The 288,358-nt window shown below is 40.8% G+C and overlaps 2 protein-coding genes across 6 annotated transcripts in view; both read left to right on the forward strand.

The window, feature by feature from the left end:
• The first annotated feature begins 24,833 nt into the window (after positions 1 to 24,833).
• Positions 24,834 to 110,432, forward strand: UBL3 (ubiquitin like 3). The gene is made up of 5 exons (XM_032150554.2): positions 24,834 to 25,947; positions 98,453 to 98,561; positions 103,466 to 103,552; positions 107,990 to 108,067; positions 108,378 to 110,432. Exons 1-5 carry the CDS (start codon positions 25,921 to 25,923, stop codon positions 108,428 to 108,430), a joined length of 354 nt encoding a protein of 117 aa, XP_032006445.1. The 5' UTR covers positions 24,834 to 25,920; the 3' UTR covers positions 108,431 to 110,432.
• Positions 110,433 to 264,837: 154,405 nt separating this feature from the next.
• Positions 264,838 to 288,358, forward strand: part of SLC7A1 (solute carrier family 7 member 1) — a 91,825-nt gene continuing 68,304 nt past the window's right edge. For 2 of the 5 annotated variants that reach the window (XM_032150558.2, XM_032150555.2), the window contains exon 1: positions 264,838 to 265,295. The gene's annotated coding sequence lies outside the window, so the exon portion shown is untranslated. Of the gene's footprint in view, positions 265,296 to 273,481; positions 273,990 to 288,358 lie in introns of those variants that run through there. The other 3 variants (XM_058437721.1, XM_032150557.3, XM_032150556.2) reach the window with 2 other exon arrangements.

The following is a 288,358-nucleotide window of genomic DNA, read 5'->3' on the forward strand; positions in this document are numbered from 1 at the left end:
TAGGCCCTACGTGCTTTAAGAATTCCTTTCTAGGACTCTATGCCAAGCCGTGTAGAAATTAGGGGGGGAAATCTATCCCACCTAAATGCTCTGGCCCTCCGGCTATCTAAATTTTTTTCAAGATTTTTAGCTGAATGTTCTTCAAGGTGATGCATTTTCAAAAGGAAACCTCCAATTCTAACTGCTCAGCTCAATCAACCTCTTTGAACTTTCCTTTGGGTTCTCTAAATCCTCAGTGTGCTTTACTGCTTGAAATTGAGCGAGAGGGCATTTCAGGGGATCAATCAAAGATAATAGGAGGGTTCTGAGCTTTTATAGGTTAAAAGAATGCTGTTTTCAGAAATCGTGAACAAGAGCACTATTATGAGCATTTAATTATTTCTATGAATACATTACAAACTCCTCCATCACTAGAATGTAATAACTAAAAACTGCTTTATAATGACATTTAAATGGATTTCATTCCATGAAAATGAGACTTTCAAATCAGACAGGCAAACAATGACATTTCCCCTTATTGTTTCCTCAGAACTGTTGCTCCATCAAAACAGAAGAGGAATGTTGTTCCTGACATGTAAGACATAATATAAACATCACTTTCATGATAGTTTCAGGACCCTAGTTTGTAATATTCCAGGGTGCCTCCAGCTACTTCAAAATATTGTGAAATTCCTTCAACAAACAACCCTAAATAAAGTTTAACACACTTCAGTTGAAAAAAAATGATACATGGCATGAAGGATTTTTAGAGGTAGAAGAATAAATCACCAATTATATAGATGTATTTGTACTATTGTATATATATTCAAAACATACATTTGTGTCAATTGCCAAGAGTCCAAAGTCCTGGGGTCTAAATGATATTAGATTGAGCTGGAATTCTCAGAAGTAAGAAAGTAAATGAACATGTAAAATACATTCAGCTGTATTTAAGAAATATTTGTGCAACTTATGGACTTTTTCTTTATTTATTTTATTTTATTTTTTTTGGAGATGGAATCTCACTCCGCACAGGCCGGAGTACAGTGGCAAGACCTCGGCTAACTGCAACCTCCACCTCCTGGGTTGAAGCAATTCTCCTGCCTCAGCCTCCCGAGTAGCTGGGACTACAGGCACATGCCGCCACACCTGGCTAATTTTTTTTGTATTTTTAGTGGAAATGGGGTTTCACCATATTGCCCAGGCTGGTTTCGAACTCCTGAGCTCAGGCAATCCACCCACCTTGGCCTCCCAAAGTGCTAGGATTACAGACATGAGCCACCGTACCCGGCTGGCTTTTTCTTTTTCTTCTTGAATATACCTGGACTTTGGGCAATTGCTTTTTATGAGTTTCCCAAGAAGCTGAGTTAAGTAAGAAAGGGGATTTGAAGGTATATTCAAGTACTTATTCCAACTTGGTAAAAATGTTAAATGGGGAGAGTTTTTTTTGTTTTTTAAATACCTACGTGTTGTGACATAGCCTTATAATGGAAAAATATGCAGCCATTCGGTATGATATTTACAAAGAATTGTGATGCTGGTAAAGTGTCTATGCTAGTGAAAAAAAGTCAAGATTTCAAATTTTATATCTAGTATGAGTTCTAATATCTAAAAGAAATGTAGAACACAGTACTAACAGGGGTGGGGATTGGTGGTAGGGGTTGGGAGGGTTAGGGGTGGGATTTGTTTTTCTGGCTTTATGTCTTTTCACATTTTTCTAATGAGGATGCATTATTTTTGTATTTGTGATTTTTCACCAAGTTTTTTTTAAAAATTCATTTCTATGCCTTCTCTAGGCCCAGTAATTTTTAATCCTTTTGTTATTTTTGCAAAGGTTCGAGTTAAAGAAGCCCTCTAGGGGTTGTCATAATAGATAGAGATTCCCAAGAACTATTGTGGGCATAACACAGTTGCACAGAAAGCGTGGATCAAATGGCTTACTTAGGCAGGTGTTCATCTAGACACAGCACATGGTACATTGTGTATGTCTGTTAAATGACTGTCACTGATTATTAAGGGTTACATTTTAATGAGTAAACAAAAGATACTCTTTGTATTCCTCCAGGAAAAACCAGATGGCTTAGAGTCTAGTGAACAACAGCTTAAAGGGGAATACAGGCAGAAAACAGAGGACAGTTCCAAAAGGGAGACTTAATTTTTATTTCCATGAAAGCTGAGCATCAGAAGAGACCTATTTTTTGAGTCAGAGACGTTTAACTGAAAGCTCTGTCAGACCTGGGACTAGAATCGAGAGCCCAGCAGAAACACTGCTCTGGTATTCAGGAAGAATAGCTTAGCTTGGAATGGGAAGAAGAAGAGTGGGACTCAGGAATACAGACTTTGCAGGAGTCCAGCAGAAATCAGATAGTAAAAAACAGACCTGACTCGCAAGGCTGGACAGAGTCCTCCACGCCTTGGGATCTGAGTCACTGGAATCAAACTAGACTCTGTTTTACTTCCTATGACCACCTGCCTGGACAGATTGCTCCCTTGTCAGTTACCATTGAGTGAGAGTTGTTTTCCTCACCATGGTTACAAAGACTGGCCTTCATGTGTGTGCTATCATGGTGATGACTTCCCAGGGAGGAAAGTACAGGCAGGATGAGAGACTTTTTGGCCAACGGGAGCAGGAAGAACTTCAAGCTCTCCAGGAGATAAAAGCAAAGTCACGGGGCTCTGCTGCTGCAGCACACTTCTGGATATACCTGCCACAAGCAGCAACGCTAATTAAATTGGCATTCCTTATCACCACCGCAGTAGCTCCTCAGGAACATTTATATTTTGACATATAAGTCTGTCTCTATAATATCATCGCTGTGTTTTCTGTAATCCTTTCTCTTATGTGACCACCTGCAGTGGCTGCTGCAGGGGGGCAATTCGGCTGGTCCTGCCGACTCCATCTTAAATGAACCCAGCATCCAACCTCTTGTCCTCCTCTGCTCCCTCCCACCCACATAGTCCAAGTCTTCATCATTTCTTTTTATTAAAAATTTATTAAATTGGTGCAGAAGTAATTGCGGTTTCGGACCATGAATTTTAAAATCATTATAACTAGGCTCGAATACATATTTATTAATCAAAATAGGAACCACTGCAACAAACGCATTTTTGCCAATGAGAAATAAGTTTGTTTATATCGTAGCGTAAAAATCTGTGCTTTGGGATTTGACAAACTCTTAGAAAGCATTTTCTGCATCTTGCTGATTGTGGAAACGTTTTCCCTGCAAAAAGTTGTTGAGATGCTTGAAGAAGTGGTAGTCAGTTGGCGAGAGGTCAGGTGAATATGGCAAATGAGGCAAATCTTCGTAGGCCAATTTATTCAACTTTGGAAGTGCTGGTTGTGCAATGTACAGTCGGGCATTGACATGGAGAATAACTGGGCACTTTCTGTTGACCAGTGCTGCTGCAGGTGTTGCAGTTTTCAGCACATCTCATCGATTTGCTGAGCATATTTCTCAGATGTAATAGTTCCACCAGGATTCAGAAAACTGTAGTGGATCAGACCAGCAGCAGACCACCAAACGGTGACCATGACCTTTTTTTGGTGCAAGTTTAGCTTGAAATGCTTTGGCGCTTCTACTCGGTCCAGCCACTGAGCTGGTCGTTGCCAGTTGTCATATAATTCACATTTCACTGCATATCGCAATCCAATCGAGAAATGGTTTGTTGTTGTGTAGAATAAGAGAAGATGACATTTCAAAACGATGATTTTTTAATTTTCACTTAGCTCATGAGGCACCCTTTTTCACTATTCCAATTTGCTTCAAATGCTGACCCTAGAGTGGTCGATGCTGAGTTCTTCCCAACTTCTCATGTAGTTGTAAGAGAAGCAGCTTCAATGATTACTCTCAGTTGGTCATGGTCAACTTCCAGTGGCTGGCCACTACATTCCTCATCTTCAAGGCTCTCATCTCCTTTGCAAAACTTCCGCATGGTAAGTTCATGAGCAGTTCCTTGGCCAAATGTGTTGTCAATGTTGAGAGTTGTCTCTGCCGCTTTAAGACCGATTTTGAACTCGAATAAGAAAATCGCTTGAATTTGCATTTTCTCTAACATCATTGTCATAGTCTAAAATAAATAGCAAGTAATAAGTCATTAGCAAAAAAAGCAAGAAATGCGCATTAAAATGATGTATAACATAATCACATTTATTTAAGAATGTATTTCAGTATCAAATGGCAAATTTCAACAACGCAAAAACTGCAATTACGTTTGCACCAACCTCATACAAATAAAGATCAAATATATTTAATGTATACAGTGCGATTTGACATGCATTTTCGTTGAGTAATGATGACCATAATAGAATGAATAAACACACCCATGACCACCCATGCTGCACCTTACATCTTCAGAACTTGTTCATCTTATAACTGAAAGTTTGTACCCTTTGACCAACACCTCTAGCTCTGCCAGCCTTTGGCAACCATTATTCTACTTTCTGCTTCTGTAAGTTCAAAAGTCATCACCATTTCTTACCTAAATGATGGTAAAAGTCTCCAGATGATCTCCCTGCCTCTCCTCACATCCTTCTATAATCCATTCACCATATAGCAGCCAGAGTGATTGATATAAAATGTAAATCAGATGTTGATACTGCCCTGCTTCAACTCCACACATTTTCCCCATGCATTGCAGCAACACAAACTCTTTGCCAGATCTGCAGGGACCTGCATGAACTGCTTAACTCTGACCTCTCTAATGTCACACCATGCCATTTTCTCTCACACACAGCAAGCTAAAACTACACCAGTCTTCTCTTGTTTCTTGAGCCTACCAAGCCTGTTCTCATCTTGGGGTCTTAGCACTTGAGGGTCCCTTTGCTGGAAAAATTCTCCGTGGTTTTAGTTTGATTTTTGTCATAGTTTTTTTTTTCTTTTTTTAACTCTAGGTTTTCAAATACAATTACCATTTATCATTACTTTGTAAAATCATAACATTTTGCTAAGCAAGGTGACCGCAGTGTTTTGCAGCCACATTGAGATCTGAAAGCTTGCATAGAAAGGTGGGGGCAGGGGTCTTTCCTGGGGAGGAACACAGCTGACTGGCTCCCCAGCAGGCCTCTGGGATGACATCTCCTAGGAAACCTTACCAAAATCTAGGTTCTGGACCTCAATTCTCCTCCTACTCCTATGTGGCTTTTCTTCTTCCCTTCAGGACTCAGCACAAGCACCTCTCCTCAGAGAAACCTTTCTAATCACCCAATCTAAGTTAACCTGTCCCCTCACTCTGTCTTCCTGGGCCATTTTATTCATATCACTTAGCACAATCTCAGGTGGCCTTATCAATTTCAGTTATTTATTAGCTTGTTTGCTTACCTGCTTATTTTTTTGTCTTTCCATATCAGAATGCCGGCTTCATAAGAGCAGGGGATTTGTGTCTTCTGTTTCCTGCTGTGGCCCGGATGTCCAACACTGTGGCTTTCCATAGACAGTGCTAAGGGTTTGTACTAGCGCAATTAACAGGAAATTTTTATTACCTTTCTGCAATGTACCCAATTTTCCAAAAGACTTCTATTTCCTGAACTGCATTTATTCAGTTTTTACTAGCAGGTTTTCCCATGAGATAATCAATGCCATCATATTCCAGCCCAAATCTAAAACATCTGATATTTGAGTCTCCTGGGCAGCCTTATCAGTCATAAATAAACCATTTCTTTTACCTTTTTAGAAGTATTTGATTCCTCCCTACTCTCTTTTCTTTCCTGTTTTGTTTTGTTTGTTCGTTTGAGTCAGGGTTTTGCTCTGTTGCTCAAGCTGGAGTGCAGTGGCATGGTCACGGCTCACTGCAGCCTCGACCTCCCAGGCTCAAGCAATCCTCCCGCCGCCTCAGCCTCCTGAGTAGCTGGGACTACAGGCATGCTCCACAACACCCAGCAAATTTTTAAATTTTTGGTGGAGATGGGGTCTCACTGTGTTGCCCAGACTGGCCTGCTCTCTTTCCCATCACCACCTTTTCAGATCCCTGGCATCAAGAAACCCAAGCTGGAAACTGAGTGGGTTAACTTTCAAGGGCCTTGCCACTCTACCATCCTGTGATTCTGTGGGCCACCAGAATATGTCAGCTAATCAAAAACTAAAAATGTCACCCTACATCCAGAAACATGCTTTCCCTCAGTTGTCTATGCAGGTAAAGCGAATTCAAGATCCACAGCTAGACGGGTTAGTTGAGCTAAAAACAAAGGCTAACACCAACCAATAAACAAATTTTTAAAAAACTAAAAAGAAAAAAAAGAGAGCTAAAAACAAAGGAGCCCATCACTTTAACTAAAGAGTCCATGGTGAATTGTCCCATAAAAGACAATCTGTTCCAAAAATCACAGGTCTCTGTCCTTGATACGAAAGTTTTGTCATATCTTGCAGCCAGCAAATCAAGTTTTTATAAGAATGAAAATAAACACACTCGTGGTGCTGTAAATAAAAGGTGAATAGGGAACAAGCTCAAAGGCATGCAACGCCGCTGAAGCACAGAGGATCATTGCACAGCTGTTCAGAGAATCCCAGCACGCCCCTGACGATGGAGGTGCCGATGATTTGTAATTAAGATTTTTAATTTCATCCTTGACCTCATAAGAATCATCACTAATGTGATTTGTTTGTAAACTTGAGCCTTCACACATTCTACTACCACAAGACCTGGAACAAACTAGCACGTGCTTGTGTGAAGAGCATCCACATACTCAAATATAATTGGAGTTTAAATTTGTGAAAAGATGAACACCACCAACAATAACAACAAAACGTTTCCCAGAGTATCTTCATGACCATTATTTGGCATATTCCAAAGGAATAACCTGATTTAGAGTAAACTATGTTAACTTAATTACCATGCAATGTAAGTTCAGAAGAATCACCAGGTAGAGGGTGAAATAAACTCAGGCTTCCAACAAAATCATCCTTCATTTTCCTCAATAGGCACCTGAAAGAATATTTGAATTTAAAATCTGAGCAGCACATCTTTAATTTTTAGAACACTGTTTTCATTGTTGTTGTTTTGAGACAGGGTCTTACTCTACCGCGCAGGCTGGAGTGCAGTGGTGCAATCTTGGCTCACTGAAACCTCTGCCTCCTGGGCTTAAGCAATCCTCTTGCCTCAGCCTCCCAAGTAGCTGGGCCTGCAGGTGCACGCCACCACGCCCGGCTAATGTTTGTGTTTTTTGTAGAGACACGGTTTTGCCATGTATCCGAGGCTAGTCTCGGACTCCTGGACTCAAGCCATCTGCCTGCCTCGGCCTCCCAAAGTGCTGGGATTACAGACATGAGCCACTGTGCCTGGCCCTAAACACTTAAAAACAGAAAGGGCTTTGGGTCACTTGCTTGCATCCAAACAGGACAGAGCTGGCAAGAAAAAGAAGGATAAAAAGTCAGTAGATCTGTCCAGGCCTCCAAGCATTTTACAGTGTCAGGAGGTATGTTTAAGCTTGCCATTGTTATACACTAATAAATGTTAGGGGTGTGGTTAGTTTTTAAATAAATGGTAAAGTTTGATTTCACATTTTTTTTTTTACTACTTCCCAATGCAGAGTTGCCTGTAATCACATTTGTGCAGAAGGTAGGAACACCCTTCCTGGAATAAGACAAACCGAGAGTGGAATTTGATGGATAAATTGTGTCTTTAAAAGAAAGTAAACCCAAAGGCCAGCATTTTATTAAACCAATAATTTACTTCTGGGTCCCTGAAGCTGCTTACCTTTCCTTTCTGTTTATGGAAGAAAAGTGAATATGCATGAGCTAAGGAGAGCGAAGCTCCTGTTCTTCTGACGTCTTAACTCTGTATTAGTGAGTTAGTGCAAATTGCCACATGGTACCTTTTCTGATCATCCCCTCCCCTTCTCTTTAATCCTGAGTTAAACAGGCATGAGTATGAATCCCAGTGACCACAAGAAAGTTATGTAGCTTCTGAGTCTCTTTTATTCACCTGTAAAAATGGGCATTTCAACGGGTTGTTGTAGTGATTAGGTGAACTGAAGTATTTATACTTTATAAATACTTTATAAAGTATTTATACTTTAATAAATAAATCTAGTGCTTCATAAGTCCTTTTTACTTGTGCCTGACACATGGAGGTCACCTGGGGACCGTCAGTGCCATCCAATTTTCCTTCTGCTTCTGCTCCTTTTTCTTTCTATTCTCCTTTAGTTTTTGTTTTTGTTTGTTTTTGGCTCATCCTCACCTTCTACATCCTCAACACAGCAGATGTGTGGTAGAGCCCAGGAAGGTTAGTGGGGACTATTCCATGTTCTTTCCCCTTCTGCTGCCTGATGAAAACCCCATGCAGTATGGAAAATTGCAAGGAAAAGAGCTCCACCAATCCATTCATTTCCATGCCCTTGTAATTGGTGCAATTCCGTTTGGACAAGGTAACTAAACAGATCAGGCATAATAAACAAATGCAAGAGTCGAGAGCTACGAGGGTGGGGAAGTTCAACAACACCTGCCCTGGGCTCCCCTAAAGAGAAGCAGAACACCATATGGACCCCCTCTCCTGCCTCTTGCCCAGGGCGTGGGCTCTGTGCTTGTTGCTGCTGCTTTTCAGTTAGCTCACCCTTTTGCAAACCTTGTCTGTGAGTATACTGCTGCTCTCTCTCCCACTTCCCTTCTGTTAATGTTTGACTTGTGTTCGACGTAGCACCCAGACGTTTTTGGATTCAAGTGCCCTGAGCTCCCTAGGATTCAGGGAAACGACAACTTTGATTATCAATAATAGAGATTCCAATTGGTCATGGAAATTGCTGGAGTTAATAATTCAAATCTTCAGACTAACAATTCAAATGTGCACAGCATGAGCATCACCCAGTACATCTTTGTTCAAATTGCTGCAATGTTTTGAAGTAGTTGCAAAATAAAGTATTTTAGGGAAATCTCTCATATTGGATTTTCTATGAGTAGAAAATAACTTTTTTCTCAACTGAAGCTTGTTTAGGACGTATGCATGTTTTAATTTTCAAACTAAATCAGGGGGTTTATTATTTCAATTCTGTTTAAATATGTCGGGACACGCATTCAGTGAAATAAAATTGTGAAATGTGTTCCTGGGGCTTTAAGCAAAATGAGAGATCCTGAGCCTCACGTGGACAATGACAGTGCTGGGCGAGGTGGTTGAAGCAGGGTTGCGGCACAGGTGTGTCGCTTCCTGGAGCTGTTCTGGGATGGATGTGTGGAGAAGCCAGGGAAATGCCTAGACTGTCACACTGAAAATTGCCTCTCTAGCTCTGTGGACCACTTCATCGACACTACTCTTACCATCCCAGTCGGCTTGCCCAGATTGTACAGAAAGGAGGGCAGTAGGCCGTTCCCTGGAGGATGAGAAGCAGCAAAGGACTTCTGATTAAGCAGACTGAAGAGCCAGTGGGGGAAGGTTGTCAACCCATTGTCAGGTCAGCAGCTGGCTGCTATCAAGTTTGTTGGTGTTAAAAAGTAACAGAACAAATGTTTAAAAAGTGAAATTTATTTATTTGGAATTCAGAAATTCCATGTTGTAGCACATCAGTAATTCAATAAATGTGAATTCCAAAAAATTAATAAAACTGCAGTGTCACTGTCTTTTCCATGAAATCCTGGTCTCACTGAAGTACTTCTAGTTCCACTGTAAGGTCACTTGGATATCAGACCAAGGATGGAATTGTGACAATAGAGAAAATAAGAGCAGGAGATATACAGAGGAACATTTCATGAAAAACCTGCCCACAAAGACAAGATGATAAATTCCTCTCCAAATCTCCAGATAACTTTGAAAATGTCAGAACTGGGCATACCGAGGAGCCAGAGGCAGGCTGTGTTTGTAATTCAGAACACAGCAATTCCTGCTTGACTCTATTTTCTTTGCTTACCCAAGACAATCCAACGAATCTTGTAAAGTAGTGGTATTTCCCCAAGAGGCGGATGTTAGGAGAGTCCTAAGAGATAAAAAGCACAGCTCCAGAGCCTTCCTAGTTTCTTCAGCTGAACAATCCAATTCATAGCATTTATTGAGCAACTACTATGAGCTGAACCCTGATGATGTGCCAGGTAAGGTTAGAACCTTAGATGTTTATGCATGACACTTCCTTTAAGTGAAGAATACCTGGAAACTTCTGCCCCTAGCACTTCACTTGGTGAGCTGCTTCTTTTCATTCGGGTCTCTGCTAAAGTGCCATCTTTTCCAAGGCTTTCTCTGACCATTCATCCTTGAGTTGACTACCCTCCTTGTCACTCTTCCTTTCATTACCCAATTTTACTTTATTTATAGATCTATGACTACCTAAAATTATCTTGTATATTCATGTGTTTACTTGTTGGGTTTATTAGCTGTCTCCTTACAAAAACAGGCTGCACGAGAGCAGGGCCTCACCTGTCCAGCTCCGTGCTCTCGCCTGGTGCCTGACACAGGTATGTGAATGATGCCAAAGTGGGACACACTTGCCAAAGTGCTATTAGTCAAGGGCTGCCGCAGGCCACACTGGACTCCAATGTCTTCCCCTTGGTCCTTCAGAGGCTGAAACTGAGATTGGTTGAGGTGTGGGGAAGGTTGTGGACTCCTTCCTGGAGGGCACTGAGGTTCAGAGAATGAGCAGGAGTTAGCCAGGTGGTGGAGCAGGGGAAAGATATGCCAGGCAGAGGAAACAGTTCGTGCCTGGGGTGCAGTGGTGCATGCCTGTAGTCCAGCTACTCCAGAGGCTGAGGCCGGAGGATCGCTTGTGCCCAGGAATTCTGGGCTATAGTGGCTATGCCGATTGGATATCCGTACTAAGTTTGGCATCAAGATGGTGATCTCGGCCGGGCTTGGTGGCTCACGCCTATAATCCCAGCATTTTGAGATGCCGAGGCAGGCGGATCACTTGAGGTCAGGAGCTCCAGACCAGCCTGGCCAATATGGTGAAACCCCATCTCTACTGAAAATAGAAAAGTTAGCCAGGCATGGTGGCGCATACCTGTGGTCCCACCTAGAATCGCTTGAACCGGGGAGGTGGAGGTTGCAGTGAGCTGAGATCGTGCCACTGCACTCCAGCCTGGGCGACAGAGCAAGACCCTGTCTCGAAAAAAAAAAAAAGACGAGAAACAAAAAAGATGGTGACCTCCCGGGAGCAGGGAAACACCAAGTTGCCTAAGGAGGGGTGAACCGGCCCAGGTCAGAAATGGAAACAGCTCATACAAAGGCATGGTTCCCTTGAAAGAAGGTATCACATTCTTAGATTTGCAAAATGTTTGGTGTGACTGAAGCAGGCACTGAAGGGTGAAGAGAGGTAAAAAACTGAGTGGAAGGAAAGAAAAAGAAGGAGATATATACAGAGATACCAAATACTGAGGGAGATAAACTAAGGTATTTGGAATGTAATTAAAAGATTTTTAAGTAAAGAGTCAATAAAACAGTGGTAAAGACCAATCAGGGCTTTTGAGTCAGTCAAACCTGGGTCCAAGTCCCAGTTCCACTACTTATAAGCCATGTGCCCTACTATCTAAACCTCAGTTTCTTCATCTATAAAATGGGGATAATGATAAAACCCCACCTCACACATTTGTTGTGAAGAGTAATGTATACAAAGTTATTTGGCCCTGCGATGGGCACATAAAAATGTGCAAGTACTTTTAGTTTGGAAGGTTATTATTGGGGATATCATGAAAAGTTTCTATTTTAGAAAACACCTTCTGACATAGGTACACAGCAGGCATTGACAGGTGTACAGATTTCATGATGGGAAATCTTAAAAACTTTATTGATTATAGCTGATGCATAATAACCCATTTTTTTTTTTTTTTTGGAGACCGAGTCTTGCTCTGTCACCCAGGCTGGAGTGCAGTGGTGCGATCTCAGCTCACTACAGCCTTGACCTCCTGGGCTCAAGCAATCCTCCTCCTTTAGCCTCCCCAGCGGCTAGAACTACAGGTGTGCACCACCATACCCAGCTAATTGTTAAATTTTTTTCGAAAAGATGGGGTCTCCATATGTTGCCCAGGCTGGTCTTGAATTCCTGGGCCCAAGTGGTCCTCCTGCCTTGGTCTTCCAAAGTGTTGGGATTACTGGTGTGAGCTACTGTGCCCAGCCAAACTGTACATTTTTAGTATACTATTTGTAAAACATTTCTAAAAAACATTAGTGACTAAGGTAGAAAGCCAACTTAAAATATATATGTATAATAAAAATGACCTATTATCACCATTTCAAAATAAAGTATTTTATCACCAAAAAGGCAGGAAGAACGTTCTCTCCAAACAAAGGGTGAATGTTTATTTAAATTGAAAAAAGAAATTACTTTTTGAAAAACTCACTGCATTCTTCAACATTTTCCCCCAGATTAATAAAAACTTGATCCTGGATTGGTGTTTGGGAGGCTCTAATATTCAGACTTTATTAGAGGCTGTGAACCTGGATGTAGGGAGGCACCATGGATGGCAATTGGTCCCAGAAAGAACTTGTGAACGAATAAACTAAGTAAGATTTTCCAAATGGGTATGGAAATGTGGGTGATCAACTCAAGAAATATTAAGGAGGTAGAATGAGTACGACTTGGATGTTGGGGATGTGTGACGGGAAAAACTCCAGGATGGACGACGGGAAGAAGCTGGTACCACACAGGAAGAGAGGAGGCTTAGTAAGCAGGCATGTGGTGCTTTCGTTTGTAATGTGCTGACTTGGGAGCTCCAGCAGGACATCCTAGTGGAGCGGTCTCATGGGAAGTTGGGATTTTTGAGTCTGGAGCAGTTGATGCCTGAGATGCAAAAGTGGACGTCATCAGCTTCAGAGAGGCAGTGGAGGCCACTGCTGTGGAGGCTGCTCAGAGTGAGAAGAGGGAAGGGAAGGAGGGAGATAGAGGGAAGGGGAGGGAAGAGGGGAGGGGAAAGAGACCAAAACGAACACTCTAGGGAACGTCAACATTTGAGGGTCTGATGTAGTATGGTATTTGTGAAGGAGATGGAAAGAGAGCAAAGAGAGAGTCACAAAACCTGGAAAGGGTGTTATTGTAGAAAACTATGTGAAAAGATAATGACAGTGAGCATTTCCAGAATGCCTTCTATCTATCAGGGACTGTGCTAAGTGCTTTACAAACTATTTCCTCTGGCTCTCCTAACAACCCTATGAAGTAGCTACCATTCTTAACCATTTCTACAGTTGAGATGCTCACATTTTACCCAAATGAAGTCAGCAATGCCCACAATGCTAGTGAGTGGTAGAGCTGGAATCTTGTCCCACGTGGTTTGAGTCCAGAGCTCATCCAAGGGCGAGGGAGTGGCCTCTCCTGTCAAGGAATCAGAGCGTTGGTCAACAATGACAAGGCCTGAAATGTATCTGTGGTATTTGGCTGTTAGAAATCCTAGCTTGAGGGTCTGAGTGAGGTGTGAGGGAAGGCGAAAAAGAGGAATGCCACATGGAAGTGGATAGAGCCACCATATGTGGTCTTGATATATGTGCACCGTATAACTCAAGGGGGTGCCATTGACATCGATCACAGTATGAGCCACTCCTGGAGTTATGTTGTGTACAGTCTGCGTAGCCCTTTGCAGCAGCCCTGCCTGAGGGTTACGTGGAGTACCGAGGAGGTGCTCCCACATACTTTGAAGAAGTGTAGTGTTAAGGGAAAGAACAAGAGAGGGTAGGAGTTAGAGCAAGAGCACTGAGAAATGAGAAGGCCTTGTTTGTCAGGATGGGAGAGGCTTGAGCCTATTTCCATTCTGAAGAGAAGAAGCTTGGTTTGCCTGGGGTAGCCCCAACTTACCTGTTGTTGCTAGGAATGATCAATAGTACCGTTTTTCCACAAATATTTCCTGATTCGGACAATATATTATATGGCCCCCATAGGTAGGAGAACCCTGGGAGCAGGAGACAGAAGATGTAAGAGATGGAAAGACTGTTTGTCAGAATAAGATTCTGGAGACAGAGGGAGTGGCACTGGCACAGGTAGAGGGTTTTAGAAGGGAGGGGGATAGGGCTTCTCTGAAGCAGGAGGGTGGTGAGGTCAGAGTAAGTGTGGACAGCAGTGGGTAAGGGAGTGGATACAAATGTATGAAATTTTTTACTTGATCCCTTTTCTTTGTGAAGTAAGTGGCCCTAAAGTTACAGTTTGGGGTTCAAATTCCCAGGCCCAATTTGCTGTACTCTGTTAGTCATGAGGCCAACCTTTTCACAAATGTGACTCCATTGGTCTCTATATGAAAAGGTGGACAATGTAGATAGATCTGTGCTGAGCGTGGACAAATAACTGAAAGCACTCGCTCTAAGAGAAGTTAGTTTAGTTGTGTTTCCATTACATATGAAGAGCAGTATCCCATTTCATTATGATAATTCTAATAATAGCATACGATGTGCTAGAAAGTGTTCTAAGTTTTAAACTCATATGTTTTGATGTAAGATTCTAAATGTATCCACTCTTCTACTTTTAATTTTATTATTCCTTTTAAAAACTTTATTTATTTATTTTAAAACATTTTTTAGAATCAGTCTTGCCCAGGCTGCAGTTCAGTGGCACGATCACAGCTCACTACAATCTCAAACTCCTGGGCTCAAGCGTTCCTCCCACCTCAGCCTCCCAAGTAGCTGGGACTACAGTTGTGCACCATGCCCAGCCAATTTTTAAAATTTTCGTAGAGACAGGCTTTCACTATGTTGCCCGGGCTGGTCTCAAGCTCCTGGGCTCAAGAGAACTTCCTGCCTCAGCCTCCTGTAATGTTGGGATTACAGGCGTGAGCCACTGCAGCCACTGCACCCTGGCCCGTCTTTTTTTAAATAGATGAGAAACTTATTCAAGCTTCCATATCTAGTAAATGGCAGACCAAGGATGTGAATCCAGGTTCCACACTCAACTAATATGTCTAAATCATGTCTGAATCCTCTAAATTAATATTAATTAATTTAATTAATCATGTTAAATTAATCATTTCTGAAGCCTCTCAAAAAGATGAGCCAGTAATCTGATATGAAGGCTCCTGTCATGCTAGACCAGATGCCAAGCAGAACAGGGTCATCATTTCTTTATGTTGTTGCTACCCACGTAAGAGAGTTAGGCCCCTGGTTCTTCCTTGAAGTCTCTCGTGAGCATGCTGGAGGAGGTGCATGCTAACTAGATTGTTCAGTTTAGGAAACACAGTCCTGAAATTCAACCACGTTGCCCAATAAGGCCTGACTCAGGAACTGAATGAGCAATGACAGAGGCCACTCTCTGGCTGCAGCCATTCTCTAACTGTGGTGACTACTCTGTTAATGTGGAAGGCTTCAAGAGCAAATGTGAGGCTTGCAAGAAACCTCTCCTTGATTCTTTATTTTGTCCTATCAAATATTAATATAATATAATACATTTATTGATAAACCATGCCACTATCTCCTTTGGTGAATATAAAACACCACAATCTGAATGTGTGGAATAACCAATCAATCAAGTAATCAATATAAACTAGTGTCAAAACTTTATGGCATGACTATGCTAGAGGTTATTGGGGTACAAGAGAAATGGGAGTTACAGTTCATGACACAAGATTAATGTTAAGAGTACACTTGCCTACACTGAGGAAAATATAATTCTTATATAGGATTTTTTAAAAAATCGGGGGTCGGGTATGATGGACTGGCTCAAAAGATTCTGGAGGCTGAGGGAGGAGGATCACTTGAGTCCAGGAGGTAGAGTTCAGCCCGAGCAAAATGGGGGACCGAGACCCTCAACTTCAAGAAAAAAAAAAATCGATAGAGTTTCATTACTTTTGGCTGAAAATTTTTTTTGTTGGCTGGGCACAGTGGCTCACCCCTGTAATTCCAACACTTTGGGAGGCCAAGGCAGGTGGATCACTTGAGGTCAGGAGTTTGAGACCAGCCTGGTCAACATGGCAAGACCCCCGCCTCTACTAAAAATACAAAAATTAGCCAAGCATGGTGGTGCGTGCCTGTAATCCCAGCTACTCGGGAGGCTGAATCAGGAGAATCACTTGAACCTGGGAGGTGGAGGTTGCAGTGAGCTGAGATCACACCACTGCACTCCAGCCTTGGTGACAGAGCAAGACTCTGTCTCAAAAAAAAAAAAAAAAGTTGTTGTTGAATAGCCCTATGATAATGGGTTGATCTCTGTGACAATGAAAACCAGTAATAATGATTATGTCTTATGATATCAATTTGATGATAAATTCTATATTTATTTGACATGATTTAACATAAAATTATATAATAATTCAACATTACATAATGTTACTAGAATTTGTTTTGTCTTTCTATTTCTTGGAACAACTTAGAGGAAACTCATTCTCATGTACATTTGAAAATTACAAAGAAATTGTGGCTGCTTTTCAAGATGTTTCTATTTCCTCATTTGTGGGAAGACAAAAAAGGGTGGAGATGATATCATCATGAAGCATCCTTCCCGCTCCAGCACTGGATGATTCCATGACCTCATAGCGTTGGTAAAGTGAGGTCAGGTCAGGAAGAAAGGCATTAAGTGGCATCAGCAAGAGACAAAATTCGAGGATTCTTTTTCTAGTAGCCTGTGCATTCTTAGACTACCCCACTCATATCGTTGTTGGCAAAATAGTAAAAAACATGTTACCATTAAAAAATGTAACTCGGCCGGGCGCGGTGGCTCACGCTTGTAATCCCAGCACTTTGGGAGGCCGAGGCGGGCGGATCACGAGGTCAGGAGATCGAGACCACGGTGAAACCCCGTCTCTACTAAAAATACAAAAAAAATTAGCCAGGCGTGGTGGCGGGCGCCTGTAGTCCCAGCTACTCGGAGAGGCTGAGGCAGGAGAATGGCGTGAACCCGGGAGGCGGAGCTTGCAGTGAGCCGAGATCGCGCCACTGCACTCCAGCCTGGGCGACAGAGCGAGATTCCGTCTCAAAAAAAAAAAAAAAAAAAAAAAATGTAACTCGTTTTTTCAAAAGTGAACTTCTCCAACCTTAACATGAAAATTGGTCCTCTTGCCATTGGCATATTCTTTTAGTCATGGGAAAGCCATTGAGTTAAGCCTTGGGTATCATTTCTGTGGAAACCAGACACAGCTCTAGGTCTGAAGATAACATTGAGAAGGTAATCCTTGACTTTACAGAATCACAGACCTGGGAAGGGATTTTAAGACATCACATGTTCATCTCCGTAATGCACTTAGAAGATGTTTTTTGAGTATTATTCACTAGGTTAAGCCCTGGGGATACAAAGATGACTAAAACCCAGCTCCAGCCCTTAAGGAGTGTACACATAGTTGGAGACACCAGGCACAAACTGACAGAAGGATGAATGATAGTGAAAGAGACAAATATCATTCTATTGCTGGTATAACTAGCAATTTAAAAAGAGAGAGAGAGAGAGAGACAAATGTCAAAGCTGCCAAACGGTAGCAAAACTGGGTGTTGCCTCTTTCTGCATTCATGATGGACAGCCCAGGAGTGGTATTATGGCAGTAAATTGTCTGCGAATAAGAATACGATTTCTAAAGTTTAACAGATTGGTATTTGTACTCAAGTGATTCTAAAACCAAGGTTTTACTCCAGGGCCAAGACAATGAGTCTAGTGTCCTCCAGCAACCTCTCAAATGAGTGCTCTTTTAGGGGGAACAGTTGGAGAATGAGTAAGGGCTGCTGGTGTTGGTCCCCACCCCACAGGGGAGAAACACCCGGGCTGCAATGAGGGCTTCCTGGGCCGAGTTGTACACAAGTCCCAAACCTAACTAACTGTGCCTGCTGCCCTGTTTCTGCTTGCTCAGCATCCACCCTTCAAAAATGTTTGTTTCCTACACATAGAGAAAGGCCTGTAATCCTAGCACTTTGGGAGGCTGAGGCAGGCAGATCACTTGAGGTCGGGAGTTCGAGATCAGGCTGACCAACATGGAGAAACCCCGTCTCTACTAAAAATACAAAATTAGCCGGGCGTGGTGGCACTTACCTGTAATCCCAGCTACTCGGGAGGGTGAGGGAGGAGAATCGCTTGAATCTGGGAGGCGGAGGTTGTGGTGAGCCGAGATCACACCATTGCACTCCAGCCTGGGCAACAAGAGTGAAACTCTGTCTCAAAAAAAAAAAAAAATTCTGAATCTGATAAAAATCATCAAAATATAAAACGAACAACCACAAAGTACATTTTTTAACCTAGTAAATCAGCATGCATAGGCAGAAATGCTTCCAAATTTTATAAATACGAAGGGTTTCCTATCTGGTTGGAATGTGTGTTTGTGTGTGGGTGTGGGAGGGTGTGAAGGGGGGGCTGTGAGGGTGTTGCTGAGGCTGTGTTTGTAGAGCAAACACTCATTTTTACTTGGATTGTATCTTTACTTAGAGTATAGTAGAGTTAGTTGACTTTGGAAAATACCAATGTCAGGCCCAGCCCCGGAGAGTCAATGATATTGAGAGGCTAAGACCTCCCTGCAGTCGCCTGTGCACTGCCACTGCGTCAAGGTTATGCGCGTATATTATATACATGCTGATACAGCTGTAGAGACATTTAAGGGCTGGAGGCGGTAGTGGGAAAGCTGGGTTCTCATGCACAGGTAGCATTCTAAGCAGGTAAAACCCTTTTGGAAAGTAATTTCACTATGCAATTCAAGCACTAAGGGAATGCTCAGAGACTTTGTGGCCAGTAATAGCAGTTTCTGAACTCTCACCTAAACAAGTAATTCAAAATGCAGATTTATAAGCACAAATAGTGAACAATTGCAAGCAATCTTATGCCTGCCAAATACAAAATGATTACATATGTACCAATCAATATGCAATGTAGGAGTGTGTAGCTCTTAAAAAATAAAAACGAGCAATTGAAAGATGACATAGTCATTTGTAAAAATGCACATTTTTATTTAAAAGAAAAAACTTTGCTTTTAATATTTAAAAGAAAAATATATATATCATAAATGTGTGATATCTTGTACACACACACACACACACACACACACACACAATCCTGGAAGGAAATATACCAAAACCCAAAAATAGATCCTCTAATTTCCAGAATTACTATAATACCAACGTTACTCTTTATTTTAAAAATAGAAAGGGAAATACATTTTTACTGGGTTAAATATATATTATGTAGTAGAATGACGAAAAGTCCTCCTTGTTTTTATAGAATTTTGTTGGCAGGAGATGGGTGGTGAAAAAAGCATTGCACTGGGAGTCAACCTGGTAGCCCATGACACTGGTAGTTTTCCTGATTTGCAAAACGAGGAGATGGCATTTGATGATCTCCGAGACCCCTTAAAGAGTTTTAAAATTATGTGAGTCCAAGAGGTCATACAACATGACAACTGAGCCAAAACATACAGACAAAAAGTATTGTTGGAGTTCACAGATCTTTTCTTTTTATCCTATTATATAAACAAATCTTATCACGACACTCTCCAGCTTAAAACCTTTTAATGGCTTCCTTTTGCTGTGAGAGTAAATCCAAACTGCTCAGCCTAAGTTACAAAGCCTTTGGTGATTTACCTCTAGTTTCTCTCTCCTGACCTTCTCTGACCCCAGTCCTGCCTCGATTCCCAGAAGTAGCCATCTGAGCTTTAGCCACTTCCCTTCTCTGCCTCACTCTGCCCTGAGTCTGGGCCCGTGTGTTTTCTTCCTGATTACCCTGCCTGTTCACTTGGCTTTCACCTGGTTAAACTCCACACGCCTCAAGGCTGAGTTAGTTTGCTTGATTTCTTCTGTGCTTTCAAAGTGCCTAGTGCTTATTCCTGTGGTAGCGTTTAGCAACTCATCACATGGCATTTTAATTTTCACCTTACTTGTCTGTGTTTCTTACTGGACTCTGAGAAAAGCGGGAAGCATCTTGAGACGGAGACTAGGGTTGCATCAGTGAAAGGTCAATCTCTTAGTTATTAGGTTGGTGCATGAATACAGTGGTGTGGGGAGTGGGAGGAGAGAGCAGTGTGCTATGATTGTTCCTCAGACCACTCACGACTGTGGCCACGGGTCACCTTTATAAATCACATTACCTTCAGGTGAGCACTCTCATAAGAGAAAGTAACTGGGAAAAGGAGGGGAGCTGGGCAGAAGGAATCTGGCATATGCAGTGCTTCTCCACTGCACATTAGAATTGCTTTAGAGATTTGGAATATACCAGTGTCAGGCCCCACCCTGGACAGTCTGATTTGGTTGGTCTGGAGGAGGGCTCAGGTATTTGCCTTTTTAGATGACAACCAGCGATTCTTTTTTTAAAAATATTTTAATTTAACAAATCATGATGTATACATTCATGGGGTACACTGTGATGCTTTGATATGTCTATACAACCCGGAATGATTACATCAAGCTATCACTTCCTTTACATAACCTTCCTCATCATTTTTTGTGGTGAGACATCTGAAACTTACCCAATGATTTTGAGACATACACCTACTTTATTGTTGGCTATAGTCCTCCTGCTATGCAACAGTTCTCAAAACTTATTCCTCCTGTCTAACTGGAGGAATTTTGATTGACAACTCGCCATTCCTCCCCACTCCCACTCCCTCAACTTCTGGCAACCATCATCCTTAAGATATGGAATCAGCCTAAGTGTCTATGAACAGATGAATGGATAAAGAAAATGTGGTATATAAACACAATGGAATACTACTCAACCTTAAAAAGGAAGAAATCCTGTCATCTGCAGTTGTATGGATGAAACTGGAGGCCATTATGTTAAGTGAAATAAGCCAGGCACCGAAAGATAAATACCGCATGATTTCACTTATATGTGGAATTCTAGTGATTATTATGGGAAGCAAGTTGAGAATCTCTGATTAGGAAAGTGTGGGGTTAAAGAGCTGGAGGTATCTGCCATATGTGTATGGGAGTAGAAAGAGGTCACCCAGCCTGTCCTATCTATTCCTTTGCTTTAAACGATCGAATTTTATTCTTTATATTGCAAACTCCTTCAGAGGACAATTCTCAAATCTAAACACACATTCATTCTGCTCCAGCAAGAGTAAAGACTAAGGGAGGAAAATCCATTACAAAACCATTCAGTAAATTATCTCTAGTTTCAGAGGAAAGACCTTGGCCACCACTTGTGGTAGGGAATCAACATTTCTTTTTTTCTTTTCTTTTTTTTTTGGAGACAGAGTTTTGCTCCTGTTGCTCGGGCTGAAGTCCAGTGGCGCGATCTTGGCTCACTACAACCTCTGCCTCCCAGGTTCAAGTGATTCTCCTGCCTCAGCCTCCCGAGTAGCTGGGATTACAGGCATCTGCCACCACTCCCGGCTAATTTTTTTTGTATTTTTAATAGAGACAGGGTTTCACTATGTTGGCCAGGCTGGTCTGAAACTCCTGATCTCAGGTGATCCACCCGCCTTGGCCTCCCAAAGGGCTAGGATTACAGGCATGAGCCGCTGCACATGGCAGAATCAACATTTCTTGAGACCCCTTCTATGTTAGAGGGTTTCACATAGTTTTCTCATGGGAAGTACAGAAAAATTTTACTAAGTCTTTGAAGTGACTCTTACATTGGCTAGAATCAAATAAAAGACTTACAGAAGAACCTTAGGCATGGGTAGAGTTGTGATCGCCCTCACACTGGGCCCCTGCCCCTGGGCCATGACCAGGACTCATAGGGTTCCAGCTGCCCTTTGATAGGAAATTCCAGACTGTGTCTGGGGGCCTGGGTACCTGCAGATCAGGCCGGCCTTGAGCAAAACTGAATGGAGATGGCAAAGGCTGTCTCTGCTTCTTATGGCATTTTCCTACTCTCTGATCCTTTGTAAATGACAGAGCATGGCATCATGAGATAATCAACTAAAGAACTACATGATAAAAGTTTACTGGTTTCACAGAAAGTAATCCTTCCATTTAGTTATTTTAGCTTCATGAGGTTCCTTGAGAAGATCCTTCAGGAATGATCTTAAGATGGGAGCCATTTTAGACCCTTACATGGTAGATGGGGGAGATATATTTGTTAACAAATGTATGAGACATAATTTACATATCATAAAATCCACTTATTTCTCAATAGCTTTATGGTAGAAACAATTCATGTGTCTAACCATGGATAAATGAATACACAAAATGTGGTATATACATACAATGGAATATTATTCAGCCATAGAAGGGAAGGAAATCCTGACATGTTATAACATGGATAACTCTTGAAGACATTTTTCTAAGTGAAATAAAATAGTCACAAAAAAGACAAATACCATATGATTCTATTCATATGAAGTATCTCGAGTGTAAAAAAACATAGAAACAGAAAGTAGAATGGTGTTTGGGAGAGAGAGAAAGGGGAGTTAGTGCTTAATGAGTTCAGGGATCAAGATGAAAAGAGTTCTGTGAATGGATGGTGGTGGTGGTTGCACAGTGTGAACGTACTTAATGCCACTGAACTGAAAATGTAAAAAAGACTAAGATATTAAATTTTATGTTATGTGTATTTTGCTACATTTTAACAAGTAAAAAATTACCCATTTAAAGTGTACAATCCAGTGGCTTCCAGTATATTTACAGAGTTCTACAACCATCGCCAAAATCTAATTTTAGGTTGTCCTCATTCCACCTTCCCTGTTCCCCCCAAATCCCTCCTACCCATAAGTAGTCACTTAGGGAAGATATTTTTAACAGGCCTTGGTTGTCATGCCCTATTTTTCCAGGAATTGACACTCATAGACCTTAGAAGGGACCTTAGAGATTTAGTTCAAGCTTCTCAGATGAAGAAATTGAAACTCAGAGAGGCAAAAGGTCACATAACTAATTCATGGCGGAGCCAGGTGTTTTGAGTTCCTATGAAGTTATTTTTCCCATTACAAAAATGCTGTGCCATTCACTTTCTTCCAACTGATGCTGACAGTAGATTGATGGTGTCAAGAAGATGCTACCTTTTCCTGCTGGGGACAGCTGAACTCCTTTCTACAGCCTCCCACCTCACCCGCCTGAACTGGGGAGCAAGGAGAAAAGAAAGAGTGGAAAAATCTGCAACTGTGTCCAATAATGTTACCTCATGCCTTAACAATGTTAGGGATGAGTTATAATGAGTTTTATTGAGAATAATGTCTCAGCCTCTCTTAGAAGAGTAATTGGAAACAGCGACTTTTGAAAGACATTGCCTTTTGTAGAGGTGGCAGTGGTAACCTGTAGCAAACAGCAACGCTTGCCTTTTTACTTACAGTGGCACTTAGGCCTGGCAGTGCCATGGCCAGGGAGGTCATTGGATAAAAGATGGAGTCAAGGGTGTGGTGGAGGGACTAACTCTGTGAGTTAGAGCTTTCAAAATGTGCTCCAATATTCCTTCTGAATTCGTTGGTCAATTGAAGCATTTTCACCTGCCCTTATTTCCTGGGGGGCTGGTGTAGGGGTAAGGGGACTCTGTGGTTGCTAAACATGACAAATGAGCAACCAAATAACAAAGGCCATGGAAAATCATGTAACTATGGACTTGGAAATATCTAGACAAAGTCCTGAAGCCTAATCACGGTGAGATTTGGGTCTCTCTTCTGGCCTTTGGTTTTTTGGAGAATTTGATCTATCTTCCTCGGGGTGATATAGGCCCTTAGGAGTGTTTGGAATTTCTCCACCCAGGCTACTCAAGAGGCAGGTACTCTAAATGTCCTGTGGGTTTCCATCTGATGAGAAACCCAACTGGAGAGATTGCTGTGGGGAATCACGTAGGCTTCTAGACAATGAGCTCCCTGAGGACAGTGACTGGATTCTGCCCCTTTTCAACAGCCCTATAGACAAGGAGGTAATAACCCCTATTACCAACCCAAGACCTTGGCATTTCTGCCACATGATGCTGCTGTTTGCTACAGTGACTCATTTTTAAACTCCTAGTGCCTAGCAGAGTGCCTGGCACATTTGTTTGCTGAATGAATGAGTAGTGACATTTCATATCAAATGATGCATTATTATTTACAAAGTGATTTATTTCCCATGCATGAACTCATCCTCATAACTACCCCTGCTTTACCTGGGAAGGTAGGCAAGACCATTTTACAGATGAGGTCACACAGCTGTAGGTTGGAGAGGTGGCTTTCAGACTCTAAATCTATTGGCATTAATATATAGGCGTCATATTGAGACTGCCGTTTCTAAAGTACTCTGTCAAAGGACTAAGAGAGATATGAATAGGGATTCAGATGTTGACCTCAGATTTAGGAACAAAATGCAGAAATCACAAATGTCCATCTGAATGGTGTCTCAGCAATGGCATTATTTTCTCCTGGTTGCTAATGACTGCAAGGCATATAGGTTTTCAATTACATTATGAGTTACATAGAATAGAATTTAGGGTCCAGATGGGTAAACTGGTGAATCCCCATCTAGTTTGTAGTAGCTATTTCCTGATACAGATTTGATATAATAACACTGTTGTATGTAATACAGTTTTGGTAATTTCAGTTAAGTAGATTGTAGCTTTATTGCCCTGGGTATTCAAGGAAACACATGTTCAAATATTCTCACTGCTTAATGAGATCCTTGTTCCTGTTGAACTTCTGTGACCTTATTGGAAATCAATGATTGCTTTTCTTCTTCAAAATGTAATGTTGAGGAGACCTAGATGAAATCACTCTACAAAATGCATTGAGATTGCAGGATGTGGAGAATGTGCTGTAACTAAAATGAATGATTCTGCTTGGAGGTACAGCATATTTTAGCTCTGTGTGCATATCGTGCATAGGGGAATTTCTCTGTGCAGAATTATTTTCTCCCCACAATTCTCATGATCACAGCACTCCTGGTAGCAGGTATCACTTAACTCCTGGGCAGCAGCTTGTCCAAAGCAAGGGAAAGGGAGCTTTCCTTTCCTCGCAACTGTTGCTATGGGGGGGGCGTGGCTTCGGAGCTGGGTGAGGACGCGTTCGGCGGCTCCCTCCCCCCCACCCTCGTAGACTACACTTCCCGTGATGCTCGAGGGAATGGTCTCCGTGGTGACGCACTTGGTGTCCGCGGAGGGAGGACGAGGACGGGGACGGCGGCTGCTGCGAGGGGGGGGTCCGTGCTCTTCCCGTTTCCCTAGTCGCACTCAGGCAGCAGCCGCCGCCGCTGCCGCTGCCGCCGCCGCCGCCGCTGCCGCCATGTTGGTTTGAGAGGCGATGACAGGAGGCGGCCGCGGCGTGTGGGACTGAAAAGTGGAGAAGGAGGAGGAGGAGAAACAAAGCTCTGAGAGGAAACCATTCCCGGGCTGAGGAGAGGGAGAACCCGGCCTCTTCCGGGGACCAGCCGAAGTCGGCGTCGCCCGGAGCTCGCGAGGCCGGGGAGGGGAGGGGAAGGCGGAGACCCGGGAGGCGGCGGCGGGGAAGGCGGAGGCAGAAGAGGAGCGCCGAGGAGCCGGAGACGATGCGCCCCGACCCCCGCTGCTGTCCGGGGGCGCCCGCGGCCTGAGCCCAGAGGGGCTCTGGAGTGTCCCGGTCGGCCCCAAGCACCGCCGCGCTGTCGGTCCCCCGCTCCGGTCTTTCGCTTTGGCTCCCAACTAGTTAAATGCCCTTGAGCGCGGGTTTCTGCGGCCCGGCTCTTCGCCCCGGCGGCGTGAGTTGAGCCGTCCGCGCGGGCGCTCCGAGAGCGGCTCGGCAGGGTCCGCGGCCAGCGTCCGGCCACCGCTCGGCCGCCACTCAAGGCTCACGCGTCGATGTGTAGCTACATAGTTATCTGTGTACATCCACGCTGGGGCATTTTTCTCCTGCTTAATGAGGACTTGACTCGGGAGCAAGTGTGAGTCATTGCCAGGGCTGGGAAAGGAGGAAGGCGGATTTAACCCCCTCCCACCCCTCTCCATGTCCGTGTGTCACTCGGCTTGGTCCACCTGGCGTGGCCGGTCCTGGGGCTGCTGCTGCTGACGACGACGACGACGACAGGGGCTGCCTCTGCTGTCCCGGGAGTTTCCTCCTGCTCCGGCCGCACAGCTCCTGGGGATTGTTCCTCTTCGAACCAGAACCTCGGCCTGACCGGCACTTTGGCTCCCAAATAAGTTTATTTTGGGGGAAGAAAGCACATCACGAACCAGTCAAAATCGTGAAGGTTTATTTCTGTAGCGTGAAGACTTCTGCTCTTTTTTCTTTGTTTTTTTCGTAAACATCTGGGTATATATCAAACGGCAAGATGTCCAGTAATGTCCCGGCGGATATGGTAAGTGACGGATAAGTTATGACACTCTGATTTAATTGTGGTTTCCAATCTTATTTAATCGGAAAGACGGCAGGCGTGGGGCGAAAATTTGCTGGGGACTGTCGAAAAGCCACCGTGCTAAGCGATTTGGAGAAGTTGGAGCTTCTGGTTTCCCCCTTTTAGAAAGTACTGCTTTTAATATGGGTTCTCTCATTTGGTCGTGTTTTCTAAATCATTGAAGATAGTGGAGAAGTAGGGAAATGTATCATGGTAGCTTGAGGGGACAAAACATCTCCCTCTTTGCTAGAAGCCTCCGAACACTAGTATTTTAACGTTTCTGAAAACGTCAGTGACAGTGGGCAGAGCTGAGGACGGGTGTCCCTACGAGAGAATAGGTAGGGAAACGGGAATCTTGCTTTATGACACAGGCGAGATCGTCAATGCAGTAGGGACGAACTTGATATTTTTCAAGAACAGGGATGCACATCTCTTCAAGAAAAAGTATGTTAGAATTTGCTGTGAGCTTTTTGAAATGTGTGAATACGGATGGCAACAGAAATATTAAGATATTTTGGGATTTTCACAAACATAGGCTGACCCTGTATTGGTACTTACTATGAATATTACAGGCCTTTTTAATGCCAAATATTTATTAATAGTAGATTCCATATTAGACATAAAGCTAAGGAAACATAGTATTGAGCCTCGATCACTGAGTGTTGAGAACTTGAAACAAAAAGTACTGTTGTTTATTGACGCCTTTCTTTTTGTTTTGTTTATGAAGGGTAAGTTTGTGAGTCGGTTGACTAACAGTAACCGTGTAACCTTACAGTGCTGGGGCTTGGTTTGTGTGAGTGTGAAGTTACACTTTGCAGTCCTAAGGGCAAACGTAATGCATTTAATTAACAGGAAGAGGCATAATCCTGTTTATGAAAGAATTGAAGTTAATGTAGTTGTGCTCACATATGTTAACATTTGAGTGTTTGTGTATTCAGTGGAAACAAATTGAACTTTGCTAATGATTAAATTTTGTTTTATTTTTTAATTTTAATTTCATTTTTATTTTATTTTTATTTTTTGAGACGGAGTTTTGCTCTTGTTGCCCAGGCTGGAGTGCAATGGCGCGATGTCTCCGGTTCAAGGATTTCCTGCCTCAGCCTCCCAAGTAGTGGTTACAGGCCCACCACCACACCCGGTAATTTTTTTTTTTTTTTTTTTGTGGAGATAGGGTTTCACCATGTTGACCAGACTGGTCTCAAACTCCTGACCTCAGATGAGCCACCCATCTTGGCCTCCCAAAGTGCTGAGATTACAGGCGTGAGCCACTGCACCCGGCCTGCTGATGATTAAATTTTAAAACGCCAGATGTTTCTAGAGGAGCAAACCTCATATACAGATTTTATAACAAAAATTAAATGATTCTAAATGGCTTATTTTGACCTTGGTTTAAAGGCATTTTGCTCGTTTAATTTCCCATTTAATGCAAAGGAACACACAGTGTTCTGTCTCTTGGGTGGCCACATAACAGCTTTACACTCTTCCTTCCTGAGTCCTAAAACTCGTGCGTTGTCCTTTTAGTTTTCGCTTCTCTTGTGGTGTGCACACATGAAATAGCCTCCTGCGTGGTTAAGGACGGCTGGACAAGGTTTCCTCCATACCGCTCTTGAAGTTGCCGGGAGCGGTCTCTAGACAGAGCTGGGAAATGCTATTTCCCTTGTTTGATGAGTGATCTGTGGGGCCATCGCCTCGAGCAAAGATTTGCTCTCTCGAAAGCCTCCATTTTATATCATCAAGCACAGTGCAAGATAGGTTAACCTTAAGTACTATCTATTCTCTCACAGAAGTTGGAATGAAATAGATGTGTGTTATTAAAACAGTGCCACTACTTCCTTTAGGTCCAGTGAAGAAAAGCTGGAATGTGCGTAGCATCAGTCACAGATTGAGATGATTTGGGGAATACTGTTTCCAAGTCAGAGAGAGGGTTTGGAGGCTGAGATTAGGATCAGAGGACTAGGAAGTAGGAGCAGGGTTTTATTAATATCTGCAGTTATAAAATATAACAGTTTATCTGTTGTAGACTGGATGTTAAGGCCTTGATGATTCTGTGGTGCTTTGAGATCCTTTGATTAAAGGTGATATGCAAGGGCAAAGCAATATTATGTAATAAACATATAATGCCCTGATGATGCTATTTCAGACCGGGTACTAAGGTACAGCACAGGTTTGATTGTTCTGAGTATTTTTTGTGTGTGTCTTGTTTTCTACTGTTCAACTGGTTAGAGGTTAAGATTTTCTCTTTGTGAAAGTCTTTTAAACGTTCATTTATACTTTGCATTTTTGCTTAAGAAGTTTATCATTTGCTATATGCCTAGAATTCTCAACTTTTTGAAATATAACATGACAATTACTGGTTAGAAGTTGTCGATTAAATGCTTCATAATTGTTAAACTCTTAATACCATGAATTGACAATTGATTTTAGTTTACATTCATGACAGAACAATTTACCGCTCCAAACCTTGAAGAGCTCCTCTCACCACTCTCACAGCAAAGCTAATGACATATATCCCTTGCAGCGTAACTCTAAATTGATCAGGATATGTACTGTTAAATACGTTTTTGCTAGATGCAGTAAAATGTTAAGCTTTCTCCTAATCGACAGTATGTGCTATTTAGAAACAAATGTTACACTTTTTTACTTTTTGGTGGTGGTGTCGTTTCTATTGAAGTCAATCTTTTATATGTTAATGGTGCTTGTCAGTTGTATGGGAAAATCCTGTTGGGAAGATGGGATGGGGTGGTGAAGTTACAACCTCTGTCATGTTTCCAATAGAGATAATTTATTCTTGAGCTACAATAATTGCTAAATCAATTGATGTTTTTGGTAAAGTCTTTTTATGGTCGTGATTATGACTCACTTTAAAATAGATTTTTTAGCTTTGGCTTTTGTTTTGTAGATAGAACTCACATTTAAAATTTATTTTTAAACATCCAGTAATTTTTTGTGTTTAGCATAAGGAGTCTCATTTTTAATAATCCAAATGTCAATTTTTTGGATGAGGGAGTGGCACCCCTAGTGAATGGATTTGCTGTACCCTTTAAAACATAATTTGTAGTTGGTACTTTTACTATATTCTGTAATATATATGTCCTATAAATATTATAAGTGTATTTACTTGAAATGTTGGGTTTTCTTTGCTAAGAGTGAATGAGTTTGAACTAGATTTAATAACATCTTAGTGTGGTAACTTATTTGTGGAAAAAATCTGAAAATATCTGAACAGAATATCATTATAATATATTGTATTTAAATAATGTATTTATTTATTTATTTTTCAGCCGAGATCATAGTTCATGATGTGGCAATATTCATTGTTTATAGTTGCAGTGTGACTTATGTTAACCACTGTAGGTTTTTCGCAAGAAAATATTTACTGCCTGTGTTAGTTATAAGGCCTAAGACTGGGCAGCAATGGTAATTTTGTTTTCTGGATTGGTAAAGTTATCAAGAAATACATTCTTGTTTTTATAAGAGTATTGTATACAACATTTAGGCTACTATTTAGAGCTTTGGACTAAAATTATACTTTATAATATCTATTACATTGAAAACTTTAAGAGAAATTGACAGTGTGAGAATAATGGCAAAGCAATTTTGTGATTCAAAACATTTTAGTTGATAAAACAGTCAAAGAAAAGCCCCGTATCTTTAACAACTGTTAATGTAAAAATTGTAGCAGATAACAACAATTTGTAATAGGAGTTGAATGAGATAATGACAATTCAAGTTTTTTCCAGTATATTTTATGTGCTTAATGAATATTTTTATTGTAATTTTTGTTATATCACTTCCATTCATGTAAGAATTATTGGAGCCCTCTTGTGGACAGGAAATTACTAAAATACATTTCCTTTCAAAGTGAACTTTTATCACTTTTCCAAGTTAAAGTAAAATGACATATGTTGAATATACCAGGAGAAAATGCCATGAAAGGAAAAGGTCCAGAAAATAGAAAAGTATACTGAGATTAATGCCCAAGGACTTTTTCCTCTTTACTTACAGCTCCTTTTTATTTTTCTTTCTCTTCCTGATGATTCTTATTTCAGGTTTAAGTTGGAGGGTTTTATAAAGCCAACGGGTAGATAAGTACTATTTACATATATGTGTGACTTGAATAGCTTAATAAATAATATATTAAGAATTGAATGTTTCTCTAAATTTTTACTTGAATGTGTCTCGTATTTGGTATTTTGAATTAGACATTTTTATTAAGAAAACGGATGACATTGTTTCCCTCAGCTTTGAATTACTTCTTTCTAGCTCTGAATCCTACCCCAGCTTGTGTCTAAAATGGTCTTTTGATTTGAATAATATTGCTTGCATTCAATCAGTGTTTATTGGGCACCTGTCTGTGTAATATAGTAGTAGTATTACAACTATAATACCCTCAGCACCTAATATAGATTGTGAAGCTTCATGCCCCTTCACTAGATCAGTAATTTACAAAGTGAGGTGAAGCAAATCAATTTTGAGAAATAAATATGAGAACTTCTATTTGTTTATTTTGTCCCCCAAAAGGGAAAAGAATTGAGCTTTTCTATTCATACTATGTGAATTGGCTGTGAGGTTTTCCTAGGTCCACCTGCATTCAGGTGGTCACTGAGAGTGTGGTTTGCTGAGGGAAGATGTGTGAATTCTGTAATGTAGATGCCAGCAACAGCACCATGAGTTTCTCAAGAGTTTTTCCAGTTTTTCTGTTATATAGTCCCTTTAAAAATACTTTTTAAAAGAAGAATCTATGATACTTGGTATTGAGATGGGGAACAGAGGTTTGCTGTCAAAGCATTTAAGAGTTGTAGAACTCAAATATTAATCACACATTTTTATTACAAAAGATGAGTATTCTATATGCTGTTCTTATCCATGATGACAAGAGGCTACCAAAAATAAAAATCTAGCAGGTATTTTTGGGAAAACAATCCCTAAGTTGTCACTTCAAGGCAAAATTGACATTTTAAACAGTAAGTGAGAAAGTACCTGCTTTTCAAAAGAAACAAATGTTATGGAGAACATTTTGAAAGCATGTTGAAGTATTTCCAATCTGTTGCAAATCTTCCTTACAATGAATTTTAATTGACTTTGGACCATTTATTGGAAAGCCAAACATTTTAATTTGTAAAAATACCTTACTGCAGTCAGGAAAAAGAAAATTTTAAGAACATTGACATCAGGTAGCTGATTTTGAATAAAAATGTTTGCGTATTTGGTGCTAGAATGGAAAACTAATATGATTTAGTAAGTTACTAAGTGACATGTTCTTCTATATAGATGTCATCTTTGTAAGGTAAGTTTTTCAGGTATGACTTACGACAGCTCTTAAAACCAAGTGTCAAAATACCTTGAACTTCACAAAAGAAGAAACTAAGATTTAAAAAAATAGAGATATATTTAATAATAATGCTCGCCTAATATGTTAATAGTAATAGCATTTTTAGTGATTGAAAGATTAAAACAAATTAATATTTAAAATAGTTAAAATAGTAAAGTAAAAAGTAAAACAAAATTTTAATCTTTTAATTTCTGTTTTTAGTATATGTTTTATACTATGTGTATGTTTATAAATGAAAACACATATACTATAGGTATGTGCCTGAAGTATTTTATATTTGGGATCTTCAATCAAAAAAATGTAGAAGCCACTGCACTAGATGACTAAAGATTTCTGAGCATTTTAACTTCTTGTGTTTGACAGTTACAAGTTTTCTGTCTCCTGCCTTTTTGAGCAACTGTTTTTTCCTGTGATCAGTGTGCCTACTTACTCCTAACCATTTACAGTTTCTGGTTTTACTTTGCTATGGGTGTGGAAACCGTATTTCCAAAGTTTATTAAAAATAATATGTGTTTAAAATGAACAAATGGTGTCTGAGTAGGATTTTAGGAGTTACCTCACAGTAAAGTGCATGATCTTTTATTTCATGGACTTGATCATATCTGTTTTGGTTGCTTAGAATTCTCTTTTTTGGGGGGCTGATTTTCTGGCTGTTAGTTATGTTTTGCAGAGATGCAGTTTCTTGATAGTGAAGAACTGCTTAGTTGATAAAAAAATTACACTTATAACTTTACTTTGAGCTCATAGAGGAGAGAGAACTAATATTTGTTTCGTACTTGCTAATACCAGGCAGATGCTTGGCATTTTACATTATAGCATTTAATTTAATCCTTACAGTCACCCTGGATAAATATAGTTGGTATATAGATAAAGAAACTCTTAATACCCACCAGGTGAAGACTACCAGGAATGCATCTGTGGTGAAACAAGTTAGGTTGACTGTTTTGCAGCTAGAAAGAGCATATGCCAGATCCTGCCGAGTGTCAGTAAAAGAGAACGAGAGGGCTGGGCACCGTGGCTCACGCCTGTAATCCCAACATTTTGGGAGGCCAAGGTGGGTGGATCACTTGAGGTCAGGACTTCGAGACCACCCTGACCAACATGGTGAAACACCCATCTCTACTAGAAATACAAAAATTAGCTGGGCATTGAGGCAGGCACCTGTAATCGCAGCTACTCCGGAGGCTGAGGCAGGAGAATCACTTGAACTCAGGAGGTGGAGGTTGCAGTGAGCAGAGGTTGCAGTGAGCTGAGATTGCGCCACTGCACTCCAGCCTGGGCGACAGAGTAAGACTCTGTCTCTAAAAAAAAAAGAGAGAGAGAATGGGAGGAGTTTTCAGTAGGGTTTGGGCTGTGCTGGAAGCAGGGACTCCTGGATTGAATGCTATCATACATCAAGTGGAGGTGGGTTAGTAATTGGGTCTTTCAGCAGTCTTTGTTTAGGAGACAGGATAAATGAAGGGGACTTGGAAAGTCATTGGTGAGAAAACATAATCACTTACAGAATGGGAGATTGTTGGTCATTTTGGAGCTGCAGTGTGGCCATAGGAAAAACTTTTTACCTGTTGGTCTTCTCTGTATCATTCAGATAACACAGTCCGATTATCAACCGAGCTCATTTTTACTTTCTCACAGCCTAGGTTCAGAGAGGGTAAGGAACTTGTTTGAGATCACATAGTGAGGAAGAAGTTGAGCTAGAATAGGAATTTGGGTCTGGTGGCAATAGTGATAAACATCTACACCCCTCCCCACAACTATAACTGAGCAAACATTGCTGAATCCCTCAGGCACATTATCCTAAGAATGCCTTAGATTCCTTCCCAATACCTTGCTCCAGGGAATCACTACTGATTGGTCTGAGCTAGCATGGTAGAAATGAAACCTATTTCATATATCTTTGTAATATACTATGTAACATCTGGATTGGAATGATTTTAATTAAGGTTGGTTGTCTTACTAATTGGTAAAATTAAAGGGAGTTTCCTTTAAACTTGTTGGAACTTTGAGTCTTCTTGTGTATATATTTGTTACACAGTGGATTTTTCTTAAAAAGTACTACTTTGAATGCTTTATATATGTAACAAACAGAATGACTTCTAAAGGATTTAGTGATTTCGGGGCATTTTGTTTTTGTCTCCATACTTTTAACGCATATATGTATGTAGAAAGAGAGAGAGAGAGATTCTCTATTGGTTGGTCAAATCTAGTAGCATTTTTGGTCTTAAGTAAATATATATTTGGGTAATTTTCTGACTAGATTTTGAGAAGAAAATGTTCTTTCTGCTGAAGAAAATTGTTGAAGTTTGGCATTAACATTTTTGTTTATGTACTTAAGATGGCAATTTATTGTGCTTAGACAAAATGTTCTTATGATGTATGTTTTTCTTTACTTTCATATAAAATTAGTGTTTTTCTGTGCCTTAGAAATAGTCTTGCTTTTGTATCCTGCTATTTTCATTTAGTCGTGTTAAATCAAGTTTAGCCTAAAGCTGCCTCCTTACATATTTTAAGCTCAGCCTATATTATGAACATCTATCTATGCAAATAAGTATAGAACCATATTATAATTTTGAACTGATTATGATAGATGTATATAAATTATTTAGCTAATTCCATATTCATGAGCATTTAGAAGCTATTACAAACAATGACATAATGGATATTCTTAAACATATCTCTGTGCCTTGTCTGATTATTCCTTTAGGACAAAACTCTTAGTAATGTAGTTGCTTTGTCAAAACATATGTGTTAATTTTGGGACGGGTGGGAAAGAGAAGGATATATATTTCCTAATTTTAAAGCATCCTTGAATTTCTGGATAAACCTAGCTTTTAATTATACATTACTCAAATGGTATATGCTAGATAATACTTCATTTAGATTTTTTTTGTTCATGAAAAAAATTGGCTAGCAATTTTAATTTCTTGTAAAGTATTTGACAGATTTAAGTATCAAGGTTATGCTGACTTCATAAAATGAGTTGGGAAATGCTTTTTAATTCCCTGGAAGAATTTGTGAAGGTTGATTTTATTTCATCCACAAATGTTTGAAAGAATTCACTGGTGAAGCCATCTGGAGTTTTCTTGTGAAGATTATTGATTCTATTTCTTCAGTACATAAAAAGCTATTCATATTTTCTATTTCTTTGTCAATTTTGACAAGTTTTGCTTTTCAAGGGATTTGTCCATTTTGTCTGAATTTTCCAGTTCAGCTTAAGGTTTTTTTGTGTGTGTGTGTATGTATCCTTTTATAATTCTTTTGATATTGATAGTATCTGTGATCTCTCCTTTTCAAAATCTGCTTATTGTAATTTGGGTCTCTTTGTACCCAGTCTTTTCAGAGTCCATTTTCAGATTAAATGTTGTTTTTAACTTTTTACTGATTTCTGCCTTTACCTTTATTTCTTCCACTTAAAAAAATGATAATTTTCTGTACTTTTTAAAGTTTTTTGAGATGAGTACTTAAGTCATTAATTGTCAGCTTATTTATTTATTTTTAAAAATCTTTTCTTTTCTTTTTTTTTCTGAGACGGAGTCTCGCTCTGTCGCCCAGGCTGGAGTGCAGTGGCTCGATCTCCGCTCACTGCAAGCTCTGCCTCCCAGGTTCACGCCATTCTCCTGCCTCAGCCTCCCGAGTAACTGGGACTACAGGCGCCCGCCACCATGCCCAGCTAATTTTTTGTGTTTTTAGTAGAGACAGGGTTTCACCGTGTTAGCCAGGGTGGTCTCAATCTCCTGACCTCGTGATCCGCCCACCTCAGCCTCCCAAAGTGCTGGGATTACAGGCGTGAGCCATCGTGCCCGGCCTATTTTTTAAAATCTTTTTAAGAGATGGGGGTCTCACTGTGTTGCCCAAACTGGTTTCTGAACTCCTGTGTTCAACTGCGCCTTCCTCCTCAGCCTCCCAAGCAGCTGAGAATACAGATGTGCAGACCACTGTGCCTGGCTCCTTTGTGGGTTTTTTGGGAATATTTTTGGAATTTAAAAAAATGTATATGAAATTCCCTCTAAATGCAACTTAGATGGATCTTACAAGTTTGATGTATATTATTTTTATTATCATTCGATAAAGCATATTTTAAAATTTCCCTTGTGCTCTCAGCATTTGGGGATTTTCTAGCTATATTTTTGTTATTGATATCTAGTTTGGTATCTGTTGTGGTCTGGAATCATTCTATGATTTCACTTGTGGGTAATTTGTTGACACTTGCTTTATGGTCAGTTTTAGAAAATTGAGGACAGTGTGCCATATATAGCAATAAGTTTATTAATCATGTTCAATCTATTGTATCATACTGACTTTTTTTGTCTTTTTTAAATCACTCAATTGAGAAACTTGTGTTAAAATTGCCAAATATGTGAGGATATGTCTATATGTTTTTAGTTCTCTCAAATCGTGCCTCATATTTGGAGGCTAAGTTATTAGCTACAAATAAATTTATGATTGTTCTATCTTCCTCTCTAGTAACATTTTTTGCTTTAAAGTTTTTTTCCAGGGGGGATGTTAATATAGCATTTTTTTTTCTATCCATTTCCTTTAAATCTCTCTTTGTCCTTATTTGTAAGATGAATCTCTTTAAGCATCATATAGTCGGGTTTTTACTTTTTTACTAAGTTTGATAATCTCTGTTTTACCTTTAATGTAATTACTGTACCACATTATTTGGGTTTGAATTTACAATTTTGCAATTTGTATTTTACTTCCATCATCAAGTCCTTTATAACTTTCCCTTCTATTTCTTGTTTTCTTTTGGATTAATCAAATAGTTTCCCATATACCTTTCTCTTAGCTTCTTTGTTATAAATTCTTTTACTATCTTTACTGGTTAGCATAGAGATTACAGTGTACATCTTTAACTTTTTTGTCTATCATAAATTTTTGCCTTTGCCACTTCAGGGTAATGGAATGGCCTTTTAATTTAATTCCATTTACCCCTCTTCCAGTCTTTGCTTTGTTTTCAACTCCAAAGATGTCATTATTATTATTATTATTAAAGTAATTATAACAGTGGTAATAAAAGTAATGTTGTTGTTAAAATAATCATTGCTCATTTCACTTTGTCCTCAAATTTACCTTTCTGGAGGTCTTCATTTCTTTCTTTTTGATTGTATGTGCATCTGGGTAATTATCCTTTTATCCAAGGAACTTTTAGTGCAGGTCTTCTGGTAATGAATTCTCTGTTTTTGTTTGCCTGAAAATGTGTTCATTTTACCTTCACTTTTAAAGGATCCCTACTTTATGCACCTTCAGGATGTTATTTTATCATCACCTGGCTGCCACTGTTTATGTCAACTCAGGCTTTTGATTTTATTGTTATTCCTTTGAAGTTAATGTGTTTTACTTTGGCTGTTTTGAAGATTATACCTTGTCTTTGGTTTTCACCAATTTTACTATTGATGTGCTCTTGTGTAGCTTTTTTTTTTGTAATCTACATAAAGCTTGTAGAGTATCTTGAGGTCCTGAGTCAATCTTTGGCGTACTATCTTTTGTCATTTGGGAATTAGCTAAAATAATAATAATTATTATTTATTTATTTTTTTGAGACAGAGTCTTGCTGGTGTGCAGTGGCATGATTTCAGTTCCCTGCAACCTCCGCCTGCTGGGTTCAAGTGATTCTAGTGCCTCAGCCTCCCTAGTAGCTGGGATTACAGGCACATATCACCATGCCTGGCTAATTTTTATATTTTTCGTAGAGACGGGGTTTTGCCGTATTGGCCAGGCTGGTCTCAAACTCCTGACCTCAAGTGATCCACCTGCCTCAGCCTCCCAAAGTGTTGGGATTACAAGCATGATTACAAAGTGTTGGGATTACAGGCATGATTACAAAGTGTTGGGATTACAGGCACCTGGCCTGGGAATTAGCTAATATTCTTTAAGTATTATTTCTATTATTTCCTTATGGGACAACAGTTACATGTATGTTAGGTCATGTCACTGTTTCCATTCTTTTTTCCCCTTCTCGTAAGCCTACAGATTTTCTAGCAACCTATCTTCATGTTCACTTGTATTTTCACTGTCCAGTATCTAGTTATTTCTAATTATTGAGTTTTTAATTTTAGTTTTTGTATTTTTTATCCTAAAATTTACATAGATTCAAATTCTTATGTTTTCATCTGTTTTCTTGAGTATATTAACTATTGTTGCAAAATTCCTGTCTGATGACCATCATATCTAGATTGTCTATGAGCCTGTTTCTGTTGTTTTGCTTTTGATCATTTGATCCTTTTTCCTTGGGTGCCTGGCAATGTTTTATTAACATTGTGATGAAAAATTATAGAGAATATGAATTATGGTTATCTTTCTCCACATAGGATTTAATATCCTCTGTTGAGTAGTTAGAAAAACATTGATTACTTTGATTCATAAGTGACTGATATGACATGAGCCTGAATTCAGGGCAGTCAGGAAATTCTGATAGCCTCACTATTGGTGCACTACTGGTGTATAGCCCTTAGCTAAGGTCTCAGTTGAAAGTTTGCCATGTTTACCAAGATACCTCTTCCTTGGCAAGTCCTGAATTTCAAGTATCATGAGGCTGATGAGAGCTATTTTTAAAACCTCTTTTCAACATCTTTTTGTTGGGATTTTCTGAATTTCAGTCCATGCTGTTTATGATGCAGCACATTCCTGGAGAGGAAAAGTTGAACAGAATATTGGGCCCCTTTCTTTGAGGTCCCTTTTTATTTTCCTGAGATCCTCAATTCCTGGCTCTTTGGTGGTACAACATCCACTTTTTGTGTCTTCCCAGCCCAGTGAAATTCATACAAGTTCTGGGATGCTGCTTTCTGCTTGGCCTTTTGCTCTGTGCTGGTAATTGGCAAATACCTAAAGGGGGAATTGAAGGGAGATCTTCAAAGTGTTTCCCTTCTCTAAGGGATCTTGGCTCCTCAAGTCCTGACCCTTGGTTGTTCTCCCGAAACCTTGAAATAGCTGGGGATTTAGGGGCATTTTATATCACTTTTATAGTTGTTTTCCATGGGAAATTTGGTCTGATATTGCTGTTCTCTCATAGGTAGCCTAATTGCCTTTTCTTTTTGTACCCTGGTTTTGTTTTATTTATTTATTTATTTAATTTTTGCTGTTTTGTGCTGTAGAATCAGCAGTCCTCTCTCTTTTATCCTTCTAGTTGCTAAGAACAGCTAAAACTAATTACTATGTTACTTACCATAGCACCATCAGCCAAGCAGTTGCTTAAGTCAGACGTCTGTTGGAGCCATCCTTGATTCCTCTCTTTTCCTCATTCTTTATATTCAGTCACTTTCAAAGTATATCTAGAATCCGTCTACTTCTCTTCATCTCCATGCTACCAACCTAGTTCAAGTACCCTGTCTCTCCTGGACTACTGTATTAATCTTGGAACTAATCCTGCTTTGATTCACATTCCCTGTAGTACCTTTTCCAAAAATACCTTGATGTTTTCCATTGAAGAATAAATTTCCATAGAATAAAATTACAAATCCTTTCCTTGGGCCTTCAGGGTCCTGCATGATCTAGCTCCTGCCTAACATGACTATCTCATCTCATTTGATTTACTATGCTTTAATTATATTGGCTCCCTTTCAGTTCCTCAAACATGCTACAAGCCCTATCCCACAGCAAGGCTGAGTCTTTGCCTCGGATATTCATCAATTACTTCTTTTTTTTTTTTTTTTTTTTTGAGACAGCATCTAGCTCTGTCACCAGACTGGAGTGCAGTGGCGCGATCTCAACTCACTGCAACCTCCGCCTCCCAGGTTCAAGTGATTCTCTTGCCTCAGCCTCCTGAGTAGATGGGACTACAGGCACGCACCACCGTGCCCAGCTGATTTTTGTATTTTTAGTAGAGATGGGGATTCACCATGTTGGCCAGGATGGTCTTGATTTCTTGACCTCATGATCCACCTGCCTGGGCCTCCCAAAGTGCTGAGATTACAGGCGTGAGCCACTGTGCCTGGCCTGGATATTTATCAGCATACTTCTATACCCTCTCTGCATCACTGAGTCTTTGCTTAGGATACTCATCAGTATACTTCCATACCCTCTCTGCATCTGCATTGGTAGTTTTTCTTTCTTCAGAGAAACTTTTCCTGACATCTAAAGTTGAGAGCCTTTACTCCTCCCTTGGTTTCTGTTGCAAGACCATATTGATTTCTTCTGGAGCACGTATCACACTTTGTAATTCAGTTATTTGCCCTCCCCAGTAGGCCATAGATTCCAGGAGGGTGGATATATATATTTTTTATTTGCTGCCATAACCAGTACTTAGTATAGTGCCTTTTGTGTAGTAGATTTTTCATAAATGTTTGTGGATTAAAGGAGTAATATGATTGCTTACAGACACTGTGCCAAGCTTATTACTTGAAACAAATTTAATCCATCAGAAAACTCTCAAAACAATCCTGTCAGGTAGGTAGGTGCTACTGTTAACTTCATTTCATTGATAGAGAAAGTGAAGCTTAGTAATGTTTGATTATTTTCCTGAAGCCAGCTAGCTAGGTAGCCTTTTTTGTGTTCTTGGAGTTTTTACTTTTCTAACTTTTTGACCATTCTTCACTTTGTCATATCCTCTTTACTATATTTTAAAGCCAATGGTTATGGTTATGCTAATACTCTGATATTTCAACCTCAGCTTCTTGCCTTTAACATTTTAAATTAGCATGTAATTTAATAATTTAAATGTGAATTTTAACATTTGTTTATCATTAAGCCAAAATGTCAGAAAATAAATTTGAAATTTGAATGGAAGTTTTGAGAAAGCATTAACTGAAGTTTGGTGTCTTTAATAGGACTTAAGTACTTTAAGTGGTGGATTTGCTATGTGGCTATCAAGTATTGTGAGTGATTTTTCCAGCTATAAAATCTTTCTCATTACTTTGTGACTGTAAAGAGAAAGACTGTATTATAATTATATATATTTGAATATATTATATCATATATGAAGAAAACATTTTTGAGCCTTTTATATTTAAAGAACTATTTAGTTATCCATATTTTTTCATTTTAGCATCCAAAAAGATCAACAGATTTTTCATGTTAGGTATCATTTTTATGCTTATGTACTAGTCTACATGTAATCATTCTGTTCTTTTTACTCCTTTTTTTTTTTTCTCAAGACAGAGTCTTGCTCTGTCTCCCAGGCTGGAGTGCAGTATGGCACGATCTCCGCTCACTGCAAGCTCCCGGGTTCAAGCGATTCTCCTGCCTCAGCCTCCTGAGTAGCTGGGATTACAGGCACGCGCCACCTGTGCCTGGCTAATTTTTGTATTCTTAGTATAGACGGGGTTTCACCATGTTGGCCAGGCTGGTCTGGAACTCTTGACCTCATGATCTGCCGCCTCGGCCTCCCAAAGTGCCGAGATTACAGGCGTGAGCCACTGCGTTATTTATTCAGACAGTCAATAAGTACTTGTTGAGTACCTCCTATGTGTCAGACGCTCTTTTAGGTGCTGGTGTATAGTGGTGAATGAAGCAAACAAATCCTTCTCCTAATAGAGCTTACATTTAAATAGTAAAGATACAGACATTGAACAAAATAAGTGACATATATTGTATATTAGATGGTGGTAAGTATTACAGAGAAAAATAAAGCAGTAAAGGAGGTTGGGAGTGCTAAGAGTATGTCTGTGTTCAGTTTTAAATAGTGGGATCAGGGAAGGGCTCACAGAGATGTTGACATTTATGCAGGAGTCTAAAGGAGGTGGGGAACAAGCCATGCAGCTATCTTGGGGAACTGTATTCTAGGCAGAGGGAATATTGCCTCATTGGAGTCTTTGTTCTTTTTAAATCTCTCAGTGTGTCTTCTGCCATGTCCTCAAATTTTTATGTTTCTTGTGGTATTTGTTTTCTGTCCTGTGTGATCTAAGTGGTCTCATTATTTTCCTCACTAATTTGGGCAGCAAACATTTTTGGGTGCCAGTGTCCTAGATAGATCCCATCAATAGAGCCAGTCATTTTTCTCTAATATGTTTCAAATCAATTTCCTCTTTTATCTCCACTACTTTTTAACCCGATCTCCATCCAGACGTCTTTTTAGTTATCCACTACCGTCCGCCTTCCACCGTTTTCCCAGATTTGTCTATGGAAAATACAGATCTCAGTGTCTGACTATACTACCTACTAATGGCTGGCTATCACTCACATGCTAATCCAGGTCAACCTTCTTACCGTGACAGCATTAAGGCTCTTGTCTTGGCAGTTGGGCCACATTCCAGCCTCATCTCCTGTTGGCCCCTTGTATGTACCCTGTGTTTGAGTTGTAATGAACCCCTGCTTGTCCATAATCTTTCTTTTAACTCCTGTGCTTCTCTGTCATCCTTTGCAGAGCCTTCACTTTCTGCTTAAAGTGGACCTTGACTTCTCTTTATCTTGCTCCATTTGCACCTGATGTCCTCAACTGCAGTGCTAATTCCTTGGTAATGTTTTATAACTTTGTCAGGCAGCTAGACACTGGAAGTATAGAACATGCTGGGAACTCCAAATTAAAAATGACAGTTGGCACAAAGCTGACTTCTGGGAGGGACCAAGGAAAAGTAGCCAGAGTGGCAGGATAGCTTCTTCCTTCAGGGATTGCCAGCAATGTAAAGCATAGACTCCAGAGGAACAGTGCTAACTTAAATCGTATGCAGGCATCAGTACTTCTGGTTCTGATGGCCCGGGGATTTCTAGGTAGTAGTGAGTCTCAGCATTATTTGTCATACAGTCATACTGCTAGACGAACAAAGCTAAGTCTACAGAGAAGGTAAATTATAGAAATTAGGCTCCGTCTCTACTAAAAATACAAAAAATTAGCCGGGTGCGGTGGTGGGGGCCTGTAGTCCCAGCTACTCGGGAGGCTGAGGCAGGAGAATGGTGTGAACCTGGGAGGCGGAGCTTGCAGTGAGCCGAGATAGCGCCACCGCAGTCTGGCCTGGGCGAAAGAGCAAGACTCCGTCTCAAAAAAAAAAAAAAAAAAGAAATTAGGTAAAAGGATTGGAATCTTAGCTAATTGGTCTGAAATTCAGAGCTAGGCCACAGAATTAGTTGCTCTTTCATAAATTTCATTACCTGTACTCTAGCAATTGTAAGTGTTTTTATGTGTTTCTCCCACTAAACAGACTATGTACCATTTGAGGGCAGAGAGAGGCCTTATCTTTCTAAACCGCTGTATCTAGCACAGTGCCTACTAAATAAGGAAAACTCAATGAATGTTGAATTAGCACTGTAGGTGTCTGATAGAACTTAGCACAATCATGGAAATGTTCTTTATTGTGTTGTCTAGTAAGGTAGCCATTTGCTGGGCTACATGTGTCTGTTGATCACTTTCATCATGGCTAGTGTCTGAGGAAGTGAATTTTTACTTATGTTTAATTTTAATGAAAATATGTGTATCTAGTGGCTACTATTATTGGACAGTGCACTTGTATGGTTTATATAATTAATTCTTTCAGTGGACTAAAAAGATCTTTGACTTTTTTTGTTTTTTTTTGATTGTTTGTTTTTGACTTGTATTCCAAGTGGTCCCAGATTGCTAAGCTTTTCGTTTTACTTTTTGTGATTTTTCAGTTTTTTTCTTCTCTTAATGTCAGAATTCTTTTTTTCTTTCTATCATTAAGTAAGTTGTCATCAGCCTTTCTTTTAACTTTTCTGATTTTAGTCAACTATCATATAGAAAGACATCAAGCTTGTAGAATTATCTTTTTTTTTTTTTTTTTTTTGAGATGGAGCTTTGCTCTTGTTGCCCAGGCTGGAGTACAATGGCGTGATCTTGGCTCACCGCAACCTTTGTCTCACTGGTTCAAGTAATTCTCCTGCCTCAGCCTCCCGAATAGCTGGGATTACAGGCAGGCACCACCACCCTGGCTAATTTTGTATTTTTAGTAGAGACAGGGTTTCTCCATGTCGGTCAGGCTGGTCTTGAACTCCTGACCTCAGGTGATCCACCTGCCTCGGCCTCCCAAACTGCTGGGATTACAGGCATGAGCCACCATGCCCGGCAAGAATTATCTTTTTTAAAAGAGCAAGTAGTATAGGAATCTGTGAGTCATTTTACCTCTCCTTAACTTCCGTAAGAGTGTGAAATTAGTCATCAGGAAAGAAGAGAAGTCTAAAAAGTATAAATTTGTGTGAGCATTCAGTTGAAAAAATATCAATATGAGATTAGATGAGTCACCAAGGGAGGGAGGGAAGATACCCTGAAGGCACAACTCCTCTATTTGGGAACAAGGGAATTAAAAAAGTGAGAAAAGGAACAGTTATAGGAAAAAAAGAAAAAAAATGCTGGATTGTCATTTAAGGCATATAGGGAGAAACTCAAGGAGGCAGAGTGGTCAACAACAGCAGATACAGCAAGGAGGTGAGGAATATTGTATAATTTGGTGAAAGCTGTATGGATCTCAATACATTATCAAATATTTGAATGTGGTCAAGAGTATTTTTAATATAATTCTTGTAGTTTTCTTCCATATTGATATGCTAGGCATAGAAGGATTCAGTATATCTATTTTTTTGGAAGTCATTTTTTCCATTCTTGTGCCTGTATCTATATTTTCCCAACACTTTATAATTGTCAAAATACCTTTGCTTTGCTACTGCATATAATCAGGACAGGCATTAATAATACTTGCTTTTTCTCTGAAATTATTCCTTTTTAATCTTACAAAGGTGAATTTTTCTATTACAGAATAGTAGGGCTGTTGGTTCAGTAGCAATCATCTAGTTCATGCTTTGATGCAGAGATTGCAAAGAGATGTTGTTTCTTGTTAAATACTTTGTACCCAGAGAAGGAGTTTTACTAAAAAATTGGGAAATCAGATTCCCAGCTGTCATAGGAGGGAAGCAAATGGCTTTTTCATTCCCCAAAGTACTGTCTACCTTACTCCTTTGGGACTTAGAACAGGCAGCCAAGAAAAATCAAAAGCTGGGAAAACTTTTTCCCTAAATACCTTTATTCTGGGTTCATTGATAAGTTGTATGTACTACAAACTGCAGATGTAAGCCTGTTATTATATTTTTGCTTTTCAAATTATGGCAACACATGAGTCATTTCTGGAAGAAATGCTTACATATCTCATTTCTCAATTAGAACCACTAGATGGACAGCTGAAGTCTTCCTTGAGTAGTTCAAGTGTCCCAGGATGGACAGAAGGGAAAACAGTTTACTCTGAAACTGTAAAAGCCTTTTTTTTGTTCCCCAGCTGACTTGAATAACTTATATAACATAATTACCTGAGAAGCACACCAAAAATAATCACAACTGCAAAAGGGAGGTTTTCCAGGATAGGCACATCAGATTATTACAAAGATAGGAACAATTGTATATCCACTTTCACTCGGTTTGAAAACATAGTATATCTGTGGTCACATATTAGATCATTAATTTAAGCTAGAAGAGTAACTTTCCCAAATTGACCATTCTTAACATTTTAAGAAAATAATTTAATTAAAAATATTATGAGTAGGGGGCGGTTCCAAGATGGCCGAATATGAACAGTTCCAGTCTACAGTTCCCAGCGTGAGCGACGCAGAAGACGGGTGATTTCTGCATTTCCAACTTAGGTACCAGGTTCATCTCACTGGGACTTGTTGTATAGTGGGTGCAGGACAACGGATGCAGCCCACTGAGCGTGAGCCGAGGCAGGGCAAGGCATCACCTCACCTGGGAAGCGTAAGGGGTCAGGGAATTCCCTTTCCTAGCCAAGGGAAGCTGTGAAAGACGGCACCTGGAAAATTGGGTCACTCCCACCCTAATACTGTGCTTTTCCAATGGTCTTAGCAAATGGCACACCAGAAGATTATCTCCCGCGCCTGGCTTGGAGGGTCCCACGCCCACGGAGCCTTGCTCATTGCTAGTACAGCAGTCTGAGATCGAACTGCAAGGCAGCAGCCAGGCTGGGGGAGGGGCGCCCGCCATTGCCTAGGCTTGAGTAGGTAAACAAAGCGGCCTAGAAGCTCGAACTGGGTGGAGCCCACTGCAGCTCAAGGAGGCCTGCCTGCCTCTGTAGACTCCACCTCTGGGGGCAGGGCACAGCTAAACAAAAGGCAGCAGAAACCTCTGCAGACTTAAATGTCCCTGTCTGACAGCTTTGAAGAGAGTAGTGGTTCTCCCAGCACGGAGTTTCAGATCTGACAATGGACAGACTGCCTCCTCAAGTGGGTCCCTGACCCTTGAGTAGCATAACTGGGAGGCACCCCCCAGTAGGGGCAGACTGACACCTCACATGGCCGGGTACCCCTCTGAGATGAAGCTTCCAGAGGAACGATCAGGCAGCAACATTTGCTGTTGAGCAATATTCACTGTTCTGTAGCCTCTGCTGCTGATACCCAGGCAAACAGGGTCTGGAGTGGACCTCCAGCAAACTCCAACAGACCTGCAGCTGAGGGTCCTGACTGTTAGAAGGAAAACTAACAAACAGAAAGGACATCCACACCAAAACCCCATCTGTATGTCACCATCATTAAAGACCAACGATAGATAAAACCACAAAGATGGGGAAAAAACAGAGCAGAAAAGCTGAAAATTCTGAGAATCAGAGCGCCTCTTCCCCTCCAAACAACGCAGCTCCTCACCAGCAAAGGAACAAAGCTGGACGGAGAATGACTGACGAGTTGAGAGAAGAAGGCTTCAGACTATCAGACTTCTCCGAGCTAAAGGAGGAAGTTTGAACCCATCGCAGAGAAGCTAAAAACCTTGAAAAAAGATTAGACGAATGGCTAACTAGAATAACCAGTGTAGAGAAGTCCTTAAATGACCTGATGGAGCTGAAAACCATGGCATGAGAACTACATGACAAATGCACAAGCCTCAGTAGCCGATTTGATCAACTGGAAGAAAAGGTGTCAGTGATTGGAGATCAAATGAATGAAATGAAGGGAGAAGAGAAATTTAGAGGAAAAAGAGTAAAAAGAAATGAACAAAGCCTCCAAGAAATATGGAACTATGTGAAAAGACCAAATCTACATCTTATTGGTGTACCTGAAAGTGACGGAGAGAATGGAACCAAGTTGGAAAACACTCTGCAGGATATTATCCAGGAGAACTTCCCCAACCTAGCAAGGCAGGCCAACATTCAAATTCAGGAAATACAAAGAATGCCACAAAGATACTCCTCGAGAAGAGCAACTCCAAGACATATAATTGTCAGATTCACCAAAGTTGAAATGAAGGAAAAAATGTTAAGGGCAGCCAGAGAGAAAGGTCGGGTTACCCACAAAGGGAAGCCCATCAGACTAACAGTGGATCTCTTGGCAGAAACTCTACAAGCCAGAAGAGAGTGGGGGCCAATATTCAACATTCTTAAAGAAAAGAATTTTCAACCCAGAATTTCATATCCAGCCAAACTAAGCTTCATAAGTGAAGAAGAAATAAAATCCTTTTTAAACAAGCAAATGCTGAGAGATTTTGTCACCACTAGGCCTGCCCTAAAAGAGCTCCTGAAGGAAGCACTAAACGTGGAAAGGAACAACTGGTACCAGCCACTGCAAAAACATGCCAAAATTGTAAAGACCATCAATGCTAGGAAGAAACTGCATCAACTAATGAGCAAAATAACCAGCTAACATCATAATGACAGGATCAAATTCACACATAACAATATTAACCTTAAATGTAAATGGACTAAATGCTCCAATTAAAAGACACAGACTGGCAAATTGGATAAAGAGTCAAGACCCGTCAGTGTGCCGTATTCAGGCAACCCATCTCACGTGCAGAGACACACATAGGCTCAAAATACAGTGATGGAGGAAGATCTACCAAGCAAATGGAAAACAAAGGCAGGGGTTGCAATCCTAGTCTCTGATGAAACAGACTTCAAACGAACTCAGACTTTAAACCAACTCAGAAGTACCCCTCTGAGTTGGTTTAAAGATCAAAAGAGACAAAGAAGGCCATTGCATAATGGTAAAGGGATCAATTCAACAAGAAGAGCTAACTATCCTAAATATATATGCGCCCATTACAGGAGGACCCAGATTCATAAAGCAAGTCCTTGGAGACCTGCAAAGAGACTTAGACTCCTACACAATAACAACGGGAGACTTTAACACCCCAGTGTCAACATTAGACAGATCAACGAGACAGAAAGTTAACAAGGATATTCAGGAATTGAACTCAGCTCTGCACCAAGCGGACCTAATAGACATCTACAGAACTCTCCACCACAAATCAGCAGAATATAGATTCTTCTCAGCACCACATCACACTTATTCCAAAATTGACCACATAGTTGGAAGTAAAGCACTCCTCAGCAAGTGTAAAAGAACAGAAATTATAACAAACTGTCTCTCAGACCACAGTGCAATCAAACTAGAACTCAGGATTAAGAAACTCACTCAAAACCACACAACTACATGGAAACCGAACAACCTGCTCTGGAATGACTACTGGGTACATAACGAAATGAAGGCAGAAATAAAGATGTTCTTTGAAACCCATGAGAACAAAGACACAACATACCAGAATCTCAGGGACACATTTAAAGCCGTACCCTTAGAGGGAAATTTATAGCACTAAATGCCCACAAGAGAAAGCAGGAAAGATCTAAAATTGACCCCCTAACATCACAATTAAAAGAACTAGAGAACCAAGAGCAAACACATTCAAAAGCTAGCAGAAGGCAAGAAGTAACTAAGATCAGAGCAGAACTGAAGGAGATAGAGACACAAAAAACCCTTCAAATAATCAGTGAATCCAGGAGCTGGTTTTTTGAAAAGATCAACAAAATTGAGAGACTGCTAGCAAGACTATTAAAGAAGAAAAGAGAGAAGAATCAAATAGAAGCAATAAAAGATAATAAAGGGGATATCACCACCAATCCCACAGAAATACAAACTACCAACAGAGAATACTATAAACACCTCTACGCAAATAAACTAGAAAATCTGGAAGAAATGGATAAATTCCTGGATACATACACCCTCCCAAGACTAAACCAGGAAGAAGTTGAATCCATGAATAGAACAATAACAGGCTGTGAAATTCAGGCAATGATTAATAGCTTACCAACCAAAAAAAGTCCAGGAACAGCCGAATTCTAGCAGAGGTACAAGGAGGAGCTGGTAGCATTCCTTCTGAAACCATTCCAATCAGTAGAAAAAGAGGGAATCCTCCCTAACTCATTTTATGAGGCCAGCATCATCCTGATACCAAAGCCTGGCAGAGACACAACAAAAAAAGAGAATTTTAGACCAATATCCCTGATGAACATTGATGCAAAAATCCTCAATAAAATACTGGCAAACCGAATCCTGCAGCACATCAAAGAGCTTATCCATCATGATCAAGTGGGCTTCATCCCTGGGATGCAAGGCTGGTTCAACATATGCAAATCAATAAACGTAATCCACCATATAAACAGAACCAAAGACAAAAACCATATGGTTATCTTAATAGATGCAGAAAAGGCCTTTGACAAAATTCAACAGCCCTTCCTGCTAAAAACTCTCAATAAATTAGGTATTGATGGGACATACCTCAAAATAATAAGAGCTATTTATGACAAACCCACAGCCAATATCATACTGAATGGGCAAAAACTGGAAGCATTCCCTTTGAAAACTGGCACAAGACAGGGATGCCTTCTCTCACCACTCCTATTCAACATAGTGTTGGAATTTCTGGCCAGGGCAATCAGGCAGGAGAAAGAAATAAAGGGTATTCAATTAGGAAAAGAAGTCAAATTGTCCCTGTTTGCAGATGACATGATTGTATATTTAGAAAACCCCATCGTCTCAGCCCAAAATCTCCTTAAGCTGATAAGCAACTTCAGCAAAGTCTCAGGATACAAAATCAATGTGCAAAAAATCACAGGCATTCTTATACACCAATAACAGACAAACAGAGAGCCAAATCATGAGTGAACTCCCATTCACAATTGCTTCAAAGAGAATAAAATACCTAGGAATCCAACTTACAAGGGATGTGAAGGACCTCTTCAAGGAGAACTACAAACCACTGCTCAACGAAATAGAGGACACAAGCAAATGGAAGAACATTCCATGCTCATGGATAGGAAGAATCAATATCGTGAAAATGGCCATACTGCCCAAGGTAATTTATAGATTCAATGCCATCCCCATCAATCTACCAATGACTTTCTTCACAGAACTGGAAAAAACTAAAGTTCACATGGAACCAAAAAAGAGCCCACATTGCCAAGACAATCCTAAGCCAAAAGAACAAAGCTGGAGGCATCACGCCACCTGACTTCAAACTATACTACAAGGCTACAGTAACCAAAACAGCATAGTACTGGTACCAAAACAGACATATAGACCAATGGAACAAAACAGAGCCCTCAGAGATAATACCACACATCTACAACCATCTGATCTTTGACAAACCTGACAAAAACAAGAAATGGGGAAATGATTCCCTATTTAATAAATGGTGCTGGGAAGACTGGTTAGCCATATGTAGAAAGCTGAAACTGGATCCCTTCCTTACACCTTATACAAAAATTAATTCAAGGTGGATTAAAGACTTACATGTTAGACCTAAAACCATAAAAACCCTGGAAGAAAACCTAGGCAGTACCATTCAGGACATAGGCATGGGCAAGGACTTCATGTCTAAAACACCAAAAGCAATGGCAACAAAAGCCAAAATTGACAAATGGGATCTAATGAAAGTAAAGAGCTTCTGCACAGCAAAAGAAACTACCATCAGAGTGAACAGGAACCTACAAAATGGGAGAAAATTTTTGCAATCTACTCATCTGACAAAAGGCTAATATCCAGAATCTACAAAGAACTCTAACAAATTTACAAGAAAAAAACAACCCTATCAACAAGTGGGCGAAGGATATGAACAGACACTTCTCAAAAGAAGACATTTATGCAGCCAATGGGCACATGAAGAAATGCTCATCATCACTGGCCATCAGAGAAATGCAAATCAAAACCACAATGAGATACCATCTCACACCAGTTAGAATGGCGATCATTAAAAAGCCAGGAAACAACAGGTGCTGGAGAGGATGCGGAGAAATAGGAACACTTTTACACTGTTGGTGGGACTGTAAACTAGTTCAACCATTGTGGAAGACAGTGTGGCAATTCCTCAAGGATCTAGAACTAGAAATACCATTTGACCCAGCCATCCCATTACTGGGTATATACCCAAAGGATTATAAATCATGCTGCTATAAAGACACATGCACATGTATGTTTATTGAGGCACTATTCACAATAGCAAAGACTTGGAACCAACCGAAATGTCCATCAATGATATTCTGGATTAAGAAAGTGTGGCACATATACACCGTGGAATACTATGCAGCCATAAACAAGGAAGAATTCATGTCCTTTGTAGGGGCATGGATGAAGCTGGAAGCCATCATTCTCAGCAAACTATCGCAAGGACAAAAAACCAAACACCGCATGTTCTTACGTATAGGTGGGAATTGAACAATAACACATGGACACAGGAAGGGGAACATCACACACCGGGGACTGTTGTGGGGTGGGGGGAGGGGGGAGGGATAGCATTAGGAGATATACCTAATGTAAATGACGAGTTAATGGGTGCAGCACACCACATGGCACATGTATACGTATGTAACCTGCACGTTATGCACATGTACCCTAGAACTTAAAGTATAATAAAAATAAATAGAAAAATGAGTAATTCCGTATAAGTTTAAAATTGATGTGAATATTTTAATAAAATAAAAACAATATTTTTAAAAAATTAACTTTTCACAAGGAAAGCTAATTATCATTATGTAGTGTCAACGAGGTTAATGTGGTTGGCACTCAGTTATCCTCCATAGTAGTGAAATTAATGACATTTATTCTTTCTGTGATTTCTCAATGTACTTGACCAGTGGTTCCTAAAGAGAAGTATTTATCTTGTATGTGGTTCCTAAAGAGAAGTATGTATCTTGTCCCATTTTTTCCTTTCTTGGCCATACTCTTATTTATTTTTATCTGTCTGCACTTAAAAATCTAAATTTGCTGCCAGGCGCAGTGGCTCACGCCTGTAATCCTAGCAGTTTGGGAGGCCGAGGCGGGCGGATCACCTGAGATCGGGAGTTGGAGACCAGCCTGACAAACATGGAGAAACCCATCTCTTCTAAAAATACAAAATTAGCCAGGCGTGGTGGCACATGCCTGTAACCCCACCTACTTGGGAGGTTGAGGCAGGGACTCGCTTGAACCTGGGAGGCGGGGGTTGCAGTGAGTTGAGATCACACCATTGCACTCCAGCCTGGGCAACAAGAGCGAACTCCTTCTCAAAAAAAAAAAAAAAAAAAACTAAAAACTAAATTTACTATTTTGTTTATTATTCTTTCATTCTGATTTTGTAATTAATTAGAAAAGCAATGAGATTATTGTAAAACTTGTAAAATAGAAAACATTTTAAGGAAAATAATACCATTTATGAAATTCTTCTTCTTACATATGAATACTATTAATGTTTTTTCTCTCTACACTCCACATTTTTTATGTGTGATGTGATGTATGTGTTTGTGTTCGTGTGTGTGTATACAGTTGATAATTCATTTTGAAATGTTCTAATTTGGGGAGATCTTAAAGATCAAATTTAATTATGTGTCCTTTTATGTGCCCTTTTGTGTAGGCAATTTACACTCACTCAAAAGAAAACCTTTAGTTCTTTGAGTTTTTCCATGGGATAAAACAGGCTTCTTTTTAACACATCATAGTTGTACCGTATTTCCTTTTTAAAATGCAGTCTTTGGCCAGGTGTGGTGGTTCGTGCCTGTAATCCCAGCTACTGGTGAGTCTGACATGGGATGATCAGTAGTTTGAGACTGCAGTGAACTGTGATTGCTCCACTGCACTCCACCTCAGGTGATTCTATAGAGTAATATGGTTGTGCCAGTGACTAGAAACACTTTTCTAATTTTAATCCTGTAATTTCACTAAGATCGAAGCAAATTAAATCTCTCCTAAACTAGACTATTTCAGTAGAATCAAAAGGAGCAGAGGTTTGAGTTTATATTTGAGATTTGTGGGATGCTTATTTTAAAATCTTTGAGATCTCACAAAAGGACTGTTTTGTTTTTAACTGTTCCCTCCTCCAGTCAGTACTTTATCCTATTGCTAGGTTTGTAAATACATATATGGTCTCTGTATACATCTCTGTAGTATACAAGACCTTTGAAAAGAATCTTTAGATTTTAATTATATTTTACTGTACTCCCCCTTTCACCAGCTAAAAGTAAATGAAGTAAAAACAAATCTCTAAATGTGTGATTTACAAAATTTACACATACATTTATCTTTTCAGAAATCACATTTGCATAAAGTTCATTAACTGAGTTCAATGTCTGCTAATTTATAAGATACTTTCCCTGCCATATATATTCAACCAAGGCAGCATATTCCAGTGGTGGTATTGTTAATTATATCAGAATTAAGAACATCAACACTTTCTCAAAAGTGGTGAATGAGAGCAAGTTTCTGGATCTTCTAATTCAGGTAATTTAATTTAACAGAGAGCTTTAGGACTAGTTGCAATCACCTAGCAATTACTCATAAAATTGTTTTAAATTTCATCTGCGTTCCTTGAGAGCCACTGTATTGATGATTCTGTTTTGGGGATTTATGTGCAGTCAGATAATTCATATTTTGTATTTCTGTACGAAATCAGTGGAACAAGACAAAAGTAAACTTACAGAAAATTAGTAAAAAAATTTTCGTATGGTCTCGTACTAGAGAATATAAAGCAAATAAAAGATTTTTATTGGCTAAAAACTAAACTTTGCTACCTGTGGAGTACGTATGTAATGAATAAAGGATATACATACAAAGTGTTAGAAAGCTCAACCAAAGAAGTTAGCATGTTCCATTGGAAATGAGAATGTCTTCATGTTCCAGTGACATTTAGTACCTGGAATGCAGTAGTAGCCCGATCTTACTTTAGAGGTTTTAAAGTTAGATCTAGCAATAAATGGCTGCAAAAGGTATTACATCTGGCTTCCTGAGCAATTTGATTAGTTATCTAAGAGTTGTGATTACTATGACATGACGTAGTACAGCTGTAAAAAATAAAGGCAAATTTAAGTTTAGTCCTGGTATATATACACAGCTTTGCTATATTACAAGAAAGGTATTTTCTTTGTGATGAGTTTAGTGTAATAAATCAAACACATATATAACCTATAAGTAATAGGTTAAAAAAGTATAAATATATTGAAACACTGCTCAGACTTCATAGTCTTTTTTTTAACAAAGCTTTTTTGGTACTTAGGTCAGTAAGCCTTCTTCTTTGCATTATTTTTTAATAGTGAAATACCAGTTGCTGGCATCTATTGAGTGACCAGGTGGGCACTGTTCTATGCTTCACACATGTTAACTCAGTAAAATTTCCCTACAATGCTATTAGGTAGGTATTATTATTATCCCCATTTTACAGATAAGGAAGCTGAAACATGGAGATTTTAAAGCAGTGTTCTGGTAACTGGTGGAGCCAGGATTCAAACCGTGACATTCTGTTTCCAGAGCCTATTTAGTGACAGCCTATTATTCCCAGAATTCTGGGAAGGCATACTTGGCTATTAAATACTATATATATTAGAAATAAGGCAGTTCATTTTATATATGCATGTGGTAAGATTATAGAACAAAAAGACAACAGTCATTTAACAAATAATAGCAAATAAACTGAAGGGTTGACTTCAGTAACTTTAGTATGTAGTTATGTTTACTGTTTTTCTCATGGTCGGAACCTAATATGTTGATTTAAGCAGTGTCTATAGTTAATTCATTAGAATGAAAGGACAGAAATGTAGTGGATGATAACTCAAGGGAGAAAAAAGCTTGATATAATAGTTTTTAAATGTTTAATACTATTTCAAATATAGGAACCATGAGTGAAAAACAAACTCCAGGATCGCAAGGAATCTAGGGAGTATCCTAAACTCAGTTCATTCTGTGTTACTATAAAAAGTCTGAGGACCTCAGGCTGGGCATGGTGGCTCACTCCTGTAATCTCAGCACTTTGGGAGGCTAAGGCAGGTAGATCACCTGAGGTCAGGAGTTCAAGACCAGCCTGGCCAACATGGTGAAACCCCATCTCTACAAAAATGCAAAAATTAGCTGGGCATGATGGCACATGCCTGTTGTCCCAGATACTCAGGAGGCTGAAGCAAGAGAATTGCTTGAACCTGGGAGGCAGAGGTTGCAGTGGGCCGAGATCGAGCCACTGAACTCTCCAGCTTGGGTGACAGAGTGAGACTCCATCTCAAAAAAAAAGGAACTCTGAGGACCTCTCAGTGGGATTCTAATTTCTGATACATCTTTCTTTTCAGGGTCACTCACATACTACTATTACTAAGGACTTCATTAGAGAAGCTTCTTTCCAGAAAGGAAGAAAAAACCATATGTTGGAATAAGTTAAGAAACATTGTTAGGCTTATGCAAACACCATAAATCATTCTATAAAACTTATTTGTAGAACCTTTTACATTTTTGAAATGGTTGACATTTTATCTTTGCAGTTGTCTATAGAAAAGTTTTGGGGGTAGGGAGTGGGGAAAAAGGATTATGTCCTTGAATTATCTCCTGTGATAGAGGTCTCAGGTCTTGAAATCAGCCCTTTGATGTCAATGAATCTTGCTCATTAATTCTTGGGGTTGGGGGCGGTGGTGTGGTCCTTGGATTCTTTCTAAATCGTTTCTCTCCAACTTGGAAATATGGTTCTCTTCTAACTTTTCCCTTTTTTAAAAAAAGTGATGTCTTTTCTGGTAGAAGAAGAAATTTTATTTTTGAAAAATGCTCATAAAAAGAAATCTACATAATTTGCAGTGTCCTAGTATTTTAATTCATTGTTATAAGTAAGCAGTAATTATATAGGTTCGATTACAGAAAGTATAACTGCTTTATTGTATTAAATCTTCTAGTCCTGTGATTGGTAGGTTAATTTTTTTTCCAGGTTTGTAGAAGTAACATTGTAACAACCTCCATAGTTTATGGACTTGGCCAAATGTTGTGCTCACAGGTAACTGTTTCTTTTGAACTCTGGGCATCTTTCTTTATCCCAGGATTTCTTTTTTTTCTTTTTTTGGAGACGGATTCTCGCTCTGTCGCCCAGGCTGGAGTGCAGTGGCGCAATCTTGGCTCACTGCAAGCTCCGCCTCCCGGGTTCACGCCATTCTCCTGCCTCAGCCTCTCCGAGTAGCTGGGACTACAGGCGCCCGCCACCACGCCCGGCTAATTTTTTGTATTTTTAGTAGAGACGGGGTTTCACCATGGTCTCGATCTCCTGACCTCGTGATCTGCCCGCCTCAGCCTCCCAAAGTGCTGGGATTACAGGCGTGAGCCACCGCACCCAGCCTATCCCAGGATTTCTGATATGGATAGCCTTGATGCAGTTAAGGGTAAATGCAACAAAATCACCTTAGTTGGCTTTTCCCTTTCGTTTTACACTTCATAGTTCTCCTTTTCTGTCCCAAAGCTAAACATGGGGTTTAACGCTCTCAGATTATAAAACATTTAGAGAGTCACTTAGGTGAGATTTTCTAAGTACTTTTATTTTAACTTTCATGAAAAATTTCAAACATACAGAAGTAGAGAGAATATTATAATAAAACTTCCATGTGTCCATATCTCAGCTTCAACAGTTATCACCACATAGACAGTGGCGTTTTATCTGTATTTGTACTTGCTCTACTTGCTCCTTCTAAATTATTTTGAATCAAATTCCACATCTTTCATAAATATTCCCAGATATATAATATATAGTGATTATTTTTAAAACAACCATAATACTCTTATCACACCTTAAAAATTAGCAGCAATTACCTAATATTATCAAACACACAGATATGAAGCATGTAAAGATGCTGCTATCTTTTAGCAATTGAAAAATTAACATTTCAGAATGTGATTAGTGTCAAGGTGGTTTTTGTCTTGTGAACATTGTGAAGGAGAGAACGCATGGGAAAGGTCTTTTTAAATTCTGTCTGAGACAGTATTCTTAGAGTTCTGGGTTTTTCAGTCTTAAACTAAAATGAATTGTCTCAATTTGCTATCAAAATATACAAGCTATTATACATTGGCCACTAAGGTGAAATGCAAGCACACTTGTGATAGGCGTATTATGTGAAGTCAGAACTTTAAAAATAAGGAAACAAACACTTTTTTGAAAGGCTGGGAAAACTGCCTTAACATTAAAATAGTTCTTAAACAGAGAAAAATTTGTCAGGTGATTGATTGGCCTTAATTTGAGAAATTATTAGTTTTCATCTTCCTGTTTTATTGGAAGGAAAAGGAAGAAAATAGTTATTTGTGTACTTCTGATCAAGTGACCTAAACAGTTTTCTTTTTCCTTTGCTCTGCAAAAGATTAGTAGTTGTTTAAATAATTGATGTTAAGTGTCTCTGAATTCCTGTGGTTTGAAGGCTTTGCACATATTAACTTTCTCTTCCTGACTGAAAAGGATGTGTGTGATAGTATCTTTTTACTTAGTTAGTCTAAATTTAGATTTCTTGATCATGAATTAGAAAGCCTGTGAGTATATGTGAACCTTAGAGTATGACTGTTTTCTTATTTTTAGCTACTTTTGCTGCTGAACTTCCTTTTTTCACTGCTTGATGCAGTTAAGGGTAAATGCAGAGCTGATTCTAGTGTAATGCAGCTTCTAGGACAGAAATTTGCATATAATATGTTCTATACCAGGAATTTGAAATGGGGACTAAATGCAATTTGTGAATGAAGCACATTAATTTGCTAAACTAGCAGCTATGTCAGATTTTAAAAATAAAGTTTTGCTGTCAGTTCAGGCTAGCATAAGTTATTTTCTGTAACTCAAATGAATAAAAGCAAAAGTTTAAAACATTCTCTGGATCAAATCTAATTTTGAATTCCTGGCTTACAGAGAAAGCACTTGTTTATTTCTGGTTGCCATTTACCCAGCTCCCTGCTCTCCCATCTGTCAGAATGCTGACCCAGTTTGGGATTAGAGTAGGGATTTACCACACGCACAAGTTTATACATGCATGCACACATGTACATGTGAATTCGTACCTAAGTATTTCACTTAACAGATTGGATTTTAGCATTGATCTTCTGCTAAATGGAATTTTAAAAAAATTATCTATGATTACTTTGCTTTTAGAGTTGGATTACAGATTACATTGAAAAAATAGAAAACCTCCAGAAACCCTTTCCTTTCTAATACATTTCAGCTATTTTGCTTTTGGTCTCTTTCCTGTTCCTCCCCTGACCCATTGTTATTTCCATCACCTCAGCCAGTTTTATCATCATAACCCTGTACCCCTCCCCTACCGAGTAGAGCAGGGACTAAGCAGCGATTAAAACATTGGAGCAAACCTGAATGGCTTAATTCATTTAAAAAATTCGAAGGTTCTGCTGCCCATTTATCCGTCAGATAAGAGGCAAAACAAACAGAAAAACTTAGCTTTAGTTATTATAGTTTATGTTTTCATCTTACACGTGTTACATACCAAGCTATGGTAACTGTAGACTTCCCCAAATGACATTCAGATTCCAAACTAGAAAATGCCTTTATTTATTTACTCCAGAATAAATAAAATGTTGCAGACAAGAAGTTAACGTATTTACCTCCTAAAGTGACTTTAAAGATTGAGGTGGTTTAGTATTTAGCACTGAAACTTGGAATCAAACAGTTCTCGGTACAAAACGTCCAGGAATAATGAGGAAACGGCGTGGCAGCACTGCCATGGTTTTTGTCTTTGGGGGATTGTTGTATGCAGGCAGGATAACTTTTGCATCTCACATCTTGAATCAAGAGGTGATAGATAACCCTAATTTACCTAGCAGTTAGGTATAACAGCAGTCTGCTACCTAGAGTTTATCCAAGAGCAAGGAAATAGCAAATGTCTCCAAGCAATAAAAATATTACACAGATTCTTGTAACCAAATTTATAAACTTTACTCCGAGAAGATTTTCAGAGTTCAACATTGTTCCTTTTTTTTCTTTTTTTTTTTTTTTTTGAGACAGGGTCTTGCTCTGTCACCCAGCCTGTAGTACAGTGGCACAAACACAGTTTACTGCAGCCATGAACTCATGGGCTCAAGCAGTCCTCCCACCTCAGCCTCTTGAGTAGTTGGGACCACGGGCATGTGCCACCATGCCCAACAACTTTTTTTTTTTTTTTTTTTTGTAGATACAAAATCTCACCATGTTGCCCGGGCTGGTCTCAAACTCTTGGGCTTATTCAATCCTCCTACCTTGTCGTCCCAAAGTGCTGGGATTACAGGCATGAGGCAATGTGCCTGGCTCATTTACTTTTATTTTAGACACATTTGTTATTATTTTAGGTAAACAGTTTAAAACTGATTATTTCAGCACATAGCAAGAGATTTGTTTTAGATAGTCAAAACAGTCAGCTTCTATGGTAAAAATTCCTTATTGTTATTTGGTTCTAAAAGTAAATTCCCTAAACTCTGTGGTTATATTCCATAATTTAGTCAATTTCTTCAATACCATATTGCTTTAATTGAGGAGAAGGGTCTCTAGACAAAGTAACGTAATAATATTAATATTATTCAATAACTGTAATATGTTTACAGAGTGCTTTTTGCTTTTCAGTTAAAGTACTTTCATTCATATTGTCTTATTTAAAAATAGATTATTTCTTCTTAGGCAGATCCTGGTGACAGTGAGAACAAAAATCCTACAAAGCTAACAGAATTCCTAGCATAGCATTCTGAAATTTAGTGGAAAATAGCCCTGAGCACCTACCTAATATGTCCTAAAAGCATCATTGTGTGATAAATGATATTTATGATGACTCCATGCAGAAACTGGTTATTTGATAGATATTGAAAGGTGTTAAACTTACCTACATCAGAAGTGTATAGATTATTCAGCTGTTCTCAAGTTGAGGTAGCTCCCAAAGATAAAGCTAAGATAGACCTGTATGAGTTCAGTTCCTTCATTGCAGTAGGTAAGTAATCTAGACATCTTTCATTGAGTGCTTTTCTGTTTGAATTGGCATCTGTTTAATCACTTTGTGAATGACATAGGTATGGAAACCCACTCATCTGGTAACTTTTAGATAGATTTTTAGGCAATTCAGAAAGCACTCTGAGAATTTCCCTAAAATGTCAGTAACATTGCCTGAAGTTTTATTTTATGGTTCTGGGTTGGAAAGATAGTACATATTTGGGAATAAAGTGGCTTCAGAAGAGCAACAATAAAATGGGTTTTGTTTGTTTAGTTTAGCTGTGGGTTATACATATTCCTTGGCTTCTAGACCTCACAAATTTATTTGTTCGGGAAGTTAATTAACACATTTCTAACTTGGATAAAATACTTTTAATGTTAATATCTTTGATCTATGGTAGGTGGGTAATTCATGGTCATTTCCCAAAGTATTTATCTATCATTTTTGGTATCCAGACTAGAGGATCTCAGAAGTTTGAAGCTGATTTATTATATGAGATATTTCTCCCCCACACACACCCATTTCCCACTCATCTAACTTGTTCTATTTGAAATCTCAGCTGAGTCTTTTTCTCTGGGATGCTGTTTCAGACCCTTGTAAATCTGTATTGGTGCTCACTCTTTGTGCCCCAGTGACACAGGATTTCTGTTGTAGTACACACTGGATTGACATTTCATTTGCTACTGTGTTTTGCCCAGAGTTAGGACAATTCATAGGCGTTGGAAACTAACAGTTGGTGAACTAACACAGTAATAATAATCTTTAAATATTTGCCCAACATATATTTAATAGAAGAGGAATAAACTGATTTTCTTTTTATAACATTTCTATATAGAAACAAATACCTACTAATTCGTTTTCTACTGGCCAATGCAGGGTCAGTTTTCTAGAAATAATTAGACAAAACATTTCTGAAGGTTCGGTAGTTTTAATCCCTTAGTTTTTATTGCAGGATTTTTCTGAACCAGACAGCTTTCTAAAGGCCATTTAAAATTACACAATAAAATTTAATTCTGGTAAAAATATGTTGTTCAGTTTTGGAACTTCAGCTGACTGCAACCACACATGGCCAATCATATTCCAGTGGTGCATTTCTGGACAGCAGCCCGCCTAGGTCATTCTTTAATAAAACTCTGGTCTATCTCATTAGCTCATGTGCTAGGACAGCATGGCACATGGGCATCTTATTCAACTTTATAATAGGCCCTTATATCTTGGGCCTATTACAGTGCTTGGAAAATAGTGGGTGTTAATATTTATTTGATGACTTGTTGAAAGAGTATTAAAGTTTTTCTCTTTACTCATGTACAAAATTTGGCTTGGCATCCCAAATAAAATTGTTATTATTTTTTATTATATAGTTGTTATATATGTCTATATATTAAATAATTATTTGTGATAACAGTAGAAGCTCTTAGTAGGTTTTCATGTTGTTGCCATTAATTTGTTCTAGATTTTCTGTTTGGTAGAATATAAATTTGTTTTCCTTGAGAACATCTGTAAGCTAGCAGGCAGGCTCAGTTTTAGTTAAGGACTGATGAGTAAAATTTGTAACTGCTGAAAGACCTTGTATGATTTTTGATATCTGAAGTAATTAAAACAACCTGTATTTATTCATATTGGCTGTGCAATATAACTTCACAAAATCTACAGCAAAATAACATTAGATACTCTTTAAAAAAAAGAAAAATTCTAAATTAGACCTAAAACTACTGTTTCTTCTTGGATTAGACCTAATAACTCAGAATAGAAAGTAACCCTCTTGAATAAGCTGAAGAAGAGTGATTTGCATGCACTCCTTCTTTTGTAACTCTGAACATTATTTCATTAGATAACCAGAACAGTGTCACTTATACTCATTGATTACATCTTTTTCTTCTGAGGATTTTAATTTTATTTCAAAAGTGGCTCTGACTCTTCTTCCCCAAAGCATATGAGAATATTGTGGTGGTGTTTAAAGGTTGCTTTATTTCTTGAAAATAATGATGCAAAGTGAATTTAAAAAGTAGCAGTTTGAGGAATTGAATACAGTCATCTCTCAGTATGAGGGAAGGATTTGTTCAGGACCCTACCATCACCCAATACCAAAATCCACAGATGCCTCAAGTCTGTGATATAAAATGGTGCAGTATTTGCATATAACCTATGCACATCCTTTCCTATATGTGAAATTATGTCTAGATTACTTACAACTAATACAATTTAATGTTGTTATATGTATTGTTTTTTATTTGCATTATTTTTAATTGTTGTATTGTTTTCAATTTTTTCCAAATATTTTCAACCTGTGGTTGGTTGAACCTGTGAATGCAGAGTCTCGAGGATAAAGCCAACTTAACAGCTTTTCATATTTTACTTAAATAAATATGCCTTTGCCTTAAGTTGTTTTGGTATTTCCCAGGCTTTGGTTCTTACTGAAGATAATTACTTTTCTCATTGTAAAAAAAGATTTATGACTTTCAAGAAGAAAAATAATTTCTGAGCAGAGAGAAAATGAAGAAGAATACTATGATTGGGCTAGCTAGCTGGCTAAGTGTTACCTGACATTCTATGCAATTACTGAAGCTTGGCTGTAATTTGGCTCTCAGCAAGGCAAAGGGAGGTATCTGATTGATAATGAGATTCATAATGTTTATAAATTAAAACTATACCAATTGCTTAGGAAAAGGAATTTTTTTCCTGACACTGAAGTCTCAGAGAAATGTCTTACATAGGCCCTTATAAAGGAGACATTGACTAGTTCTCTCCAAGTAAATGTAACAGGTATTTTTAATGACATAACTCTTAGTCACAATTGGGTAAAAATGACTCTTTAGAAAATAGCACTGTCCAATAGAAATTGAACACAACATATGTAATTTTAAATTTTCTGGTGCCACATTAAAGTTAAAAGACACAGGTAAAATTAATTTTAATAACATTTCACCTGATATATCCAAAATATTATAATTTCAACATCTAATTGATAGAAAATTATTGATGGTGTTTTACCTTTTTTCATACTAAGTCTTCAGAATCTAAAGTGCATTGTACTTAGAGCACATCTGAATTCAGATGTCAGATTTTCATTAGAAATAGTCTATATTTCATAAAATTTACAGTTGAAAAAATAAAATCATATACCCAAGTTCCAAACATGCTTAAGGTTTTCTGGTAACTGAATCTCACATATCAATTTTTAAGTTTAAATTAATTTTAAGTGCTCAATAGCTGTATATGGCCAGTAGCTACTATATGGAATAGTGCAATTCTAGAGTATCTAGAGTTAGAAAAATCTTACCCAGGAGTACACATCAGAATCACCTGATACCTTCAACATATATGACCTTGGAAATGATTCAGTACATCTGGGGTGGTGCCTTGGAATATGTATTTTGGAAAGTTCCACAAATATATTCTAATTTATACACTTGGCTAAGAATGTATTAATCCAGAAGAGAAAATGAGCTGCATATACTTAAAGTGATACAACCATGAGTAGTGGTTCTTGCAGGTAGGCTTTGTACGAGAGTTCAGCAATAAGAGCCCAAAGTGCAGATATTCAACATTCCCAGCCTGAAAACTCTTAGAATTGAATTTTGAATTGGCTAAACCCTGTGCTGATTTGAAAGGAAAGGTTTACATGGGGAATAAATAATGGCGAGACTGCCAATACATTCAGAGAATTGTGGACTTCAAGACATAAACCCTGTGGCTTGGAGAGGCTTCTTGAAGGATATAGGAATTAAGCTAGGCCTTTTACAAATTGATAAGATTTAGATAGGGGAGCATTCCAAGTAGAGGAACATTAGTACAAGTTCAACCTATATTGGAGAAGAAATTTTGAAGTGAGATGGAGTCAGAGTAAGGGATAAAATTTTGAATTTTGTTTATTTAAAGGGCAGCACGAAGATACTTGGATATATGAGAGAAGATAGAGAGTGTATCAGTTAGGAATACTTTTAGCTGCAGAAACAACCAACCAAAAAAACACAAAAACCCCAAACAACCCCAACTAATAGTGACTTTATCACTAAAGATACTTAATTGTCTCTCATAACAAGAAATTGGGAAAAAGGCATTCTGGCTAGTCTAGCAGCTTAGTGATGTTATCAAGCAGCCAGGTATTTTTCATTATTGGAGGTAGGCTTTTTATCCTTGTGCTTGTTGCTCAGTAGTTTCAAGATAGCCGTGTAGCTCTAGGTATCACCACCAATTGAAAGAGAAGAAGAGCAAGGGGTGAGGAATGGCATGGAGGGCATGGCAGGGACAGCCTGTCTACCAGTTTCCTTCCACAGCTCTCTCTCCTTTGCAGCATAGGATTAAATTTCCTAGAAGCCCCCATCAGTCTTCCATACACCTCTTTGTCCAGAACTAGGTCACATGGCTAGTGCTAGTTGCAGTGGAGTTTACTGTAGCTCTAATGTCCTCTTAACTGTGTTAAACGTTGCTTCATTTTAAAATACTCTTAGGAAGGAATGAAACGAACATGGCATGTATCAATTAATATTGAGTTTAGCAATTAGTAACTGCAAAATCACACTTAGTAGATTAAAATAAGTAAAGTTTATATTATTCTGCAACAAGAAATTTGGAAAGTGGCAGTCCAGGGCTAGTACAGTGGCCTGAGAAGTGCCCTCAAGGGACCAGTATCCTCCTGTCTACTTGCTCTGCTTTCCTTAGTTTATGGATTTCCTCCCCATGGTCCAAAGATTATCGTATAATAATTCTGAAGATCACATTGTGTTCTGGGTGGTGAAAAAGTGTGTGGGCAAAAGGCTTTTCCCTAGCAGTGCTTTGAGAAATGACCCTTCCTCCCCAGGTACTTTAACCTATACCACCATTGACTTGAACTATGTCAAGGATCTATACATAGCTAGTAAAAGTTGAGTACGTTTTCCAGGTCTTTATTGTAAAGGCCCAAAATTCATAATTGTTAACAGTGAGCAAAAGAACACATTCCCACATTGTAGCCAGCCTTTCAGACTGTCATTTTGTGTCCTTCTGTTGTGTGTGCAGCTACTTCTTCCTAAGCAGAGTGCTGGTTTCCAATCATAGCTTGCATTATAAAGAACATCGGTTCAAATAAGGCAAATCATGTTCCTTAATTTAAAATATCTAATTCACATGTAGAAAACTCACTGTTAAACTAAAAATACCTGTATTTTCACTTAGTAGAATATTAACTAGTTATTAAATATTTACAAAGGCTATGCACAAAATGTACTATACACCACTGGTCTTCAGTTTACAAATCCAAAAGATGCCGTGTGTTCATCTTACTTGGCCTCTCAGCAGCACTTAAAACAGTACAGCATCTGGCCTTTTAAACACTTTCTTCTTTTGGTTTCTGTGACCCCATATACATTGTTTTCTTGCTATGTCATTAGCTATTCCCTCTCAGTTTCTTTGGCCAACTCTTTATTTGCTTTTTAAATATTAGCCTTCTTCAGAGCTCAGTCTGTGCTCTCTTCTATCTCTCTCTTTTCTAGAATTGGATCAGTTCCCAGGCTAAATACCACTTAAATGCTGGTGACCCCCAAATGTGTATTTCTAGCCCAGACGATCTCCTCTGAATTCCTTAATCATGTGGCCAGTTATTTTTAACATCTCCACTTTTTAAAAAAACAAATTTAGGATTGATCCTATTGATACCATCATCATTCTCCCAGTTGCTCAATCAGATATGTGGAATAACCTTAATTCCTCAGTTTCTCCATTATTCACATCACATAACTCAGCAAGTTGTATTTTTTACTCCTAAAATATACAGTTGGCCTTTCATATTCGTAGGTTCTGTGTCTGTGTATTAACCAACTGTGAATTGAAAATATCCAGGAAAAAAATTTTACAAAAGTTTCAAAAAGCAAAACTTGAATTTTCTGCAGTCTGAGTAGTATGTAGGATCCACACAAATGAAGTAATATATAGTCATTTGTATTAGGTATTAAGAGTAATTTAGAGTGATTTAAAGTATATAGGAGGATGTGCTAGGTTATATGGAAATACTGTGCTATTTTAGATCGGGAACCAGAGCATCCTTGGTTTTTGTTATCTGGGGGTGGGGGTCAGAAGGCAGGGTCCTGAAACATAGCCCCCACTAATGCCTAGAGATGACTCTATATTTAATGGAAACATATCTTCTTCACTGCCTCCATCCCTGTCCAGGCTTTTGTCATCTCAGCTAAACTCTTGCAAAGTCTTCTAACTGGTCTGTCAGCTTGTGTTCCTAAAGAAAGAATGCTCCATCCATACAACGGCCATGATGACCTTCAGTGTAAATTGGACTGTGCTCCACTGCCGAAAACTTTTTAATGGTTTCACAGTCCACTTTAATATTTAAATTCCTTCCCAGGCTGTGCGAGATCTGACTCTTGCTTGCTCTTCAACCTTATTGGTGGCTGTCTTCCTCAGTTACCATTCTGTCCTGATTTATTTATTTTTTCCTCAGATGTGCCAAGGCTTTTTCTTTTCTGCTTTGGAGTTTTTATGCATGAAGTTCCCACTGCCTAAACTGTTCTACCACCTACTCTTTGCATTTCTGACTCCTTCTTCAGGTCTCAGTGCAAGTATCCCTTTCTCAAGCCCCCTCTCCCCAGGTTCCCTATTCTAGGACCCTGTTGACCCTGTTATTTCTTTATAGCATTTCCCACAAGTTGTCTTTTGTTTGTCTGCTTGTTTACCCGTCTTCATCGCTGTACTGTTAGTTCCATGTTTTCAGACATCCACCTGTGTTTTACATCATGCGTACCCAGTAGGTGTCTAGGGTAGGTGCTCAAAATTTTTGAATGCATGATTAATACCTTGGAGAGATGTTCATATTATTTTGAGGAAAAGAAAGATTTATATTCTATTGAGCATGATCATACTGTGTTAAAAATATTAATAGTCTTTAGTTAATCCAGTTTTTTTTCAATTAAAACTTAAAAACTCTTCTAACTTGAAGTTTTATACCTGGGCACAACGGGAGATCATTGAATGCAACTACTACTTCCCTAAGAAGGGAACATAGAAAATAATATGCTACTTTATATTTTTACAAAAAGTTTCAGAGCTTAGAAAATACATACATATTGTCTCATTTGAGCTTTACAATAGTCTTCTGAGTAGTTAGGATATTTAACTTTATGTAAGCACTGGTCTTGCTACTAGATGTGTGACTTTGGGAGGTAAGTCATTTGCAAAATGAGACAATGAGGGTGGTGTGGGTATATATAGAATTAATATACATGAAAATATTTTGTAAACTACACAAAACAAAACAGATGTTGGTGATAATGATATTACCACTAAGAAACTTAGCTTCCAGGACAGTTAAGTGGCATGTCTAGGATGTCACAGCTATTAAGTGGTATGATTGATAACGACACCCAGGCTGTATAGTGAAATGGAAAAATCAAAAGGTTGAGTGGTAACATATTAGAATGTCTTCATAAATCATATGTGTGAGGTGGGGGAAGTGGGAGCTAGGGTTTTGAAATTTTGTAATTAATTTAAAATAGTCACGTCATCCTTTATTAAATGGTCATATATGCACTGTATGCATTGATTATACACTGAGCAAATAAGAATACTGTGACACCTTTTTATAAATTTTATACAAAATTAACTTGCTAGCTATACATTAAATATTTAAAAAGAGTTGGAAGGAAAATGGAAGGTGATTTTTAATGGTCTAGAATAGATTGTAATGAAAGCTGCTTAAGCAGCTTCTTTTTGTTCATTTTGCCCTTTAGCAAACAGAGGCTTTCAGAATTCCTCATATATACCTGATTTCTCTTAGAAGCACTATGAAAGCTGTTTTAATGCATGTTTGTTAATCATTGTGGTTTTTACCCAATACAAAAAATTTATAAAATAGACTATTATAATACGTTTAACCATTAAGTAGCAATAGACAAGTCTTTTAAAATTTGAAAAATGAAGGAAATATTAAAAAGTAGCAAAAAGTCATCCATATTGTTACCTCCCAGAGACAGCCTTTGTAAATATTTTGGTTTCTGTCTTGCCAATCTTGCAGTTAACTGTTAGAGATAAGTCTTGAATCAACTTTTTCCTTCTCTTTTTCAGAATTCCATTTTTTTTTTTCAGAACAGCAATCATAGCTGATTGCTTCCTTGAGGGCTATATTTGATCTGAACCGTGATGCTATTAAGACTACACTAGATACTATACTTAGAGTTATTATATTAAGTCATACTTCATTGAACAGCAATGTAAACAGTTACTTGGATAATAATAACTACTGAATAAAAAGGAGCTTTAAAAATTCATAGAATTAATAGGAAAAACTGGATGTAGAATTGTGGTTGAAGTCAATAATTTGGTGGAGAGCAGAAAACAAAGAGATAAAAGGCAAAGAGAATTGAAGTCTGAGGTACAAAAATCACAGAACTCAGGAGCAGTAAGGCAGCTGGACTGGCAGTCTAGATTCTTATGCAGCTCCCCAGTTTGTGGGCTAGGGAATTGAGCCTTCAGCAGTGAAGTGACTTACCCAAGATTATATAGTCGGCTAGTTTAAAAGACAGGACTAGGAGAGTCCAAGGTTCCTGACTTACAGTTTAACCTTCGTTTCCCATACAAGAAGTAGCAAGAGGCCGGGCGCGGTGGCTCACACTTGTAATCCCAGCACTTTGGGAGGCCGAGGTGGGCGGATCACGAGGTCAGGAGATCGAGACCACGGTGAAACCCTGTCTCTACTAAAAATACAAAAAATTAGCCGGGCGTGGTGCGGGCGCTTGTAGTCTCAGCTACTCGGAGAGGCTGAGGCAGGAGAATGGCGTGAACCTGGGAGGCGGAGCTTGCAGTGAGCCGAGATCGCGCCACTGCACTCCAGCCTGGGTGAGAGCGCGAGACTCCGTCTCAAAAAAAAAAAAAAAAAAAACGAAGTAGCAAGAACTGGGCTTGACGTTATAGAAAATGAATTATACAAATATTAACTTTATACAAAGTTTGTGGTACCTAGGTTCTCTTTAACAATAGTTGGGTCTCTGTGGAAAAGGAAGGAAAATACGGTAAACTTTCAGATTCAAATGCCCAAATTCATATTCTGACCAATTGCTTTTTGGTATCATTACTCTTTCTTTGTGATTTCATCATTCTGAAGTATACTACATATTAGAATAACTGATAATTATAATTGAACTGATAAAATATGGTATATATTAAATATTAGTTTGGAAATACAATCTCACAGTAGGAAAGAACAAGATAGAGGTTATTATTATAAAACTTAAAAATTGCACCATAGAAACAAAAGCTACTGAAGAAAGCATTACAGATCACAAAAGACAATAAAGTGAATTATGAGTTTGCACGTGTTATCACTGGGTCAGGAGAGATGACAGAGCCATGGCCAATATAATATCCCTTCAGGCAGTGATCACGTGAAGCCAGTTTTGGAGTGAGGAAAATGCTTTTTAATATTTCTGAATTTAAGCCAAAGAATGCCTCAGTATTTATAATGAAGCAAAGATCTTGGTCTAATTTAAGAAGGTGTTAGACCAGGGTCAGTAAGTATATGGCACCCTTGCACCTTAGCACTGCACCCACCATACTCCCTGCCCCCCAGCCCTACCCTTTACTTATGACAGACATGGATGATTAATAACAACTCATTTTCCACTAAACCTAGAGATGGTTTAAGATCCTTCTTAAGGGAGCATATTTTCAGCAGCTCCTTATAAATTAATAATTGGCAAGAGTGATAAACTTTGTTTTCCAGGCCAGCATTAGATATTTTCTGGATATTTTTCTTGCTAAAGTAGACTAATGTAAAAGTAAGTCAATCAATAACCATACAAGAAGAGCTAACTACTCACTTGCTGAGTAATAAAGGTTTTTTCTCGGCCGGGTGCGGTGGCTCACACTTGTAATCCCAGCACTTTGGGAGGCCGAGGCGGGCGGATCACGAGGTCAGGAGATCGAGACCACGGTGAAACCCCGTCTCTACTAAAAATACAAAAAATTAGCCGGGCGTGGTGGCGGGCGCCTGTAGTCCCAGCTACTCGGAGAGGCTGAGGCAGGAGAATGGCGTGAACCCGGGAGGCGGAGCTTGCAGTGAGCCGAGATTGTGCCACTGCACTCCAGCCTGGGCGACAGAGCGAGACTCCGTCTCAAAAAAAAAAATAAATAAATAAATAAAGGTTTTTTCTCCATAGCACAGTTTTATCTAATTGGATGCTAGTGTGTAATTTTACTAATATAGAAATACAAGATACTACTTTGTGGGGTTTTTTGGTTTTGAGACAGCGTGTTGATCTGTCACCCAGGCTGGAGTGCAGTGGTGCAATCTTGGCTCACTGCAACCTCTGCCTCCTGGGCTCAAGCTATTCTCCTGCCTCAGCCTCCCAAGTAGCTGGGACTACAGGCACACACCACCATGCCCAGCTAATTTTTTGTATTTTTATTAGAAATGGGGTTTTACTGTGTTGGCCAGGCTGGTCTCAAACTCCTGACTTCAGGTGATCTGCCCGCCTTGGCCTCCAAAGTGCTGGGATTACAGACATGAGCCACCATGTCTGGCCACAAGGTACTACTTTGGATGCATACCACTTTATTTTAGAATGGTATTTGTAATGCCCTAGTTTTCTGGAAATCCTTAGTAGTTTTAGAAAATGGTAGAATTTTTAAGAATTTATTTTAAAGTCTAGCCTGTATGTAACTTAATGTTGGATAATTGCATGGAAATTGTATATAATGAATAGGTGAAATCATGTTCTGTCATCTCACCTTCTTCAATGTCGTGATGTTTCAACCATTCATTCAATAAAAAATATGGGAGGGCAAGTTATAATTAAGCCAAACCAGTTGTACTAGGGAGTGATTCCCACCCCTCGCCAAGTTAAAGGAGACTATTTTTTATTAAAAAGATGTATAGCATATATAGTCATGTTTCTCAAAGAGAAGGCAGTATTGGGGGTGTGAGAGCCGTTTTCTAAGTGGAGATGCCCATGCTTTCATCCCAGAGGACAGACGTATCAGACTCTTGGAAGAGGGGCCCGGGCCAAGAAACATAATTTGAAAAAGCTCCCTAGGTGATTTTGAATCTACCTTGCCCTCAAGGACTGCTGAAATCTGGGAATTTTAAGAATTTAGATTCTAAAATTTAGTTTGTTTTCCAGAGAGAATTCCCAAGAGAGAGTTACTGTGGAAAGCTGCTGTAGACCATTTAGTCCATCCATTGTGATAAAATGGCAGACATTCTTAGTTTAATATAGGTGTATGTTTTACATAAATCTTAGTATTTCAAATATTTTAAATATCTTTTAATTATTGAGTAGTCTCTTCAGAGAGTTGTTTTTTATTTAAATCATTGGCTTAGCTTAATTAAATGGTCTCATATTTCTGAATCAGATGGCTATTTTGATATTTAATAATCTGGCTCTTTCAAGTTAGTACTGTTACCTGAGATACAGAATTATATGTAACCAAGTTGTATATATATGTGCATGTGTATTTCAGGCCATATGCACACGTGTTGTGTATGTTCAGATCATTAGAAGGTAGGAATGATGGAATGCATTATAAGCTGTTTCTGTAATCTCTGTTATTTATAGCTATAAATCATGTTCATTGTGGAAATTTGGAAAAATGTGAAAAGGATAAAGTAGAAATCTGAAATAACTCATTATGCTATCACCTGGAAATAACATCTGTTGTGTTATTCAGTTTCTTCCTGGTTCGATCTTTGGAGGTTCTGTTTCCAGGAGTTTATCCATTTGTTCTAGGTTTTTTTAGACTGTGTGCATAGAAGTATTAATAGTAGTCTCCCGGGATTTTTTTTGTATTACTGTGGGGTCGGTGGTGATGCTCCCTTTGTCATTTCTTATTGTGTTTATTTGGCTCTTCTCCCTTTTTTCTAGCTAGTGGTCTATCTTATTTAATCTTCAAATAACCAACTCCTGGATTTGTTGATCTTTTGTATGGTTTTTCACATCTCACTTTCCTTCAGTTCAGCTCTAATTTTGGCTGTTTCTTGTCTTCTGCTAGCTTTGGGGTTAATTTGCTCTTATTTCTCTAATGTTTCTAGGTGTAATGTTACGTTGTTAATTTGAGATCTTTCAGACTTTTTGATATGGTTATTTAGTGGTATAAACTTCCCTCTTTATAAACCTCCATCTTTAGCTGTGTCCCAGAGATTTTGGTATGTTGTATCTTTGTTCTCATTAGTTTCAAAGCATTTCTTGATGTCTACCTTAATTTTATTGTTTACCCAAAGGTCATTCAGGAGTAGGTTGTTCAATTTATCTGTAATTGTATGGTTTTGAGTGATTTTCTTAGTATTAAGTTCCATTTTTATTGAGCTATGGTCCAAGAGTATGGCAGTATAATTTCAGGTTTTTTTTTTTATTTAGCTGAGGATTGTTTTATGGCTGATTGTGTGCTCTATTTTAAAGTATGTGCCATGTGCAGATGAGAAGAATATATATTCTGTTGTTTTTTAGTGAAGAGTTCTGTAGATGTCTGTTAGGTCTTTTTTGGTCAAGTATCAAGTTCAGGTCTTGAAAATCTTTGCTAATTTTCTGCCTTGATTATCTGCCTAATATAGTCAGTGGGATGTTGAAGCCTCAAACTATTATTGTGTGGAAATCTAAGTCTCTTTGTAGGTCTTTAAGAACTTGTTTTATCAGTCTGAGTGCTCCTGTGTTGGGTGCAGATATGTTTAGGATAGTTAGATCTTGTTGAATCCCTTTACTGTTATATAATGTCCATCTTTGTCTTTTTTGATCTTTGTGGGTTTACAGTCTGTTTTGTCTGAAATTAGGATTGAAACCCCTTCTCCCTTTTTTTTTTTTCTGTTTTCCATTTGCTTGGTAGATTTTTCTCCATCCCTTACTTTGAGCCTCTGGGTGTCACTGCGTGTAAGATGAGTCTCTTAAAGACAGCGTACCAATGGGTCTTGCTTCTTTATCCAGCCTGCCACTCTATGCCTTTTAATTGGGGCATTTAACCGGTTTACAGTCAAGGTTAATATTGATATGTGTGGATTTGATCCTGTCATTGTATTGTTAGCTGGTTATTATGTAGACTTGTTTGCATCATTCTTTTATAGTGTCAGTGGTCTATGTACTTTTGTTTTTGTCGTATGTACTTCTGTGTGTTTTTGTAGTGGCTAGTAATGGTCTTTCCTTTCCATATTTAGCACTCCTTTAAGGACCTCTGGTAAGGTAGGTCTGGTGGTGACAAATTCACTTAGCATTTGTCTATCTAAAAAGGATCTTATTTCTCCTTTGCTTATTAAACTTAGTTTGTCTGGTTACGAAATTCTTGGTTGGAAATTCTTTTCTTATAGAATGCTGAATATATTTGTATAAGTGAATAATTTGTATAAGTGAATAATTTGTATAAGTGACCTGCCTCTTCTCTCTAGCTGCTTTTAACATTTTTTTATTCCATTTTTACCTTGGAGAATCTGATGACTGTGTGTCTTGGGGATGGTATTCTTATGTAGTATCTTTCAGGGATTCTCTGCATTTCCTGAATTTGAATGTTGGCCTCTTTAGTGAGGTTGGGGAAATTTTCATGGACAATATCCTGAAATATGTTTTCCAAGTTGCTTACTTTCTTCCCCTTTCAGGAATGCCAGTTAGTCATAGATTTAGTCTCTTTATTACATAACCCTGTATTTCTCAGGAGTTTCGTTCATTCTTTTTTATTCTCTTTTTTGTTGTTTTTGTCTGACTGAGTTCAGCAAACCAGTCCTCAGGCTTTGAGAGTCTTGCCTCAACTTGGCTTATTCTGCCGTTAATGCTTGCAGTTGCATTATGAAATTCTTTTAGTGTGTTTTTCAGCTCTATCAGATCAGTTTGGTTATTTCTTATAATGACCACTTCATCTATCAGCTCCTGCATCATTTTATTGTACTCCTTAGATTCCTTGGATTAGGTTTCAACTTTCTCCTGAACCTTGATGATCTTCATTTGTATCCCTATTCTGAATTATATTTCTGTGATTTCAGCCTGGTTGGAGGACCCCTGCTGGGAACTAGCGTGGTCATTTGGAAGAAAGAAGACAGGCTGGCATTTTGGGTTGCCAAAGTTCATGCATTGATTCTTACTTCTCTGTGTGGGCTGATGTTCTTTAACTGTGGTGTAATTCAAGTACAGTCAGTTAACTTCTTTTCTGGATGTTTTCAGAAGGCCAAAGCTTTGTGCCTTGGCCTTTTATTTGTGCAGGGTTTTTATTTGTCACTGAGTTCTTGTCCTTGGTTTCACAGCAGGGTGTATTAGCAAAGTATTTTTGGTGTTGAAGTTTAAGCTGTGATCCAGTAGATAGTGCTTAAGTGTAATGGCTAGTAGGTAGGCTCTTGCTCCACTGCGTGGCCCCTCTATTTCCTCACCATTGCAGCTGTGCTTCCTCTCCATGCTCTGAAAGTGTGGGCTCCTCTCCCACTTAAGTGGTGGCTGCAAATCTGGCCTTCGTACCCCCCCGCTGCACACTGCTGCCCTTGGATGAGCTCAGGCTTCATGTTCCCTTCCCAGTTTGGAGGCAACAGGGGAAGGGACCTTGGCAGTAGCTGTGGCAGAGGGCCTTTCACTTGCCTCTTGGGGCTCCACTTTGGAGAAATGCAGACCCTCTACCAATCAGTGTGATCGGCCTGGGGTGGGGTGGCTGCATAGTGGGCTCAAGCCAGGTAACCCTGCCTGGTGATGAGCAATGGGGAAAGAGGACTTTGCGGGGAGACAGTCTGGCCTCTTCTTCTCAGGGCGGCTATGGCTTGCTAAAGGTATAGTTAAAGCACTCAGGGTCTTCACTCCTTCCCCGGTCCGAGGGCAACAAGGGCAGTACAACTGAAGTGGCAGAGGGGCTTTCAGTTGTCTCTGGGAGCGAAATCAGAGAAATGCGGAGCCATTGCTACTGGGGATGTTCAGCCAAGGATTGGGGAGGCTGCACTGCTGGCCCAAGCTTGGGGCTCTGCTTGCTGAAAAATGCGGGGGTTGAGGGCTCATAATGAGAAGAAGCTGAGCTCCTCTGTACAATGACTGTTGTGCTTTAAGTGTGAATAAAGCTCTCAGGCTCTTTGTTTCTCCAGTCTAAGAGCAGCAGGGGCAAAACGGCTGCTATTGGTTGCCTCTGGGAGCCCCTCCCCAGGGAAACACAGAGTTACTAGCAGTGGGAATGCTCAGCTGGGGGTAGGATGGCTGTTCTGTGGTTCTGAGAACGGGTGTGCCTGTTGAAGAGTGGGGAGTGGGGTCTCACAGAGAAAAGAGACTGGGCTCCTCTCCATAGGGTGGCTGTGGCATGCCAGAGTTGCCATCAGGCCCTCTGTTCCTTCCTCAGCTTGAGGGTAGCAAGGGCAGTACCACTGCATCTGCAATGGCAGAGGGGCTGTGGGTTGTCTCTGGGATTTTCTCAGAGAAATGCAGAGCTGCCACCCACTGGTGTTAGGGTAGGGGCAGGGTGGATGTGCTGGGGGTCCAGGTTGAGAGGCACCCTGTCCCTACCCGGAGGTGAAAATCCGTATGGAAAACAGTCGGGCCCTTTTTCCCTAAGGCTGCTGCACTGTGGCGGGGTCCCTGTCAGTCCCCAGCCACTAAGCTGCCTTCTAAGCCTGAGGGCAACAGGAAAGAGGTCTGCTGAGCAGCAAAAATGGCAGCCTGTCTGCTCCCTCTGGGAGATCCATCCCAGGGAGGTTCAGAGCTGCTACCAGCCTGAGTGTTTGTTCCTTAGGGCAATGTTGCTCCAACGATTTAGCAGTATCCTGCCAAAACGTTGGCTTGACTTATTCCATCCATATTTTATAAATTTTTATGGCTGCATAATATTCTTTCAAGTTAGTCTACCATATTTTTTCTTTTATCTTCTGTTTTTTTAGTTGTATTAAAACATTCACACTTTGTCATTGTTAGGATTTTAGAAGACAACATTTTTATATGTCATAGCTTTTTTTCTTCTGCCTTTTTTGAATTATTTACATTGAATCAATTTCTAGGAATGGAATCTCAGTTAAAAAGAGGGAATATTTTTTACAGCTAATGATATTAATTGCCAAATGACTTTTCAAACAGGCTTACACTGTTCAAGTGCTCCTCTCTCTCCTCAAATCTGCCTACTCATTGGCCGTCAGAACTTATTAACTCATTCAGTCAGGGTTAGGAGGAGAAATAAGAAGCTGAAATTTAAATCCATCAGTCTTGTTACTTTGTTGGTGTCTCTTGTCATATTTCCAGCAGAGCAAGATGTCAACACTAGCATTTCAAAATATATTTTAAAAATTAAACGTGAAATTCAGTGATTTATTGATTTGAATTGACCGCAGGGTATTTGCGGAAGTAAAACTTACAAATAATCATGAATATAAGCTTGAAAAGGAATTACTGTTCGGCAATTGGATTTTAAAATAAACTTTTGAAATCTTTGGATGTTAGTATAGTCATCCCCCTACTCCCTGCCCTAGTCATCCTAGGAAATTTTATTCTCAGTCCATTGGTTCTGCCATTGCATAAAATACTTTGAATTTTTTGGCTTTTTTTTTTCTCAATACCCACAATGTGACAGATTTTGTCCTTTGATACTTGGACTTATTTTGAAAATAAGCAAAAATCATTCAAAACAAAGTCTAAAATAAAATGGTGATAAACTGCATAGTAAGGCTTAAAAGAAAAAGCCAAATGTGATTTGTAAATAATAAGGCAAGGTTTGTAAATAAATGCCATGTAGAAGTGAGGTGATGGAGAACAACAGAGGGAAATACTCCTAAACTAGGTTTCAAAATACTTCCAAAATACAGGATTTGATTTTTTTTTCCCTTCAATGGCAGCAATTGTGCACATCCGGTCCAAAGGTACTGCTTTGAAGAACCACTCACATGCATGTAAAAAGTTCTATTTTTGTTACCGACTCATAATTTTATAGTCTTAGTGTATGTGAGAGCAAAGAAAATAATATGTGATCATGTAACTTATTGCACTTAGGTACCTTTTGGACATTTTTACTTAACCATATAACATCTTCAGTTAGTCTTATTTTCAGATGATTTTAAATATCCTATTTTCTGAGTAGTTTAAAATGTGTGAAGTTATTGTATTGCTCTAGATTTCTCCAAGAATGTGCTCTTGATGGTTTATCACAGTAAAGGTGTGAATTAAGTAATACATTACTTAGCCATGATTCTTAACCAAGGCAATTTTGCCCCCTAGGAGACATTTGGCAATGTCTGCATACATTTTTTTATTGCCACAACTTTGCCGGGGGTGGGGGGATGGGGAAGGCAGCAAAGGTGGAATGCCACTGATATCTAGTGGATAGAAGCAAGAGATGATATTATACCTCCTACAATGCACAAAACAGCTCACCCCACCACCCAAATGAAGAATTTATCTGGTCTAAAATATCAGTTGTGCTGAGGTTGAGAAACTCTATCTTAGCCTAAGATCTTGGGTTCAGAAACAGAGCTGTATTCAGTTTCCCACTTACCTTTGGCAAGATGTTTAACCTCATTCAAGCCTCAGTTTCCTTATCTGGAAAATAAAGAGAATAATATCTACCTTATATAATTATAGTTAGCACAATTTCTGAGACTGTGGTAAGCAGGCAACACATACTGTTCTCATTGTTATCACTACCAATAATATCAAGCATGTCAAAAATTACTAAAATTATAAAGTTTGATGAGTACTTAAATGCATCTATAGTTTTTGGGTTTCTCTTAATTTTGCTCATTTAAGAAGAATTCATATATCCTTTGTGAAATAGCTGTACTGTTGCAAGTATGACTACTTAGAAGTTTTTGTTTTCCACATATTTTCTAATTACACTTGATTCAGACTACTCTATTCATACTTGTATTATCAAAATAACAAGGCTTAAATGCTGTGAAAAATTTGTAGAATGATTGCACATATTTAGAGGACTCAGTCTTTAGAATAAGGACTGTTAGTAAGCTTATGGACTGTGGCCTCTTCTTTTTTAGAGCTACATCTACACTAGTAGCTATGGCTTATTAGAGATCTTGTCTGTGATCATGGTAATTATGGTATTTTTCTCTTTCTTTCTAATGGCCCCCTGAGGATTTTATTGACGTATTTTAGGGAGGACGATCAGCTGATTTAGTACTTGTACCATGCCTTTATTAAAGATGTTTAGGGCCGGGCGCGGTGGCTCACGCCTGTAATCCCAACACTTTGGGAGGCCGAGGTGGTCGGATCACCTGAGGTCAGGAGTTCGAGACCAGCCTGACAAACATGGTGAAACCCCGTCTCTACTAAAAATACAAAAAATTAGCCAAGCATGGTGATGAGTGCCTGTAATCCTACTCCGGAGGCTGAGGCAGGAGAATCGCTTGAACTTAAGAGGCAGAGGTTGCAGCGAGCCAAGATCGTGTCAACTGCACTCCAGCCTGGGCACAACAGAGCGAGACTCAGTCTCAAAAAAAAAAAAAAAAAAAAATGTTTAATATGCCATCAAAAAAAAAAAAAAACTACATTGTGAAAAACTGGGTAATGGTGGAAAAGAAAAAGTAGAAGGAAGCAAAGACAGAGGAATAGAGGGCATCATGATTCCTGCCCTTGAAGAGTTTATAGTCTAGTTGACATGATATTTAAGTAATCTTCATGGATTTACAGACCTAAATGTTTGGCAGATTTCATGTATTAATATAAGGAAGGAAGTATTAATAACTGAGCAATGTTAGGAAAAGGACAAACCAGGGACAGCCGTTTTCCTTAATTGAATCTTATTACCCCTTACATATAAGCATAAGACTAACAACAGTTTTAAGACTTAGAACTTACATGATCATATTTATTTTATTTAATCTTTGCAGTAGTCGTAAAAGGTAAATGAACAGTTATGTAATGTGCCTCCCAAATGCATGTAGGTAATGTATGTAATGTCAAATTATAGATTTGAAAACGTATTGGTGAAAATGTAATGGCAAAAAAAATGTATTGGGGAATGTCACTGTGTAGAATTTGAAGGGTTCTTTCTCCAGCAGTATCTTGGCCAGTGTAAATAATTGTATTTCGAGACCTTAAAGAGGATTAAGGGGATTCACCAGAGAACCACATCTTGGTGAAAATATTCTATAAAGACATTAAATTCCTGTAATTCTAAGATTCTGTCTGTACCCTTTAAATCACACTTTACTCACTAACTAAGCCTGCTTCTTTGACCATGAACATCATATCTCTTTCACAAGGAAGCAAAGTACCTAGCATATAATTTTCTTTCTCTTTTTCCTTTTCTGACCTGAAGAAATGTACAGTTTCAATGGGGAGACAAAGACCAACCAGCCAACAGAAAACTGATACTAAAATACGAAGAATAAGAAAAATACATTAGGAATTTTTTTCTTTAGAGCCTGTTTGATAATGTTTTCAATAAATAATTTCTACTAATTAATTTGTAAGTAATTAATTTATAAACACGTTAACTGCTTATTCCATGGCAGTATAATTGAAAAGTCAGTGGTTAAAGAGACATTTAGACTATGTTCTCTTTATATGACCTATGCTTCCTGCCTTTAAGTTTTTTCCTAAAATCTTCCTGTTTTTTTTCTAAGTCTTGAATACGAAGCCCTTGAGGAATAGCAGCTGAGTTTAAACAGTACCTAGTGAAAGGCTGAAAGAATCCTCAAACCTTTTAGAAGAATACCCTTAACTGTTGTGATCAGAATGGAGACCAAGTCATGGTAGACATCCAAGATGGAAATCATTTTATCAACTAAAAGATTGTCAGTGTTTTTGATTATAGCCATCTTAGTGGGTTGGAGATGGTATTTCACTGTGGTTTTGATTTTTATTTTCCAAATGACTAAATCATGCTGAGCATCTTTTCATGTGCTTATTGGGCAGTGTCACTTCCAATTTAAAATATGTAATTGAGTAATGATTTTGCTTGTGATTTTTAGGAGAAATGCTTATAAGTTTATTTGTAGTACCATAACATTTATGAGAATTTAAGGTTGACCATTTTTATAAGTTTAGTTTATTAGATTTATAAGAATTATAGGTAATTGGGAAGATTCACCAACAGTTAGTGGAAATATCTAAAGAAGAAATTGAATCTGTTCAATTTATAATTGCAGTTTAAAATCTAAATAATTGAAAGCCAGTGGTAAGTGATACATTTTGACAGATTTGTAAGTTAAGTAAAAACTCAAAGGTAACTTTAAAAACTGGGACTAATTTTTTGAGTTTTTTTTTGTAATTTTCATAAATCAAATATTAATTAAAAAATAAAATTAAACTTCTAGATTTTATTTTCTGTGCACAAAAACTACTCCTGGCACAAAAACCACTTCCAAAGGCTCCAAAAGCAGCTCACATCTTCAGCCTTTTAGCAAATGACTTAATTTTTATCATCTAATTATTTATATTAGGCCAGCTCTAACATGCTTCTTCCTTTGCAGTAGATCTTTCAAGTTTTATCTTCTGTTCTCTTTTCAGGCTTTCTAATGATAAGAACCGAACAATATAACTAAGTATTTAAAAATGCCATTAAAAAGAAAAACTTAAAATTCTTCTCCTTATTTAAAAAAAAAAAGAGAGAGAGATCAAAGTCTTCCTCTGCCACCCAGGCTATAGTGCAGTGACACAGTCATAGCTCATTGTAGCCTCAAACTTCTGGGCTCCAGTGATGATCTTACCTCAGCCTTCCAAGTAACTGGGACTGCAGGTGCACACCACCACCATGGCTCTCTCTCCCTTTTTTTTTTTCTGAGATGAGGCCTTGCTATGTTGCCCAGGCTGGTCTTGAACTCCTGGCCTCAAGTGATCCTCCTGCCTCAGCCTCCCTAGTAGCTGCGATTACAGGCACAAGCTGCCACCTCTCCTTAGGGTTGCGGTGAGAATTAAATAAGTCAATATATAAACACCTAAAAGAGGATCTGGCAAGAGGTATTTGGATTAGCAGTTATTAATAGTGTTATTACCTATTAATAATGTTACTAATTGTTACTAATTAATAATAATATAATTAATGTTAGTAACTAGTGTTACTAATATTATTAATAATGTTACTTACTAGATCCTGACTAGAGGATTTAGTAAGAGTTACATGTATTAGCAGTTATTAATGTTACTACTATGTACTGCATATTAAGTATATATTTTTTATATTATTAGGTTAAATTCTTAGGAGTTCCCTAGGATACCTGCTGCCATATATAGCTCATTTTTTTCCCCTTTGGAAAATATAATCCAGGTTACAAACAATGGATTTACAAGTTAATCCTTTAGGACATAAAAGTTTATAAATCAGCATTGGTTAGGCTCCAGATTATTTGGTATTTGCTAGATTAAAGACCCTGGCAGTAGAGTTATTCCTTGAAGGCATTAGGTCTTATGCGCATAAAAGTTTATGTATGAATATATGTGATCAAAATCACTAACTCCATTCATGAGTGAATAGCCTGAGTACTTGCATTTGAAATGAATGTTTGCTGTCTTATCATTTAAGAGTGTCAAGATAAGAATGTTTTGGCTACAATTTGTAATAATTGTAAGTCTCTTTGAGTAGAATTCTGCCTTTGTTATTTTATAGTCTTGATGCATGCATTTAATTCTTCCCTGTACCTGCTGCAAGAAAAATGTACTGAAATGCATAGCCAATTTCCTGATCTCAGAAGCACATATTGAAGTGTACCTGCTAATTTCTGTTGCTTTTGCAGGTCTTGAATATTTAAGCATTGATATGATAAGTGCCTGATAAATACATTTTGCATGGATAAATTAATACACAGGATTAACTAGAGCAAGATACATTGGAGAAAGGGCACCCAGTGCCCAGGAAGACCCATTAGTAGATTACTTACCTGGTGATAAGAGTCTAAACTAGGATGCTGACAGGTGAATGGAGGAAAAATAAAGGATAAACACTGCAGAAGAAAAATTAATAAAACCTGGTAACTGTGTAGTTCTATAAAAAAAGTTGTGATTAAAATACAATTTAAAATCATATCTGCTACCAGCCATGTTCTTTATATCTTCTTCTAACTTCTAGGATCATTATTATTCTCTAAATTCAGTTAACCTATACCTGGGTACTTAGTTTTCACCTAACAAACATAACTAAAGTAGGTCAGAAAAGGTCAACATGCATATAGGTAGGGGTGTGTGTGTGTGTGTGTGTGTGTGTGTGTGTGTGTGTGTGTAGTGTTAATAAAGATTCCCTCTTATTAATGTTGAATTGCTATTGAAGAAAACTGAGAAAAAAAGTAATTTTATTCCCTAAGAAAGCAGCTTTTATGGCATAGTCATACTTTCTAAAACTTTTAAGATAAAGTAAGGATAGTTCCTTCAGTATTGGTAAGTGTTCAAACATTAACATCTTGACTATTCTGAAAATAAGAGAATATCTAATAGGCCAGGTGCAGTGGCTCACACTTGTAATCCCAGCACTTCGGGAGGGTGAGGCGGGTGGATCTCTTGATGCCAGGAGTTTAAGACCAGCCTGGCCAACATGGCGAAACCTTATCTCTACTAAAAACCTAAAAAATTAACTGGGCGTGGTGTCACACACCTGTAATCCCAGCTACTTGGGAGGCTGAGGCAGGAAAATCTCTTGAACCTTGGGGCCACGTGGAGGTTGCAGTGAGCCAAGATTGTGCCACTGCATTCTAGCCTGGCCGACAAAGCAAGATTCTGTCTCAAAAAAAAAAAAAGAAAAAAAAAAAATCTAATAGAAGAAATGAAAGTGGTAGTAACACACATTAGTTCTTGTAATGAGAGGTCCAGAGACTAAACCTTTTCCAGACTCTGTATCCGTTTTATGGTGTTAGTTACTCTGAGTTATCATTGATATATGGTAGCGACTTCTGGCATCCCTCACATATTCTTGAGGATTGTAGATGTAGATAAAAGTAGATAATAGAAGTGAGTATAGGCTGTATCATTGATTAAAAATAGAATATTTGAGTAATTTATAAAGAGGAAGAAATTTAGAATATTAAAGTAATAAGAAAACTAAAATAAATAAATAGAACATTGCTAAGTAAATAGTTCACGTCAAAGGGTTGCCATACCTATACCAATTTATTTGGAATTCTGTCTTGTCTTTTATAACCTTAGATAATTCTTTAAAAACTCTGAGCTTGTTTCTAAATTTGCAAAAAATATGTGATATTTTCTAGCTCAGTGCCTGGGATCCATTAGTTCTTGAATTGTGTCTCTAACAATGATGCATTCTGCTCTTTTCATGTCCATGGCTTTAGATAATTGTCTAATCTGCATATACCAATCTTTCCTATTTATGAATATTATTTCTGCTGTCTGTTAGTCATTGACTTTTCCCCAGGAGTTTATCTGTTCTTTTCCTTAGCCGTTTCTTTTTAAAAATTTTCCTTTCAATTTTAATTTGCACTTTACTATTCTGTAGTTCTCTTCTTTATTTCCCCTCTTTGAAGCCATCTGCTGCCATTCGTTTTGCTTTCTATATTGTAATACAAAGTGTTTTGATGCTGCTAGATTTATATTCTCTAACAATGAGTTTATGAGCATTCTGCTTTTTAAAAAAAACATAGTGTGATGCCTTCACCTCTAATAAATAGCACTTAATAATTATGTTAATTAGCATTCTTAGAAAGTATGCATAGATGCAGAATTTTGTGCTGTATTTTATATTATGTAGTGACAGGGATGTATTTGTCACTTTTGCTTGTCGTTTTCCCTGCTTGTTATGCAAAGCTGTCCTGCTGAATAATTTGTCATACCAATTCTAAGTAAATTGATAAATTATGTATTAGGAGTTTAAAATTTTATTAATAACTATTAATAAAACACCATTGTATTCAAGTAAGAATTCATGAGTATTCCAGAGACACCTATTTATAAATAAGAACTTCAATATTAAGAGCACGTGAGATCATGGCTCTCTGGGGCACCACTAAGTGACAGTATCACTAGTCACAGGTTGATGCAAATTGTCTGTGTGAGCTGAATAGGACTGCAAAGCAGAGGCTGTGTGAAACAATCGTTTTCTTCATAGACAGACAGACTGTATTCTTTTAAACAGGAGAGCTTGCTATCACTTTTGAATAATGAGTTAACTGACAACATACTGTAAAGAATAGGATGATTTATTTATTTATTTATTTTTATTTTTTCCCTCTTTAGAGCAATTGGTTTTTATTATCACTGTGGTCTGTTTCAGAGCTTGTATTCCAAAATAGTTGTGGGAAATAGTCTGTTATCACTCAACTGTGTATAACAGTAAAAAATATTAGAAAACATTTTTTCTTGGTAATTATTGGTAGATCCACTTGGTGGTTATACACGAAGTGTCCAGTTACATGTATATCTTTGAAATATTTTAGTAATGTTGGCTATCGTTTGGCATACGTACTCTAGTACATTATTCATTCATCCTTTCAAAGTATTAAATACCTACTTTTTTCAAGCACTGTGACTGAGGTTAACTATATGAATTAACTTGAATTATTTTTTCTTTTTTGATTTAAAAGCAAGATTTAATCGAGAAACAAAACACAACCAATGGAACTTCATTTCCACAATTGTTCTGTAGCCACATACACATAATAAATGTGCCTGGTGTAAGAGAAATAAGACCAGTTTAAGTTTTCAGATTGATTTTCTATCTTCAAGGACCATGATTTAATTGGGGGAGTTGGTAGGATATGGACATAAATGGTTTCTTGCTACAATAACAGATGTGATATATGTAGGATGACCTTATAATTTATTGTCTAAATTGAGGTACTTTTGAGAGTGAAAGGGGGCATAGTAATAGTGAAACAGCAAACATGAATCAGAATTTCCTAGGCAAGCATGGACCCTATGGTGACAGTGATCGGATAGAAACTCTGAGGAAGGAAGGAGTAGTGTAGATTTGAGTGGTCACTTAGGCTTCAAAGGTGACCTCAGAACCGAACAAGAACAATCAGAAAGTCATTCTGGTGATTCTTGCCAGGATAGGATTTATAATGAATATATTGCTTTGGCTGAAATAGAAACTTGGATAGGGAATGAGCAGTAGTTGGACTGAAGAGTTTGGATTGTAAATATTTGATCTTAAGAGTTACTTAACCTTAGTGTCCCAGTTTACCATCTATAAAACGGAGATAACGGTACCTGTCTTATAGGGTCCTATGATGTTTAACTGTGTACCTCATAGAAAGTACCGTGCAGCACTTGTAAGTGATTAGTAAATGTTAGCTGTCTAGAACACCCTGACAGAATTTAAAACTTTTAAGAATGTTTTTGAGAGTACAGGATGGATTGGGCTGAGAAACTGGCAGAGAGAATTTGAAAGAATTAGTAATTGGGTAAGGGCAAGTGAGAAAAAAGGGCAGGAGTAAATGATGACTGAGCTTTCAAGCCTAAAGGACTGGGAGACCAGGAGAATTCAGCAGAAATAAATAAGTCAGGAAAGATATCTGTTGGTAAGAAATAAGTTCAGTTTTAAACATAGCAATTTTGAGGGGACAGTAAGCTATCTACCCAATCAGAAATGGACAGCTAGCAGATGGAGAAGTGAAAATGGCACTTCATGGATAATTAGTTTGGGAATATTCCAAATGGGTGACAGTGGAAGCCTTGGGAGTGAATGAGATCTCTCAAGGATGGAGCAGAGACTGATGAGGGAACCTTGGAAAAACCCCTATTTGGATTATAAAAGGAAGAGAAACCAACTGAGAGGATCAAAGGATTAAACAAGCAGGAATAGTCTTCCCAAAGGATGTTTTACTAAACATTAGTTCTGTCAGGTGGTAACAGATAATATGGGTTCTGTAGTTAAATACTCATTCACTTCAAGAATTCTGTGCCCTTTTAATATGTTAACATACATAACACAGCTCCAAGAAGGAAACATATAAAGTAGTGTTTTGTAAATTTATCTGACATCAGAACCCCTTTCTCCCCAGAATACCTCTTAGGGGTTGGTGTTTCAGAAAACATAACTTCGGGAATTATAGGAACCTAATGAGGAAAGACATTTAAGAAGTAAGGAGTTAAATTGTGTGGAATGTTGCAGAGACTAAGGAAGATGAGAAATGAGAAGAAGGTTTTTGATGTTTTCATTAGATGGTCATAAGTAACCTTTAAGAGCACAGTTCAGTAGCATGGCTTCAATAGACACAGGTTTAAAAGGAATGAAAGATAAAGAGTTAGTGATAAAGAAATTAGAGCATTGGATTTATGTAATTTTACCTCTATTCAAGTCTAAAGTGTGACTGGTAAGAATGAATGGGTCATTATTGAATGTTTATGTGTCCTATGTATATTATTATATTCCTAAATAACATTCTCTTTTTACTTAATGATTTTCAGATATTAGTGAGGAACTTTAATAGTCATCTAGAACAATACCTCTGAGGACCATTAGTTTCCTTTCCATAGGGTGAAGTCATACATTAAAATGATCTTATTTTCTAGCCATGACATCAAGCATTAAACCATTTCCCCATGTTTTCTTAAAAGTATGGGGAAAGATGCACCTTTTTAAATTCGGTGTTTTTACAGTGTCCATCTTATGTGAATTTTATTCTAATATTAAAGACCATCTCTGGGTATACTCTCTTTCATGCAACAGTGATACAAATATTTAATTGATAGTTATGCTATAAAATGGGGAGTCATTTTTACATTCCCAACAATAAGTAGATTATTTTAATTACAGCTATTTTAACATTTTTAAAGGTAACAATGCTGTGTCATAGGACTTCTGGTTGACTTTCCATTACAAGTAAAATTTTGTTTCTACATCAATACATTATGCCCAACATATTTGAAAAAAAGCAAATAAACTTGAATTTCAGTGACCTGTTTGTGTTAGCCCCATTGCCTGCTGAGGTGGCCGAATGCCTTATAGCAAACCCAAAGTACTGTAGAGCTAGCAACTGTGTTTGATCATCTCTGTATTTTCTAGCACATCTAGCCTAGTGCCTTTTTAACACACATTGGTGTGTTCAGTCTTTTGAAGAATCAGCTGAAAGTAGAACAATCTTGAACACACTAATAATACAGGTATAGCTCTCCTCGTAGAGATTTTGGCATATGAAAGATTCTGAATTTTGCAGTGAAGAAACTTACTTGAATTGAAATTTTCTTTTATATTTTTAAATTGTGATAAAATACATATAAAGTGTACCATCGTAACCATTTTAAAATGTGCAATTCAGTGGTATTTTACATTTGTGATGTTTTGCTACCATCACCACAATCTGTCTCCAGAACTCTTTTCATCTTGCAAAACTGAAACACTATGCCCATTAAACAATAATTCCCGCTGGGCATGGCGGCTCACACCTGTAATCCCAGCACTTTGGGAGGCCGAGGCTGGTGGATCACGTGAGGTCAAAAGTTCGAAACTAGCCTGACCAACATGGTGAAATCCCGTCTCTACTAAAAATACAAAATTAGCTGGGTGTGGTGGTGCATGCCTGTAATCCCAGCCACTTGAGAGGCTGAGGCAGGAAAATCTCTTGAGCCCAGGAGGTGGAGGTTGCAGTGAGCCGGGATCGCGCTGTTACACTCCAGCCTGGGCAACAAGAGCAAAACTCCATCTCAAACACACACACACACACACACACACACACACACACACACACACACACACAATTCCCCATTAAGCCCTACCTCCATTCCCTGGCAGCTGCATTGTTTGAATTTTTTAACCCATTTCCAAACTTATTTCACAGTAATTAAGAATTCTTTTTTTCTTAGCATCTACTTATATTCCCTAGAAGTTCCATGGGTCAGAGAAATGCAGGACTAGTTTTCAGTTAGTATATAGCAGATTAATTAAGGAGTATTTTGTCTCAAAAGTTGTGTAAATCCTAAGAGAAAACAAGCTTTTCTGGAGAGGCTATTTGAATAAGATAGAAATCGAATATTTAGAAAGAAATAGGAGGAGTCTTGAGAGGGTGTTTTGGGGTGGCATCGAAATATGCTGGAACAAGCCCTGACCTAGGAGGAAGAAAACCCAGGTTCTAGCCAGCCTCTCAGGGCATCTCTATCCTGGTCTTTTCCTTATCTATGAACTGGATGAATTCTGAGACTCCTAGTTTTAAAAATTGTTCTGTGTTGAATGATTGAGGAATATTGTGAAAGGCATAGAATTTAAAGTAGTACTGAGAATTTGATAATAGCCTAGAATAAGTAGGAGAGAGGGAATCTAGGAACTGACACAACAAAGGAGCAGACATCTCAAAGGGGATATTGTGGAAGGCTCAAATAATGGTAAAGCTAAGACAAATAAGTGTAGACATAAAAGATTTATCCTGTATCATATCTGGATTTATTGGAGTAACTAGATGGTTAGAGAGAAGAGAAAGTACTATATAGTAGGTTCTGGAAATGTGCCTTGCGCTAGAACTATTCAAAAGAAAACTGGTGCCTAGTTGATCTTCAATAAATACTGGTTAATTTCAGGCTATCTTATCCAAAAAACTTCCACCATCATGCCCCCACTAATGGGAGGTGGACAGAGGAAATAGAGTTGTCATCTTCCTGAAATATATGAAACTGTATCATGAATATATACTACTCTTTCCCTCCCTGCTGTCCTCTCTAGTGCTTTGCCTTTACCATTTCCCTTTCTCCGTTCTTAGTTTAATATCTTCAGCGTTTGGGTGACAGAAACAATTGTACTGAACAGTTGTTCTTAATTTATTGAGCCATGTGACCTAAAGATACTCCCCAAAACAAAGATTTCTCTAGAAATCAGTCCAGTGCCCTACAGAAAGTACTTCTGAATTCATTCAAATTTGTTATTTAAGTTAATAGTATGTATAGAAAACTAGAGGGCTACCATTGCACATTGAAATCGGGTTAAAGCTGTTACCTTGTATCCTAGATGCAAGGGATATCCTACAGTCAGGTTTTAAAGTGATACAGACCATAGTTTAATTTCAGAATCAATATGTTCTGTAAGCTTACAGGATTTTGAACTTGCAAAAAAAGTAATTTTAAGAATAATTTGCAAGAATTCTCAATAAAACATACTGTCTTCTCATGGAATTTTAATTTTATCAAAGTTTCCCAAACTGAAAGTAAATGTACATTTTAAAGTACTAAAGGAAAGAGCATTGTATAGTTAGCATTATGTGATTTACTAAACTGATGATGGATATAATGATGATGATAATTTGTGATAATATCTAACTATTAGGGACTTATGTGCTGGGCACTAAATGCTTTATGAATTGTGAGTTTTATACTTTGATTCCGAAATGTATTTATAAGAACCCAAAGTTTTCTTTGTTTCTTCACTGATGAAGAAAAAAAAAACAGTTTACATAGAAAGCAAGGAGGCTAATTAACTATTACTGTTCATCCATCTCTATAGCCCCAACAGCTTTTTGTTCATGTTGAGTATTCTCCCAAAAATATTTTAGCTAATAAGTAGTTGAATGGTTTCTATAATTCAAAAATTATTAAATGTTGCTTTGGAATGTAGTTTTCCACCTACATTTTAAAATGAGTTAAAATGTTCTGCAAGTTCACATTCCAAGTAAATGAGATGTTGTAAAAGTTTTATTTGGGAACTTAAGCTAGAGGACTCTCTGACCTCTCTTATCTACCTCATAGGGTAGGTAAATGTTTCCACAAGTAAAAACAGGAATCTCACTGAGTGTTCTACCTATAAGAATTTAATATTAACATTTAATAAATATTAGGATCTACACCATACTAAATGCTAAACAGAATATAGAAAAAGATCTCGTAGCTTCTTCCATCCATTTAGCAAATCTAAATGTACCCTAGTTTACAACTTCATGGCTTAGTCTACTGAATACAAGTAAATTCATAGTTAGGAATTCAGATGTATTATAGGTTAAAATCTGTTTTCACAGATGGCTTAAATTACTTCTTCGCAAATATGATTGCTGCCCCATTTCAGTGGGGGAGAGAAATCCTTTCTTGACTTCTCCAGTTCTTTTTTGAAATTCTTTTTCTACTTTTTTTTTTTTTTCAAAAAATGGGTCATTATTTCATCCAGGATGATTAGATGGCCAAAGGATTTATTAATGCCATTCCCTCTCAGACATCTGTAAGCTAGAATGTGCGAATTGGGGTAGAGGGTGAGGAGTGCAAAGCATTCTAGGCAGAAGGAAAAACCTGTGTAAAGGCCTTGGGGCAAGTAAGAAATTAGCAGTTTTGACTGAAAGACCCCTGTGGTTGGAGCCTAGTGAAGGGAAGAGTGGTGGAGATGATGCTGGAGAGTAAGCAGGCCCATATAGGGACCATGGTATGGAGTTGCTGGGTCAGTTGGTCTTTAGTAGAGTGATATGGTAGCTAGGTGCTGTGGGCTCAGATGCACCTGGGCTCAAATCTCAGCTTATCTGCTAAATTCTGTCCCACAACTCTAGAATGGGAGAGTAATACCTTTTTCAGAGATGGGCTAGGTAGAATAACCAAGTGCGGTACCTGAAATATACTACACCACTCAACAAATGGCAAGCTATTATTTTTACTTTTTATAACTCACTGTTCCACACCCTACTGAGGACTCTCAGACCCTCAGCTGCTTCCTTTTTATTACTTTTAAAATTCGTCTAGCAAATATTTATCAAGCACTTAACAATTACATATCCCAACTATCCCTCCCTCCCATAGTTGTCTGTTTGTATGTCTCTCATAGCTTCAAGGTTATGAGATCCTCAAGGAGTTTCATACTAACCTTTTGCAATCCAGGTACCAAGCAGTGTCTGTTTTAGAAAATGTTTGAGAAAATGAATAAAAGAAAGTTTATGAAATATGTAATTACCATATTTTAGCACTGCAATTGTTTGAATAATTTTTATTTTAAATCAGTCTTACATAGGAAAATGAATATATCACTTCCTTATTCTTTGTTTCTTTTACAGTACAGTTAGCAAAAATTCAAAATATGCCCTTTATAAATTCATAACTCTAGAAAATGTTTATTTTAAAATTTGCATATTAAAATAAGTCACTGATAGGTTTATATCTTTTTTCTAGATCAAGTAGCTGTTTTAATATGATGTTATTTTTAAAAAACTATTCATTTTCAAATGTAAGTAAGAAAAATAACCAGAGACCGACATAAATACCAAATTATAAAAAGTTGAGCACTTAAAAAAAAATCTTTTTAAGACAATTATAAATTAACCATGCAGTTTTCAGAAATAATACAGAGAAATCCCAAACACTGTTCACCCAGTTTTCCCTAATGGTAACATCTTACATAATCACAGTGCAGTATCACAACAAGAAATTGATAATGATAGGCCAGGCATGGAGGCTCACACCTGTAATTCTAGCACTTTGGGAGGCTAAGGCAGGCGGATCACCTGAGGTCAGGAGTGCGAGACTAGCCTGGTCAGTATGGTGAAACCCCGTCTCTACTAAAAATACAAAAATTAGCCGGGCGCGGTGGCGTGCTCCTGTAGTCCCAGCTACTCGGGAAGCTGAGGCAGAAGAATTGCCTGAACCCGGGAGCCGGAGGTTGCGGCGAGCCGAGATCCCACCACTGCACTCCAGCCTGGGTGACAGAGTGAGACTCCATCTCAAAAGAAATTGGTAATGATAAAATTCACAGACTTTATTAATATTTGTCCAGTTTTATATGCATTTATGTGTGTGTGTGTGCGTGCATGTGTGTATGTATTTAGTTCTATGCAGTTTTATCACAGATAGATTCCTGTACCAACTACCACAGCCAAGATACAGGACAGTTCCATCACAAGGATTCTTTGTGCTACCCTTTTATAGGCAAAGTAACCCTTCCTGTCTCCCCTTCCAGCCTGGCCATTCTCCATCTCTATAATTTTGTCATTTCAAGAATATTGTATAAGTGGAATCATATAGTATATTACCTTTTAAGCATAACTCCGTTGATATAAGTTGGGAGTTGTTTTTTTGTTGTTTTTTTTTTCCAAAGATTTGCAAAAAGGGTCTAATACCTTTCCCACTGGCTACCTGCTTGTTGTTGCCATTTAGCAAAGAAGGCAGCAATGAGCAGTAGAAAGGCAAAGGGTGCTTCTGTTGATGGTTTTCCCTAAGGAAGACTGGCATGTGAAGTAGAGTATCCCAATACTCATTTTATTCTTAAGAGATTCTCAGAGGAGAAGTGGGAATTCTTTTTCTGATCAACGTATTTGTCTTTTGGTAGAAAACAGTCTTTTTAAAGGGCATGGTCCATCACCATAATTATATTTTATATCCAAAGACCATTCTAGTCAGTTCCATCTTCCATCCTCCCTCTTTCTTTCCCCTCATTTTTTTCCATCCTGACCAACTAAAAACGTATTATTTTATAAACTAAGTTCTATATGTAATTTCCCCAAATTGATACTAACAAACAGAAATGGCAGTTTGACTAAAAATGGTCCTAACTTGAAATTACATGCATTGAAGAGTTCTTGTTGTATCCATTGGCCTTACAGGAAATTATCGTGGTAGTTCTGCCTCACTAATAGTCTTGTTTGATTTGTTTTGCCTCAAAAGTAAATATAAAAAATATATAATTCGTTTGAATGATCTAAATGCCATCTCTTAGGAACTTTACTACATAATAGCTCTCATACCAAGTCAGAGTCCTTATCCAGTTTTCTTTTAGACAGGTATGTACACAAAGTATATTACATTTTAAGCTGTAAATAAGTCTTATTTTTAACCCATTGTTGATGTGTCAAGGATCCCATTACCCTACAAGCAGAGGTTTTTAAATGTATTTTATACTTAGACTTAGCTTGGCTTCAAAGAAGTAAAAAGGTCTTTCACTAATAAATATTTAAATAATAAGTACTTAATATTTTAAAGGAAACAAGCTCACATTTATAGAAATTGTCATACATTTACTGAGAGGAGCTACAATTAACATTATTTATCTGAATAAGCCCTGGAAGATTCTTATTATAGCATAGGAACAATTAACTAATAACCAGCCCGGGTATCCAGTTGTTTATCTGTGTGATTGCTTTAAAGATTTCTTCTAAAGGAAATTATGGGAATCCAGTGTTTTTCTCCATCTTTCTTACAGTCCTAAGGTATACTTGACAAGCATACTGAGGCAGATTCATGGCTCTAGTGTAGTAGCAAGCTTGTCTCATAGATATAAGCATAGGCCCAAGTTAAGACCAATCTGTTAATTGTCTATATCTATTAACCTAGTCCATTTGAAAAGTAGGCCCAAATATATATGTTAATATGGTAACTTAGAATTAATTTTACTTTTCAGAATACCTTACTAAATAATAGCGTTTATGTTAACTGTGGCATGTTGCTGACATTAAAGATCCAGAGCCCAAAACAAATTAAAGATTGAGGTGTTCACGCATTTGAACTATCTGCGTGACCACAGCACTACCAAGAAACAATTATTATCCAGTCCTGTTCTACATACTATGCCACTCATTCAATACAATGCCAGAACGCTGAAGCCTAGGTTTGAATCAGCTCTGACCTTTCTAGTCTGCACTTTCACTTGCATCTTGAAACTGAAAAAAGTGAAATATTAGTCAACAGTTACTGGCTGAGCACCTACTATGTGCCAAACACTGATCCGGGCACTGGATGTTTCAGGCAAGAGTTACTTTACTCAACAGTGCAGTGTTGTGGGTTTATTGCTGCTGTTTTCAATTTTGGACATAAGCTTCTTTCCTGAAGCAGTTTTGCTATAAGACTTGATAAATTTTTAGACTTATGTATTTACACAGTTACTGTTGCAGTTGTCATTTTCTCCCCCTTCCCCACCCAGAAGGGTGATTAGGTTTCCTCTGAGTAGAAGATTTTAAAATCTTACCCTGCTTTTTGTTCTCATTTTATACTTCCAAACTACTTTCACACTCTACTGTGAGTTAACAAACTCAAATGTTTTCTGGAACTAGGCAGTTTCCTGAGTGTCTGAAGCAGGCCAGGGGGAGTAAGGAGGGAGTAGTAGGGTCTGTGTCAAACCGAAGATTCATAGCCACCTATAAACATTAAAATAATATTTTTTAAATTTGGTTCAAACTATTTAGAGGCTATGAGTTTCCAACATTCTGAATATCTAGATAAATATGAACTCTTTAGACCACTGATTTTTGAAATATGAAAGTGTAATATCAGTTTATTGGCAACTGTGATGTGTGTTAGTTTTAAATTAGGAAATGCTGAGAATTTTGTGGCACGAACCCAGTTAAATTTATGGAGTACGGTATGTGTGTCTTGTTTTGTCTTGTTTTGTTTTGGTTTGGTTTTCCTCTCACAAGCTTGAAAGCTTAAAAGCTTGTGAGAGGAAAAAAGAGAGAGATTGGGAATGTTCAAAGATAATTTCTTCAGCCAGACATCTAGAACAGAAGGTCTTAGGTTCAATGAATAGTCTTCAAAGGATCCATGAATATCTTATAACTTCATTTTTAAATGTTGTATTTCTATATTTCTGTGCTTAATGTTTTCTATAAAAAGTAGGCTTTGTTGATTTATTTTTATTTTAGAGATGGGGTCTCATTCTGTCACCCAGGCTGGAGTGCAATGGCATGATCATTGCACTGTATCCCTACAGCCTCAAACTCCGGGTGCAAGCAATCCTCCTTCCTCAGCCTCCAGAGTAGCTAGTACTATAGGCATGTGCCACCACACCTGGCTTTTTCTTTTTTTTTTTTAATTTTTTGTAGAGACAGGGTCGCAATTTGTTGCCCAGGCTGGTCTCAAACTCCTGGCCTCAAGCTATGCTCTTGCTTCCGTCTCCCAAAGTGCTGAGATTACAGCCATGAGCCACTGCACCTGGCCAACTTTATTTTTTAGAGCAGTTCTAGGTTCACAGCAAAATTGAGAAGGTGGCAGAGATTTTCCATTTACATTTTTCCCCCATGAATACACGGCCTCCCCTATTATCAGCATTCCCCCACCAGAGCGGTATTTATTACAATTGACATGCTTACAATTGATATACTTAAGAAAATCATTTATATTTCTTTGAGAGCCCATACCAGTACAGTACTTGATAGCTTTAACTTTTTAAAATATTAATAGTTTATTAGGAATATCATGAAATGATTGAGTACTCTTTGAATTAAATGTTACTGTATTTTAAAAGTAATACAGACTTAATGTAAAAATTAGAAAATGCAGGAATACACAAAGAAGAAACTAAAGATGAAATAAGTACTGTTATATTTGGTACATATCCTTCAAGACTTTAGTTTGTACATATATATGTTTGAGATATACACACCCATACTATTGAAATATAAACAGAGTTTTGCTTTGTATTCTAGGGTTTTAAACTGTCAGAAGCACTATTTATTTATTTATTTTGAGGCGGAGTTTCGCTCTTGTTGCCCAGGCTGGAGTGTAGTGGTATGATCTCGGATCACTGCAACCTCAGCCTCTGGGGTTCAAGTGATTCTCCTGCCTCAGCCTCCCAAGTAGCTGGGATTACAAGTGTGCACCACCATGCTCGGCTAATATTTTGTATTTATTAGAGACCGGGTTTCACCAGGTTGGCCAGGCTGGTCTCGAACTCCTGACCTCAGGTGATCCACCTGCCTCAGCCTCGCGAAGTGCTGGTATTACAGGCTTGAGCCACCGCGCTTGGCTAGCACTTTTATTTAATTCAAAGTTATAAGCTTATAAACTGCTGTACCAGAGAGGCAAGAAACCAAGTTGCTGTAATAAAACATTTTGGCGGCAAGAGAGTCCTGATCTCTTTATATGGAATGACAGGAAAACAAAGTAGAAAAATGTATCATTGAAGATAGAAATATAGGTTAGGTAGGATAGGTAAATGTAATCTTAGGTACACCTTTTCTCAACCTTATTAGTAAACAAGTTACTTGTTTAGCAACCCATGAATATTCTATATTTTCTAGCCTGTTAAAGCACAGCAAAGGAATTTATAACATGAAAGTTGAATAAACAAGATGTTTTTAGATCCAAGTAATTTAGTTTTTAGTTTTTGTTGATTTTTTTTTTGGTCAACCTTCTCAATCAAAACTTCTTTTAAAGGAAATCTTCTTATTTTCTATATTTATATATATATATTATATTTTTTTTTTTTCTCTGTCGCCCAGGCTGGAGTACAGTGGCACAATCTCGGCTCACTGCAAGCTCTGCCTCCCGGGTTCACGCCATTCTCCTGCCTCAGCCTCCCGAGTAGCTGGGACTACAGGCGCCCACCACCATGCCCGGCTAATTTTTTGTGTTTTTAGTAGAGATGGGGTTTCACTGTGTTAGCCAGGATGGTCTCAATCTCCTGACCTTGTGATCCGCCCGCCTCGGCCTCCCAAAGTGCTGGGATTACAGGCGTGAGCCACCACACCCGGTTTATGTTTTTCTTTGTGTGTATTATTCAACTTAGGCTGCCACAGCAAAATACAGTAGACAGGCAAAATACCATTGCCTTCTTGCTGTCCCCACCTGGAGGGCAGGAAGAGAGGGAGAGAGCACAGGAGCCGAGCTCTTTCTCTCCTTAGAAGGCCGCTGTTGTACAGATGAGGACCCCACCCTTATGATCTCGCTTTAATCTTAATTACCCTATCCTCCAGACACAGTCACTTTGGGAGTTAAGACTTCAATAGAGAGATTTTGGGGAGATGCAAGTCAGTCCATAGCAAATAGGCATTTGTTCTTTTGTTCCCACAATACTGTTTTATACCTGGCTGCTTTCTCTCACTTAATATATTGTGGCTCTCTTTTCATGTCAGATCATACAGGTCTTTGTCTCATGTCGTTTAACAGCTGCATGGATTTCCATGGTAAGGATATACTATCACTTATTTTCCCATTTCCATACTGATAGACATCAGGGAAAATCAAAAGTAGGCTTTGGTGTCACCTTTACAGATCCTAAAAACTGAATCTATTTCCTTTCATCATTTTTAAATATTATAATTTGAGTAAAAGCCCAATGGAAATTAATTTTAAGCTTAAAAAATTTTAAGAAGTATTTAGTTCACATAATTTGCATAACTGTTAATTAGGAAGCTTGAATTTAATTATATTTTTTCTAGTTAAACACAAGTGGCTGAACTATTAGGGACAGAATTTCTTGGACATTAATGACTGAAGAACCTTAAATATTCCATATAAGTTCATAGGGTAATATGTATTTGTTATTCCTACATTAAGAGAAAGCCATGAGTAGTAATGTATCTGTGAGGACTAAAATTCATATTGTGTTGCATAGATGTTAGGTTCCTTGCTTGAAGAATTGCTTATTACTGATTTGCTATAGGAAATAAATAAGGTGGTAATTCCTTAGAGTGTAATCATTCTTGCAGACTACTTCTTGAACTTGTTCGAGTGGAACTCAAAGTTTTTGGATCACTTCTTTACAGCAACATGTTTTTATTAGATCTCTTCCTGTATTCAGCTATTTGGTATAATTTCATTCTAATTAGGAAAAGCAGCAAGAAATTCTTTTTTTTTTTTTTTTTTGAGACGGAGTCTTGCTCTGTCGCCCAGGCTGGAGTGCAGTGGCGCAATCTTGGCTCACTGCAAGCTCCGCCTCCCGGGTTCACGCCATTCTCCTGCCTCAGCCTCTCCGAGTAGCTGGGACTACAGGTGCCCGCCACTACGCCCGGCTAATTTTTTTGTATTTTTAGTAGAGACGGAGTTTCACCGTGGTCTCGATCTCCTGACCTCGTGATCCGCCCGCCTCGGCCTCCCAGAGTGCTGGGATTACAAGCGTGAGCCACTGCGCCCGGCCAGCAGCAAGAAATTCTTATTGGGCATATTGAAAAGGCTTTTCACCTGGAATGTAGATTATTTTCTTTTATCTTCTAAAGAACTTTTAATTGAAATATGTAGGTAGAATACAGGTTCTAATATGAAATCTACTTCTACTCCATCTAATATGAAATTCATTTGCATTACATTGAATCCAGAATTGTGTACATGCATTTTTATAGGGGAGATATTTTATAACTTTCAACAAAATTTTCAAATAATAAATTTTCAAATTGGTGAGGTGCTGGGAGTGACATTGGCCATGGTGGTAGTAAAGATAGTAAATCAGTGACTGCTGTAATAGGCACCAATTTATTCATTGTAGACTCTGACATCTTAAAGATTTTCTGGTATTTTTAATAAGAAAGAAAAACTAGTCACTAAAAAGGAGAGCTTGGATAACCTGGGACCTGGCACAATTCAAACTGGTACAATGAGGTTCTCTGTTCTTTATATATAAAGAAACTAGGCTAGATTGCCTTATCCCAGGGCACAGCTCTGGACTAGACCCAACTTTTAGTTGGATCTTACTTACTCTTTTAACAAAGGCCAGGAGTAATAGAAACAACACTTGTATTTCTGTGACTTACAGGGAAATACATAGATACGGTGTTTTTTAAAAATAACATTAAATTAATTACAACAGATAAAAATTAAACATTTGGGAAATACATTAACAATGGTATAAGCAAATATATATTGACTTGGAAATGTGAAGCCAGTAGATCTCAAACACTTTAATTCTGTTATCCCCCTTAGGGTTATCACTGAGGGTGAATTTATATCCTTTGTCCCATGTGTCCTACCTTACTCCCCCTAAAAAATATATGGTCATGCAGTTGGGACTAAAAGAGCTACTATTATTGATTCCTTCTTTAACCATGATAAAGTTCTTTAAAATTAAAGTTTCTTGGCTGGGCACGGTGGCTCACACCTGTAATCCCAGCAGTTTGAGAGGCTAAGGTGGGCGGATCACTTGAGGTCAGGAGTTCAAGACCAGCCTGGCCAACATAGTGAAACCTCATCTCTACTAAAAACACAAAAATTAGCTGGGCGTGGTGGTGGGCACCTGTAATCCCAGCTACTTGGGAGGCTGAGGCAGGAGAATGGATTGAGCTTGGGAGACAGAGGTTGCAGTGAGCCAAGATTGTGCCACCACACTCCAGCCTGGGTGACAGAGCAGGGACTCTGTCTCAAAAAAACATATATAGTTTATTGTTAATTTGTCTAGGTTTTAATAATTTTCATAGGATAAAAACTTATATATAGTTTATTTTCTTTATATTTTTTAAGAAGTAGAATATCAACTAAATTTTTTTCTGTTTAGTGACAAGATCTGCAGTGCCAACATTTTTATTAATTTTTGGGTGAAAATGTATATTCTATAATAATAGTGATAACTTGCAAAAGTTCAATTCTGAACATTGTTGGAGTGATTAAAAGCATAATGAATTTTGGTTTTCCTGTGTTCATTTATTATGGCAAATATGTCTGACACACACACACACACACACACACACACACACCCTTTAAATAATAGGAAATAAAATCAAATATCAAATTCCCATTCTTTTTAAAAAAGTTTTATAGAATTTATTAAATAAAAACCACAATATGGCATTGGTAATAATTTAGGATGTGATTGAAACAAAAAACCTTTGAGTCTTCTTTTTTACTTAAAAAATTTTTAGATTTATGTTAAAATGATCATTGTCTTCTTTCAGATAAATTTGCGCCTCATTTTGGTAAGCGGAAAAACAAAAGAGTTCCTGTTTTCTCCTAACGATTCTGCTTCTGACATTGCAAAGCATGTATATGACAACTGGCCAATGGGTGAGTGATATTTTTCTCTTGAGTATGAATAATGTTGATTCTTTATACCCTACCTTGTCTCACAAACATTTTGAGACTATTATATAACATTTAAAAGAACAACCGAAAATTGAGAGTATAAGGCTCAGATTTAGAGGATCATTGTATCCTTCCTTATCTTGCTCTTCAGCAGTCTCATTCCCAAATGGTAAAGGAGCCCAGGATGCAATGGCTCTGCTTCTGCCTTAAAACTGTTTTAATGTAAGCTATGTCACCAGGCTGGAGTGCAGTGGCGTGATCTTAGCTCACTGCAAGCTCTGCCTCCCGGGCTCAAGTGATTCCCCTACCTCAGCCTCCCGAGTAGCTGGGACTTCAGGCGCGTGCCACCACACCCAGCTAATTTTTGTATTTTTAGTAGAAACGGGGTTTCACCATGTTGGCCAGGATGGTTTCGATCTCTTGACCTTGTGATCCATCCACCTCGGCCTCCCAAAGTGCTGGGATTACAGGCGTGAGCCACCGTGCCTGGCCAAAAAATATTTTTAATAAAGAAAAATGCAGCCAGGGATGGTGGCTCATACCTGTAGTCCCAGCACTTTGGGAGACCAAAGCAGGAGGATTGCCTGAAGCTAGGAGTTTGAGACTAGCCTGTGCAACATAGCAAGATGTCATCACGGCTAAAAATTTAAAAATTAGCCAGGCATGGTGGCACGTGCCTGTAGTCCCAGCTACTTGGGAGGCTGAGTCAGGAGGATCACTTGAGGCCAGGAGTTTGAGGCTGCCATGAGCAGTTATCACACCACTACATTCCTGCCTGAGCAACAGAGCAAGACCCTGTCTCAAAAAAAAAAAACAACAAACAAACAAACACAAAATAGTGAATATACACACACCTTCATATCAGTAAACCTATTTTTACCAAAACACAAAGTAACAGGAAAGAACAACTATTTTTAACAGATAATACATTCTCTATGGTCTTCTCTAGATAGCCTATTTAAAATTAAGTTTGAAACAAACTTAACTTCTAATTCATGTCAGTTCTTATGTTCTCTGAACTACTGTGAGGTCAAGATGATTAATGTCTGTCTGTGATTTCCATTTTCAAGCCAGTAACCATAACAGTCTTGGAAAATGTGTTTGGTATTTCTTCCTTTCTCTGATTTTTTTTTTATATAATAAGACTGTCAGCTGGGCGTGGTGGCTCACGTCTGTAATCCCATCTCTTTGGGAGGCTGAGACAGGCAGATCACTTGAGGTCAAGGAGTTCAAGACCAGCCTGGCCAACATGGTGAAACCCCGTCTCTACTAAAAATACAAAATTTAGCTGGGCATGGTGGTGCACCCCTGTAATCCAAGCTACTCGGGAGGCTGAGGCAGGAGAATCTCTTGAACCCGAGAGGCAGAGCTTTCAGTGAGCTGAGATTATGTGTCTGCACTCCAGCCTGGGTGACAGAGCGAGACTCCGTCTCAAAAAAAAAAATTGCTTCCCTCAAGTGGATTGTTGGTTTATTTTCTTCCTTTGAACTTCCCCAGTGTCATCTTGATCCTTATGTCATGTATCATAGTGATATGATTTTTTTCAGCTGATTTCACTTAATTTTATTAGCAGAAGCAATTTGAACTTTTAAAGGACAAAACTTGTTTTGACAAAGAACATAGTATATGTACAAAATGAGTCAATTAGATCAGTGTTTCTCAACCTTAAATAATATATGGAACTTTTCTAGAGGAAGATAATTCTTGTAGATCTCTGGTTGCTGACTTAAATTATTTTTATTATACTGAGTATTTTAAAATGTAGAAACATAAACCCAGTTAAAACTCTTTACTCTTGTTAACTCATATACACAATCATAAAACTAAAAAAGATTGATTCAGAAAATGCAAATATAACTCTGAAACCAGTAATGTTCAAATTAACAACATTAATGTGCTAGATGATGTATTTTTGCCAAAGTCAGCTCACTGCTTACACCATGAATACTGTTGAGTTTGTCATGCCTGTGTTCCTACGTAGTGTTTGATGACCAATTTATCTGTAGAGTCACCATAAAACTTTTATTTATACAGTATAACAAATTGTTATTCAGTTTTCTCTTAGGTAGAATGCATCATTTACCTGTTAAGTGAACCCTTGTTCTGATCTCATTAGCCTCTTAACAATTAAAGAAGTACTGACTGCTTGGCGCCAGTACAATCATAAATTTAATGCACAAGTGAGTACTAAAACCCCAAGGCTGCACTTGGTTATAAAGTGACTATTTAAATCATCTAGACAATCTCCTCCAGATTTCATTAAAATGAAAATACAGATTTTCCAGATTTTCATTAAAAAGAAAATACAATTTAAAACTTCTTGAAGAGGACTTTTAGAGCCTAAGGACATGGCTTTGTGGATTCATAGGCCTAAATTTAAGAAATACTGATTTAGACAAATACTTGCAACTACTGGATCTTTCTTCGCATTAGTAACCAAGCGGCTAGTTTCTAAGTCAGGGAGATACTGAAGCTATAAAGGTTATAGCTAAGAAAGAATTTCAGAAAAGCTAAAGAAGACTAAATTTGGGCTCTAAGAATATTGGCTATTCTTTATAGCCAGGCAGGAATAGATGGCTATCAGTATGAAAAGCATTTTTAAATACCCAAGAATGGTGTTGTTCTAAGTGTGATACAAAAGGATTACCTTTATGAGATTTTTTTTGGGGGGAGCAGTCATAGTTAAGTAATAGCTTTTGATATATGGATATTATAGAAAAGATAACACAAGGCAGAAAAAGGGTAATCACTCGGAAATTTATTTGGGCAGTATTATAACTTAAGGTAAAAGAAATACTTTTACTTTCATAATTACTTACTTAGATATTAAAATTAGTTTAAATTCAAGTATAAGTCTTTGCCATAAATAGTATCCCAAATGAACAAACCATCTACCAGTACTGAAAATTGATTGTATCAGTGGATGTTCCCTTATTTTCAAAAAAAAGATTGTGATTCCCAGTATTTCCTCAGGTTGCCAAATCTACTCAGCAGTTTTAGACACTGCAAGGAATAAAGAGAAATACTTTAATTTTTATTTTACATAAAATATTTAAATTAAAAATCTAAGTCTATATTGTATCACATAACGTACTAAAGATCAGCAAATTAAATACTTATTGATGCTAATAACCAATGTGTGGCAAATATTAAATCAATAGCAGAAAATACTTCGTGCAACATGCTTGTTGAAGGAATTAGTTTTCCTTAGCATACCCTTATGCTATTTAGTGGAAATATTATTAACAGGTGGAATAGTCAGACACATAGCTGTTATTGGGTCAAAGGTTCAAAAAAATCTATTATACTTAAGATATGTTAATAACACCTGAAATTCTTCATTTAAGCTATATTCTAAGATTTCTCTAAATTTTAGATCCCCGGAGAGGGGAAGGGAGATAGCATATTACACCAGTGAAGTATGTGGAAATCATGACACTCTGTATAAGATAATGAAACATGGGGCTTCAGGTTTCTGCATCTCAAAAAAAAAAAACTCAAGTATTTTTAGAATATTAGTCTTTGTTTCCTGTGAATTAAACAATTACTATCATTTACCTTTGTATCTATGGAGCACTTCCATCTTGACCAGAAATATTCTATTAAACAATAATTTTGGAATTGATGAATTCAAAGCAATTCATACTATAGAGTTAGAGACTTATTTGATCTTTCTTCTAGAATAGGAGGGACTTGGGAGCAATGGGATCAGAAGGCAACAAAGCCTTACAGGAGAGAGAAGAGGGAAGAGACTAAAGGCATGGGGCGGGGGCAGGAAATGACGGATTCATTTCTCCTCTGCTCATTTCTGCTGTGCCTAAGTTACCTAGAGGCAGTGGTTTTATCAAATTCATATTCATCATTTTGAATAGTCAAAAAAAGGGCAAAAGAAAAGTCTCTAATTACTTCCTTTATCTTCTGTCACTCTTTTCAGAATACTTTAAACTGTTTTTTTGTGTTGACCATTATCTCTTTCTATAGGAAACAAACACATTAGAATTGTTGACAAAAAAGACAAAGGAATTCTCAGATCATTACTAAACTCAAAGCTTAAATTGTTACATCTACAAGCTCATGAAAATTACTAACCCTTTACCCTACCATAACACTAGTGTCCTTAAACCTTTATTTTAATGGAGTGGTTTCCATCTTTTACAATAATATAAATTGTAGGCTGAAGTTAAATATTCTGTTACGCATTCTACCTACCAGTTTGTCTTATTTTCTTTGTGTGTACACTTTTCTAGCTTTCATATTTGTACAGTACCTCCTAATATATATTATTTTTTCGGTTTCTTCCAAGTATTCATTTTGGGCGAGGTGTGAACTAAAGTTGTATCTTCTCTAATGTTTACTAACTGACTTCAAATAGACAATAAGATAATATATCAACATTATCCAAAAGTAAACACAGTTTTTTTGTTATTCTCAATATCAATATATTAACTGTTTTTTAGATCTTTGTTAAGCCTGCTGTTGTCTGGCCTTAAATCTACATTTTAATAGGTACAAATATTGGAGCATTATAATACTATGTGTTAATTACTGGTAATTGAAACTAATTTTAAAATGATACTTCTTTTTACTCAGTAGGTCTTTCCCAACTCATTTGTATTAACTTTAAACTTGGGGACTGCAATTTGGTACATTTTAGTATTCTTTAAGAAGCAAAACGAGTCTTTTTGCAGCTCTTGCTACTTCAGAAGAATAAGCAATAACCAAGGTTGTGGTAAATGTAGGAATAGTGACTGTTTCTAATGGTAGTAGGAAGCTCCAAGGGCCTTCTTTGTACTCTAACTGGTTTGGATCTGAATTTTTGAAACAATATAGTAGTACCTTAATTATGTGTTGGAATATACCTAACCAGTTCACTGGATTCTTTTCAGACTGGGAAGAAGAGCAGGTCAGCAGTCCAAATATTCTACGACTTATTTATCAAGGACGATTTCTACATGGAAATGTCACATTAGGAGGTAACAGCCACCTTTGTAATGGGATTTAATGTCTGTCTCATGGTAGCATGATTCACTTGTTTTAAATGCTAATGTCTTTGAATTTACTAAAAAAAATGATAAATTCAAACTATGAATTCTGCCTATTTCTGGTATGCCTACTCCTTCACATTGTATATTCTGTTAAATTTAATTTTAGTACTGTAGTAAGTATTTACTACCTTGTGAAATAAACTCTATCCCAGTATAGATAGGATTCTATACCTACTATTTTTTAAATGTAACATTATTATATTTCCAAATATAATTCAGATGTAGTATTTTAAACTTAAGACTGGACACACAAACTAGGAAAAATTTATAATAGTTTTCAAATATATGAAGGGATGTTTTCAGATGTTTCTACCTGATACAGTTGCTAATCATGTGAGAATAAAGTAAGTGGCTGACATTAGAGCAGCATTTTAGCGTAATAGTTGAAAGAACAGATTTTGGAACTAGACTATTTAAGTTATGTATTAGCTGCACTACTTACTGGCTGTGTAAACCTTGGGCAAGTGACTTAACCAACCTGTGTTCCAGTTTCCTCATCGGTAAAATGGAATTACAATAGTGCCTACCTCATAGGTTAAGAAGGGTAAATTACTTTATATATTCAAAGTGCTTACATGCATAAATGGTGCTTGGCACATAGTAAACACCTTAATTGTTAGCTATTATTGTTCTTTATATATGATTGGAGAAATGTAGCTCAATATTGCCCCCTTATGGGGTATATTTTCTACCATCAACAGGATTTGTTTAGTTTTGAAAATAGGTATTTCAAATATATTCAGATAATTGGAAATTTATAGGCAAATGAAATGATCTGTCTAAATATATATTTCACTAAATTTAGTCTGACTTTTTCCTCTAAACCTAACATTTAATCTATTTTTCCTTAAAGGTAGAATATTTGCATTCATTCATTCAGCATGTATTTATTAAATTCTTATGTGCCAACACAGTGCTAAGCACTTGGGAATACAGGATTGAATAAGACAGAAGCTCTCCCTTCAGGTTGCTCTAGTATTACATGGAACAAACAGATAAAATGCACTGGTAAAAATCCTGGGCAATAAGGGCTAAAGTAGATGAATGCAAATGATTTTATGACAATGTCAAGTGAGTGAAACATTTCAGGCTATAATCTCACACTGAGTTTCACTAGTAGTGTTATAACTGGTCTAAAAAATGCTGCTATCTGCTAAGAGATATCTGGCACTTTAAAATGGAGCTTTTTTGATTTGTGGCTTTTTTTTTTATAGCTTTTGTATAAATAGATGGACCAACTCTTAATGCTCTTCATGTAAGAATTGACTGTTAGCTCCCTGGCTGTATTGTACATTCATTAAGGATGGGACCATGTTCTAGTCTTTTTAAAATTCTCCATGGCTCATACAAGATCTTATGTGAATTAAAAATTGGTAAATGTTGGTTGAATTTGATCTATTGATTATATGAGTGAACCTTGAAATGCTCCATTTCCCTTTTGAGTATTGATCTATGTAAGCAATTTCCCACCAACTCCATTCCTTAATTATCTTTTCTGTTGTGACCTCAGAGTTTGAACTTCATATTAAAGCTCATAGAATTTGTGTTAAAATCAAAACTATTGATTCATTCCCAATAAAGTATAATTTTTTACCAGTATTTCTTTGAAATCTGTTTTAGAATAATTAACAGATTGACTTATATAATTATTATTGTAATTCTGTGTTGCTGCCCTTCTTTTCAAAAACAATAAACTATCTCTAGCATAGAAGCATGGCCTGGACCTCCGCGTTAATAATTGTAGCTGGATGTTTGAGCAAGTTTGGATAACAACATTCAACTATTTGCCTTTTGGGTCTCAGTTTTTCTCTTTATCCTCCCTGTGTTCTTCAATGTGAATAATAAAGAACATAGCACACAGGGAAATGCAACCATCTTTAAATATTTGAGTGGCCTGTGTGGAAGAAGGCTTTGTGTGGCCCTAGAACTTGCTCTGTATAGTCCTGTGAATTAGACTTAGGATCAATAACTGAAAATCAAAGACAGTTTTCTATTCAGTATAGGAAAGAATATGTGAACACACTGAACTACCTAAAGAAAGAATAGACTGCCAGGGAAAGTTAGTGAGATCTTTTTATAGGTGGTGGTCAAGCAGTGGATGACCACGAAGTAGTGGGTATACAGCCATGGGTGGAATTCAGCCATTGTGCGGACAGTTAAAGTAGGAAGCCTGGGCATTCTTTGCCATTCTTGAAATTTTCTCCTTCAGTTAAGTTTCAGGTTGAAATGTTTGGTTATCAGATGTCTTAAAACATAGCCCTGAATCCCCCTTTTTGAAACAGAACCTTTATAGTCATACAGACTTTCATTTCATTAAAGGAAAGACGTGACAGCAGCCTTGTTAATCGGAGGGTGAAGAAGATGATCAGCTAAAGCTTTGGCATTCAGTATGGCCCAGATTAGCATTTCCAAAAATGTGGCTCTGAAATGGTGGGCATGAGACTCATCTAGGATACTTATTTTAAAATGCAGATTTCTGCATGCCCTCTCTCCCCAACCCCCATCTCCTAATTTTACTACCGAATTGAATTCCTAGGTGATTTTTATGTATGCTAAAGGTTGAAAACCTCTATTCTGGATATTGTACTGTGTCATAGGAGAAAGCAGAAGCATCCATAGTGAAAGGAAGAAAACGCATTTTAGATTCTGGTATTCCTCTTCTTTCACATTTTTAAATGTTATTAACATCAATACCTACTATTTCTAGTTAAAATTCAGATGGAGAAGAAAAATAATAGCTCCCATCCCACACATTACATTTGTAACTTCAAATGGTAAGGCCTCTCAGGAGCTTTCCAGGCCTGACTTTTTTTACATTTATATCTCAGTTCACCTACCTTTTTTCTCAGATTCATTTTCCTTGCTATCTCAAAATGATGATGGTAGTATATACTGAATGCTTTCTTTGTGCCAAGCTCTGGGTTGGATTTTTTCATGGCCAAAAAATCCAATTTTGCTTGGATTGTTTGATTTAGTGGACACAGCTACAAAGGGCAGGTAATGGAATTAGTATCTCCAGTTTAGTTGAGGAAACAGAAGCTTAGAGGGTAAGTAACTTGCTGAGAGTTACACGGTTGGAAGTAGCAGAGATGAAAATTTTTAATCCAGGTCTGTCTTATTAGAGTCAAGAAGACAGGTATGAGAATGATATACAGCTTGGTATGTGTGCATTTTAAGTTCAGTTCAAGGTTTGAAATTGTTGATCAGGCTTTCCCAACTATTTAGTGAAAATTTTAATAACATAAAGTCTTACTTACATTTTGATTCAAGTCAGGCCTAGGAAGTTACTCTAAAAGCCTCCCTTTTTACATTATGTATTTGTGGGCCATCGTGCTTCATTTGAACATCATAGGTTAAAAGTGTAGACCAAATAATGGCTGGCCAACTTTAAATAAGATGGGAACTCACCTTGAATATATGAAATAGTACTAGTGTTGAAGATAATTAGGATTCTTTTTAAAATCTGCATGTTAACCATCATCCTATAGAGCAAGTTTTAAAAAGCAGGTAGCTGGAGGATCATTATTGCTAAGTCATGATCTTAGGCCTTACTTCAGTTTGTAGTTTTTGAAGAGAGGGTAGTTTGAGGTGTCAGAACTAAAACATGACAACTATAGAAACAGTTCTAGACACTAAATATACCAGCTGTTTCTAATTTTATACACAGAGTAACAAAGGGGTTTACCATGAAACTCAGTGTTTGTATTTGCCTTAGTGGACATGGGTGTGTGTTCTATGTCTGAAATATTTCATGATAAAATTTATTAAATTTATGAGTGAAAGAATGTTATAAAGACTTGATTAGGAAACAGTGATTATTGATAATGCCAAGAAAGTGATTATTTTAACCTAATCTTTTTAAGAAAATTCTTTTCTAATGGATGAATATAGGATGAGAATAAATGTTTAAAATCAAGTTTATTTCTTGCATTTCTACATCATAGTAGCCTGTTCAGTGCAGTAATTTTATTAGGCAATTGGCAAGTAATTAGGTTTAGAAATGAATATCTCTTAATCTAAACTTTTACCTAATATAGAAAAGAGTATTCTTTTAAAAAAGTTTAATCCTTTCTCCTCTAAAGGTAGCCTCTGATATTAGCCAATTACATATTTTTTTATATCATTTCTTAAATAATATGGATAAATGTGTCAAGCAAATGGCTATATAACTGCAAAAAAATTTTTTTAATTTAAAATGTTATTTCTGATAATATTAACCTAATTTTGTGAAGGTACTCTGAGTTAAGTTCAATCTGTTAAAGAAGTCATAGAAAAGCAATCAATTTTTAAAATGGTTTTAAATCTGGATAGTGATTTTAATAGGTCGATATATGTGTAACTAATCATCTTTTGCTTTTCACATAGCATTAAAACTTCCTTTTGGCAAAACAACAGTGATGCATTTGGTGGCCAGAGAGACATTGCCAGAGCCAAACTCTCAAGGTAAGCCATGCACTGGAAAAGTATCTCAGTTGAGGCACAAAGACAGGCATTCAAAAATGCTGGGTTTTTCTTGGACATGCTGAGGGAAAGGAAGTTTGCATAGTTTATGAATAGAGATTGTCAGGCAAATAACCAGACATTTTTGAAGCATGCTAAAATTAAAAGAACATTTATTACAGCTTCTTAATTTTGAAAAATGCAAACATTTTTAAAAACTCAAAACTACTTCTTCCTACACTTGATTGCCTAGCCCATTTTCCTCTCCAGTTGTAGAATTTTTATAAACGAGGCTCTTCTTCATTTTCCCTAGGTCAGAGGAATCGTGAGAAGACTGGAGAGAGTAATTGTTGTGTAATCCTGTAAACACTGTCTGCCTAGTGTGATGTGATATAGTCTTTGTCTTTCATGCTGCTGGGACAGAAAAGACCTGACATTGCTTCAGAAACCGTTCAGAACAGTCTGCCTGTAAACCCATGGAACTGAATTACCACATGAACACTGTCATCTTTTCTCATGAAAGTAAAAAGAACTAAGAACATTTTTCACTCTGATTTTTTATTTCTTGTATTTTTTGTTGAGCCGTTTTAAAACATACTGGTTTTTGAATGCAGTCAATCTCCAGGGGAAAAGTTAACAAGTTATCTTTCGTAGCAGAAACCATTTTGCTGCCACAAAACTTGCATCGTCAGAACTAATAAATCAAGTATTCCAAATACAATTTTCACTAAAAAGATTGGCATTATTTTCCTCATCAGCAGAATTTATAACAGTTTATGGTATCTAGAAATACTTACATATACAATTCCACACTGGAAGACACTCAGCAATTAATGAAGTCAATTACTGGGCCAACTTGAGAGGAAAAAATGGAAAAGAAACTAAAATGTTGGGTGAATTCTACCAAAGTCAGCCGTGGTGGCTGCACTGGCACAGAATACTAAACTGAGTGTGACTATTTTCACTGCAACAAATGAAAAAACAAAATGTGCCTGTTTAAAGCACTCAGTAGAGGGCTGATGAAACTAATTTTTTTTCCTTTAAGACATGCACTCTTGAGTCCTACAGTAACTGAGTGTTTGTTTAGACAGCACAAGAAGGGGTGAGAGTGCGTCTCCTAGCCTTAATGTGGGAGGGTAGTTCCAGTCACTCATCGGCTTTCATTATTGTGCAGAAATGTTAGAAAACCTCATTGATCAATTTTATGTATTTGAGTATCAGCGAATTGAAATTTTCCATAATTATCATTAATTTGTAATCACATCCAGTGTCATGCTTACTCCTTAGAGAGTTCACATGAATTCTTAAAATTAAAAAAAAAACTCCATAGTACTAATTTTGTTTCTTTATATAGTTTGTGTTTGATATTAGTGCTTGCAATTGTATTAAAGTCAAAAGCTGGTTTTTATGGCATACACAATTAAGAATGCCACTTTTTCTTTTATTTCATACCAATAATTTAAAGATTGATATGCTTAAAACAATTTGCACAGCACTAAAGCATGAGCTACTTTCATCTAAACCTGTAAAAATATGAAAGATTTTATATTTTTTCACTGGGAAGAAATTCTTCCTGGATGAAATTACAAATATGTGTAGAATATATTTAATAAAAGACTTATAAAATACCTAACTATAGGACTTAAAATATAGATTGGCGTGTAGTATATAGAACAATATTCCATATAAATAAGTTTAGCCTTTATAAAAATGAAGTTGCAGGCTGACATTACATTCTATACTTACTACGTGTCAACAGCCCTTACAAACATTAAATGTAAATGGTTTCAAATGGTCAGCATTGTTTAAATGTAATCAGGTTATTTTATTCATTGTTAACGCTTTGATGAAAAGGCTTTATATGCAGTAGATCTACAAAAATACTGTTCATACTGATCAGAATTAAATTTGTATAGAGCAGAGTTTTAAAATGAATGTAAATAGCACTAAACATTTTCTTTCTGCAACCTGTACTTACAGATTCTTCCTGTAAACTAAATTTAAAAAAAAATGATAGTGCATTTTGGTGGTAATTTTAAAGGTCTTGATTAGGTCAATAATTGTTTAAGCACTGTCTCATTCATGTTTTCTACTTTTATTTCTTAAGCTTTTAAAATTCATTTAATTAATATTCTGTTGTTGGTTTGGGGAGTATTCCCAATGTATCTTTGATATTTAACCTGGTTAATTTGTATACAGTCACAACAATGGATAGAATTATGTAGTCTCTGTTATCACTAAAATGTTATATTCAAGAGATGTTAAATATTTATATGCTTTGTTGACTAGCTGAAATGTGAATTCTGTTAGTGTTGACTAAAGAATCTGGTAGTTGCTTAATTGGGCAATTAAACAATTTATGGCTCTATTCTTTTGTTAAACTCTGGTAATTATTTTTAATACCTATTTTCATTCTAATTACTCTTTTTTTAAGTTAAAGACTATCAGTTAATTAAGATTGAGTTTTTATGATGGTTAAAAATGATTCTTTATTGGTTTTTCAGTGTTTTTCTGTGTGTTCTCAGATTATATATTTCCCTCAGTTTAGAGTTTGCTAAGTGAGATAAACTGGTTCACTAGTAGAGAAAGAATTACGTCGCTTAATACCTAATATCATAGTTGTACAATATGAAAAAAAAGAATAAAAAGTAGCAGTAAAATTATATACTGAAAACACCAAAAATTTAGATGCCTTAATAGTATATACATGAAAATACTCAGCTGTCCCTTTAAAAATAATTCCTTGGACTGCCTGGTGGTTAAAATACGATTCCTCATATCCAAGGCTACTTTTGAGGATCCCTCTGCCAAAAATATAGCTCACTTATCTAAAGGTGAGAGCTGCATAGATCCAGTAATGTACATAAAGCCTGAATGAAGAGCCTATGTCCCTGCCTAACGCTGGTGTCTCACTCATCTCCTTTACCTAAATTGTCCTGAACTTTGTTAAGTGTTCTGGACAAGGCCAAGCTTTTCTTTATTAAAACCTCAGCATGTCTCCCTGATCTGAACTATTTGCTTTCTCTTCAAGATAAGTTGTATTTTACCATGAAAAAATACAGGATCTAACATTACCATTCACATTAAATGAAGTTTCCTCATAACATTTATCTTTAGTTTTATGAAGTCATCGTGACCAATGTTACAGTAATTTCTGTTAGCTGATTGTGGTAAACAATGTTTAATGTGAAAAGAAATTAAAACTTTCTTCATCTGTTGTAGAATATTTCTCTTCTTTAAAATGACTTCTGTTCATAATTCTGTGTATTTGCCTATTCTTTATTTCACTACTGTTTTTGTCTTTTTTTCTTTCTTCAGTTTATGATACTCTTCAGTAAAAATCAACATTGGGCCAGCCTTTGCTATAGTTTAGCAAAATCAAAGAGAAGTATCAGCCAAAATTTAATATGCCTTCATACTGTTTTTATTTGTAACTTTTGTGAGCATTCCAGTTTTTTTTCCATTTTTGTGTTATGATATGGTCACTTGTTAGCCAAATGGAGTGATTGGGGTGGGGGAGAAGGCACATGACCTATAATTACAAACAGCTATAATTGAAACACAGCTGCAGGCTGTGTTGGAGTCTAGGCACAGTTTTTGTGGCCAGGGTAGGGTGGGGTTCTTGGGTGTGAGCAGTGGTGGTTGGGTGTGACTCCTGGCTTACCCTGACCCCTGCCCGTTGGTGTGTTTTCTTCAGAAGGCAGCGGCTTCTATAGGCTTTTACACAGGAGGTGGTTGACTTCTGAAAGAGATCATGGATAGAACTAAATGAGAAACACCAAGTACTTAAATATCAGAGTTTAAACCAGTACTAAAATGTGAAAACCAATTTCACTTACTACATTATTTTGTAGTCTTCGACAGTGATGTCAGATGTTTGTCTTTTAATATTTTTCATGTTCCTCTTTTTCAAAATGACAGCTTTCAAGAAATATGGAGTAGGCATAGTAAATTCCCATTTGGGGAAAGGAAATGCCCGTCTCTTTCATGTGAGTCAACCAATAAAAAAGGAGTTGGGTAAACACATTTTCTAAAATGGTTCTGGAAGTGGTTTGTTGTTAGAAGTCTTAGGCCAAGAGTCTGGCTGGTTTTAGAATGTAGTAATTATACATTCAAACATTATTTGGTATCTTTTATTTTCTATACATGTTCTTGAAGCTTATTTGATGTAAGGGAAGTCTTACAATGAAGTGGGAGAAACTTTGCTGTAGTTAAATAATACAAGGAGGCAGCAGAACCTGGAGGGGAACCGGGACAAGCTGTAGCAGAGAGGGACCCTCAGAATTCTTGTAGGAACATACAGGAAGACATCTGGGAGTTGGCCAGTTCTCAGTTGTCTGCCAGACGAGATAGTTTTTCTTCTTCCCTGCATGCTGGAGCCTGGTTCCCCTTATGTCCTTCTTCCTTACCACATGGTTTTCCCTGGGCATCACTCACCTGGGTTCCATTAGGGTGCCACTCCCCCAGTGTTTCTCAGGAGCATTTTTTTTAAGTCTGATAATTTTAACACATCTACATTTTGACATACTGTTCTTCAGTCCTCAGAGTTCAGAAAACCACAAGAATAGCTGGGCTTTGGAGTCAAGCCTGGCTTTGTTCTGGGTGATTTTGAAGAAGTTACTTAATATCTGAGCTTCGATTTTTTCATATATAAAAATTAACACATAGTTTAGAGGGTTGTAAGGATTATTTTGAAATAAATATTTAGAGCACTGCTTTGCCTGAGAACTCATGCAAGCTAGCAAACCTGTCAGAAGGCCTTATGTTGGAAATAAAGTGCTGGGCATCAACATATACTCTAAACTTTATGAAAGTAGCTTATGAAAAGGCCAGAGAAAATGTGGATGATGCTGTTCATTTAAAAGGAAGATGAGTGGGGACATCTCAAAAATAAGCTCTGGAATAGAAGGAAAATAGGGAACCCAGTAATGACACAGCTTCAGATGTGTATTTGCGAGGACCAGGTCATACATAGAGCTTAGACATGTTAACATAAAGACATAAACATGACTGTCAAAATCTGAGATGCTATTTGTTACTAGGGTACAAAAATACACTGTTCAAAAGAAATAGGTCTAATAAAGGTGGGAAACCACTATGTATCAAGAATACACAAAAGGAACTTAGGCCTGAGAGGGAAAGTAAATGAGGAGTATGTGAATAATGATGAAAAAAGACAAAAATATGATTGTCAGGTTATATTGTAGTTTTCTTCATCAGATTAAGGCTATGGATTTCTGTTCTGAATCTGCAGCAGGGAAACACGGAGACAAGACATGGTAGTGATGCAGTAGTTGGACTATAAAAGACCTTGCTGGGTGTCTTGTTTGCTAAGAGTCCAATTAACTCTTGACTTGCTGATAATGCCATCCCATTAGGTTACCAGAAGTAACAAAACTGCTGCTCTGGGATTCATTTTGGCCCAGTGGGAAAGAATGATTCTAGGGGAAATGTTAGGAGCCTGCAGCGAACATAGGTGTGCACTCAAATGTTAGTAATGATGAGACTAAGCAGACACTGGTGGTTGCTTCTCCAGCATCCCTGCTTCTTCCTTGTTGTGATATTGAGGAGTAACTTTGCTTTCCTCACCTTGTGGCTTAGGGAAGTAGGACGTTATCCCAGCTCTGTTACCTTTGGTGTAATTGCTTTAGAAGTGGCTGTGGGACTCCATCCTGGCAAAGGAGACATGAGGGAACTCTGCTGAGGGTGTTTCTGGGGAAAGTTCCTTCACTCCCAAGGAGACCTTGCCAGAGACTCTTTTTGCCTGTGGACATTATTTTGCCTGAATGTGATGACTGAAACTGCTATAGGCACATTTGGACCCAGAAGGGAGCTAACCTGAGGGCAAAGCCAGCACATTGAAGCTGCAGAGGAGAAAGGAAGAAACCTGCCCTTGCAGAGCTGCTGATTCTTTTTTAGCTTTTAAGTTCAGGCATATATGTGCAGGTTTGTTATATAGGTAAACTCGTGTCACAGGGGTTTGTTATACAGATTATTTCATCACCCAGGTATTAAGTCTAGTACCCATTAGTTACTTTTCCTGATGCTCTCCCTCCCACCTTCTACCCTCTGGTAGGCCCCAGGGTCCGTTGTTCCCCTCTATGTGTCCATGTGTTCTTATCATTTAGCTCCTACTTATAAATAAGAATATGCAGTATTTGGTTTTCTGTTCCTGCATTAGGTTCCTAAGGATAATTATCTCCAGCTCCATCCCTGTCCCTGCAAAGGACATGATCTCATTCTTTTTTCATGGCTGCATAGTATTCCATGCTGCCTGTGTACCACATTTTCTTTATCCAGTCTACCACCGATGGGCATTTAGGTTGATTCCATGTCTTTTCTGTTGGGAAGAGTGATGCAGTGAACACATGCATGCATGTATCTTTAGGATAGAACGATTTATATTCCTTTGCATATATACCCAGTAATGGGATTGCTAGGTCGAACAGTATTTCTGTTTTTAGGTGTTTGAGGAAACGCCACACTTTTCCACAATGGTTCAACTAATTTACACTCCCACCAACAGTGTATAAGTGTTCCCTTCTACACAACCTCTCCAGAATGTGTTATTTTTTGACTTTTATTTAGTTACCTTTTATTATTTTTGAGACAGGGTCTCACTCTGGCCCAGGCTGGAGTGCAGTGGTGTGAGCTTGGCTCACTGCAACCTCTGCCTCCTGGACTCAAGCGATCCTCCCACCTTAGCCTCGTGAGTAGCTGGGGCTACAGGCTTGTGCCTGGCTGATTTTTTATATTTGTAGGGATGAAGTTTCTCCATGTTGCCCAGGCTGGTCTCAAAACTCCTATGCTCAAGCAATCCACCAGCCTTAGCCTCCCAAAGTGCTGGGATTACAGGCAAGAGCCACTGCACCCAGCCAATTTTTGACTTTTAATAATAGCCATTCTGACTGTTGTGAAATGGTATCTCATTGTGGTTTTGATTTGCATTTCTCTAATGATCAGTGATGAGCTTTTTTTATACGCTTCTTGGCCACATGTGTGTTCTCTTTTGAAAAGTGTTCGTATGTTTTACCCATTTTTTAATGGGGTTATTTATTTTATTCTTGTAAATTTGTTTAAGTTCCTGATAGATGCTAGATACGAGACCTTTGTCAGATGCATAGTTTACAAAATTTTTCTCTCATTCTGTAGCTTCTCTCTTTACTCTGTTGATAGTTTTTTTTCCTGTGCAGAGGCTGTTAAGTTTGATTAAATCCCATTTGTCAATTTTTGCTTTTGTTGTGATTGATTTTGGTGTCTTCCTTATGAAATCTTTGCCTATTCCTATGTCCAGGATGGCATTGCCAAGGTTGCCTTCCAGGGTTTTTATAGTTTGGGGTTTCATATTTAAGTCTTTATTCTGTCTTGAGTTGATTTTTTGTGGTGTAAGGAAGGGATCCAGCTTCAGTTTTCTGCCTATGCCAGCACCATTTATTGAATAGGGAGTCCTTTCCCCACTGCTTGTTTTTGTCAGGTTTGTTGGAGATCAGATGGCCATAGAGTGTGGCCTCATTTCTGGGCTCTCTATTCCATTCCATTGGTCTATGTGCCTGTTTTTGTACCAGTGCCATGCTGTTTTGGTTACTGTAGCCCTGTACTATAGTTTAAAGTCAGGTGGCATGATGCCTCTGATGTCTCCAGCATTGTTCTTTTTGCTTAGGATTGCCTTGGCTACTGAGGCTCTTTTTTTGGTTCCATATGGGTTTTAAAAGTTTTTTTTCTGGTTCTGGAAAGAATGTCATTGGTAGTTTGATAGGAATACCATTGAATCTATACATCGGAGGAGCTGCTGACTTTGCTCATTGTGGAGCCCGATGCTCTGTACTTCTTGAGAAGTAATCTGTTCATTGGAGCTTTGTCCTTCTTCCAGTTCAAAGCATGATATACATAGAAGAGAGTGTTAGGCATCAACATCTACTCCAAACCTTATGAAATAAGCTTACAAAAAGATGAGAGAAAATATGAAGATGCTTCTGTGTATTCAGATCTCTGAAAAATAACTATCTGCTGTCTAGTCACAAATTATTCTGATGAAAGGAAAAGAGGTATCTAAAGAGACCATTGTGGCTACAAGTCAGCTCTCCAATCTCATAATTTTAAAAGACATGAACAGAAAATGGGAGTTTGTGTATATAAATCAAGGATGAATATAATAAGTGCCAAACACTTCTGAGAATAATGTTGGAAAGGCCTGGGATGAGCTAGAGTTGACAGAAAAATAATAAAAACTACATATTTGTTATGGTCACACAAAAAACAGCAGGGATACACCCCATGGTTCTCAAGTGTGGCTGTACATTAGAATCACTTAGAGAGTTACAATTTTTTACTTTTCAATATCAATGCCTGAGCCTCATACCAACCACATTAAATCTGAACACCTATGGCTTGGAGCAGATGCCCTAGAAGGGAGCACACTCTAAAGCTGGGGATAAGGACAGTTATTGTGGAACTGGAAACCAACTGAGGTGACGAAGACAGGAAGCACGTGCCCAGCTACCTTGGTTCAAGTCACCAGACCCAGATAAAGTTATATTTCAGCTATATTTCCGAGTTCTAAGGGAACTCGTGCACTCTGAGTAACCTGTTTCTCTTCCAGTTTCATTGTCAGAAGTGGAGGGCAAGCCCCAGGCACTCTCTCACAACCTCACCATCATCATCTGCTCTGAGACCACAAGGAACCGCAGACAGCCACGTCACCCCTCAGCGTCCTCACTGGAGTCTCTCTATGGGCCCAGGACATCCCCTTTTCTAGTCCCACTTTCTGTCACACACCATCCCCCATTCCAGAAATGCTTCACTGGCCTCTAGAGGTCAGGCTCCATTGGAAACTTGCCATATGCCCTCGATCTCCTCTCTGAAAGTTACCTTCACTCTTGCTCTGACCCCTGACTCCCCTGAGTGCACAGCCTCCTTTGCAGTCCTGGGAATATTCTGTATTTTAAGGCTGTCATTTATTGACTGTTTACTTAGTGACAAGCACTGTTCTGTGGTCATGACGTAGGCCCATTTTACAGATGATAAAACAGGCCCAGAGAAGTCCCATTTAATCTTCGAACATTGAAGGTTCACTTTCTCAGGCAAAGACTATTCTTAAAAATATGCCTTATAATTTTTTTGTTTTTTAAAATTGATATTTTTCCATTGTAGGACTGTAATCTCATGATTACAGAAAAGTATGAGGGGAAAAAAATGAATCCCACTACGAAAATCAGCTCTTAATATCTTGGTGAATTTCCACTAGTCCTCTTTATTAATATTTATACATTAAAATAAAAATAAAAGTACTATATACAGAGTTTGTATGTGATTTCATCTTTACGTATCACAAGCATATTCGCAGAATATTAAATCTTTGAAAACGCATTTGCTTATAGCTCTATAATACTCCATTTTATAGGCATGCCATTTTCATCTATTTAATGTTAAAACCAAGTGAAATAGCACTACAGCCCTGCCAGAAGGGCTAAAATGAAAAGGACTGACAATACCAAGTGTCAGGATTCAGAGTAACTGAAATACTCAGATATTCTTAGGTGGAATGTAAGTTGAACAATCATTTGACAAAACTTTTGTAGTATCTACCAAAGCTAAAAGTATATTTGTACCCTCTGATGCAACAATTATGCCCCAGGATAAATATCCAGCACGAAGAATGCATCTGTCCATACTGGGATCTGCTCAGCTTTTGGGGAGGCCTCAAGGAGCTTTTACTCACGGTGGAAGGTGAAGTGGTAGCAAGAGAGAGAACAGAGGGACCAGGGGAGGTGCCACACACTTCAACAACCAGCTCTCATGTGGACTCACTATCTCGAGGGCAGCACTGAGCCATGAGGGATCTGCCCCCATGACCAAAACACCTCCCACCAGGCCCACCTCCAACACTGGGGATCACAATTCAATATGAGATTTGGGCAGGGACAAATATTCAAACTATTATCAAAGCTGTACCCTTAATATTTGTACAGTTTATTGTATGTAATTTCTGGATATATAAAGTTAAATCTCAGCAAAAGCAAAGCAAAAAGAAGGACAATTTAATGAGCACCTACCATGTGCCAGGAAATATACAAGGCACTAGGAATCCACTGGCAGTAGTCCAGGCTGCCTCTGAGCTTGCTCTACTTCAACCATTAGCCTAATTTTGAACATATAGGCTATTTCAAATATTTCCACACATAATAGAAATTGTAAAGGAAAGTGTCAAATGCTTGACTCTATGAAGGATGTAAAATGTAAAAATCTCCACAAGTTTGTATTTAAAAACTTCCAAACCTATAGAAAAGTTGTCAAAATAGCTTAATAGAAACTTATATACCCTTCATCTATATATTTGGCATTTGTTAACATTTTGCCACATTTGTTCCATATAGCTGTGTGGACAGACAGAGAGAGATGTAATAGAGACAGAATTTGGGGGCAAGAGCTGTCTTTTCAAAGTGCAGATCTCATGACACTTGAACCCTAAACACTAAAATATGTATTACCTAAGACTAAGGACATTCCTTTTCAGTGCACATTCAGAAAATTGAACATTGATTCAAAGTATATTATCTGAAATACAGCCAATATTAAATTTTCCCCAATTGTCCCAATAATGCCCTTTGTTTCTGTTTTTCCCCAATCAAGTATCATGCATTTTATTTGTTATATTTTTTTCATCTTTTTTCACTGTGAGAATGCCCTGGAGTTTTCTTTTCTTTCAAAGTCTCTTGAGAGGCTTTGAGTCTTTTAATTCCACATCCCTGTGCTCCTTGAGCCACCTTGCTCCAGAGGGGCCATTCCCCTACCCCCCGGATCTGAATCGCATGTCAGCAGACAAGGGTATCTGTCACTCCTCCTTGTAGTCAGCCACTAATCCCCTGCCACCCCTCCCTCCTTCAACTGTAGCTCTTGGTTCACTGTTGCTGTCTCTCTCCAACCGTTTCTTTTAAATCAACTCCTCTTCTTTTGAATTCTTGGTGATTCAAAACCTGCATAGATGATCCTCCCATTACTGTGTCCTTCTGTCCTCCCCACTGCTCAACAATTCACTCTCATTTTGATTCTCTAGATCTTTTTATTGCCAATAAGAGCAACTGCTCCATAACCTCAACGCCAAACCTCCTGCTCTCCACCACCATCTCCCACTTCTCCAGCTCACTCCACCCAGCACCCCAATGCCTGTATTGATAGGAACCTCATAGGGATTTGTGCTATATAATTGTGTGACTGCCCGTGTGGCCTGAGGACATGCTGTGACTGTGAAAACCACTCTATAAAGGGAGCAAAGGCCTGGAGACCACTTCAAACCAGCAGGATCCCAGATGGCCACCAAAGTCTGGATGAATGCAGATCTTGAAGGACATTATTTGCTCACTGTTATGCATTTCCATAGTAAACACATACCCTGTCACCCATGACAGTTTATATTGGCCATGGGAACCACCAGAAAAAGTCCTACATGGTGACAAAAGAGGCTGTCTTGGGTTCCTGGAAATACCCACCTCCTTCCCCAAAATACTTATGAATAAATAATCCCTCTCCTAACTGCATATATTAAATGTAATCAATGAAACTGCCAATCCAAGACCCAGGCGTCTCCTTTGAGGTTGCCCTCCTCTGTCTATGGAGCAATACTCTCAACAGATGTTACTTTTGCTTTGCACCTTGCTTCTGCTCCTGGATTCTCTCTTGCATGAAATCAAGAACCCGCATCTCCTACAACCCCCTCGGGTTTTGGAGGTCTTTGTCTGGCATCAACGGTACTCTACCTTTGCCTGAGGCAGCCGGCCACTGCTCCTCCTGTCTTTGAACTGCACTTCACCCTTTTGGCTACACACACCCTCAACTCTCTTCTGCTCCTGCTTTGCTTGTTGGCAAAATCCTAAGCCTGATTAAATCCAACTCTTCACCTACTCCACACTTGCATCTGTGGAGCCAAGTAGGACTAAAGAAAAACACAAACTACGCTGCGTGGTCTAATTTGAAATACATGGGTACCAACCTCAAGAGAGCTCTTAGTGCTACCCAGCAATTATGCTACCTTCTCCTAGTCCCTTCACACTCACCTCACCAGATGACAGTGGCACCACTTCCCCCCACTCCTCACCCCCTCCCCCATCCTGCTTTCTAATTCAGAGTAAATAAAAGAAAGCAGAAGAGAAACTCCACAAGTTTCTTCTTCCTCTGCTATATGTACAACCTGCCAGAATGTGTGAACATATGTTCTGACTCCTCTCTTAGATGCTCCTGTCTGAGGCCAACCCTATTCCCTCTACCTCGTCAAAGACAGTTAGCAATTCTCTATCTCACATGTAATACCAAGTTTTTTCCTTTCTGCTAGGTCATTTCCCTTAGCATATAAACAAACATGTCATGTCTCCGAACACATACGCACATATGTACATACTCTCCACTTAAATTTCTATTGCCACCTACATCTTTTAAATCAGTTTTATTGAAGTAAAATGTGTATACAATAAAATGTACCTATTTTAAGAGCATGAGTCCATGCCTTTTAACAAATGTTTACACCCTTGTAATCACTATCACACATTGCTGTTCGTATTTTCTATTTTGTCATGTTTCAATTTTAGTTATTAGTCTCTTTCAACAAATGTGTGCATTGCATCCAAGTGTCAAACGGATTGACATAAAATTGTTAATAATCTTTACTTTTTATACTTTAAATGCCATAGAATCTGTAACAATATCAGCTTTTTTCATTCCCAATAGAGGTAATTTTTGTATTTTCTTTCTTTTTATTTCAGTGTAGCTAGTGGCTTATATATTTTATTGCTCTCAAAGAAACAGCGTTTTCTTTTCATTGTTTTTTGTTTTGGATTACTTATCCGTTTTCTATTTCAATGATCTCCACTGTTATTTTATTTTCTCTTTCTATTCTTAATGCGCTTTCACTTTTCCTGGCTTCTTGAGGCAGAAGCTTAGATGAATTTTTTCCTTCTCAGTGCTGCCTAGGCTGCACCCTGCAAACTTTCCTATAGTGTGTTCTCATTTTCAATCAGTTAAAAAATTCTAATTTCTCTTGTGATTTCTATTCATGGCTTATTTATCAATATGTGTTTTCTTTCCAAGTAGGAATTTTTTCTTTTTTTTTTTTTTGAGACAAGAGCCTTGCTCTGTCTCCCAGGCTGGAGTGCAGTGGCATGATCTCGGCTCACCGCAAGCTCCGCCTCCCGGGTTCATGCCATTCTCCTGCCTCAGCCTCCCGAGCAGCTGAGACTACAGGTGGCCGCCACCACACCCGGCTCTTTTTTTTTTTTTTTTGTATTTTGTATTTTTAGTAGAGTCGGGGTTTCACCATGTTAGCCAGGATGGTCTCGATCTCCTGACCTCGTGATCCACCCACCTCAGCCTCCCAAAGTGCTGGGATTACAGGCGTAAGCCACTGCGCCAGGCCCCAAGTAGGAATTTTAAAGATATCTTTTAATTATCGATTTTCAAATTAATTCCACTACAGACTGAAAACATTGTCTGTATAATTTTAATGAAGTGTACTGAAATTTGCTTCATGGCCCAGCACAGGATCTATTCTAGTAAAAATTCCATGTGCCCTATAATAGGATATATATTCGGGATAAAAGTGAATGCTGCTATTATTGAATGTTGTTTTCTATAAATCTCAATTAGGTCAAACTTGTTGATAGTGTTGTTCAGGTCTTACTGATTTTCTGTCTGTCTGTTCTATCTATTACTGAGAGAACTGTTGAAATTTCCAACTATAAATCTGGATTTGTCTAATTCTCCTTTTTATTTTGCCAGCTTTTGCTTCATGCATTTGAAGCTGTGTAATTAGGCGCATACACAATCAGGATTGCTGTATCTCTTTGTTCCTCTTTTTTTTTTTTTTTTTTTGAGACAGAGTTTCACTCTTGTTGCCCAGGCTGGAATGCAATGGCACGATCTCGGCTCACTGCAACCTCTGCCTCCCGGGTTCAAGCAATTCTCCTGCCTCAGCCTCCCGAGTAGCAGGGATTACAGGCATGCTCCACCACACCTGGCTAATTTTGTATTTTTAATAGAGATGGGGTTTCTCCATGTTGGTCAGGCTGGTCTCGAACTCCTGACCTCAGGTGATCCACCTGCCTCAGCCTCCCAAAGTGCTGGGATTACAGGCATGAGCCACAGTGCCCAGCCTCTTTGTTCCTTTTATCATTACATTTATCTTCATTTCTGATGATGGTGCAGGGCAGGTGAGCCCCAAAACTGAGGCTTAGTCAGGGAAGGTTTTTGGCTTTGTCCAGGAAAAAACTTAATGGTGAGCTGGCGGTATCAGACAGCAACTTTTATTCAAGTGGCAGTGCATGGTAGCAGCAAAGGGGCCTGCTCTTTGCAGAGCAGGGTAGGGAGGCAGGGAGGGAAGGAGGGATACCCCATAGTCATTGTGTCCAGAGTAGTAGTTTAGAGGCAGTTTCGTAGTCATATTTATATTTATTTTTAATTATATGGAAATGATGGGGCAGATTATGCAGACATGTTTAGAAAAAGAGCTGTAACTTTCCGCTTGCTGAGTCATTGTCATGGAAAGGGGTGGTAAGGTCTGGGTGTTGCCATGGCAATGGTAAACTGACAGGCACACTGATAGGCCTGATGGAAAGGTGTTTCTGCCCTGTCCCTCTTTTAGCTATTCCTCAATTTGGTCCAGTGTCTGAGCACCGTCTCTTATTTCAATGTTACTTTTCCTAAATTCTATTTTTTCCTGATACTAACATTGAAACTGCCTTTGTAAAATTATAACCAAGGAAATTATGACAGTGAAAGAGATCAGACCTAACCAACTCCATCTTGCTTCTAACCTCTAAACTGGCCTTGCCCATTCCTGGGTATAGGCCGAACTAGCCTTGGGAAGGAACTTAGTTTAGAGTTTAAATAATAGCCCTTCCCAAAAGGGAAACTGTCCTCACAAAACAAATAAAAGGCCACCAGCCACGAAGTAAAGATGAGAGGGGCTGGAATTCTCAATATTACCAGACGTTATTCCGGAGGTCATAAGATAGCAAGTTCCCCAGTTACTCTTGAAGATAACATCACCATTGTGAACCTAAGATTGGTCTGTTGAGATGTCTTTTCAGGTTTTTGCATTTCTGACAACGGGGTGTCCCCAGCCTGGACCTGCCAACCAGTCCTGTGGCCCCCATCCGGGAACTGACTCAGTGCAAGAGGATAGCTTTGACTCCCTGTGATTTCATCTCCAAGCCAACCAATCAGCACTCCCGACCACCAGCCCTGTGATTTCATCCCCAGGCCAACCAATCAGCACTCCCGACCACCAGCCCTGTGATTTCATCCCCAAGCCAACCAATCAGCACTCCTGACCACCAGCCCTGTGATTTCATCCCCAAGCCAACCAATCAGCACTCCCGACCACCAGCCCTGTGATTTCATCCCCAGGCCAACCAATCAGCGCTCCCAACCCACTGGCCCTACCCACCAAATTATCCTTAAAAACTCTGATCCCTGAGTTTTCAGGAAGACTGACTTGAATAATAATAAAACTCCAGTCTCCCACACAGCCGGCTCTGCATAAATTACGCTTTCTTCACCGCAATTCCTTGTCTTGATAAATGGGCTCTGTCTAGGCAGCCGGCAAGGTGAGCCCATTGGGCGGTCACAACATCACCCCTTCAGTTTTCTCAGGACTATTGAGCTTACATAGTGTATCTTTTTTCATTCTTTATTTTTAACCTATTCGTGTGTTTAAAGTGTATTTCTTATATGCTGTGTACAGTAGGTTACTTTTTTTACAAGAACTATTGAATCTCTACCTTTTAACTGGAGTGCTTTTACTATTTACTTTTTTTTTTTTTTTTTTTTTTGAGACAGTCTTGCTCTGTCAGGCTGGAGCACAGTGGTGCGATCTTGACTCACTGCAACCTCTGCCTCCCAGGTTCAAGCAATTCTCCTGCCACAGCCTCCCGAGTAGCTGAGATTACAGACATGCACCACCACACCAGCTAATTTTCATATTTTTAGTAGAGATGTGGTTTCACCAGGTTGTCCAGGCTGGTCTCGAATTCCTGGACTCAAGCAATCCACCTGCCTCAGCCTCCCAAAGTGCTGGGTTTACAGGTGTGAGCCACCGCGCCCAGCCTTTTTACTATTTACATTTAATGTAATTATGGACATATCAGTTTAATGTCTTGGCATTGTGAAAACCAGTTGTGACAAACTAAAGGTTGTCTCATCTGTTCCTTTTCTAGATCACATATTTTTCTTTTTTTAATTTATAAATGGAAAGCTTATATCGAAGTATTTTTAATTCTAACTCTACAATTGGCTTAATAGCTATACCATTTCCTTTCTTTTAGTGGCTGTTCTAGGGCTTACAATATACATTTGAAGTTTTCACAGTCTACCTTCAATAACATCACACTACTTAACGTGTAATTCAAGACCTGAAAGCAGATTACTTCCACTTCTCCCTGTCTGTGTTTTGTGCTCTCATGCCATACATTTTGCCTTTGTATGTTATAAATCTCAGAACGTATAATTATTGTTTTAAACAGCCAGTTATCTTTTAAAGAAATAAAAGATGACTTTTGAAAATGCTTTTATATTTGCCCACATATTTACCAGTTCTTAAACTCTACATTAGATATGACTTTCCATTGGATATAATTTTCTTTCAATCTTTTGCCTTTTAAAAATATCCTTCCTTGGAACCTCTTTTTTTTTACATAATGCTATGTTGTTCTCAACATTTTTTAGTGTGAGACTGCAGTCTCAACCTCCCAGGCTCCAGCAATCCTCCCACCTCAGCCTCCCAAGTAGGAGGCTGGGAACACAGGCATGCTCCACCACATCTGGCTAATTTAAAAAAAAAATTTGTACAGATGGGGTGTCTATGTTGCCCAGGCTGGTCTTGAACTCTGCCATAATCTCCCAAAGTGCTGGGATTACAGGTGTGAGCCACCATGCCTGTCCTGTGGGATTCTTATCCTCTGACATCAGAGGTCCGGCTGTATTACTAGAAGGTGTTGCAGGCCTGGACAGTAAAACCCTTTCTGCTATAATATTGGCTGCCGCCTGTGTTCTAAGCATTAGGTGAGCTAGTAGGATTCCGAGTCACATGAAGTGACCTCTACTCTCAAGAAGCCCATAGTCTAGTGGGGAAGATGGCAAGCAGAACTTACAAACCAGCAATTGCAGGATAACCTAACAAATAAGACGGTGTATACACAAGACATCACAAGAACACAACAGGTAGGTACCCAACCCCAAATAAGGAAACCAGGAATGGCTTTTGGTTATGATAATAACCGAAATAATGATATTCAACAGGAATCCTTACAAATGAGTAGGACTTGTATGTTAGTGTTTATAGCAGCATTGCTCACAACAGCCAAAGGGTGGAAATGACCCAAATGTTCATCAAAGCACATACAAAATGTAGCATATACAAGACGCAAATGGATATACAAAATGTAGCATTATATACAAAATGCAAATGGATATATAACATGTAGCACGTACAATGGAATATTAGTCAGCCTTAACAAGGAAAGAAATTCTGACACCTGCTATAAAACGCGCGAACCTAGAAAACATTATGCTAAATAAAATAAGCCAGTCATAGAGGGACAAATACTGCGTGATCCTGCTCATGTGAGGTCCCAAGAGCAGGTAAATTCATAGAGACAGAAAGTAGAATGGTGGTTACCAGGGGCTAAGAATGGGGCGTTGTTGTTTGTTGAGTACAGAGTTTCAGTTTGGAACGGTGAGAAGGTTCTGGGAATTCAAAGTGGTGGTGGATGCATAACATTGTGAATGTACTTAACACCTTTGAATTACACACTTAAAACTGGTCAAGATGGGGCTGGGTGGGGTGGCTCAGACCTATAATTCCAGCACTTTGGGAGGCCAAGGCAGGAGGATTGTTTGAGCCCAGCAGTTTGGGACCAGCCTGGGCAACATAGCGAGACCCTTTCTCTACAAAAAAATAAACATTAGCCGGGAATGGTGGTGCATGCCTGTAGTCCCAGATACTTACGAGGCTGAGGCAGGAGGATCACTTGAGCCCAGGAGTTTGAGGCTGTAGTGAGCCATAATCACACCACTGCACTTCAGCCTTGGTGACAGAGCAAGATCCCAGCCCATAAAAAAGAAATGGTTGAAACGGTAAATGTTGTTATATGCATTTTTCCATCACACACACAAAAAAACGAGTAGGCATGAACCAGGAAAAGGAGCACGGTGTAGAGTCAGAGGGAGGGGGCAGAAGGGTGGGGCAAGCAGAAGGGCAAAGGCCTTGAAATTAAGGAGGGATGGAATCAGATTTGGAAAGATGCTTGGATATTAACTAATTCATCCTTATGTCCAATACATGACTCTTCTCTCTCCTCCCTACTAGGCAGGGCATTTTTGCTTTCTGACAGCTTCTGCTTGAACACCTCCTGCGATGGAAACTCACTATCAAAAATAGCTCCTTTCCTTTTTGCACAGTGCTGAGCCAAACTGAATCAAATTTTGTCTACCTGCAAATTCTGCCCATTAGCTCTGTTCTGACCACTGCAGCAACTCTCAATAGGTATGATGCCTTTTGACATAGTGGCCCTTCAAATATTTGAAGTTTCTTCTCTCTGGCTGGGGGTTAAACATCTCCACTTCCTGTGACTGCCCCACCCTGACACCATTTCTAGATCCTACATGATCCTGCTTGGTCATCTGTGAACATACTTCAGATGTGTCGACAACCTTGAAATGTGGAACCTAGAACTGAACACAACATTCCATGTCATCAGTGAAATTGGAGCACAACATTATTGTTTACATCCTCAGACTTATTGTCCTGTTAATAAAGTCTGAGACAGAACTTGCTTTTTGGCAGCCCTTCAACAATGTTGGGTCACACAGAGCCTAAAATCAGTTTTAAATTACTGCTTCATGTTCTGATCATATCATATATTCCAGGAGCTCTCTGCTTACTATAAGGAATTTAAACAGTCCTAAACATGAAGAGATCAACATGTTTCACATTACCCCAAGCCCATCCTTCTTTTTTTTTTTTTTTTTTTTTCTTAATTTTAGGAGGCAGGGTCTCCTTATGTTGCCCAGGTTGGTCTCCAACTTCTGGCCTCAAGTGAGCCTCCCACCTTGGCCTCCCATAGTGCTGGGATTACAGGCGTGAGCCACTGCACTCGGCCCATCACTCTTAAGTAAGAATATTAACTGAATATTTTTCTTTCATATAGATAGCTGAAATGGTTAATAAACAAAATCACATTTAAAAACTTGGGATCATGTAATTGCAGCCATTTACAGTTTTTAGATATTTAATTTTAGTTAAATTTAACATAAGAAACTGAAGTGAAACCAAAGGACTCACTGACTGTCACATAAAAATGTCTTCACCACTAGAGGATTATTTCTTAAAGATCTGTCTAGGATTAAGAGAAGAGTAATTATGAGGGAACAGAAGAGACTGGCATTATTGTTTGTATTATACTTTACATGTCAATTTCAGAAAATATTGACTCCCCTCTATGAAAGACAAAAATATTAATACTTCTTCCACCTAACCCCCTCCATATTTTGTAGGTTACGTGATTATTTCAAAACGTTCCATGCCAGGTGCAGTGGTTCATGCCTGTAATCCCAGTATTTTGGGAGGCCGAGGCAGGTGGATCACCTGAGGCCAGGAGTTTGAGACCAGCCTGGGCAACATGGTGAAACCCCGTCTCTACTAAAAATACAGAAACTAGCCAGGTGTGGTGGTGGGTGCCTGTAATCCCAGCTACTCGGGGGGCTGAGGCAGGAGAATTGCTTGAACTCAGGAGGTGGAGGTTGCACTGAGCCAAGATCGCACCACTGCACTCCAGCCTGGGCAACAAGTGCGAAACTTAGTCTCAGAAAAAAAAAAAAAAAAGTTCCAGGTTTCCAACACTTGCACTGTGCTTTTTAATTAGTGTTCTTCTAATTGTTCAGTTTTAATTCAATATTTAAACGGGTTCCACTTACTTGTCAGTCTTTTATCAGGGCTTCCCTACTCCTTGTCATTTTTGTTTGTTTTTAAATCACGATTCACCTAAAATTGGTAACATTTTTGTTTTTGTTTGTTTGTTTTGTTTTTGTTTTTGAGACAGAGTCTCGCTCCATCGCCCAGGCTGGAGGACAGTGGCACGATCTTGGCTCCTGCAACCTCCACCTCCCGGCTCAAACAATTCTCATGTTTCAGCCTCCCGAGTAGCCAGGATTAAGGCACGTGCCACCACACCCAGCTAATTTTTGTATTTTTAGTAGAGACGGGGCTCTGCCGTGTTGGCCAGGCTGGTCTCGAACTCCCAATGTTTTATCGTAAAATATTTTTTCGAGAAGATTCATGACATTGTGTGGAGGTGTCTGCCTGTTGCCTTTCCATTTGAACGGCACCTTGACAAGGTACAATAGTCTCAGGTCACACTTCCCTTTGGGACTTTGTTGACATTACTCCATTGTTTTATGGCTTTGATTGCTGTGAAGAGTTCTCAGGCTGGTCTAATTTGTTTCTGTTGTAGTTGATTTCTGTTGCAGTTGACTTGTGTTTTTCTGGATACCTGGAGATTTTTTGGCACAGAACCTCCTGGAGTATCAAAATCTCCAAGAACATGGGGTGTGCTTTTAATCTGAAGAGTCAATCCTGCCTGGGAGAGCCCACGTAGATATCTTTGGGTAAATCTTCTCCACCCCTTTTCAATCCTCTGCTTCAGGAACACATGATTGTTCTTATGTCGGTTTCTCTTCTGTACCATATCCGTTCTCCTCTCTGTTTTATCATTTCTGTTGTCTTCATTTGCGTGCACTGAGATCACAGGAAATCTTTCTTCTGGGCCACTGTGCTTGGATTTTCAGCTATGTCTAGTCCTTTGATTTTTAAAAAATCTACACTTTAGTTGTCTAATTCCAATGTTCTGGAGTTTGAGGAAATGGGGTGGGGGAATAGAAGGAAAAGGCAGAAAGCTTGACTGTGGCCATGTGCAGCCTGTTGGAGAAGCTGCGTCCCACTCTCTGCTGCTGTGTTGCTGTGTGGAACCTGGGATCACTCTGCCTGGCTGCAGGGGTGGGGTGGGAATGGCAGGTGTCAACATTCCCACATGGAGCTTCAGATTGTTCTCCCAATTTAGGCGTAGTCCTGGAACCCTCCTTTCTGCTAGGGAGTCAGCTGTGTGTTTCACTTTTGCCCATTTCTCCCATTCCTCTGCCCCTCAGTATCCCCAGCCTCTCCCTTGACTCTTTGACTCTTTGTAAAGTGCTCTATTTACTTCTCAGGCTGGTGGTCACAAAGAGGGGAAAATAGCAAAGTCTATTGACTCTCCATGTTTTAAATAGCTATTTTAAAACGTTCCTTTCAGTGATCACTCGCCATCTTCGACTTTTCCTTCTCATTCATTTGCTAGTCATTCACTGGGCATGTATCACATGCCATGCACTGGGAGAGATACTTGCAGTTCAAGGACAAATGACATAGTCTCTGCTCATGGAGTTTATGGTTCATTTTATTTCTCATTTCATTAATCACCAAATCTTCTCAATTTGCTATTAGTTATTACCCTCTTCCTCTCTACTCTTGTCAGCCTGTTCCAAGCCTTCATTATCTCTTACATATATTATGTATTCACCTCCTATACATTCCTCCTTATCCAAGAATTCCTGGTGACAAGTCTAGCTTGCATAATATTTTTAGAGAAATCACTTCAAAATCACTTTCTTCATGACTCTCTTCTAGCCAAGAAACGATCAGCAACTCCTTACCTGTAACCACGCAAGCCCAAGCTCCCGATCACAGGTCCCTGTCCTGTGGCTCCAAGCTCTCCACATGCAGTGAATACTGTGGAGTGGCTTGTTCAGCATCCATTCCAAACCCTTCCAGCATTCCTTTCACAAGTCGCCCAAATTGAGAGCTAAAAATTACATTTTTGTGACTCTACTGCGGCTAGAATCCCAGCTGTGAGAAGATTCCGACTGTCAGATGCATTTGGTGAGATTTGATTCAAAGCTGAGGTATGTGGAAGAGAACTGGGGGTGAACATCCATTTTGCCAGTGTGGGTTGCGACAAGGGCAGAGGGTCTGGTTTGGAGACAGTGGCTTCCTGGTCTGGAGGCAGCTTCTTAATGTGGCAGCTGCCTGGTCATGACAGAACCCTCCACTCTCTTGGTGACCACTTCTATAGTGTGGTTAAGAGTCACTCTTGGTTGGCCAGGCACAGCGGCTCACACCTGTAATCCCAGCACTTTGGGAGGCCAAGGCGGGCAGATCGCCTGAGGTCAAGAGTTGGAGACCAGCCTGGCCAACATGGTGAAACCCTGTCTGTACTAAAAACACAAATGTTAGCTGGGCTGGTGGTGCATGCCTGTAATCCCAGCTACTTGGGAGGCTGAGACAAGAGAATCACTTGAACCCCGAAAGCAGAGGTTGCAGTGAGCCGAGACTGTGCCACTGCACTCCGGCATGGGCAACAACAGCGAAACTCCATCTCAAAAAAAAAAAAAAAAAAAAGAAAGAAAGAAAAAAACCCAGTCATTATTGGAAGCTTAACCTAGAGACTATGTTTCTTCTTTCAATTGTCCAAGTAGTGTATACTGCTAAGCCCTTTCTGCTTTAACTGTCTAGCCTGGCACCTGGTTCCTGCGATTATTACCTCTGACCAATCAATGTATTCTACTATTCTACTATCCAACTTTAATCCTCACTTTCCCCCAAAACTTATCAGGCTAGTCTCCTCTCTGGTTCCAGGAATATATCCTGCTCACTCCTGCCCCTGGGCCTTCACTCTCATTCTCATTTGGCCCCTGCCCTGTAATGATCCCCACTGGGTCCTCTAATTCCAGATCTACAGCCATATCTGTCTCCTGGAGCTTTCTTTGACCCCCTATTGCTCCTACTGATCATCTTCAAAGGACAGGAAGGCACAGCCCTGAGAGTTGGGTGCAGGTTTATAGTCTCGGCTCTTCCACAGTCCAATTGCTATACTGGAAAAACCAGCCCTCAGTTTCCTTTGCCATCAAACATGGAGGCTGGACCACATGAACACTGCATTCTCTTCCAGTTCTAAAGTTGTTAAGACTCTTACAGCTCCAAGAAAAGCCACTTTCCAATTCAAGAGAGCCAGGCTGCTCTTACACACATTTTATTTCAAATTCTGTGACATCTTTATTTCCTGACACCTTTTTTTCTGCAAGGTTGACATGCACATGTGGAATTGTTTATTTTAATTGCTGGAAAGTCCCTGCAGCTGGCAGAGCCAGGCATTGAGTGATGAGGAACAGAATCTTTTTTTTAACAAGGCAATTTCTTCTCCGAGTGTGGTCACTGCTTTATGGACAAAATAAACAACTTGCATATGTTCAATTACCCGGCTTGTCTACTGAGACCTCCTGGCCGTAGCGAAGGCCTGATTGGTGAGGATCCAAACCAAGCTCTCAGTCCACGTTCCAAGAAAGGCAGACGACGAGGCCCAGAGGACACAACGCTGGGCCATGCTGGGCCTCATTAGAGGCTGACGAAAGTCAGCACCGAGGAGCAAATGCTTCAGAGCCTCGGGGGTGATTGACTTGGCAGAACAATTAGGTCTTGGTGTGAGGTCATTCCCAGCCTTTTCCTTCGGAGTAAGACAGAGAATGTGCTGATTTCCACACCACTGCAGAGGCTGTCACGGTCACGGAGCGGCAGGAAGGAGCACACCAGAAGCCTCTCTAGGCAGGTCTGCCACTCACCAGGCATGGGAGATGCTCAGCTAGTTTTTATGCCCATTTGTCCCAACTATTCTTAGCCTACTCTTTACCAAGAGCTACATCCCTACATCACATTACTTGAATCGTACTATGGAAGGCCTTCCTAGAACTTGATTGCAGTGTTATCTTTGTTTATTTATTTTTTTGAGACAGAGTTTCACTCTCATTGCCCAGGCTGGAGTGCAGTGGCGTGATCTCGGCTCACTGCGAACTCCGCCTCTCGGGCTCAAGTGATTCTCCTGCTTCAGACTCCCAAGTAGCTGGGATTACAGGCACCTGCCACCGTGCCCAGCTAATTTTTTGTATTTTTAGTAGGGACAGGGTTCCACCATGTTGGCCAGGCTGGTCTCGAACTCCTGACCGCAGGTGATCCGCCAGCCTCAGCCTCCCAAAGTGCTGGGATTACAGGCGTGAGGCACCACATCTGGCCAGTATTATCCTTATTTTTTTATTTTTATTGTTATTATTTTTAAGACAGAGTCTGGCTCGGTCGCCCAGGCTGGTGACCTGGGCATGGTGCAGTGGCACAATCTCGGCTCACTGCAAGCTCTGCCTCCTGGGTTCACGCCATTCTCCTGCCTCAGCCTCCCAAGTAGCTGGGACTACAGGTGCCTATCACCACGCCTGGCTAATTTTTTTGCATTTTTAGTAGAGACAGGGTTTCACCATGTCAGCCAGGATGGTCTCTATCTCCTGACCTTGTGCTCCTCCTGCCTCGGCCTCCCAAAGTGCTGGGATTACAGGGGTGAGCCAGCATGCCCGACTTATCCTTATTTTTAAATTTTTATTTTTATTTTTCAGAAATGGGGTCTCTGTTACTCAGACTGGAGTACAGTGGTCCAATCGTGGCTCACTGCAGCCTCGAACTCCTGGGGTCAGGTGATCCTACCACCTCAGCTTCCTGAGTAGCTGGGACTAAAGGCTTGTGCCACCATGCCCAGCTAATTTTTTTATTTTCAGTAGAGAAGGAGTCTCACTATGTAGCCCAGGCTGGTCTCAAACTCAGGCTCAAGTGATCCTCCCGTCTCTGTCTCCCAAAGTGCTAGAATTACCTTTGAGCAAGGTATGACGTAAAAAATAACCAGCTGGAAAATGCCTCTTGTTTCTTCATATGCACCTTACATATGCATCTCGGAAGCCATGGATGCTACTTTAACAAACAAAGCACTTAAGTGGCCTAATTTGGGGTCAGGAATGACTCCAGACTTTTATCCTATTTCTATCTGCTTTGTTCTCTTCAGTGCATTGGTGCCTTCTCTTACACACACACACACATACACACACACACACACACACACATAAAACCTTGGCCCAGATTCACGTGTCTGGGAGGCCTGGCCCTGCTGGTTGATTCTGACCCTGGCCTGGGACTGCCTTGGGGTTTTTTTTTTCTAGTAATTGCCACTCACTCCACATATTGCCCCTACTCCTGGACACCTACCTCCTACAACCTGAACCCACGTCATCTGGACCCCTCTTCCCAAGGGAGGGAGATTAAACAGTTCCTGAGTGGTAGAAAACATCGGACATAATTATACTGATCCCATCATTGCAAAAGATTTTCATAACAAATTTCTCAGAGAGTTTATCTTGATGAATTGCTTTGACCTATGGCCCACTGTAGCTATTTTTGGCTTATGTGTTCATGAGTGCACTGCAGAGACGGACAGGGCATCCACACCAAACAGGAAAACAAACATTAAAATTGGGGCTTTGTGTTGTCTGACCCGCAGCTGCAAGGATGCCCAGATTTTAAGCAACAGGACAGGTAGAGCCTAGCCCTACCAGATGGGGTAGGTGCACGAGCCACAAATGCAAATTTGGTCCCTGGTCTCAATTCCCCAAAACTGCTATGGGGATCCCCAAGACGAGCTCCCAAGTAAAAAGTAAGAACTGTAGCTGTAAATATTTGAGAATGGTCTCTAAGATCATAGACAAGAGTGAAAGCCAGAAAAGAATGTTATTGCACAGCTTGTGCCTGACGCAGGAACAAATGCTAAGCCAGTTCAAAATATGCACCCACCTACAGATAGGCTTGTGCTGGTAAGCTTGAGTGCGTCGATGCAAAGCTTGCTGCTTCTGATCCAAACTCTTCTCACTGATCTGCATTACTTTAAGCAAATGACGATTTGAGTAGCACTCAAGAAAACATTTGATTCAATTGAGGTAGAATGGGACATTCTGCAGTGCAAGAAACAGACGTTATTTCTGTCACCCAAGATGCTACACATTCTTATCAGGAGGAGAGACAGCAAAAAAGGACAAGAAACTAAAGAGAATCAAATTCAGCTATGACTTATAGGAAGGGGAGCCATGTGTCCCAGTGATGCCCATGGCCTGAGTGTAGCTGTTAACAGTGCCCCTTTTCACTCTTTTATTGATTGATCGATTGATTGATTGAGGCAGAGTCTTGCTCTGTTGCCCAGGCTGGAGTGCAGTGGTGTGAGTGATCTCAGCTCACTGCAACCTCTGCTTTCTCGGTTTGAGCAGTTCTTCTGTCCCAGCCTCCCCAGTAGCTGGGATTACAGGTGCCTGCCACCACACTTGGCTAACCTTTGTATTGTTAGTAGAAATGGGGTTTTACCATGTTGGCCAGGCTGGTCTCAAACTCTTGACCTTAAGTGATCCATCCGCCTTGGCATCCCGAAGTGCTGGGATTACAGGCATGAGCCACTGCACCTGTCCTTACTCTTTATTGATACTTACTGTATTTGTTTGCTAGGACTGTCATAACAAAGTACCTCCAATTGGCTGGCTGAAACACAGACATTTACTGTCTCCCAATACTGGAGGCGAGAAGACTGAGCCCCAGGAGTCTGTAGGATTGGTTCCTCTGAGGGCTGAGAGGGATTCCAGGCCTCTCTCCAGTGCCCGGTGGCTGGCTGGCCATCTTGGCTTTCCTCGGCTTACAGACACATCACCCCAGTCTCTGATTTCATGTTCACATGGCATTCTCCCTGTGTGTGTCTGAGTCCAGATCTCTTTTTTTTGTTTGTTTTTTGAGACAGAGTGTTGCTCAGTCGCCCAGGCTGGAGTGCAGTGGTGCGATCTCGGCTCACTGCAAGCTCCACCTCCCGGGTTCACGCCATTCTCCTGCCTCAGCCTCCCGAGCAGCTGGGACTACAGGCGCCCGCCACCATGCCCAGCTAATTTTTTTTTTTTTTTTTTTTTGTATTTTTAGTAGAGATGGGGTTTCACCATATTAGCCAGGATGGTCTCGATCTCCTGACCTCGTTGATCCATCTGCCTCAGCCTCCTAAAGTGCTGGGATTACAGGTGTAAGCCACCACACCTGGCATCTCCTCTTTTTTATAAGGACACCAGTCATCTTGGATTAGGGCCCACCCTATTCCAGCATCACCTCATTTTAACCGATACATCAGCAATGACTCTATTTCCAAATAAGGTCACATTCTGAGGTCCTGGGGGTGAGGACTTCTTCAACGTATGAACTTTGGTAGGACATAATTCAACCCATAATACCTATTATGTGACAAACTCATGTGGATGTTGAGAGACAGGAGACACAGTTGAGGCAGGGCAATGGAATGATGAATAAAGTTCCATGCGAGCATGAAGGAGAGGCTTAGAGAAGCGGCATTTGAGTACTAGGTTGAGAGGCACAACCTTCACATTGTATCCTAGTGATGCTGAGGGGGATTTTTGTATCTAAGATTTAGTTTCTGAGAATACTTTCTCAAAGTCACGTGCCCACCTATAGTGCAAAACTGCACAGTTGTCATTAAAACCAATACACTGTGGAGCATAAACAGGTTAGAACTGAAAACGGAAACACTGTGTTAGGGGCCTAAGATTCCTATGCTGAAGTCCATCCCCTAGTCCCTCAGAATGTAACCATTTTTGGAGACAAGGTCTTTTAAGTTAAAATATAGGGTGAGTTCTAATGGAATATGATTGTGTTTTTTTTTTTTTTTTTTGAGACGAAGTCTCACTCTGTGGCCAGGCTGGAGTGTAGTGGCGTGATCTCAGCTTGCTGCAACCTCCACCTCCTGTGTTCAAGCAATTCTCCTGCCTCAGCCTCCCAAGTAGCTGGGACTACAGGTGTGCACCACCATGCTCAGCTAATTTTTGTATTTTTAGTAGAGATGGGGGTTTCACCATGTTGGCCAGGATGGTCTCGATCTCGTGACCTTGTGATCCACCCGCCTCAGCCTCCCAAAGTGCTGGGATTACAGGTGTGAGCCATTGCACTTGGCCAATTGTGTCTTTATAAGGAAAGGGGATGAGGACACACAGGGAAAAAAGAGAGTTCAGGGCTGCACATGCACAGAGGAAAGGCCATGTGAGGACAGGGGAAGATGGCCTTCTGCACACCAAGGAGAGAGGCTGAAGAAGAAGCCACACCTGCCAACACTTTCATGCTGTACTTCCAGCCTCCAGAACTGTGAGAAAATAAAACCCTGCTGTTTAGGCCACCCAGGCTGTGGTACTTTGCTGTGGTAGCCTAAAACATACTGTGATTAGTTCAGAATCCTCATGGGCTTTTTGTTTGTTTGTTTCTTGTTTGTTAGTCTTGTTTCGCTTGTTAATGTATAACTTCAAAATAATACATGAATACATCCACTTTCTGCCCAAACCTCCTCTTCTCTCCCATGTTGCCACTGTTTCAGTTTGGAGTGTGCAAACATATGCATAGATAGGATTCTTTTTAAAATAAATGTGATGGTATTGTGCATAGTATTCTACAACTGGGTAATGTAGCTCTGAGGTCTATATTTTAACATTTTCCTTATTGATGTACTTTTAAATTGTTTCCAGTGTTTGCTATTAAAGTCTATTTTAAAAAAATAGCTCCTTAGGAATGGTTGATGGTTTAAATAGTCCAGTTTCTTTAAACTTGCATGGGGAATAGAATGGTTATTTTGAATAAACTCCATGCCTCTGAAAATTGAAAAAATAACCAAAGTCCTCAGTTTCTTAAGAATTCAGCAAAGCCATATTCCTTAATTTTATGGTTTCAATTTTTAAAAACTTCAATAAAACAGTGTAACATTTTCCAACACATAGACCTTACACCCAAACCTAAATGTATTTCTGACTTTTTAGTGCTTAATTCCCTGAAATGTGGATTGAATGTGGCCTGCAAGGCTTAGTGGGACACTGCGTTTTATTTATTTATTTATTTATCTATTTATTTTATTTTATTTTTAAGACAGAGTCTCAGTCTGTGGCCCAGGCTGGAGTGCAGTGGTGCGGTCTCGGCTCTGCAACCTCTGCCTCCTGGATTCAAGCGATTCTCCTGCCTCAGCCTCCCAAGTAGCTGGGATTACAGGCGCCTGCCACCATGGCTGGCTAATTTTTTTTTTTTTTTTTTTTTTTAATAGAGACGGGGTTTTGCTATGTTGGCCAGGCTGGTCTCTAATTCCTGACCTCAGGTGATCCACCCACCTCAGCCTCCCAAAGTGCTGGGATTACAGGCATGAGCCACCGCGCCTAGCCAACTCTGCATTTTTAGTCTTTAGCTAGAATACTTAGAATGTACAAGGCCTGGTGGCTATTTACATTTTATTGTAACCTAGTATGGGTCCGAATTGTTTTGAATTAAAATCAACCCTTGGACTAAGAAAGGCTGATACAATTTATTTCAGGCTTTGAGTGACATACCAGATGTGAGAGCCCCTTGGATTTGCCTTTACCTTTGAGAGATTTGACTCTAAGTGTTTTACAATACTTTGGGTGCATACATTTGTTTTAATCTATTTCCAAAGGATATTTACGTCATCTGTAAAATCTTGGTCTCTTTGTCTTGGTCTCCAAGATTATAGACAAGAATGAAAGCCAGAAATAAATGTTACTGCACAACTTGTTCGTGACTCCGGAACAAATGCTGAGCTAGTTCAAAATATGCACCTACAGATACACTTGTGCTGGTAAGCTTGAGTGTGTCATTGTAGAGCTCGCTGCTGTTGTCACGATTGCTTAGTCAATTATTACTTGGACATTTTACCCATCCAGTTTAGCAGGGAGTAACTTTTATTTGAAGCCGAAAGCAAAGGCAAACAGAATAATCTGATAGGATGTGTGCTGAAGTTGAAAATCTAGGAATTTTATTTTAAAGTCAATTTGAGACAAACAGCATACAAAATGTCCTAATGCAAGTTGATATTATTAATAAGTACCTAGTGGATTGTAATTAGAATATACAACCTTAACTAAAAATAGTAATAATTTGGCCGGGCACAGTGGCTCATGCCTGTAATCCCAGCACTTTGGGAGGCTGAGGCGGGTGGATCACGAGGTCAGGAGATCAAGACCATCCTGGCTAACACGATGAAACCCCGTCTCTACTAAAAATACAAAAATTAGCCGGGTGTGGTGGCGGGCCCCTGTAGTTCCAGCTACTCAGGAGGCTGAGGGAGGAGAATGGCGTGAACCCGGGAGGCGGAGCTTGCAGTTAGTGGAGATCGCGCCACTGCACTCCAGCCTGGGTGACAGAGCGAGACTCCATCTCAAAACAAACAAACAAAATTTAAAGATAATTCTTTCAAATACTTATGGCATCAATTAAAATATGAACCTTGTGGTTCTGTGCACAAAAAACAGTAAAAGCTTTTATTTTAACCCATCATCAACACTCTCATCCCTCCCTCCAAAGCTTCATCAGTTTCTCCATAGATGATGAATTCACTAAGAAGCTGCAGTTAAGGAGAGTGCAGTTAGGTTTCTGAAAATGTTAACCAGTAGTAGAATAACAGTAGCAGTATTATTGATAGCAATAACAGGACAGTAATAACAGTAGTAGTATTGATAGTAGTAACAGGAGTACTGATTATTTAATTTAATGAACGAAACATCTGCAATTAAAATTGTACAGAATTTTTGGTGTTTCCAGGGATTTGAACTTAGAGAAAGCCTCGATATAAGTTCCCATCAAGGAGGTTCTCTTCTCTCCACTTAGCAGGTTAAGTGCCCTTGGGGGCAAGAGCAAGGAAGAGACCACCCTTCCCCACTTTATATTCAGCTAGGAGTAAGCGACAGAAGGTAGGGCAGCTCTGCATGGTGCCCTCCCTGGTCCGTTGTTGGGATCATTTTTTACAACCTTGAAGTTGGTTCTGAAATTCTACCCCAGGTCCAGTACAGCACGAAGCCGCCTGACCCTTCTCTCTTAGAGACGCTGGAGCTGGTTATTGCCAAAGTGCAGTCTCTGGTGGCTCCTAGCATCAGGAAGGGAGGCAGAGTGGAAAGGCTTTGGTGTCAGCCTGGCATGGGCTCAGCTATTGGCTCCCACACTCACTAGCTGTGGCATCTGGGGAAAATTATTTAACCTCTTTAAACCCTAGTGTCCTCAACTGAAAATAATACCAATGCTACCCACACGGTAGGACGACTGTGGTGATTAAAGGGACACACACCACGTGTCCCATGCAGGGTCCTCCTGTTTCCCGGGATGAGTAACCACAGAACCTCTGCTTGGATCAGGCACACTTGGATCAGCCCAGTCCAGGTTGGAGGAGATGAGCTGCGAACACCTTGATCCTCAAACCTTGATCATCAGGAAGCATCCTGTGATAGACAGGGTGCCTGTGGTAAGTAGCATCCTGTGATAGGGAGGCACAAGCATCCTGTGATAGATCAGCTGTCGGCTGCTGGGGCCAGGCAAGGGTGGCTATCGCTGCGCTGGAACAAAACAACAAAGCTGTCATGTTGTCCGCTCTGTTTAGATTTATAATGAAGTAGTAGCACTGGTACTGATATTTTTATGAGTGTGGAATTTATTTTAAAAATTGGTGAAAATGGCTGGGTGCAGTGGCTCACGCCTATTATCCCAGCACTCTGGGAGGTTGAGGTGGACAGATTGCTTAAGCCCAGGAGTTCAAAACCATCCTGGGCAACATGGGGAAAACCCATCTCTACAAAAAATACAGAAATCAGCTGGGTGTGGTGGAACATGCCTAATACACTCCCAGCTACTTGGGAGGCTGAGGTGGGAGGATCACTTGAGCCTGAAAGACAGAGGTTGCCATGAGTCGATATTATGCCAGTGCACTCCAGCCTGGGTGACAGTGGGAGACCCTGTCTCAAAAACAAAACAATAGTGAAAGCAAATATTCAATAACTTACACATCAGAGAAATTATAAACATGTTACAAACAGCAATAAAAACATTTATAATTGTTATATTTTATCAAACACTAAATCATTAAAAACTAAAAATGAGATACTCAAAAAATAAGCAAAATCCACATAAAATGAAGAACATTTAATAAAAAAACAATTGAAAATAATATAATTTGATATTTTTTAAAGTTCATCTAAAAAATAAATTTATCTTAAATAATAGAGTGGCTCAGTGGTGTCATTGTTGAATGGTGAACATATTTTTATTGAAAATGTTGCAACCATTGAGAAAATGCTTTCTCACCTTTCACTAGTTAGAAACATTGTGAGGAAATAACTTTAAATGTCTACTTAGACTCCCGCTTCAAGGAATCTCATCCACTTGATAACTCTGAAGGATTCTTTTTAAATAACTTCTTGGGGTTTTTTTGGTGAGGGAGGGTGGGGTGGTCAGCAGGTCAGCAACAGAAACTTTTTGATGGCAAGTTGTAGTTTTGTTTCCAAAAAAGAATCTCAGTTTTGTTTTCACCCTTTTCTTTTTTTCACATACAGATACAGATTCCTTGGCAGTTTCCTATCCACTTCAGTAATATTCCACTTAGATCCTATTTGCTAGGAACATTTTTGATCAGAGTTAAGAAATAGTCTTGCCATAGAAATTTTCCTCCTCTTGTACCTACCAAAGGAATGTGGCTTTGTTCTGTTTGAAAATTCATGCAGGCTGGGTACCGTGGCTCACGCCTCTAATCCCAGCACTTTGGGAGGCCAAGGCTGACGGATCGCCTGAGGTCAGGAGTTTGAGACCAGCCTGGCCAACATGGCAAAACCCCGTCTCTACTAAAAATACAAAAATCAGTGGGGCATGGTGGCAGGCGCCATAATCCCAGCTACTTGGGAGGCTGAGGCAGGAGAATCACTTGAACCCAGGAGGCAGAGGTTGCAGTGAGCCGAGATCCCACCATTGCACTCCAGCCTGGGCAACAGAGTGAGACTCCATCTCAAAAAAAAAAAAAAAAAAAGAGAAAGAAAAGAAAATTAATGCAGCATGGAATTCTCTGAGTTCATCTTAAGACATAACATGATCTCAATTCCAGGTCATTTAAATATTTCAAAAAAAGTTTCACCCACAGAACATTTATAGTTCAGCACTCAGAATTAGAGCCCTGACTGACATAATGTTAGTTATCTTGATGCTATTTGTACTCATCATTCAGACACCATTCCTTGAGCATATATTATCTGCCAGGTCTTGGGCTAGCCATTAATGAGAACTAGAGAACATAACAGATGTTTTTATTCCTGTCCTTGGAGTCTCTCTAATGTGAGACACAGTAAACAATTAAACAAATAAATGATTACAAATGATCATTTGTACACGCAGAGAAATAGCTGAGTACTAAAAAGCAAATGTCTTTCTGAGGAGGTGATATTTAGGCTGAGTCATAAATTATTAGAAAAAGGCTAACAACAACCAAGCAATTAGAGAAAAGTGTTTCCAAGCAGGGGAAAGAGTGAGTGCAAAGGCCCCAGGGCAGGGAAGAGCTGTGTGTAGTCCAAGAACACAGGGGCCGTGTGACTGGTGCAGAGCAAAAGAGCAGGAGACGGTCATGGGATGAGGCTGTGAGGTTAAGAGGAGCCAGAATAGACAGAACCTTGTTGGCCTTTATCCTCAGGGCAATGGAACGTCAGTGAAAGGATTTCAGTAGGGAAGTGACATAATCTGCCTTTCAAAGAACACTTTGTGGAAAATGGTGGGAGGTGGCAAAAGAGGAAACAGGGAGACCCATGAGGGGGCTGCTGCCATTGGCCACATGAGACGGGACTGTGGCTTTGACCCAGATGGTTGTGGTGGAGATAAAGAGAGATGGGCTTGTACCAGATATATTTTGAAATCTAGCCAACAGAACTTGCCACTGGGTTAGACTGAGGTTAGACAGAGGAGAACAGACATTTGAGTCTGGGATGGTATGCAGTAATTAGGGGCGCTAGTACCCAAGTGAATGGCAGTGCCTCTTGCGGAGACAAGAAGATACGGGGAGGATCAGATTTGGACTGAGTGAAGGGCTTCCTCAGGGCTCAGCTGTCCATTCAGCTGCCTAAAATATAGCTTATGAGGACTGAGCCCTCCTAGAATTATTTGAATTTAGTGGAAGATTCTTGAAGAGCAGCCCGCATGAGGGGTAACATTTCCAGAGGGGAGGAGCAGGTGACTTAGGAAGACTTAATTCTCCCACCTCAAATTATCCCAGAGGCAGCTATATATTCCAGCCATTCAGAAGGCTCTATCCACCCACTGATCATGTTGATGAATAAAATAGGATTAGGACCCAATGGATTCTCATATCACCAGCCAGTTAAACTCTCCTTTGCAGATGAACGTCTTTTCCCTATTTGCGGCAAAGCCTCAAAGACAGCCTGGCATCAAACCACCAGAATATTGCAAACTTCAATATTGCAAGATTGTCTTCAGTGAGGAACTACCATCCATTCACCCATCTATTCCATTCATTCATTTGCTAAAGACCAGTGGTGAAAAAGAGAACTACTTGTCAGTTCTCCAGCAGCTTACAGAATCACGCAGAGAGAGAGATAGTAACCAACTAACCCAAGAAGTGAAAGAAACACCTGAGATAAAGGGAGGCAGGATATGGGGGCTCATCCTGCAGGAACCACAGAAGCTGGGTAGGTTGAGAGGTGTCTTCCAGAGGAAGGAAGAGAAGGAGTTAAGGGTGGAGAAAAGGGAGAGGAGATTCCATGAGGAGAGAGCATGGCTTTTTTGAGGTACAGAAAGCAGGCTGCAGTGGCTGTAGTACAAATATCCAGGTGGACAGAAAAGGAAAAACCAGACCATTTGAGCTCTTTAGGGCCATGTTGAATATTTTTATCTTAAGCACAATAGAAAGCCATGGGCCATTTCAAGTGGGAGAGGTGCAGTGATGCTGGTGCACACTGAGATGTTTTAAAGCTATTCACGCATGACTGGGCTTTTCTTCTTTTGCACTCGTAAATCAGAGCATCTCTTGCCGGGGTGAATTAAGACGGTGCTTTCTTGGAAAGCAAAGACAGAGCCAGGGCCAAGGTTCCACCATCGACTTCCACTTCAAAGATCATAGAAATAACCAAAGTTCTGATTTTTAGGAGCAGAGCTTTTAGTGACTCAAAAGGCAGAGCCCTGAAAAGAGCAGGGCAACAAAGTTCATTCAAAGGTGAGTAGACAGTGATCAGCTGGAGTTAATGCAGGAGGAGGGGAGTGGACTAAGAGGAGAAGAACAGAGGCCAGAGGGCCTTCTTGACCTGTGGGAACCACATCGAGAGCAGAGAAGAGCCTGCGTGGAGCGACTGCTCACCCTCTGCCCCCAAAAACATCAGGGAGCCTGTGGGGACCCAGCCAGGTTTCCCCAACCCAGCCACAGACTGCCCATATCTGGGGGAAAGCATGCAGCTTGTCAGTGGCCTGGGCTGAGGGGCCATCTTCCCAGTTTCCTGCACTTTGCCCATCACTAACCCAGCAGAGGCAACACCCCTTTTTGTTCAGTCCATCCAAACTATCCCCTCAATTAAATGGCTGATGACCTATGTACATTCCCTTCCCAGAGAGAAAAATAGTAATGAGGACATACCCAAATGGGCTAGTGATGCTTCAGATGGAAGAGACCCCTCATTTCTGTATGTGGATGAGAATAACAGAACCCCCTGGGCCAAGATAGCGTTCAGACCCATTTCTGTTATTAATGTAATTCCTTTCCAAAGTCACCCTTGCTGCTGGGTGGAGAGCTAAGTGCCACGTGGCCAGAGCAAAGGCTGTGAGAACAGGCAGGAGGTCATTGCAGTGGCCCAGAGAAAAAGTGGCAGTAGCTTGGCTCAGATGGTGGTGGCACTGGAGAGGAAGTGAAGGACGGGATTTTAAGATGTTATTGAGATCCACAGATAGGGTTTAATGAAGGAGCAGAGGTGGAGAGTCAGATAATTGTATTACTTAGGTCTCCCCTATAATGCTGAATAACAACTCCAAATTCTCAGTGGCTTACAATAATCATTTGTTTTTCTTGTTAATAGTTCTGCAGGTTGGCTGGGGCACTTCTGCTTCAGGTTGCAGTTGAGGTTCAGGGTATCCCTTTGTGTCTCTTGTTCTAGGACCTGCAGCAACACAGGGCAAGCTCTTCATGGTTGATAGAAGAAGGGCAAGAGGCCACACCGAAGCACACCGCCCATTCCAAGTCACTGGCAAGACAAAGCCTAAAAAGTGTCTTTGTGTATCCATCAGCCACAGGACACCAAATGGCAAAGCCCAAAGACAGTGACAGAGGGAATTAAACTCTGACCCAGGGAAGCCATGGCAAGGATGAATTGTGAGCAAATAATGCTTTCTGTCTTAGGAATCAAGGATAGCTCCTGAGTTTCTGGCTTGCACAGCTAGATAGTGGTGTCCTTGACTGAGAAAGGGAGCACCAGGAATGGAGCTGGTTTCAGAGAGATCATCAGCTCAGCCTTAGACATTTGGGTTTAAAATGCCTTTTAATACCAAAGTGGCAGAAACTATAGAGGAGTCTGGCCTGGAGGTATAGATTTGGGAGCTGTGGCGAAGGCTACCAGTTGTTCTCTACCATTCATTCACTTACCTTTCTTCTTTAGTATTAGAACATGTGATTTTTAACTGGCCACCATATCTCCCTTGAGCTCAGGTGGTCATCTGACTAAATTTTAACCAATGAAATATAAGGAGTGTCATATATGACTTCCAGAAAGTATCCTTAAAGGAACAACTGTGCCCATTTTCCTGCCTTATTCCTTCCTGCTGGCAGAGATGTGATTTTGATGACTGGAACCCAAGAAGTCATCTTGGACCATGAAGTAAAAGTCCTATGTTAACAACAGAAGAGCAACAAGACAGAAGACTGGTTCCCTGATCATCATATTGCTGCCATGCCAGCCCTGGCCTGCCTTTGTCTTTGTGAGTGAGAAATACACTTTTATAGTATTTATATTACTGATATTTAGGGTTTTCTGTTACCTGCAGTCAAATTCAGCCCTAACTCTAACAAGAGCCACAGAAACAGAGAGATCCTGGAAGACATGGAATTTGAAATCAGGTTTCCAATGAGACAGTAAGGAGTGAGAAGTGAAACATGAAGAGAGCCTAGGACTGAGCTTCGAGGACCACAGCGTGTAATGGCCAAGCAGAGGAGACACATCTCAGGACACAGGGACAGAAAACGACAAGTAGCCCAAGAGGAAGAAGACAAACCAGAATGGGCTATCATGGACATGAAAGGAAGAGAGTGTCTCAAGGAGAAGGGAATGGCTAAAAGTGGGAATCATGCTGACAAGCTCTTAGGTGACTACAGCAGACAAGAGTTAAGCTCAGTGTATGGCATGGCTATAAGAAAACTCTGTTATGGCCATTAAAACACACTTTTTAAACAATTTTCCAAATATTCTTAAACTGTTATCTACTCTGATCACTGTTGAATATGCTTTAGGAAGAACTATCTAGTTCCAGCCTGACTGCAGAAGATAGCCAAAACTGATGAAGGAAGCAGATAAGCCTCAACATCTTTTTTCCTTAAACTTAGTTCTCTCCACCCTCACTGCCTTTGTCTTCCTCCAGACGTTCTAACAAGCCCCCGCCTCTCTGGCCTCTCTTGTCCCTTCCCCACACTGCTTCTCATCATTTTCCTGATAAGAAATCTGGTAACTCTTGCTCAAAACTTACTTGCTCAGAATTCTTCCAGAAATCTCTATTGACTATGTTATAAATTTTAGATTCTTCAATCAGGTACACTAATCTTTCAAGATACAACCCCAAGCTTTATCTTCAGGCTCATATTTCTACGTTATATCTCAGCAACATTAACTTACAAACCCAAGTCAACATCTAACTGCAATCAAGTAAGACCTCAGTGGATACGACTCAGCTGTGACTAGTCAACCCACAGACCAATGGGAGATAATAAAATGTTGTTAAGATATTAGCAAAACTTAAGGCACTAAGTTTTGAGATGGTATGTTCTGTTTGTTTGTTTTTTAAAATGGAGTCTCACTCTGTTGCCCAGGCTGGAGTGCAGTGGCATGATCTCAGCTCACAGCAACCTCCACCCACCCCAGGTTCAAGCAATTCTCATGTCTCAGCCTCCCAAATAGCTGGGATTACAGGTGCATGCCACCACGTATGGCTAATTTTTGTATTTTTTAGTAGAGACGGGGTTTCACCATGTTGGCCAGGTTGGTTTTAAACTCCTGACCTCAAGCAATCCACCCACATCAGCCTCTCAAAGTGCTGGGATTACAGGTATGAGCCACCACACCCGGCCCAGATGGTATGTTAAGCAGCAATAGATAAGTAGAACAGAAATTGGTACCAGGAGTAGGATGTTACCATTAAAAACTTAAAACATATGGCATTGGCTTTGGAACAGGCCATGGCCTATAGAGTCTCTAAATGGTTATTACTGGGGATTGTAAGAATAGTGAGGAGATGATTACTGAAAGCCAGAGAAAAAGATTCACATGATGTAGTGGCAGAAGGTTTAGTACAGCTTTCACCTGCAGAAATGTGGAAAATAAAAAAACGTGCCTAAGGGACACAGGATTTAGCTAATGAGATTTCAGGTAGAATGTTGAAAGGATCAACTGATTTCATCTAATCATGTATGATAAGGGATGGAGAGAGAGAGAAGTGAGCTAAAGAAGGAATAGTTCTTTTTTTTTTTTTTTTTTTTGAGACGGAGTCTCGCTCTGTCGCCCAGGCTGGAGTGCGGTGGCGCAATCTCGGCTCACTGCAAGCTCCGCCTCCCGGGTTCACACCATTCTCCTGCCTCAGCCTCTCCGAGTAGCTGGGACTACAGGCACCCGCCACCACGCCCGGCTAATTTTTTGTATTTTTAGTAGAGACGGGGTTTCACCGTGGTCTTGATCTCCTGACCTCGTGATCCGCCCGCCATGGCCTCCCAAAGTGCTGGGATTACAAGCGTGAGCCACCACGCCTGGCCAGAATAGCTCTATTTTCAAATACAACTTTGAGAAAACATAAAGTAGCCAGGACTTTCTGAGTGCAAAATGTAACTGTTCCATAATCCTAGCCTCCCTATCCAGCAAACTATTTTCAAAGTAAGTAGGCATAAGGTAAATGACTCTTTTAAGGATGTGGCTCTACAGCACAATTCACAATAGCAAAGATATGAAACCAACATAAGTACCCATCAGCCAGTGAATAGATAAATAAAACGTGGTATAGATACACCATGGAATACTATTCAGCCATAAAATGGAACAAAATAATGTATTTTGCAGTAACTTGCATAAGCTGGAGGCCATCATACTAAGTGAAGTAACTCAGAAATGGAAAACCAAATATCATATGTTCTCACTTATAACTGGGAGCTAAGCCACGAGGACACAAAGGCATAAGAATGATACAATGGACTTTGGGATCTCAGTGGGGAAGGTTGGGATGGGGGTGAGGGATAAAAGACTATTGGGTACAGTGCACATTGCTCAGGTGGGGGTGCACTGAAATCTCAGAAATCACCACTAAAGAACTTATCCTTATAACCAAAAGCCACCTGTACTCCAAAAACTATTAGAATTTTTAAAAAGGATGTGTCTCTATTCTAAGACTTCAGTGGGATTTGAAGGTCACACCTCATAGACCTCTCAGTCAAAAGACCTCTAAGAATCTCAGTTATTAGTAAAGCATCCTAACTCAAACACATACACGGCCCTGTCTCAAAAATATTTGTGAATATAATAATACACCAAATTTTGGTGTTAACACCAAACTTATTCCTAGAAAATCCACATTTTTATGAGATTTGGCTTGCTGCAGTTTGCTCTTGCAGCTTGGAGTAAATGCAACAGAAATGGTTCAGAAATGGAAAGAAGCCTCTGAACTTCCAAACTCACATGGGCAGGAAGCAGGCTAAGGAAGTTCGCTATTCAGCTGCAAGTAGAGGTGTTTCTTACAGGGGCAGAACCAAGAACCATGGAGAATAACTCCCTGAGAGCAGGAACTTGCTATAATTTAGAACCAAAGATATACGCATACTTAGCTGGATTTCAGAATTGCTATGATCAATGACTGCCATGTGCCTCCCATTTCTCCCCACTTTTGAACAGGAGTGTCTATTACAGCTACCTTATACTCAGCACACAGCTACCCCACTGTATGTTGAGTACATATGCAAGAGGCAGATAGTCTTTTTAGTTTCCAGTTGCCCATATTGACAGGAAACTCTAAGAAACCCCATCTGAGGAGCCTCCTTTGCACATGGACTTGATATAGATGACAAGATCCTAGCCTTCCAATCTGATTCTGATTATGCTTTTAGAGTGTTGAGGAAGGAGGTGAATTACTGTGCTCATAAGGCAGATTGTGGCAAATTGTTATTTTTTTATTTTTATTTTTTGACAGAATCTCACTCTGTCACCCAGGCTGGAGTGCGTGGTGCGATCTTGGCTCACTGCAACCTTCACCAGGCAAACTTCACCTCCCGGGCTCCAGTGATTCTTCTGCCTCAGCCTCCTGAGCAGCTGGGATTACAGGTGCCCACCACCATGCCTGGCTAATTTTTGTATTTTTAGTAGAGACGGGGTTTCACCACGTTGGCCAGGCTGGTCTCGAACTCCTGACCTCAACTGATCCACCTGTCTTGTCCTCCCAAAGTGCTGGGATTACAGGCATGAGCCACCACTCCTGGACAGCAGATTTTACTTTCCAAAGGTGGTCACAATAGTATTTCCATCCCACTAACTCTTCTGCATTGTGAAACTTGACACTCTCTCATCAAGAGGTGAAGATACATTCTCTTTGCCTCCTTCAATTGGCAAAGGCTTTGTGTCGCTTTGACCAATAGAATACAGCAGAAATCATGCTGTGCCCTTCTAGGCGTAGTCCTCAACTAGCCTGGCATTCCACTTAGGCCTTTTAGAACACTTGCTCTGAAGACTTTCTTGCTCAACCAGCCACTACATGGTGAGGAGCCCAAGACAATGGAGAGGCCACAGCCAACAGCCAGCATCAACTGCCAACTATGTGAATGCACCATTTTGGATGTCCAGCCCCAGTTGACCCTTCAGCTGACTGCAGCCGCAGCCAACCCCTGACCAAAACTGCATGAGAGACTCCCAAGTTAGGCTACAGGCCATGAGAGATAATAATAAATTGCTGTTTTTAATGCTACTAAATTTTGAAGTGCTTTATTAGTTCCTCAATACTTATTTGTTGAATTTATGACTGAATTCAGTGTAGCTCAGAATGTTTAAGGCAAATAATAAAATAAAGAACAAAGAAAGATATTGATACCATATGTTAAGTGGCAGCATTATCTATTTGATTGTTTTTGGCTTCAGGTAATAGATGACCCCTCCACCCCCTGCAAATGGCTTAAATTAGGGGTTGGCAAACTTTTTTCTTTTTTTTTTTTTTGTAAAGGTCCAGATAGAAAATATTTTAGGCTTTGCCTTTGTAGCAGCTACACAACTCTGCCACTGTAGCACAAAGGCAGGTATAGTCAATCGTAAACAAGTGAGCATGGCTGTGTTTTAATAAAACTACTTATAAAAAGAGATAGCAGGTCTATTTGACCCATACACCATAGTTTGCTGACTCTTGACTCAATCAATGAGAAAACATTATATTGTAAAAAGAAGTGAAAGAGGTTAATTCAATAGATCGACAATATCAGCATGAACATGAATTCTTTCCAACTTTCTGCTCTGTCATGTCCAATTTTGTGGGTTTTGTCTTCAGGCTAGTCCCCTCATGGTCATGAGATGGCTGCTGCAGCTCCAAGCATCACATCCTAACACCCACGTCCCAACCAGGGAGACAGAATATTACTTTTTCATATCCCTTTTGAAATTTTCAAGAGGCCCTACAGCAGACTTGTCACCCCTCATTGGCCAGAAGTGCATCTCATGACCATGCATAAACCAGGAGTTAGCATGATTGGCTTAATCCCAGACTACTCAAGCTTTACCCTCTGGGAAGTTTCACCCAATACAGGAATAAATGGAGTTCCCTGAGCAAGGAGTATAGCTATCGAGTAGGTGATCAACAGTGACTGCCACATAGAGTTACCATGGGAAGTAAGGAAGGAAATGGATGGATAGAGACAGGAGCTTGGGGCAGAATGAGATTTGAAGTGGTTTCAGGTTCCAGATGGAATAAAGGGTGGAAGAGTAAGTATAGAGTGCCTCAACCACACTTTTTTTAAAAAAAGCGAAAGCAAAAGACTCACCTCTTGGCATAAATCCCAAAAGGTAACAGACTTGCCATCCAGCCGAAGCTGAAACTGGGTGGAGTGCAGGATTTTGCCAACACACAACCTCTTCCTTTGCTAGGGAACAGTAGTCAAGTGAGGATGAAAGAACCTGCCGAAAGATGCTGCTAAAACAAAACACTGTTTCCCTCTGCAAGTGCCCGAGCCACCCTGTGACTCTGAGCGGACAAGGCCAGTATCCCGGGGGACCCACAGGGGTGATGGCAGGTGAGGCTGTTCAGGAGGCTCCACTCATTCTGGGGGCCTATCTCTCACTGCAGGCCACACGTGAGACCTGGAGCCACACACACTGGGTGTGTGTAGGGGGGAGAACCTCTGCAGAATCAGGAGAAAACAGTTTCATTGTTTACTGATCAGCAGGTGTGGGGAACTTATGCAAACGCAGCGGCCTCTGCAGATTGTGGGTGGCAGGAGGGCTGTGGGCACCACGGCACTGCTGCCCTTTCCCTGGTGGCCCTCGGCTCTCTGTGAACTCCAGGCAGCGAGGCATGGCCAAGCCCACGTACACAGGAAGCTTCAGCCTGAATTCAGACTCTGAATCCACTTAAGGTCACCTCCATGGAGTCCTCCCTAGGCCCCTCCACAGGGGACACTGCCGCTGTCTGTTTGGTCTCCCCACCCTCACCCTGGTGTCCACTCCCCTGCTTGTCCATCTCCCTTGAGAGGTTGTGACCACCTTATTTGAACATCACCCTTAGCTACCACCATCCTGGCCCATGAATGTCTCCAAGTCGGTGTCTGATGGATGGAGGTAAGGGAGGAAGTCAGCCCTCCTGACTGCCTCCTGGGCACCTGGCACTGGGGACACTGTTTCTGCCAAGCCTGAAGCTTGCAGTGGTGCCCCTGAGTCAAAGCTTCCACCACACTGGGCAGTCCAGGCGGCTTGCTTAGCCTTGAGTGCTGACCAGCCAGGAAGAGTGTGGGCCTCAGTGGTCAGCACGCTTCCAGCCTGTGCTGCCAATAGCCTTCACGCTTCCCTTTTCCCAAGTGCCTTCCAACGAACCGCCGCCCTGCGTGATGGTTCTCTAGTGGAATGTGCATCCTCAGCGCTTGTTCTGTGGCTCCTGGGATGGCTTCTAGCCCGGCCCCTGCCACACTGCGTAGACTGTATGTGTAACTGGCTTGCCACCGCTCTGTGAGTGTGGGAGTGCCTGGGAATAATTTCTGAACCCAGGGCCTGGTAAGCACATCACAAATGTTTGGGAAACAGATGAATCAGCAATGTTTCTGTTACACACATACACAACATTCAGTGCCCCGGAAGCAAGTGTGTTGGAGAATGCTGATGTATTTACTCCTCAACCCAGGCTTCTCCCAAGCCCCTCTGTGCAAAGCCATGAAGTGGCCCACATGCCCCCAGGAAGGCTGCAAGCATCGCGTCCTTGCCCCTGAGCACCCACTGATCCACCTGGAGCCTCTAGGTCCTGCTCAATGCTGCCCACTCCAGGAGACATGGGTGGCAGCCATAAGCCTCCAGCAAGACTCCCACGCAGAGCCGCTCATTCCGCCGTGGCCTCCCATGCAGTCTAGCAAAATGGGCAGGACCCTGAGTCTCACAAACCTACCATGCACAGGATCCCGGAGTGGACCAAGGCAAGCGGGGTAAGGAGGCAGCTGTGGCACTTCTCTGGAAGGGGAAAAGATTCTGTTCTCACATAATGATTTCTCATTGAGCTCGTGCCAAGGGCCAGGCCCTGTGGAAGCATGCAGCTCCCATGATTTCCCTTAATACAGCACCCTATGCCAGGAGCATTTCAACCAAGCTGCACCCCCAATTCACAGAAGACAAAACTGAGGCTTGGGAAGGTTAGATGACTTGTCAAAGAACATGCAGCTGGCAGGCAGGAGAGCCAAGATCAGAGCCAGCTAGCTTACCCCAAAGTCCGTTTTCTTAATCACTGGTCCATTTTCATTAAGCACTTAATGCCTGCTTGCAAGAATCAGTGCCTTGACCAGCAGCCGTGGAGCACTTCCCTCTGTGGACACAGCCTGGTTAAGGTGCTGCCTCTCTCGGAAGGAGTGGAAGCAGATTCCACATACAGCAGGCACAGTGCACAGGGTGGGGACTTGGCCCTGGTGGACAGTGGGCTCGGGGGGCCCCAGGCCTTAGGCTCCAGGGCAGAAGCCTCAGGACAGCGGAAACACTTGCTCTGTGCTGCCTGGGCCTTGCTTCCCCAGCGGAGGAGCTGAGCTCCTGGCAGCCACACTCACAGCCTTGCTATTTCACCCTAATCTCTTTCTCTTTCTTGCCTTGTCATCCACAAGAGCAGCTATAGGGCAATACCTTCTGGAATTGAGTCCAGGTCGGAGTCACTGTCCTCCTAACATACCTGTGCATGGTGCTGTTGTGGCCATTTCCTGGTCCACCTGTGCCATCACTGGGAAATCTGAGGGGCTTGATCCTTGCCATGTCCCCAGCTGTAAGAAAGGGGATGTCTGAGACCATGAGTGGGGGCCCTTGGCGGCCACCATGAGCATCTCTATGTCCTACTATGCCCCCTCCCCGCCAGAGCTTGTGTGTCAAGTTTGACTGCAAATACATCCAGATGAGCCTTATCACTGCATCGTCCGTCCTCTTCCTCCACCTCCTCGCATCTGCCCAGGTCTGCTGATCACTCACTGGCATCTGCCATTCCTCCTGTCTGGCCGTTCTGCTTTGGCTTGGTAGTTAAACCACAACATACTTACTCAAGTTCCTTTATCTCCAGCCTCTGAGGTTTGAGTCTCCTCAGCACCTTTTCCTCCCTCCCCCTGCAGAGGCCATCTTAGGAAAGCAGTTTCTTGGGGTCTCTGCACACAGGGCTCTGCTTCTCTTTGTGACTTGAACAGTCACAGAAATGAGGATACCTGTTCCCAGGCTGCATCTGTCCTGGGCCCAGCAGAGCTGCTTGACACAGCACCGCACCCACACTGCTGCCCTTCACTGCATTCACATCTGTCCCCAGCTCTCCAATGCCCAGGACGTATAGGCACCATGCTCAGTCGCCCAAAATACACCAAACACATCTCTTCACGTCCCACCAGAGTGTGACAGTCGTTATCTTTCTTTGTTAGGTTTATTCGAATGTCTCGCTTCCCACTCTACTGCAGGCTCTATAAGGACATCAGCCTATTCTCTGTGTCCCCAGAGCTCAGGTACCCTGGAGATATTTGTTGAATGAGCATATATGAGGAAGCAGAGGGATATGGTAAAGGAGCCCAGTGTATTTATTCAGATGATCTGACCACCAGCCCTGCTGCAGACCACCTACGTGACATTAGGAAGCCCCTTTCGCAACTATTAAATGCCCTGTCTCCCAGAAGCGATTGTATGGAGGAGGTGAGGTCTATGTAAGGGTCTTTTCTAAACTGTGATGTCTGAATTAATATGCACTACAGGAATAGCCCCAAACTGGAAGCAACCCTGACGTCCTTCAATGGGCGAATGGTTAAACACAATGTGTTACATCCACACCACAGGATTCTACTCAGCAATGAAAGTAAATGGACTGTGGATGCACACGACAGTGCACAAACCTCACGCAAGCTTCGCCAAGTGAGGAAAGCCAATTCCACAAGGTAAAGACTGTATGATTCCACTGATTTAACGTTATGGAAATGACAAGATTATAGAAATGGAAAGCAGAGTAGAGTTCCCCCAGGGGCTAATGAGCAGGTGGGGGCTGTGAAAGCCAAACATGAGGGATCCTTGTGGTGATGGAAATGTCCTATCTTGAGTGCATTGATGCCAATATCCTGGTTGTGATACTGTTCAATGGTTTTGCAAGACGATAGCATGGAGGGGACTGAATACTCCCTTGTATGATTTCCTGCAACTTCATGTGCAAATCTCAAAATTAAAACTTTACAAAGATGCATTCTAGTTATGTAATTGAACTAGAAGTTTATAAGATAATAACTTATTCCATTGATTGCTCCAATCATGTCAGCTATTTTATGCACTGTAGCTCATTTACTCTTATTCTGTGCCACTGTTGTCTTATTTCACAAATGATAAAATTTGGCATTGGCAATGGTGAGGTCACAAAAATAGCAGAGCTGGGGTTTGGATCCCTAAACCACTGCATAGTCACCTCCTCTTAGGATAATGAGGCACTGTTGGGATTTGAGCCCAAGCAGCACTTAACACTCAAGCCACCTCTTAGTATATTTTATTAAGTTCAAAAATCAACAGCAATGACAAGACTAACTAAAAAGCCATTCCTCAGGGTTTCTTTTGTAGATGATGAAAATCTTCTGGAAACAGATAGTGGTGATGGTTGCACATAACTGTGGATACACCGAAAAACACTGAACTGTACACTTCAAAAGGATAAATTTCATGATATGAGATTTCTATCTTAATTTTAAAAATCTCTCCTCTCTATCAAAAAGTTATTACTGTGATCTAGAAGTCAGAGACTGACCTCAGAAAATAGTGGTAGTGGGAAGAAAATCTCGAAGGAAGAACTAACTTATTAAATGAAAGTGGGGACAGTGGGAAAGACATTGAAAATGCCTGAGGTTTTGAGCCAAGTGACAAGAATAGAGAGGAAGGAGGCCCAGGAGAAGAACATAATGGGTATGTTGAATTTGAGATGACAGCAGGCTGTCCTAGGGACCTCCAGTGGGTGAAGTAGGGACCCGACGTTTGGAAGAGAAGTCATGGCGGTTTGGGCTGCAGGAGCAGATGAACTAGCCCAGCTAGACAGAATCAAGACAGGAAGTCATTTATTACTAGGAGATAGGCTGGAAGGAATTAATCTCTAAGAGGAAAGTAGAGCTCAGCGTGTGAAATCTGCCATCTCCAACACACTGAATTCACAATTTTTCTTCTCTCCTTCAAAGGGGGAAGCCAGGTTCGGTGAGAGAACACAACTCAGAGAAGCACTGTGAGAAAAACATCTTCCCCTACGGACGTTTATTACCTGGTTTCCCCTGTCTATCCCGGTTATTGTCCTGAGAGGAATCTTGGAACACAGACAAGATGGCTTCGGTGTTAAAAATTATTGTTCACTTTTTTAAAGCAACATATTCTAAAACCCGGGTTTTCTCAAGTTTTTAAGTCAAATTTAACAAATCTTATTATTTTACTTACAAATCTATTATTATTTTTTGAGATGGAGTTTTGCTCTTGTTGCCCAAGTGGGAGTGCAATGGCATGATCTCGGCTGACTGCAACCTCTGCCTCCCGAGTCCAAGCCATTCTCCTGCTTCAGCCTCCCGAGTATCTGGGATTACAGGTGCCTGCCACCACGCCTGGCTAATTTTTTGTATTTTTAGTAGAAACGGGGTTTCTCCATGTTGGCCAGGCTGGTCTCGAATTCCTGACCTCAGGTGATTTGCCTGCCTCGGCCTCCCAAAGTGCTGGGATTACAGGCGTGAGCCACCACCCCTGGCCTAAATCTATTAATATTATATTAATAGTTTACCAGAAGACCTTAGAACTTAATTAAATTCCCTTGAACATTTTATAGCAATTTTATAATTAAAATGTACTTAATTTTCTTCTTAGGCACATTGGTTGTCTAATAAACAACACTTTTCTAAATAAATAATGCTTGCAAAATGAATGTCAATCCTTACACATATATCATGGGAATGAAATTATCTATCTTAAACAGTCACCACTAGCTGCATCTAGTAACCCCGCAGAGCCAAGCAGCCTTGGGAGTGGCTGGCCTTTTGGTGCTTTGGGAAAGGGTGGGCATGGGAAGACAGCTGTTCCCTGTAAAAGCAGAAGAACTAAGGATGCAGTGCAAACCTGACCATGAGAAGTTTCCAAGTTGTCCATAGAGCTGGTCCTTCCTGAGGCCATACCTTCCAACAGGAAGACTAGCAGGGTGGCCTCCTATGTCTACCCACACGTCAAACTTGGGGCATCTTCCTGTTCGCCTCATTTGCCTGTCCAGAGGTTGTCCACCTCCCAAGATGAATTCAAGACTTCTGCCCTTGGTTGCCCAGATCTTCAGGAATGACCTCATCTCTGAAGTTTGCTTTGTATACTCTCTCTCTCACTCTTCTGTTTCAGATGTGTATATCTTTTCAACTAATTCATATATGACTTAAAGGCAAGTGATTCCTACTTTCCTTTTAAGTTCCACCATGCTTGTCACGGTGCTAGCCACACAGTACAACTAGTACTCAGTGTTTTATAGAATCCATCGTTCATGATGGGATCCATCCTTTTGTTTTGGTATCTGTAATCAACATGAAAACACTCCAGCATAAACTCTATGAGATCATGCAGTTGCTGGTTAGTGAAAGCTTCAATTCTAGAGAAGTCAGTTGGTGGTTTTGAGAATCCATACTCCAGAAATGACACTCTCCAGAAGCAGCTGCAACAAATGCTTCTGACACCCAATTCTTGAGCAGTAATTGAGGCTTTATTAATAAATATGGCAAATGTCTGAAAGAGTATTGATGAGTAAAATTAGTTGCTAACTGATTAATGTTATAAATATTAGAAATGGGCCTCACTGTTGAAAATAAAGGCATTCAGGAAGTGTGAGCTGGTGAATATATTTTAAAGACACACCTGACCCTGCACAGGGAATAGAAATCTAGTGATATGTGTAGCCTGTACTCACATAGACGACACTCAGGCTCAATCCATAAAGAGCCCTGTGTCTAGCCATGGCTTTGGGAGCACCCCTCCCAAAAGTGTCTGATACTGACTATGAAAGTAAGAGCCTGCATCGGGGTGGTGTTGTGGGTGCCTTGCGGTTCTTTCACACAAGGTAGGTCCACCTGAACTACAGGGAGCTGAGACATCAGCAAACTTACAAAACAGATTGTATGAAATCTTTTATGCCTCCTTTTTCATAAATGTTTGCCTTTAAGAAAACAAACACATGGCAGAATTTGATCTGAGATTTGCTTTAACTAAAACCTGATAGTAAGGCTGCCAGGAGTTCTAATCTGCTCCCCAAAACACCAACCACAGATACCCTAAGAGCTGGGCATGACCAATAGTTTGCCTTTTATTGGTTTACATGAGATTCAGACCAATTAAGGGGGTTCTGTGTTTAGAAAAAGCTTGGCAAGAAGGAATTTATATGGTTCCTTTTGCGTTTCCATGAGTCTCCTGCTGAATCTCTCTGAGGGAGTTCACGCTCTGCCTTGCACAAGGATCTCCTGTAAAGACATCAGAACACAATCACCCTTTGGGTCAAATGGCCTTCAAATGATATCCACACGGAGCTCCAGGAAATCAGCACTTGGGGACTGACTTCAAGATGGATCATTCCTGATCCATGTTCTACGCAGTGATAAACAGCCAGGTTCCAGATCCTGCAAACATTTGCCTAATGTGCAGGAGGCAATGTCATTTATGTTTTCTGATTTATTCTTCAAAGAAGCCCCGTGAGACAGTTATTATTGTCTTTATTTTGCAGATGAGGAAACTGAAGGCTGAGTAAAAGATTTGTCCAGGGATTCACTCCAGTAAAAGACAGAGAGTTAGGGCTCAAGACAGGTCTTCCAGGCTCACTTTCCACAGCAGCAGTTTCTACACCTGACACTGATGGTTTTGTTGACAAGCCTCTTTCTTCCCTGTTGCTTCCTGACAATGACTTACACTATTCCAAGAGTGCTCACAGTCAAAAGGCACCCAGACTAAGCAAGATTGTATTCAGACTGAAGGACATTCCTTAAAGCCACAGGAAGGTGTTTAAAATCCAGAGTCCAGAATAGGGAAGTCCACGGGGTTCCTGACTCTTTGATAAGACAGCTGGGAAGACCAGGAGAATGGCATTAGTGTGGACTGATGGTTGAGGCCCAATAGCTCCAGCTCCGAAGCTGATGTGAGGCCTGCCCCATGCCAGCCTATAGCTCACACTTCAACCAATCAATCACACTCAATGTGATTGTTCTTCAGGGAGACAGTAAAATCTCAGATATGCTTTATTCTGGATGAAATGTTGGGCCACAAGTCTGGAAGACTGTCATTTTGTCACAGTTCAGCCGGTGGCTCCATCATGGGCACTCACACCCTATCAGCCTTGAGCACTTTGGCAGGAGATGCCCAAACATTTAGAGCAGTGTACAGGGCTGGCTTTCCCCAACAGAGGAGGCCTCCATCCACGGTGTCAGCAAATGCAGGCCTTACAGTTCTATGGCTGGGCATGCTGGTGGCTGCAGTTTAATAAGCGGATAGACTTGGCCGTTTATAAAATGCATCTCTAGGATTCTGTACATCATTGACTCTTGCCCCGAGCGACCAAAGATGATCCCTGATCCCCATGGGCTTACTGCCCAGCAGACGACAGCAGGCAGGAACGGTTACTGCCTTCTTGCATTACTCCTGGTAAATCTGGTACCTCTGGGTGCAAGGAGCTGAGGAAAAGAGCTTCAAGCACTCAGGAACAGGAGAGGTTGCTTCTGGCTGGGCAGGTTGGAGAGGTGGTCAGGGGACCCTGGGGTGGATGTTGAAAATTATCGGAGCTGAGGACAAAGAGCTTTAAGCGCTCAGGATTAGGAGAGGTTGCTTCTGGCTGGGCAGGTCGGGGAGGTGGCCAGGGGATCCTGGGGTGGGTGTTGAAAATTATCCTGGGAAAGAGTCCCCGAGTATTCCCCTTGAAATGTCTAAGCAGTCATCTTCACTTCAGCCAAGCCCAGGCAGTGGGGCAGAACTATTTTTCTTCTTTTGCTTTCTCCCATGGTCAAAGCCTGAAAATGCAGGCGTCATTCTCAAGTGGCTCTTGCTATGGAGCTGAGGACCCTGACTAGCAGAGGCTGATGTACCAGAGACATGTATACCCTCACAGGTGGCAGGGACCAGAGAGAGCCAAATGCTTGTGCCCAAAGACTGCAGTAAGAAACTTTGTGACTGTTCCTTCAGTCCAAAGTTAACGCTGATCAGCAGGTACCTGAGGTCTTAAAGCCATTTTATTAACCCAGATATAGGTTAGGTATGAGGCATGTGAGGTGTAAGAAGTGTGCTTACGATTTTTAAAGACTCCCTTGATGAGTCCAGGAGCCTTGGCTAACAGGAATTCCTTCTGAATTGCATGGGAGTCAGCATTTACCTGCAATTCCAGGTCTTTCCCACCAGAGTGCAGCAGTACACAGCCAGCTCTGACTTCAGAAATCACTTTAATTTGGAATTCATTTATTAATAGAAATCTGTACACTTGTCTTTACTAGAAAAGGAAAAGGCATGGGCTGAGGCACATCTACCATAAAGACAAAATCCAGAAGTACATTACTTTAGGAACCAAAGTTATGTAACCCTTTTGAGCCTCCGTGAATCCGAGCTTGCAGGGGTTTGTGAGAAACAAAGCAGGGCCTCTCAATTTTTCATGCGCATACAAGTCACCTGGACATCTTGTTAAATGCAGATTCTGATTTAGGAGGTGAGGGCTGAGAATCTGTGTTTCTAACATGCTCTGGGTGATGCTGCTAGTCCGTGAACCCCACAGACTTTCAGGAGCGAGTGATCAGAGCACTGTCTTATCCAGGGTCTTCACACATGCTGTTGCCTCCCATGAGGAGGGTCCCCATCTTGTGGCACAGAGTAAAAGTTTATTAAGCAATATCAAATGTATATTATGTCCCTTGAGGTGCAGACATGCACTGTACGAGGAAAGCCCAAGCAGAAGGCAAATCCAGAATTGGCAGAGCCAGGCCAAAACATTTCTATGTTCCCCTTGGGGAAAAAGAGGAGGAAATTGCACTTTTTATGAACGAGTTTAGCTTGGCTTCCTTTTGACTCCACACTCATTATGTACTACCTGTAGTATTTAATATAGTTAATGTAATATTGATCATCAATAAAGCAGAGGGAGTTTTAGAAGGCTTGACCTTCAGTGTTAACCCATGGTGGTGGGACAATTGTTGGTGACATTGGATCCTTCTCTTCCTCAGGCCTTCAAACCAATGGCTCCTCTGGGGTGGCTTCGATCAAGGTGAGATTGGTTTTGTCTTCTCTGTCTTCAGGTTTGACCAGGGGCTCTTCATGCTGCCCACAGGCTGCATGTAGAGTGCTCCATCTGGCCTCCAGGTTCTATGGCTCCTCCCTCTCCTCGATCCCCTGGAATTTCGTTGGACTCTTCGTACCTGGGAACCAGGTGGAGCAGTCTGCATGCAACCTATGGGGTAGCGTGAAGAGCAGTTGTCTTTGGAGCCAAGAAGCCTGGAAATAAAGGGAGACCATGCCACCAGGTGGCTAGCATTTGGCAGTTGGAGATGCCCTGTATTGACATCACCTGGGTGCTTGTTTAAGATGTGGCTTTATGGGACCCATTGAATTAAGACCCCTGGAAGTGGATTAGAGAGCCCCCCCACCCCACCTTTTTTTTTTTTTTTTTTTTTTTTTTTTTTTTTTTTTTTTGAGACAGAGTCTCACTCTGTTGCCCAGGTTGGAGTGCAATGGCACGATCTCAGCTCACTGCAACCTCTCCCTCCCAGGTTCAAGCAATTCTCCTGCCTCAGCCTCCCAAGTAGCTAGGATTACAGGCACCCACCACAATGCCCGGCTAATTTTTTGTATTTTTAGTAGAGACAGGGTTTCACCATGTTGGCCAGGCTGGCCTCAAACTCCTGCCCTCAGGTGATCCACCTGCTTGGCCTCCCAAAGTGCTGGGATTACAGGCATGAGCCACCGCACCCAGCCTAGAGAGCCCTTTTGCACACTGAATTTTGAGACTTGCTTCTCAGCAGGAAGCCAGGGATGCCTTTGGGAGAGCATGAATGGCAAAGAGGTACCTGCCTTTGGCTCTGGAAGTGATGGGCAACTTTCCCATGAGCAAGGAACCCTGGAGCACTTGTATTTTTGCCCCAGTGGCAAGAACACCTGCTCTGTAAGGACTCCACTGAGTCCCAGCTAAGGGGCTGGTTTCTTTCCCTGGTGGGGTGAAGGGAGCAGCTTTTCCTCCTTAAAATGCCATACCCATTTCATTGGTGCTGCTGCCTTTCCTGGACCTTTAAGATGAGGCAAGAGATAACGGTCTTAAACACACACCTTGAAAATACGGAGGACTCTGCACAAATAGCACCCTGTAAACCAAAAATAAAATATAAGCTCCCCCAACTGACTCAATGGACCTCTCCTCTCAGCCAAGGGGATTCCAAAGTAAACCTGAAAAACTAGTTTAGGCCACCATGGGAAGGGGGGCAGTGGTTAGATACGCTTCATTATACTCTCCTGCCTTTGGAATTCAGGAACAGCTGAACAGCATTAAATTAAAAGAGATCTTAAGATTAACAAAACAGACTCTTGGTAGCAATAAGGTACCAAATTCCAACCTGACTCTAGCATAACATCACATGACAGATAGCAGGCCCTGAAAGAAATCAAAGTATTTTCCCTCTAAAAGTATTTTCCCTCTAAATATATTTCTTTGACATATTTTGAAACAGCACTGCAAAGCTGTCTCTTGAGGAAGTTTACATTCTTCCCTTTCCAGGTCTTTTTCTGATCCTGGAGAGATTAGCTGAGAGTCTAGCACCTTTAAAAAGTCTGAGTAGGAAGCATTTGCCATCTATTGCCTCTAAGGGCAGCTACCTATAGCACTTCACAGAATAAGAACTTTGGTCTCCACAACCCTTTATCTTAACCAAAACACTCCTTTCTATTGATTCCAGGTCTTTAAATAATAACTAAATTCTCTCGACCAATTGCCAATCAGGAAATCTTTGAATCTCCTATGACCTGTAAGCCCCTGCTCCAAGTTGTCCTGTCCTTCCAGAGCGAACCAATATACACCTTACATGTATTGATTGATGTCTGCCTATAACTTCCCTTTCCCTGAAATGTAGGAAATCAAGCTGGAACCCAATCACCTTGGGCACATGTTCTTAGGACCCCCTAGAGCTGCATGTCATGGGTCATGGTCCTCACATTTCACTCAGAATAATTCTCTTCAAATTATTTTACAGAGTTTGGCTTTTTCAACAACAACTCGAACCAGCAAGAAAGTGTGGAAAATAGTGCTGATGAGAAAAATCCAGTTTTCTAGGCTAGAGGCGTGGGTCTGCCCAAATGCTGAGAGGCTTCTCCAACATGGCTCACCGCTCCTAGAAGTGGTGTGTGGCCGAGCTTGTGCAGAATATCATATCAGGACATACCTGCACCAGTTAGTCTAGGCCAGATCTTTTGACTGTGGGAGAGATTGGCTCCTCTGACCTGCATGCTGTTAGTAAATCAATGGCCACTTTCCCCCGATGAATGAATTTGGGAATAGTACCCGAATCAGAAAAGTTTCTGAGGATTTCTCTGGAATTCCAAGGATCTGTAAATCCTGTGGCTGGCTGGGAGCCTACTTTGATGATCTTTAATGCAGAAGAGGATGTATTTGAGCATCTGGCCTGGAAATTGACTAAATCTGTCTATAGCATAATTGGTTCAGAAAGCTGGAAGACAAATCGAGAATGGTGGGTGTAAATAGAAGAAAAGGTGGCAGAAGGGGAGCCAGATGGATGAGCTGAGACACAAAACACACACAAGCAAAGGCTGCTTGGGATGCCAGCAGAGCACATTTGCATCTGGGGTCCAGAATAGGACAGTCACAAGGGAGTCTCCTTGGCTTGGAGCTGTCTAGACCCAACCTCCAGCTCCCAAGACAGAGCCTGCCCCTAACCAGCAAGAACCCAACCACCTTCCACATGGGGCAATCCCTGACCACACTGGGATAGGTGGTCCAAACTGGCTTTATTAGTGAATTCAGAACACAAACAATTCATAGAAAAATCAGTGGATTTCTTAGAGAATTTAGGCTCAAGGCTGATGCAGAGGTCTCATCAGAGACAGATTCGGGAAAGATGATTTCTTGGTTGCTATATATAATTTTTCCTTTTGCACAGTGCCATTCCAAGGCAGCCTAAATACATTCTGTTTGCAGTTCTGTCAGGGTGTGGTAGAGTATCTTGCATGTGGTGGGCCCTCAATACTATGTTTGGTGATAGAGAGATTTCCTTATTTGATCAAGCCTTGCTGCATCCAGGAGGGAATCAATAGTTAAAAATGTCTGCTGCTAAGTTGCTTCTCATGCTCATTTGCCGGCGGTGAGTGAGAGAGGGTGTTGCCAAGCAGGCTTAACTTCCATCTGCACTCAACAGATACCTATAATTAAAAAATAATAAATTTTGTATTTACTTACAAACACTGAAGCAATTTTCAGAGTATCAAAAAGAGCCTGGGAGAGACCGTCGCAGTGAGAGATGACATTGAGCCAGGTGCATTTAACAGCACAACAATAAATAATTATGTTGCCCTTTTCAGAGCCGCGACGCATGACCCATCCAATTAAGCCTCCTGGAGTCTCCTTCTGATGGCCCATAGTTCACGACATCCTTCCCACATTTGTCATAACAGCTTTGTTTTCTGTATCTGCTTTCTTTCACAGTTTGCACCCCATGCAGTCAAATTTCATGCTTCCAAAATGAAAAATAAAACTGCTAGTTCTTGTCTCTTTGGGGGAAATTAGTCTTATTTCTCCCATAAATCATAAGCATGCTTCAGCTGTAAACAGAGCATTAGCAACTCTGGAAGTACATTAACTTCCGTTATTGGCAAGACCTGAGGTTACTGAGAGTGATTTATTTGTTGATTTTGACTTAGGGAGGGGAGGGCAGGTAGCTGCAGAGTGGGTGGGAGGTATGGGTTATTAAAAATTTCAGTAGAAGGAAGTAAGTTCTCATCCAGGCAGCCCCAGTTTATGCTGGTTGTCACAGCATAAGTATTAAGAGCATCCCTTTCCCTCTAAAAGTGTCCCAGCTTGGATGATAAATTATATGGTCACTCTGATTAAAGTGCAGTGAAAATAAGGAGCAAAATCTTGTTTTGTGAATGAAGCCAGACACAAAAGGCCACATGTTGTGTGATCTCATTTATATGAAACATCCAGAATAAGCAAATCCATAGAGGGAGAAAGTGGATTAGTGGTTGCCAGGGGCTGGGGGTTCCTGGGGGAAATGGGAAATGATTGCTAATGGGTATGAGATTTCTTTTTGGGTGAGAAAAATGTTCTAAAATTGATTGTGGTGATGGCTGCATGCCTCTGTAAATATGCTAAAAACCATTGAATTGTACATGTTAAATGGGTAAATTGGATGGCACGTAGATTATAGGTCAATAAAGCTGTTCTATTAAAACAAAGGTTAAAAAAATGTTAAACTACATAAATCTCAGAAAGGGAAAACAAACAAACAAACAAAAAGCTTGCATTCTGTCCTTCTGCTCGTGAGCACTCTGCCCTCTCAGGGCTGGTCCCTCTGAAACAGCTGATTCATTTGAAGGATGTGGTGGCACATGCGGGGATCTGGAGGGCCAGCCTCCTGCACACAACTGTATTTTTATGATTTTGTTGGAGCAAGAAAGGGAGCATGAGTTTCCCACAGTCATCGCTGAACATCAAGGTGTGTGTGTTGGCCTTTAAATGGCAGGGGAGCTGGTCGGGGGACCGGCAGGAACATCAGGTACGTAAAGAGCCCAGCAATGACAGCTTGGCTGGAAGGAAGAAGACAGAGGATTCTGATAGGGATTCACCCTTGCCCAGTCATGCCCAATGCCTGTGAGTTCCCATTTAGGGAGAAGAAGAGAGGAGTTATAGAATGTGGGTGAAGGTAGGCATGGGGGGAGCAGGAGTTTCAGTCTCCCCAAAGGAATTGAGCCCATGATTCCGCAGGTAGCACAGGGGTGGGGCCAGATCTGCCCTCTGAGGTCAGGAACTCTAGGGAACAGAGGACAGCCACTGAGGGGCCTCTTGATGCTTAGACCTCTCAGCCTAGTGCTTTGAAAGGGATTATGGGACCTAGAATGAGCCCTGTTCCTGATCCATCTCCCAGCATTGGGATCCTCCTTCAAAAGAAGGGAGTTGAAACATGTGAGGAGACTAAACATTTACCCTGCACATTTGTATATCCTCACCCCCTAGAACAGAGTCTGGCGCTCAGGAGTATGTGGTTGGACAGATGCACAACACAAAGGGTTCAGATGAGCTGATAAGGTTCCCTGGGGCAGCCTGTGTCCCAACCCAAGGCCCAGGGTATTTGGTCTGGGTCACCAACAGAGGGTGCTAGACACCTTCAGAACAAGGCTGGGTCTGGGGCCAGGGCCTGTCTGGAGGTGATGGAGTTCTCTCCTCATTGCAGACAGAGGTGGAGCTGGGGCAGGACTTGAGCCCCAGTATCCACACATTCAGCGAAGGGAGGAAACAAATCTGTTCCCTGCTTGGGCATTTCCCCAGCATTACAAAAGGAAAACCAACCCCTTGAATGGATAGAGGATAGGATCCGTGTTGGGTTTGCTCACTGGTCTATCCCCAAGGGCCCGCACACAGTGCCTGGACAGAGAGGGCATGTGAGAGTAGGAGGGAATGTGGGAAAACCAGACGGGAGAGGGGCCACAGTGTTCTGAGGCCTTATCTCTGGCCTTTGCCTAGTGAGTCTTAGAAACAAGAGTTACACGTGAACTCCTGTACACCACACAGTGGAGTCTGTGCCTGGGCTGGTCTTTCAGCTGGATAGAGCTAGGTAAGGAAAAGGCTCAAGCAGGTCTCATTAGCTATGCAGAGAAGACAATTTCCAGGAGTATGCACCTCTTCACACCACCCTCCCCACTCCCCAAACCAAGTCCATAAAAACAGAGGAGACAAAGCAAAGAAGGAACAGAGCAAAAATGATATCAAAACCCTCCTACAAAGGGCCAGCACATTGGGCCACCATGTCTTCAGGTGAGAGTGTCCATTTGATATTTTGAGAGTCAGAGATGGGGCTGCTGAGGTCACAGGTGAATCCAGGAATGGAAGAAATGGAGCTGAATGCATCTGCTGTTGAGCTGCTCATCATATAGTTTTCCGCATTTCACATACTTGTCTATTTTTCCCTTTATTGCAAGGAAATACTCGTTGTGTGCAAGGAAATCAGCAGGAAAAGGGGGCAGTCAGGAGTCAATGGGAGAGCCAGACAAACAAAGGAACGCTGTTCTTCAAAAACGAAGCCTGGCAACTGTCGCCCAGGGCTGGCTGTGAAACACTAACGCATCTGCAGGCATCTCCTCTGTGGGCAGCAGTCTTGCCACCTGCAAGGTTGCTCAAAGACAAATGTTGTAAGAACAAACCAAAAGAGCTTATGATGTTGTCCAGTGCGAGTCCCTCACAGTGGCACATTCTGCTGAGAGGGTCAGGTGTTATAACAGTGAATCGATGAGGAGGAGTTGAAAAGTTTTCTTCTTCCTGTGGGTTTAGCGTTCCCACATAAGCTTGAACAGTTGAAAGTGCCTGTGAACTCCTTATTTTTTGTTTTAAATTCTCCTGGGACATGTTCCATAGAATCTTAGGATTTTAGAATGGAAAGGAAAAAACAATAAGACCTTCAAAGTCTCTTCCTTATATTTACAGTTGGAGAAAGCCAAACACTGTGGTGGGTAGTGTCTGAGCCACACCTCAATACACACACCACACACACATACTCACACACTCACACAGAGAAAAAAGGGTAGTAAGGATGAATCTTCCTGATATTAAACACCAGCTAAAGGCCATTCCGTTGCATCTTGTTTATGGCTCTGCAGCTCACATCAGGGGCCCAGCTCTCCCCATGGCTGTGGAGTTCCCTGAGCACCACCAGCCCTCTTGCCAGAGAGTGTGAGTCTTGGCCATGGGGTGCCTTCCTTGCTTCTCAAGGACTTGGAAAGTGTTCTTAGAGTGAAACTAGAAAAATTTACCCATAAAGGATTAGCCATCTGTGAGAATTAACTAAGAAGAATTATTGGTAAACATGTCACCAAAGACATTGGAAACATCCAAAACTCAAGCTGACTCAAGGAGGAAATGTGGCCTGTGGTGATAATAGAGTATATGGAGTCCTAACCATGCCCTGTTTCGAGAAGGGCAGTGAGAATCCACAGGATGGCTTGCTCTGTAGGCCAAAGGCGTGAAGAGAAGAGAGGAAGTCAGGGAAGCCAGGCTCACCTCCCCTTCTCCCCACACACAGGGAGCTGGGGTGCCGGTTAAACCTCCAGAAGCCATCCAGCAAGTCTGTCCCCAGAGTCAGGAGGGAGATTCCCTCCCAGCACCTGGGCCAGGAGAACATTCTGAATGTCGACCAGCACCAGCATCTGATTTTCCACCCTGGAACTGTCTACAGAGGCAGAATGCCCTGAGCAGGTGGTAGCCTCCCCTTCTCAGTGCATTTCTCATTGTAAGTGCATAACTTGTTACTCTAGGGTGGGGGAAGCATAAATAGTAAAACAGGCCCAAGACAAGAGCAGTGCTCTCTTTATTAGTTTTCTGGGGCTACTGTAACAAATGACCACAAATTGAGTGACTTAAAACAACAGAAATTCATTCTCTCACAGTTCTAGAAGTGAGGAGTCGGAAATCAAGGTATCAGAAAGGCCACACTTCCTCTGAAGGTTCTAGGGAATAATCCCTGTTTGCCTCTTTCAGCTCCTGGTGGCTCTAGGCTTATTGGCTTGTGGCTGCATCACTCCAGTCTCTGCTTCCTTCTTCGGGCAGCCTTCTCCCCTGTGTATCAAATCTCTCCCACCTTTCTCTTAATAAGGATACCTGTCATTGGACTTAGGGCCCACCCTAAATCCAGGATGATTTCATCTCAAGATCCTTAACTTAAGGACACTTTTTCTAAATAAGGTCACAGTCACAGTTTCCACAGGTTAGGACTTGGCCATATCTTTTTGAGGGCCATGATTCAACCCGCTACACTGACCCACATCAGTGTCCCAGGCCTGCCATGCTAGGCCAGCCTCTGGGGGATGTACACTTTCACAGGGATAGCCAACCCATTGAACTGTCCGGGGGCAAACTGCCTTCATCAAGGTAGCATCGTGCTCTTATTTTAAGCTAATTTTGCTGACCACTTCAGCTCTGCCATTGTATATGAAAATGTACCCGTGAAGGTGTCCTTAGCTGGTCCCCACTGCCTGCAAACCAAATGCTCAGCCTTGAGGAGCACATCACATGACAGACAGAGTCGACTTTCAGAAAATGTCTGGGAAATTTCCCCCTCTGTGGTCAAGAAGCTTCTAGAGAAGGTTGGGTATTCCTGGATATGGAGTAAAAAGAGAGGCTTGGCTAAACTCATTTATTAAAAAATGCAGTTTCCTTGTGTTTTTTCCCTAGGGGAACATACAAAGGGCTTGTCCCGGCTCTGCCAGTCCTGGATTTGCCTTCCACTCTGGCTTTCCTTCTGACCGTGCAGGTCAGCACCTCGAGGGACAGCAGCTCTGCACAGACATGCTCAGCCTCAGAGCAGCTGCCAGGCATGGCAGAGGCTCAAAGTGCTTCAGCCCATGCTTCAGTGAGTGTCTGGCAACCAGGAATAGATAAGGAATGGGAATAGCCACTTAGAGGCAGGACACACAGTGGGTCAGGCCTTAGAATCTAGACTCAGACTGGGTTTGAACGTTGGACCTGCCACTGGCCAACGATATGACAGTGATCAGATTCCTTAATCTCTCTGAGCTTCATCTGAAAAGTGAGCAGTTGTGAAGACTGAACAAGTTTCCCAGGTAAACTGCTGAACATTCTGTGCTGGCTCTCAGTGTGTGTTCAGTAAGCATTCCTTGTTAAGGCTGTTCTAATTATTAAGAGGAAAGAAATTGGCCTATTCCGCCCCTTTATCAGATCCCTCAAAGCCCAGGGCTAATGGATTGGAAACAGAACTGTGAAATAATCACCTCCACCCCGTGAACTCCTCCACTTTCTCACCTCTCTTGTCATTGCAAATGCATTTTCAATCACTCAGAGACTTTGTCTTGATCGTCTAATTTGTGTAAAATAATGCAAGGTTGGTTTTCTAGATCTGAGGAGCCAGGAGGAAAGAAGTTATGATGACAGGCTCTGTCATTGTCTCCTACCATAGTCCTGTAGGTCTGGAAGAGCTTCAAGCTACACGTTGCCTTCTCAATCTGCCACTCTCTTGCAGAGTGCTCTGAACAAGAACTGTTAATAATTGCTTCCCAACTAAAGAGCCCAGTGCAGCCCACAGAATACCTGACAGAAGGCCCAGCCAGTAGAGCTTAACTGGGGACTGGGGAAGAAAGGACAAAATGCCTCTCGCAAGTGACGTCCTCACTACTGCAGCATAATAGCCCAGCACACGAGGCATTTGTCTGATCCTCACTCCACCAACAGAAAGCAATTGGGGTGGAACCTCCCTGTCATCAGCTCCCATGCAGTCCTGAATGAACCCTCTTGCCTTGACCCACTCACCCCTCACACACCTCCTCCCCCATCAGATGGCTTTTTTCTCCCTTTCCTCCAATGCCAAGTTATTTCTACCCCACGGCCTTTGAACAACCTCCACCTCCCGTCAGATACACTTTTTCTCAGACCTTTGCAGGGCTGGCTCCATCTCCTCACTCAAGTCTCAACTCAAACATCACCTCCTACAAGGCTATGTGGTCTAAATAAATACTCCCACTCCTTCCCTGGTCAATGAGCCTGTTTTGTTTTCTTCATAGCACTTCTCTGTATTTGATATGGTCTTATTCTATGTTTACAATTTGTTGCCTGTTTTCATTTCCCAGGAGGTCAAAGGGCTCTGTTAAGCTGTGCACATTGTCAAGTTCCCAAGCGCTAATAAAGAGGGTCTGCAGGAGGCGGAGGAGGAGAGGGAGGATCTGGACGCTGAGGCTGGTGAATGACGTTACTGGGGGAGCTGAGGAGGACTAGGAAGAGCATTCCAGGTGAGGGTATCAGCAGAAACGAAGCTCGGAGGCCCGAATGTTGGTGAGACTGTCAATGCTGAGTGATGACACTGGTCCTTGGCAATGAGACTTGACTGCTACTGCTCTGGCAACTTCAAGTCCTGCCCAGGGTGGATGGGAACGGGGATGAGGAATGCACCCAGGAGGGTTTTGGTGGAGTCCTGGAAGCCTGTGGGAGGCCAAGAAACAGCGATGGTGAAGGAGTGGAGACCCCGGGGTCATCGCTGCGAGCTACAGCACAAGCCCAGGAGCAGGAAATGAGTCACTGGAGGCTCCCAGAGGCAGTCAGCAGGGCGAAACTTTCAAGCCAGATCCCGCAGTAAAGCAAGCCCCGACTCTCCCTGAGAGGGAGGCATTATTTAATAACTGTCCGCAGCGGGAGATGCTGGGTGCGTGCATCAGGAAGGGTGGAAAGACAGCTCTTACTTAATCACAGTGCTGATCCATTACTCAACTCACAGAGTGCATCTTGTCCATCTGCCAGGGGCCAAGAGTTGGGTTCTTGGCTCTGCCTCCAGCTGCATCTCAGCGATCGGCATTTCCTTGGTTTTTCTTTTTATGGGATTAGGCTGTTCACTCCCTCATCTGCCTCTTAAGGAAACAGGGAAGATTATCTGACTAATATCTGTAAAGTTCTTTGGAGACCCATTGAGAATGAACCAAAGATTACTGGAATAGCGATACTGTACTTAAGTTTACACGGCTATTTTTTGAAAAACCTTAAAGAGCCTTGCTGATGATGGAGTGGATTTTCTTACAGTATAGTTCAACTTTCATTCTTTAGCCTCCAGAGACGTAAGTTGAACCTGGACCCAGGATCACAGTGATGTTACTTATTCACTTACTGGGTTGTTAACATGTTTAGTACTGAGTTGTAGAGTTCTTGATATGTTTCAAATATAAATCATTTGTCAGATAAGTATATATATGTGTGTGTGTTTGTCCCGTATATATCTCCAATTTATGGTTTACCTATTAATTTTCTTAAGAGCGCTTTTTGATGAACAGAACTTTTAAATGTTATATATGTATATACATTTATTTCAATAGCTTTCAGAGTACAAATGTTTTTTGGTTACGTGGATGAATTGTATAGTGTTGAAGTCTGAGATTTTAATACACTCGTCACCCTAATAGTGTACATTGTACCTCATCCACTTCTGAGTCTCCGAAGTACATTATACCACTCTGTATGCCTTTGTGTACCCACAGCTTAGATCCCACTTTTAAGTGAGAACATACCTTTTTGGTTTCCCATTCCTGAGTTACTTCACTTAGAATAACGGCTTCCAGCTCCATACTAGTTGCTGCAAAAGACATTATTTTGTTCTTTTTTATAGCCAAGTAATAGTCCATGGTATTGGCTGGGCGTGGTGGCTCATGCCTGTAATCCCAGCACTTTGGGAGGCTGAGACAGGTGGATCACCTGAGGTCAGGAGTTCGAGACCAGTCTGGCCAACATGGTGAAACCCTGTCTCTACTAAAAATACAAAATTAGCCGGGCATAGTGATGCGCACCTGCAATCCCCACCACTCGGGAGGCTGAGGCAGGAGAATCACTTGAACCTAGGAGGTGGAGGTTGCTGTGAGCTGACATCGCGCCATCGCACTCCAGCCTGGGCAAAAAGAGCAAAACTCCATCTAAAAATAAAAATAAAAAATAGCCCATGGTGTATGTATATATCTCTATCTCTATCTCTATCTATCTGTCTATCTATCTATCTATCTATCTATCTATCTATCTATCTATCTATATGACATTTTCTTTATCCACTTATTGGTTGATGGATACTTAGGTTGATTCCATTGCAACTGTGAATTGTGCTGTGATAAATATCATACAGATGTCTTTTTGATATAATGACTTCTTTTCCTTTGAGTAGATACCCAGTAGGGGGGTTGCTGGATTGAATAGTAGATCTACTTTTAGTTCTTTAAGAAATCTTCATACTATTTTCCATAATGGTTGTACTAATTTACACTCCCACCAGCTGTGTACAAGTTTTTCACCATCTCCATATCAGCATCTATTGTTTTTTGACTTTTTAATAATGGCCATTCTTGCTGTAATAAGGTGGTGTCTCACTGTGATTTTAATTTGCATTGCCCTGATGATTAGTGATGTTGAGCATTTTTTCTTATGTTTATTGGCCATGTGTATATCTTCTTTTGAGAAATATCTATTCATGTCCTTTGCCCACTTTTTGATGGGATTATTTGTGTTTTTCTTCTTGTTGATTTCTTTGAATTCCTTGTGGATTCTAGATACTAGTCCTTTGTCAGATACAAAGTTTGCAAATATTTTCTCCCATTCTGTGGGCTGTTTACTCTACTACTTATTTCTTTTGCTGTGCAGAAGCTTTTTAGTTTAATTAGGTCCCATGTATTTATTTTTGTTTTTGTTGCATTTGCTTTTGGGTTTGTCGTCATAAATTCTTTGCCTAGGCCAATGTCCAGAAGAGTTTTTCTTAGATTTTCTTCTAGAATTTTTATGGTTTCAGGTCTTAGACTTAAGTCTTTGATCCAGCTTGAGTTGATTTTTGTATAAGTGAAAGATAGAGATCTAGTTTCATTCTTCAGCATGTGGCTATCCAGTTTTCTCAGCACCACTTATTGAATACGGTATTGTTTCCCTGATTTATGTTGTTGCATGCTTTGTTGAAGATCAGTTCAACAAAGTATTTGGCTGTATTTCTGAGTTCTCTATTCTGTTCCATTGGTCTATGTATCTATTTTTATACCAATACCATGCTGTTTTGGTAACTACAGCCTTGTAGTGTAATTTGAAGTCAGGTAATGTGATTGTTCCAGATTTGCTCTTTTTCTTAGGATCACTTTGGCTATTAGGATTTTTTTTTCTAATTCCCTGAAAAATGATATTGGTATTTTGATAGGAATTAGATTGAATCTGTAGATTGTGTTGGGCAGTATGGTCATTTTTACAATGTTGATTCTCCCAATCCATGACCGTGAGGTATATTTCCATTTGTTTGTGTCATTTATGATTTCTTTCAGCAGTGTTTTGTAGTCCTCTTTATAGAGATATTTCACCTCCTTGGTTAAGTATATTCCAGGCATTTTTTACAGCTATTGTAAAAGGGATTGAGTTCTTGATTTGATTCTCAACTTGATTGTTGTTGGTGTATAGCAGTGCTACTGCTTTGTGTACATTGGTCTTGTAACCTGAGACTTTATTAAATTCATTTATTAAATCTCAGAATTTTTTGGAGGAGTCCTTAGAGTTTTCTAGGTATAAGATCATATTATTAAGCAAACAGGGATAGTTTGACTTTCTCTTTTCCAATCTGGATGCCTTTATTTCTTTCTTTGGCCTAATTGCTCTGGATGGGACTTCCAGTACTATGTCGAATAGAAGTGGTGAAAGTGGGCATCCTTGTCTTGTTTCAGTTCTTATGGGGAATGCTTTCAACTTTTCCCCATTTAGTATGATGTTGGCTGTGGGTTTGTCATATGCAGCTTTCATTATTTTAAGGTATGTTCCTTCTATGCCTAGTTTGTTGAGGGTTTTCATCATAAAAGTTTGCTGGGCTTTATCAAATGTTTTCCTGCACCTATTGAGATGATCATATGGTTTTTGTTTTTAATTCTTCTTGTGTGATGTATCTCATTTATTGACTTATGTGTGTTAAACCATCCTGCATCTCTGGGCTGAGATCCACTTGATGATAATGTATTGTCTTTTTGATGTGCTACTAGATGCAGTTTGCTGGTGTTTTGTTGAGGATTTTAGCATCTATGTTCATCAGGGATGCTGGTGTGTAGTTTTCTTTTTTGTTATGTCCCTTCCTTGTTTTGGTATTGGAGTGATACTGGCTTCATAGAATGAGTTAGTGAGGAGTTCCTCTTTCTCAATCTTTTGGAATAGTTTCAGTAGGATTGTTACCAATTCTAAAGGTCTGGTAGAATTTGGCTGTGAATCCATCTGAACCTGGGCTTTTCTTTCATTTGTTTGCAATTTTTAAAAAATTACTGATTCAGCCTTACTGCCTGACTGCTGGGATAAAAATCACAGACTTTTCCTGCTGAGCCCAGCACTGCACCTGTGCCTCTACTAAAAGAAACTTTCCACAAGTGGAACATTCTGGGACTCAAGGCTTGCTCTCTGAATTCTTTTGTCCCACAGGTTGCTCCCTTGATGTGGTGTATTCCTCCTTCCCCTAGAAGTAGGAATCCCTGAGAGCCAGGCTACTGGGAGCTTTGCTACTCCTATGGGTCTAGCTGCCCAGTGGGGCTGTCACACTCTAAGCTGGTGTTGGGGAATGCCTGCAAGGGATCCAGAGATGTGATCTGTCCTCAAGTCTCTCAACAGTGGGTGCCAGCACCAGTTCTGACAGGGGTGGCAGGAGAGTGATGTAGGTTCTGTGAGATTCCTTAGTTATAGTCTTAGTGCACTGGCTTTCTCAAATGCTGGTTGTGGTAAGAATGAACTGGTCACTTGTACAGACTCAGGACTCTTGGTTAGCCAGGGTGATGCAGACAATGGAGATAATTGAGACCACACACAAGTGGTATAAATATATATATGTGATATAAATATATAGTGGTGTATATATATCATATTTTATATATATTTATACATATAATTTTCCCTATATATAATTTTTATAATATATGCAATTTATATATACATAGTTCTATAATATATGAAAAAAGATCTATAATGGAATATTATTCAGCCTTTTAAAAATGACATTATAGTAAGTGAAATTAGCTAGATCAAAAAGGACAAATAGTGTACTCAAAATAGTCATATTCATAAAGACAGAAAGTAAAATAGTGGTTACCAGGGGCTGGGTAGAGGAGAGAATGAGGAGTTACTATTTAATGGGTACAGAGTTTCAGTCTGGGATGATGAAAGAGTTTTGATATGGATGGTGGTGATGGTTATATAACAATGAAAATGTACTTAATACCACTAAATTGTACACTTAAAAAGGGTTAAAATGGTAAATGCTATGTAAATTTTACCACGAAAAATAATTTAAAATACCAGCAAGGGTACTACATTCCTTATTTTATAGGAGAGGAAAACAAGGCACAGACACCAAGGAACTTGCTCGAAGCCATAGAGCTAGGCAGGGGCAGAATTAGAACATGCCTACACAAAACGAGCTTCCAACCTATGCTCCCAGCAGTTTCCTGTATTGTCTCTTTCAAAGGTATTTTTTCGTGGTAATAGTTATAATGGCACAAATTCGCACAATTTAAATGTACAATGATTTGGCTGAATTGTGGACTATTTAGTATATCCATTTAGTATATTATAGAACCATTAAAGTTATGTTCCTGAAGAATTTTCTAATAACATGGATAAATTATCTACAATTTATTTACACACTAAGTGGGGAAAATGTCAGTATACAAAAGTGAACTTACATTATGATCCCAGTTTTATTTTTTAAAATTATACAAAGGCATAGTTTAAGTATGGCTAAGCATTAAAAGAAGGGATTATATTTAAGTTATAATGAATTTATTTTGGAATTGTAAAATTTGAAGTTTTTTTTCCAATACTTTTCTGAGTGTTTCTGTATTCATTATCTAATTGCTGTGTAGCAAATTCTACCCAAATTTAGTAACTTACATAAATAACAAGCATTTCTTTTCTGTCACCGTTTCTGAGGGCCAGGACTTTGGAAACAGGTGGACCGACAGCTCTAGCTTGAGATTTCTCATGAGGATCAGTCAGGGCTGTGGTCACTTGAAGGCTCAACTGGGGCTGGAAGATCTGCTTCCAGGGAGTCTCATTCACGTGGCTGGCAGGATGGGTCCCCTCCACAGTTGTCTTGGAGTGTCTTCACAACACAGCAGCTGACTTGCCCCAGAGCGAATCCTACCCGCAAAACCAAGGAGGACACTGAAATGCCTTCTATGACCTGGCCTCAGATGTCGCACATTATCACTTCCACAGTATTCTATGAGATCCACAGACTAATCCTAATTCATGCGAGGGGACTGCACATGGGAATGAGTTCCAGGAGGTGTTCATCATCTTGGAGGCTGCTTCTGCAGTGTCAAATTTTGTAAACTAATGCGTGACAATGTAGAATCAGGATTATGCCTCTGGGTATTCCTCCTCACAACCCATAATCTTAGTCTAATGATGAGAAAACATCAAGCAAACCCAAATTGAGAGATATTCTACAACATACCTGGCCAGCACTCAAAACTGTCAGGGTGCTGATAAACAAGGAAAGACTGAGAAGGTCAGAGGAGACTAAGGAGACGTGATGATTAAATGTAATGTGGGATTCTGGATGAGATCCTGGAACAGAAAAAGTACACTAGTAGAAATACTGGTGAAATACAAATAATGCCTGGAGTTTCATTGATGATACTGTACCAATGTTAATTTCTTGTTTTTGACAAATGTACCATGGTAATGAAAGGGGTTACCATTAGTGGAAACTGCATGGGAGGTATATGAGAACTGTGTGTACTCTATTTGCAACTTTTCTGTAAAATTAAAACTATTCCAAAATAAAAAGTTTATTTAAAAAATATATTAATATTTCTTTTTAAAATAAACTTTAAAAATTAAATATTAATACATATAAAATAAAATATTAATATACTTTTTATTTTGGAATAGTTTTAATTTTACAGAAAAGTTGCAAATAGAGTACACACAGTTCTCATATACCTCCCATGCAGTTTCCACTAATGGTAACCCCTTTCATTACCATGGTACACTTGTCAAAAACAAGAAATTAACATTGGTACAGTATAATAAAAAATAAAAAAAATTAATAAAATACATAATAAAAAAAGAAATATAGTTTAAAATAAAGGTAAATATTTGACTGATTGGATTTATTTTAGAAGTAAAGGGGAATCTTGTTCTGAATAAGAAAGCAGAAAATTCAAAAAGGGGTCATGCAGAGCAGAGAACCACTGCCATTGGGAAGCTTGGCTCCCAATAAGTTTAATGGTTCTATAATATACTAAATGGATGGTCCACAATTGAGCCAAATGTTTAGACATTTAAATTGTTTCCATATTAGTGCTATTATAAATATTACCACAAAAAATACCTCAATGCATTTAAATGCGAATGTGATGATATGCATTATGAATTCTCAAGAGGGAAAGCTATTTCTTATGGAATAAATTTCAATGAAAAGCCATCAAAAGGAACTTTTCTCACATATCCTTTGTTGTCTTATGTGTTTTCAGCCTGATCATCGATGGTTCTAATCAGATGTCTGAGTTTGTCCTCAATGTTTCAAAGCTTGGCTCAGCAATAAAGGGTCTTTGGCCTTCTTTCTTTCAAGGGTGCCCTTGTTCTGTCCACAAGCACTTGCCGAGCACCTGCAGTGGGACCAGGGGCAGTGCCAGGGGCTAGTCACAAAGGTGATTAATACAGGCCCCTACTCTCCAGCTGATCTAAACCAATTTGATTTATGAGTGTGTCAGGTCCTTTTTGGTGGATGATGATGGCTTCCAATGATTAGGGGAATCCCACAGATGCCTCGGTCCAACCGCCTCCCAACAAAGTAATGCGCTAAAGTGAAAGCAAATTATAGGCCCTATTCCACAACATGAATCAACTTTCATTAGCAAGCAGGTAAAGAGCCGGTCACTCAACCTGTTCTGTCATTTTGGTGACTTCCTCAATCTCTGCTCTTTCAGGCCCTCCAACAGACACCCTGCAGGAAAGTTTCACTAAAGGCAAATGCGACTGTATCCTGACAATAGGTCAACTAAATCAAATCAACGGCAGAAGCTTCTGGTAGGTGGAAGGCCCAGGGACAAGCCGAGTTTAGACCTCGAGTGTGCTCTGTTCTGCCCATGAAAAGGCAGAGAGGCCTGTATTAGTCTTTCTGGCCCACAACGTAGCTTGAACTCCACCCATTCTGTAAGTGGAAAATTACATTCCGCATCCCTTACCCAAAGAGCAGGTCCTCTGGTGCAGATTCAGATAAGGATATTTGAAGTTGCTGCAGCCCATCTGGGCCATGGACTCCTTTTAGGGCTTTTCAAATGTTTGCTAATCACCCTTCATGTATGGGTCCCTGACTAAGATACTTCAAATACTAACTAAAAGCTCCAGGTTGTGGATAAAAATTGACACACACGTTATACTATTAGAGAAACATAACACAAAAATTAAAATAATTCGAATACAATGATAGGAGCAAATGTCTGTAAAAAGCACTCTAAGAACCCAGATGTGGAGCCGGGCGAGGAATTGGTGAGGCTCTCAGCGGTGGTGTTAGGGAAGTTTCTAGAGGAGCCAGTCTTAAGCAGAACTCCAAAGGATGGACAGATGTTTCTCAGGGGCCCCTGGGGAGAAAGGGATTCCAGGCACAGGGAGCCACTAAGGAAGGACAGAGAGCAGGAGAGAGTTGGTTACAGACAGACATGGCGTGGGATCTGAGCACGAGAGGTGGTGGGCATGGAGATTAGAATGGGAGCCAAGTGCCTGGAGTACCAGCTATTTGGGAGGCTGAGGCAGGAGGATACCTCAAGCCCAGGAGTTCCAGGCTGCAGTGAGCTGTGATTGCACCACTGCACTCCAGCGTGGGTGACAGAATGAGACCCCATCTCTAAAAAAAATTTAAAAGGGAGGGATTGAAAAGGGGAGGGAATCCAAGTCTCGAAGGCCACCCCAGACTGAGAAGTGTGGATTTGATCCTGTGGGTAAGAGCCATTTGAAGATTTTGAGTAGCATTTAAAGTGCACAACTGGATTGATATTTTTTTTGTTTTTTTTTGAGGCAGAGTCTCACTGTTGCCTAGGCTGGAGTGCAGTGGTGCGATCTCAGCTCACTGCAACCTCCGCCTCCCGGGTTCAAGCAATTCTCCTGCCTCAGCCTCCCGAGTAGTTGGGATTACAGGCATATGCCACCACACCGGGATAATTTTTTGTATTTTTAGTAGAGATGGGGTTTCACCATGTTGTTAGGCTGTTCTTGAACTCCTAAACTCAGATGATCCACCCTCCTCAGCCTCCCAAAGTGCTGGGATTACAGGCATGAGCCACCATATCTGGCCCAGATTGATCTTTTCAAATGTTATCTCTGGCAGTCATGTGGAGAAGAAGTGAAAGGGAAGAGAAATTGGAATTAGGGTAACAGAACTTGTAGTAACAATTCTGGCAACAGATGTTGATCGTGAGGTGAGGAAGTGGTAGGAAAGTTACCTTTCTGAGCATTTCCTTGGAGCCACACTGTATGTTGAGCACTTTACATCTATAGAATCATTTCATCTTCACAACCTTAGGAGGTAGGCACTATACTATGTCCATCTTAGACACGAAGAGAGCGAGGTCTGGATAAGCTTGCCAGATAAAATACAAGATACCCGGTTATATTTGAATTTCAGGCAAACCAGTAATACTTTTCTGGTATACATACGTCCCATGCGATATTTCATTTTCTAAATCTGGCACCCGAAGGCCTAGAAAGGTGAAGCAAGTTGCCCAAGATGTCCTAGCCGCCAAGTGCCAGCGCCAGAATTGGACTCGCGGGCAGGTGAGAGCCTACACTTGGCTCCACCCTGCCTGGCTGTGCCGCCTCTCACAGGTGGAGCTGGCTGGGCTCTCAGCCAACAGAGAGGGCTTGCAGGAGTGGAACCTTGGCCAGGCCACTCGAGTTCGTCTTCAGGCAGCTTCGTTTACCCTTTCTCTCTGCCTGCTTTATTTATTTATTTTTATTTTTTTTTTTTTTACTATACTTAGAGCAGGTCTGCAAACCTCCTATAAGCTATCTTAGTGCTGACAGAAAAATCCTGGCTTGTGACTAAGTCACTAAATCCCAGGAACTCCAAAGGTTTCTCTGCCCTAGGGTTCAGAACATTTTTCCAGCTCTCCCCTCCCACTGAGCACTGTAATTAGGAACTTATTCAGACCTGATCTGCAGACAATATGCATTGACAGCTCTGCATACCTGTTCCCACTGGCCTGGCATATGAAGCCGCAACTTAAACAGAACTGTTTTAAGAGATTTAATAAGGTTTCACCTGAGGCACAAAATACAATTGTACTTTCAACATTGGAATGTTTCAAACGTTTGACAAATGAATACTGGGTGCTGGTAATCCTGTGAAGTGCAGGGCGGAAATATTACTCTTTGGAGTTACTATCCTTACTAGTTTCATTTAAAAGACAGACATCAAAAAACAGACCCAGAACAACACAATGAATGTTGCAAGGAGGGAATACAGAGGAGCCGGTGGGAGTCCAGGAAGAAGGTGGGGTCATGAGGATCTGGCTGCTCACAAACCACCCCATCGGCATTGCTGGAGAGCTCATTAGGAATTCAGAATCAGGGACCCCAACCAGACCTACCGAATCAGACCCTGCATTTTTCTTTTTGCTTGTTTTCTGTTTTTCTGAGACAGGGTCTCAATCTGTCACCCAGGCTGCTGTGCAGTGCGGCAATCATAGCTCACTGCAGCCTCGAATTCCTGGGCTCAAACAATCTTCCTGCTTGTAGCTGGGACTGCAGGCGTATGCCACCATACTTGGCTAGTTTCATTATTTTTATTTTTGCAGAGGCAGGCTCTTGCTATGTTGACAAAGCTGGTCTTGAACTTGTGGGTTCAAACGATCCTCTCACCTTGGCCTCCCAAAGTGCTGGGATTACAGGCATGAGCCACCACAACCAGCCTTAATAAGATCTCCAAATGAGTCCTGTACACATTCAAGAGACATGACATTGAATAATAAGCACCATTCACTGCAGAGATGATACATGAATTGAATCTAGGAGGAATAGCTTTCCAAGTGGGGGTTTAGAGGGAAGGCATTAGAGGGAGAGGAAGCAGTAAGCAAGGGCATAAAGAAAAGAGACACATTCAGGAAATGACCCAAAACTTTGGTACATCCAGAGCCCAGTGGTACACAGGGAGCAGTAGCCAGGAGCCTGCAAAGGTTGGCAAAGATGCCTTAGAGAGGGGAAGATGGTGAGTGGCTTTCTTGCCACATGGGAGGGTTGGAGTTTTTAAAATAAAATTGTTCAAGCATACAAAAAAGTATCAGTAACAAGCATAAAATACAATAATGAGTATCAAGCATAAATAAAACCTTACAGATCAGCGTCCTGTGTATTCCCACCCACCCGTATTCCATTCTCCTCCCTTCTTCCTGAACCTGACTTCTGTTCTGAGTTTGGCCTTACCGTTCTTATGGATGTTTTTCATAATCTTCACACATGTGTTTGTATAGATAAATATACAAGATTGTTTTGCATGCTATTTTACTACTATGTATTTTACTACATAAACAATATGTATTTTACTACAATTTTACTTTCTGTTCGACACTGTTTTTTAAGACTTATTGTTGAGGCTGGACATGGTGGCTCATACCAGTAATCCTCCTAGCACTTTGGGAGGCTGTGGCAGTGGATCATTTGAGGTCAGGAGTTTGAGACCAGCCTGACCAACATGGTGAAACACCTTCTCTACTAAAAATACAAAAGTTAGCTGGGCGTGGTGGCGTGCGCCTGTAATCCCAGCTACTCGGGAGGCTGAGGCAAGAGAATTGCTTGAGGCCGGGAGGCAGAGGTTGCAGTGAGCCTCCGTCTCCAAAAAAAAAAAGACAAAAAAAAGACTTAACAGGGACGAGGCCCTAGTTAATTCATTTTTGACTACCTTAGAATACTTCTTTGGATGAATATGTCACGCTTGATTCTCCTAATGATGGATATTTTGTTGTTTCCAGTATAGACAATGCTGAAATGAGGGTGGTATGAGTCTCCTTGTATACATGCTTGAGTTTCTGTAGGGAACATTTCCAGGAGCAGAGTTGCTGGGTTATAGAATATGCACCTCTTCAACTTCTCTAGATAACATCATATTGTTTGCCAAAATGTTTGTACCGATTTACATTCCTACTAGGATAGCATGAAAGTTTCTGTTTCCCACATTCTCTCCAACACTTGATAGTGTCACATTTAAACGTTTTTGCATGAAAGAGGGATACACTCTCATACACATGAGATAGACATGAGAGTGGGATACAAAGTGGAAACACTTTGATGAGAATGGGATAACATCTCTTATTTGCTTTTGTTTGTTCAATTACTAGTGAACTTGAGCATGTCATTGTATATTTACCATCTATTTAGGTTTCCTCTTCTGTGAATGGCCAGTATATACCCATTGCCCACCTACCTCGTGGGTTGGTTGGCTGGAATTGATATGTAGGCTTATTAATATATTCTGGGTACAACTCCTTGATTAGTTATCTGTATTTACAACTTTTCTCCCAGGTTTGGCTGGCCTTTTTGTGGTGTTTATGGTGTTTTTTTGTTATACTTCAGCTTTAAATTTTAGTATAATCGAATGAATCTATGTTTTCCTTTTTGTTTTGTGTATATGCTTTGGACTTTATTCCCTTCCTTGATGTTGTAACAATATCCTCCTATAGTCTTCTTCTAAAAGTTTTAAAGTTTTGCTTTTCACATTTAGGTCTATGTTTATGCTTTTTCATATTGACAGTCAGTTGTCCCATTGCTATTTATTGAATAGTCCATTCTTTGCTTCTGAGCTATAACGTCACTTATGTCATAGATCAAGGTTACACAGGTGCATGGTCCATTGCTCTCTGTCCTGTGAGTCTATGTACATTTTCCTGCCTGTATGCCATAGTCCTATTGACAGAGCCTTAGAATAAGGAAGACATCTGAAAGATCAATGCTTCCAATAGTGCTGTAAATTTTTAACCTTTGCTGGTCCGCATGGACTCTGGGGTCATCTTGTTAAAGTACACACACACTCAACACTCACACTCACACTTATTGAATTCTACTGCACTGAACGTATAGAATAATCTGGAGGGAGATCTTTGAAATAGCCATCCCATCCACAAACATGAACTTATTTTTCATTTATTAGGTCTTGCCATGCCTTTCTATAAAGTTTTCTTTATTTCAATTTTAGAGACAAGAGTTCTCTCTGTCACCGACTGGAAGGCAGTGACACAAACATGGCTCACTGCAGTTTGTACCCCCTGGCCTCAAGCGATCCTCTCACCTCCACCTTCAGAGTAGCTGGGACTACAGTTGTGCGCCACCAAGCCTGGCTAACTTTTAAAACTTTTTTCTGTAGAAACAGGGTCTCGCCACATTGCCCAGGCTGGTCTGAAACTCCTGGCCTCAAGCAATCCTCCTACCTCAGCCTCCCAGAGTGCTGGGATTACAGATGTGAGCCATTGAGTGTGGCCTCTATAAAGTTTTATAATTTTCTAGGTAAAGGTATTGGACAGCTTTGGATTTTTTTCCTTAAGTACTTTATATTTTCTCTTGCTATTGTGAATGATTTCTTATTTTAAATTATATTTTCTGGTTTTGCTTTGTTTTTCAGATGATTTGTGCTTTTAGAACAAGTATACTTATGAATTGATCATTACACTTATAAATATGAGTAACTCACTAGAAGCACATCATTACCAGATTCAATTGTTGATTTGCTTGTCCTGCGTTCAACAATAGATACAACCAGTTTTGTGCTAACTCATTTGCTCATCTGCCCCTTTTATTAATCACTCATCTCCTAGTTTCACTGTGGGTCTGATGACCCCTTCTACACGGTAGCAGTTTCTTCTTTCACTTCTGGAAAAATCAATAATGTTTGCTTCGTTTTGTGGATTCTAGATAGAACCATCTGTGAGAGCTTTGTTGATTCAGTTCATTTCCTCAAGCAGCTAAAACTAAGTAAAAAAAAAAAAAAAAAAACCATGTAGGTGGCTCCTTCCATTTTCCAGATTAGCTCACAGGTACTGCACATTCATCTAATTGCCCCGAGTCCATACATTCATGTCACTAAAACAGTTTTAAAACAGACTTTTGTCCCCCTCTAAGTCTTTGATACTCATTTTAACTTCCACAGGAATATAAAACTTGAAGGGAAGAAACACCATGGTTTGTCTTGGAGCTGTGGTCCTTGACCTTAAGAGAAAAAAAAGAAAAATGTCCTGCTGGAATATTAGGCCCCTTCTTCCCCACCCCTCCCACATTGACACTGCCTTCACCGGGCTGTCTTCATCTCCTTCCATGTATTAGTTTCATATTGCTACCATAACATATCACTGCAAACTTGAGTGCTTAAAGCAACACCTGTTTACCATCTCACAGTTCTGGAGGTCAGAAGTCTGGTGGATCTCACTGGGCTAAAACCAAGGTATCAGTAGGGCTGAATTCCCTTGGGGGCCTCCAGAGGAGAATCCGTTCCCTTACATTTTCTGTCATCTAGAGGTTGCCGACCTTCCTTGGCTCCGGATCCCCTTCTGCTTCATCCAAGCCACCATTGCCTGCTGTGTCACTCGGACCCTGCTTGCTTCATCACATTTTCCCTGGCTCTGACTTTCCTGGCTCCCTCTGTCACCTGTAAGAACCTTCGAGATTACATTGGCCCTGCCTGGATAATCTAGGGTAACCTCCAAGGCAAGGTCCTTATCATCAAATCTGCTGAATCCCTTTGCCAAATGAAGTAACGTTTTCACTTATTAGGTCTTGCTATGCATGTGAAAGTCAACCATGTAGTGTTCAAATATTCCCAGGTTCCAAGAATTAGGTCATGAACATCTTGTAGGAAGGGCATTATTCTGCTTAGCACACTACTTAGACCAATATTTTGTAAATCAAAAGCTCTGATTCATAGAATCAATTTTGTGGTTTGGAACCAGGATTTTTTTTTTAAATGAAACCAGAGCACTTTACTTCTAGTAAGGTTAAGTATTATTACATTGAGTAAGGATTTATGTTGTTTCATAGACTTTGGGTTTCCTTGATATGTTATGTATCTGTCACTGGTTACCAACATAAATATAAAATGAATTTCTTACTGTGAGTTGTGATTTTTTTTTTAAAAAAACTGTAGAACTATCATAACAGCCTCCTAATTGGTCTTTCTGCCTCCAGGCTCTGCAGTCCATCTTCCACACTGCTGCCAGAAAGCTCTTTCTAAAAATAAATTGGACATGCCATTCTGCTTAAAAATTTCTTTTTTTTTTTTTTTTTTGAGACGGAGTCTTGCTCTGTCGCCCAGGCTGGAGTGCAGTGGCGCGATCTCGGCTCACTGCAAGCTCCGCCTCCCGGGTTCACACCATTCTCCTGTCTCAGCCTCTCCGAGTAGCTGGGACTACAGGCGCCCGCCACCACGCCCGGCTAATTTTTTGTATTTTTAGTAGAGATGGGGTTTCACCGTGGTCTCGATCTCCTGACCTCGTGATCCGCCCGCCTCGGCCTCCCAAAGTGCTGGGATTACAAGCGTTAGCCACCGCGCCCGGCCCCATTCTGCTTAAAAATTTCTAATGGCCCTCCATAGTGGAGCTAGATCTCCCCAGCTCCTCCAGATGTGCTGTTCACTCCCCTCCGGTGCCTGACCGTCATGGAGGGCTTCAATCAGGCTCCTCGATTTTGACTACTGCTTGGGTATGGGCAAAGGGAGCCACTGGCAAGAGTCAGAGGGCTGGGAGATAGAGTCGTTTAGGGTGTTTTTCCTCCAGCATCTTCCCTGGCAGGCAAGCCAGCTTAACGGTCACTCAGTCTGTACAGTTGCACAGGGCCCCATGCTCAGAAAGTCTCCACGCTTGGTTTAACAGCCTGCTGTTGCCATCTTGGAATTCAGACTAAGTTTTGAACAAGGGGCCTTCGTTTTCATTTTGCACTGGGCCCTGCAAGTTATGTCACCATTTCTGCTTTCAGGGTATATACTGCAGTAACAATGTTCCTTTCCCAAAGGCACAGCTCTTATCTGAGACTCATTTCCTACAACCACACCTGTTGGGTTCCAGTAACCCCTTGTCCATGTGCCCTGGCAGTCCTGGCAGTTCCTGCTATTGCTGGCCCTGGAGCACTTCACATCCCTTGTTCATTTTTCTCAATCCTGCCCACTTTTTAAATAGTCCCTTCATTAAACACATTTCACCCCTTTCAAGAGTGCCATTTATTTCCCTCAAGACCTTGATTGATAAAAATAGTCCACAGGATAATATCCAAAGTCTAAGCCTTATTGTCTAAGTCTAGCCCCTCCCTATCCTTTTAGTGAATCTACCATGTTGCCTCATTCATGCTACGATCCCGCTCCGTCACACTTCATGTTGTTTCCACAAATATGCTATGCCTTTTCAGGTCTTTAGTCTTCTCCAGTTGCTAAGGATTCCCCAGGAAATCATTTCCCCCTCTTCTCTAGTAATACAATTTAAGCTGGGCACATTGCTATCCAGACTAAGACAACACCTTCCAGCTTCTTTCGTAGAAAGTGTGGCCATGTGACTAAATTCTGGCTAATGATACCTAAGTCGAAGTGCTGTGTATGTGACAGATTCCAGGAATCTTCCCTAACAGAATCCTGGAACATGACCTCTGCTGGTTCTTCATTCTTTCTTCCATCCTGTGGCCTCAGATGTGGGCCATCTTAGACTATGAGGATGAGAAGTATGTATACTCTAGGGATGGCAGAATAATAATTAAGAAGGAGCCTATGTCTCTGAGGATTTATAGAACCAAACTGTGGACAAAATGCCTAGAGGCCTAAAGACTCATATAAGGAAGGGATAAATCAACCTTTTAAGCCACTGATATTTGGGTTTTCTATGTTTTTTTAACCAATAAACCTGATCCTAATTAATGCCATACTTGTCACCATTCATTAAATAAATCTTTATTAATACCCACCTGTGTGCTGGGCCCTATTATGGGCTCTGACATTAATTTTGAATAAGCTAGTAACAGTGGGGTCATGTGCAGGTGGAGCTAATGGTAATTTGAGGCTGTCAGGGTTAGAGAGGAGAAGACCACCAACTGGGAATGCATATTTAGAAGAACTAACAAGGCTGGGAAGAACATAGACGAGACTTCAAGACAGAACTCAGACAATGACAGAGAAGCCAAAGTCCCAGAGAACACAGGAAGTTATAACCTGCAAAAAGTAAAATTCAACCATATACTGCCCCAAATGTACATTATTAGACCAAGTGACTGGGAAAGGTTAAAAGGAAAATGACAGACAAAATTTACTGTGCAAATACAAGCAAAAATGGAGCAGGGGCTGAGTCCTTAATATCAAATGAAGACTGCAAAGAGAAAGCATTTAAAGGACAAGGCCCTTCTACAAAAGCCACCCCAGTCCTAGGTGTCTTCCCTGATGAATTCTACCAAATATGTAAGGAGGAGATAATACCAATTCTACACAAGTTCTTCTATGAAAATAGAGGAGGAAGGAACCAATTCATATTATGAGGCCAATTCTTTGACACAAAAACATGACAAGGACGTTACAAGAAAACTGCAGATCAGCTTCTCTCATGAACAGCAATACAAAATTCTTGAACAAAAGACTAGCAAACTAAATCCAGCAACAGAGGGTATCTTACATTGCCAAAAGGCAGAAAGTGCTTAAAGACTGAAGGGAACATGTGGAAAGGACCCAAAAGCTGACTTGAAGGAGCTCCCACTGGCCAAACTTGACACAATTTGAGCATCAAAAAGAATAATAATGGATTAATAACAATGGGTTATAGTAATGGATTATAACTTATTGAATAAAAGAGAACCCACGAGCTTTTACTTGTACTACAAAAAAAAGTGGGCAAGGAAATGCTCTTTACAAAAGCACACTTAGCTGATTAATACAGAAGGAATAATAGAAAAATCAGCAGTTTGCAATTCTCAATATAATACTTAATTCAGATAAGGATCATGAATAGCTGTTGAAATAATTGAATAAAATGTGAATGAATATACACAGCCTAGAAATATCATCCTACATATTACTTATAAATTACAAAATGTGAAAAGAACTTTTCAAACAGAGAGATCTGGCAGATGACAAGATCAACTTAATGTATTTGCCATTGCCACAAAAATACTGCATCATGACCCTCCCCAAAGTTAATGACCTGTAAATGGTAACCATTTATTTTTATAACTTACATATCTGTGAGTTGTCTGGAATTTGGTGGATCGAGGTTGGGCTGGGCTAAGCTAGGTGGCTCTGCTGATCTTGGCTTGGTTCACTCAATTATCTGCAGGTCAGCTGGGGAGCTCTGCCTTAGTCTTGGGCTGAGGAAGCTTTGCTGACAATACTGCTCATATGTCTCATTTATCCCCCCTGAAATCAATGGGCTAGCCCAGACACATTCTCCTTGCACTAGCAGAAGTACCAGAGGGCAGCTCAATTACATAAGCATTTTCCAAGATTCTCCTCACACTATATCTGTTAACATTCCATTGTCCAAAGCAAGTCATACGACTGAACCCAAGACAGCAGATTGTACCCTGCTTCACAGAGGGGCAGGGGGTGCTGGAAAATGACGTGGTTTGACTTTGGTTTAATTAAAAGTTGAGGGAAAGAGGGGAGATTAGATTCAGAGATGCTAAGAGCTCTTCGGGCTCTGACATTCTAGGATCTAACCATATAACCCCTTCCCCAAGTATGGGGCAAACAAGAAATGAGAGGAGCAAAGAGTATGGTTATTTCAACTGCTGCAGGCCACTAGAGTGGTTAGAACTGTCTGGATGATAATGCATCTGAAGTGCTCCTAACTTAGGCAGAGATTAGGCCTTAATTAATGCCATACCTTAGGCCTTAATCTCTGCCTAAGTTATCACAGAAAAATATACATTACATTACTATAAATAAGTAACTTTTCCCAGTCTTCTCCATTCAATTTGTCATTTACAATTCAGAGTAATCATAGTGGCACATTTTAAATCAAGTAGAGAAATATGAATATATATATATGATAAATGCATGTATTTCTGGAAGGCTGCTTCAGTTTCATGGGAAAAAACAAACAGCCAAGGAAGGTGAGAAATTAGAAAAGCAGTAAAATTCATAGTCAGCCAGAAAACTTAATTCATTCTAACATGAATAAGAGAACAATGCAGTGGTTGTGACTCATAGACTGAATCACTTCAGTGCATTGCGGGTTATATAACGGATGGATTCTGAGATAGTAAGGTGCTGCCATGTAACATCAGAATGAACACAATTCACATCACAAATTCTATTCTGAGGCTTCCAGCCTTTATGGAACTTTGTATGCAACCACGAAGCAGACATTTGGGGACAGGGAAGGGAGAGACAGTATGCCTGGGATGGAGACTAACATGTCTGAGACAGAATATTATAGCCTCTAAAAATAGGTGCTCAGTAACCACTCTGTCAAGAAATAATACGCCGCAAAGTTATGCTTTCCACTTAGGAAATGTGAAAGGACTTTTACTCTGCTGTGATGTATCATAAGAGAGTAAAACAAAACAACCTTCAAAATCTGGAAATGCAAGGACTCAGAATTCGGACAGAGGAGAATTCTATGCCTTCTCCGTCTCTATTTTCTTTTAGTTCAAAAGAAACTTTTGCCAGTTCAAAAGAAATTGGAGTAGCAAGAGGAATCAAATCCTTTAGGTAAGAGTTGAGTCTCTTGGAGGGCTTGGGGGTCTGGCTTTCCACAAAGCCCTTGCCTTGAGCAAAATACCCCCACCCCCTCCTCACCCTTACCTTCAGTCAGAGTTCTTATCAAATAATTATTATAAAAGAATTCTTTTGAGTTAAAGATACTTCATTCATAAACTACTGCAGATGCTAATGGGAATGGGAAGGAGAATAGGAAAAAGGATAGGGTGAAGGAAAATGTTATGGACTAAGTTGTGGCCCCCACAATTCATAGGCTGAAGCTCTAACCCCCATGTGACGTATTTGGAGACAGGGCCTTTAAGGAGATGATTAAGGTTAAATGAGGTCATAGGATGGGGCCCTAATCCAATAAGACTGGTTCCCTTATAAGAAGAGGAAGAGACATAGGATGTGGACACAGAAAAAAGGCCCATGAGGCACAGCAAGAAGGTGGCCATCTGCAAACCAGGGAGAGAGGTGTCAGGAGAAACCAACCCTGCCAACATCTTGATCCTGGACTCCCAGCCTCCAGAGCCATGAGAAAATAAATTGTGGTTGTTTGAGGCACCTGCTCGTGGTACTTTGTCACAGTAGTTAGTCCAAGCAGACTAATACAGGAGCTATGTTTTTTTTTGTTATTATTATTAATATACTTTAAGTTTTAGGGTACATGTGCACAACGTGCAGGTTTGTTACATATGTATACATGTGCCATGTTGGTGTGCTGCACCCATTAACTCGTAATTTAGCTTTAGGTATATCTCCTAATGCTGTCCCTCCCCATTCCCCCCACCCCACAACAGTCCCCAGAGTGTGATGTTCCCCTTCCTGTGTCCATGTGTTCTCATTGTTCAATTCCCACCTATGAGTGAGAACACGCGGTGTTTGGTTTTTTGTCCTTGCGATAGTTTGCTGAGAATGATGGTTTCCAGTTTCATCCATGTCCCTACAAAGGACATGAACTCATCATTTTTTTATGGCTGCATAGTATTCCACGGTGTATATGTGCCACATTTTCTTAATCCAGTCTATCATTGTTGGACATTTAGGTTGGTTCCAAGTCTTTGCTATTGTGAATAGTGCTGCTATAAACATATGTGTGCATATGTCTTTATAGCAGCATGATTTATAATCCTTTGGGTATATACCCAGTAATGGGATGGCTGGGTCAAATGGTATTTCTAGTTCTAGATCCCTGAGGAATCGCCACACTGACTTCCACAATGGTTGAACTAGTTTACCGTCCCACCAACAGTGTAAAAGTGTTCCTATTTCTCCACATCCTCTCCAGCACCTGTTGTTTTCTGACTTTTTAATGATCACCATTCTAAATGGTGTGAGATGGTATCTCACTGTGGTTTTGATTTGCATTTCTCTGATGGCCAGTGATGATGAGCATTTTTTCATGTGTTTTTTGGCTGCATAAATGTCTTCTTTTGAGAAGTGTCTGTTCATATCCTTCGCCCATCAGGCATATAAACAGAACCAAAGACAAAAACCACATGATTATCTCAATAGATGCAGAAAAGGCCTTTGACAAAATTCAACAACCCTTCACGCTAAAAACTCTCAATAAATTAGGTATTGATGGGACGTATCTCAAAATAATAAGAGCCATCTATGACAAACCCACAGCCAATATCATACTGAATGGGCAAAAACTGGAAGCATTCCCTTTGAAAACGGGCACAAGACAGGGATGCCCACTCTCACCACTCCTATTCAACATAGTGTTGGAAGTTCTGGCCAGAGCAATTAGGCAGGAGAGGGAAATAAAGGGTATTCAGTTAGGAAAAGAGGAAGTCAAATTGTCCCTGTTTGCAGATGACATGATTGTATATCTAGAAAACCCCATCATCTCAGCCCAAAATCTCCTCAAGCTGATAAGCAACTTCAGCAAAGTCTCAGGATACAAAATCAATGTACAAAAATCACAAGCACTCTTATACACCAATAACAGACAAACAGAGAGCCAAATCATGAGTGAACTCCCATTCACAATTGCTTCAAAGAGAATAAAATACCTAGGAATCGAACTTACAAGGGATGTGAAGGACCTCTTCAAGGAGAACTACAAACCACTGCTCAACGAAATAAAAGAGGACACAAACAAATGGAAGAACATTCCATGCTCATGGGTAGGAAGAATCAATATCGTGAAAATGGCCATACTGCCCAAGGTAGTTTATCGATTCAATGCCATCCCCATCAAGCTACCAATGACTTTCTTCACAGAATTGGAAAAAACTACTTTAAAGTTCATATGGAACGAAAAAAGAGCCCACATCGCCAAGTCAATCCTAAGCCAAAAGAACAAAGCTGGAGGCATCATGCTACCTGACTTCAAACTATACTGCAAGGCTACAGTAGCCAAAACAGCATGGTTCTGTTACCAAAACAGAGATATAGACCAATGGAACATAACAGAGCCCTCAGAAATAACGCCGCATATCTACAACTATCTGATCTTTGACAAACCTGACAAAAACAAGCAACGAGGAAAGGATTCCCTATTTAATAAATGGTGCTGGGAAAACTGGCTAGCCATATGTGGAAAGCTAAAACTGGATCCCTTCCTTACACCTTACACAAAAATTAATTCAAGATGGATTAAAGACTTACATGTTAGACATAAAACCATAAAAACCCTAGAAGAAAACCTAGGCAATACCATTCAGGACATAGGCATGGGCAAGGACTTCATGTCTAAAACACCAAAAGCAATGGCAACAAAAGCCAAAATTGACAAATGGGATCTAATTAAACTAAAGAGCTTCTGCACAGCAAAAGAAACTACCATCAGAGTGAACAGGCAACCTACAGAATGGGAGAAAATTTTTGCAACTACTCATCTGACGAAGGGCTAATATCCAGAATCTACAATGAACTCAAACAAATTTACGGGAGCTATGTTTATTAATCATCCACGAGGTGGCAAGCACTGAGATCAACACTTAATGCATCCATTAACTGAATCCTCGCAATAGCCCTGCAAGGCAGGTAATGTAGAGAAAACTGAAGCTCAGAGAGAAGCAACTTGCTCAAGGTCACCCAGTGCAGGACTCTAAAGCTGAACTCATGACTACTTGATTTCAAATATAAACTGTTTTCATTGTATTCGAGTTCTGAAATATTGGTATATTGTATTCGAGGTTCAGAATCATTGGGGAGCTTGTGGAAACTTCAGAGGCTTCTATCCAACTCAAGACCCGCTGAATGAGCTTACGATGGGACCTGCCTTCTCTGCTTTTCCTAAGCTCCCGGGGGAAGGCGATTCACAACATGCCATCATTTACGAGGCTGTGTGAGCAGAAGTCTCCTGCCTGGTGGTTTTTCAGGGTTCCGTGGGTAGAGAAGCAGCTGTCTGAACTAGTCAAGCTAATTTACCATCTTTCTTCACCTCTCAACTTTACTAGAATTCCAGGAGATATGATTTTCATTAGCTTTTATGGGGGAGGCCTCCAGCAACAACAATTTAAAATACAAAAATCCACTCTGATCTGGCCCATAATCGTGGGTAATCGTACAACCATATGGTCCTGAGTTTCTGAGGGTTCATCCTACTCTACATTCTGAGGTATCCATATTCGAGTGTAAAAATTATCAGCACGGAAATCTCTGCAGTCTCTGACCCATTTGCTGTCAGCCACATCCAGTACAACAAAATTTCAGCAGCACAAAAATGCATCATTGTTTTTGGAAAATGAATACTCCTTAATTCTTAATATTTTGTGAGTTTGGAATTCTCTTTATTGTATTCTCATAAAGTTGTATGCATCCATAGTTATTTCTAGCCATTGGATGATCATTTTGTGCAGTGAAATCAGACAAATACCAGATATTCCCTGGCTATGTCTCCTGAACTCTCTATTCTCATGGAGAAAGATACTCACTTGTTTGAGCCATCCCATTATTTTCTCAACATCAAAGAATAGCCTTTCTCAGCACATGTCATATCCCTGAAGGTGTGGATTTGCCAGACTGCTTCACTATTGATAGAGACAGGAGATAGTCAATGTCTCCAGCAAAACTCCACCTTCAAGCCTAAAACAGCCTGAAGGCTGAAAAACCGAACTGGTCCTGGATGAAGCCTGCCCTTTGCCGACGGGTGCTGTCTATGTAATGCCCACCTACGTGCTGGGGGAAGGGGATGGAGCCAGGGAAAGTTCACCCTGTTTGCAGTGGGGGAGGAGCCTGGCCTCTTGGGGTCCTGTGTGGTGGCCTGGGATTCAATCTGTAAGGTGGGGGCCTGCCAGCAGGACTCTCACTTTGCTGAGAGTTCCTCTTTCCTTTTTTCCTTTTCACCCAATAAATCCTGCCCTACTCACCCTACAAGGTGTCTGCGTGCCTAAATTTTCCTGGTCATGTGACAAGAACCCGGTTTTTTCTACAACACAATCAGACAAGAGCATAATTTGCTAGTATGTGATTTTCTTGAGGCCCAATTCTTGATTTTTTTCCCCACTATTTTAGGAATGCGATAAATTCAGAAACTCAGTTTGGCTTCAAGGACTGTTAGCTAGTTTCCTAACAGCGTCTCTAGGGAAAAAGAGGGCGTAAGAGGAACCAAGAAGATGGCGAAAATCAATGGAGTCTATGTGAATTATTAGTGCCCTCCCTCCATCAAATATCATGAGACAGGTTAGAATGTGCTCTTAGCATATGGGGAGCCAGTGGGCAGTCAGATGCTAATCAATGGTAGGACTGCAGGCAGGGGCATCCTTGCCAACTGCAGGCGGGGACAGAGGCAGCTGGAGGGAAGGCAGAGCTCCTGCTTTGTTCCAGTTCATCTTTGTCAGAGGGAAACAAATGCAGGAAGAACACTGCACCCCAAAAGAGCCATGGCAGAGAACAGTCTGCAGCACCGAAAAGAAAAGCAGGCTCTGCTGAAGGAACGAGTTTACGCTAAGATCACTGAAAGATAGACTTCTTTTTTTTTTTTTTTTTTTTGAGATGGAGTTTCACTCTTGTTGCCCAGGCTGGAGTGTAGTGCATCCTCCACCTCCTGGGTTCTGGCGATTCTCCTGCCTCAGCCTCCCGAGTAGCTGGAATTACAGGCGCACACCACCATGCCTGGCTCATTTTGTATTTTTAGTAGAGAAGGGGTTTCACTATGTTGGTCAGACTGGTCTCGAACTCCTGACCTCAGGTGATCCACTTGCCTCAGCCTCCCAAAGTGCTAGGATTACAGGCGTGAGCCACCACGCTGACGGAATTATATACTGTAAAATGGTGAATTTTATGGCATGTGAATTATTATCCTCAATTTTAAAAGTTTGTAAGAGAAAAAAATCTACACAAAAGGATTTCATGTTAGACACACAAAGAAGGAAAGGAAAGGTGTGGAGGAAGAGTAAGGAAGCACCAAGTGATGGGAGATGCTCACAGCCTGACGAGGGGCAGCCTGACTCTCAGTGCCCTGTGCCTGCACATAGCAAATGTCTACGCATGCACTGGGGCAGCTGATGAGTCCCACTTTATGCTGGAGATTCTCATTCCAAGGAGTTGTAGAAAGAAGAGCTTTTGTCCCAAAGCAGCCATAAAGTGGCAGACTTGCCAAGATTTGATACTTGTATCTTCCAAGACTACCCAAGGGATAAAAAGGGACCCCTCTTTAGGTCGGGACCATAGGACCACAGCTCTGTTCCTCACGTGTGACCCTGCTTCTGCTCAGCCGGGAATCACCCAACTCCTGAGGCTCTGAGATGAATGGCCCTTAGAAAAATCTACTTCATCTCAGTTATAAACAAACCACATGTGCAGCCTCTTTGGAGTCAGCTTAAACCATAAAACCAGCTCCATTGCTCAGTTTTGACCCGTTTGTGCCTGGCCCATTTAGCTCCTTGTCTCAGCACTCAGCCCTTGAGCCAAGAGACCTGCTGGTTCTCCAGGCGTAACTAACAAAAACATCCCAAGGACCCCAGCTGGTGACTGTTGCCCTTCTGTTCCCGCACTTGGAATGTCTTGCACAAGTCTCTGGGCACATGATTCTAGGGCAAGTTTAACACGTCACGATTTCCATCAAAATTTTTCCATTAAGATCATAGCTGTCTCTCTAATCATGGAAGTTTTCCTTCCAAGCATTCCTGTCCCTTCTAGCCCAGGGCATTAGTCCTTGCTTCTTGCCCACCTTAAGTGATCAATGCCCAGAAAAGATGAACAAGATGCATGAGTAAAAACTCACATTACATTCAGAAGTGCAATGTGGAAATATATGTACCTATAGGAGTAGAAAATGTTCTGGAAGAAGATACACTCAGCCAGAGAGATTGGCTGTCTTTGATGAGGGGCATGAAGCTGGAACAGGGATCACGCCCCCCATCCCCTGCCAAAAAAAATAGTGCTTTGCTCTTACTATTTCTTTTTTATGTATATCTTTATCATTTAAATGATAGCAAGAAATACTTCTATGAGTGGAGAAAAATTTAATTGCATGAAATAATTCTTGTCTGGAGCAAAAAAGGGCATACGGACATAAATAATTTATGAGAATTGAATTAGCTCCCAAAGCCCTCATATTTGAGTCTACTTTTCTTAGAAAGAATATGCTATGCTATATTTAAGATATGTAAGAAAAGGGCTAGGGAATAACATGACGCTCATGTTCTCATCACCCAGCTCAAGCTATAAAACATGGCCAGTAGAGTGAAGGTGCCCTGTGAACCCCTCCCTTGTGGAGTCTACTCCGTAATTCCAAGAGAAGTGACAAGTACTCTTCGTCATTCTGTGGCCAACCCAGTAACTAATGTAGCAGTTGTCCTGTGTGATGCAGATGGAAATTCCAGAAAATGCCTCTCAGGAAGTAGAGAGAAGGGACTTAAGGAAAGCCTCGGGCTGATTAATTACCATTTTGTGTTATCTGCAGTAATGCTTTCTTCCTTTGGCAAGAGGGTATCAGTTGAGCGGATGTCTGAAATAAAATCAGCCAAGTGCTCTGTGTGCAGCAGACCCACCCCAGCCATGCAGTGATTGGCCCTACTTCCTGTGAACACGTTCACCATGATCACCAGGTCTGCTGTGGCTGGGTGATGAGGAGTTGGCTGTCATCCACTCATTTACTGAATGTACGTCAGGGAAGGCCACCTGATCGGGGTTCCACCGGGAGGCGGCTCTGTGACCCTGTAGTTCAATGACACTGTTACTTTCTGAAAACTGTAAATCAAAGGAAGCAGAGATTACTGATGAATGAAACCTTTTGTTTTCTTTTTATTAGCACTCGAAATTACTTTTTCTCTAGTGCATTTTTATGTTTGGTGAGTTCAAGAACAATGGCTTTGTCTCTGGAAATTAATGATGTAATTAAAAAATCTGTCCCCCCTAGATTCCTTGCTGGTGATCACAAGGTGTGTTTCATCTTCTTTTTCCAGCAGAGTTGATGAAGCCCAGTTGATTTTATGTAGATAAGCTAAAGAATGCTCACAAATGGGTATACATAAGAAACGCACTAAGATTTTTCCAAATGACAATAACCCATCCCTCCCCACACACATACACACACTTTTGTTTTTGTTTTTGCTAATTATTGCTTCAGGTTTTTGTTGTCTTTGTTTTCTTGGAAAAATGCAATGTAAATAGTGCACAGTATGTTCATATACCTGTACGTTGGTGCCAGGTGTGAAAGCATGTGCTTCCTCTCAGTTTATAGTCATACCTAGAATGGCATAGAAATTCTCTTTACAGGCCGGGCGCGGTGGCTCACGCCTGTAATCCCAGCATTTGGGGAGGCCGAGGCCAGTGGATCACAAGATCAAGAGATCGAGGCCATCCTGGCCAACATGGTGAAACCTTGTCTCTACAAAAAATACAAAAATTAGCTGGGCGTGGTGGCACGTGCCTGTAGTCCCAGCTACTCGGGAGGCTGAGGCAGGAGAATCACTTGAACCCGGGAGGTGGAGGTTGCAGTGAGCTGAGATTGGGCCACTGCACTGCAGCCTGGGTGACAGAGCAAGACTCTGTCTCAAAAAAAAAAAATTCTCTTTACAATGCAGCACTCTGCTAACTGCTAGCATCAGCTTTATGTGTCAACTTGAAAAGGTTCAGATGCAAAGGGACAGCTAACCCATGCCAGAATGATGCCTCTTATCTCCCCATGTTTAAAGAGAGACCTGCTCATTGGCTCTGCTCCCCACATTGAGGCACCAGGATGGAGATTGGAAATAATTCATTAATGAAAATATTAGAAGCAGACCCATATAGTTTGGGTTTTTCTCCTTAATACCATCCACAGGATTCCTCTAACTTGAAAATTTTTAAACACAATAAAAGCATCAAGAAAGAACAACTGAAATATATTCTTTATCTATCTAAACAACTGAAATATATTCTTTAGCTATCTAAAATCATAATATATGGCATCTAGAATCATACATATATTATGCAAGTTACTAAAAAGTCAACATAGATATAGCCAAATATACCGTACATTTCATGTTTGAACTGTTTGGAAAACAGTTATGTTTTCAAAATGGCTCCACCACCAATCTCTGCTCCCTGCCCCTGCTCCCCACTGGCTGGCCAGGAGAGCAGGGGGTGAGGTGTTTCTGCTCCAATTCCAATCATTCTCTTCTTTCACCATTCTGATTGTCTCTGATGTACTTCTCAGTCTCATCCACATTTCATGCCGATGTGGTCATGACATTTGTCCTAACAAATCAAATAATATAATATATGGGCCATAATTATTTTGCCCTCATTTTATAGACAGAAGAAATGAGGCCAGAGATGCTATGACTTGCCCAAGATTCCTTAATGCTGAAGTCAGAGTACAGAATTCTGAATTCCTTGCACCCAGGCACCACTCTCCTCCCTAGAGCACCCTGGTCTTCAAAGGGAGACTGGACAATGCCTATTAAGGAAGGGCTAATTGACGTGCACGTAGGGGAACTCCCATCACTGCCTACAGGCATGGAGTGTCAGGAGAAGACACCCACCTTATAGGCCTCAGCTTTGACATCGTACATTTCATTAGAGACAGTAAAACCATATTCTTAGAATGTTTTTACCGAGATTTGAGAATTGACACTTTCTTCAACAAATGTCCATTTCACAGAATCTCAGAAAACCGGAAGTCCTATGGATTTGCACCATGTTTGGATTTGTCATTGCTTCTCAGCAATTGTGTCACCATTTCAGGCCAGCTGGAGATAGGCCAGAAAAAATGAGAACATTAGCCAGGAGAGCCTGATGCCCTTGATTTCATACCTGCTTTCATGGAGTTACCATCAGGCTTTTTTTTTTTTTGGCCAGTGATGATTAATCCTTGTAATGATTCAGTTTTCTTTTGCCACAGCTTGTCTAAAATACTCTTCTTGCAGAGTCCTCTTGTTAAAAAAAAAAATACTAAGACAACAAATGAATAGAAAGAGAAATTTTTAACCATTTCCACGGGACGGGGCTAAACTCAGCGCCCAGTTTCACCTTCCCCTTTAATGGGACTGGTGCCAACCAGGTAAAACCGCAAGCAAAGCCGGGAAATGTCGCTCTACCAAAGCGAAGCTGATCGTCTTTCTTCTCCTGACAGAGGGCACTCTGGAAGCGGCTGCCACACGCTGTGCCTGCCATTGCTCTGGAGACAATGCGTTGGTTGCCCTTTCTAGCCTCACACGTTGGTCAATTCTCTCAACACTGCATTTTGGAATACAGTTCGTGAGGCGGAGCTACTACTTCTCTGCCTTAACGTGAGAAGGTTTTTGATGGGAGAGAACGGGGTGTAGCCTCCTCTAGAATAGTCCTTGTGTTCCTCCTATGTCTGCAGCTTGTCCTGATGATCATACGAGGGAGTGTTCAACATACCAGGGAGTGTTCAGGGCCATGCTTTTTGTCCCTTTCAGGCTGACAGGGCTCTGGATAATTTCTGAGAGGCCAAGTCGTGCGCAGTGAGGCCGCATCCCTGGAATGCCATGTGGACACATTATGGTTTTGGCAATTTTTCCTGGCCTGGGGGTGATGTGTACCCGCCTTCAGAAGACTGAGAGCTCCTGGAGTGGAGGAGGCCTCTGGTTTACAGCTCCCTTTTCCCACTCCGAGTTCACGGTCCTCATGTAGATAAGAAAGTCTGAGTAGACAGCTTGCATGAGGCAGACCAGAGTGTCCTGTGGTATCAAAAAATAAGTCCATAATTTTTTTTTTTGAGACACTTTGTCACCCAGGCTGGAGTGCAGGAGTGTGATCTTGGCTCACTGCAGCCTTGACCTCCCACGTTCAAGCAATCCTCCTGCCTCAGCCCCCCAAATAGTTGGTACTATAGGCTCTCACCACCACACCTGCCTAATTTTTTTTTTTTTGAGATGGAGTCTCGCTGTGTTCTCAGGCTGAAGTGCAATGGTGCGATCTCAGCTCACTGCAACATCCACCTCCTGGGTTCAAGTGATTCTCCTGCCTCAGCCTCCCGAGTAGCTGGGATTACAGACGTGCACCACCATGCCTGGCTAATTTTATACTTTTAGTAGATACGGGGTTTCTCCATGTTGGTCAGGCTGGTCTCGAACTCCTGACCTCAAGTGATCCACCCATCTCAGCTTCCAAAAGTGCTGGTATTACAGGTGTGAGCCACCACACCCGGCCAATTTTTGTATTTTTTTTTTTTTTTTTAGAGATGAGGTTTCACCATATTGCCCAGGCTGGTCTTGAACTCCTGAGCTCAAGGGATCCACCCACCTCGGCCTCCCAGCGTGGTGGGATTACAGGCGTGAGCCACCGCCCCTAGCCAGTAGAGTCATTTTCAACCACCAAATTCGATTTCTCATTCACACTTCCTGTGCGTCAAAGTTTGGCTGCAGCTCTGTTGAACTCACCTTCCCTTTGGGCCTCGGACTGTCATCACAGCCTGTGTGTGGGACATGGCTGGTTAACTCAGCAGAGGGGAAGGAGGAGATGAAAATCACGGCCCTGCTCCTAAAACATCTCCCTGGAATGGGTGCAAGGCTCTCTTGCTCATGGTTCATCGGCCAAAGCAACTCATATGGCCACTGTTAGATGGGGACTTATAAGCCTCCCACAGGCAAGGATAGTGGATACTTGTGAATAACAAAACAATTAGTAATGCTAATTAAGTGCTTGGTCTTTAGTATTGAGCACTTCCAGTTCACTGGCCATTTGGTAGACCACTGACCACCAAACCTGCCTATTCCTAGCTGTCACCAAAACCACTATTTAGTTGGTACTTGGTCTCCTTTGAACTACATCTGTCTAGCTTAATTTTTTCCTTTACCCTTAATTACATAAATAATGCATAAATATATTTTTGTTGTAAAATATTCAAACAATAAAAATAAAATAAGAACAGCATGGCCGGACGCAGTGGCTCACGCCTGTAATCCCAGCACTTTGGGAGGCCGAGGTGGGTGGATCACGAGGTCAAGAGATCGAGACCATCCTGGCTAACATGGTGAAACCCTGTCTCTACTAAAAATACAAAAAAATTAGCACGGCGTGGTGGCGGGCGCCTGTAGTCCCAGCTACTCAGGAGGCTGAGGCAGGAGAATGGCGTGAACCCGGGAGGCGGAGCTTGCAGTGAGCCGAGATTGTGCCACTGCACTCCAGCCTGGGTGACAGAGCCAGACTCTGTCTCAATTAAAAAAAAAAAAAAAAAAAAAGTATGGTGGTTTCCATAAAATTAAAAATAGAACTGTCATATGATCCAGCAATCTCAGTACCGATTATCCTGTAGTTTCCCCTTATCTGTGATTTCAGCTACCCATGGTCAACCTTAGTCTGAAAATGTTAAATGGGAAATTCCAGAAATAGACAATTCGTGAGTTTTAAATCACTTGTCATTCAGAGTAGTGTGATGAAATCCCGCTAGGTCAGTTCTATCCCACCCAGGACATAAATCTTCTCCTTGTCCAGTGTCTACACTCCCTATTCATGAGTCATTTAATAGCCATCTCAGTGGTGCTGTGTTTAATCCTTATTATACTTAATAATGGCCCCAAAGTGCCATAGTAGTAATACTGACATATTGGTTATAACTGTTCTGTTTTGTTATGAGTTATTGCTGTTAATCACTTACTGTGCCTAATTTATAAATTAAACTTGATCATACATATGTTATCTATAAGGAAAAAAAACACAGTAGGGTTTGGTACTATCTGCAGTTTCAGGCAGCCTTTGGGGGTCTTGCAATGTATCCTAAGGAACAAGTAAGCAGGGATTACTATAGATCCAAAAGAAGTGAAAGCAAGATCTCAAACTTATATTTGCACACCCAAGTTCATAGCAGTATTAGTCACAATAGCCAAAGGGGGGCTATTGTATCCATTGACAGATGAACGAATAAATGAAATGCGGTGTATCCATACAATGAAATATTATTCAGCCTTAAAAAAGGAGGAAATCCTGACACATGTTACAATGTGAAGACATTATGCTAAGTAAAATATGCTAGCCAGAAAAAGACAAATACTATGTGTTAGGAAGATTAGGGATGGGGTCTGGGTTTCACTATGTGATCCTATTTATATGCGATGTCTAAAATAGTCAAATTCATGGAATTGGAAAGTAGAATGGTGGTCACCAGGAGCTGGAGGGAAGGGGAAATTGGGGTTTGTTGTTTTTTATTTTTTATTTATTTATGTATTTATGCATGTATATATATATGTATTTATTGTGAGACAGAGTCTTGCTCTGTGGCCCAGGCTGGAGTGCAGTGGCGCCATCTTGGCTCGCTGCAACCTCCACCTCCAAGGTTCAAGTGATTCTCCTGCTTCAGCCTTCTGAGTAGCTGAGTTTACAGGCACCCTCTACCATGCCCAGCTAATTTTTGTATTTTTAGTAGAGACGAAGTTTCACCATGTTGGCCAGGCTGGTCTCGAACTCCTGACCTCAAGTGATCCACCTGCCTCGGCCTCCCAAAGTGCTGGGATTACAGGCATGAGCCACCGTGCCCGGCCTGGGTTTGTTGTTCAATGGGCACAGCGTTTCAGTTTTGCAAAATGAAAAAAGTCTGGAGATCTGTTGCACAATAAAGTGAATACACTAAATACTGCTGAACTGTACACTTGAAAATGATTAAGATGGTAAATTTTATGTGTTTTTTACCACAATTAAAATGTTTTAAATTTTAAAATAAAAAATAAGGTAAAGGTTTCATGACCACCTTCCATTCGCATTTACCTCCCCACAGGTAACATCAGCTTACCAATTTGGAGTGCATTTTTTTTTAATACTTTAAGTTCTGGGATACATGTGCAGAACGTGCAGGTTTGTTACATAGGTGTACATGTGCCATGGTGATTTGCCCATCAACCCATCATCTCCATTAGGAATTTCTCCTAATGCTATCCCTCCCCTTGCCCCCCACCCTGCGACAGGCCCTGGTGTGTGATGTTCCTGTGTCCATGTGTTCTCATTGTTCAACTCCCACTTATGAGTGAGAACATATGGTGTTTGGTTTTCTGTTCCTTTGCTGAGAATGATATTTCCAGCTTCATCCATGTCCCTGCAAAGGACATGAACTCATCCATTTTTATGGCTGCATAGTATTCCCTGGTGTATATGTGCCACATTTTCTTTATCCAGTCTAACATTGATGGGCATTTGGGTTGGTTCCAAGTCTTTGCTATCGTGAATAGTGCTGCAATAAACATACGTGTGCTTGTGTCTTTATAGTAGAATGATTTATAATCTTTGGGTATATACCTAGTAATGGGATTGCTGGATCAAATGGTATTTCTAGTTCTAGAACCTTGAGGAATCACCAGAGTGTCTTCCACAATGGTTGAACTAATTTACACTCCCACCAACAGTGTAAAAATATTCCTATTTCTCCACATCCTCTCCAGTATCTGTTGTTTCCTGACTTTTTAACAATCACCATTCTAACTGGCATGAGAGGGTATCTCATTGTGGTTTTGATTTGCATTTCTCTAATGATCAGTGATGATGAGCTTTTTTCATGTGTTTGTAGGCCACATAAATGTCTTCTTTTGAAACGTGTCTCTTCATATCCTTCACCCACATTTTGATGGGGTTGTTTGTTATTTTCTTGTAAATTTGTTTAAGTTCCTTGTAGATTCTGGATATTAGCCCTTTGTCAGATGGATAGATTGCAAAAATTTTCTCCCATTCTGTAGGTTGCCTGTTCACTCTGATGATAGTTTCTTTTGCTGTGCAGAAGCTCTTTAGTTTAATTAGATCCCATGTGTCAATTTTGCATTTTGTTGCAATTGCTTTTGGGGTTTTATTCATGAAGTCTTTGCCCATGCCTATGTCCTGAATGGCATTGCCTAAGTTTTCTCCTAGGGTTTTTATGGTTTTAGTTCTGATGTTTACGTCTTTAATCCATCCTGAGTTAATTTTTGTATACAGTGTAAGGAATGGGTCCAGTTTCAGTTTTCTGCATATGGGTAGCCAGTTTAACCAACGCCATTGATTAAACAGGGAATCCTTTCCCCATTGCTTGTTTTTGTCAGGTTTGTCAAAGATTAGATGGTTGTAGATGTGTGGTGTTATTTCTGAGGCCTCTGTTCTGTTCCATTGGTCTGTATATCTGTTTTGGTACCAGTACCATGCTGCTGTGGTTACTGTAGACTTGTAGTATAGTTTGAAGTCAGGTAGCGTGATGCCTCCAGCTTTGTTCTTTTTGCTTAGGATTGTCTTGGCTATGCGGGCTCTTTTTTGGTTCCATATGAAATTTAAAGTAATTATTTTCTAATTCTGTGAAGAAAGTCAATGGTAGCTTGATGGGGATAAGATTGAATTTATAAAGTACTTTGGGTGCAGTATGGCTATTTTCACAATATTGATTCTTCCTATCCATGAGCATGGAATGTTTTTCCATTTGTTTGTGTCATCTCTTATTTCTCTTGAGCAGTAGTTTGTAGTTCTCCCTGAAGAGGTCCTTCACTTCCCTTGTAAGTTGTTTTCCTAGGTATTTCATTCTCTTTGTAGCAATTGTGAATGGGAGTTTGCTCATGATTTGGCTCTCTGTTTGTCTATTATTGATATATAGGAATGCTTGTGATTTTTGCACATTGATTTTGTATCCTGAGACTTTGCTGAAGTTGCTTCTCAGCTTAAGGAGATTTTGGGCTGAGATGATAGGGTTCTAAATATACAATTATGCCATTGGCAAATAGAGATAATTTGACTTCCTGTCTTCCTATTTGAATACCGTCTATTTCTTTCTCTTGCCTGATTGCCCTGGTCAGAACTTCCAATACTATGTTGAATAGGAGTGGTGAGAGAGTGCATCCTTGTCTTGTGCTGGTTTTCAAAGGGAATGCTTCCAGCTTTTGCCCATTCAGTATGATATTGGCTGTGGGTTTGTCATAAATAACTCTTATTATTTTGAGATATGTTCCATCGATACCTAGTTTATTGAGTGTTTTTAGCATAAAGGGGTGTTTAATTTTATCAAAGGCTTTTTCGGCATCTATTGAGATAATTATGTGTTTTTTGTCATTGGTTCTGTTTATGTGATGGATTAAATTTATTGATTTGCATATGTTGAACCAGCCTTGCATCCCAGGGATGTAGTAGTGGGTAAGCTTTTTAGTGTGCTGCTGGATTCAGTTTGCCAGTATTGTATTGAGGGTTTTCGCATCGATGTTCATCAGGGATATTGGATATTGAAATTTTCTTGTTGTATGTGTCTCTGCCAGGTTTTGGTATCAGAATGATGCTGGCCTCATAAAATGAGTTAGAGAAGAGTCCCTGTTTTTCTAGTGTTTGGAATAGTTTCAGAAGGAATGGTCCCAGCTCTTCTTTGTACTTCTGGTAGAATTCAGCAGTGAATCTGTCTGGTCCTGGGCTTTTTTTGGTTGGTAGGCTATTAATTACTGCCTCAATTTCAGAACTTGATATTGGTCTATTCAGGGATTCAACTTCTTCTTGGTTTAGTCTTGGGAGGGTGTTTGTGTCCAGGAATTTATCCATTTCTTCTAGATTTCCTAGTTTATTTGCATAGAGTTGTTTATAGTATTCTCTGACAGTAGTTTGTATTTCTGTGGGATCAGTGGTGATCTCCAGTTTATCATTTTTTATTGTGTCTATTTAATTCTTCTCTCTTTTCTTCTTTATCATTCTGGCTAGTGGTCTATCTATTTTGTTAATCTTTTCAAAAACCCAGCTCCTGGATTCACTGATTTTTAGAAGGGTTTTTTCGGGTCTCTATCTCCTTCCCTTCTGCTCTGATCTTAGTTATTTCTTGTTTTCTGCTAGCTTTTGAATTTGTTTGCTCTTGCTTCTCTAGTTCTTTTCATTGTGATGTTAGGGTGTCAATTTTAGATCTTTCCAGCTTTCTCCTGTGGGCATTTAGTGCCATAAATTTCCCTCTAAACTCTGCTTTATGTGTCCCAGAGATTCTGGTATGTTGTGTCTTTCTTTTTATTGGTTTCAAAAACTTATTTATTTCTGCCTTAATTTCCTTATTTACCCAGTAGTCATTGAGGAGCAGGTTGTGCAGTTCCCAGAAATTGTGCGGTTTTGAGTGAGTTTCTTAGTCCTGAGTTCTAATTTGATTGCACTGTGGTCTGAGAGACTGTCTGTCATGATTTCTGTTCTTTTGCATTTCCTGAGGAGTGTTTTACTTCCAATTATGTGGTCCATTTTAGAATATGTTCTATGTGGTGCTGAGAAGAATGTATATTCTGTTGATTTGGGGTGGAGAGTTCTGTAGATGTCTATTAGGTCCACTTGGTCCAGAGCTGAGTTCAAGTCCTGAATATTCTTGTTAATTTTCTGTCTTGTTGATCTGTCTAATATTGACAGTGGGTGCTAAAGTCTCCCACTATTATTGTGTGGGAATCTAAGTCTCTTTGTGGGTCTCTGAGAACTTACTTTATGAATCTGGGTGCTCCTGTATTGGGTGCATATATATTTAAGATAGTTAGCTCTTCTTGTTGCATTGATCCCTTTACCGTTATGTAATGCCTTTCTTTGTATTTTTTAATCTTTGTCGGTTTAAAGTCTGTTTTATCAGAGACTAGGATTGCAACCCCTGCTCTTTTTTTTGCTTTACATTTGCTTGTTAAATATTCCTCCATCCCTTTATTTTGAGCCTGTGTGTGTCTTTGCACATGAGATGGGTCTCCTGAATACAGCACACTGATGGATCTTCAGTCTTTATCCAATTTGCCAGTGTGTCTTTTAATTGGGGGATTTAGCCCATTTACGTTTAAGGTTAATATTGCTATGTGTGAATTTGATCCCGTCATTATGATGCTAGCTGGTTATTTTGCCCTTTAGTTGATGCGGTTTCTTCATGGTGTTGATGGTCTTTACAATTTGGTATGTTTTTGCAGTGGCTGGTACCAGTTGTTCCTTTCCATATTTAGTGCTTCCTGCAGGAGCTTTGTAAGGCAGGCCTGATGGTGACAAAATCTCTCAGCATTTGCTTGTCTGTCAAGGATTTTATTTCTCCTTCACTTATGAAGCTTAGTTTGGCCGGATATGAAATTCTGGGTTGAAAATTCTTTTTTTAAGAATGTTGAATATTGGCCCCCACTCTCTTCTGGCTTGTAGAGTTTCTGCCGAGAGATCCTCTGTTAGCCTGATGGGCTTCCCTCTGTGGGTAACCCGACCTTTCTCTCTGGCTGCCCTTAACATTTTTTTCCTTCATTTCAACCTTGGTGAATCTGATGATTATGTGTCTTGAGGTTACTCTTCTCAAGGAGTATCTTTGTGGTGTCCTCTCTATTTCCTGAATTTGAATGTTGGCCTACCTTGCTAGGTTGGGGAGGTTCTCCTGGATAATATCCTGAAGTGCTTTCCAATTTGGTTCCATTCTCCCCGTCACTTTCAGGTACACCAATCAAATGTAGGTTTGGTCTTTTCACATGGTCCCATATTTCTTGGAGGCTTTGCTCATTCCCTTTCATTCTTTTTTCTCTAATCTTGTCTTCTTGCTTTATTTCATTAAGTTGATCTTCCATCTCTGATATCCTTTCTTCCGCTTGATCAATTCGGCTATTGGTACTTGTGTATTCTTCATGAAGTTCTTGTGCTGTGTTTTTCAGCTCCATCAGGTCATTTATATTCTTCTCTAGACTGGTTATTCTAGTTAGCAATTCCTCTAACCTTTTATCAGGGTTCTTAGTGTCCTTGCATTGGGTTAGAACATGCTCCTTTAGCTTGGAGGCATTTGTTATTACCCACATTTTGAAACCTACTTCTGTTAATTTGTCAAACTCATTCTCCATCCAGTTTTGTTCCATTGCTGGCAAGGAGTTGTGATCCTTTGGAGGAGAAGAGGCATTCTGGTTTTTGGCATTTTCAGCCTTTTTGCACTGGTTTTCCCTCATCTTCGAGGATTTATCTACCTTTGGTCTTTGCTGCTGGTGACCTTCGGATGGAGTTTTTGAGTGGTCGTCCTTTTTGTTGATGTTGATGCTATTGCTTTCTGTTTGTTAATTTTCCTTCTAACAGTCAGGCCCCTCTTCTGCAGGTCTACTGGAGTTTTCTGGGGGTCCACTCCAGACCCTGTTTGCCTGGGTATCACCAGTGGAGGCTGCAGAATTGCAAAGTTTGCGGCCTGGTCTTTCCTCTGGAAGCTTTGTCCCAGAGGAGCACCTGCCAGATGCCAGCAGGAGCTCTCCTGTGTGAGGTGTCTGTCGACCCCTGCTGGGAGGTGTCTCCCCATCAGGAGGCACAGGGGTCAGGGACCCACTTGAGGAAGCAGTCTGTCTCCTAGCAGAGCTTGAGAGCTGTGCTGGGAGATCTGCTGTACTATTCAGAGCTGGCAGGCAGGAACGTTTACATCTGCTGAAGCTGTACCCACAGCTACCCCTACCCCTAGGTGCTCTGTCCCAGGGAGATGGGAGTTTTATCTATAAGCCCCTGACAGGGGCTGCTGCCTTTCTTTCAGAGATGCCCTGCCCAGAGAGAAGGAATCTAGAGAGGCAGTCTGGCTACAGAGGTTTTGAGGTGCTGTGGTGGGCCCCACCCAGTCCAAACTTCCTGGCAGCTTTGCTTACACTGTAAGGGGAAAACTGCCTACTCAAGCTTCAGTAATGGTGGATGCCCCTTTTCCCACCAAGCTCCAGTGTTCCCAGGTCAACTTCAGACTGCTTGCTAGCAGCGAGAATTTCAAGCCAGTGGATCTTAGCTTGCTGGGCTCTTTGGGGGTGGTTTCCACTGAGCAAGACCACTTGGTTCCTTGGCTTCAGCCCCCTTTCCAGGACAGTAAACAGTTCTGTCTTGCTAGCATTCCAGACACCACTGGGGTATGAAAAAAAACTCCTGCAGCTAGCTCAGTGTCTGCCCAGATTTGTGCTTGAAACCCAGGGCCCTTGGGGCATAGGCACCTGAGGGAATCTCCTGGACTGTGGGTTGGGAAGACCTTGGGAAAAACGTAGTATCTGGGCCAGGTAACACAGTCCCTCATGGCACAGTCCCTCATGGCTTCCCTTGGCTACGGGAGGGGGTTCCCCCACTCCTTGTCCTTCCCAGGTGAGGTGATGCCCCACCCTGCTTCTGCTCACCCTCCATGGGCTGCACCCACTGTCTAACTAGTCCCATTGAGATCAACGGGGTACCTCAGTTGGAAATGCAGAAATCACCCACCTTCTGCATTGGTCTCGCTGGGAGCTGCAGACCAGAGCTGCTCCTATTCGGCCATCTTGCCTAGGAGTCTGGAGTGTATTCTTACAGATATTTAAAAATGTGTTTACATAGATACCAACATAGGCAAAAATAGAAGTAAACAGTTATGCGTAGATTTTTAAATTTAGCATAGTATGTTACATAACATCGTATTTCCCAACAATATGCTTTTTAAACTTAACAGTGTCTGTCTTAGATATATTTCAGTGCTCATATATACTGATCAAGCTTTTTAAAAATTGGCACAATGAGCCATAGTATAAAAGTATAACAGATTATTTAACCATTCTTAATAGATATTTAAGTTGGTTTCCAATATTTCACTGCTACAATCAATATTTCAAGTTTATGTGCAAGTATTTCTCTACATTAGATAACTAGAAGTGGATTTTTGGATCATCTGATATGTATATTTAACATTTTAATTTCTACTGCCACGTTGTACCTCAAAAGAGCTGTGCCACTTATAATGCAGGAAAATACTGTTTCCCCACTTCCTCATTAATGCTTGCTAAGATCAGTCTCTTCCATTTTTGCCAAACTGATGGTTGGAAGTGATATCTCATTGCTGCTCTAATTTGCATTTCCCTGATTGCTTTGAAATTGAGGATCTTTTCCTTCCGTTGCTGGTCATTTGCATGTTTTCCTCTAAATTGTCTTTTCAGATTCTTTGTCCACTTTTCTTTTGCATTTTCTCTTACTGATTTGTAGGAATTGATTATATATTCTGTATATTCATTCTTTGTCTCTTATTATACATGTTGCAAATACCTTCTTGCACCATTTATTTTCCAATGCCATTTATTGAATTTTTTACTTACTGGTCCCAAGTGCAACCATTGTCATTTACTAAATTTCTATATATACATAGGTCTGTTTCTAGACTCTAAATTATGTTCCATTGATTTCTTTATTTCCCCCCTTATGTCACACTTTTTAAATTATTATAACTTATAGTGTACTTCGATAGCCTCCTTAGTCTCCTATTTCAAAATAGACTTTGCTGGTCTGGTACATATTCTCTTCCAAATAACAACGTAAAAACATTTGACATGAGTTGTAAGATTTGAGACGGGGAGAAGGTTTTGAGTGGTATTGCAAAGAATTTATAGATTAATTTGGGGACAAATGACATTTTTAAAATATTGAGTCATCCAAATTAGGAACGTGGTGTAACTCTCCATTTATTCAGTTTTTTTCTTTAATAAGTTTTTTTATCCTTATAAGTGTTATATTTTGCTTATTATTCCTAGGAATTTTAGAGGTTTTATTGGTGGTGTAAATGCAATTATTTTTTCAATTTCTAATGGTTTTGGTAAGCAAATTGAGAAGCTATTACTTTTCATATGTTGGTTTTATATGCATCCACATTCACCTTAATATGTTAAATAGGGTTTTAATTTATTTTCTTGGACTTCATGGGTGGATAATTATATCATTCTAAATCAAATACATTTTTGGTTTTTCTTGTCAATATTCATGTTTTTGTTTTTTCCTTATCACACTGGCTAAGGATGTCCAGCACAGTGAATGATGCAGCAGCCTTTCCTTGTTCCATTAACAGTAATGCTTCTAATTTTTCACCATTTATTATGGTATTTGCAATAGGTTTCTGTCATATACACCTATTAAATCAGACTCCAAATAAGAAATTGACAACATTTTGAAATAGCATAATCTGAGAAGAGTTTGTTTATAAAGAGTAGATCCTCATTATTCACAATTCTATATTTGCAAATTTACCTACTTGTTAAAATTTATTTGTAACCCTATTACCAATAACCACCTTACTTTCTCAGTAATTCATGAACATGAATACACAGAATGGCAAAAAACAAATGGAGTCACCAAAGTGCATCTTCCCAGCTGATGTCAAACAAGGCCACATCTGCCTTGTTGTTTAAGCTCTCATAAGTAAGCATGCATTTTTTTCGTGGTTTACTTATTACCACATTTTTTGAATTTCTGTGCTTTTTCTTGTGATTTTTCTGTTTAAAATGGCCCCGAAACACATTGCCGAGGTGCTGTCTATTTAGTGAAAGAAGATGTTGACGAAAAGAGTCAAACTCTGTAAAATATTTTAAGAGATTTATTCTGAGCCAAATATGAGTGACCATGGCCCGTGACACAGCCCTCAGGAGGTCCTGAGAACATGTGCCCAAGGTGGTTGGGGTACAGCTTGGTTTTATGTACTTTTGGGAGGCATGAGACGTGAATCAAAACATTTAAGAAACACACCGGTTTGGTTCAGAAAGGTGGGACAACTCAAAGCGGGGGCTTCCAGGCTATAGGTAAATTTAAACATTTTCTGGTTGACAGTTTGTTGAGTTTATTTGAAGACCTGGGATCCATAGAAAAGAAATGTTCAGGTTAAGATAAAGGATTGTGGAGACCAAGTTTTATTCTGCAAAGGAAGCTCTCAGATAGCAGACTTTAGAGAGAGCAGGTTGTAAGATGTTTCTTATCAGACTTAAAAGGGTGCCTGGGTCTTGGTTGATTTTCTCCTGGATTTGGAAAGGAAGGAAGGAAAACAAAGGGGAAAGGGGATTCTCTATAGAATGTAGATTTTCCCACAAGACACTTTGCAGGGCAAGTTTAAGATATGGCAGAGAAACATGTTTTGGAGTAGAATATTTTGATTTTCTTTCTCGTTATTTCAGAGTTAGATTGGAAAGTAAGTCACAATATACAAGGTTAAATAAAACCCATCTGATGAGAATTTATGGTTTGTAGGACATGATTCCCCAGACTCCTTAGATAGGAATTTCGGCAAGATAAAAAAAAAAAAAATCAGAGTTTAGTCCTCAAAGGCTATGATGTGCCTTGAGGAGAAAATAGGTGTGTTGGAGAAGCTTCATTCAGGCATGAGTTACAGTGCTGTTGGCTGTAAGTTCAATGTTAATGAGTCAATGATATAGATTAAATATGTGTAAGAAACACATAGAAAGCAAGGTTATGTATCGATTGGCTAATGAAAATATTTGACCAGAGGCTCACAGGTACCTAACCTTATATTTCCTCTAGGAGTGATGATTCGGTATTTGTTAATTCAGTGTTTGTAGTGATTTTGTAGGACAGATCTACCTCCAATAACAAGAATTTGCTGTATTGGCAAAGGTTCGGGTAAAGGGTACCACAAGGGATAGAGAAGCAATCCAGGGCTCAGGAGCAGCTGCACTTTCAACACTTCTAAGGGAGAGGGATTTAGAGGGAACATGTGCCAGAACGCAGAAGGAAGAGTCTGTAGAGTTCACTGCCTTGAGAGCTCCAGCAGCTACTCAGGTGACCTTGCAGGGAGGAGATCCAGAAACAAATACCCTGACCCACTCTCCTTCTTCCTCCAGCTTCTTGGTGAGGTTCCTGTTAATCAGTTTCAGGAGGAAACCAGAGGACCCACCAGGAGAGTAGAAACCTTTGCCAGGGTCTCTGCAGATGAGTGAAAACTGGAACTTACGGGCCCAGGGAATACAGCCAGCATGGTGCATCAGTTGAAGGAAGGGTCTGTATATTCCCAACTTACTAAAGAGCCTTTATTTTTCTCAAAAAAAAAAAAACAAAAAAAAAAAACAAGGAATTGTTGAATTTTATACAATTATTTTTTAACATTTATAGTTTCTCCTTTAATCTGTTAAGGTTAGAATTATATTAATAGATTTTCTAATGTGAAGCTACCTTCATTTATTGGATAATTTAATCTGACCACCTTGTCTTATCTTTTTAATAATCTGAGTCAATTTGTTAATGTTTTATTTTGGATTTTTTTGCAGGGACGGTCAATTGTGAGAGAAATTGGCCTCTAGTTTTTCTTTCTAGTTTTAATACCATGATAAATCTAGCCTCCAAAAGTTATGTTAGAAGATTTCCATTTTTTCTACTCTTTAATAGTTTTTATAATGGAATTATCTCTTCCTTGAATATTTTTTAGAACTCTTAACACTTTCTGAGCAATTTCTTCTTACAGTTTTATCAAATTTCATTTTCTTCCTTTACTTTTTCTTTATTATATTATTCTTTAATCCCCCAAAATGCATGCAGTAATATGCACAACAACTTTAAAATAGATGGAAAAAGTAAAGATGCTCTCCTTGTTCTTGCTGTGTTACTATCCACTAAGATGACCAATATTGATATCTTGGGTGCATCCTTTCCCACCCTGCTCCACAGCCATTCAAATGTACACAAATAAGTAAAGCGTGTGTGTTTTTTAATGGATCACATTATACACATTGTAAAAAGTAAAGTAGAGGTTCTTCTTCAAAGACTTTCCTCCCCATTTAATTAGGAATAAATAGTAACTTCTCTTAGAAGCAAAATTTATTCAAAGATCTGTGCTAACATTCTTAAATATCTGCTAGCCATGATAAAGAAATCAACGTACTTTATGTTCTTAGCTCCCACAATTTAGCTTAAATATTTGCCCTGGCATGCTTATAGTGGTCCAAGCAAGCATTAGGTCATAGCCTGTTCCTCTTCCTTGTTTGAAGGTGTTTTTACCGCTCTCAGCATTCCACAAGTTACTTCCTCCTTCCTTTGTTCTCCTCTACCTTTGCCTCTTTTAAAAAGTTCTAAGTTACTAGCCAATCGGGACAAATACAGAATGTGAGGTCCTGTTCCAGCCAATGGAAACCAGACACAGCAATAGAGTGGACACATCAGGTTATAAATGACTCTGTCTCCTTTGTTCAGTGTACTCTCATGGCAAAACCACTGGTGAGTGTACCCTTTCTGCAGAAAGTATAAAAATGGCCTTGCCGAGTAAATTAAATTTAATGTTCAAGTGCCATTTCTTTATGGCACTGGGGAACAAGCATTTCAAACAACATTATTCTGCAACTTCTTTTATTCTCTGCAACTAGTATATAATTAATATCCTTCCAGGTAATAGAGATAGTGTAACTCATTGTGTGTAATAGCTGCCTAATAGTCCATTGGATGAACATACCATGGGTTAATTGCACATCTGCCATTCCTTTATAGATGGAGAGTTAGGCTTTCTTTCTCTCTTTCTTTTCTTTTCTTTCTTTCTTTCTTTCTTTCTTTCTTTCTTTCTTTCTTTCTTTCTTTCTTTCTTTCTTTCTCTTTCTTTTTATGAGACGAAGTCTTGCTGTTGCCCACGCTGGAGTGCAGTGGCACGATCTTGGCTCAGTGCAACCTCTGCCTCCTGGGTTCAAGCAATTCTTCTGTCTCAGCCTCCTGAGAAGCTGAGACTACAGGTACTCACCACCACATCTGGCTAACTTTTATATTTTTAGTAGAGATGGGGTTTCACCATATTGGTCAGGCTGGTCTTGAACTCCTGACCTCAGGTGATCTGCCTGCCTTGGCCTCCCAAAGTGCTGGGATTACAGATGTGAGCCACCATGCCCAGTCCTTTTTGTTTTTGTTGTTACTACAAATATTGTCTCTGTAAATATCTTTGTATACCAGTACTTTTATTTTTATAAAATAGATTCTGAAAAAAGTGGGATGGCTGAGCAAGGAGAATGTAAATTAACAAGATGCAAAACAAGGCTCAATTCTAGCCTGAGGTTCCCGGAGTCAGAGTAAAGAAATGGTGAGGCTTTTCCCATTCCACAGGGTCCTGCAACAGAATATGCAGGGCTTGCAAAGGAGGGATTAAGGGCTGGTTTCAAAAGCCAGAGGGCAATACCCACTTAAGAGCCAGAGGGTAGAAGAGGCTGGGGCTGAGGGTGGCTTTTTTGGAGAGAGTTCTTGGAGGGCTGTGGCAGTTTCCTTCTCATGGCCCAAGGAGGCAGGGAGGAGGGCCCTTTCCCCTCATCTCAGACTGGTGAGAAGAGCTTCAGGAGACCACAGGGAGAACTACAAATGTGTCCCCTGAAGTTTGAGATCTCAATAAAGGGTTTCTAACTCTTGCCCCCAGAATAATTCTCCAGGTGAGGGGCTGACTGCAGTCCCCTAAGGCAGCAAAGTGAAAAACTGTATTGGCCTGCACCACACTTCCACTGAGGCAGGGGACAGGAAACTGTGGGTGCTTCCTGTGGACCAGAAGTAGTCTATGCAGGACAGAGGTGGCCTGGAGCAATTATGAATCTTACTCAAGAGGTTCCTCGCTTTTACACTGTTGATGGGAGTGTAAATTAGTTCAACCACTGTGGAAGACAGTGTGGCGATTTCTCAAAGACCTAGAAGCAGAAATGCTATAAGATGCAGTAATCCCATTACTACTTATATACCCAAAGGAATACAAATCATTCTATTATAAAGATACATGCATGTGTATGTTCATTGCAGCACTATTCACAATAGGAAAGACATGGAATCAACCCAAATGCCCATCAATGATAGACTGCAAAAAGCAAATTTGGTACATATACACTATGGACTACTATGCAGCCAAAGAAAGGAATGAGATCATGTCCTTTGCAGGGACATGGATGGAGCTGGAAGCCATTATTCTCAGCAAACTAATGCAGGAACAGAAAACCAAATACTGCATGTTCTCACTTATAAGTGGGAGCTGAATGATGAGACCGCATTGTGGGGGGTGGGGAACAACACACACTGGGGCCTGTTGGAAAGGTGGGTGGGGGGAGAGAGGACATCAGGAAGAATAGCTAACGGATGCTGGGCTTGATACTTAGGTGACGGGTTGATCTGTGCAGCAAACCTCCATGGTACACATTTACCTATGTAACAAACCTGCACATCCAGCACACGTACCCCAGAACTTAAACTGAAAGTTGGAAACTAAAAAAAATAAGTTCCTGGAGAGAGATGGATCCTGGAGAGAGATGGATCCAGGGAGTGTTTCTGGAAAACACCATCTATGCAGAGGAAGAAATTAAAAGTGGCCGTGTAGGCAGCACTTGGCACGTCACGGAAATAGCAACTGGGGGTTCCTAGTGGTAAAACCCCAAGGGAAATGCATTTTGGGGGGTGGGGTGAAGCTGACTCTAAAGACCCACAGAATCCTAAGTGTGTCCACCCCCAGCTCATAACTATCCCAAACAAGCAAATCGTTTCCTGACTTCCTAATCCAGAGGCATCAGAAACCTGGGCCAGGCTGCAGGAGTGGAGAAGCCAGCCCACTCCCTGTCTCTGGCCAGCACCAGCCTGGGCTGGGAGAGGCTGCAAGTAGAACCCAGAGTTTTGATGTTTACACCAGGACTGGACATTACAAATGTCGACATGAGACTGTTTTGTGAATAAAAGTGATGATTTCTAAAAACCTAAAAGTGATGGGAAAGCTTACATACACTGCCCGGGATTTTAGGTGGAGACAAAAAAGGAAACCATGAGACAGCTTTGAAGTGCCCATGGGAGGGGGCGCTTTCTGCTTGCACCCACTGGTGTGCTGCTTCTTCATGACATATGAGTTAATCAATGTAATAAATACTGTCAGACTGCTTTCCAAAAACACTTGTACAGTTCAAACATCTACCAGCAATATATGAGAATGCTTCCAGAACTGAACCTTTGCCAGTATTACTTTTCATTGTCATAATTCTGTTGAATAAAATTGTGTTGTTTAATTTGCTGTGCTTGGCTCACATAGAAGATCAAGTTCATCAAGGAAGGACAGTAAAATCTCAGAATTCACCACTATATAATTCATCCATGTAACCCAAAACCACTTGTATCCCAAAAGCTATCAAAATAAAAATTTTTAAGCTGGAATGGACATTAGAAATTACTGAAGCAGCCAGGTGCGGTGGCTCATGCCTGTAATCCCAACACTTTGGGAGGCTGAGATGGGCAGATCACGAGGTCAGGAGATCAAGACCATCCTGGCTAACACAGTGAAACCCCGTCTCTACTAAAAATACAAAAAAATTAGCTGGGTGTGGTGGCGGGCGCCTGTAGTCCCAGCTACTCGAGAGGCTGAGGCAGGAGAATGGCATGAACCTGGGAGGCGGAGCTTGCAGTGAGCCGAGATCGCGCCACTGCACTCCAGCCTGGGAGACAGGGTGATACTCCATCTAAAAAAAAAAAAAAAAGAAAAGAAAGGAAATTGCTGAAGTAGCCAGGTGCAGTGGTTCACACCTGTAATCCTAGCACTTTGGGAGGCCAAGGCAGGCGGATCACCTGGCGTCAGAAGTTCGAGACCAGCCTGGCCAACGTGGTGAAACCCCATCTCTACTAAAAAAATACAAAAATTAGCTGGGCATGGTGGTGGGCGCCTGTAATCCCAGCAACTTAGGAGGCTGAGGCAGGAGAATCGCTTGAACTCAGAAGGCAGAGGTTGCAGTGAGCCAAGATCATGCCATTGCACTCTAGCCTGGGTGACAAGAGCAAGATTCCATCTTAAAAAAAAAGAAAAGAAATTACTGAAGCACAGAGAGTCAGAGGACATGTCAAAGTCTCAAAGTAAATTGTGACCATCTATTGGTAGAACAGTTTTCAGATTCATGCCTTTCATAGAAGCAAAGTTCTACCTGAAAATCTACCTTTTAAAGGAAAGATAGGCAAGGTGTGGTGGTTCATGCCTGTAATCGCAGCACTTTGGGAGGCCAAGGCATGTAGATCGCTTGAATCCAGGAATTTGAGACCAGCCTCGGCAACATGATAAAACCCCATCTTTACCAAAAATTACAAAAAATTAGCCCAGTGTGGTTGCCTGTGCCGGCTACTTCGGAGGCTGTGGTAGGCTCAAGTCCCAGTTTGGGCCTGGGAGGCAGAGGTTGCTGTCAGCCAAGATTGTGTCACTGTGCTGGGTTACAGAGTGAGATCTTGTATCACAAAAAAAGGAAGGATAATCCACTATGACTCTAAAATTTTGGGCAATATGATGTCTTCATTATCGAGGTGATATGATATGGATTTGTGTCACTGACCAAATCTCACGTCTAATTGGAGGAGGGGCCCGGTGGGAGGTGATTGGATAATGGGGGCGGATTTCTCCCTTGCTATTATTGTAGTAGTGATTGAGCTCTCACGAGATCTGATGGTTTAAAAGTGTGTGTCACTTCCCCCTTCACTCTCTCTCTCTCTCCTGCCACCATGTGAAGAAGGCGCTTGCTTCCTTTTTCACTTTTCGCCATGATTCGAAGTTTCCTGAGGCCTCCCAGTCATGCTTCCTATTAAGCCTGCAGAACTGTGAGTCAATTAAACCTCCTTTCTTCGTAAATTACCCAGTCTCAGGTAGTTCTTTACAGCAGTGTGAAAACAGATAATACACCAGATTACTAATTTTATGTATTAGGTTCCTGCAAGATACACCTCAAATATTTGGTGCTTTGATATGCACTGGTACCCAGATTTACTTAATAGAGACTCACTGATTTCTTCTCATTGAAATTTTATTTTTAAATTTTTCTTATTTATTTTTGAGACAGAGGTTTCATTTTGTCACCTAGAGTGGTCTTGAACTCCTAGACTCAAGTGATCCTCTCACCTTGGTCTCCCAATTAGCTAGAACTACAGACACCTGCCTCGACTGGCTCTCCCTATTTTAGAACCTCAAATGTCCACTCTTTTAGAGAATCAAGTTATGCCTGTTTGTGGTTGAACAGATAAGTACAAGAACAAAATGGTCCCCAAAGTGCAAGGCTTTCGATACTAGTTAGTTACATAAGAAGCTGCTGTAACACACATATCTTCCAAAAAATATATCTAGCCGAGTGGGTCTCATAACCTCATAGTGCATGCCTTCAAAAGCTCTTCACCTCTGCCCAGAGGCAGTAGGAAAGGAAGACTTCATCTCTGCTTCCTTCTTCTTCCTATGGATCAGAATATGCCAGCCAATGACACCAGAAAAATAACCAGAGAAGATTTTTGAAGAGCAAAAAATGTGATGATTTTATTCTTACTCAAAGGGAATAAGAAGCAAAACCCCACAATGAACACCATATGTGTCTCCTCCAGTAGGAGCCCAGCTGTTCTTATGCCCCTTGGATAGTGTTTTACTTCCCAAATGCAAATTCATTCCAGTTTAATTGGTTGAACTCGGCATGCAGTCTTAGGATTTCCTTATGCATCATGTCCAGGAAGACTATATAGATTTTGTGCGGAATTTAAGGATTTCTTACACAAAGAGCATGCTTCCTCTGCAGTTCTTTCAGGTCAATCTTCTCCAAATTGCAATTGTATGATTATCACTCTTAAATTAGTCACAGTTTCTCTTCTCTGTTATTCACTCCATTCTATGGCAATGGCTAATCCCAAGCCCTATTGCAGAAAAAGAAAATGATACAGAGATTACATTGCTTTGAAGGGTCAGTCATTATGAATCACGGTAGCTGAGGTACAAGTGGCATGTGCCCATAATTGAAAGCAGCGGCCTCAAATCTTTTTGGCACCAGGAGCCTGTTTCATGGAAGACAATTTTTCCATGAACAGGGTAGGGAGGATGGTATCAGGATGATTCAAGTGCATTACATTTATTGTGCACTTTATTTCTATTATTATTACATTGTATTATATAATGAAATAATTATACAACTCACCATAATATAGAATCAGTGGGAGCCCTGAGCTGGTGTTCCTGAAACTAAATGGTCCCATCTGGGAGTGACAGGAGGCAGTGAGAGATCATCAGGCATTAGATTCTCATAAAGAGCATGAAACCTAGATCCCTCTCATGCGTAGTTCACAATAGAGTTTGCGCTCCTATGAGAATCTAATGATGCTGCTGATGTAACAGGAGATGGAGCTCAAGCGCTAATGTGAGCAATGGGGAGTGGCTATAAATACAGATGAAACTTCACTCACTTGCCCACCCTTCACTTCTTGCTGTGCGGCTTTGTTCCTAACAGGCCATGGACAGGTCTGTGGCCTGGAGACTGGGGACCACTGATTTAAAGAACATATGGCTAACCGAAAAAAATTTTGGTTTTCACAGAAATACCATCACTAATAGAGATTAGGAGTACACATCTAAAAATGAGAATGTCTTCAATTTCTTATAGTATTTAATCAATACCTTCTGCCCTTAGTAGCTGCTAACCAACTCTTGTCTGCTTTCTCACAGATAGCCAGTGTCAAAATCATTATTTCTTCTCACTCTCTCTTCCTTACATCTCTCCTCCACTGTGCAGTTGAGTGCATTCTCCCCCACGCCCTTGTAGGATGTGGCAGCATTGATTCCCTGCATTCTCCACCGCCTTGTAGCCATTCCTCTTCTGTCTGCTCACACTACCCCAGCCTTAAAAACACCTCCTTTCCTCCCCTCTGAGTTTGAAAGCTACTGCCTTTCTCTCTCGTTCCCTTTATTGGCAAGTGCCTATTCATTTACTCATTTTATAAATTGCTAAATGTACTCCAAGCTTGTAGCAACATCAAACAGAACTGTAGTAGGTAAGTTAAGATCCCTCAGTCTCCTCTCCCACCACTTCTGGATGGCAGCCACTGTTCACAGTTCAGTGTGTATTTTTATTAGATGTTTATAATATGTAACAAATATGTACCTATTTGTGTTGTAGACTTCTTTTACACAAATGAGACCATATTACACAATTCTGCAGCCTGCTTTTTTTTATTGTTGTCTTAAATGACTTGAAAAGTGTGAACAGTATAGATGTATATGTTATAAAACAAAAAAGCCCTCTTGTGGTATATTTACCCACAAAGCCAAGCTGTCCTGTTACCAAAAAAAAAAAAAGTAAAACAAAAAAAGGTCATTGCCCAAGTAATTGCAAAGCAATTTGAATATTCAGTTATTACGGTCTCCTCTTTTTTCTCTCCATCACTCTTTATACACACACAGACACACACACACACTCTCTCTCTCTCTCTCTCTTTCTCTCTCTCCCTCTCTCTCTACTGATGGACATTCAGGTCCCTAGATTTTGACTCTCATAAGCAGTACTGCAATAAGCAGCATATACACTTTTGTGCATGTACTTTTGTGTACATGAAAATATTCTGCAGCATGCATTTCTAGAAGTGAAAATGCTGCGTTAGAATGGCGTGCATTTGAAATTGTGTTAGATCCTGACGGATTGCCTTCCAAACAGCTCTACCAATTTGTACTCTCATTAGCAGTGAATGAGAGTGACTATGTCTTCACATCCACATTAATACTGTGTAGTATCAGCCCAGGCGCGGTGGCTCACATCTGTAATTCCAGCACTTTGGGAAGCTGAGACAGGCGGATCACCTGAGGTCAGGAGTTTGAGATCAGCCTGGCCCACATGGCAAAACCCCATCTCCACCAAAAATACAAAAAAAAATAGCTGGGCATGGGGGTGTGCACCTGTAATCCCAGCTACTAGGGAAGCTGAGACAGGAGAAATCGCCTGAACCTGGGAGGCGGAAGTTGCAGTGAGCCGAGACTGTGCCATTGCACTCCAGCCTGGGCGACAGAGTGAGACTCTGTCTCTCAAAAAAAAAAAAAAAAGAAAGAAAGGTGGCATAGACATTGGGAAGACAACAGTAGTGTTTGATTTTGATTTCTGGGAATTATCTTGTAGACTAATAAACAAATTTTGAAAAGCCTATATAGTTTGAGTTAGTTTGATATAAAGATTCATATGAATCCATTAAAACAAGCTCACTAACAATATTTTCATTTTGCCAATCATCACTGTCAAAAGAGCTTTGTTAAAGTCTCTTACCATGATTATGGGTTTGTGTATTTTACCTGGCAACCTAAGGACTTCAGAATGCTTTAAAAAGAATCATAGCTAGCATTTTAAAGCAGTTTTTATGTTTGAGCACTGATCCAAGCCCTTGACATGTAATAACTAATTTAACCATCACAATAACTTATGAGGTAAATGTTATTAGTGTTCCCATATCAAGAGAAGTAAAGATGTAGAGAGATGGTAGTTAACATCTTGCCCCAAATCACACAGATGATAAAGACCAGAGTCAAGATCAAGGCAATCGGGTTCCAGCATTCATTCTGTTAACCACTAAGCACTATTCAACCCTGATCTCCTGACCAGTTTTTGTTCAGGATATGGATTCTAGTCTATTACCCCCACCCCTAAATTAGACATTACTTTCATTATTTTATACCATGTATATTTATTATATTTACCAATATATTTGCTCACAATTTCCTCCTGTCTCTCAGGCATTACATCTGAAGTGTATATATATATATATATATATATGATTTTTTTTGAGACAGAGTCTCACTCTGTCGCCCAGGCAGGAGTGCAGTGGTATGATATCAGCTCACTGCAACCTTCGCCTCCCGGATTCAAGCGATTCTCCTGCCTCGGCCTCCTGAGTAGCTGGGATTACAGGCATGCACCCCTACGCCTGGCTGATTTTTGTATTTTTAGTAGAGACAGGGTTTCACCATGTTGGCCAGGCTGGTCTCGAACTCCTGACCTCAAGTGATCCGCCTGCCTCGGCCTCCCAAAGTGCTGGAATTACAGGCATGAGCCACCATGCCAGCCCTACTTTTTTTTTTTTTTTTGAACTTTCTTAGTGCTGAAAGAAAAACACTGTTAACTAATGATTTTATATCCAGCAAATTTGTCCTTCAAAAATGAAAGAGATAAACAAAAAATGAGAAAATTCATCACTAGCAGATCTGATCTACAAGAAATAGTAAAAGGAGTTCTTCAGGATGAAATGATGGGACAGTAACTAACGTCTAAGTTAACAAATGAAGGACACCAGAGAAGGTTACTACATGGATAATACAAAGACAGCATAAACATGTTTTGGTTTGAGCTTTTTATCTCCTATCTGATTTAAAGATAAATGCACAAAGCAATAATTATAAAGCTATCTTGTTAGGCCTATAATTTACAAAGATGTAATTTGTATGACAATCAAAGTACAAAAGGAAGGAGGAAATGTAGTATAATGGAGCAAAATTTTTCTAGCCTACTGAAATGAGGTTGATATTAATCCAAATTAGATTGTCCTAAATTAAGATTTTTATTATAATCTTCAGGGCAACGACTAAGAAAATAACTCAAAAACACATGCGAAAAATAATAATTAAAGTGGCATACTAGAAAATATCTATTTAACACAAAAGAAGTTAGTGATGGAGAAATAGAAAAACAAAAAGATGTAAGACACAAAGAAAATAAATTTTAAAATGGCAGTCAAAAACTCTTTTACTAGTAATTACATTAAATATAAATGGACAAAAGAGTCCAATCAAAATGTAAAAATTAGAAGAATAGATTTTTTAAAAAACCAAATATGATCCAAGTATATGCTATTGACAAGAAGCAAAATTCAGATTTAAAGACACAATAAGTTGAAAGAAAAAGGATGGAAGAAAATATACTTAGTTAATGATAAACAAAAGAGAGTTGGAGTGGCTATATCAATATGAGACAAAACAGACTTTTAAAACAAAATTTGGCACTAGAGGCAACACAGGACATTTTATAAGTTAAAAGCATCAATCCAGCTGGGTGTGGTGGTTCATGTCTGTAATCCCAACACCAGCACTTTGGGAGGCCAAGGCAGGAGGATTCCTTGAGCCCAGGAGTCTGAGATCAGCCTAGGCAACATAGCAAGACCCCATTCCTACAAAAAAATTTAAAAATTAGCTGGGCATGGTGTTGTTTTCCTGTAGTCCTATCTACTCAGAAGAATGAGGTTGGAGGATCACTTAAACCCAAGAGGTCAAGGCTGCAGTGAGCCATGATTTTGCCACTGCAGTCAAGCCTGGACAACAGAGCAAGACCCAAGACTTTGTCCTTTTAAAAAAGGAGAGATCAATCCATCAAGAAGATACACCAATTAAAACATGTGTGTACCTGCTAAGGTTTGAATGGTGGTGTCCCCTTCAAAATTCATGTTGATACTTAATCTCCAATGCAACAGTATTAACAGCTGTAACCTTTGGGAGGTGATTAAGTCACCTCAACCCCCACAAACTGGATTAGCACCATTATAAAAGGGATCCAAGATAAAGAGAGCAATGTGAGGACACAGCATTCATTCCCTCCAGAGGATGCAGCAATACAGCGCTATCATGGAAGCAGAAAGCAGCCCTCACAAGACGTGCAGCCTTTCAGCACCTTGATCTGAGATTTCCCAGCTTCCAGGACTGTAAGAAATAAATTTCTATTATTTATAGATTATCCAGTGTGTGGTACTTTGTTACAGCAGCACAAAGATAGCACCTAACAACAAAGCCCGAAAATGCGTGAAGTAAAAACTGATTGATAGAATTGAATAGAGAAACAGGCAATTCAACAATCACAGTTGGAGATTAAAATAACCCACTTTTCAATAATGGATAAAGCAACTGGACTGAACATCAACAAGGAAACAGAAGACTTGAACAATATTACTGTGAGGTAAAAGCGCAAACTGCATTTCTTCAGTTCTCATAATACAATGTATGAAGTTTATTCCCCCACATAGCAAGAAAGCAATCAGTTCTGCAGCAGACACCAGCTGGGTGTCCTTCAGTTCAATACTGACACTATCTACCTAGAGATAGCATCAGATCCCACAGTTTGAGGCCTCAGTTTTACAAGATAGCCCCCGACTTCTGATGCCAATCATAAGTCCCAGGTTGTTTTTGACCTGTGCTTCTGACCAACTAGCTATAAATCAGGGTTATCACAATTTCCTCCTTGGGTTTCATTAGTTTGCTAAAGTGGTTCACAGTACTCAGGGAAACACTTACTTTCATTTACCAATTGCTTATAAAGGATATTATAAAGGATACAGATGAAGAGATGCATAGGGTGAGGTATAGGAAAGGGTGTGGAGTTTCCATGCCCTCCCCCGGTATGCCACTCTCCAGGAACCTCCATATGTTCAGCAGTCTGGAAGCTCCTCATACTCTGTCCTCCTGCCTCTTTTATGAAGATTTCATTAGAAAGGCATAATTGAAGCACAGACAACCAGGTAGAAATGTGATTGAACAAAAATGCATGATCTAATACTAACAGACTGAGTGGGGAAACCCAGGCAGGTCTATCTGTTCAGATTCTTCTTGGCCTCTCTGTGCATCATAGGGCAGAACCCTTTCTGAAATAAGGGTCTTATGACCCACAATCAACCAAGGTAGAGCTGATAATTTCTTCATGGTCGACTACAAGACAGAAAGGTGGGGAAAGATTACTCCCTTGGAGAGAATAAAGGACAAGCGAAAGGAAGGCAGGAGAAGCTCAGAGAGAGATTCTGCTTTCCGAGGTCTTCCTCTAAGATATAAAGCACCCCAACATTATAACAAAAGACTCTTTCACTTTTATTACTCTGAGGCACTCCAAAGCTGCTTAAGGAACAAAGGACAAGAGGCCAAATACCTTAACAAATGCTATGGATATTGCTTTAGTCACTTAGGAAGTAACAAGGGCTATGGGAATTATATATATAAATATATTTATAAAACTATTATATATTATATAATATATATAACTATATATATATATAAAAATTTTTTTGAGATGAAGTCTCACTTTTGTTGCCCAGGCTGGAGTGCAATGATGTCATCTTGGCTCACTGCAACCTCCGCCTCCCGGGCTCAAGTGATTTTCCTGCCTCAGCCTCCTGAGTAGCTGGGATTAGAGGTACATGCCACCATGCCCTGCTAATTTTTGTATTTTTAGTAGAGACAGGTTTCACCATGTTGGCTAGGCTGGTCTTGAACTCTTCACCTCAAGTGATTCTCCTGCCTCAGCCTCCTGAGTAGCTGGGATTACGGATACATGCCACCATGCCCTGCTAATTTTTGTATTTTTAGTAGAGACGGGTTTCACCATGTTGGCTAGGCTGGTCTTGAAATCCTCACCTCAAGTGATTCGCCCACCTTGGCCTCCCAAAGTGCTGGGATTACAGGCATGAGCCACCACGCCTGGCCAAATATTTTATATTTTTTATATATATATATATAAACATATATATAAACATATATATATAAACATATATATAAACATATATATATAAACATATATAAACATATATATATAAACATATATATATATAATATGTGTGTGTGTGTGTGTATGTGTGTGTGTATAAAATAAGTGAGCTAGACATAATAAACATCAATGGAATACTCCACACAACCACAACAGAATATATATTTTCTCAAGTGGCAGTGGAACATTCTCCTGGATAAACTATGTTAAACCATAAAACAAGACTCAAAAAATTTAACATAATTTAATTCAAAGAATGTTCTCTGACTACAGCGGAGCCAAACCATAAGTCAGTAACAAAAGGAAATTTTGGAAATTTACAAATATATCGAAATTAAACAACATACTCCAAAATAACCAACGGGTTTTAGAATAAATCACAATAAAAATTAGAAAATACCTTAAGATAAATGAAAATGAAACACAACATACCGAAACTTATGGGATGCAACAAAAGCAGTGCTCAGAGAGAAATTTATAGCTGTAAAAGCCTACATTAAAAAGTAGATCTCAAATCAATATCCCAACCTTCTACCTTAAGAACTAGAAAAAGAAGAGAAAGTGAAACCCAAATTAACAAAACCAAAAGTTAGTTCTTTGACAAGATCAACAAAATTTACTAACTTGTGTCTAGAATAAGGAAGAAAAAAGAAGATTCAAATTCCTAAAATCAGATGTGAAAGCAGGGACATTACCACTAACACCACAGAAATAAAAAAGATAAAAAGAGGTTACTATAAGCAATTGTGTGTCAACAAATTAGATAGCCTACTAAAGGACAAATTCCTAGAAATGCACTACCAAAACTGACTCAAGAAGAAACAGAGAATCTGAATAGACCTATAATAAGTAAAGAGATTAAATCAGTAATCACCTCCAAAAAAAAAAAGCCCAGAACCGAAGACTCTGTGAGTAAATTCTACAAAACATTTACAGAAAAATTAACATCCATCCTTCGTGACCTCTTCCAAAACATAAGAGGAGGAAACACTTCCCAACTCATTCTATGAAGCCAGTATTACCTTGGTAGCAAACCAGGCAATGACATAACAAGAAAATAAACCTATATCCAATATATTTTATTAATATAAATGCAAAAATCCTCAACAAAATAGTAACAAACTAAATCTGCAAGAAATAAAAATAATTATACACACTGACCAAGTAGGACTTATTTCTAAAGTGAAATACCTGTGAAAATTAATAAAGAATAAAAATTATGTGATCATCTCATAGACTGAGAAAAAGCATTTGAAAAACTTCCAACACCCTTTCATCATAAAACAACCAACCAGGAATAGAAGGGAACTTCGTCCTCAACCTAATAAAGGAGCAAAATCTACAGTCAACATCATATGTAATGGCGAAGGACTAAAAGCTTTTCCCCTAAGATCAGGAATAAGACATAGATGTCTGCTTTCACCCCTTCTATTCAAAATGGTATTGTAGGTTCTACCCAAAGTAATTAGTCAAGAAAAAGAAATAAAAGATATCCGGTGGAAAAGGACAAATAATATTATCTTTATTTGCAGACGACATGATCTTATATATAGAAAGTGCTAAGACACACACACACACTATTAGAACTAATAAATTAGTTCAAAGATACAAGATGTTATTACATGATTTTTCACTGATAGTGTATAGAAATGCAATGGAACTAGAGATAATCTAATAGATATATATATATATCTAGATATATTTTTATATATATATTAGATAAAACATTGTGCGCCATGAAAATGAAACGCAACATACCAAAATTTATGGAATGCAACAAAAGTGGTGATCAGAGACAAATTTGTAGCTGTAAAAACCTATATTAAAAATTAGTTCTCAAATCAATATCTGAACCTTCTACCTTAAGATCCTATATCTATTTAGATATATTTTATATATATTAGATAAAATCTAATAAATAATATATAATCTAATACATACTATATATTAGATAAAATCTAATCATTCTAGTGGAACTGTTAGAACATTAGTTCTAAATACAGATTATTTTAGATTTTTTAGCGATAGAATTATATTATTTCTGAATAATGATAGCTCTCTTTCCTTCTATAATTTGTTTCTTTTTCTTCACATTATGTACTGACTAGAATATTCAGTAAAATGTTTAATAGAAATAGTGATGATGAGCATCCTGGTCTGATCCCTGATACCAGAAGAAAAGCTTTCAACAGTTGCCCAATAAGTATGATACTGGCTGTAGGTTTTTGGTGGATACAACTTATCAGTTTCTTTCTATTTCTACTTTGCCAAGAGTTTTTCCCCCATTTCCTTCCTCTATCATGAATAAGTGTTGTTTTATCAAATACCCTTTCCAAGTCCATTGAGTTGATTGTGTCATTTTTCTTCTTTGTGTTGTTAATTTTGTAAACTACATCGATTTTTACACCCTTTAAATTAACTTTCTAGAATAAACTGTTGGGGCTCAGAAACTGATACCCCAAAATATGATGCCTTGAAATGCTGGACTGAACAAGAAGCCTCAAGGCCTCTTTAGGCTTCCCCCATCTTGTCTCTCAATCCTCTGTCTCTCCCAAAGCACAGGATGGAGCTGTTCTCTGAACTTCCCTTATCTGCCTAAAGTCTGGGCTCACCAAAGAAGAAAACAATGACCTCTGCTCCCTTCCTTGAGTTTTATTAACTGAACTTATATTGCAGGAAGAAACACTGTCAACACACCTGAACAGACTTGTCAAAAACCGCTATCTGCTCTGCAAGCCCAGCTAACTTTGTCCAAGGCCATTATGTTTTTCAATCTCATTGAATTCCCCTAAAAATCATTTACTATCCCCCTGAAATCATTCACACTTTCCTATCTTCCTTTCCCCTAAGAAGAAGGGTATGTAAGTATCTGTACCCCTTTGGCCCATTGGGTGCTGGGTTAATCACTCTGGGATGGCTCCCCCTCCCTGCACATTAATATATTCGTATGCCTTTTCTCCTCTTCATCTGCCTCTGTCAGTTGATTTTCAGAGTTCTGTCTTAGCCTCAACAAAACCTAACTTGGTCATGCTGTATTATCCTTTCTTAAAATATCCTCATTGGGATTTTGTGTCAATTTTGTGATGGATCATAAAACTATTAGATTGACCCATATGCAATCGCTGATATTCAATCATTTTTGATTGACACCAACAGCCTTTTCAGAAGATTTGACCTAATTGTTGTAGAGTATTCCTACTTTGGTTTTTCTCTGTAAGAGTTTGTTATAAATTAGCATTATTGCTTTCCTAAATGTCTAGAAGAATATATTGGCAAAGCTATTGGGTTTTATAGATCATATTCTTTAATCCTTATATGGCTTTCAAATTTTCTTATTTGTCTCAATATTGGTAAGTTATACTTTTATCTAACAAATTTAAACATTTCCTCTAAATTTTCAAAATATTGTTTTAAAGTTGTTCATCATAGATGGAGCTGGAGGCCATCATCCTTAGAAAACTAACGCTGCCGGAAAATCAAATACCACATTCTCTCACTTGTAAGTGGGACTAAACGATGAGGACACACAAACACAAAGAATGAAACAACAGACCCTGGGGCCTACTTGAGGGTGGAGGGTGGCAGGAGGGTGAGCATCAGAAAAAAATAACTATTGAGTATTAGGCTTGGTACCTGGGTGATGAAATAATTTGTACAACAAACCCTCATGGCACAAGTTTGTCAATATAACAAACCTGCGCATGCACCCCTGAACCTAAAATAAAAGTTAAAATAAGTAAATAAAGTTGTTCATGCTATCTTCTCATGGTGTTTTCACGTTTATGATGTCTGTGGTATTTCTACTTTTCTATTTTTCATTGATTCTTTATATGTTTTCTCTTTTTTTCTTAATCAGTATTGCCATGGGTTCGTCAACTTACTAGTCTTCTCAAATAATCTATCTTTTATTTTGTCATTCCTCTCTGTTTTATTTTCTATTATATTAAGTCTTGTGGCTACATTTATTATTTCTTCCTTACATAATTTTGGAGTTTACTTTAATGTTCTTTTTTTCTCACGACAGTTATTTAAATAATTGAATGTCCACCTTTCTTCTTTTCAAACATATGCATATAAATTTATAGATTTCCCTCTAACAACATTTTAGCTATATCCTACAAGTTTTGAAATGTAACATTTTTGACATTTTTCAATTTAAAATATTTTAAAATATTCATTGTGATATTTTCATTGGTGGGTTATTTAGAAGTTATGGCCAAACATGTAGCAATTTTCTAGTTTTGTTTGTTATTTCTAGTTTAAATGCATTTAATAGAAGAAAATTTTTTATATGACTAAAGTTCTTTGACATGTGTTATTATGTGCTTTCTGATTTCACTTACAACAATTTTTATAAATATTTCATGTGCATTTGAAAATAACAGATGGTCGCTATTATTGAGCATTAGTGTTGTATATTTGACAATTAGATCAGCTTGACTCATTATTGTGTTCAGATTTTCTGTATCCCAACTGAATTTTTGTTTGCTTGTTCTACCATTGACTAGAAGAGGTGTGCAAAGTATCCTACTGTACTTGTGAACTTCTCCTCTTAGGATCTGCCAATTTTTCCCTTACATATTTTGAAGCTGTGTTATTACATATGTTCGGATACATAATTATTATGGCTCTTTGGTGAACTAGACCATTTATCATAATGAATTTCTGTCTATACTCACAATAATGTTTTTTTGCCTTAGAGTCTGCTTGATACTAATGTAGTTACTACTATGTTAATCTTTTGATAGATGTTTTCATGGCATGTTACATGTTTTCCCATCCTGATGTTTTCTATACTTTACTTATAAAGCAGTAAACACAAGATGCTGAGGTGGGAGGATTGGGTGAGCCCAGAAAGTTGAGGATGCAGTGAACCATGGTAGGGCCAGTGCACCCCAGTATGACCACAGAGTGACAGCATATCTCAAACAAAAAAAAACAGTAAAAAGATCATATTGTTTTTATCTTCATGTAGTCTGGCAGTCTTAACCTTTAATCAAAAAATTAATCTTTTACATTTGTTATAATTACCGTATTTTTATTATAAATATGCTACCTAATTATTTGATTATTTTTCACCCTCTTCCAAAAGGACTTTCGAATATTTTATTTAACTCTATTTATCCCCCATCCATACCTTTATGCCATTGTTATATTTCAATTGTACATATTTGAAAATCATAAAACATTGTTTTTCACTTACTTTTTTTTTTTTTTTTTTTACTGCTCTTCATTTCTTCCTACATCTCTGAATTTCTATCATCTATCTGGGATCATTTTTCTTTTGCCTGAAGAATACCTTTTAGCATTTCCTTTAGTTCAGATCTTCTTATGATGAATTATCTCAGTTTTTGTTTCCATAATTATTTATTTTTCTCGTCAACTTTTATTTTGTGTTCTGGGTTACGTGTGCAGGATGTGCAGGTTTGTTACATAGGTAAACGTGTGCCATGGTGGTTTGCTGCACGGATCAACCCATCGTCTAGCTGCTAAGCCCAGCATCCATTAGCTATTCTTCTTGATCCTCTCCCAACCCCTGCCACATCTGGCAAGCATCAGTGTGTGTTGCTCCCCTCCATGTGTCTATGTGTTCTCATCGTTCACCTCCACTTATAAGTGAGAACATGCAGTGTTTGATTTTCTGTTTCTGCAGTAATTTACTGAGGATAACAGCCTCCAGCCCCATCCATGTCCCTGCAAAGGACATGATCTCATTCCTTTTTATGGCTGCATAGTAGTCCATAGTTTATATATACCATATTTTCTTTATTGAGTCTATCACTGATGGGCATTTGGGCTGATTCCATGTCTTTGCTATTGTGAATAGTGCTACAGTGAACATACATATGCATGTATATTTATAATGGAATGATTTCTATTCTTTTGGGTATATACCCAGTAAAGGGATTGCTGGGTCAAATGGTATTTCTGCTTCTAGATCTTTGAGAATTACCACACTGTCTCCCACACTGATTGAATTAATTTACATGCTCACCAACAGTGTAAAAGCATTCCTTTTTCTCCACAACCTTGACAGCATCTGTTGTTTCTTAACTATTTAATAATTGCCACTCTGGGTGGCTGGCAAGATGGCTAAATAGGAACCACTCTGGTGTGCAGCTCCCAGTGAGATCAACGCAGAAGGTGGGTGATTTCTGCATTTCCAACTGAGGTACACGGCTCATCTCATTAGGACTGGTTAGACAGTGGGTGCAGCCCACAGAGGGTGAGCCAAAGCAGTGTGGGGTGTTGCCTCACCCGGGAAGCACAAGGGGTTGGGGAACTCCCTCCCCTAGTCAAGGTAAGCCATAAGGGACTGTGCCGTGAGGGACTGTGCTATCTGGACCAGATACTTTGCTATTCCCATGGTCTTCCCAACCCACAGACCAGGAGATTCCCTCGGGTGCCTATGCCATGAGGACCCTGAGTTTCAAGCACAAAACTGGGCAGCCGTTTTGGCAGACACAGAGCTAGCTAGCTGCGCAGATTTTTTTCATACCCCGTTGACATCTGGAATTCCAGCAAGAGAGAACCATTCACTCGCCTGGAAAGGGGGCTGAAGCCAGGGAGCCAAGTGGCCTAGCTCAGCAAATCCCATCTTCACGAAGCCCAGGAAGCTAAGATCCACTGGCTTGAAATTCTCTCTGCCAGCACAGCAGTCTGAAGTCAACCTGGGATGCACCAGCTTGGTCGGGGAAGGGGTGTCTGCCATTACTGAGGCTTGAGTAGGCAGTTTTCACCTCACAGTGTAAAGAAAGCCACTGGGAAGTTTGAACTGGGCGGAGCCCACCTCAACACTGCAAAGCTGCTGTAGCCAGACTGCCTCTCTTGATTCCTCCTCTCTGGGCAGGGCATCTCTGAAAGAAAGGCAGCAGCCCCAGTCAGGGCCTTATAGATAAAACTCCCATCTCCCTGGGACAGAGCACCTGGGGGAAGAAGTGGCTGTGGGCATAGCTTCAGCAGACTTAAACCTTCCTACATGCTGGCTCTGAAGAGAGCAGCAGATCTCCCAGAATAGTGCTTGAGCTCTGCTAAGGGACAGACTGCCTCCTCAAGTGGGTCCCTGACCCCTGTGCCTCCTGACAACGAGACACCTCCCAGCAGGGATAGACAGACACCTCATACAGGAGAGCTCTGGCTGGCATCTGCATATGGCTGGCCAGCTCTTCCAGCACCATTTATTAAATAGGGAATCATTTTCCCATTGCTTCTTTTTGTCAGATTTGTCAATGATCAGGTGGGTGTAGGTGTGGATTCTGTTCCATTGGTCTATGTGTCTGTTTTTGTACCAGTACCATGCTGTTTTGGTTACTGTAGCCTTAGTATGCTTTGAAGTTGGGTAGCATGATGCCTCCAGCTTTGTTCCTTCTGCTTAGGATTGTCTTGGCTATTCGGGCTCTTTTTGGAATCCATATGAATTTTAAAATAGTTTTTTTCCAATTCTGTGAAGAATGTCAGTGGTAATTTAATGGGAATACCATTGAATCTATAAATTACTTTGGGCAGTATGGTCATTTTCATGATATTGATTCTTCCTATCCATGAGCATGGAATGTATTTTCATTTATTTGTGTTCTTTCTGATTTCCCTGAGCAGTGGTTTGTAGTTCTCCTTGAAGAGGCCCTTCACTTCCCTTGTTAGCTGTATTCCTAGGTATTTTATTCTCTTTGTAGGAATTGTGCATGGAAGTTCATTCATTATTTGGCCTTCTGCTTGCCTATTGTTTGTGTATAGGAATCCTCATGATTTTTGCACATAGATTTTTTATCCTGAGACATTGCTGAAGTTGCTTATCAGCTTAAGAAGCTTTTGGGCTAAGACAATGGGGTTTTCTAGATATAGGATCATATAATCTTCAAACAAAGATAATTCAACTTCTCTCTTTCTTTTTTTTGAGACGGAGCTCTGTCACCCAGGCTTCAACTTCCTCTTTTTCTATTTGAATGCTCTTTATTTCTTTCTCTTGCCTGATTGCCCTGGCCAGAGCTTCCAATACTATGTTGAATAGGATTGATGAGAGAGGGCATCCTTGTCTTGTGCCAGTTTTCAAGGGAAATGTTTCCAGCTTTTGCCCATTCAGTATGATATTGGCTGTCGATTTGTCATATATGGCTCTTATTATTTTGAGGTATGCTCCTTCAATACCTAGTTTATTGAGAGTTTTTAACATGAAAAGGTGTTGAATTTTATCAAAGGCCTTTTCTGTGTCTATCGAGATAATCATGTGTTTTTTATTCTGTTTATGTGATGAAATACATTTATTGATTTGCATATGTTTAACCAATCTTGCATCTCAGGGATGAAGCCACCTTGATCATGGTGGATAAGCTTTTTGAAGTGCTGCTGGATTCAGTTTGCCAGTATTTTATTGAGGATTTTTGCATTGATGTTCATTAGGGATATTGGCCTGAAGTTTTGATTTTTTGTTGTATGTCTGCTATCAGGTTGTGGTATCAAGATGATGCCGGCCTCATAAAACGAGTTAGGGAGGAGTCCTTCCTTTTCAATTGTTTGGAATAGTCTCAGTGGAAATGGTACCAGCTTTTCTTTGTACCTCTGGTAGAATTCAGCTGTGAATCCATCTGGTCCTGGACTTTTTTTGGTTGGTAGACAATTTAGTACTGCCTCAATTTGAGAATTCATTATTGGTCTATTCAGGGATTCAGTTTCTTCCTGGTTCAGTCTTGGAGGTGGTGTGTGTATCCAGGAATGTATCCATTTCTTCTAGATTTTCCAGTTTATGTGCATAAAGGTGTTTATAGTATTCTCTAATGGTTGTTTGCATTTCTGTGGGATCAGTGGTGATATCCCTCTTATTGTTTCTGGTTGTGTCTATTTGATTCTTCTCTCTTTTCTTCTTTATTAGTCTAGCTAGCGGTCTATTTATGTATTTTTTTAATCTCTTGGATTTGTTGAATTTTTGAAGGGTTTTTTGTGTCTCTATCTCCAGTTCTGCTCTGAGCTTGGTTATTTCTTGTCTTCTGCTAGCTTTGGGGTTTGTTTGCTCTTGGTTCTCTAGTTCTTTTAGTTGTGATGTTAGGTTGTTGATTTGAGATCTTTCTAGCTTTTTCACATGGGCATTTAGTGCTATAAATTACCTTCTTAACACTGCTTTAGCTGGGTCCCAGAGATCCTGGAATGTTGTCTCTTTGTTCTCACTAGTTTCAAAGAACTTCTTGATTTCTGCATTAATTTCATTATTTACTCAAGAGCCATTTAGGAACAGGATGTCCAATTTCCATGTAGTTGTGTGATTTTGAGTGAGCTTCTTAATCTTGAGCCCTAATTTGATTGCACTGTGGTCTGAGAGACTGTTATGATTTCAGTTGTTTTGCATTTGCTGAGGAGTGTTTTACTTTCAAATTTCTGATCAATTTTAGGTAAGTGCTATGTGGTGATGAGAAGAATGTATAGTCTGTTGTTTTTGGGTAGAGAGTTCTATAGATATCCATCAGGTCCACTTGATTCAGAGTTGAGTTCAGGCCATGAATATCTTTGCTAATTTTCCATCTTGATGATCTGTCTAATATTGTCAGTGGGGTGTTAAAGTCTCCCACTATTATTCTGTGGGAATCTGAGTCTCTTAGTAGGTCTCTAAAAACTTGTTTTGTGGATCTGGGTACTTCCATATTGGGTGTATATATATTTAGGATAGTTAGCTCTTCTTGTTCAGTTGAACCCTTTACCATTATGTAATGCCCTTCTTTGTCTTTTTTGATTTTAGCTGGTTTAAAGTCTGTTTTGTCAGAAACTAGGATTGTAACCCCTGCTTTTTTCTGCTTTCCATTTGCTTGGTAAATTTTCCTCCGTCCCTTTATTTTGAGCCTCCGTTTGTCTTTGCACATGAGGTGAGTCTCTTGAAGACAGCATACCAATGGGGCTTGACTCTTTATCCATCTTGCCAATCTGTGTCTTTTAACTGGGGCATTTAACCCATTTACATTTAAGGTTAATATTGTTATGTGTGAATTTGATCCTGTCATCATGATGCTAGCCAGTTATTTTGCAGAATTGTTTATGTGGTTGCTTCATAGTGTCACTGGTCTGTGTACTTCAGTGTATTTTTGTAATGGATGATATGGTTTTTCCTTTCCATATTTAGTGTTTCTTTCAGGAGCTTTTGCAAGGCAGACCTGGTGGTGATGAATTTCCTCAGCATTTGTTTGTCTGAAAAGGATCTTATTTCTCCTTCACTTATGAAGCTTAGTTTGGCTGGAAATGAAATTCTGGGTTGGAAATTCTTTTCTTTAAGAATGTTGAATATTGGCCTCCAATCTCTTCTGGCTTCTAGGGTTTCTGCTGAAAAGTCTGCTGTTAGTCTGATGAGCTTCCCTTTGTAGGTGACCTGGCCTTTCTGTCTGGCTGCCCTTAACATTTTTTCCTTCATTTGACCTCAGAGAATCTGATGATTATGTGTCTTGGGGTTGATTTTCTCATGCAGGATGTTACTAGGATTCTCTGAATTTCCTGAATTTGAATATTGGTCTGTCTTGCTAGATTGTGGAAGTTCTCCTGGATGATATCCTGAAGTTTTCCTATTTGGTTTCATTTTCCCCGTCCCTTTCAGGAACACCAGTCAGTTGTAGGTTCAGTCTTTTTACATAATCCCATATTTCTCAGAGGTTTTACTCATTCTGTTGCATCCTTTTTTCCCTATTCTTGTCTGTCTGTCTGATTTCAGAAAGATAATCTTCTAGCTCTGAGATTTTTTTCTTTTGCTTGGTCTATTCTGCTATTTATACTTGTGATTGCATTGTGAATTTCTTGTGTTGTGTTTTTCAGCTCTATCAGATCAGTTATGCCACTCTCTAAACTGGCTATTCTGTTACCAGCTCCTGTATAGTTTTATCATGATGCTTAGCTCCTTTGCATTGGGTTAGAACATGCTCCTTTAGCTCAGTGAAGTTCATTATTACTTTCTGAAGCCTATTTCTGTGAATTCAGCCATCTCAGCCTCAGCCCAGCTCTGTGCCCTTGCTGGAAAGGTGTTGCAGTCATTTGGAAGAGAAGAGGCACTCTGGCTTTTTGAGTTTTTAGCATTTTTGTATTGATTCTTTCTCATCTTTGTGGGCTTACCTACCTTCGATTTTTGAGATTGCTGACCTTTGAATGGGGTTTTTTCAGGGTCTTTTTGTTGATGTTGTTGTTATTGCTTTCTCTCTCTCTTTTTTTTTTTTATCAGTCAGGCCACTCTTCTGTAGGGCTGCTGTGGTTTACTGGGGGTTCACTCCCTATCCTTGTCACCTCTATCACTCCCACACCTGGAGGTATCACCAGTGAAGGCTGTGAAACAGAAAAGCTGGCAGCCTGCTCCTTCCTCTGGGAGCTCCATCTCAGGAGAGCATTAACCTGATCCTGGCCTGAATGCTCCTGTAGGAGGAGTCTGGAGACCCCTGTTGGGAAGTCTCACCCAATCAGGAGGAATGGGATCAGAGACCCACTTAAAGTAGCAATCTTGCTGCCCCTTGGCAGGGCAGGTGCACTTCACTGTTGGGGGAGCTCCCTTGTCCAGACTGCCTAGACGCTCTAGAGCCAGAGGCTAGGAAGACTAAGTCAGCTGAACCACAGAGCCTGTGGCTGGCCCTTCCCCTGGGGTTCTGTCACAGGGAGAGATCAGAGTTCTGGTCTGGACCACCTGGACTTCCCAGAGCCAGCACACTAGAATGGCCCACTCAAACCACAGAGATGGCAGCTGCCCCTCCCCCGGGGGACTCAGTCTGTCTCAGGCAGTCTCCAGCCTACTGCCACTGGCCAGCTGGAATTCCAAGCCAGTGTGTCTTAAATTGTGAGGTGCCATTGGAGAGGGGCCCGCAGAACAACTCCGCTTGGCTCCCTGGATTCAGCCCCCTTCCTAGGGGAATGCACGAATGGAACTCCCACCTCACCAGAATCCCCAGGGCCAGAGTATGCAAAACTCTTGGGTCTCTGTACATGCCTGAGTGCCCACTTCCCTGAGACTCCACACAGCTCTGTGCTTTGGACCTAAGGCTCTGGTGGCTCAGGTATCTCCTGATCCACAGGTTGCAAAGATACATGGGAAAATGGTGGTTTCCTGGGCAGGGCCACACAGTCACTCACTACTTCCCTTGGCTGGCGGTGGGATTTCCCTGGCTTTGTGCTGCTCCAGGTGGGTTGTCACCTCAACCTGCTTTTCCTTGCTCTCCATGGGTCAAGCTGTCTACCTAGAACAAGAAAGAACTTGGATACCTCAGTTGAAGGTACAGAATTCACTTACCATTTTCACTCCTCTCCATGAGAGCCGCAGACTGAAGCTTCTAACTGGCCATCTTGTTCCACCCCTGGCATGATTATTTTTGTTTCATTTCCATTCTTTTTGTTTATTTGTTTGTTTTAAGAGATGAGGTCTCACTATGTGGCTCAGGCTAGACTTGAACTCCTGGGCTCCAGTGATCCTCCTGCCTTACCATCCAGACTAGCTAGGACTACAGGTATGCATCACCATGCCCAGCCTCTCCTTCATTCTTGAAGGATATTTTCACTGGAATTTCTTTGGAATTCACAAAATATCTTAGAATTGACAAAATTTTAAGATGATAAATATTAACTTTTAGTCATTTAACTTAATTCCATTGTCAATTTTTGTTCCATTCCACTGAAAAGTGAGATGCCATCCTAAGTATTGCTCTTTTGAAGTATTTTTTTTTCCTATGGCTATTTCCAAGATTTTTTTTTTTTCTTTGGTTTTTAACAGTTTTATGTGCTTTGCCTAGGCATAGTTTTCTTTGGTTAATGTTGCTTTGAATGTGTATAGACTTTTCTCAATCTGTGATTGATGTCGTTCATTAGTTTTGGAAATGTCTTTGCTATTATCTCTTCAAATATTATTATTATTATTATCATTAGGGACAGAGTCTCACACTGTTGTGAGAGTGCTGGAGTGCAGTGGTATGATCAGAGTTCACTGTAGCCTCCAACTCTGAGTCAAGTGATCCTCCTGCCTCAGCCTCCCAAGTAGCTAGGACACAGGCACACCACCACACCCACCTAATTTTTTTCTTTCTTCTTCTTTTTTTTTTTTTTTTTGTAGAGATAGGGTCTTTCTTTGTTGCCCTGGCTGGTCTCTCACTCCTGGTCTCAAGCAATCCTCCCTGCTTGGCCTCTCAAAGTGTTGGGATTAGAGGCTTGAGCCACTATGCCCAGCCCAAGTATTATTTTGACCTCATTATAGGTCTTCTTTCCTTCTGGGACTTTAACTGAATACTCTCACCATACCCTCTTTTTCTCTCACTCTTTCTTCTGGATTTTCCATCCTTTCTGTTTTATATTCATCATGCTAGATATTCATATACATGAATCATTTTTTCTCATCTGTCTTTCAGTTCTCTAATTCTCTCTTTAGCTCTCTAAGTTCCTGTAAAATTCACCTATTGAATTATGAAATATAGTCATTGTCTTTTTCAGTTCTAGAACTGCCATTTAGTTCTTTTTTTTTTTTTAGTTTCTAGTCCTCTGTCAAAAATCTCTATCTTTTATTGAATATAGTAAATTTAGTTATTTTACAGTTAATATTTGGTATCACCATGTTTTTATATTGGTGGACTGTTGATCTTGATGGCCTGCTGTTTCTGGTGGTTTTCTATCATGCTATTGTTTCTCTTTATATTCTAAAAATGTTTCACTGAGTGCTGGAGATTGTATTTGGAAACTATTTTGTAAATAATTCGATGTTTTCTTCTGCCAGCTGCCTTGGAGTAATAACAATCTGGAATCATTTTAGTGTAGATTGTTTTTGGCAGTAGAGTAGGATTCTAATTTCTCTGCATCTTCACCAACATTTATTTTCTGTTTTTTTTTAAATAGCCACCATAATGTATATGACCAATTGAGTTTTAGTTTCAGTGATTATATTTTTCATTTCTAGAGTTCTATTCCATTTTTTCAAACATTTATTTTTTTATTTAACACTGCTAAAGATAGTTATTTTATATCCTGGGTGTGATATTTATCTATCTGAAGTTTTGCACATCTGTTTCTATTGTCTCTTGTTACTGATTATTTCACGATGGTGTCTTTTTAGTCTGTGTTTAGTTGGTTTAAAATTATGAGTTGATCATTTTATTTAGGCATTTATTCATGGGAATTTTTTCCATGTACCATTGCTTGAAGGTACATTCTTCTAAATAAGATTTGTGTTTGCTTTTGCCAGCAACTAGGAGGCACTGCCAATATAGGACTTCTTTAAATTCAATCCTGGCTTGAGATTGTTCAGATCATTACCAGTATGAACTTGTACCAAAATTTACATGGGGTCCAGATTGAGATGATGAATTCTCAGTAAAGACTGCTATTATCCCTCCAATAAGCATCAAGTTCAAGACAAGGAGGTTTCTCCATTGTTTCCATTTGCATATCAGTTTTTATTTCTTTTTCATCCCATCATGAAACATTGTCCTTGGGGTCCCAGCTAAATGCAGAAGGGGGTATCTCCTTATAGGAGTAAATCTTAGAAGATTTACTAATTTTAGTAGATGCTCAGCTTTATTTCCTTGCCTGAACCTAATTAATTTGAGAGATATTTTATATTCCCAGTGGAAAAAAGGAGTACAGCAAAGGTATACATTCTTCTTAAATTAATGTGTAGTCTTAAAGTAATTCCATTCAGCATTCCGGAGTTCTGTGTATGGCAGGGAAGAATGTGGTAAAATGATTCTCAGAATAAATCAGTATGAAAAATAAGAATTTCAGAAAGACAAGTGGGAAGACAGAAGAATTTACCTACTTGATAGCAAGCTACATCACTAAGTTGTCCAAAGAAAAGTGATATAATAATTAACAATAATTCCATGGAAGAGCCTAGAGTAAACTCCCAAAACATAAGCTTAATGTATGATAAATGACTCATCACAGTCATTAAGCAATTGAATCTCCAGCAAAAGGTGTTTGTAAAATATAAAACTGAGATTTATATTCTTACTTCGTTGCATACACTGGAGTAAATTTGCCATAAATTAAACAACTGAAAATAAAAGAAGCCGTAAAATTTATTTTACATGAATAAATGAATAATCTCTAGTCAGAAAAAAACTTTCTAAGGACAGAAGCAATTAGAGAAATAACAAAAGGAAAGACAACTAGATACAAATGAAAAGTCTGTACAGCAAAAGACATAAAAACTTAAAGCTAACAACCGCAGGGAAAATTCTTTTTTAATTTTAATTTTAATTTTTTATTTCAGTAGGTTTTTGGGGAACAGGTGCTGTTTGGTTACATTGATAAATTCTTTAGCACTAAATTTAGTGATTTTGGTGCACCTATCTCCTGTGCAGTGCACGCTGTACCAAATGTGTTGTCTTTTATCCCTCACCCCCTCCCAACCTTTTCCCTGAGTCCCCAAAGTTCACTGTATTGTTGTTATGCCTTTGCGTCCTCATAGCTTAGCTCCCACTTATGAATGAGAATATACGATGTTTGGTTTTCCATTCCTGAGTTACTTCACTTAGAATAATGGTCTCAAATTCCATCCAAGTTGCTGTGAATGCCATTGTTTTGTTCTTTTTATGGCTGAGTAGTATTCCGTATATATTTTCTTTATCTACTCATTGATTGATGGGCATTTGGGCTAGTTTCATATTTTTGCAATTGTGAATTGTGCTGCCATAAACGTGTGTGCAAGTATCTTTTTTGTATAACAACTTCTTTTCCTCTGGGTAGATACCCAGTAGTAACATTGCTGGATCAAATGGCAGATTTACTTTTAGTTCTTTAAGAAATCACCACACTGTTTTCCATAGTGGTTGCACTAGTTTACATTTTCACCAGCAGCGTAAAAATATTTTTTCACCACATCCACACCAACATTTATTATTTTTTGATTTTTTGATTATAGCCATATTTGCAGAAGTAAGGTGGTATTGCATTGTGATTTTGATTTACATTTCCCCGACAACTAGTGATATCAAGCATTGTTTCATATGTTTGTTGGCCATTTGTGTACCTTCTTTTGAGAATTATCTATTCACGCCCTTAGTCCACTTTTTGCTGGAATTGTTTGTTTTTTTCTTGCTGATTTGTTTGAGTTCTTCATGGATTCTGTATATTAGTCCTTTGTCAGATGCATATTTGTGAAGATTTTCGCCACTCTGTGGGTTGTCTGTTTACTCTGCTGATTATTTCTTTTGCTGTGCAGAAGCTTTTTAGTTTAATTAAGTCCCATCTATTTATCTTTGTTTTTGTTGCATTTGCTTTTGGGTTCTTGGCCATGAAGTCTTTGCTTAAGCCAATGTCTAGAAGGTTTTTTTTATGTTATCTTCTAGGATTTTTATAGCTTCAGGCCTTACATTGAAGTCTTTGATCCACCTTTAGTTGATTTTTGTATAAGATAAGAGATGAGGATACAGTTTCATTCTTCCACATGTGGCTTGCCAATTATCCTAGCACCGTTTGTTGAATAGGGTGCCTTTCCCCACTTTACGTTTTTGTTTGCTTTGTTGAAGATCAGTTGGCTGTAAGTATTTGGCTTTATTTCTGGGTTCTCTATTCTGTTCCATTGGTCTATGGGCCTATTTTTATATCAGTACCATGATGTTTTGGTGACTATAGCTTTATAGTATAGTTTGAAGTCAGGTAATGTGATGCCTCCAGATTTGTTCTTTTTGCTTTGTCATGCTTTGGGTATGCGGCTATTTTTTGGTTACATATGGATTTTAAGATTGTTTTTTCTAGTTCTGTGAAGAGTGATGGTGGTATTTTGATGGGAATTGCATTGAATTTGTAGATTGCTTTTGGCAGTATAGTCATTTTCACAATATTGATTCTACCCTCTCATGAGTGGGGGATGTGTTTCCATTTGTTTGTGTCATCTATGATTTCTTTCAGCAGTATTTTGTAGTTTTCCTTGTAGAGGTCTTTCACCTCTATCTTGGTTAGATATATTCCTAAGTGTTTTATTTTATTTGAAGCTATTGTAAAGGAGGTTGAGTTTTTTATTTGATTCTCAGCTTGGTCACTGTTGGTGTACAGCAGTGCTACTCATTTGTGTACATTGATTTTTGTATCCTGAAACTTTACTGAATTAATTTATCAGATCTAGGAGCTTTTGGGATGAGTCTTTAGGGTTTTCTAGGTATGTGATCATATCATTGGCAAACAGCAAGAGTTTGACTTCCTCTTTACCAATTTGGATGCTCTTTATTTCTTTCTCTTGTCTGATTGCTCTGGCTAAGACTTCCAGTACTATGTTGAATAGAAGTGGTGAAAGTGGGCATCCTTGTCTTGCTCCAGTTCTCAGGTGGAATGTGTTCAGCTCTTCCCCATTCAGTGTAATGTTGGCTGTGGGATTGTCATAGATGGCTTTTATTACCTTAAAGTATTTCTCTTCTATGCTGATTTTACTGAGGGTTTTAATCTTAAAGCGATGCTGGATTTTGTCAAATGCTTTTTCTGTGTCTATTGAGATGATCATATGATTTTCTTTTAATTCTATTTATGTGTTGTATCACATAAACAGATTTGTGTATGTTAAACCACCCCTGCATCCCTGGTACGAAACCCACTTGATTATTATGGATTGTCTTTTTTCTATGCTGTTGAGTACAGTTAGCTAGTATTTTGTTAAGGATTTTTGCATCTATGTTCATCACGGCTATTGGTCTGTAGTTTTCTTTTTTTGTTATATCCTTTCCTGGTTTTGGTATTACAGTGATACTGGCTTCATAGAATGATTTAAAGAAGATGCCCTCTTTCTCTATCTTGTACAATAGTGTCAGTAGGGTTGCTACCAATTCTTCTTTGAATGTCTGATAGAATTCAGCTGTGAATCTGTCTTGTCCTAGACTTTTCTGTTGGCAATTTTTTTTATTGCTATTTCCATTTTGCTGCTTGCTATTGGTCTGTTCAGAGTAACTATTTCTTCCTGGTTTAATCTAGGAGGGTTGTATGCTTCCAGGAATTTATCCATCTTCTCTATGTTTTCTAGTTTGTGTGTGTAAAGGGGTTCATAGTAGCCTTGAATGATCTTTTGTATTTCTGTGGTATCAGTTGTAATATCTCCTGTTTCACTTCTAATTGAGCTTATTTGGATCTCCCCTCTTCTTTTCTTGGTTAATCCTGCTAATGGTCTATCAATTTTGTTTATCTTTTCAAAGAACCAGCTTTTTGCTTACTTTATCTTTTGTATTGTTTTTCTTTGTTGTTTTAATTTCATTTAGTTCTGCTCTAATCTTTGTTGTTTCTTTTCTTCTGTTGGGTTTTGGTTTTGTTTGTTCTTGTTTCTCTAGTTCCTTGAGGTGTAACCTTAGATTGTCTATTTTTGCTTTCAGGCTTTTCGATGTAGGCACTCAATGCTTTCCTATTAGCACCACTTTTGCTGTATCATAGAGGTTTTGATAGATTGTGTCACTATTATCATTCAGTTCAAAGAATTTTTTAAATTCCTATCTTGATTTCATTGTTGACTCAATGATCATTCAGGAGCAGGTTATTTAATTTCCATTTATTTGCATGGTCTTAAGGGTTCCTTTTGGAGTTGATTTCCAGTTTTATTCCACTGTGGTCAGAGGAGGACTTGATATAATTTTGATCTACTTAAATTTATTGAGACTTGTTTTATGGTCTGTCTTGGAGAATGTTCCATGTGATGATGAATAGATTGTATATTCTGCGGTTGTTGGGTAGAATGTTCTGTAAATATCTGTTAAATCAATTTGTTCTAAGGTATAGTTTAAGTTCATTGTTTCTTTGTTGACTTTCTGTCTTAATGGCCTGTCTAGTGCTATCAGTGGAGTACCGAAGTCCCCCACTATTACTGTGTTGCTGTCAATCTCTTTTCTTAGGTCTAGTAGTAATTGTTTCATAAATTTGGGAGCTCCAGTGTTAGGTGCATATGACTTTAGATTGTGATACTTTCCTGTTGGACTAGTCCTTTTATCATTATATAATGTCCTTCTTTGTCTTTTTAAACTGTTGTTGCTTTAAAGTCGGTTTTGTATGATATAAGAATATTTACTCCTGATTGCTTTTGGTGTCCATTGGCATGGAATATCTTTTTCCATCCCTCTACCTTAAGTTTATGTAAGTCCTTATGTGTTAGGTGAGTCTCCTGAAGGCAGCAGAAACTTGGTTGGTGAATTCTTATCCATTCTGACATTCGGTGTCTGTTAAGTGGAGCATTTAGGCCATTTACATTCAATGTTAGTATTGAGACGTGAGGTGCTATTCTATTTATTGTGCTATTTGTTGCCTGAAGATCTTGTTTTTTTCATTGTGTTAATGTTATAGAGGTCCTGCGATATTTATGCTTTAAATAGACTCTATTTTGATGTATTTTGAGGATTTGTTTCAAGATTTAGAGCTCCTTTTAGCAGTTCTTATAGTGTTGACTTCATAGTGGCGAATTCTCTCAGCATTTGTCTGGAAAAGTCTGTATCTTTCTTTCATTTATGAAGCTTACTTTTTCTGGATACAAAATTCTTGGCTAATAATTTTTTTGTTTAAGGAGGTCATAAAGATAGGACCCCAGTCTCTTCTGGCTTGCAGGGTTTCTGATGAGAAATCTGCTGTTAATCTGATAGATTTTCCTTTGTAGGTTACTTGATGCTTTTGCCTCACAGCTCTTAAGATTCTGACAACTGTGTGCCTAGGTGATGATCTTTTCATGATGAGTTTCCTAGGTGTTTTTGAGCTCCTTGTGTGTGGATGTCTAGATCTCTAGCACGGCCAAGAAAGTTTTCCTCAATTATTTTTTCACAAATGTTTTCCAAACTTTTTGATATCTCTTCTTCTTTGGGAACATCAATTTTTCTTAGGTTTGGTTGTTTAACGTAATCCCAAACTTCTTGGGGGCTTTGTTCATTTTTTAAAATTCTTTTTTCTGTTTATCAGATTGTGTTAATTCAAAAGTCTTGTCTTGGAGCTCTGAAATTCTTTCTTCTACTTGTTCGATTATATTGCTGAGACTTTCCAGTGTATTTTGCATTTGTTTAAGTGTGTCTTTCATTTCCAGAAGTTGTAATTGTTTTTTATTTATGCTATCTATTTCTGTGGAGATTTTTCTGTCCCTACCATGTATCTTTTTTTTATTTCTTTAAGTTGGTATTCACTTTCTCTCATGCATCCTTTAGTAGCTTAATAATTGATCTTTTGAATTCTTTTTGTGGCAATTCAGAAATTTCTTCTTTGTTTGGATCCATTGCTAGTGAGGTAGTGTGATATTTTGGGGGTGTTAAAGAATCTTGTTTTCTCATATTACCAGAATTGTTTTTCTGGTTCCTTCTCTTTTGGGTAGATTACGACAGAGGGAAGATCTAGGGCTCAAGGGCTGTTGTTCAGATTCTACTATCCCATGGGGTGTTCCCTTGATGTAGTGTTCTCCCCGCTTCCCCTAGGGATGGGGCTTCCACTTCAGGAAACATTCTAAACAATGTGAAAAAAGAGAGCAAACACTCTATCCTTATACCATATGATTTTGCTTCATTACATCAAAATATTTTAGTTTATCCTTTTTAACCAAACTCATTTATACAGCCCTCAAAATGCTGCCTCCAAGTATCAGAAGCACGTCAGGTAACCTGGAGAAGGATGAGGACATAATGCTTTTTGTTATTTCCTGCAGATCCAAGTTTGATCTGTTATAATTTTCCTGCAGGCTGCAGAACATCCTTTAGCATTTCTTATAGTGCAAGGCTGCTGGCAACAAATTTCTCAGTTCTCCTTTATTTGAAAATAACTTTATTTCCCTCTTAAGATATTTTTCTGGATATAGAATTCTGTGTTGATAGTTTGGAGTATTTTTTTTTAATGCCGTCCCATTGTGTTCTGGCCTCCATTGCTTCTGATGAGATTTCAGAGATCATTCTTAATGGTTTTTCCCCCAGTTTATGATGTGTCTTTTTTTTGCCCTCTGTCTGCTTTCAAAAATGTCATTTTGGTGTTCTTCAGTTTGACTATGGCCTCTTAGATACGCTTCTCTTTCTATTTGTCCTGCTTCTGATTTGCTAAGCTTCTTGGATCTATAAGTAGATTTTTAAAATCAAATTCAAAAAAATTTTGCCATTGTTTCTTTCTTATTTGTTGTGTGTGATTTTCAGACTGAAATAAATATATCCTTCTACAGCATAGAGTCTTGAAGTATCTCGGCTTTACAATGCTTCCCTCTTATGGGCTAGAAGCTCATTTGGCCAACTCATTTAAGCATTCAGTACTTTAGTTTTCCCTTCTACAGGAGAGGAAATTAAAATCCTCATGGGATTCCATTGATAGGTCAATGCAATGTTGTTTATAAAGGACATAGAAAGTATAAGTAAATGGTGGGCATTATTTTGTTTAAAGCATTTCTCCAAGAAGCCTTGCTCAAAATGCACATATAATTAATTATCCTCTGTTAACATCCTAAGACTCATTTGTTGAATTTCCTGACAAATAGCAAAGCCCCAAATAAATGTATATAGTCTTTTGTTGGGTGTGGAGGAGTGAAGCACAGGAAAAGTTCCCAGCATGGGCCCCAGGGTTCTGGTAGAGATGGCAAAGGCAAGTGAACACAGATATTCCAACCAGTATTGATCAACATCCTGCCTCTCCTGACCTGCGGGCATGAGAACCAGTTTATTAATCCTTATTATCGAATGTGTATTGCATACAAGATAATGGGCAAAATTAGCAATTTCCATATTGTAATGTATCTGGCTGCAGCAAAACAAAAAGGTAGAACAGATGTACTGTCAGAATTAAAGTCTTCCAGTTCTCTCCACTCAATTGTCATTGGTTTAATCTGACAAATGTTTGCTTTAGGCCTCGGTTCTTTGTCTATGCATAAATTCTAGCACCAGAAAAACAACAATGTCATAACTGCAAGAGATAAACAAGGTTTCTAAATTACCTGTTTCATTCCTTTATGTTGCTTGGAATGTTAATGTCAGTCTGATAAGGCTGGCTCATTGTGAGGAAACATGTGTCTCTGTTGGTGCAGGTTGCTCCTGAGTTGTTCCCTGAGTGATTACGTGTGACAGGCAGATAGAAATCAATGCTGGAAATGAGTGGGACAGAATGATGTGTACTGGCAGGAAAGATGTGCAGATTAGGGGTAGAGTTGACATATACTAGAAGGCAGGAGATAAGGATGCATGTTAAGTGAGAGAACGAGAGCCCAGCCATAACATGAGTCTGCATGTTCATATGGATGAATGAGCCCAAGAAGATATTGGAATGCTGCCCATGGTATCTGCCAACATCTATTGGCATATATTGTTCCTTTTAATTGGCAATGTGTCTCATGAATGGGAAGAGATTTTTGGTATGAACAGAAGGTCAGGAACCACTGCAAGCACACTTAGGTTACTATAGAGTCAATTAAGTTCTTTCTTCTTCAAGTTTTAAAATTCTATTCAGAATCAATCAGCAAATCAGCAGTTACATTGACTATTACATCAATGCTTTATGTACAGATCTTTAAAAACCTCAAGGTTTCTCACATGAGAACAGAGATAAGCAAATCAAAGCCTCCAAAGAAAGAACGTACCCACTAGGAGGAGAAATTCGTATTTTTGGTCCTTATGATAGCCGATTAAAATTTTATTCAGCCAACCTGATGGATGGTCTATGGTGAGATGATACACTGTTCAGGACGGTTAACAAATAACTCTCTCTGATCAAAACTAAAGCAGGAAGTCTAGTTAAGTCCAAAATAACCTCAGCTGGGCACGTCTCTAATCCCAGCACTTTGGGAGGCTGAGGCAGGCAGATCACTTAAGTTCAGGAGTTTGAGACCAGACTGGGCAACATGGAGAAACCCCGTCTCTACTGAAAACACAAAAATTAGCCAGGCGTGGTTGCACGTGCCTGTAATCCCAGCTACTCGGGAGGCTGAGGTAGGAGAATCACTTGAACCCAGGAGGTGGAAGTTTCAGTGAGCCGAGATGGTGCCATTGTGCTCCAGCCTGGGCGACAGAGCGAGACCCCATCTCAAAAAAAAAAAAAAGAATAAAATAGTCTCTTAAAACAGGCACAGCAATGATCCCAGCTCTGTGCCATGCTGAATGATCGAGCCTGATCTAGTGAGAACATCTGCAGAGCACAGGGATAGTCTACCTGAAGCAGAAACTGAGAAACCCTTGAGAAGAAACTCCACCTTAGGGGAAAAAGTCCAAGTCCACAGTCTGGTTCACGGCTAGCACCAAGGGGGAAGGGCATTCCTCGTGATAGCCCGGTTGCTCATATTGTGTCCTTCGGCCTAGTTCCCAGGACTCATGGCGAGAGGAGACTAAGAAAATGAGAGAGAGTGAAGTATGACAAGTCTGTCCAGGCGGTGAGAGCACAGGCAGCACTGATGTGTGGTGTTGTGTGGCTGTGCAACAGAACTGGCCATACTGGACATGAAGCTTACTTTCCCTACCTGGAGTAACACCGGAGCGTAGGACAGACATAGCTGGAGAGATGACTGGGGTTGAACTGTGGATGTGGTACAGATCCTCTTGGGCCCTCGGGGAGTGTGTTGGGAGATGTTTGAATGAGTGAGGGTGTGGCATACATAGTGGATACCTGATAATTCCTTGTCTGCTCACATTTCTTTCCTTTGGGAGTTGATTCTTCCTCTATCTCTGGATGCTTATGGAGCTGCCAATCTCCCCCAGCCCCGACATCCCTGATAGTCCACAGAGATAGGTATGTGACCCAGGCTAACCAACAAGAGAATACCATTCTTACCAGAATCATGAGAGATGCACATACTTGGGCATAGGACCCTAGCAGAGCCAATCGGAGGCCTTTTGTGGGGCTGAAATATGGCTGCAAGGGGTCTCCATCTATGATGCAATCTGTAAAGACCATTTTTCCTACCAATGGAGAGATCTGACAGAAAATCATAAAGTCACCAGGGAAACTGTGAGATGGAGAGAATGCAACAGATTTTGAGGGCCTGGCTCCAGACACATATACACGTGGCTCAAATCCTAAACATTTCAGTTACATAATGATGAAATTTCTAAATTTCTAAAATTCTTTTACACCTTGTTTAATCTTATGGATTACTTACGATTGAGTGACTCCTGACTAACATAGAGGAAAGATTATTTGTTTCTGTTTTTGACCATTTGAAACGGTGAGCATCTGTGACCTGTGGAAACACATATCTCAGAGGAAGAAGGCAGAACAAATCACCCCTTCCTCAGTCTCACACCTAATATCTCCAGTTGTTCTAGGGAAATTTTTAATATGTACATAAATATTTGTCTGAAAATTCTTTTAAAAAGTGACGATGACTGGTGAATCCCACGTGTCCGGGAGTGCTTTCTTCAAGTATTCGTATCTCCCTTCTCTGGAATGGAGCCTTATAGTAGGGGATAGGGGACCCTGATTTCCAACAGCCTGCAATGATATCAGGGCATCCAGAAATGAGGGGAATGGGGCCAGGCGCAGTGGTTCACGCCTGTAATCCTAGCACTTTGGGAGGCCGATGTGGGCAGATCACAAAGTCAGGAATTCAAGACCAGCCTGACCAACATGGTGAAACCCCATCTCTACTAAAAGTACAAAAATTAGCCAGGCGTAGTGGCGAGCATCTGTAATCCCAGCTACTAAGGAGGCTGAGGCAGGAGAATCGCTTGAACCCTGGAGGCAGAGGTTGCAGTGAGCCAAGATCGCGCCACTGTACTCCAGCCTCGGTGACAAACTGAGACTCCATCTCCAAAAAAAAAAAAAAAAAAGAAATGAGAGGAATAGGAGATAATGAAATGGAAGCTGTCTGTCTTTTGGGGATAATGAGATTTCTGATCTGTATCCAGCTGCGGAGGAGTTGGGGAGAAGACAGTGTAGCTTTATCCTTACATCACTGTTTCATGTAGAATCTGTCATTTTCATCAGGCCATTCAGCATTCACACATCCATGCAATGTTTGAGTGCCTGCTCCAGGCCGACATTCTGCATGGCACACAATGGTGGGAAGATAGGACACTGCCTTTATGGAATTTATAGCCTAGATGGGAAAGATAGACAAGCAATTAATGATGAAATGTGATATGTGTTATGAATGAGACAGTATTAGTGTATTTGATTAATGTAGTTGACTGTATTAATCAACTCTTAGTGAAAAGTGAGAGAATCCAAATTCAAGCTAGCTTAAATAAAAAGAGACTACTTACTGACTGCATAATAGCCCTGGGCACAGATGTCTTCAGGTTTGGCTGGATCCAGCACACCAATGGTGTAATCCTGTCTCCCTCTGCCCCCATCTTTATGTCTCTCTGACCTCTGCTTTCTTCTACATCTGCTTCATTCTCAGGCAGCCTTTCTTGCTGGCAAAGATGGTCCCTGGCAACTCCAGAAATACATTATCCTAAGTATAATGAGATCCTGAGATCTCATAAAAAAAGAAATCCTCTCTCTCCCAGTCTCCATAGCAATCCTTCAATTATTCAGTTGGTCCATGCCCACCACTGGATCAATAATTATGCCCAGAGATTAAAGGTTTTATTTGCAGCTGTCTGGTTTACAGGTGCAACCCAAGGCTGCACTAAGAATCGAGGAGGTGTATTCTTAAAGATTTTAGGGGCAGCCCCTAAAGATATTATGCATATGTTATACCATGAGCTATGGGAACACATAACAGGGCAAATGTCCTGGTGTAGGGCATCAGGATAGGCTTATTAGAGGAAGCTGATGTGAAGATTGAGTAATAATTCTTTTTTTTCCCTTTAGAGACAGAATCTCACTTGTTGCCCAGGCTGGAGTACAGTGTCACAATCATATTTCACTGCAGCCTCAAACTCCTGGGCTCAAGTGATCCTCTTGCCTCAGCCTCTGGAGTAGCTGGCACTACAGGCTCACTTTCCACGATGCCTGGCTCAATTCTTATATCAATAGCTAATATTTATTTAACGCTCGCTACGTGCCAGGCAATGTGCAAAGCACTTCACATATATTAACTCGCTTAATCTTCACCACAACCTCTGAAATAAAAATCAGTATTTTGTCCATTTTAGAGAAAATAAAATTGAGGCACAGAGAAGTTAAAGAACATATTCACAGCCCTATAGGTAGTAAATGAATAGGGTGTCAGGTAAGGTAAGTGGGAGGAAATAAAGATCCAGGTGAGAAATAGCATGTGGACAGACCTGGGGGAATCATTGAGGAATCATAGCCTGGACTATGGGAGGACAAGGAGCTCTGCAAATTGGAGATGTCAGCAAGCCCATTTCTCCACTGTCTTGACTGTACTTTCAGAGTATTGTTTTCAGAAACTCATATGCCCATGCGGTTTGCCAAGGACCTGGATGATAAGCTGCACTGAATTCCCGGATCATTTCTAGAAACATGGCCCAATGCTCTGATCAAAAAGCATACCTTGATTAAAACTGATCTTTTGAAAAAGGCTGCCTGGTATGACCTATTATTCTCATGGTTTTAACAACATTGCAATGATTGTATTGTTGCTTGTTGCAGTTGGGTGACTCTATTTGGCAAATGTGCTAATTTTAGAGAGATCAGCCAACCTAATTTATCTGCAACCTTTCCCTTGGTCCTGAATTCATTGGTACTCCAGTCACTTGGGTTTTTTTGTTTGTTTTGTTTCTTCATTTTTGTCCTATTGGAGTACTCTTCTGGGCATAGATCAAACACCAGTGGCTACACTTCTGGATGTCTTTCACTTTAATAACAGGCCACCATCCCCACCGTGACTGCTCTGGGACCCAAAGTCTGGAATCATCCTGTAGAGAAACACGGTATGCATGCATCACTCTGCAGCATAAGGACACAGTATCAGAAGTGCTATATTTCTATTTACAGAAGCATTTGGAGGGAAAGCATCTCCCAAAACCTGCACCGAGCAGGGTGCAGTGGCACGTGTCTGTAGTTCCAGCTCTTCAGGAGGCAGAGGTGGGAAAATTGCTGAGTTCAAGAGTCTGATGCTTGTGGTCATCATTAGGGTCAAGCCCTCTGAAATCCCATTCTGTAGTATGATTGGGAAAGATGGAAGAGAAGATAACAATGTTTGAAAAAACCATATAGAGGCATTGTTGGACGCTGTTCAGGTACAGTAACAACCATCTGACTACCTTTAGCCACCATGCTGCTCTTTGAGTGAACTATGTCTTTGCTACCTAAAAAACTAAGATCTGCTTAATCTTTATTTCCTTAAAGAGACCTCAACCAAAGGCTTACTAGAATGCGGGATTTATATTAAGCATATTTAACAGCCAATATGGAACAGGCATCAACCAATCAAAACAGGTGCTGAGCTATAAGCAATGGTTCAGTTGAAATTGTGCTCACCAACTGACTCTCAGCCCTGCTGGTTGGGATCAGGTAGTCTCCATTCACCCAAGAGACAGCATCCATTATCTACTGCAAGACAACCAGATATTCCCCTGGGCAAGTGGCTCTCAGTGGAGGCTGATTTTGCCTTCCAGGGGACATTGGTGATGTCTGAAGACACTTTTGGTTGTGGTATCTGGTGGGTAGAGGCCAGGGATCCTGCTAACTATCCTACAAGTCTCAAGGCAACAACAACAAAGAATAATCTGGCCCAAATTTTCCTAGTAGTGAGGTTGGGAAACTCTCCTCTTGGTGATACCCTTAGCATGAGCAACAGCTTCCCATGCTGTGAATCACAGCAAACCTTTACAAGATAGTCTTGACGGCAGAGTCCTATCAGCTTGTCATCTTGGGGGTGGGCCATGAGTTCACAATAAGAAGCCATTTATAAATACCACTGCTCCTGTGACTTTTTTCCACACTGAACTCTACTACTCAAACAATAAAATGGCTAGGCACCGATAAAGGTGTTCTGCTGTTGTTTTCTTATATCAGCAGAGCATGCATTAGGTGAAAATTATTTATGATAACAACAGTAATGATAGGTAGCTTTTATGAAGTTATTATTATTATGTGCCAAGCACTTCTTAAGGAGCTTTCAGGCTTTATCTCAATTGTTGCAGAAGCTCATTAGATGTCCCATTTTTCTGATGAGGAAACTGAGGCCTAGAGAGTTCAGTGACCTGCTGAAAGTCACTCTGTCTCTACTATGTGTGTTCTCAGCCACTGTATTGTCCACACACCCCTGATAGCCCACTCTTGTAGGAATGTTCTGTGTCAAATGCAAACGGAAGAGACCTAATTCCAAGGCTGTGAGATTAGGGTATTTCAAGGCAGGAATGGGACGTCTAAGGAATGGGCAAACTGTTTAGAAGTCCAAAATGTCTTCATATATAATATATACATGGGTTATATTTATGCTTCATAGAGTTGAAGCTTCTGAAGTGTTCAAGTGAGCTGAAATCTCTTATACCTTTTTCTGTCTTAATGCAACAAGAAAGCCTTATCTGTGATGAGGATTTTCAGATGAAAGAACTACTGTGGTTAGGCTTGGCCCAGGATGGCACATCACTCACGTGGCACACCCTTCTAGAAATCCAAAGAAGGGGATGGCTTCTGTCAAATCAGATCCCTGCAGACATTAGCTAAACCCCACAAAACACATTGATCAGGTGAGCTACCTCCAGTGCCACCGAGAGCCCTACGGTTTACAGGCAGGTGTTCCTGGTTGAGAGAGACACATGTGTTTTAGTGGAAATGGTCATGGAAGAGAGTCAGAAATCTCAGTACAGGCCTTGCTATACTTTCTTTGATTTCCTTTCTTTTCACAAGAAGGGGAGAGAAAGGAAGAGTAAGAGGATAGAAGAAAGAAGAGAGGGGAGGAGGGAGCTAGTGATTTGACGTTTCCTTTTACGCACCACCTCATCTCATCCTCACAGTGATCGGTCAAGGCTAAACATTGTTGTCCTCCTTTATGGAGCCTTTAAGAGGTTCACTAACTTGACCAAGGTCACATAGCTGGTTGGTGAGGGAGTTCAGATTCACACCCATGCCTGTCCGATGCCAAAAGCTCTGCTTTTTTTCCTCTCTGCCACTCTGCTCACAGTGGGACGTCCCAGCCTTCGGGAGCTGATAGCATTGTGCTCCTATCAGTCAGAGCAAGTGGATTGCTTGTGTTGGCAGCACATCTACTGAACTGCAAATGACAGGGACGAGGATGACGTGGAGACTCTGAAGGCTTTCCTATGTTCTGCGTTGGGCACAGGAGCCAAGAGGGAGGACAGCAATTGTAGGAAACATCTTAAAAGCAACAAATTGATAAATAAACAAATGGAAGCTTCAGCCTTACATCGTGAAAGGAGCCTGGCACTGTCAGTAAGAGGGCCTGGTTCTGCCTCTGCTGGATCCTGTGACCTTGAGGGCTGCATGGGGTGCCCCGTGTAGCTGTAAAACCAGAGGTTTGCTTGGGCCATTGTTAGTCCTGTTTCTTTCAGCTTTGACAGTCAATCTTCTGTTTAAATATGATTTCCACTATATTAGTCTGTTCAGGCTTCTGTAACAAAATACCACAGACTGGAAGGCTTAAACAACAGACACTTACTATGTCATAGTTCTGGAGAAGAGAAGTCTAAGATCAATATGCCTACAGGTTTGGTTTGTTCTGAGGCCTGTCTCCTTGACTTGCAGACAGCTGTCTTCTCATTGTGTCCTCACATGGTCTGTGTGTAAGCCTCCCTGGTCTCTGTATGTCCTAATCTCTTCTTCTTCTAAGAACACTAGTCAGATTGGATTAAGGCCCACTCTAATGACCTCATTTTAGTTTGTTTGTCTCTTTAGAGATCCCATCCCCAAATACAATCACATTCAGAGACACTGAGGATTCGGATTTCAAGACATAATTTTGAGGAGGATGCAGTGCAGCCCGTGACATACCATATGTTTCAGAATGTTCTCATGTGCCTTATAAATTTAAATGTCAATGGATATAACGTTCATGTGCTAAAAAATGTAGCAAAGGTATGGGAAATTAGTTAAGCACTTGTTTCATGGCACACAAAAAACTTCCAAACACTAAAGAAACCCATGTCATTGGCCTTCAAATTGGAAAGACATCTAAACTGGAAAGGTGAGTGAGGAAGCATACTCTTGGTGATAATGATGACCAAGGCTCAGGTTAGAGGTCACCGTCGGGGCTCGAATGCTCACCTGGCAATCTGCCTCTGCCTAAATCTCCAGCTAAATAGGGGAACCTGAAGACATTTGTTGGAAAATGTGATATGAAAGGAAAAAAGCACTGAAGGGAATCAGGGAAGCTTGGGGAAAAAATAATTTGTTGGACTGCCTCACACTTATTTTAATATAGTTAACCCTGAAACAACGTGGGGCTTAGGGGTACCAACTCCTCACACAGTGGAAAATTCGTGTATAATCCCTCAAAACTTAACTGCTAATAGCCTACTGTTGATCAGAAGCCTTACTGATGACATAAACAGTTGGTTAATGTATATTTTGTATGTTAACTGTATTATAGATTGTATTCTTACAACAGAGTAAGCTAAAGGACAGAAAATATCATTAAGAAAATCCTAAGGAACAGAAAATATATTTACTGGTCATTAAGTGAAAGTGGATCATCATCAAGGTCATCATCCTCATTTTCATATTGAGTAGGCTGAGGAGGAGGAAGAAGAGGAGGGGTTGGTCTTGCTCCCTCAGGGCTGGCAGAAGCTGAAGAAATGGAGGAGGTGGAAAGGGAGGCGGGAGAGGCAGGCACCCTGGTGTAACTTTTATATTTAAAAAAAAATCCATGTATGAGTGGACCTGCCCAGTTCAATCCTACATTGTTCAAGGGTCAACAGTATTTTTATGTTCAACTACTTATGGGGAGGATAGTCTCTTATTACCTTTTCAGAGCTTGTTACCCTGGTACCTTCTTACCTAGTGCCAATGGCCTGAAAATCTTGTCAATAGTTGGATGCCAGGCCTGAGCCCTTTCCTAACAAACCACAAGGGACAGCAGGAGTTGAGAAGGGAGGCTTGGGTGTTCCTTGGCTTGTATGGATTTGTTTGGGACAATGAGGCTGAAGATAAAATTTTGTTTTTTGGTAAAATTCTAATTTTTAATAACATCTATTGAGTTTATTGTAAATTTTCAATGTAGAAAATTGAGGTAAGTATACAAAAGAATTAAAACTTCCTGTTGGGACAACATTTGTATATGTTTCTGCCCTGATTATATATGCTACATATATGTATGAATATAATATAGGCTTATATTTGTGGATATGTACATATGAGTATGTGTATATAAAAATTGGAAGTATATTACAGACAAAATATTATACCCCATTCTCATAATACAGTCTGAGTCCTTCCACAATTTTAAATACTATTTGAAAACATGATATTTAATGGCTGTTTAATATTTAATATTCCATTTTGTGAAGGTGGTAGGGAAACAAGAGCATAGGAGAGCTAGGGTGACAGCATTTTAAAATCAACTCTGTCTTAAAACTAGCAAGGCACATTCCTTGTCAGTCACAACCCATGGTCATAAGATGTTTACAACTAAGGAAGCAGCCTAATAATGCCCGCAAGGACAAACTCCTATGATAACGAAATGCCCAGATGTCCTAATATCACATAACAAAATATGCTTTTAAAATAATTACAGTCATGCTTTGATGTACTTACGCACAAAAATGCCAAAGATAACTTTTTAAAAATCAGCAAATTACTAAAATTTGTCTCACTGTCGGCCCATCTGCAGGTAGACATAACTCAGCTTTTACGTAGATAAGACCCCCGTATAAGAAGAGTTTAAAACAAAGACACTTTCTGAGGATGCCCTACCCTGTAGCTGAGTAGCCTTCAATAAGCTACCTCTTCTCACTGCACTCTGTGACTTGTCTTGAATTCCTTCCTGTGCGAGATCCAATAACCCTCTCCTGGGGTTGGATCGGGACCCCTTTTTCCGGCAACAAAGGCATCTTAATGTATTTAACCAACCCTTTGCTTGTGGGTATCTGAAATTTCCTCTTTTGCTATGATAAGTGACCCCATGATAGACATACATGTATCTAAACCTTTGTGAGCATCTCTCATCATTTTCCTATAGCTGTGTGTGATGGTTAATATTAAGTGTCAACTTGGCTGGATTGAAGAACGCTTAGACAGCTGGTAAAGCATTGTTTCTGGGTGTATCTGTGAGGGTGTTGCCAGAGGAGATTAACCACCTGAGTCAGTGGACTGGGAGAGGAAGGTCCACCCTCAATCTGGGTGAGTACCATCCAATCGGCTACTACTGCAACTGGAACAAAAGCAGGCAGAAGGTGGGATAAGCTGGCTTGCTGAGTCTTCCAGCCTTCATCTTTCTCCCGTGCTGGATGCTTCCTGCCCTCGAACATAAGAATCCAGCTTCTTCAGCCTTTGGACTCTTGGACTTAAACGCCAGTGGTTTGCCAGGGGCTCTTGGACCTTCAGCCACGGCTTTCCTATTTTTGAAGCTTTGGGACTCAGACTGAGCCACTACTGGGTTCCTGGCTCCTCAGCTTGCAGATGACCTATTGTGGGCCTTCACCTTATAATCGTGTGAGTCAATTCTCCTTAATAAACTCTGTTTCATATGTACATATATCCTATCAGTTCTCTCCCTCTGGAGAACCCTAATACACTGTATTTTCTTACAAAGATGTACATTGTGAGAAAGTCCTCTTCTCTTGAGAGTACAGTGTTTATGCTGGAGAGAAAGCACTTTATACCATCCCACAGGCATGCATGCAGCTGGTTTCGAAGGTCTCCTCAAAATTTTGGCAGGATTAAATTTTATTCTGTACTAAATGACTGTAGTCAAATCCTCTAAGCCCAACAGCTGCACTTTTAAAAATCCAAGTGTTTGTTGGATGTTGCTCTCTGTCTTTTCTGCAATCCTTTGGGGGCACTCTTTTCTCAAGCTGCTTCTAATTCTTCCTCTCTGAAACAGGGTAGAATGTTTCTAGCATGGGAAAGCTGTGTGAATCAGGACTCTTGGACGTAAGTGACAGAAACCCAAGATGAAGTGGTGTCAGCAGAAAATGGGGGTGGTGGCTAGTGAGCACTGGAACAGGGATCGAGGGCTACTAACTCTCACTTTGTGGCTCCTCTTTGATTTCTCTGTCTGTGTCCACTTTATTCTCTCAGACTGGCTTATTCCCCGGGGCCAGAACCGAGGAAGCTGGCAGCACCTGGCTGATGTCTGCCCAGCTCTGTCCACAGAGAGCAAAGAGACTTCTCCTTATTCCAGTTCCGAAAGTCCTTGGCAAGGAAGCCTTTTGTCCACCCTGAGGGCCCTCCCTACAGCCAGGGGATGGTCAGCCAGGAGCTTTCTACCCCCAACAAAATTTCCATGCCGGGGAGATGGGATTTTTTGAGATGGAAGTTCCTCTTGAAGTCACACTAACTAGTAGGGAAATTCAAGAGCAGAATTTCCCAGAAGAGAAAGAAGTACCGGCTCCAGGAGAATGGATGGGAGCTTAATGGCCCCCTGAAGAACACAGTGACAGTTGTGTTCCTTACCTCCCCACCTGGACCCCTAGAAAGCTGGGATGGTGAAGTTTTACCACTAAATCCTTGCAGGGCTAACTACAGACCGCTCTTCCCTGCAAAGACTTGTTCATTGTGAAGGCCAAAGAATATCTCTGTATGGAAGAAAAGGAAAGCATTTAGCATTCCATGTGACCCCACAAATCAGTCTAGTGTCATGCATGATAACCATGTTCACTGGGCATTTGCTATGGGACAGACGTGGCACTAAATGCTTTATGTGAATATTGTCATTTATACATCATAGGAACTGTTAGCTCTGTCTTACAAAGGAGCAAACTGAACCTTGGAGAAAGGTAAAGTAATTGCCTAAGTATATGTGGCTCAGAAACTGCAGGGCCAGGATTTGAACTCATGTTCTCCAACTCCAGAGCCCACATGCATAACCTATCCAATACACTGCCTTAAAACACTCCAGAAAATGGAGGGCTCCATTTGCTTAATCTTCTTAAATAATAACTATTTTTGATTGGGCACTTTCTATACATAGATCAGTATCAGGTACTTTACGTACATATATACATACATTTATTTAATAGAGTTTTTAAGAGCAGTTTTAGGTTTACAAAAATATTAAGCAGAAGGTACATAAAGTTTCCATATACCCCCCTCATCACAGCCCTCCCCCACCAGTTTCTCCTGTTATATGAACATCTTGATTAGTGAGGTGCATTCATTACAATTGATGAGTCAATAATGATACATTATTTTTTATTTTTATCTTTTTTTGAGACGGAGTTTTGCTCTTGTCACCCAGGCTGGAGTGCAATGGCACAACCTCGGCTCACTGCAACCTCCACCTCCTGGGTTCAAGCGATTCTCCTGCTTCAGCCTGCCGAGTAGCTGCAATTACAGGTGCCCGCCACCATGCCTGGTTAATTTTTGTATTTTTAGTGCAGACGGGATTTCGCCATGTTGGCCAGGCTAGTCTTGAACTCCTGACCTCAGGTGATCAGCCTTTTGGCTTCCCAAAGTGCTAGGATTACAGGTGTGAGCCAGCGCACCTGGCCAATACTGATACATTATTATTAGCTAAATTTCATAGTTTACATTACAGTTTATTCTTTGTATTGTATGTCCTGTGGGTTTTGACAAATGCTGGATGACATGTATCCACCATTGCAGTATCATACAGAAGTTATACAGCCCTAAAAATCCCCTGTGCCCCACCTATTCATCCTTCCCCTCACAAGTCCCTGGCAATTACTGATCTTTTTACTGTCTCCACTGTTTTGCCTTTTCCAGAACATCATATAGTCGAAATCATATAGTATGTAGCTTTTTCAGATTGGCTCATTTCACGTAGAAACATGTATGTTTCCTCCATGTCCTTTCCTGGCTTGATACATTGTATGGACGTACCACAGTTTGTTCATTTACCTATTGAAGGACAGTTTGATTTCTTCCAAGTTTTGGCAATTATGAACAAAACTGCTATAAATATGGCTGCACAGGTTTTTGTGTGAACATATATTTTCAATGCATTTGGGTAAATACCAAGGAGCCTGACTGCTAGATAGTATGGTGAGCTATGTTTAGTTTTGTAAAAAACTGTCACATTGTCTTCCAAAGTGGCTGTACTGTTTTGCATCCTCACTGGCAATGAATGAGAGTTTCTGTTGCGCCCCATCCTCCCCCGCATTTGATGCTGACGATGTTTTGGATTTTAGCTATTCAATAGTTGTGTAGTAGTATCTCTTTGCTTTAATCTGCAATTTCTCCAATAGTATACGATGTTAAATATTTTTCCATGTGCTTATTTGTTATATGTGTATTGTCTTTGATGAGGAGTCTATTCAGATCTTTTGTCTATTTTTATTTATTTATTTATTTATTTATTTATTTATTTATTATTTTTGGGACAGCATTTCACTGTTGTCGCCCAGGCTACAGTGCAATGGCGTGATCTCGGCTCACTGCAACCTCCACCTCCCAGGTTCAAGTGATTCTCCCGTCTCAGCCTCCCAAGTAGCTGGGATTACAGGTGCCTGTCATCATGCATGGCTAATTTTTTGTGTTTTTATTAAAGACAGGGTTTCACCATGTTGGCCAGGTTGGTCTCAAACTCCTGACCTCAGGTGATCCACCTGTATGGGCCTCCCAAAGTGCTGGGATTCCAGGCGTGAGCCACCGCGCCTTGCTGTGTTTTTAAAGTGAGGTGTTTTCTTATTACTCAGTTTTAAGAGTCCTTCGTGTATTTTGGATACCAGTCCTTTATCAGATGTGCATTTTGCAAAGATTTTCTCCCAGCCTGTGGCTTGTCTTTTCATTGTCTTAACATTGTCTTTGCAGAGCAGAAGGTTTTAATTTTAATGAAGGCCAACTTATCAATCATTTCTTTCATAGATAATGCTTTTGCTGCTGTAGCTAAAAAGTCATTGGTAGATTTCCTCCTATGTTATCTTCTAAGCGTTTTATAGGTTTGTGTTTTACATTTAGGCCTATGATCTGTTTTGAGTTAATTGCTGTGTAAGATGTTAAAGTCTGTGTCTAGATTCATTTTTTGCATGTGGCTGTCCAGTTGTTCCAGGACCATTTGTTGAGAAGACTGTCTTGTCTTCATTGACTTGTCTTTGCCACCCTGGATCAGCTATTTGTGTGGGTCTAGGCTACTGTTTGGGTTTGGATGTTTGTGCCCTTCACACCTCATGTTGAAATTTGATCCCCAGTGTTGAAGGTGAAACCTAATGGGAGGTGTTTTGTTCATGAGTGTGGATCCTTCATGAAATGTCCTTCCTGGGGGTAGGTGGGATGGGGAGATGAATTTTCACTCTATTAGATCACTCCAGAGCTGGTTATTTAAAGGAGCCTGGCCCTTCTTTCCTCTCCCGTTTGCTTATACTCTTGCCATGTGATCTCTGCAAACACGCACACTCCCTTTCAACTTTTGCCATGAGTGGAAGCAGCCTGAGGCCCTCTCCACATGCAGATGCCCAATCTTGAACTTTCCAGCCATTAGAATTGTGAGCCAAATAAACCATTTTTTCTTTATAAATTACCCAGACTCGAGTATTCCATTATAGCAATACAAAACAAACTGTCTATTTCTGAGCTTTATATTCTGTTCATCTTTATACACATTTTTCATCCTTACCATGAAGTTCGTATGTATCCAGCAGGTAGTAAAATTCTTATTTTGAAAATGGGGACACTGAGACACAGAGTGAACAGGGCCACTCTCCCCAGGCCAGCAGCTGGTTAAAATTGAAACTCACATCTGTCTGGCTCTGATTCTGTGCACTTTCCTTGCCCCCAAGGTGCCGAATGGTGCTAGAAAGACACTTAGTATGTCAACGTTAACCTTAGATGTTGCTCTTTAGGGCCTAAATTGTAGCATCTCCTTTTCTTAATGGTTGCCGGAATCTTGGGCAGCTGCTCTTTGATTGTAATCAAGGTTGCCTGTCACTCACGGTTTCTCTGAACCTGTAATGTGAGTCTTGACCTGCCTAAAAACTGGCTTTGCTTAAAACATGTAGCCCTCTTTATCAGCATCCTCTAATTTTTTGCTGAGATCTTGGGCATAACTATTTTTTCCCTGGTTCACACTGAATCCTTTTTGTTGAGAAGTCACTTGCTCATGGGGCTTGTCTTATTGTCTTTTTAAAGGCAGGACCTTGCTGAGTGGGATTGCTAAACGGAGCACAGTGCTAAAAATCTCCTGGGTTAAATTTCATCCATACTCCCATCAGGGCCTGGAGCACTTGCTCTCAGAATTTACAAACATTAACTTCATGTTGGCACTCTGTGTTGCCCAAGGAGAGCATCTCTAGAATCTACGAAATTCTATTTCACTGCTAGAAGTCAGCAAAAAGAAAAAGAAAGACAGATAGGCAGAAAGAGAAAATTCCACAGTCATATTTCAAACACCAAGGGATAGATTTTTTTCCTAAGAATATAAGATTTACAAGCTCCAAACAGGAGTGAAATAGTTTGCAGAAGCTCTCACAGCAAATGAACTGGAAGAGTTCAGATTCAAATCCTGATCTGGTGCCAAGGGCAAAGCAGGTGGTCTTTAATCCTACCAGGCTTCTCTCTGTGAGAAGGGGACATGCTTACTGTAGCCTCAGCAGGCAGAGTAGGCTGCGTGGGATCTGGGAGATCTCCTTCTGTGAGTGGAGGGCATCATTTCACCACTATGCAATTGAACGAAGATATATTGTTTTATTTATTTTTTATTTATTTTTATTTTTATTTTTGAGACGGAGTCTCACTCTGTCACCAGGCTGGGGTGTAGTGGTGCGATCTTGGCTCACTGCAACCTCCACCTCCTGGGTTCAAGTGATTCTCCTGCCTCAGCCTCCCGAGTAGTTGGGACTACAGGCGTGCGCCACCATGCCCAGATCATTTTTGTATTTTCAGTAGAGACAGAGTTTCACCATGTTGGCCAGGATGGTGTCAATCTGCTGACCTCATGATCTGGCCGCCTTGCCCTCCCAAAGTGTTGGGATTACAGGCGTGAGCCACCGTGACAGGCCAGATTCGTTGCTTTAAAACAAAGCATATATAGTGGCTTACTAAGATGTCAAGCACTGTTCAAAGCACATTACAAAGCTTTAGCCTCCCCAGTATATTTCCAGCTACTGGGGAGGCTAAAGTGAGGGGATCGCTTGAGCCTAGGAGTACAAGTCTGCAGTGAGCTATGATGTTGCCACTGCACTCCAACTTGGTGACAGAGTGAGACCCAGTCTCTAAAACAAAGACAAAAATGCATTTTACAACTGCTAAGCCATCTGCATGTGTTCATTAAAACTCTTTCTCGGGACGGGCATGCTGGCTCATCCCTGTAGTCTCAGATGCTAGGGGAGGTTGAGGCAAAATGATCGCTAGACAGCTGGTATTTGAGGCCAGCCTATGCAACATATCAAAAATCCGTGTCTATATATAGAAAAAATATTAACTAGGCGTGATGACACGAGCCTGTAGTTCCATCTACTTGGGATGCTGAGGCAGGAGGATAGCTTGAGCCTAGGAATTTGAAGTTACAGTGAGCTATGATTGTATCACTGCATTCCGGCCTGGGTGACAGAGTGAGACCCCTGTCTCTAAAAAACAAACAAATGACGACAGCAACAACAACAAAACACTTTTTCTGAAGCTAGCACCATGCAGTTATGTACTTTATAACTTGCTAGTCTAATTCCAAGGTAATAGTTCAGCAGCTGACATTTGAGAAGCACCTGTAGAAAGGATTCAAAGACCACGGACACCGTCCACTGTTTTTCTGTTTTCCTACAAGATAGAAGAAGGATGGCAGTATTAACTTATGCCCTGCTTACCTATCCCAAGTCCCGGATCACTGGATCTTTAAAGATTATGATTCTCGCTTGACTTTTGGTACAAAAGGAGACAAGGAGGGAGCTTAAAAGGTGAGCACGGTGTGATTCAGGACTGAAGTTTCTGCCACTTCCTAGGGGTAAGTGCAAAAGTGAGCCGTTGTGACTAGCCATTTGTGCATTTGCCACTGCCAAGGGGGCACAGGTAGATTCAAGCTTTGGGGCTCTTCTGACAACTGGCAAGGATAAGGTATTAGCAAGGGCAAGGGAATAGCAATAAAATAATCCAATAACAAAGACATGAAGATTTATAATAATTTTTAGGCCGGTGCAGTGTTTCAGGCCTGTAATGCTAGGGCGCTTTGGGAGGCCCAGGCGAGAGGCTCGCTTGAGGCCAGGATTTCGAGGTTAAGGTGAACTGCGCTCCAGCCCGGGCAACACAGTAACACCCTGTCTCTAAAAAGAAAAGAAAACAATTTAAACCCTTTAAGTGCATACCAAATCTTTTATTTTGGAGAAGGAAAACTGGTCTCGAGTTCCGTGTGAGCTCCCTGGGGCCCGCCGGGAGGGGTTTGGCACGGCCGGACCTGCGGCACTAGTTCTGGCCCGGGCGCTGTGGGATCTGCAGGGGACCACAGGATGCTGTGGCGCGGTGCTCTCAGATTGGCGGAGAAACGGCCACACGCCTACGGAGCTATTGCGAAGGCGAGCGAAGGCGCAGCCCGCCCCCGCGCCCGCCGCGGGAACCCCAGGTTGGGGCGTTGGGCGCGCGAAGACTCAGCCGCCCCGCCCACCAAGGGCGCGTTGGTCCCCGGCCTCAGCCTCTGGGCTGGCAGCCGCCGCCGCGCCGCGCTCCCATTGGTGCCCAGCGATGACGCGGCCGAGCGGGCCAGGGCTGCCTGGTCCGGGGGCGGGCGCGGGGCGCCGGGCGCGGAGTGCGAGGGGCGGGGGCCGGGCGCACTGCTGATGAAACCTGGCGCCGGGACCCGCCAGCCCTCGGCGCCCATTCAGTCCGCGCAGGCAGGTGTGAGCAGCGGGTCAACTACCTGGCGGGCGCGCGCGGCCTCGGGCTCCCGCTCACCGCAGCCTCCACTCCTCTCCCCGCGCGCCGCGCCCCCGCCCCGCCCTGCCCCGCCCGGTCTCCCCGGCCGAGGGTCCGTTGGTCCTTGAGCGCGTCCGACAGTCTGTCCGTCCGCGATCCTGCCGTAGCCCCGCCGCCGCCGGCTCGGTGAGTGCCCGGCCCCGCCAACGCAGGGGGCAGCTCCTTGGGCCCGGGTCATCACGGAGGGGGCCCCGGCGCCGCGTGGGGCCGCGGGACAGCGGCGCGGGAGTGGCGAGGGCCCCGGCGCCGGGAACGCTGCCATCCTCCGGGAAGGGCCAGGGCCAGGGCCGGGCGGGCCCCGGGGTGGGCGCGCGGGGCTGGTGCCCATGCGGCTGTCGCCTCCACGGAGTCCATTTTGGCTCCCTGAAACCGCGGCGTGGTGCATGATGCAACACCGAGTGAGTAAGCGTGGGCGACCTGGCGATGCCTGCTCCGCGCGCCTGTCCGGGGACCCGCGCGCCGCTACGCACGGGGTGGTCGGGGTGCGTAGGCGGGCGGCGGGCACGGGGGCCAGCCTGGGAGGCATCCGGAGCCCGCTGGCGGCGAGGAGACCTTCCCTTACATGGCGCGGTGCAGAGCACCCCGCCCCGCCACGAGGTCCGGGGATGTGTCATCAGCCGTGGGTGGGGTCCCTGCCCGGCCGCCTGGAGGGTGGTCCCGCGGCAGGTGGCCGGCCCGGGGACTCTGCTGCCATCCCCGCCCGGTGGTCGCCCTGACCTAGAGCGCCTGGCCCTCCGCTTGTCCCTAGAACCCGGGACGCGCCGCCAGCACCTCTCGTCTGGGTCCCCAAGATTGCTTCGAGGAAGTCTCCCCTAGGTGGGATTCTTTGTGACCCAGTGTGGCCTGAAAAGGCTGGGTTCCTCAAGCCCTCCACGTGGTTTGGAATGAGAGGAAGTTCTTCCGCCTTTAGCAAGACACCATATTCTCAGGGTGTTCCTTTCTGCATATTAGAAAACTTCCCAGGCATGGGCTGGTCAGAGTCATTCTAAAACCTGCGCGTACACAGAGCGGCGGCTGCACTGTAGCACTACAGCAGCCTGCTGGTTCAGCTCCTGACCCTTTCCAGGGGATGGGGGAACCAGACAGCAGTTGTGTTTGACTTGTGTGACTAGGATAGTCAGACATATGCCTTCAGGAAAAAAAAAAATAAATAACCTACATTTCCCAATACTCACGTCATCACCGCCATGCCCTCATGTGTTGGGTTTTAGTCCAGACATAGTTACCAGATGGTTGAGATTTCAATCCCAGGTGTATCTCCCTAAAAAATGTGCCTTTTATCTTACTTACGTTCGACTAGTAGAATTGTGTATGTCGGCCTCTGGCCGAATGCCCTAATTGTATTTAATTCGAATTATAGTTTATCTGGGATTTTTCCTAACATTTCTTGTCCTTTATGTTTGGTTCAGATAATAGGAAACCATGATACATTTATTCCTCTGGTATTTTTAGTTGGTCTCAGTGGAAATTATCATGATTTTTATATGAACACACCCTCCTGTTATTAAAACAAAAAGTCTTATTTAAGTCACACGAACAGAATAGAAACTTAGGGGAAAGGTCAACAATAGATTAAAATGGATTTTAAAATAGGTTTAGCATATTACAATCATGTTTAATTATTATAAAGGTAAAATTCAAAGGATGTCAAAGGAGTTTTGAGTAAAGAGGACAGGGCTTAATAAGTAGATCAGAAATGTACTCCCTTGTCTGGGTCTGGGTCCTAGAGCCACGTGCTCCCGTGCATATGATTACCAGCTTTAGGTGAAAAAAAAAAAAAAAAAAAGGCTTGAAAGACAAGATTGTTGACTTCAGGGAGTTTCAATTTTCCATTTGGTAGAACAACTCATTCTTTGATGGAATGAAATACATGTTGATTGATTATTCTGGTATGTAGTTTATTTTAACCAAAGTCCATACAAATAGGTAATTATGTTGGAGGGCTCAGAATTATGTCCAATTAAATTAATCCTTTCTCATTATCAACCATGTATTTGGAGGGATTGCTATTAATCCTAGGGACAAATTTGAAATGTGAATAAGTGCATCCTTGTTATGGAGAAAAATATTGTTTCCCTCTAACCTTGGAGATACTTGAGTCTCGGAGTTATCTCTTCCAGAGGCATCTTCAGAGATGCCTATCACTCCACCTGCCTCTTGGTCCTCACTCCAAGCAAGACCTTCCGACGGAATGTGGTGTTTTTCTGTATAGTTGGCCCCTGCAGACCTGGATAGATTTTAAAGGCAGATCCAATAGGATTGGCCGGTGGATTCATGGAAGGATGAGAAAGGTCAAATATGACTCCAAGCCCATCAGAGTTGCTGTATTAATGAGATGGGAAGGCTGAGCAAAGAACCTGTTGGATGGAAGAGGGACTTTTTGAAAGTCACAACTGACCTTTTTAGAACTCTCATCCCCAGGGTCAGGGCTGGAAGACGTATCTTCTTGGGGCCCCTCTCAGGTGCCTGCCTGTGTGTTGCAGCCACCCGTCCAAGCTGCTGGCCTCCTTCCTCTTCACCTAGCTTTACTAGCTCCTCTTGCCAAATCTGGGGGGTCTCTTCAGCCTCTGTCTCCTTGCTGCCCCTGGCCTCCGTTTGCTCCCTTGCGGCCTTCTAGTGGGCCGCCTGGCAGTGGGCTTGTCCTGTGGGATAGGGACCCTCCAAACGTGGGGTTCAAAGGTCCTAGGGTATTCCTGCATCTTCAGGATATCTGCCTATCCTCAGGTTTCCCAGGCCTTGGGTGGGGAGGCATCAGATCCCTGGCCAACCTGTTATCCACCCCAGGGTTTAGACCTCTCTTCCAGTGAGGGAACAGAGTAATAGCTTCATTTGTGGCAGATTATCTGCCTTGTGATAAACTTTCGTGGCCTCCCTTTCTGTTTTGCCATAATCTGCCTCCTCCCCCACTCCCATACCCAACTACAAAGCAGACTTGAAAATAACCACCCCTGTGGTTTAGTGTGGGTCATGATCTGTCAATCTAGGCTTAGTACATTTGCCAAATGGAATTACCAGAAGGATGGGCATCAAACTGGGGAAATTATTTGGTGGCTTGCTAGCCGTGTTCATTTCTCTCCCAAGGCATTCGTTCAGATGTGCAGCGTTGGCAGACCCGGGGGGTGCCGTTTACTTGGCCCACTGGTCGGGATTTGGTCATCCCAGGAACATGGGCTGCAGAAAAGACATTTCTGGGCTTTGGACCAGATTCTGGCTGGTCTGCGGTTTGCCCCTCCTCCCACACCCAGTGGCTTTCATTGGGCTTTTTCCCTCTAGTTACTGTCAGGAACAGTGGGGAATGGCAGGTATTGCATTTGGTGAACACACTGGATAACTGGAGTCAGAGCCGTGTGACTGAGGAAAGAGGCCTTCACAGCTTCAATGCAGAATGGGATGATTATCTGTCCCGAAACGAAGGATGCTGCTTTGAGGGGAGTTGGGACCAGTACTGGGAACAGCACCGCTCCTGGTTTCTCTGGCTTTGCTTCTCTCTGAAGTAATTTAGACTTCGTGAACCTTACATACTGGCTCCATCTGTATATTGGGAGAGCCTGCCCCTCTCAGCCTCATAGTAGTGAAGTTAGGAAGCATGGAGTCCATAGTGTTCTTTGAAAGAATCAAGGCACCAGTCCATGCATTTACATTTCTCTCTTGAGATGAGTCGTTTTGTTAGCAGCCTGCAATTCTGACCATGGCAACCAAAAATTTCTGACAGTGGCAACCAAAAATCAAGCGCAAGGAAACCTGGGGGTTTATTTGGAGGTGGGAGAGGATGTCCCTTCTTCTAGTAGGACTGTGTCTGGCTACATTGTCTTTCCATTTTTTTCTGATTGTCCCCTTGCCCCCCTCCCTTTTCTGGGGGCACAGAGGGCATGGCAATTTTGTTTCCTAGCTTTCCATATTCCTACTGCAGTGCTTTCTTCAGAATATTTGTTCAGATCGGGTTCTTGGCTGTGAGGACAACCGGCTGCTTTCCTGTTTCTTTAAAAGTGGATCCCACACTCCCGTGTCCTGCACAGTGAGTTCTGCGTCTTAGAAACCATCTAGCAGTGGTGACTCTGGGAGTGGCCTCTGCTTGGTATGGGGCCTCTGCAACATGAGGTTATGGGGCCTCTATGCTGTGGGGTCAAAGGAGACGTCATGACCCCTACTGGCAGAAAGAGCAGAGCCCCAGAGTGGGTTCCACTTACGGGGTAAGTGTCTTTTCTGAGATATTCCTCGGAACCACATTTAAATTCTTTTTCATTTTGTTTGCATAATAATTGGCTTCTAGTGCCTACCTTATAGGACTGAGAGGATTTAAATGAGATAATCCATGTTACGGATTTAACACAGCCTCTGGCACAAGTCTAAATGTTGCGTATAAGTGTTAACTATTATACTGGAAAGAAGGCCCAGTTCCTTGATTTAGGTGTGGGAGAAAAATATATATATATTTTGAGATAAGGTCACACTCTGTCACCCAGGCTGGAGTGCAGTGGTGCAGTCACAGCTTGTATTAGCCTCCACCTCCTGGGATCAATCAATCCTCCCACCTCAGCCTCTCAGGTACCTGGAACCACAGGTGTGTACCACCACACCCGGCTAATTTTTATTTTTTATTTTTTGGTAGAGAAGGGATCTCATTATGTTGCCCAGTCTGGTCTCAAACTCCTGGCCTCAAGTGATCCGCCTGCCTCGCCTCCCTAAAGTGCTAGGTTTGTGGTCGTGAGCCACTTAGCCTAGCCCTGAGAAAAATAATTTTTATAACAACTTAATTTCGCTCTCTCATTTTACCAAGGCATTAAAATGTTGTGGTCTTTCCTTGGGTGTGTGTCTAAATTAGAAGGGGCAGACATAGTCCCAGGGTGCTGGAGGAGGATGTGTGCCTCTGAGGCATCTGCTGACAGGTTCACCATCCCATCTGGTCCCAGGTCTGAGGGAAGGAACAATAGTCTCTGGGCTGTTTTGGCTCTGACTGCCTGGATGGACTTGAAACCATCTCTCTTTGGGATCCTGGTGTCTCCCTGAGCATGGGGTGCAGGTTTGCCTAGGTCTCAGACTCATGCACCTTGGGCTCAGTGACTTCTAGGACCCCTGGGAAACAGAGCTCTGAGCCCCTTTCTTAGTGTTTGCTGTGTGTGTGTATGTGTATGTGTATGTGTATGTATATGTGTATGTGTATGTGTGTGTGTTTTGTGGGGGGCAGGACGGGAGTGACTGCCCTGGCTATAGTCATCCCAAACATTTTGTTCAAATTACTCTGAAGCCCTTGGGTTTTAGGGAAAGCAAAGCTGAAAAGCTGAAACTCTGGGCGGTGTGTTTCCCACCTCACTCATCCCGTGCTTGGGTCAGTAGGATAGGATGCCTCCATACAGGACAGGGGTGGTGGGCAACACCCACCTGGGGGCAGCAGTGGGAAGGCAGGGGCTCATCCTCCCCACAAAGTGGCTGGAGTTGATCTGTTACGAACGTCTTCGAAGTGTCCTTCTCTGCATCTTGTCTGCCTACCGAGTGCCATTAGCCAAAGTCTGTTAGGCCAAGTAGGAACGAAGGGAGGGGCCCCGGGGCTAGGTAAGATCAATCATTGCAAGCACTTATTTAGTGCTCACCAACTCTGCACTTTATCTATGTTTCATTTGAATCCTCCTAATCACGCAGTGGGGTTGGCCCTTCTGCTTTGACTGATGGGGAGAGGGGGAGGCAGGTGGCCCACGGGCACACAGGTAGGCAGTCAGTGGCAGAGTGAAGATTGGAACCCAGATGTCTGCCTGTACCTGGACTCCAGTCTGTCTCAGGATAGGCCTGGCCTGGCCTGCCCCGTGTACAGTGAGTGGAAGGCAGACAGATCTGAAGCCCATCTGCCTGCATCCCTCTGTTTCTGGCTGAGTCCAGGTGGTGCTGGCACCGGTCACCCGCCCCAATGCTGGGTGGCACCCTGCCTCCCCTCTCTTTGCCTTGATTTCCCTCTGCTGTCTCTGAACGCAGGTCTTCCCCACCCAAGTCCAGGCACCTGGCACAGCTGGAGCCCTGGGGTCCTTGGGGCAGCTGCGTTGGGACGTGGCCAGTGTCAGGAACCGGTGTGTGTGACAGAGGCTGGGCTGCATTCTTTCTGGGTCAGTAGTTTGGCATTTACATCACCAGCTTTTGGCTGGATGCAATGCCTCCTGCCCAGACCACAACGGAGCCTTGTTTGATTTGTCACCATCCAGCCATGCCCACACTCCACCTCCATCTCCACCTGGGGAGACCCCTTTGCAGGGAGTCTTGTGGAAACCAGAGACTGTTCGTAGGGGAAAGTCAGCTTCCTTTTCTGTATTCCATCCTTCTTAAGGCCAGTGGCCGCTGTCATCCTGCCCTTGGCTTGGCTTTGCTGATTTCTACAATATCTTGCGGAGGTGCCCCCTTTCCTTAGAGGATGCATCTTTAACACTCTCAGAGAGGCTGGGGCAGGAGCTGTCCACACCAGGGCCTGCAGCAAGGGCCCATCTTCCCTAAAGTGACTTGGGTGTGTCTTCCTGGCCCGCAGCTTTTCCACAGTGTCAGGGACGCCTCCTGCCCTCCCTTGGGATGAGGCCTGGTCCAGGAGCTGGGGGCGTTAGGGTGCAGTTTCTGGGACCCCATGAAGGCCCCCTGGGAAAGACTGGCAGTTAGAGTTAGGAGAACTCTTTCCTCACCCCTTTTGCCCTTCCCCTTTTCCCCTTTTCTTTTTCAGCAGTTTTTGGATAACATTTCAAACTTAAAGAAAAGTTGCAGAGGCCAGACATGGTGGCTCATGCCTGTAATCCCAGCACTTTGGGAGGCCGAGGCAAACAGATCACTTGAGGCCAGGAGTTTGAGACCAGCCCTGGCCAACATGGTGAAACTCATGTCTATGAAAAATACAAAAGTTAGCCTGGTGTTGGTGGTGCATGCCTGTAGTCACAGCTACTCGGGAGGCTGAGACACAGGAATCACTTGAACCTGGGAGGCGGAGGTTGCAGTGAGCCGAGATCACACCACTGCACTCCAGCCTGGGTAACAGAGTGAGATACTGTCTCAAAAAAAAAAGAAAGAAAGAAAAGGAAAGAAAAGTTGCAGGAGTGCAAGGAACTCCTGAGTACCCTCTCTCAGATGCACAGGTGGTTTATGTTTTGCCTCCTTCCATTCTCTCTCCACCCACACACAAACTCACATGCACACAGACACATACATTTTTTTCTGAACCATTTGAGAGTAAGCCGAAGACGTCGTGCCCTTTTATTTGCCCTCTATACTTCAGTGTATATTTCCTAAGAACAAGGACCTTCTCTCACATAACCACGGTACAATAGCAAAGTCAGGAAATTTAACATTAATACACAACCCTGCGATCTAGGCCACAGTCCATATTTGACTTGCAGTCGTCCACATAATGTCCTTTATAGCTAAGTGTTTTTGGGGAAGGAGTTGTGCAGTGTGGGGGTTCTTTCAAAAGAGCTGTAATTTTCTACCTCATAAGCCTTTTTAAGAAAAAGTGTTTCTAAAAGTTAGAATGTTTATTGTGGAAAATTTGGAAACTACAGAAAATTAAAAGAAGGAGAAAATAAAACCCATTCATAATTCCAGCTCAGACTGAGTGATCAACCAGAAGGGTGGTGGGAAGACTTTCTCCTTCAGCTCCTTCAGCTCTGGTGACCTGGCCACCCAGACCCGTGGTCCCTCCACCACCCACACACTAGTCAGGAGCCCCGCAGCTGAGTCCTGGGGCTGTGGGAGGAGCCGGTCCCTGTCTGGAGCTGGCGGTCTTTCATGCTCCTGCCCACCCCTTGGGCAGGTGCCCACCGAGCAGGCGGAGTTAACCAGCCTTGGTGGTGCCTTTGTGGTGTATATCCTCCGGGTGGGGAAGGGTGGAGATCGTTAATAAATATCCAGAACTTGTTTGAGACTTGAAAAGAAATGTTGCAGGCCCACTCTTGTCTGGTCTATACCCCTTGCTTCCTGGACTTGGCAGAGGTTAAGGATGGGGCCTGGAGCGTGATTGAGGGAAACAGCACTGGCCCCGTATCAGTGAGCTCTTGGATGCTTCATGTGGTTGTTAGACTTGCCTTTTAATGAGCCTCTTGGCTCCTACCAGTGGGCTACGGAAGAAATAAAATGTGAAATTTTGCCATGTGAAGTTTGCTGTTTGCCAATGACTGTGCTTCTCAAAAGTTCCTAGGGAAAGGTTTTAAAACTGGTGCAGGTAGTGAAGTTTGGATCTTGCTTCCCTGCTTAGTCCGCTTAGGTGGTCCCTTCGCCATAATAGCTGTAACTGAGAGTGGCTCTCCCCTTTCCTGGCCCAGAATGGGGTCTTTGCTAAGCGAGTCTGGTTTCTGGAAGGATTTTGTTCTTAGAAGCTACTACGTCATTGTCCTCAGCTCCCCATCATGTGTACCTCAGTTTCCCTGAACTGTAAGTCTATGTTATGTGTGAAAACGGGCCTCTGAAGGTCATGATCAAAAGCCTTGAGTATTTTTCCATGTGTTTGTTTTTTCTACTCCGGCCCCAGACCTTCTCCTTGAAGGAGCTGGCCTTGAGAGTGACTTCGGTGGGCAGCCGCCCAGACTCCACACACCCCGCTGAGTCCACGTAACGCCCAACCTGGACGGGCCAGAGCTGAAGGGCTACTCTTCAAAGAAACCCTTTGAAGTGCAAACATTTCCTTTCCTGAAAAGAAGGGAAATTGAAATGAAAACGTATTGTTCTGTGCAGACAATGTTCTCTTCGATCAAAGAGGGAGTGGGGCTTATAAAGGGAGATGCACAAATTAGAGCTTGATGTGGCCAGTGGTGTGGATGTGAATATTCATCCCTGTGGAGGAAAATAGTGGGGTCTCTGAGATTCGTAAGATTGTATTTTCCTTTTTTTTCTTCTTTTTCCTTAAGGCTCTGAATCTAGGTCTAACGTTCTATTTAATGATGTCTCTCCTTTGTGTTTTTATCTTGTGGTAAGCATTTGGGAGTGTCTTTCAGTAAATCATGATACCATTTCCATGTTAGAATATTATGTAGCCAGTAAGAATGGTGTTTTCAAAGGACATTTCATTTTATGGGAGAAACTTTAATGTTAAACGTGAAACCATCTGGGTGCAATTTTCCATGTTCGGTGTTATCTTAATGAGATATATGTATTTGCACAGAAAGAAAAGACTGGAAAAATTGGACTTTGTTTTTCTCACTGCAGTGTTTGTGGCACCTAAAATAGTGCTCAAGAAATATTTATTGAATGATTATTCTTATAATAAGTAAAACTATTTAAAGGAGGAATGTCTTTGAGCTAATGTTTTGGCAGGTGGATGGGACAATATATTATTTTAAGTTTCTGTTATAATTTTGCCCTGGCAGCTCAGTTCTGGTGGATTTTGTTCTTTGGCACACATATGTACCCCATTTTGCACTTTGGTACAAATTATACTGTGAATGGGTGACTTTGACATTTATATTTTTGGAAGAATCCGGTTCTACTGAAATCAGAGTATCAGAATGTTGCCTTTTTCCTAATGTTCCCAGATGGGGTAGAATTACAGTTTCTTCTTACTTACTCTGTAGCTAAGGAAGCTTTGGGCCAATTTGTCTTGTCCTGTGGTTGAGAATTTTTGCCTGATTTGCCCAAGGTTTCTCATCCGTGAGCATCCAAGGCTACCAAGATACACTGTTCATATGTCGTCCTGGTTTCTAATGGATAGTTATCTAAAAATGCAGCTTCCCATTCTTACCTGCACCGTAGGTTAGCTTGGAAGATGTCCATCCCTGGTCTCAGTGGTCTTGTTCAGGGAGGGTGACTGTCACAGCTGTCCTTTCCTCTCTGGTGAGATTGTTTCATTCCTCCTTCAGGCACTTGGGATTCAGAGCCCTGTTGGCTGCCTCTTCTGTACTGTCAGCTTAGCACAGGATTCTGGAAGCCCGGTGCTGGGAAAGCCTTTCTCTGGGCTGTTTGGGATGGGACTACTGGTTACCCGCACACACTGGTACTCACTGGGTGTTCCCGAGGATGGCAGTTTTTAAACCTCTTTGACAGCAGTCTACAATAAGAACTAAATTTACATTGTGATCAAGTACACACACAGAGGCACACATATTGATATATAGATAAAATGAAAATTTTTATGAAACAGTACTTATTTTTACTGTCTGTGATACACTGAGATAATTTTTATTCTTTTCTATTTCATTACAAGAAAAATTCCTGGTGGCAACTTGGAGTTTGCGAAACACACTAGGTTTAGACATACGAGCCATACCTCACCTGCAACTCCACCGCATTGTCCTGAATTTCATGTTCACTGCTGGCACTAGGGGATGGGAGTCAATTCTCCATCCAGACCAGTTAGGGCAAAGAAAGTTGAAGAGACGAGGTTTCTTTTTGTGGTGATTTGAGGATTTCTGACTGAAGGGGACATTATTCTCTGTGATGATGCCCAAGAAAGTGACTAGGTTTTCAGGGCAGACCTGTGTGAATTCCCCAGTGTGGTTTGCTTATGCAAACTGGGGTATCTGTCCTTAGTTAACCTGACACAGTGGTGTCCCAAAGGTGGCCTGGTCAGGCTGCATGTGAGCTTTTAGAAATGGGCCATACATTTATTAATTTCGGTGCTCTGATTTTCTTTGAGTTTATTTTATTCAGTGTGATGCGACGAAGAACCTATCTGAAAGAGTTAAGGATTTTTGAGAAGAAGAGTGAGAAAAGATACTCATAGAAATGTTATTTTTTGACTAAATCTGATGGGTTAAAATCGAACGGTATTGAAACTATATTAACAATAGCAGCCATACCATTAAATAGTTCTTGAAAAGGTTGGATGGATTTTTGCTTAAGAAATGCTTGAATGTTTTTTCTTTTTTTTTCTTAGAAAATAAATGTCTTTAAGTCTGTGTATATAATTCACAAAACAATTGTAAATCAAGGGAATTGACTCTGCCTAACAAAGGTACAATGACATAACAGAACTAGAACAAGATAAATAGCCTCATTTATTGAAACAATGTGCAAATGTCTGTCCTTGTTCTTTGGAAGTTTCTTTTATTTACTATGCTTCTCAATAAAAATAAATTTGTTGTGAGAACTCAGAGTACTTACTTTACAGTATTCTTAAAAATTCATATAGAAGTTACAAATATTGGCCAGGTGCAGTGGCTCATACCTATAATCCCAGCACTTTGGGAGGCCGAGGCAGGCAGATCACCTGAGGTCAGGAGTTCGAGACCAGCCTGGCCAATATGGTGAAACCCTGTCTCTACTAAAAATACAAAAAATTAGCTGGGCGTGGTGGCACAGTACAGCTCCCAAGTAGCTGTAGTCCTAGCAGAGAGCTGGGTCCCAGCTACTCGGGAGGCTGAGGCAGGAGAATCGCTTGAGCCCAGGAGGTGGAGGTTGCAGTGAGACGAGATCGTGCCATTGCACTCCAGCCTGGGCAACAGAGTGAGACTCCGTCTCAAAAAAAAAAAAAAAAAGAAAAAAAAAGTTACAAATATTACCACCACCATTGTTGGTATTTGAGAAGAAACCTCATGAACTTGATCTGGTGCTGTTATATATGTTAATGTTTGAAATAAATGAGGACGGTGTTATTGCACGTGTACCACACTTCCCCCACAAATCTATAACCTCACAGTTTCAGCAGCTAGGTTTTTTTTTTTTTAAACTTTTGTTGGAAGACATTTCTTTTTTCAGATTGCTTTCTTTCCAGAGGGCAATCTTGGGAGAAATTAAGCAAGAGCATTCATTAGTTCTTTGAGTAATTTTATTGAACTGGGAAGAATGTCTGTCTTGCTGATCTCAGAGTTTGATACAATTAGAATTTTAGAAAATTATCAGATCTAATTTGTGCTGGGATTCAGGCCTAATTACTGAAAGACCCTGTGGTCTGATGAGTCAAGGGGAGGGCGTTGCCGTCTCATGTTTCTTGGGTGATTTGGAGTAGGGCAGTGGCCAGGGGAGGAGAAAGCTCTCTGCACAAATCCAAATCACTTTCCTGCGGCTCCTGATTGCCCATGAGTGATCCTGTGTGGAGCATCTGCAAGGGAGGTCTTGCTGAGTCACCCTGCATAGAGTTTGAGTTGCTGGAAGAGTTGAAGTCTACTAAGAGCTGCTGGCCTTGACCCACAGGGGTCCCAGCAAGAGTCTCTTTCCAGCAAAGTGTCCTGCTATGTGAAGGAAGAAAGCACGATTCTGCCCTGGGGAGGCACTTGGGAGCAGGGACAGAGGGAAAGCATGGGTTTCTCAACACGATGCTTTGTGGGAGCAAGCAATACTGCCCCATGTCCAAATGAGCAGTGACTCGAACATTTGAGTTCTCTTCCCTTTTCCTGGAATTGCCCTTGTTGCTAGACTTCCTTGAAGGAACAGAACTGTGGGCGAGGGGGGGCACACTTTACTGTGCATGCGGGCACGGGTGTGGGCTCCTTTACGGTTCTAGGGTGGGGCCTGAGGGCCACATTGCTGCCAGGTCTAGACCTAACGAAGGGCCTGCACCTAAAGATGCAAGCTGTGTAAAATAAGAGGTTAAAAAGTTAAACCTGGGGGGAAGACTAACTGGAGCGTATTGTTTCTGGAAATGTAGCACACAAAGCAGGAAACATTTCCATTGTAGTTGTGTACATTGGGTGCATTTTGTAACACGACTGTTCATTATGACTGTTACTCCTTCATTGCTATCTAAAGAGCATGTAGGTAGGTAAAGTCATATGGATTGGGCAGAAGTGGCAGTAGGGGCAGGATAAGTAAGGATAGAAGGAACGTATCTCAGCGAGTGTGCAAGTTAAGTACTTGGCATAATATAATAGTGCCTTTCATATCCTAAGGTCATACTGTGGGTATCTTTAAACTGTCTAGACCACACGTGCGTACAAATCCTCCCCTGGGGATCTCCTGAAATGCACATTCTGATTTGGTAGCTCAGGGAGGGGGTCTGAGAGATTGCATTTCTAACCAGCTCTCAGGGTCACTTGGAGTAGCAAGCACCTCCAAAACTGCCAGAACCTGGAACAACTGCAGGGAGACCTGATCTGCCCATTAGACCACATCTCCCTGAGGGTCTCGGATGCATGTGTCTTTGTGCCTGGTATGAAGTAGATGCTCAAAATGATGTTTTCAACTGAACTGAAGAGGCTGCTGTCCCAGAGCCCATTTACGTTAGTGGACTTGGGACGGCAGGGGTGTGGTGGCCCAGTCATAGCCTGTGCACTCATTCTGGCCCAGCTTGGTTATCGCTTTACAGCCATCTGCAGATAGGATGTGCAAGTTTGGCAGCAGAGGCGGGGCTCCTGGCACCAGCAAGGAGTGATAGCCAAGGGCTTGGCAGTGAGGACAAGGACAGAACACCCATGGAAGAAAGGCAAGAACTCAGTAACTACTGCCGTCAGGGATAATTAGCCGAGTGGCAAGCAGCCCTCCTCATTTCAGGAGGTCTGTGTTGTACACCCACATGCAACTCTGTGCCTCAGTTTCCTCATATGAAAAATGGAGAAACTTACAGTCCCCCTCTTGTAGGTTATATTAAGGATTGAAGCTTTTAGCACCTTGCCAGGCTTAGCACGAGAGTGCAATAAACATGAGTTGCAATTAGGATTGGTGTGTAAAGGGTTAAGCCCCAGCCTTCAGGGAGGTTTCTCCCAGAAGAAAAATCCCATTCCTGAGGTTGCACATAAATGTGTTGGTATTTTGCTGCTAAAGGAGTAGGTGTAAATTAACATGCAAAGTGATTCCTCCAGAAGGCTGGGGGTGGTGAAATGGGCGAAGGAGAGGTTGCTACTTGTTCCTCATCCTCAGGAAGTTCTTAATGGAAGAGGCGGATGTCAGGAGGTTTCTAATTACCGGGCAGGCGAGGTGGGAGATGAACCTGTTTTGGGGGTGTGCCTCAGGGGCAGGCATGGCACTGCCAGAGCTAGCGCTGGGGTGAAGTTCCAGGGACCCTTGCCTGTAAGACCTTAAACCAGAATGCTACTTAGAGTGGACGGCACATGCTTGGATGTATGCTCTAGTGTTTAAGCCTCTTTGCAGCTGGCTTATATTTGGTTCTTTAAAAGTCTTAGAAGTGGCTGGCTAAAGGTAATGGGGTGTGCAAGCATGGCTCCCACACATCTCTGTCACCCCAAAGGTGCTGGGCACGAGTATTCAGGGAAACCTTGGCTGTGTCTGACCTATGTTTACTTCAGAGCTTTATGCCTAGCACAGGGGTTTGCACGGGGACACTGAAAGTAAGAAACGAGAGCAAAGTAGATCGGTCTCTCGGAAGGCTTTGAAGGGGGCCCAAGCTTCTGTGTTTTCTGCAAACGCCTGTGAAAACTCCCAGAACATTCCTTGATCAAAATGGTTTTCTTGTACCTTCTCACAGGGGGAGAAGCGACGGTGGGGGCGGGGTCGGGATGTCATGGGAATGGAGCGTTCTTAAGCTCAGTTGTATGTGATTTTTATTTTTCTCTGTTGCCTGATTCATTAATTCATAAACTCCTTTAGAAGGCTAAAGAGTTCATTAGAAATATCCTATTTCTGTTAAGTAGCATAGAAACATGTCATTTACATTTTTCTGTAAAACTCAGAACTTGAGATCACTTCTGTAAAATGTGAGCCAAGGCTGGCCCTTCTCCGGGAGGCTCTGGCGGTGGTGGGAATGTGGGGTTCAGGGGATAGAGGGCACTTGCGGTTTACCCTGTGACTTTGAGTAGCTTTTGAATTTTTGAGCCATGTGTATATTGCCTTTTTGAAAATCCCATCATGGCATTGCTTCTTTGGGGAAATCTGATTTCGTTTGTATGGTACCTCTTGCAGGAATGTAGAGGGTAGCTTTTAATCACCTTCTTAACACTTTGCAGTCTCTAGAAACTAGCATATTATTCATTTGCCTCAGCAGGCATTAAGATTAACAATATATTCCATGGGTGAAACTTCGCAATTGGGCCCAGGAATAGTCTCTCTGCTTTATCACCTTGCTGGAGAGAGAAAATCAATCAGGTAAGGAGACATGTCTTGATTGTTTAGTGAAGCAGCCATGTGAGGAAATGAAGACTTGTTTCCAGGTGTGAAAAAGGCCTGTGAAGGAGGAGGCTCTGCCAGCCATTGAAAGTGTGTTCTCCGCATGTGTTTATGTATTGTCTGGGCCTGAGGAGGGGTAACATGGAACAGATCTCAAAACGGGGAGGCAGTTATGAAGGCACTTCTTCTAAGTGTAGAAAAGCAGAGAGGAAGCACGGTGTAGGAGTCCTGGACTCTTAACAGAGCTTGAAGTACCTTGGAGCCTGAGAACCCAGACATGTCCCCTCTGCTGTCCCCTCCTGCCTGGCCTCGGAAATCCTCCTGGGGACTTATCACACTTGCTGCATGGCAGTTCCCGGATTCACTGGCCCCTCAGCAGTCACGGCCTGGCGTTAGAGAGACCTTCACCCCACAGGCTCAGCCATGGACTCATGTGGTCCTGGGCAAGAGGCAGGTACTCCAGGCCACATTTTTTGCCTTGGGGCTCTGAAGAGCTTGCACTAAGATGCTATCCTCTGTGAGGTTTCCAGCCCTAAACAGGAAGTCAGGGACATTCCATGATTATGGATTCGCCAAAGAGCTCTGAGCAGTTTGGTGGCCATGCTGTGGAAGTGGATGTTGAGTGGGAACGATCACGATCAGATCTAGTAGGAACAAAGAGTCTGGTAGGAGGACGATGACAGAGACCTCTACTAGAGAAGTGTTACTTTGCCTGTGTTAGCCCAGAAACACTGAGCAGGGCACCAGTTCGACCAGAAGGAGCAGAATGGCTCTCGTAAAAATAAAAAGCACTTGGTACTAGCATGCATGTGGTCCACCAGGTTTGTGCCCCATCAGAGGAATACTCCGGAGGAACTTGGGCCATTCAGAATAGTGTATTTCCAATGCAGCTCTGGAAAGAGTGAGCAGTCATGGACCAAACATTTCATGGTCTGATGAAAAGCTAGTGGATGCTGGCCAGGTGCGGTAGCACTTTGGAAGGCCGAGGTGGGTGGATCACCTGAGGTCAGGAGTTTGAGACCAGCCTGGCCAACATGGCGAAACCCTGTCTCTAATAAAAATATTAAAAAATTAGCCAGGCAGGGTGGTGTGTGCCTGTAGTCCCAGCTACTCGGGAGGCTGAGGCAAGAGAATCACTTGAACCCAGGAGGCGGAGGTTGCAGTGAACCAAGATTGCACCACTGCATTCCAGTCTGGGCAACAGAGTGAGACTCCATCTAAAAAAAAAAAAAAAAAAAAAAAATGCTAGTGGATGCTTATCCATTCATGACAGGGGCAGCCATTTCCTGGTGTCAGATCCCTGGCCGCGGTGTCCTGTTGTGCGGGGCGCCTCAGGTGGAGTTTGGAATGTCGGGATAGGCCATGAGAAGTTTCAGTTCCATACTATCTCACCAGGGAGGAAGCCTGAGAGAAGTTATTTTTCAAAAGGATTAGTGAGCCATACACATCAAAATATATACAGGCTTCATCAAAGGAAAGAGACCCAGCTTGAATTGAGGATGAAGCATTTCCACAGCAGAGTCTGGCCGAAGCTCTGTGTTGAGATATCTAGAGAGAGCTGTCTGCTGCCTGAAAGGTTTCTTTTGGAAAGCCCTTCATGGTGGCACCACTTGTATCTATTTCTCTTCTGCCCTCGTGAGGAACATACTTTTCCCCAGCGGAATGAAGAAAAAGGCAATATGAAAAGATGTGTGAGAGCGAGAGTTCTTGCCTGCCGCTAGGCCCCGCCTGTGGAGAGAAGGGCAGGGCTGTGGAAAGAGGCCTTGGGTCTGAGAACAAGAGGACTCATTAAAGTCTGTGGCTTTTGACAGGCTGTGACAGGGAGCCGAGGTATTGAGGGATCACTTTTCCAGCATTGGTGGATCCTTAGTGGGCTTGGAGCTCTCAGAGTACCCAGTGAAAAGGCACCGGGCAAGAGCTACCCGGGGTGCCCGGTTGACCCAGTAGCTCGCCGTGTCCTCTCCAGGAAGAAATAGTTCAGAGCGGATTGTGCCAGATTTGCGCTCCTCTCTGCAGCCCTTCCAGGGCTCCTGAACCACGGCTGGGCTCTGGGTAGACTCAGCTGGGGAGAGATGGTGGACACCTGGCACCTTTCCTGGGCCTCACAATGTTTGCCCAAGGTCCTTTAGGTTTGCCTTAGCAGATATGATCCTGCCGATGACAGGGTATTCTTATTTACACTTACAGATGTGTGTGTATTAAAATAACACGCCCTTGGATTGGACAGAGCACATTCGGCTGTGCCACTGAGTTCACGTAAGGTTTGCAATAGGACAAAGGATAGCAAAGAGTTCAATTTGCAAAAAAAAAAAAAAAAAAAAAAAAAAAAACAAACACTTCAGTTGTGCAGCCCAAGTTCAGATGTCTTAAATATCTGCTCTCTGGACAGAAATCTGATAAGGGTTGTGCTACAGGAGAGGGGAAATCTCATTTGCCAGCCCCCAAGAAGGCTTGGCTTTTGTTTGGGGATGGCAAGGACTTCCTAAGAGGGTTGACTGAAAGATCCCGAAGATAAGGGTAAGAGATGCCCTCAGAGTCTCCAGTGCCACAGGCCACAGCAAGGAGAAGCACAGACGTAGTGACCAGCTCTAGAAGTCAGCACGTGTTCCTTGTCAGAACTTGCAAATGTTTGTTTTAGAATAAATGAAAAGCAAACTGGAGTTTCCACAGCTGGTGACAAACTGACCCAAGCAGAGGGAGTGGAGGAGGAGAGGGTTCTCGGGCTCCAGAAGAACGTGGTTCTCCGTGGTTGCCTAGCACGCGGGGGCTAGTGGTGCTTGGGGTGATCACAAATCTTTTGCAAATGCTATCATGGGACATGCCAGCCCACAAAGCCTGCTTTGTGAGCTCCTCCAAAGACAGGACACTCGGCCAGAGGCGACTGAGGTTGACCAAGATATTATTTCTTGTGATCTTGGCCCTCCAAATACAGGCTATGTGGCATTTCAGCGAGGAGCAGGACAACTTGGTGGCCAAGAGGCCCATCAGAGCTGCCTGGCTTGCATTCTGCACATCATTGCCAAGCAAATTGCAGCCCCAGCATGGACACAACTCTCCTGGAGCCAAATTTCAGATTTCCCTGTTCTCTCCAGTGTGTTTTCCACCTGTCCCCCTTTACTTGGGAGTTCCCAGAGCCACATGCCCAGAAGACACTGCCACTCTTCAGTTAGTGTCACTTCTCCTGCACTGGGCACCCAGCTTCCTCCACAGCCTCACCAACCCCCTCACCAGTGAGATACTTGGAGCTGACTCGTGCATTTGGCTCCAACTGTGGGAGCCTGCTGAATCTGGCGCCTGGCTCTGGCTAACCCTGACCCAGTTGGGTGGGAGTTCAGAGTCAGAGCTGGATGCCAGCCCGGCCACCAGCTTGAGTGTGGAGAAAAGCCCCAGACATCTTCAGCAACAAAGTGGCTGGCAGAGAAGGTGGCTGCTGAGGTGCAGGGAGAGGAAGCCCCTGCCCCACCCAACCATTGAGTTCACTGTACCTTTTGCCGATTCAGGCTACAGTAAAAGACCTTATGCCAAATTTCATTTGAATTTTAGAATTGACCTTTTGTTTCACTCTGGATAAAGGAATTTGTAAACTTCTGTAGTGATATTTAAATTTAGGTGATTAAAAAAAGACAACCAGCGATGGAGGTGACAGGCTAGGACCAGGGCCCCTCTGACCCAGAGCTACCTGAATGGGAAGAGGAGCAGAGGTGTTGGCGCCAGACAGACCTGGGTTCTAGCGTGGTCTCTGGTACTGACCAGCTGTAGGAACCTGCTCCAGGCCTTCCTCTGCCCACTCGCCTGGTGCCACCTTCCAGGGTGTCTGAGAACCGAGGCAATGGTTGGCCAATTCTCAGTACAGAGCTGCGCATTTATCAGTTGGGCAGCAGATACCAGTTTCCTTTTTTTTTCCTCCTCATTCTTTCATTTAGTTTTAAATGGCACTAGAGATGGTGCATCTGTTGTCCTGGAAGCCCACAGGGCATTCATGGAACAAGGCTGCTCAGCAAATGAACAGACCAAGTGGACCATTGGGATGGCCCAGACATCCTGTCCTGTCCCCTCCTTCTCTCACTTTCTGCAGCTCCACCAAGTATAGGTTTGATTTGAACTTGGTACTATTGGTGTCAGCCTTTGAAACGTAGGGAGAGTATGACCCTGAGAAACAGTGATACAATGCAAGTAACTGATTCCCAATTTCAACACCATGTCAGTTGCATTACCTAGTTCTCTGCTGTTAGAAAATTGTTCAGTCTTATCTGAATATAGTTTGTGTGGTTCTTCCTACCTGCAGGAAGCTTTAAATTTCTTTTGTTTTCTTTCCTTTTTTTTTGTTTAGAGACAGGATCTCATACTGATGCCCAGGCTGAAGTGCAGTGGCGTGATCACAGCTCACTGCAGCCTTAACCTCCTGGGCTGAAGCAATCCTCCTGCCTCAGCTTCCCGAATAACTGGGACTACAGGTGCATTCCACCACAGCTGGTTAATTTTTTAGAATAGTTTTTGTAGAGACAGAGCCTTGCTATGTTCTCCAAGCTATTCTCAAACTCCTGGCCTCAAGGGGTCCTCCTATTTCAGCCTCCCAGAGTGCTAGGCTTATAGGCATGAGCTACCACACCTGGCCTAAATTTCTTGATAACTCCACCAGTTATCAAGCCATGTGTTCATGTTCTTGTTCATGTGAGCACTAAGCAACATTAAGCATTAATGATATTTGGTGAAAATTAATAAAAAATGTCCTTTCAGCTCTGAATGGGGAGCTCTGTAGGCCTTTCTGGAAGTTGCAAGGCAGGGGCAGGTGACCACAGTGGACACTCATGTCCCTCAAGCAGGGACAGAAATCTCTTTCTTTGGGCCAACTTTGAAAAAGTTTGTACTGTATTGAAAACAGACTACATTTGAAATCTAAACTTTTTAGACATTGGTATGAAAAAACTTTAGTTTAGTTTGTACATAAACTTACTTTTAGGCTCACTGTTAACTGTGCCATAAAATACCTAAAACTAGATATTCTAGGGGATTCAGGGGCAGAATATGGCACATTTGTTTTATGACAAGTAATATTTAATAGCATATCCAAGAGCTAAATACACCTTTAGGTCAGACTCTTATTTAAGTTTGTAAATTCTAAAGTTGGGTCCTTTAGCACAAAGGAAAGTTTACAGAAGCAAAACAAGTAAAGGTTTCTTTTTAAAAATTCAAAATATACTGGGGATTTATCATAAGTTAGAAGCAGTATACAGTACTCGGCTTTTAAAACTATGTCTTCTTCTTTTTTTGTTGTTTGAGTTTACTGTTTTGAGAAGATCTGCCTGGGCATTCTTCCAGCACAGATCAAGAGAAATTGGCACTGGGTAGAATAATACCTTTACGTATAAATTAGAAAATCATGGTGTTCTTAGATGTTTGTTTGATTAAATGCTCCTGTAACTAAAGAACAGTTGCAACGGTTACACAAGGGGGCCTAGAAAAAGTGCCTTCTGAACAAGATTAGCTTGAGTTTAGGAAGTGGTAGCTTTTCTTGTCTGCTTTATTTTTGTGAATCTTAGCATATGCTTCATTAGGTGGAACAGGTGTTTTTGTTCATTTGTTTGGTTTGGGCCCAGGACAGATACTTGTGATTTGTGCTGTAAATAATCCTCTGCTGACAGACTGGTTAAAAAGTAAAGAATATTAGCTACTCTGGCCGCGCACCATGGCTCATGCCTGTAATTCCAGCACTTTGGGAGGCTGAGGCAGGCGGATCACGAGGTCAGGAGATCGAGACCATCCTGGCCAACATGGTGAAACCCTGTCTATACTAAAATACAAAAAAATTAGCTGGGCATGGTGGCGTGCACCTGTAGTGCCAGCAACTTGGGAGGCTGAGGCAGGGGAATCGCTTGAACCCGGGAGGCAGAGCTTGCAGTGAGCTGAGATCATGCCACTGCACTCAAGCCTGGTGACAGAGCAAGACTCCGTCTCAAAAAAAAAAAAAAAAAAGCATTAGCTGCTCCAGTGAGTGCTACGAAATGTTAAGGTTTACCCTAGACCTTGGCTTTCCATTTTTATGTAAGATTTCAAATTTCAAAACAGGCTCTTTGAGAAGACAGCCTCCATTCATGTATTCATTTGTTCCCACAGGTATTGGGCGGGCTCCTACAGGTGCTGGCACTGACTTTCCCAGGTTCTTGCCCTTAGGGGCCATAACTCCCACAGATGAGTTCGTGTTCTTGTTCATGTGAGCACTAGGCAACATTAAGCATCAATGATATTTGTGAAAATTAATAAAAAATGTACTTTCAGCTCTGAATGGGGAGCTCTGTAGGCCTTTCTGGAAGTTGCAAGGCAACTCCCACAGCTAGAGTGATAACATAGGCAGTTGGCCAAGAAGCCTGTTTTTTAATGATTAAGTGAACGAAAGAGAATGTCACACTCTTACCATCTATCTTCATCCCTTTGTAAACTAAGCTCCTACTATTCTACTAAAACCGCTCACAATTTCAATTTCCTCTCTCTTGAATTAGACAATATCCTGATATCTTCTCAGTCCTCACCGCCTGTGGTGTCTCTGAAACATTTAATACGGTTGGCCATTCCTTTCTACAGATTCTCTCATTTTCTGGGTCTGTTGAAGGAGGCTTTCTTCATGTACAGCATGTGAGAGAGCTTGTCAAAGAATGGAGTCATTGCTTGTTAGTAGCTGGATATGCAGAAATGCCTGTGGAAGTCAGGGTTCATGGTCTGCGGCTAGAAAGGTGCTAGGCAAAGGGGAGGTGTTCAGGGCTGAGGCCTGAGCTGTCAGTACCAAACTAGGGTTACCAGGGTTAGCAATAAAAATACTGGATGCCCAGTTAAATTTGAATTATAAATAAGCAATGGATACTTTTTAGTATAACTTTTTTATACCAAAAGATTATTTGTTGGCAATATTTGGGACATCATTGTGATATATTTGGGGCATACTTACATTAACCAATTGTTGGTCGTTCACATGAAATTTAGATTTAACTGGGCAGTCCTATATTTGATCTGACAGCTCTTTGCTAAGTTACCATCGAGTCACATTGTCTTTTGTGGCTCCTAGTGCACTTTGAAAGGGGAAGATGTGGGCCTTAAGGCAGACACACAGAGTCAGACACTCTCTGGCTTTAGAGAAGTCCGTCTGCCTTTGGACTCTAGAATTGCACCTCCCCATCATTTGTGTGCTACTTCCTCCATCAGCTCCCAGAATGTGGTGTTCCCCGTGATTCTGGTAACAGCTGCCTTCTTTTCTCCCAGGGACCTCACTCCCGGCGACACGTGCCTCTGAGTGTGCTCCACATCCAAGTTTCTCGTTTCAGATTCTCACATCCCCACCTGCTTGCCAGATAGTTCTATCTGTTCTATTGGACACAGGACGTGTGGCAAGACTGCTTTTTGATCCGAGGATATTTTGACTGTCATTTAGGAATATAAATATTTTATCAGATATATGTCATCACCAAAGAATTTTTTGATGACAGTATTGTCCTGAGTGAACTTCAGTTTAAATCGTTGTGTTTTTAGAGCACAGATAAACCATTTACATTTTTCATGTTTCATGACGTTTTTCTTTCCAGGATAGATTATTTGCTATCTACATTTTCAAGAAAGATTTCTTGTATTTACCAGCCACTTGTCTGTGGCAGATCTGATGGCTTCGAGCTTCTGTCTCTGTTTCTCCTGGACAACTTAACCCTTCCAAGTTGAGTTTTCCTCCATCAAATTGTGCAGCTTTAGATGTTGGTTACCATGTTGAGTTGGCCCTTGTGGTTGTGTGTGTTGGCTGCTTCTGGTTGGTGTAGTTGGTGTGTGGAGAGCAGTCCCCTGCAGGTTTCCCAGGGTCACCTTCCCCGCCCAGTGCTGGTCAACTGTAGTGCTCGTGCCCATGTTTTATGAGCTTCTGATCACTTTGTAGATTACAAACTAGGGCAGAGAATGACTGGGGGAGCCAGAGGGGTAGGGCCACAATGCCTTACTGAGGGCCACCCTTAGCTCAGATTCAGTGCTTCCAAATCCAAGTTTAGGATTTCAGAGTTACCTTAGGCTCATTCCCTTCATATTGATGATAACTGACGGCATCCGGCCAGTCCTTCCTCTCCTACCCCTCACATGGTCTTCTTCCTTTTTGTTCTAGTCCCACGCCCTGGTGCCGTGAGTCCTGAGTGTTTCTTCCCACCTCCCCACCCTCTGTCTTTCCAGCATCCTGCTGGGTGGCCTCTGTACTTTTTCTCCCCTGTTAAATTACACTG

This window comes from Hylobates moloch, unplaced genomic scaffold (genome assembly GCF_009828535.3).
Source record: "Hylobates moloch isolate HMO894 unplaced genomic scaffold, HMol_V3 SCAFFOLD_4, whole genome shotgun sequence".
In the NCBI taxonomy this organism is placed as follows: domain Eukaryota; kingdom Metazoa; phylum Chordata; class Mammalia; order Primates; family Hylobatidae; genus Hylobates; species Hylobates moloch.

Excerpts from the sequence above, each read along its gene's own strand:
- UBL3 (XM_032150554.2), top strand. The coding sequence starts at position 25,921 with ATGTCCAGTAATGTCCCGGCGGATATG. Across the intron at positions 103,553-107,989 it reads TGGAAATGTCACATTAGGAG|CATTAAAACTTCCTTTTGGC; the intron begins GTAACAGCCACC and ends CTTTTCACATAG. Across the intron at positions 108,068-108,377 it reads GCCAGAGCCAAACTCTCAAG|GTCAGAGGAATCGTGAGAAG; the intron begins GTAAGCCATGCA and ends CATTTTCCCTAG.